Source organism: Cavia porcellus, unplaced genomic scaffold, assembly GCF_034190915.1.
Source record: "Cavia porcellus strain 051 isolate PalLab524CR breed Dunkin Hartley unplaced genomic scaffold, mCavPor4.1 scaffold_24, whole genome shotgun sequence".
In the NCBI taxonomy this organism is placed as follows: Eukaryota; Metazoa; Chordata; class Mammalia; order Rodentia; family Caviidae; genus Cavia; species Cavia porcellus.
Genome location: NW_026947507.1, coordinates 27,859,576 through 28,147,933, shown reverse-complemented (window position 1 = coordinate 28,147,933; position 288,358 = coordinate 27,859,576). Strand labels below are relative to the sequence as shown.

Below are 288,358 nucleotides of genomic sequence, written 5' to 3'. Positions count from 1 at the left end.
AAAGAATACTGATTAGTATTTATACATGTATTTATGTATTTTGTAGTATATATCCAATATATTTTGTAATATATATGCATTTGTATTGTCATCTTGGCATTTCTTCTAGATTGAATCTTTTTCAAACTTGTCAGAAGTACTTAAATACAAACAAATTCAAGGAAATCATTTCTTTCTGTAACTATGCACAATGCAAGCTTGTCTTCAGATTATTTATAATTACTGGTAGACCAGCAAACTGGGAAATGATTGACAATGCTACGCAATGTTCTTTGTACCTATAGGATATAGACGATTCCTTTAAAATTTGCAAAAACCTGATTAATCTTGCATGAGCTCTAAACCTTCAATCCATAACCTGATAGAACTAGGAACAGTAGGAAACCTGCAATTTTCATGAGAAAGGAGCCCAAGCATTAAGGATGTGCATAAAAATATTCAAACAACAACAAAATCACTTTTCTTGTGTGCCATAAAATAGAATGGAAATCATACCCTGTCACTCTCTGAGGTATTTCTGAAGTACTACACGGCAGGTTTTTTAAGTATGATAGTTTATCATAAAAATCACAGATCAAGTTAAGAAGCATTGTATGTATTTGTCTTTTTAAATTGTTTCCTTTATCAACTTGACACATAAAAGCCTATGGTTCTTAAATTGATGTTTACTTGAACTGCTGCTGAGCGATCCTTCTTTCACCCTCTAGGGAATCAGCAACATCTTTTAAACCTTCTTGAGAAACTAATGTGCCTTCTTCAGTTTAAATCATGACCCTTGGCTTTAGCCATGTTCTCAGTAAAGATTTCTTTAAATGCTAAAGTCATGATATTTATACAACGGAAAATAGACATGTGTTAAGGATTTTGTTTCATCTATCAAAATGAGCAAAACAGCTAAATACAGCAATCTATCCTGAGAATTTGTAAGATTATATATAACGTTAGAAATTAAAAATGCTGATCTGGATTTACATATATCATTAATGCAAAACTGGTCTGTATCCACAGGGAATAATCACTTGTTTTCTTCTAGATGGATCGTATTTGCATATCCACATACAAAATGGCTTGCAATATTATCAGGATTTCACAACTTAATAGCATGAAAAATATCTTAGTGAAAATGGCTGACAAATATAGATATAAGGCAGCTAGATAGCAATATTTTCTGTCTATTTCAAATTTGTTCATACATTTTCGGCCCTTGTGAACACACAGAGGAAATATGGGCAGCTTGTGATATCATAAAGGAAGGATTACGTGAAAATTCATGTTTCCTGGCAAAGACTTTAATTTAAATTTGGGATACATTTTTGCAAATCAAATACAAGAGCTAAATGACTTATTTTGCAGATTACTGATATCATTTGTGTTTGCTATAACTAAATAAGCAATTTTTTACTGATGATTTTCCTCAAAACTTATTGTCCTTTTTGAAATTTTGTTAAAGCTGCAAATGAAACTTTTCTCCATCAAATAATTTCTAATGATTTGGTAAGAAGATGATTGTGGAGTTGATGAATTGGTTGTTTTCTGAATATATTTGATAAACTTCTAAAGCAACTAGAGAATTTGAGGCAGATAATGCCAAGAATTTGCTGTTAAAAAAATAAATTCCATTAATAATTTTTCCTTTATTTCTCCTATGTCTGTATGCGTTAACATAGACCATTAGATGAATTGCGTTTACGTAGACTATTGGAGGAAATTCCTTAGCCATTTCCGTCTCCTCTCTTCTTGTACACACACACACACACACACACACACACACACACACACACACACATGTGCACATACACACATACTCACACACACTCTAGTCTGAATGAGGGGTCACTGATTTGTCTATTTTACTAATGACTGTTTGCAGCTCACACTTATTGAAAAAGTAACCCATTATTCTGGCCCTATTTTTCTCTTTCCGTATACTCTTGATGCACTTTCTACCCATCTCCTCTCGTCCTCTGTACTAAAAGGCTGACCTGCTTACTTCTGAAGACCTAGTTTCTTTGCTCTCTAGCTTCCATTTTGATTCCCAATGCAATACTACAGCCAGAGATTAAAGGGAGTATAAAATGAGGTTACGTAGTGATAACTCCAGCTTTTCCTTCTTAAGTAGTTTACAGTGTCTTTGGATAAAAAATTACTGCTACTTTCAAGGCAATCTTCTCACTAAGTCTCTCTTGAGCTCTGGAACCAGCTGCTTCCTTTGATTGCTTCTGGGCCTTGGAGTGGTGACAGTTACCCTGCTATTACTACAGCAGGGTCATTATGCAGTCCTTGTGCTTCCCTTGTATGAATCTGCACCATTACTGAATATGTGTTTGTTTTCTGGATAAAATGCTTGGGATAATATTAATCGTATGATTCATGTTTCCTGGTGAGATCTTGACTTATGTAATTTCCAAATGTGGTTTTCTATTCTAAGTCATGTGATTCATTAAATGGATGGAAATTTCCAAGATTTTAGTCTGTGCTCACAAGAAAGCAGAGGTTCAAACAAATATCCAGACTCAACCCAAGTGTCAACACACATTGTCTACAAAAGATAATACAACCACTGTGAGTTTAGGTGACATGTTATTTCAAAGGCAGAGGTAAAAAATAAAAATAAATATATAAGCCTAGACATGTTCCAATAAAATTTTATTTGCAAAAACAAAAGGGAGTGGATAATTCTACCACTGAGGTACATAGTGTGTTAAATTTTGGCCAAACTATAAACTGCAAACCAGATTTGTAAGAGCTCCACTTTGTGTGTATATCTTATAGATGTCATTAATTGTGAGCCTGTATTTTGTTTTAGTGTACACATTAGCTTTTTTCTTGAGAATGTTATTATTATTTTAACTACTATTTTATCAACTACTTTTTTCACCTTTATAGGAAATTTTTACTAAAAGACATTCACATTTTTCCTCTTTCCAATTTTTTCTCCTTAGCTTTCACAAGTGCAATTCTCTCCTGCTGGTGAAGAGTCTCAGAGGACATTTCCCAGGTTACTTGATAGCTTTTTAAATTTACTTTTTCAGTTTACACTATTATAAACAGCATTCATAATTAATCAGTAGAATAGTTTAGTATCTATTTGCTTTCTAGAAATTTTATATTTTACTCCTACACGTAAGCAAATAAAATAAAGGCATTTTATGGGGATAAGTAGTAAGCCTAATATTATTACTGCATATAATGCTGGTAGTATTATACCCGATAGTCTAATCCAAAAGGTAAGTTGATAAAATGAAGGTAAAAATATAAAAACAAGGAAAGAAGTATTAAAGGTAAAGCAAATACAGATGAGAGAAGCCATAAAGGAAAGAAGAGAAAGGGAGAGAAGAAAGGAGAAAGGAAAGGAGGGGAAAGCAGAAAATCTGGAGACTTTTCTTGTTTAGTTGGGTTTTGCTTTGAGTTTTGCCTCAGGTAAAGTATTTTTTCTTCTTGCTAAGTAGGTATCAGAAGAAAGGTTATAGATCACATGGATGGTTTTGAAGAACTCATTTAGGGACTAATGCAAACATGAGAATGTCTAGTTAGGAAAAGTTTAATATTTTACAGAACAACAAAGCTGTATATGTCACTAAATATTATATTCCATCATTGTTCAGTTTGCTAATTTCCAATTTTATAATTTTGGAAATGTTGGTCAAATTTGTCTCTTAAAAGAATTAGACAAGGAGGTGTTAGGCTTATAAAACATTTTAGAATCATTCAGTTATTATTTTGGTTATTTTCATGGAAATTATTTCTTTATAAATAAAAACTAAAGGAAGTGAAAGAGAGAAAAATGAAATGAATGGAAGAGAAGAAAAATATAGAGAAGACAATGAAAGGAAACGAAAACTGAGGTAAGTGTAACTTTTGGAGAGACGGTCAGTCACCCAAAATTTCCGTTGTGTGACATAATACTTTCTAATGCTTTGATACTCTGTGAACAAAGATAACTTAAAATGGTCTTCCCTCTATTTCATTAATAAAGAAATAATATTTTATTAAAGTAATTGTTTATTCTGTCATAGCAAGTTAATGAGCATTTTTTCTGATGCTTTTTTGCCTTAACATAGGCAAGTATGTTATCCCCTTACGTAAGTTGCAAGTTTAATGTACAATTATTCATATGAGATAGGCATTTCTGTCTTCTTTTGTGGATGAAAACTGAGGCTCAGAAAGTTTAGATCATTGTCAATATTTTCTGACAATAATTCTTTTACTTTACACTACATCGATTCTTAAACAGAAACTTCTTTGTGCCTATTTCTATTCATATAATAGCCAAATATTCCTAATTCCTCCCCCCATTCTTTATATCATAGCTTTAATTCGGTTTTTACTTTATAATTTATATTATAATACAGAAGCACACACAAACATGTAATTACTAAAATGTAATATTGTTTGTTAGATCAATTAAAATAAGGAAACTATTTTTACATTCACTAATTCTGTCTTTCTATCTATACGTAGATCAAAGTTTCTAACATGTATCATTTTACTCCTTCCTAAAGAATGCCTTTTAACATGCATTTCAAAGTAGGTTTACTGTCAGCAAACCCCCTCAAATTTCACCTAAGAAATTCATCCTGTCTTCTCATTACTTTTCAAGTATAATTTCAGAATACAGAATTCTAGCTCTTTTGTTATGTTTTCTGATTGCTAACATTTATTTTAATTCTTTCTAACAGTTTCTCTATTTCGATTACTGTTATCTAACTGCTATTACATGCTACTTATTTGATCCATTACATATTATAGAAAGTTAATCATAACATAATTACACTCTCTCTACTATGTCTATGTCTTATTTTAAATGCTTGCTATTTCCATTCAAATCATTTATTTTTTGCGTATGAATAAGCCTGGCTCATATTTTTTGTCTTTTAATATCTCTTTCTTTTGATACCCTTTCTTGATATAGAAACAAAGGACAGATAGAAAGAATTGCTGCAAATAGGCTTTGGTAATGTATAAAAGGAAGGTGTAAATTTTATATTCTACAATTACATATTAGTCTTTAGACTCTGGATTTGTGAACTTCAGAAGTTGGGACTCCACCACACATGGAATAAGATACCAGTAACAGCTGGAGTTAGACATTTCTGTTCACTGAATTTGGTTAGGTTTTGAAAACTCCCAGAAGTTCAGGCTCTGACAAAATGATTTCTCAAGTACATACTTTGTTAAGAACAGAACACTCTGACATGTTTTGAGTGTTTGCTTTTCTTCTTAGCAGCATACCTACAAGACTTTTCTCCATCATTAACTGTGAGAAACTGGCCATGTTCTTCAAGGTAAAAGTAATAGAAGTGTGGAGATTTCCCTATAACTGGGCTCCCCTGGAGTTTTTAATTCACAGTCTTGTACTTTCTGAGCCTCTAGCAATTCATCAATTGCAGTCTGAGGTTGTTTTTTTTTTTTTTTTTTTTTTAACCTCATCATTGGTTGGAGTGCAGATTGCTGGTCTGGGAGTTTTGATTCTCAGTAACTTCTTTTGTTTCTCCCAATTTGGAATCACTGATGGGCCCTATGAGATTACTTTTGAGATATCTCTAAGAAGAGTTATTGATTATTTCAGTTTGCTCAACTTTGTACTGTTAGGGTGAAGAATCAGCATCTAAGCTCTATGTAGGCCTGGCAAGAAGCCTGCTTATTTTTTTTTTTTTTTTTTTTTTTGTCTTTCAAAACATTATTACTCTTTCCATTAATTCCCTAATGCTTCAACAAAGAGGGTACACATGAAACCACCATGCAAATATCCACACATATTTCTAAAACATGACTAGTTACTCAGATCTCTCCTACATCAAGGGCCTATTTATTACATTTAAAAACCAATAAAATTAAGTTTTGTGAATGTCAGACTTTGGAAGGATAACGACAAAGCAATGCTGAATTTTAGACCTCAGACTGAAGGACAAACAGTACTTTTGATGCAGGAAGCCAAATCATTTAGGAAGGCTATACTTTTCTTTTTTTCAAATTTTATTTAAAGAAAGACTAAGCCATACAGAAATAATACATACTTTCAGCGAAATAATATATACTTTCAGAGAAAAAACTAAACGATGTTTACGTATTGCCATTTTACAAATAATTGTTCACGGTACAAAAGTGGAATATATAAAGTGGGAATTCAAACAGACTGCAAACAGTTCTGTTCAACTGTCCTACAAAAACTTAGTAACATGGTTGTCAATCTTATATACTTAAACATACATGCAGTTATCCATATTTTCATTTATGGTTAGATTAAACAAACTAAAGCAGGTTAAAATCATTCTGAACAAAGAATAATAGTATGGCTGGATTTCACATCATGAGCCGCTGTGATCAGCACTGGGTACTGTAGTGCTTTTTTTTTTTAATTTAAAGAAAGACTAAACAAAACACAAAACAGGTAGAAATGATGCATAATTTCAGAGAAAAAGTAAACAGTAAGAAATCACTAGTTGATGATTACAGATTGTCTTTTTACAAATAGTTATTCAAGATACTAAGGTGGAGCTTATAAAGTGGGGATTCAAACAGTGAAATTGCAAACCAGTTCTGTTCAACTATCCAACAAAAACTTAGAAATATGGTTATCAATCCTATACAGTTAAACATATATGCAGTTATCCATATCTTCAATTATGTTGACATTGAATAAACCAAAGCAGGCTAATATCACTCAAAACAAAGAATAATACTATTGCTGGGTTTCACATTATGACACTCCAGAATCAGCACTGGGTATTTTAGTGTTTCTTTTTCTTCAAAGTATCTGTTAATTTCATCACATGTCATAAGATCTGTTCTCATAAACTATTTACAGATTCTACACATGCATGAACCTTAACGTGTATTTCTATCCTTTCTATACTAGAGGGAGAAACAAAACAAAGCATGGCAAAACAAAACATATTCCTTATAAATACATGAAATGAAATAAACATATAAGACGGTTATACAAAGAGTTCTACCATGGTTCCTGTGTTGTCTCTTGTTATCTCAATAGAATTGGCTATATCATCAGACATAGTATAATTTAATATATCAGCACATAACAGTATTAATAAAAACATAACTTTGAGTATAGTATAGAACTTCAAAAACTGGCAGTTATCAAACTAGAATGTGTATTGCAGAGTCTTGTCATCTTCAGTGTAGTTGCCTATATTCTCAGACTTGATATTATCAATCATATCAGTTTTGAATAAAATCTTCTCTGCCTCTCTTCTGTATGCTGTTGTTTGCCATCAGTTGTTTGCTTATCTTCTTCATTCTGTTTTCTGCTCCATTCATTCAGGCCTCTCTGCCGCTGTTCCTGGAATCCTAGTACTTTTCTCTCTCTCTAGAATGCCCTGCAGTATTCTCTGTAGACTTGGATTGGTGGTTGTGAATTTCCCAAGTTCCTCTCTGTTTTGGAAACATATTGTTTCTTCATTAATTTCTAGAGGCAGTTTAGCAGGGTATATCAATCTGGGCTGGAGGTTATTTTCTTTCAAAGCTTGGAATATTTCACTCCAGGCTCTTTTTGAATTGATGGTTTGTATCGAAAAGTCTGCCATTATTCTGATGGGCCTTCCTCTGTAATTTATCGGTTTCTTATCTTTAACAGCTTTTAATATTCTGTTCTTATATTGAATTTCTGGGATCCTGATTATTATATGCCTTGGTGTAGCCCTGTTTTGGTTGTAGGTGGCTGGAGTTCTGTATGCCTCATACATCTGATTATAATTTCCTTTTCCTATGTTTGTGTTTTCCTTAATTATTTCTGTGAATAACTTTTGTAGTTCCTTTGTTTGTACCCCTGGTTCTTCATTCACATTCTTTATTCTCAAGTTATAGACTCGTTTGTCATCTTCTAGCCTTGTATTGTTACTGCTTGTTTCCTTGTTATTTTTAAAAAGTTTTCCCTTTCATGCTCCCACATTGCAAAATTGTCCTCCAGTTTGGATAATCTATTCTTAGTTTCTTTCAAGCTGATTTGCCATCTTTCCATAGAGTTTTTAATTTCCTGGTGATCTCTTTGAATCTGCTTCATTTATTCTATATTTTTTATATTCTTCATCAAATGGTTCTCTCCTTTGTTTGAGTTCCTCTCTTCTTCCGTCTGTGTCTGCTTTGAGGGGAGCTTAGTGTCTCTTTAATTAATGTTTTTATATCTTGCTTTATTTAGCTAAATATTTCACTTTTGAACTCATCTATGAGGTCCTGAAAATATCTCTTTATGTCCACTGGCATTTGTGTCTGAAATTGGATGTTTGCTGTTCTCGTTCTCTTTTGTATTTATTTGTCCTGGGTCAATGTTCTCAGGGTTGGGACCTGGGGACTTTTTGTTGTTGCTTCCTCTTCCTATCTTTTTGTGTCTTCCAGGAGGCCCCACTTTCTTTCTTTGTTGGTTACAATTCTTCTGAAGCATGCTGTCTAGATGACCATTCCCACTGCAGTGTGCTAGTGAGTTGCAGACAAGGACAGGGTATGCTGGCTCCTCCCCTCTGGATCAGTCAAGTGCTTTGGCCTGCACTGTATTACTTTGAGTCACCTTCCCTCCGCGTTGGCGGCCTCGGTTGGGTTGGGGCGGGGCAGCTGGTGGGCACTTCAGTTACTCCCGGGTCCATGGCGACAGGTCTCTCTGGCCGCCCAAAGGTGCAGCAGGCATTGGCTGGAGTGTGGTGGCGTGAGGATCAGTCAAGTTGATGTGACATGCACTGCATTTCTTTGTACTGCCTCCCCTCTGGGTCACTCAAGCTTCTGTGACCTGCACGGTAAGTCAAACTTCTGAGATTTCACTGGGTTAGTGTGGTTAGTGTGCACCACCACTGTAGAAACTTGATTTTGGATAACTTTTGGGGCTCAGCAAGGTCAGGTGACCCAGGCCTAGCTCACTCCACCAATGCCATTTGGGAAGGGACCAATTGACTGAAGTTGCTGCTGCCCCTTGTACTTGCCAGTCCTGCCCGGTCCCAGAATGTTGTCCACCAGAGCCACCCTATAACCCTACCAACTCAGCTCTCCCTTTGGCTCACCAGCCCCCGAATTCAATGTCAAAGCAGTGGGACCTTGGACAGCTCAGCAAGTTTTGGCAGGACCTCAGCAAGCCACGGCGCAACCTTGGCAAACTGTGGCAGGACGCATTGGGACCTTGGATGGTCAGCCAGTCACCTTAATTTCTTCTTGGGATTAGAGAATTCATCTCCCTCTGTTTGGGACTCCTCACTCTGTATTACATTGAATTCTAAGTTGACTATCTCAGTGAGCCTCTGTAGCCAGTTGTTATCTATCTGCCATCTTGGGAAGCTATACTTTTCTATGTGTTATTAAACTCTGCAAACTCCTTCTGTTCTCCTTGATTTTCTGTTATAAATCTAAACTCAAGACCCATAGCAGCTTTGGTCTTCAATGAAACATGACTAGACTTCACTTACCACAAAAGTTTCTTATTCAGAAATTTAAGACATTTTCAAGTCTTTTCATTTTATGTTGAGTTACACTTATTATTACCTACAATGTGCTCATGTGAGAAATCCCCAATTGACGTGCTCACATGCCTATGCATTTACAGATGTGTATATGAAAAAGATAAGTGTTGTTGTATAAAGTGATCAAACGGGCTTTGTTGGCCAGGGAGCTGAATTTTCCACTGGGATTGCAAATTTCTTTATTTATTTTTAAAATTTTATTTAAAGAAAGAAAAACAGAATTTTTTTTTAAAAAATAGAAAAAAATGAGAAAAAAGTAGAATACAGAATTCCAAAAAAAATAATATCATAAAATTGCTAGTTGATACATTACATATTGTCAGCTTAACAATAGTTGTTAAAGTTACAAAATCCAAGCATAAATAGTGGCTAAACACTCAAAGATTGACAGTGCAAATCCTTCTGCCCAATGTTCCAACAGAAATTCAGTAATATGTTCATATATCTTACACACAATACATATCACTATACTCTTTAGAACACTTCCCTTCCCTTTCACTTTCACAGTATCTTTTATACTTTCTGGATCCCATTATTCTGTCAGATTTTATTTTTTCTTACACTAGAGATACAATCTGATATTTACTCATGTGAATCTTGTATATTTCACTAATAAGAATATTTTCAAATTGCCTCCATTTACCTATAAAGGCCTCAAGATCATCTTTTTTATAGCTGAGTAGTACTTCATTGTATAAAAATATCACATTTTTAAAATCCACTCTGCATTTGATGGGCATTTTGGTTGTTTCCAAGATTTAGCTATCACAAATTGTGCTGATATGTACATGAGTGCACATATATCTCTGTGACATGACTTTTTCAATTTTTCTGGGAAATTACTGAGCAGATTGAATGGAACTTCCAATCATAGTCCTTTAAGGAAACCCTATACTGATCTTCACAGTGGTTGCACCAGTCTGTACTCCTACCGACAGTGGAGAAGTGTTTCTCTTTCTCCACAGCCTTGCCAACATTTATCATTTGTTTTCTTGATGGCAGCCATTCTTTCCAGGGTGAGATGAAATCTCAATGCTGTTTTAATTTGCATTTCTTGAATGACCAGTGATGGTGAACTTTTCTTCATGTATTTATTTGCCATTTGTATATCTTCATCTGAGAACTGTGTGTTTATCTCCAATGCCATTTTTGGAGAGGGTCTTTGAATTTGGGGGGATTGATATTTTTCAGTTCTTTATGTGTTCTTAATGTAAGTCCTTTGTCTGAGGGATTGCTGGCTAAAATTCTTTCCCATTCTGGGAGTTTTCTTTTCACTTTGTTGGTGATTTCTTTTGAAGTGCAGAAACATTATAGTACTATGAGATGGGATCACTAATTTAAATAATTATGCTATTATATTCTCAGTCACTCATCCCCAAATTCTTTGATTCAATCATCTATTCACTCAGTGTACTATCTATATATCTGTGTTAAGGATTTGAGATAGGGTCTTCACAGAGCCAAGGTCTTCACTGCCAGACCACTTTCTATCTTAAATTTTGAGACATGGTTTTATTGAATCACTGAGTTCCCAGGATAGCCTCAAACTTGATATCTATCTGCCTCAGCCTGCCAGAATGCTGAAATGACAAGAATGTGTCACCCTCCTCAGGGTTCAAATCCTTTTTCTTGATATGCCTGTTTTTGGTGTTAAATTGAAGAACAAATGGTAATTGCTCTTTTCTCATTGAAGCTTTTGGTAAAGCAACATTAGAGAAGAAAATCAATACTGAGTGACAAATGCTGCTTTGTAAGTTCTTTAGTAATGCTTAAGGATAGAATTTCCCATGGTTGGTATAAGATGAGCTATATCCCTTCAGTGAAGGTGGTATGCTAGTGTCAAAGGGAAATTTTTGGAGAATTAGGAAGTAAAAATAGCTTCTTATAAATTGGATCAGAGTGTCCAGAGCAGGCAAGAGTTCAAACAAGCAAAAGGATCTAGATGGTAAATGATCTGAGGCAAAGAGGAAGAATCTGCAGTCGTCACTTCAAGAAATAATGAAAAAAAAAAAAAAAAGCAATGCTTGAACTAGGGAAGTGACTTTGGAGAAGAAAATATAAATTCTGGAGAATTACAAAATCTACCTTCAAACTTAGGTCTGACACCCTAGTAATATTCCCATGAAGCCTCTGTGAAACCATCAACATAGTAAAGCAATTTTATAAACTGAACCACTTCATGAAATAACTGTGCACTTTCAGAATGAATTCTGGGAAGCACCACAAGGGAGATGACTGGACTTACATACAAAGATTTTGGAAAGTAAATTGTCATTCAAGCCATAAAAACAGAAGTAAGTATATTATGCATTGTGAACTAAATAGGGTGACCGTTGCTAAAATATAAGATTTAAGTAGGAACCAGAGTCTTGTAATTTAAAAGTCATAATTTCCAGGAATAGTTAAAAATTACTCATTCTAATAAGAACCATAAAAAATCATTTGAATGAAAAAATAGATTTTAAACAACTCAGATGTAGAAAAAAATCACACAATATTGGAGTTATCTGACAATTATTTTAAATTAAGAAATATAATATGCATTAATCAACAATAAATCCTCTTAAAATAGAGTAATATAATTTTCATGCAGAGAAACAGACAAAATAAATAATTTTGAAATTCCCTAGAGCACTACCTGCAATAAAAAGCTTACCAAGTGACCTTATTTAGAATGAAGCTCACAGAGAAAAGAACAGACGAACTCGAAGCCAGATCCACAGAAATGTTTCTATTATAATGGCAGAGGTAATGTTGTCTTGAACTCTTGAAGAGACTTTGAGCACATGTGGATGGTGCACATAATCTAGCATTCGTACTACTTGTTTCCCAGAAGAACAGGAGAACATGGTAAAAAAAAAATGAAGATAAATAAGGTAATGGCGTTAAACGTCAAATTTGATCTCCCACTAACGTACAGCACAGGAGAAATAGGAGACTGAAAAACACAAGAAAGCAACAACACTAAAATTAAAATGGCAAAGCAGATCATATCATATTGATAGTTGCCATTAAGGATAAATGATATGCACATTAAAAAAATACAGAAAATTGGAAGTAGGATAAAATTATAACCCAATTATAAATGGTCCCTGAGAAACACAGTTTGAATAAAACAACAAGTGAGTTACAAATAATGTGTACTGATCTTTGAGCTATATTAATTCTAATCAAAATGACGCTGCAATGATGATACTAACATCAAACAAAGTAAACTTCAGAACAACAACAACAAAAATTACCAGTGAGAAAAGGAAATGTCAATTCAATAAGAAGGTATTACATATAAATCTGTGTACAATAAAGCTTCAAAGTATGTGAAGCAGAACTGAAAGGAGACATACAAATCTGTACCGGAAGACTTTAACACCATTTCTTAGTCATTTATAAAACCACTAAACAAAAACTCTATTAATCTTAGAAAACTGAACAGTATCAATCAATAGAATAGTTGAAGAGCACCCTACTCAACAGAAGAATGCACATTCTTTTCAAGAATGCATGATATAAGAGCAAGCATTTCATACTGTGTGGTAAAATTATTAGTTCTATTTGTGACATGAATTAGATATGAGGGTAAAATTTTATATAGAGGCCCAGAGTATGGAGACACATAAATGTGAGATGATAGATAGATAGATAGATAGATAGACAGTTTGATTATTATTACTCAGAGCTTTTGATATTTGTTTCTCTCTTACTTTTTTGCATTTTACACAATACACTCTCCATTTTTTGGCCATGTTATTAGCATAATTCTTCCTCATCTGCTTCTGGCATTTTATAACTACATTCACAGTTTCACTTGAGAACTATTATTATGTTTATCTGGGACTATCTCCTACAAACATGACTATACTAACCATACAAATCTTTCGTCTCTGGTTTCTCAGTTATTATTCCATTTACAGTATTTTTCAACCAGTGTTATCTTCTGACTAAGTTGAAATTTCATCCCTCCTAATTTAATAGTCAGTTTTCAGAGATATCTTTATGTCTTAAGAGGATATTTGAAATTTTTTTTTGTTTTGTTTCAAGTTTTCATTCTACAGTTTCTGATGTAGCTTATGTGTTTTCACATATTTTATCACAGCATGACAATTATTTTTTAGAATGTTCTGAACCATTTTATACAACAGTGGTATTCTTTATGCATCTTGAGTCATTTGCTAAGGTTTTTTTGAAATTATTAGTATAATGAATCACATACAAACAATATAATTTGCTGTATTTCAAATAGCATGTTAAGATCAGATCGGTGCATCATAACTTAAAATTGTCCAATTAAATATCATAGCATTTGCCTACTATCAGCCGCTTTGAAAATACATGAACTAAGTTCTTCAATTTTGCACCTATCAGTAGATACATTTTTTCCGAGTAAAAATATTACTTTCATGCTAATACAAGATGAACTCACTAAATACTGTATTTAATTAGCCATTAAGCATGGGTTCAGGAAGTTGTCAGAAAACAATTTCAAATAAGAAGTAAAAAGAATACACTTATATAAAGTAAAGAAATGCCTTACAAAAATGTTTAAAATGATTTTTTTTAAGGTATGTGAAATGGAAGTCGGTTCAATAGACCCAATGGCCAGGGTTTACTAGAATCTCTATTAGTTATCTACAACTAATGGAGTTGTAAAATAACTTAGACAAATAAATCCTGGAATCATACACTTTAAATAGCATGATTTTCTGTTAGAAATATCTATAAATAATTTTTTTAATTTCAGATTTTTCTTGCATTTGGCTGCTTTTTCTTCCTTAACTCAAATCACAATCTTATCACTCCACTGAGCTTGAATTAACTAGACTGTTTTGTGCTTGATGGCCAAATATACAATAATTTTAATATATAAATGGTATGAATGGATTTGTTTTTATTTTTGCCATCTTTTGAATATGTGTTAAAAGAAATTTCTTCTCATTTAGTATTGCATCCCCATTATTATCACTCCCATGCATTCAAAGTAACCTAAGCACATTGTAATAATTTTGTTTTATAGATAAAGGCAAACAAAAATATTTTAAATACATGTAATAATAAAACTGATGAAAAGCTTTTCCCTCAGCATTTCATTTCCTTGTGTATAACATTTTTGATGGAGATTATGCAAGATTTAACACCAATTCTATTCTTATTTTTTCTATGATGATAAAAACTGATAAATTTTGATGATGAAATATGGAAGGAAAATTATTTTGTCACCATCATTAAGCAAATTTGAACTCTACTTCGAAATCCACAAAGTTCTGTTTATTCCAAAATTAATTTTGAAGGCTATCCATGTGGATTTTCATTAGATCCATTTCCATTTAATGGAGGGCAGAGTGGAAATTACCTTAACTGTAAATTTTGATTATACATAAGTTAGAGTCATTTACTTGGCTTCTTGTATAAGGAACATATATGTTACAGCTTTTGGCAAAGCATCATGGGAAGGTTCCAGATTTTTCCCCATATTTATGAGTCAAATGCTAATATGGAATGAGAAATAGAAGAAAACTTGTCCAACATTTCTATCATGGGGGATTTTTATGCAAATTTATTGAAATGTGTATGCATAATCTAGACATTGGGTGATTTTAAACAGCGTTTCAGCACAAGTTATCAATGAACCAACAGCATCAATTCAGAACATGCTACAAATGAAACTTCTCAGGTAATAGCCCAGGACTGAGTCAGAAAATGCCCATCTGTGGGTTTTCAGGTACTGTTCCCATCCCAGTTTGTTCTGTGGCACAGTAAATTGAGAGAACCATGGCTTAGAACTTCTTCATCTCTTTTAACTTCATTAGAAAACCTTAATGGTGCAAATTCCTCCATTTGAGTACACCATTTGCTTAATATCCTGGACTATAAGCTTTTCTGGAACATATTCTGCAACTCTATACCATTATGTGCTGCATGCCATTATATAAAGTATGTGCTGGCTTTTTCTGAAGATATTGTATAACTATATTTCATTATGCTTTGCTGCAGAAACTTGGTCCAATTTAAATACAAACTCTTATAGGGCATTTTATGTTTATATATAAATAGTTTAATTTCACAAATTTGTTTCTTGTATTATCTTTGTATTGGTGTAGATTTCTTCCCACATCTTGCACAGTATTAAGACAAGGGTCTGATGCTAAAATGAAGAAACTTAGTAAAAGAAACATGGAAAACTAAGAAAAAATTTTATTTGAGGTAGTAGATATATTTCTGTAGGATGAGAGAGAATGCTAACAGCAAGTTTCCAAAGATGTAGGTACATGAACTAAATCTCCATTCCCTTTTACTAACTGTGCTACGTATACTTCTTTAGGAATTGGTGTCTTAGTGAAATTGGAACAAAATTATTCACCTCAAAATCACAATAGGATTTAAATGAAGCAATGTAAAATGTCTTTAAATTACTAAATTGTTGAAATTGTCATTTTATTATTATTGTTATTATTATGGTTAATGTTAAGGACAAAACTTGTGACCTGTCATAATATGAGTACTAAAATTCATTTACATGGGCTGGGGATTTAGCTCAGTGGCATAAGTACCTGCCTTGCAAGCAGGCAGTCATGAGTTCGATCCCTGGTACCGATGAAAAAGAAAAAAGACAAAAAAAAATTCATTTACATATTTTTGCCTCAAATGAGAATGCACAGAATTTTTCAATATGTATATTGTTGAAATTTCTCTAATACTAAGATCATCTACTAGTTCAGAGGAGTAATTACCATGTATAGCAAAAATAATGACTTGTTTTGATTTCATTGCATTATGTTAAAAACAAAAAGCAGAAAAGAAAAACAGAGAGAGATGAACACTAAAACCAATATTGGCAGAAGATTAATTGAAGAAAATCTTAAATACAAATCAAATAAGCAAGATGGAATGAGAAGTGAAAGAAATGGTAAAAATAACAAAAATTAATGACACTCTGTTTTGTGACATTTATGATGCTTTTTCTCTGATAATTCTTTGATTTTTCTTACCAGTTTTATGAATACTTATAAAAACAATTGAGGTGATTTGTTCATGAGTAAAACTACTAGGACTTGAATATAAGTTTTGCAATTTGTAAAATTCTATTTATAGACTGAAACTAAACGTTTTTTTCTTTTCTCCTGGATATATAGAAGCTAGTCCAAAGCAAATAAATGTGAACTGTTCTGGCTACCACACTTTTTTAGTTGCAATAGGCAATTATTACATCTTACTGTATCTCCTTTCATCTTGGTGCTGCCTTATTATTTCCATAATATTTTCCATAGAGGTTGTCCTAGAATACATTCCCACCAAAAATGTGGAAAGATTCCTTTTTTCTTGAAGTCTCACCACTGTTTGTTATTATTTGATTTCTTGATGATAATCGTTCATTCTAAAGTAAAATTTAATACCCATGAAATATTAATTTTCATTTATCTGGTTTTTCTGCCTTTATTCTTGACTCCTTTCAAGTATCTCCATATTCCCAGTAGATTAATCTTGATAAAAAGACAATCTGGAACTGGGTTGCTAGAGAGGGTGAGTTCTTGCACACCATCTGAGCCCCAGGAGACTTTAATAATCATCTCTCCCAATGTTCAAGGACCTTTCCAGCTTCCAGACACACTAGACTAGGTTTGGGAGGTTTTGCAGTATGACTAGGATATGTCCAGTGACCTTCTTCAATCAAGGGAGTTGAGGACACTTGAAGTGACTTCCACCCCATTGGTCCTTACACGAGGAGTGCTTTGGACCATGATTCATAGTGGTTAGGTGCCCGGTAAACTTCCTGGAATACTGGAGGTGGCACAGGAGGTCTTGTGGGCCTGACTGGACCATGTTCAGCAACCTCCATTCAGTTCCAGTAGCCGAGGGCATAGGAGATGATTTCCAACACATACAGGGGAAGACTTGAATAACACTTGAAACACAGAAATATAGGAAAATGACAAAATGAAAGACCAGAATGCAATCTCAAACTTCCAGCCCATCCCAAGAAAGCCTAGGAACCATGTACATAGAAAAAAATATATGCAATACACCTGAAATACCTAAAATAATAGCAAGTGAGATAAAGAAGCAACTCTAGGAAGCTTTAAAGAATTCAAACTAGAAATAATCTCCCAGGTAAAACAAGAGACGATAAAAGTAATGAAAGAGATACTGAACACATATAAGGAAACACAGGTAAAAAAAAATAGAGGAATAAACCAAAAAGATAGAATCCCTGGACTGAATAATATAAGAAACAAACAGAATACATGAAGCAGATTCAGAGATATACAGGAAATAAAAAGTTCCATTGAAAGTTGTCCAAACTGTCTCAACAAAAGTGAAGATAGAATTTCAGACCTCGAAGACAAGATTGCAGCTATTGAATAGAAAAGGAAAGATTTTTTAAAAATAACAAGGAATTAGGAAATAATAATTCCACAGCTGCAAGATGATGCAAAGAAAAACAACACAAGATTCATAAGGATAAATGAAAAAGAAGGGGACAACACAAATTATATCAAGAGACTATTTACAGAGGTAACAGCTGAAAATTTCTCAAACATGAGAATGGAAACTGACATTATTTAAGTGAAGCATATAGAATCCCAAATAACAATAAGTACAATAATACTACACCCAGACATAATAATCACCATCCCGCAAATCCAACATAAGAATAGAATATTAGAAACTGTTAGGGAAAATGGCTGATTACCTATAAATGAAAAACTATTGGCATCACAGCAGACTTATCAACACAAACAATGAAGTTTGCTCAAGAAGAGCATGGAGTGAAGTATTTCAGATCCAAAAGGAAAATGATTTCCAGCCTAGACTGATATACCCTGCAAAACTATCCTTCAAAATTGATGGAGAAATAAGATATTTCCATGACAATGAAGAGCTGAAGAACTTCATGATCACCAAGCCAATCCTGCAAAGAATACTGAAAGACACTTTAGATATACATATGAAAAAAAACATTAAACAAGGCAGACAATTAAACAGAATGGAAAGATAAAGATGCAATAGCAGAAAGATAACATGTTAACATAAAACCAATATATAACAGTTATAACCATTAACATAAATGGTCTCAATTCACCAATTAAAAGAAACAGACTGGTAGAATGGATCAAGAAACAACATCCAATCATATGCTGTCTATAAGAAACCTATCCAACCCAAAAGGAAATTCACAGACTTAAAGTCAAAGGATAGAAAACAATACTTCATGCAACAGGAAAACACACATACAAAAAGCAGGGTATCTATTTTGTTTGCAGACAATGTGAAATTGAAACCAAGAATTACCCTAAGAGATAAACAAGGTCACTACATACTGGTTAGGGGAAAACTTCAAGAGGGAGAGATAACAATCTTAAATATATATACACCAAATTCCAGAGCACTCAGTTATACAAAGCAAGTATTAAAATAAATGAAAAATCAAATAAGCAACAACACAATTATAACAGGAGGCCTTAACAAACCATTGACACCAAGGGACAGAACAACCAGACAGAAAATCAGCAAAGAAATAACAGAACTGAATCACACCTGTGAACAAATGGACCTGATAGACATATATAGAGTGTTCCATCCAGCAACATCAGAATATATATCCTTCTCAGCGGTATATGGGACATTCTCTAAAATAGAACATATACTAGCCAACAGAATAATATTCAAATAAATGCAAAAGGATTGAAATTATTCCATGAATGTTATCAGATCATAGCACCATGAAACTAGAAATCAATGATAAAAGAAAATGCAAAAAACACCACAAACACATGGAAATTGAATAATACACTCCTGAGCAATAAGTGGGTCACAGAGGAAGTTTAAGAAGAAATTAAACAATATCTACAAACAAACAAAAATACAAAACAACTTACTGGAATTGGTGGGATGCAATGAAAACAGCCCTCAGAGAAAAGTTTATTTCACTAAGTTCCCATATCAGGAAAACAGAATGAATATAAATAAACAACCTGATGCTACACCTCAAACATCTAGAAAAAGAAGAGCAACTCAAGCCCAAAGCCAAAGAAGGGAGAAATTGTAAAATAAGAGCAGAAATTAATGCAATGGAGACTAAGAAAACAATCCAAAGAATCAAGGAATCAAAGAGTTGGTTACTTGAAAGAATAAATAAGATTGATAAGCCCCTACCCAACCTTATTTTTAAAAAAAGGGAAGAAAAAGCTCAAATTCATGCAAGAAGGAATGCAAAAGGTGAAATCACTACATACTCTATAGAAATACAAAAGACCATCAACACCTATTTCAAAAACCTCTACTCTCTTACGTTTGATAACACAGAAGAAATGGACAGATTCCTAGAAACATATGAAGTACTAAAACTAGGTCAAGAAGATGTAAAACTGCTGAATAACCCAATTTCTATCAATGAAATTGACAATGTAATTAAATCCTTACCTACCAAACACAGCCCAGGTCCAGATGGATTCACATGGAATTCTACAAGAAATACAAAGAAGACTTCATGCCAACACTCCTCACACTCTTCAATGAAACTGAAAAGGAAGCAATTCATCCTAAGTCATTCCTGGAAGCAAATATTTCTCTAGTACCAAAAACCTGAGAAAGGCTTAACTAAAAAGAACAACTACAGGTCAATCTCCCTAAAGAAAACAGATGCAAAAATCCTCAATAAAATATTGACAAGCAGGATTCACTAAATCATCAAGAAGGTTATGCACCACAACCAAGTGGGATTCATCCTAGGCATACAGGAATGGTTCAACATATGTAAATCAATAATTATACTCCACTATATCAAGAAAGTCAAAAGTAAGAGTCACGTTTTCTATAGATGCATAAAATGCTTTGATAAGGTCCAACATTAATTCATGATAAGAACCTTACAGAAAATTGGAAAAGATGGTCTTTATGATAAAGGCTATCTATGACAAACCAACAGCTAGCACCATATTAAATAGCCAAAAGCTTAAAATCAGGCACAAGACCCGGATGTCCCTTATCACCTTTCCTATTTAATATAACACTGGAAATACTAGCCAGAGCAATTAGACAAGAGAGAGAAATAAAGGGGATAAATGTAGGAGAAGAGGAATTTAAATTATCATTATTTGCAGATGACATGATGCTCTATGTAGAACACTCCCAAAACTCTATTGAAAATCTCCTAGATATAATAATTCAGTTCAGCAATGTATCTTGATTCCAAATCAATACTGAAAAATAGCATTCCTATACACTAACAACAAAATCATTGGGAGAGAAATGAGAAGCCACACCAATCACACTAGCATCCACAAAAATGAAATACTTAAGAATTAATCTCATGAAAGAAGTAAAAAATCATCCTGCTGGGACCACTGAGTCAGGTAGGCCTGGAATCCTGCCCCAGTTTGGGGGAACTCTGTTGCCTGGGAACCGGCCTGAGGTTTCCTGCCCAGACCAGCAAGTGGGGCCTAGGCATGGAATCCCGCCCCAATCTGGGGGAACTCTCTTCATCACCTGGGGACCAGCCCATGGTTTCCTACCAGGACCAGTGAGTGGGGCATAGGCACGGAATGCAGTCCCAGTCTGGGGGAACTCTCTTCGCTGCGTGAGGACCAGCTCCTGGTTTCCTGCCAGGACCAGTGAGTTGGGTAGGCACAGAATCCCACCCAAAGCTGGGGAGCTCCATTTGTCACCTGGGGACCAGCCCGTGGTTTCCTGGCAGGCCTAGCCAGTTGGGAGGAGGCTGAATCCCATTCCAGTCTGGGGGAACTGTCTTCCTGGCCTGGGAGCCAGGCCACCGTTCCCTGCAGGGCCCAGCCAGTGGGGCTGAAGAGTGGAACCCGGTCCCAGTATGGGGGAACTCTCTCCCTTACTTGGAACACCACTTGAAGCTCGAAAATATAGGAAAATGACAAAACGAAAGACCAAAATGCAACATCAAACATCCAGCCCATCCCAAGAAAGCCTAGGAACCACGTACGTAGAAGAAAACACAAGCCACATACCTGAAATACTTGAAATAATAATAACTGAAATAAAGAAGCAACTCTGGGAAGCCTTAAAGGAATTCAAACTAGAAATAATATCTCAGGTAAAAGAAGAAATGATAAAAGAAATGAAGGAGATGCTGAACATATCTAAAGAAGACACGGTTAAAAAAATTGGACGACCTAAAAAAAAGATAGAATCCCTGGATGAACAATATAAGAAAAAAACAGATTACATAAAGCAGATGCAAAGAGATATACAGGAAATCAAAAACTCCACTGAAAGTTGTAAAAACAACCTCAATGAATATGAAGATAGAATTTCAGACCTCAAAGACAAGATTGCAGCCAGTGAACAAGAAAGGAAAGATCTTTTAAAAATAATAAAAAATCAGGAAATAACAATTCAACACCTGGAAGATGACACAAAACGGAACAACATAAGGTTGATAGGGATAAATGAAAAAGAAGGGGACAACATAAAGGATATCAAGAGGATATTTAGAGAAGTGATAGCTGAAAATTCCCCAAACATGAGATTGGAAACTGATATAAAGATCAATGAAGCATATAGAACTCTAAATAGCAATAACCAAAATAAATCTATACTCACACATATAATAATGACAGTCCCAGAAATTGAGCAAAAGAATAGAATATTAAAAGCTGTCAGAGAGAAAAGACATATCACCTATAAAGGAAAACCTATCAGCATCACAGCAGACTTCTCAGCACAAACAATAAAGTCAAGAAAAGCTTGGAGTGAAGTATCTCAGATACTAAAGGAAAATGATTTCCAACCTACCTAGACTGATGCACTCTGCAAAACTGTCCTTCAAAATCGATGGAGGAATAATATACTTCCATGACAAACAACAGCTGAAAAACTTCATGACCACTAAGCCAATCCTGCAAAGAATACTGAAAGACAGTCTAGATACATTTAGGAAAAAAACCACTAAACAAAGCAGACAATTAAGCACAGCAGAAAGATAAAGAAGCAACAGCAGAAAGATAACATGTCAACAACAAACCAATATATAAGAGTTCTAACCATTAATGTAAATGGTCTCAATACACCAGTTAAAAGAAACAGACCGGCAGAATGGATCAAGAAACATAATCCAACCATATGCTCTTTACAAGAAACCCATCTAACCCAAAAGGATACTCACAGCCTAAAAGTCAAAGGATGGAAAACAATACTTCATGCAACAGGAATCCCCAAAAAAGTAGTGGTAGCTATTCTGTTTGCAGACAATCTAAATTTCAAGCCAATAATGATGAGAAGGGATAAAGAAAGTCACTACGTACTGGTTAGGGCAAAACTTCAAGAGGAAGAGATAACTCTCTTAAATACATGTGCACCAAACTAAAGTGCACCCAGTTATATAAAACAAGTACTAACAGAAATGAAAAACCAAATTAGCAGTAACACAATTCTAACAGGAGATCTTAACACACCATTGACACCAATGGATAGATCAACCAGACAGAAAGTCAGCAAAGAAATAAAAGAACTGAATCACACCTGTGATCAAATGGACTTAATAGACATATACAGAGTGTACCACCCAACAACAACAGAATACACATTCTTCTCAGCAGTAAATGGGTCATTCTCTAAAATAGACCATATATTAATTCACAGAATATATTTAAATAAATACAAAAGGGTCAAAATTATCCCTTGCATGCTATCAGACCATAGCACTATGAAATTAGAAATGAGTGATAAACGATATTGCAAAATTCCCACAAACACATGGAAACTGAATAACACACTCTTGAGTAATCAGTGAGTCACAGAGGAAATTAAAGAAGAAATTAAACAATACCTACAAACAAATGAAAACACAAATACAACTTACTGGAATCTGTGGGATACAATGAAAGCTGTCCTCAGAGGAAAATTTATTGCACTGATTTCCCACATTAAGAAAACAGAACAAATACAAATAAATAACCTGATGTTATACCTCAAACATCTAGAAAAAGAAGAGCAAGTCAAGCCCAAAGCCAAAAGAAGAGAAGAAATTATAAAAATCAGAGCAGAAATCAATGCAATAGAGACCAAAAAAGCAATCCAAAAAAATCAATGAATCAAAGAGCTGGTTCTTTGAAAGAATAAATAAAATCGACAAGCCCCTAGCCAACCTTATTTTTAAAAAAAGGGAAGAAAAAGCTCAAATTCATGCAATAAGGAATGAAAGAGGTGAAATTACTACAGACCCTATAGAAATAAAGATGATCATCAACAACTATTTCAAAAACCTATACTCTCAAAGGTTTGATAACACAGAGGAAATACACAGATTCCTAGAAGCATATGAAGTACCAAAGCTAGGTCATAAAGATGTAAAACTACTGAATAACCCAATTTCCATTAATGAAATTGAAAACATAATTAAATATTTACCTACCAAGAAGAGCCCAGGCCCAGACGTATTCACTGCAGAACTCTACAAGAAATACAAAGACCTAATGCCAACACCCCTGAAACTCTTCAATGAAATTGAAAGGGAAGCAATCCTTCCTAAATCGTTCCTAGAAGCAAATATTACTCTAGTACCAAAACCAGAGAAGGACCCAACTGAAAAAGAGTATTTTGTTTGATAGTATCAAGTTTGAGGGCATAGGCAACCCCTTTGAAGGCAATAAGATATACTATGATGCCCATTATAGTTTGACTATTATCTTCTTTTGAAATCCTATAAGGTCTCCAGTGTAGGTTTTATTGGTTTGGTTCTGTACTGTTTTGATCAATTGTACTATACCTGATGATATAGGCAATTCTTTTTAAAAATATCAAGTGGCACAGTGGTACCCATTTTTGATCACCTGATATTCTGTTTTTGCATCATGTACTATGCCCATTCTTCTGTTCTAACCGACTCTGTTTTGTTTAGTCACGTTAGGTTTTATTCTCTTCAAAAAAAGTAATAAGAACTGTGGGAGTAAAAAAACCCAAAAAGTGTAATTGTTATTAAAAAGAGAGTAAAGGAAGGGGGTCTAAGGGATATAACTGCATGTATGTTTGAGTGTGTAGGATGGAAATCCATATTAATGAGCTTTTGTTGGATCGTTGAACGGCTCTGTCTGCAGTCTCATTGTATGAATGTTCACTTTATATGCTTTAACTTTATAGTTTGGACAACTGTTTCTAGGATGATAATATGTAACCTATTAACTAGTGATATCTTAGACCATATATTAATTCACAGAACATATTTAAATAAATACAAATAAATTTTTTTTTAAAAAATCAGACCCCCGAAATTCAAACACTCAATCAATAAATGGATATCTGAGATGAATAAACAATTCTCAGATGAAGAAATGCAAATGACAAATAAATACATGAAAAAAGGTTCATCATCATTAGAGAAATGCAAAATAAAGAAACACTGAGATTCCATCTCACTCCAGAAAGAATGGCCAGGATTAAGAAATCTACAAACAACAAATGCTGAAGAGGCTGTGAGGAAAAAGGAACTCTCCTGCCCTGTTTGGTGGGAGTGTAGCCTGGTGCTACCATTGTAGAGGTCAGTCTGGACATTTCTCAAAATTCTGGGATTGGAAATCCCATATGATCCAGCTATTCCGCATCTATACATATTCCTGGAAGAAATGAAAACATCATACCACAGCAATATATGTGCATGCATGTTTATAGCAGCACAATTTGTAATAGCTAGATCTTGGAAACAACCTAAGTGTCCAACAACTGAGGAATAGATATAAAAGTTGTGGTATTTTTATACAATGGAGTACTACTCAGCTATAAAGAATGATCACATTAAGATATTTATAAATAAATGGATGCAACTTGAGACCATACTTATAAGCCAAATAAATAAAATTCACATGTATAAATGCCATATAGTCTCCCTAGTATAAGAATTGGTAAGAGTTCGTAAGATTTCATGGTAATCATGATTCCCATTACATTGCTTTGAAGCCTTACAATGTTTCCATTCATTAATTGGGATAGTTTTATCCTAGTTTGTTTGATTTTATTATCTGTGATGGTAGGAACAGTTATTTTGAAGAAAACAAGACATTATAATAACTAGTGCTGATTTAATATCATCTTTTTTTGAAGTCCTACCATACTTTTGTTCCTTTGTTTCCATTGGGTCTATCATGTTGCATCTTACTGGATTTTATTATGGGTGGTAGTATAAACAAAATTTTTATGGACAATGAGAAAATATAGTAGCCATTGTTCATTTTCTGTTATTTGGTTCTGAATGCCCTGTAATACTTTCATTCTCTTTAATGGTTTTATATTTTTTTTTATTTTTGATCCTATTGTGTATGAAGGTGTCCTCAACTATTTCAAGGAAAGAGACATGATCTGCTTTGTTATGTCCTCTTTTAATCTCTTTAAAAAAAACTTGAAAAAAAAAGACAGTATGAGAGGTACCTATATCTTCAGTCATTCTTGATCACTCAGTGTAACCTACAAAATCTTTGGAATGACATAAAGAACCTTCTAGAAGCCCTTTCTCATAACTACTCTTTATTCAAATAAGAGAGAGTAAATGAAAGCTCTGGAATAGCCTGTGATCATTGAGCAACATGCCCATCACGCAGATTATTTCCTCAGTCATCAAGTTCTTTCTCTTCTTTTAAAGTGCCTCAACTTTCAGCTTAGTCATCGTCATCTTGCCTGGAAATCTTCTAGCAAAGCTTTCCCTGCAGCACAGTCCTGTGCCAATTCTGTCCCATCACCTTGAAAATACAGCTTAATCAATAGTTCCTTTTTGTTTTTGTTTTAGCTTTAGTTTATTAATTTGTTCATTCCTGAAGTAAGACACAGGACAAAAGATAATGGATGACATTTTCCTTCCAGGACATAAAGTTCATATTCTCAGAGCCCATTCACAATCAGCATCTGTACCTCTATCACCATGTTTCCAGGGCCAATACTACTACATTCACATTACAGAGCACTGATGCCTGTTGGATAGCTAATCAATCACTATATCCAGTCTTCAAGTATGATCCCTGAAAAACACTATACATTCTTGTGATTACTAATGATTGTTACGAAAATATTTTCACAGTGTCATTAAATTTAGATGTCAATCCTAAAGAACTTTCTCTTCTGTTTCCAGAAAAAAGGACAAGTTCTTTTATGCGTTTGAAAGCTATTATAAGGTCTCTGCTAGTGTGAATTTGGTAACTTGATTCAAGCATCTGAATGCAGTTAAAGGCTAGCATCCCACCTCCAGTCCTAAGTCTCTCTGTTCTGCTTTGATCACATAACCTTTATTACTATCTCAGATCGTCAGTGTTTATTGATGAGACTGCTCAGAACATTCTTCCTGTATATAGCCATGAACAAGTCTCCTCCTCAGATAAGCCTTTCTTAAAACTAGTGTCCAGGTACCCTCATCCCTCAGTTTCTATAATGCACAACACTTTTCCTACACTAATTCTCAGTACCACATATTATGTTATTTGTGCACATGCATAATTTTATAAAACTCTGCCACATGAGTGTTGTCCCATGTCTGTAGCAATTGTATTAGTTACTCTTCTAATTGCTGAGATGATTTACATGACAACTGAAATTAAAAGAGGAAAGGTTCATTTAGCTCAAAGTTTGTAGCGGTTCAAAATCAGCTAACTCCAAACAGGGTAGCACATAGCAGCAAATCAACCATTCATCTCAGTCTTAGCAGGATTAGTGTGGTGCCAGTATGATCAATGGACTGATCCAGTAATCATCCACTCTTAACCCCAGCACTCTTAATTACAAGCAATCAAAAACTCTAGATTCAGCCACCTCTGAAAAACTTTATGATTGTATGAGGCTTTGTTGAGACATCTAGACACAAACCATAACAGCACCTTTTTCTGGTTCTCAATAGAATCATCATTGGCTAGAATATGTGGCAAGTGTTAATTGCCACATCTTGAAAGCACTGTTCAAAACACAGTAAACAAACTGGGGATAACAGGTTAGTGATGCAGTGTCTGCCTGGCAAGTGCAAGGTGCTCACATAGATTCTCTACACAAAAAATAAAAAGAAAAACAAACTAACAACAACAACAGCAACAAAAAACCCCAAAAAAGCCCCAGGAAACCAGAGAAGAAAGATTTGGCAGATATAGAGAATATAAAAAGCTAAAGGGGAAAAATTTGAGAAACATAGAAATATGCAAGTTCCAACCTTGGGATAAGATCGCTTTCAGAGTCACTGATTTTATAATGGGCTTTGATTGGTTCAAATAGTAGCCTGTTTTAAAGATTTAGAAAGAAATTAACAAATGATTCCATAAAAAGATGATGTTGTCTCTTCTTACCTTGACTCCTAAGATAGTGATACTGAATTCGCATTTGTACTCATCTTATTCAGGCAAAATCATCTCAATTCCATTTTTATCAATATTCATATTTTCAAATATTCTTAGAGAATTATTTCTGGTTGTGAAGACCTAAAATGCCTCCCTCATTTTTTTTCAGTCTTATATCCTATTTTGGTCTGTGTTTTTGTGTTAAATTTCCCCCCTTTAAAATAAAATTTAAAAAAAATAATTGAAATTTTTCATATTGCTTTTAATACATCAAATGCAGGATTTTTGTAATTCTTGCTCAGAATCTGACAAAAAGGATATTCATGGAAATTATAGGCCTCCCCACTATGCATACAAGAAATATGGAATTTCCATGCCCTTGAATTGTGAGCCACTAAAAAAATACCAGGTCTAATGAATCACACTGATTCATTAAACAGATTTCAAGTCTAGTAAACTGGTTAGAGATTTAGCTCAGTGGGTTAAGCACTTGCCTAGTAAGTGTGATGTTGAGTATTTGATCACCAGTATAGAAAAATATAATAAATAATGCTGAAAAAGAAATCCATTTACTTATTCTGGCAAAAAATGTGATTTTCTTCATGTAATAGAGCCATTTTAATGGGTATGTCTTACATCGTTTTATTGTAAATTATGCAAAGTATAGGTACTTAGCTTTTCCCAATAATTAATTTATATCTTAGACTGATATACTAGCCATAAATTGAGCCACAAATAATACTTTTTAGATTGAAATATGATGTCTGATTTTAGTTTTCACAAGTCTTAGAGGAAAAAGAATATTTAAATTTATTAAATTCAAAAGGATTTTCCAATTTGGCTTCTGAAAAACACTTTTAATTTTTTACAGTCCAATAGATTTGATTGCTGGGATCACTTGCCATGTTGGCTCTGTGTTTATCAGGTTTTCAAAACCAATGTAGAAAGTGTTACTAATGTCTTTTCTTATCTTTCTGCCAATTACCCATGAAGAACATCAGTCAAGTAATTCCTGTATAAAGGGTTTATCACTATGCCAATGACTTTGTAATTGAAGGCCTGTGGCTTCTGTAAGTTTGGGTGTTTAAACCGTGCTTGGTAAAGTCACAGAAGAGGATGCTGTATTAGAAAATGTAAAGTAGTACATACTTAATCGTCATCAAACTGAAGTTTGTAATGTTAAGAAAGGAATTTTCTTACATCTCTTATTAGTGTAACCTTATTATTGAAATAGGCTGGGTCTCTGTTTTCTCTTAGATTTGCATATAAAGATTCAATTGACTAAAGTGTCAGAGATTCTTGCTAATCTAGATGACATATTAAAGGAAAAAGTTGGCATCTAGAATCAGAAAAAAAAAGACTGATTCAAATGAGTAGTGTTAGAAATCTACGTTTTGGAATCTTCACATCAAAATGAGATGAAAAATAATGGAAGTAATAAGAATTGCATAAAACATGGCACTGATCCTAGATAGATGTAACAACATTATGAGTTGCTGCATTTTTGCAAATGTATTTTTACAAAACTCTTTTTCACTACACCTTTAGTGAGCCAGTCTGTATTTAATATTCCACTTTCAACAACCCTGTATTCTTTTCCCTATTGATACTGATTTGGGTAGGGCGGTCAAATTCCTTACATGATTCTTTAATCAAAAATATTTTGATTGAGTCAAACAAATTCTGTCAGTAGTTTTGTTCTGTATAGACATTGACAGATTAAACATCTAATGTCTCTTATTTTATCTACCTATGTATCTATCTGTTCATCTATTTTCTATCTATCCATTTATCTTGCTTTTGGAAGTGCCAAGGGATAAAGACTCCAAGAACCACAGCAGGAATGACTTCTTGGAAGGAAATAATCCTCCAAACTGAGATATAAAAACTTCTGTTAACAACGAGGAGCAGAGCAGCTTAGCGAGCCCAAGCATCCATAGAGTTTTTGACTGTAAGGGAACTTGCTTTTTTATGCTCAAACAGAAGCTTTACTGGGCACTTGCTTTTTAGCTGTACTGGCAATTCCTGAACTTCATGTAGTCTTCTATTAAGGAGAAAATGTTTTATGTGAAAAATCTCAATGAATTTTACACTGTGGCAAAATTAATTGAATATGGTCAAAGAATACCAATACATTAGTTACTGTAAATGTGCCAGTAGATAAAGAAAATATTTTTGAAACTTCAATATCATTTGACAAGAGATCTGTTTAAGTGAAACCACTGCAAGTGAAGAATGAGGGAAGAAATATGTTGCTTTTCTTGATTAAGAACACCCACAGTCTTTCATAGAATACCCACAGGAAGCTAAGAAACATAATGGGAAAAGTGCAAAACCCATCGAGTCCTTTATTGGCTCAGTTATTCTCTGAATAGCAGCAGATATAAATACTCTCTTTTGCTTTAGGGTTGCTTTCAAAAATGCTTGTCTGTATTATTTTAGACTGCAGAAAAATAGAAAAAAGGAATAAAAAAAAGCCAGGGACCATGTTAAGCTACCATAGGCAGAGATTGAAAAAAATGGTTCAATAATATTCTAAGTATTTGACTAAGATCATAACTGTTAAAAGGGAATGACAGGTGGTATTCACATCCCCAGGATCTGAGTCACTAAATTCTAAGTGGCATTTATTCCACCTAAACTAATCATCACAGCAATCACGTTCCAGCAAACTACTTTTTTTTTTTTTTTTTTTTTCTGATCCTTGGTTTCTGTTAGGAGCAAGTCATTTTAATAACCTGATAAAGAAATAAAAATGATTAATTTATACTTCATGGATGCTAAATAGTGTGGTAAAATGTAAAACTGTTAAAAAAGCACAATTTGTCTATATACCTTGAGTTTACCAGCATTAAGATGTCATTACGTGGTAGTATTTTCCTTTGTGTTTGTGTGTCTGTTTCTACTGAAGTTTCAGCTCCCGAGAGCAGGGTAGTGTGGGCTTGTACTTCTCTGGTGTCTCTAGCACCTAACACATAATAGGCACAGTGTTTGATAATGAGTCAAAAGGATGCTTGGACAAGTCAACAGTGTTAATGTTAGGAACCAGTATATTTTCTGGAATTTCCTAGTACGTGTAGGAGATTCTGTAGCTATACCATGGAAAAAGAATATTTAAAAATTCAGTGATAGCTCAGATCTCTTATCTGAAGACATAACCTGGTTTTTGACATGCTTGCTAAGCCATAACTGCTAGGATTCCACTTTTAACCTAATTGAACTGAGCAAAATTGACAGTGAGACAGGGGAAGAGCGTAACCTGACAGAAAGATGGGGGTATGTCTTTTATTTTCAATGTCTTAATATCTAGAAATTGTTTCTGAAGATTTAAGGGAGAATAATGTAGGGATTTAAATTTTTAGATTTGTAGATAGCTATAGCATAAATTTATAACATGTTAATTACTGTAAATAAATTTGTTAGAGTATATTTGGATTTTAATTATCTCCCAAAATTTTAATGAATGAAACTACTGGGAATTCGTCATAGAAAAAGGGTTTCGCCTTTTTAGGAAAAAGAAAGCTAATTTTCCTGGAAGTTTATTCTTCCCCAATCCACTGTGAATGTTTTTCGTCAGTCTGTGCAATTCCCACATCAATTATGCAGTGCCAGAACAGAGACAGAGAGAGCATTTAATCCTATCTTTCTCTCTGTGCAGCCATCCTTGTAAGTCATTTTTGTCAGCATTCCTATTTTTTGTAAAATTCTTTAGTATTTTTATCCTTCTTAAAAAATTTTAAAAAGAACCAACAACAACTGCATCATTCAAATGCAATTTTTGTTCTTTTTTAAAGCAGTTCATTTGGATAGGTCTTATTCTGCAGGACGACTGGTATGGTCACCTTGACAATGTTGAATTTTGTGAGCTCTAGGCTTATGACAATCAATGACATACTAGCAGGTCCTTATTCCTCTACCACAAGCATCTTATGCTCTGGGAAATAGTTTAACTGCAAAAATTACTCTCCCTTATGATCTTGGTAAGTCGAGAAGATGGCCCTCATTTTACCTAGGATTAGGTCAGAACTGATCCTTTAGGTTCCTATTCTTAGCCTCATGAATGGTCAGGTGGACCTGGCATCTACTGACCAAAACAGAAATAACACCTAGTAACTCAGCTTGACCAGCCTGACTGAAACTTCTTATCACTCAGCTGTGAGCACTGACCTACCCTTAGGTATTGGAACACAGAACTTTTTTTTAGTGGCTCCTTTGGATTAGAAACTGACCTCTGACAAAGACATCACGGTTTTGGTCAAGCCTCTTACTCATCCTATCACTACTCATCTGCAGCTGCTTTTGCTTTGTTTTGTTTTTGTATTTGTTTGTTTTTGTCCTGGGAATCAGACTCAGGACCTCAAGCTTACCAGCTGTTATAAATCATATATGTCGTCGCCCTCCACCAAGGCCGCATGTAATATTGATGACCCTGAACCTAGCGTTTGTGATTAGCGATTGTGATTAGTTAAGTGATGCTCCACCTGCCTAGGGGTAGAGCGAGGATATGCTGTAAGGCAGGAAGGTGTGTCTCCTGCTTTTGCTTTTGCTTCTGATGTTTGCTGTGGCCGTGAATGGTTTCCCCCCAACCATGACACCCTGTCTTGGAGCCAGCTAAGTATGGACAGAAACCCACAAGAACTGTAAGAAATAAACTTTTCCTTCCCTAACTTTGGGCATCATGTATTTTGTCTCAACAATCAGTAAAAAGTAACTAAGAATCAGTTTATCTCTGTGCTGCTGAGTCTATCCACAGCTCATCATAACTTCTTTGTCTAATCTTTGAGACACTGGTAGACCTATGGTAAGAGATACTTTCTATTTCAGTATCCCTTATTCTGCTGTTGTAGCATTTCTGCCTCCTTATTGAAGCTGTTTTTATGAATAAAATTTATCTCTTTTCCTTCTCTTTTATTGCATTTTACAACACAGAAAATATTTATATGGAAAATGGGCAGTGGGGATAAAGTATAAACACTGTGTGAAAACCATACACATCATTAAATAAAGTGCGTATCAGAAAGATACATTAGCTGGACAGTATGTAACACATGTTGAACCAGACATTATTATGCTTTGGTCTAGCAGTATTTGAGGACAGAAGAGACCAGAAATGATATGAGAACTTCTATTTCATCTAGAGGAACTCTTTTCACATTATCAAAGTATACTGTGTACTATTCTTCCCAACATTCCACTACTTCATAAGCTCCCATATGGTCAGGAAAGCTAAAACAAAAGCTAAAAAAAAAAAAAAAAAAAATTTACAGCAAATTTTAAAATAGTTTCAAATAAATTATATTTTGCCTTCAACACCCTTCTAACTTTATCATTTAAATGCATTTAATGTTATCCTTTCATTTGCAATGTAACCAGTTCCTAATTAAAATGCATTCTGTCAATCTAATCTGTGGGTATAACCATTTCTTAAAGTCTAAAAGTAGAAAGTAATCTGCACACTAAAATGATTAATACTTGTGGCATTTCTTGCATCAAATCTGAGCTTAGTTTTTGTTTTCTTGATAAGAAACTTATTTTTGTCATATTGCTAAGAAATCATTTCCCAATAGTTTTTCAGGATTTGTACATTGTCAACCATGAAATAGAGAATTTTATCGACCACGTAGTCAGGGTTTGTAAGGAAAATGGTTTAATACAGGACATGTAATTATAGAATTATTTTATAATAATCACCCAAAGAGTCAAAAACCAAGTGTGAAGGAAATCTGCCTCCAAACTAAAGTCCCCAAAGAATCTAGCTGAGGGCTCAAATCCAGCTGGGCCAATGCAGGGCAAAATGCTGCATTGGCCCAGCTGAAGACCTAAAGCCCATGACAATATCTCATGCAAGTCTATTTCATGAATCTGTGCTGGCATGGCCCAAAGGTCAGCAGTGGAAGCCAGAATGTCTGTGCCAGTGGGCAGAGGGATCTGCAGTGGAGCCAGGAAACAACACTCAAAGTAAGGACCAGAGCGCCCCAAAAGTGAACCACAACAATTCTCATCAAGGTCCTGAGCTCCTTTGAAGATGAGAACAGCCAATTTCATAGCAGGAAAGACACTTGACATTCTCCTCCAGGAGAACCAATGGCAACAGGAAAGCCAGCACCATCTCTTCCTCTACAGTTCCCCTTTCTATGTTGTTGCCAACAGTCCTGGTGGACCCTCCATACCCAGCACCACAATGATTCAGTTCATCTGGGCATTACCAGTTGACCAACAGTTGTCAGTCTACCACACACGTATTGAATAAAGCACACTATTAATTGCAAGCAGTAAAAGTAACAACACTCAATACATAATTTTAATAGGAAACTTTGTCTTAAAGGAATACTTTATAGCAAAACAATGTAGATATGTGGAAATAATTATTGTAAATTACAGCTAAAGTCACTTCATAACAATTTCTCTAATAAGCACTGTGTATAACTATGTGGAGATTAATTCACCATGTTGAAGTATGGATGTCTCCATTGATTATATATTGTATTCATTTCTGCATTTTATATCACAATACATGCCATATTATTTTTAATAGGAAGAAAATGACTATCCATTCATAAGCAGATAACTTTATTAGCATATTCTGCTCTTCAAAAGTCCAAATGTTTGTTTGGAAACATGAGAAAAATGTTAATTTACTTAATATGCCAATTATATTTTTAGATTTTTCTTTAATATTATTAATTTAGTCTGATTAAAAATGTTTGTCTGAAACCTAGTGATATATTCAGCTTGTTTACAAATAACACATTATAATTTTATCCTTTAAGTGTGTTTCTGGTACCATCTTTGATATTAAACTCAGACCAAAAGTGGGCACACCAGAAGATTGTGCAACAGGTAGACTCTATGGAATAAAAATTTTACATGCCATTAAATATTCTCAACATCAAATATAATAGATTGGCTGAAAAATAGAAAGAAGAGTATTCTCTTTCTCACAATGTTCATGATCAAAATACTCAGTTCTTCAGTTAAGGTTGTATCCCAAACCATGAATAACACCAACAATAACTTAGCTTCTCTCTGTCTCTTGGGCTTACTACTTCCAGTTGAACATCAGGCTTTACAAGATGGTGCCACACAACTCCTACAAGCATGCGTGGCTTTCTGATAATGTGCATGTAGAAGGAATGCATTTCTAACATTTACTGTAGTACAGATAGGAATCTCACAGATGCAAAGGTGCAATAAAAGTTTAATTTGTTCCATTACTTATGAATGGAAACAGAAATAAATTCTATAAGACAGAATATTATTATCTGGAACTATCTCAGCTTGTGTGCAAGAAATCAATCCAGTTCTCATGTCTAAAGATGAGGTAGGCATGCTTCTCTCTGAAAGGAAAATAAGACTCAAATAAACATAAAGTGTTAAAACCCACTTATTGTCCTAGGTCACTCTTGTTAATGGTCCTATCTTCTGTTCTAGTAAAATCACCACATAACTATATTTTACCCTCTAACATCTCTCTTCCTGATATCCCACTACTGGAGGCTTTTTCTCATAAAGCTTACAGTGTCTGATGCCCACATGCAATACTTTTTTTGATGCTATTATACATCCAAGCATCTGTGGATCTTGCTACCATATTGATCTGTACTTCACGTGATCTTCTTTCCCTTCTCTTTTCATTTTTCAAAATAAATTAAAATTATTCAACTCCATTTCAACTTTTATCTCTCCTTGGTACTGATATAGGAAAAATTTATTCTTGATTAAATCCAGTTCTACTGTTTTTACAAACCTTATTGCTTGCTCCATGGAGCTGAAGAAAAGAGAAAATAGTTCTGACATATTTTATTTCCTTAAACTTTTGTTGCTTGTCCGTGTTGGCAATGCACAGTAACTACATTCTTCCTGGGGAGTTGGCACATGTACATAACACATTTGAATTATTTTCATGTTCCTTTTTCCTTCTCTTGCACTCCCTATCTTTCATCATTTTGTCCCTTTTTCATTTAAAAGAAATATTTCTCTCTTTTTCCTATTACCTATTACATTTCCAGATAATTATACTTTGGCTTCCTCATATAAAAGAAACCATGTGATATTTAAACTTCTGCATCTGATTTTTTTCACTTAACATTATGGTCTCGAGGTGAATCCATTTTCCTACAAATGACTAAGTTCATATTTCTTTATGGCAGACCAGTATTATGTCTTCATATCTTTATTGTGTTGCAGAGAGCCCCTCTTTGGAAAAGTACTATACAGTATTTTGTAGGGGAAATCCAGATGATTATTTTCCTGCTTAGATTTGTGGAGAATGGCAAAAAGTCAGAGACACTATTTTATTTTTGCTATTTTCCTGAATCTCAACATGCCACATTTTGGGGTAACAATTCTTGAGTCTCTTCGGCATAATATTTACCATGATTAATTGTGACTATACTGGCATTTGACACACATATTTTTGTTGTTTTTTTTTTGTTGTTGTTTTTGTTTTAACAATAACCTCTCTCTTAAACCAGAGTGAGAATCAAGACCAAGATTGTGAATCTACTACAGATGATTGCCACGTAAATATTCTTTGTTTCATTTTGTTTTTACTTTACTGAGTAGGTAGAAAAAAATGAAATCATGAGAGGTGCAAGGTGTTAATAGGGTAGAGAATGTGATGCAAATTACAGTAAGTGGGTATTTCTACAGTATTTAGTCTTGCTCAGGGTGAGGCATCTAATAGAGGAAACAGCTCTGTTAGCATCAGCAAATTAAGATTGCAAAGATACAACATTGTTGTCATTCTTATGCTGAGTGTCAGCTCCACTTCTTAATATGTGATCTCTCTACAGTGTAGAGGTAGACTGGCAAATTGATTCAGAGGAACCTCATTATAAACTGAACACTATTGGAAAATGTGCCTTAAGAGTATTCTTTCTAGTAGCATTTGATCTTTTTGGAAACAATGGATTTAACATAGTCTCCTCTTCTCCCATCTTTTAGTATCATTTGCATTTTGAGCAATGAAGTATTTTTATTATGCCTCTCATACATGAGTTATGAAGTCATGATAAATTATAAAGTGATCAACTCAAAGAGAGAAATTTGATAGACACAGATGCTTGAGACTAAAGAAGATTTATTCCTGGAGCTATATCTCACCTAGTGTTTCCTATCAGTTTTTTCTGCAGAATGACAAGATAAACTTTCACAGAACCACAAAGAGAAAATAGCATTGTGACATAAAAACATAAAAATATATCTTTATTATAATGTCACATTGCTTTGTATTACATTTTATTTTTTAAAACATAAAATTTGGAGAATACTCAGTTTAGAAAAACAGATATTACCAAAGAAATTCACATATTTGGTCATCTAAAAAAATGAAGCAAAGATTTATTAATGAGTAGAAATAAAACCAATGTTCAGAAACTTCTGAAGCAAACTAAACAATATAAGCTATAAGGAATCTAATTTGTTTGAGTGGAGATATGTATAGTGATAAAAAAACAGTTTTTCAGCTAGGCATTAATTTTGTAATTCATATCAATTTGTAAAATCTAGTTTTTGTGTTAGTTTTAATAAATACCAGGCAAACATACTTGAAGTATATTAATTAGAATTTAATAAATGTCTAATGTATGCATAAAGATTTAAGTATTTATTATTACTGGAACATAAATATATATTACACAGCCAGTGTCAAGCAATATCACCTTATTTTATTTTAATCCAGGCATAATCAAAACCCATAAGTCAGGAAAGTTCCATTTATAGCTAAGATGCAACAGCAGTATATTGTATTTACAAAGAAAGGAAGCGTATTTGGAAGGAAAATGAAAACTTTAGAAATATTTAAGAGAAAAATATTGATGGATTTTTTTTTTAAATCAGAAATATATTGTCTGTGGAAGGATAGTTTTGATACTGAAGATAATCGGATTAAATAATGTTCTACAGGAAAAGAGTGGCATGGGAAGAAGTGAGATGAAGATATTTCGGGTGAGGAGGAGATGTCAATGGAACTCAAGGATAGGTCTCTAAGAAAGCTGTCCTGGCTGCAAAAGAGGGTCACAAGCAAAAAGTGCATAACATGAGAATATCCATGGACAGGAAGCTTGAAGAGTCTTCCGGTCACTGATTAGTCACTTCACGTACTCCTGCTCCTTTAACATGTGGCACCTGATTCGTGAGACTCTCCCTCCACATGACACTGAAGAGAGTATATAACTCAAATTAAAAATGGAAAATACACTGTAAGGACTGAAGTGGGGCTAATTGTTGCAAAATCCTATTTAAGTTTTGAATAAATTCACTAATAATTTGAGAAATATTAATAAAATGTACAAAAGCACTTTCAAATAAGCAGAATAGTGTCAATTGCATGTGTTAAAGGGGGAATCACATGAAAACTAGCCCACTGAAATAATACATGTGGCACTGTAAACTACTTTTACTTATGAATGACTAAATAAAACATTTAAGGATTTGTAACTGGGAAGAAGGCTTTGCTCGGCAACATGAAAAATGAACTTTTATAGTCTGAACACAGAAAGTGCTGAAACTGGTTTAAGACAGGCACCTGCCTTGTTTTGACAAGGCATGATCCTTAGGCTGCCTGTGAGGGACACATGGCTGCTGCTGATTGGCTGAGACCCTGCTGACTGTTACAGAACAAAACTAAAGCACACTCAGATTTAGGTTTCAGTTTGTTTATATAATAAAGTTACCTTGAAATTCATTATATAGACACTCAAATACAGAGATAGGCTCAGGCCAATAACCTCCAGCTCATTTAATTTAACACTTCCACCGTTTGATGGCTAATATTAAAGAGAGATTTTACTTTCAAAGCTTCTTGCCAGTGTTTTGTGTTGCTAAGGATTCCAAGGGACATGAACCTCTGGTTAGCCAAATTGTTAATGAATTGTCACATATGTCAAACCATCCCCAGAGCTGAGTCTGTGTTAGGGATAAGAAAATTTTCAACTGTTCTGTGTAATAAAGTGTGATAAGTTGTGTCTTTCAAAACACAAAACCAAAACCACAGATTTATGAAATAAATTTGAAATGGATTGATAAATCACCTAAAAGCTGATAAGAAATTGATAATAAAATTGATCAGTGAATTGCTGATCTGTACTAGTCTCACAGTTTTAACACATGAAGTACACGATTGAAAAGGATGAGTGTGAAAAATGAACATGAAAAGATTTTTATTCATTGTCTGAGATTTTCAGAAAGCCAAGAAGGGAAATATATCCTAAAATGATAAGCTGAATGATGTCACATATTCATTACTAATGATCAGAATAAGGTATCATCAGAATACTGGCAAGCAATACCACTGATGTTGGAGTGAAAAAAAAATAGGGCATTTTTCTTTCTTTAATTTTGATATGGTTTGTGTCCTGGTGGACCCCCAAGCCTCATGCAGTCATGGAAGTGGCTGAATCTAGCATTTGTGATTGGTTCACTGTCTAGCACTGGGATTAGTGGTATGAGTGCTGCATCCACCCAGCTGCACAGCTGGAGTACAGTATAAGGCAGGGAAGCAGGCATGTTGGTTTCTTCTCTTTTACCCTTTTTACTCTTGCTGATTGTGCCTGCCATGAATGATTGTCACTAAGCCATGCCACCCTGCTTTGCAACCAGCTGAATATGGACTGAAACCTAAGAACTGTAAGAAATAAACTTTTCTTTCCTTCATGTTGGGTGTCTGGTATTTTGTCTCAACAAGAAAAAAGTAACCAAAACAGAATTTGATACCAGTGAAGTAAGGTCATTGCTATGACTGTACCTGACCATGTGGTTCACGAACCTTTGGGAATGGTTTGTGGAAGAGTTTGAAGGGTTTGGATATGTCACCTGAATGGATAGAGCTGGAACAGCTTAGGCTATTCTCTAGGGGAGACACTGATCAGAGCTCAGGAGACCAGAAAGTTGACAGAAAGCATACTGGTAAAGACCAGGCTTGGGAGGTTTCTACTGGGAAGAAGGACTGAATTGGTTGTTGGCCTCCAGACCATGTGCGTTATGGCTTGGCAGAGAGTTTGTCTGCCCTTTGCTTGTGTCCAGATACTTTGCCTGAGAATGAGAGTAAGGGCAGTGGACAGATTAATTTGGCAGAAAAAAAATTCAAGTATTAAAATTAAAGTCACTACTCTTCTTAGTTATGTGTAGCAGAATCCTTGAGTATATACTTTTTGTTCCAAGAGTAAGAAATGAAAAAAGGCTACAATCAATATTTGCTACTTCACTGTATGGAAAATCAACTTGCCAGACTTACTTATTCCTGTAACAGATATCATTTATTTTAAAGACCAGCAGTAGGAAAGATAGATGTTATTGGAAATGAATACAGAAAAATGAGGTGGGCGGAAAGGCAAGAGGAAGGGTACAACAGGAGGAGAGGGACTATTGTGATCACACCATGAACACAAGATCCGCAAGGGTCTGAAGAATTATGTTAACAAGATGTTTTAAAGAGAGGAATGAAATGCTGTAGAACTGAGTTTGAATATCTGACATGCCTTCAGGTTACATGCTGGGAGAGGCTTTGAAGGAGATTAAGGAGGTGTTTATGTGTTCCTCAGATCGAGGTGAGCACAAGTTCAGGGACTAGAGGGAAGGAAAGGGCAGTAATCAAAGTTTGCTACCAAGCACCATGTTTTCATGGGTTGATAGGACTCATAAATTGTCTCCTAAACCAACATACATACTTCTATTTTAACTCTGCACTGTCCATTTGTAGCAAGAATCCAAGTCTGTACAGCAGAACTCTTAGTGCTCTGTATTTAATACCTCTAATAGAATTCCTTGTGATCCAACAGTTAGCCCAAATCTTCTCTTACACTTGAGGTTTCCACTTAGTAATTGTTTCTCCAATAACCCTGCCTCCTTTCTAGTCTACATATTCCAATTTGTCTGTGTTTTTTTTAAGTTAGGCTCAATCTCTCATACCCATTTTGAGACATCATTGCACTAGTGGTACCTATACTTATGGTGAGAGTCCACTGGTGAATACAGACATCCTAACTATTTTTATCAATTATTATGAAAAGATATTTTGTCTTTAATTGTACAAACATATCGTGTAATTGTTTAGGAGCCAAGGAATGAATATTTAAGTGGTACGTGGTTGACCTCGTCATAAGTAAGGGAGCATGCATGTTGTAATCAAGGGTTGCAAGGGAATAGATTTAATAGAGGACACATAATTTCTAGGATTACTTTATAATATTCTGCTACAAAGCCAAATGCGGAAAAGTGAAAGAGACCTGTCCACACACTAGAGACCCAAAGAATCCAGCTAAGGGCCTGGATCCCATGGCAGTGTCCCACATGGGTTCAGCTGAAGGCTGGAGCCCATGACAATGTATCATTCAGGTTTGTATCAAGATTTGTACAGGGAAGGCTGAAAGGCCAGTGGTGGAAATAAGAAAGTCTGTGCTGCAGACTGAGGGATCTGTGGCACTGGCTGAGAGATCAACACTGGAGCCCGGAAGTGACGCTCAAGCTAAGGACCTGATCTCTCCCGAACAGAATCTCAGTCATCCTCAGTGACAGCAAGGATCCAAGCTCCTCTGATGATAACAACTGAGTGCATATCATGAAACCCAACAAGACAAACTACTCCAGGAGTGTGAACAGCACATCATCTGGCCCTTGAGTTCTGTTTTTATGCAGTTGGCAATAACCCTCAGGTGAGTCTCTCATACCCAGAACCATGCTGATTAAGTTTATCTGAGTGTTAATCCACCTCAATGCAGGAAATTTGTTTAAATCATAAGGTAAAGAGTATGTTATTCTTTATGGGAAGCTGTCCCATAAAATAAAAAACAGACGAGTAAAACAGAATTAATTTAACCAACTCCATTTTCCAAAAACATAGGGATGAGGTAAAAATTCAACTTGTCCAATCTTTTCTACACAGGAGTTCAAATATAAGAAACCATACATATAAGCAATACTTCCTATATAAATAAACAATTTTCATGGATAGGTTGTAAGTCTATAGATTCATCATGTTCCACATAATTGAAATATTAATATTATTGGTAACAAACTAAATTACATGTAATGATTACTACAGAACGGATATCATGTTAATCATATTTCAGTTCCCTCAGGGGGCCCAAGGAAATTTTCATGGGCGAGGTCCCAAGGGAAAAGAATGCACGTGTGCAAGGCATGAGCAACAACAGCAGGCAGCATGGAGCAGAGCAGAATACCAGAGCACAGGAGTGTTCTGTGTGTTTATTGCATAATTCTCATGCAGGTGGTTACCTCATATTTACATTCTTACATATTCTTACATAGTACCATAACCAGCGAATGTGTGTTTATCTGTCATGGTTACATAACTGCATCTTACTATGAAACTGCCTGCACTAGACAAGCAGGGTCACATGCACAGATGTCATTAGATGCCCTTGAACTTTGAAGCAGTCTAAGTGGCCCTCCATGCCCCACCTCCTCAAAGATTAGGGGTATATGATATAACATTCTGCACATACAATAGGTCTTGTAAAATGGTCTGGGTTAGCATATACTAGCATTGACTCAGTTCCAGTATCTACCAGTGCCAGTACATGCTACACATTTTGGGTGAATCAGTAAGTAGCCAAATCCATATGTGCCTTCTGGTTTCCCGGGACCATTAAAACCTAGGTACATTGGCCTGCCTCATAGTTGGGGTAAATGGAGGCCAAGGTTACTTCTTCCTGCCTTCGTAATGCTTCTTTACTTTCTGACCTTTTCTGACCTTTACCTCTTTACCTGTCCCACTGGCCAGTATTGCTGTTCAGGGCATAACTGCCTCCACAGAGTCAGCAATGTATCCAAATGCTAACTTAGCTGTGTTTAGTCCAGCCATCAGCAGGTCCATCCAAATTTGATGCCAACGGATCTTCAGGGGCACCACAACCTATCCTTAGGGGGATAACTCCTCCTGCCTAGATCCCCTCTTCTGTTTCTCATTTGCCAGTACAGCTTCTCTTGCCTTACCTTAGTGCTTCATTTCCATATCTCCCAGCCTGGCCAAGGCAACCACTGAGTCATGGATTGGGTAATCTATAAAAGGGGCTAGAAAGGCTACCACTAACCCAAACATGCCAGCCTGCCTGCTCACCAGGATGATGTCCTTCATGAATGCCATCAACATTTCCTCATCTGAGCTATATGTTTTTTTCTGTTTTTATTTTGATTATTTTCAAATGTGTGATTCTGTACCACTCCTAAATTGTGTATGTTTTCAATGAATTTAAACTCAAAAGTAAATTATCAAATGATGACATCTAATGAAGGAAAAAGAATGTTATTTCTAAAAATAAAAAACTTGCTTATAAGGTATAAATATTTAACATGTTTGCTTTGCCTAAAACAATTGTGTTTGAGGAAATATAGTCTTGGAATCCCTTTTAGCTGGTTCTTACAGTTCATTCACTTGACATGTTTCTACAACTTTAGCAAGCTTTATTCATTCTTTCATCCACTCAGATAAATACTTGTCCCACTGCTACTAAATAAGACACTGTGTTTTGTACTATAGGGTCTAATGAAAAAGACAGAAATACAAAGCTGTATTCCTATTTGACTTTCAACATATTTCTATTGATCTGTAAATCATGGCAGTCTGGATGGATGGATGGATGGATGGATGGATGGATGAATAGATGGATGGATGGGTGGATGGATGGATGGATGAACAAAGGATCTTGAACACATTTTCTATGGCTTTCAATAGATTTCTCTGCTTTGCTTGTATTGACTGCACTGTTGACCACAAAAGACTTAAGTATTCTCTTTATAGATCTCATTATTTAAACAGAGTGTTTGATGCTACTACCATTTGTAATTCCTCAGAGATACATTGGATAACCATTCTTTTATTTCACACATTTATTTGATGCTTTGAAACTGTGCCAACAGCAGCTCTGTCTTAGGAAATCTTTTCAGCCTCGGAATTTATATGGATCTCAAACTTCAGTTTAAAAAAAAATTTAAGCAAATAATTTGAATTGTGATGTGTATTAGGAAGTTAAGAGAATTACAAAAGCTCAACTAACCTTCCCAGAAAAACATGTATGAGGCCTTGAAAATAAGTTAAAATTAGCTAGAGAAGACCAGGATTAACAGAGTCACATAGGTGAATGTTACAAACTGTTTAACACAGAAAGAATCTTCCAAAGGCAGGCAAATATAAAAGGTCAAAAAACAAGACAGAAATGAAGACTATAAGTATTGTTTTGAGACCAATGACAAAGTGGTACAAGAAAAGCTTAGAAAAGGTAGTACAAGATCAGGACACGGAAAGCATCCTTCTGCTAATGCTTCCAACATGGACATTCTCTGTGACTTCCGTAAAGAACCAGGCCTGTTTTATTTTAATGTGGATTTTTGATTTCTTCAAATAATACATGACAAATAACAAGGACTCTATAAATATCTATAAGCTGAGAAATGAAGATATTTTCAATACTATTTATAGTATGCAGAAATATTAGTGTGAAGTAATTAATTAGTGTGGAATATCTACTTAACTACAGCCTATAAAGACTTATAGTGGCATCTAGTTTCCTCTTTGGTTTGATAATTTATTTTTATTTATAAATTGCCTATGCTGCTAAAAAGCACTTAAAAGGCATTAAAAGATTTTACTTATTGTTTGATGTGTACACATAGTTTCTAATATGCATATGTTTCTAGAGGCTGTTTAGAATATTCTCACATAGGTTTTCTTTATTATAGTTTTAAATTATTTACCCACTTCAATATTCCTCTTCACATTTCATTTTGTGATGAAAAACTATATTCTTAAAACATTCTATCCTCCATATTTTAAGTACTTTTCCTTGCACCCAAGAACCAAACCAACAAATATCTTACCTTTACAATACTAAATCTATTCATGCAAGTTTTTCAGAGTATGACGCACTGTACCTACTCACACTATTATTACAGAAAAAATCATTATAGAAATATTAGAAGCTTATAATACTTGTCTTGAAAAATTATGAATGTTTAACCTGTGATTCCTTGTTGGGGTTCAGAGTGTACAAGATCCCCGACACAGTGTTCGTAAAACTCTGCAAGTATGCACATGCATACATTCTATAGTCAACAGGGAAAGCTACCATGTCTTTTATCAATTTCCCTAATGGATCTGTCAGGTTGTACAGAAAGGGTAAGAAACATTGCTGTGAATGAAGATATGTTTTCCTCCAAGGTTCCATAAAGGCACACAACTTTGCTTTAGAAAACTGTCTATTTTCGCTCATGTGCTCTTGAAGCTAATTTCTCAGTAATACTGAAACAAAGCAAGATTAGTTTGAGCCAGTGAAGAAAATTCCACATTTGGAAGGTATTACTTTGGGAATCTAGTGAAGCTTTCTTCTCTTTGGTTTTTAATTAATATTATGCTCTGAGTTGGTCAGAGTACAATGATCCTTAATCATATGTTTTTAAACAAATGACTTGCATCAGGTTATCCATAATCCCCAAGGGCCTATAAACAGAAGAATATCATTAGTAATTACCTGTCAAATCTGCTTCGAACAATCATAAATAATTAAATATTATCACTTTAAGTTATCTATTCAGTGATTGGATAACCACAGCCAGTGTTCCTCTTGCTATTTTTGATTTCTGGATGACTAGAAACCATCTTTTAAAATTTTTCAACAGAATGATAAACACCTTGTAACTGTCTTTTTCTCGTAAAGATTTTCAGAACATTTTAGAGAAGTACACGAACCACTCATTAACCACGGAGCCAATCTCCGCCATTCGTGTGTAAAAAGAAAATGCTTTGGAGTCAAAAATACAAGAGGAGAACAATAAGATAAGACCTTTTGCTTCTTTCATACTTTGAGGTGCACAAGCTTGACCTCTGTATCCCTGGAGAAACAAAGCAGAGGAAATGAGACAGATTTTCTGTAGCATAGACACACACTAAAATTCTTTCCAAGTCAACATGAAATAGTAGGTTTTTCTAAGCTGGAATTATGTTTCTAAACATAGTTACCCATATAAACAAAGTTACCCATGATATTTACCATGTAACATACTAAATGAATTTTGTCTGGTTTGAAGGGTTTGCTATTTAATAAAATGTTTTCTTGTTCAAATTCTCCAAAGCATTAATTAGAGAAAATATTTATTTGACAAGGTGTTACAATCATTTCTCATAAGGCTTAATATTCAGTAGGAAATTGTAAAATTTCTTGTCAAAATAAAAGTCAATAGATGTGAAGGAAAAATAAATATGCCACAAAATTTTATCGGTAATTCTGTGATTATCTATGCTAAAGTAATGATGCAGCTTCATCTAATCATGGGATTTCATGGCAGGTTTTTTTCAATCAAATGTGAACTTGATTTATTTTCAACTTTAATGATTAAAAGGCCATGAATATAAATGGTATAGGGTGACTGAATATAACATACCTTCAGTTTAATACATTTCAGATATTTTCACATTTTTACTTTTTTGCCTTACAATGAATTGAATCATGCTACAGTAATACTTCAGTTTACAAACATTTCTCTTTCCAAACAATTCAGTTTACAAACAAGTGTTCAGCAAAATTGTATTTCTGTTTGCAAGCACCGCATCAGGTGACAAACATGACCAAGGTCATCTTCTCCACACAATCACAAGCACAATCATCTTTCCCAAAATAGTAAAACAAATTAAGTTCATATACCAAGGTATTACTGTATTCAATTAGCTGACATTTTCCTTTTGTTTTTAATTAATATTTAAGTTTTAGGATGACTAGGTGTGCGTGTGGTACAAGTTTGTAATCCCAGCACTCAGAAGGCTGAGGCAAGATCACTGTACCTTGGAGGCCAATGTGGGCTACAAAATGAAAAATGTAGCATTTTTCCAAAAAGACAAAATAAAAAGTTCCAGAATGTATTTAAATTTACAGAAAAAATTATGATAATAGCATATTATACTTTTATAAATACCCTGTCTAGTTGTTATTAGCATCTTAAATTTATATGACGTGTTTATTAAAATCAGTGAACCAATATTCAAATATCATTTTATTTACTGAAGCCCACACTTTTGTTCAGCTTTCTCTAGTTTTCACCTCATGTCTTACTTATTTTTTCTAGAATTTCATCCTGAGTACCAAACTACATTCATTACACTTACATGTATGTCCTTAGACTACTGTTGGCTGGGACAGTTGCTTATATTTGTCTTGTTTCTAAAACCCTTGACAATTCTAAAGAGTACTGACTGGTAAGATGTTTTGTGATATCCTTTTTACTGGAATGTACAACCTTTGTCTCATGATTTACACTGGAGTTTTGAGGATTGGGAAAAGAATACCACAGAGATGAAGTAACATGCATTCCTCATCTTATCAACGCCCCACACTGGTCACCATGACTAATTGATAGCGACAGGATCAGGGATCACCTGATGGGGTGCATGCCAGGTTTCATTAACTACCGCAGTTTCTCCTTCAACTCTCTCATATTCTGCTTTTTGGAAGGAAGTCATTATGTTTGGTTTAGAGTTGAAAGTTTATCTGTCACTCACTGGAAGCTGAGTATCTATAAAATTGTTCAAATTCTGCAAGGTACACTTATGTCTTCATTTGTATATTTGTTCATTCATTTTATATCAGTATGACTTGTACATACTGAGTTTATATCTTGGATAACAGTCTAGAAATATTTTAAATATTTAGCTTTCTTATTATTCAGACTTTCGCTTAAATCCAGTATCCCTGTGGTGTAACTTTAGTGCTGTGGCTTTCTTTTCCTTTGGTTCACTCCTGTTTGTGCTTGTTTGCATGGTATCTGGCTTTCTTTCCTTCTCCTTTCTCTCTCTTCATCTTTAACTGTCACAGCAAGATATTCAAGGACTACACTGTATATATCTTGTGCTAGCTCTAGAATGGATTATTTCTTCAAGTAGAAGTAATTATTCTTTCTTTATTCACCAGTTTATTTTTTTTAATTTCGGGTTTATACATGAAGATCTAATATTTTTACTATTGTGTGGTATTATGTTTTATAAACCTAACATTCTATTGTATTCCTTTTTAGTGTGTTGTTTATATGATGAAAAATGTATTTGAGAAAAATGCTTGAATTATTTCTGAAATGAGTATTTTCACTACATATAAAAGATTCTTGTAATTATGTTAAAGAAGAATATTCCTGAGTTAAGAGATCTGCCCATCATTTATTGGGAAACATTTCAGTTGTTTTCAGAGAGTTATGCTGTGTGTCCTCCCTCCATTAGGATGGAATTTTGTTTTGCAACGTAACATGAGAAAAGTCAGTTTTATTGTTTTTCTACTTTTTATTTTCCTCAATGTTGGTTGCTAAGCACCTATACAAACACATTTTTATAATTTTTCTTTTCTCTATAAGTTTCTTGATCTAATTAGCCAATTTTCACATTACCTATTTCTTAAAAGACTAATAGTTAAAGTACATAGAGAACTAAAAAAAAAAAAAAAATCAGATACCCCAAATTCTAAGACCCAGCTCAAAAAATAGGTACCTGAAATAAAAAGACACTTCTCAGAAAAAGAAGCACAAAGATCAAATAAATATTGGGGAAAAAATCAATATTGCTGATCATTCAAGAAAAACAACACTGAGATTCCATCTCATTCCAGAAAGAGTGACTATTGTTAATAAATCAACTAAAAACAAATGCTGCTGATGCTTTGGAGTAAAAGGAACATTTCTCTATTGGTGGTAAATTGATACAACCAAAACAGAAATCAGTATGTAGATTCCTAGAAAAACAAAATTAGAAGTTCCTCTTCTAGGTAACTTCCTGAAATAGTTATAACAGTAATAACACAGTAATATATGCACCTCTGACCCTGTTTATACCACTACAATCTTGCAGTAGTTAAATCTTGGAAATGATCCATGAACCCATCAACAGATGAATGGATAAAAAAGAATGTGGTTTTTATATGCAATGGAGTACTACTCTGCCTCAAAGAAGGATAAATTCAGGACACTTTTAGGTAAATGGAATTACCTTCAGAACATAATTTAGGTTAAATGAATGAGATACAATAGTTACAATATTACACTGAGTCTCTATGAAAATCCCAAAGGGAGAGTAAGGAGCAAAATGGAGAATTGATACTGGGAAGTAAGGCAACCTTGTTCAAATGGGAGGGGCAGCAAGTGGGGAAAGGAAGGAAGAGAAACAGGATAGAATAGAGAAAGGAAGGGAAAATAGATACAAAGCTTTTCTCAATAGGGAGGGAAATAATCGTTCACCAAAACAAAGGGCTATGGGAGAAAAAGAAGAATAAAATATAGTAGGTCCAGGTACAAATTTCCTAAGAATGAGACCAATATGTATGGTAAACTTGTACAGATAAAACATAAAATGAATAGTCTTTCTATTGGTTACCTATATTTTAACTTTGTAGCATTCTTGTAACATAATTTTAATACAATAAAGCATGTACCAACTCACCACCAGGAGCACAATCATTATGGACTGCTAACATGTACTATTTTAAAAAATACAAATTGAAAAAGATACATAAATCTTTTTGAAAACTTAGGTATTTTCACTTTTGTTGTATTATTTTCTTTCTTGGATGGGTAAGGGGATACTTAAGAACTGTTTTCTCATCCTATAAAGTAAAAAATTTATCTACATTTTATTGAGTAGCTCTGAGACTCTTCAAAATATTAATGATTAATATATGTACAGTGTATTTGAATTGTGAATAAGAATTGAATTAAATTTTATATATTTCCATATTAACTTTAATTTTCTGAATACTGTGTAGTTCTTTTCCTGTTCATTTGCCTGCAGTTCTGTGTATATTAAATTTTATATGCATATTGATTCATTTTGTGGTTCTGTGCTTGCTACACAGGTATGGTTGTGTATTGTTCCAAAATCATAATCTTAATTATTATAGTTTTATAACAAGTCTTGATAACTGGTAGATTTTTTTTCACTTTCAATTATTTTGCTTTTTGTAGTGCTTCACTCTATTTTTAGTTATTTCATCAGTGCTATTAAATTACATGTTAGCATTCTTATGCGAACTGTAACCAATTATTAACATTAAATGGAAATACTGTTCCTTCACTATTGTATTGCACCACTTTTCTAATGCTGTATAAAAACTTTCCCCAAGTTAGCAGCTTAATATAGCACCCATTTATTAGTTCACAATTGTGCAGGTCAGATTGGCATGACACGACTTAAATTTGCATTCAAAATATTTCAAGGTTGAAATCAGTGTGTTAGCTAGACTGATTTCTTATCTGAAATTGCTGGAGAATAATAATCTTCTGCACCTTCATTTATCCTGTTGTAAGAATAAATTTCCTGGAGATTACAACACGACACTGATGTTCCCATTTTCTTGTTGGCCATCAGTGGTTTTGATACTCTTCCAGAAGTTTCCTGCATTCCTAGAGACATGGGTCCTGCTACCTGGATGTTAGTGATGGCACTGAAAGTCCTGATGTCTCCAGTCATTCTTATGGTCAAAAATTCTTTGGTTTTTGAACTTTATGCCCAATTTTAAAGGAACAAGTGATTAAGTAATTTGAATAGCATCACTTCCTCTAACTTACTTGGTTTGGGTGTACAGGCACATCTGCAGAATTCCTTCACATCTCTAAAATGTATTGGACATGTTTGAGAATAGTGCAGCACACGTACAACATTCACACTGGGACACCGGATCAAGCCAACTGCCCAGGACTTGAGTCAGGAGACATCTGATGACTTCTGTTAAAGTAGAAACAATTATAAAAGCAAACACAATTCACACACACACACACACACACACACACACACACACACACACACACACACTGTTGAACCTGCACAGAAAAGACCATGCTTACTATTCAGATATGTAGAGATCATGATAAGATGAGCTCACCACCTTGCTCACATCCCTGACAAAACAAGCACAATGGATCTCTTCACAGCTACTTAAAGACGAGTCTCCTACTAGTTCTGCATTTGTCATCTATGGAGAAAACTGGCTGTTTCCATGGACTAACAAGTAGTGTACGCACTCTGAATGGAGCTATCCTTTGCAAGTGTGCCTCTGTTATCTTTCTCTGACTGTCTCTTCTTGTCTTTGTCTCTGAGTCTGTCTGCCTGCCTGTATCTGTCTTTCTGTCTGTCTGACTGTCTGTCTCCCTGTTTGTGGCTCTCTGTCTGTCTGTCAGTATTTCTCTCTGATCTCGTATGGTCTAGATGTAAAGCAGTGGAGAGCGGCATAATTCTTGAGTGATAAAAATGTATGAAGAGCATCACTTCATAATTTTTTTCCTGAATTTGATTCTCTCAGGTACTTCAGAATACTGGACACCATCATAGTCAAACAGCAGCTGAAGTTAGCTTGCAGGCATTGCTTTTTCCTGGTTGCCTGTTGTGGCTCCAGTTTGGAACTTCACTTCTTACTGCTGCTACCTTGTCTCGGTTCAGGCAGTCTGACTTGTGGGCAGTACGCTCATTTTCATCTCTCTGTTGTGTGACTGAACTAAATGAACTCCAACTTCAGTAAGATTATGTGGGTGAAGGATTTGACTAGAAGTTCTGGATGTTTGTCAGTGTGATCACCCAAGTACAGGAAAGATACTTTAATACTTCCAGAAATAAATAATTTTTGGAGATCTTACAAGGATGGTAATGAGAATTAAATATGTTAATTAATCTGCATTTGGATAGCTACAAGAATTTTTAACAGGTGACTTTGGATGTGTTAGTGCATCTTATTAGAGTCTGCCTTAGTGTATGAGCATTTCCAGATACTATTTTTTGTTAGGTACTAAATCAATGAATAGTAATAGCCGTTATGATACCATTAGAAACTTCATCCTTGTTTCTGGATCAATACCATAACTCCAAGTCAAGCACATCATGTTCGAAAACTCTCCCACAGTATATAATAAGAAGAATTTCCTACAATTTGGAGGTTTAAGAGAGAGATGCAAACCTCAATCACTCCAAATTATCAGAGCCCACCTTCCAAATCCTTAGAAATATCTTCTGGCACTGATGTGATGAAAATGCATACTTGTGGAACAGTAGTCATAGTACTACATGGTATCACATGTCATTACTCCATATTATTTATAGGGCTGCAGGATAACAATCAATACATCCTCCTGTGTCCTCAGCACCTGGCCTTGAATGTGTAATGAGTTGGGATAATAGGTCATGCTGACAGAGCAAGCCATTATTCAGAGTGTTCTTCTTCAGTGAGAGATGATAGCCTAAAAAGTACTGGTTAAATTATCAATCATTCAATAAATATGCAAACTCACTTGAGAACAGGCACCTGTGAAAGTAGCCTGGCTCTTGCTAATAAAATAGTTTTGAAATGTTTGCTGCAGAAATCAACAAAAGTCAAATTCAAGAGACAATCTTGCTGATATAGCAATTTGTCAATGTTATCATATGGCTATAAATTGGGCTAGACTAAATTACTGGGACTCCAGGCCCTGGAAACTCCAAGTGACCAATGCTACTTCAATCATGACTGCTAAAGTGTGGCAACAGGTATGAAGGTCAACTCCCTCTATGTCCTAAAACTGTTAGTATAAAACTTATAGCCAGTCCCAAATTTGATCAGGATAGGAATTGGTTTGTGTTATTCATGGTCGTACTGATTATAAAACTCCACAAATCAAGGGCCAATGTTTCTTTCCTAAATTGTGACATACAGCCATCAAAGATCCTACTGGATTGTAAGTTTACTTTATTTATTTATTTATTTATTTATTTATTTATTTATTTATTTATTGGTTTTTTAAGACCAGAATTTAGTACAGCGCTGAATGACCTCAAAATTGCGGCAATTCTCATTGCCTCTGCCTCTTCATTGCCAAGATTATAAGTGTGCACCGCCATGTCCGGTTAAACTCCAACCCTATTACATACATGTATCATGTTCAATTTTGTATCTGTCAGTTTATAAAGAACAGAAGGCAGAATCATATGCATATATACAGAGTATGTGTACATGTGTATGTGTAGTGACAGAGGGAAAAGGAGATGGAATAATGCAGCTGATGTTGGCAGAAGAGATACCTTCCTACCTAGATTGTAAAAAATGCTGGAAGATGCAATCACTATGTACCATTTGATTACCCCTGAAACTATATTTAACAAACATAATCGTTATACAAATAACAACATCCTTAGATCTGTTGATAAATTGTCTTTCTGAAAAGTTTGACACTTACAGACTTACATGAAAGATGATCACTGTGCATTTTAATTTTCACCTTTAAAATTATTACCTAATGAGAGAGTTAAAACTGCTACTGCATTCTTGCTAAAAATTTTATATCCTTGATGAATTAAACATCGAGAGTCTCAATATTCATCAGAGATTTATTCTTTTCAGACGATACCTTTTTTATCCACTTTACTCATTTTTGTACATTCAGTTTTTCTCTTAATAATATTTAAATATTTTTACGTATTAATGTTAATGGTGTGTTTTAGTGAACATAAATGTTTTCAGTTGTTTTCTAGTTTCTTATTATACTTGGTTCCTGAGGCTTATTTATTGCTATATATAAAATTTATTATTTTTATTTGATTTTCCATATTTAATATTAGAATCAGCAGCTACAATTCAAGGTTAAATGCTCATCTTTGTTTTTTATCAATAATGCTAAATTTTCTTTTTATGCACTTATTTTTCTTTTACATCTATTTAATGGCACTGAAAAGCAATAAGAAGTTGTATTTAAGCAAAGAATTGCTTTTGAAAGTTGGTCGGATCAACCAGTAAGGAGTCATTCTTTGCGTTCAGATATTTAAAGTTTCTGAAGTAAGTCTGAGCTCTTGAATTATACCAAGAAAAAACAGTGTGGTGTTTATGATATGGGCAGCTTGAAAAGGCAACTTAAAGTTGATAATTCTAAGCAGGGGAACTCAGTAAATACCAAGGTGGATTTATTACATGTGTATCTTTTAACAACTGTCTGCATTATTCTTTGACTTATGTCTTTCATTACTAAAATATATTTCTCAGCTTATCTCTTGCTTTTAGATGGTAGGCAGTTGAACAAAAAATAAGTGGCACACTCAGTTATTTGTCAATAAATGTAGAGACAAGATGCATAACTATTTGGAAATCTGACAAAACTTACTTTAAAATTAAAGTACAAAAGAGAATGGTACAGAAATCCTCCAGATGCCTTTCAATTGAGCTTTATTTCAACATTCTTAGAGAATATGGCATTAAGCATGCACTTGATAATTTCTAAAATTTTATGAAAAAATGACAGTTGTCATTTATACAGAACTTCTATGGAGTAATAAAATGTCATACTTACCTTTCCTCTCTCTTACGGCCTCTTTATTTGCCAATTCTTCACAAGGTTATGAAAGATTATGGTTGCCTTACTCAAAATAATAAATTCAGTTTATCTGGCAAAAGCAGATGCTAAAGCTAGATTCAGTAATTATCACATAAAATGGAGCTATTCATATGTATGACTTTATCAGGTAACACCAGGTACTGAATATTTATCCCTGAAGCCACAATGACTCCATATTATAAATTTATGACTTCTTAATATCTACTATACAGGATTCTACTAGCGTTCACAAATGTGTAAAGCCTGCTTGTCTCGCCCATCTGGGGTTAGGGTGGATATTTAAACACATGTGCGTGTCCTTAAGTATTTATGTATCCTTCTTTATTACTTTCAGAATGTAAACCACAGCACTCATAGGATAGTGATCTAAGCTTCAAAAATCTTCATTAAGTTGAAGATATTCCTGCTCAAGCATAATTTTTGCCTGGAGGTTAACAAACATGCAAATTAAAAATATTAAATGAAAGCACATAGCACCTCTCCACAAAACACAAATGCAAAGTGGTGACCTTGAGAAATAGCATTTAAATATTTCATGTATTTTTTTCCACAGGACCCAATGTAGGTAAAATTAGTCAAATCTTACATAAAATCTGCTAGGATTTCTTTATATTTGAAAAGGGAAACAGCTTTTCTTCTTTCAAAGGAGGTTTTTTAAAGACCTCACACATGCATTTACAGCCAGTTTTACCTTTTAATGCCTGATTTCGGAACGTCTGTATAAAAAATGGCTATTCATAGAGTAAAACACCAGAGCTTAGAAATATTTAGGACAAGACATTTTCACAGAATCAAGGCATGGCTTGTGCCTTAAGGGAGATGTCTATTCTTCACTCTTTCTTCTGTCCAAAAATTTCTGTCATCCAACTTTATTCCTTACTTTTAGCTGATGACATCATTTCTTATTTCTCTGAGAAAGCTTTGGAAAGCACGCTCTGCCCCCCTCGGCTCTGTGGGTCACTGCACACCCCTGCCCTGAGCCCACTCCTCTGCCTTCTAACAGGCTGCTATGGAACTCGGATGCCTTCTCCTCTGCATTCCTGTGCAACTCTGTGCTTTCTCTATTGTAAAACATTTTCTATTATCTTCTCTTTCCTTTTACAGAGAATCTCAAATTATTCATTGCTACTATTCTCCCATTTGCATATTACATTTTCACCTTCTCTTTAAGCTACCTTTGTCAGATTTTGATAAAAATGTTGACTCCATATTTTCATGCTTGTTGATTACTTGTAAGTCTCAGTCCTTTTCCCACATCTTGGAGAAACCCCGCATTCTACCTGCTTTGTTCCTTGTGGGAATATTGGGAGTTTCCTGTTTGGGAAACCAGAGGCTCCCTCATACTGGTGCCATATTCTGTCACAATAAAACCCCAAATCCCCTTTTTTCCCTGCCATTGCGGGCTATTTTGGATTAGTTGCAAAGGCTGATTCTCGGAAATCTTATATTACTCAGAAGTCATATACTAGGGGAAATAAGGAATCCATTTCATGCGTGCTTTGCTGTGTGTGATGTCATCAAGGCAGGACACTCACTGTCTTCCTGAAACCCTGCTGACTGCTCATTTTCATGCACTCTTGTCAGTGCCTCCTCTATGTCCTTGCCTCTGAAGGGTGAGTGGCCCAGGCTGGTCCCTGGGCAGCTTAGCTTTCCTGTTGATCCGAATTTCTTTATGGCCCCGTTCCACCTTGTAAGAAATACTTATGCTGGTGATTCTCTAATTTATAGATTTGTATTAACCTTGTCAATATAGAAGGAGCACTTCAAAAACATAAAATGCAAGTTTTTGAAAATAAAAATGGTGCAAATAGGAATACTTACTTGAAATAGAAAAATCATAATGCAAAATAAAATTTTAATATCTGACAAATGCAAAAACCTAGTAAATTAAAAAAATATTTTGATAAGAAATTACCTGACATATTTTATAGCATTTTCCCCTTACAAATTTTTGCTTCATTCTTATTGATAACTTTCTTTTTGAGAAGTTATCTTTAATGATAATCTTATTATCTTTTTAGAGAGAACAAAATAACCATTGACTCTTTTTCAAAATAATTGGCCAACATTTTCAAATTATTTTAAATTGGAAATATGAAAATGAAATTTTCAATTAATTAATATCAGAAATGTTAGCAGGATATTAGTTCTATTAGAGTAATTTCTGCAATAATCTCTGGAATTTGGAATAAATTTCATAAACATTCATTTATATATTTCATGCATCTCAATTTTCATGTAGAATGACATTCATTAGCAACTTGTCAATGATATCTAAGGGAGTATCAATTTTATATTACTTTTATTGACAATACTAATTTACTAAGGTGCATAAAATATGAGACTTCAAAGAGTTCTACTTGTTATGTTTAATAATGCTTTAAATTTCTGTCAACAAAATACAAAAAATTGATATAAAATGTATTTCATTTTTGTCCTATCAAAGATTTTATCAATTAAACTTGAATCTGCATCTTCATGTTGCGTAGCTCTAGACTTCATACCTCACAGCTGCCCGCCCAGTGCTGCCACCAGTATCTTCCCAATAGCTGACTCCCTGGTCTTCTTCGTCCTGCCTTTCCACAGCCCATCACTGAGCGGCAAAGACAGTGACTCTAGTAAAGCTGAAGGCGGGTCACATTTCCCTCCCTCAGCACCACACTGTGGCTGACCACCTCACTCCGCGTATTAGTCAAAGTCTGTTCTCATAAAGACCCAAAGCTGACGGCATGACCCTGCATCCTCGTGCCCAGTCTATCACCGCCTCAGCTCTGAGAGCCTCTGCGCCTCTCTGTGAGCACGGAAGGCCTCTGGGTCTCTTCAAGTAAGTTCTGCAGGCTCGATGCGCCCCTGTTCTCTCACGGTTTTCATGTTCATTCTAGTAGCACCTTCTCACTGAAACCTCTGCCCTGACTTTGCTAACGTGACCTCTATTCCTTGTATCTTTCTATTTTATCTTACTCTTCAAAGTATTGACACTTACTATACATATATTTCACTTATTTAATGCATTGTTTATTTAGAATTAACTTATAAATTAACTCAATAGCATATAAGCTAGTTATTTTTCTGTTTTCTTCACAAGAAATTAAATTCCAAGAGAATGATGATCATTTAAAAAGGTTTTTACTATAGAATAACAAACCTCAAAAGATACACTTAGATTTCTATCATTTTTCTAAATCATGCAATGATGCTTTTATAACATCTATAATATGACCTGACAATAATCTTCTAACCAAAAAGCAATGTACAGAATTGTCTGAGAAATGATACATAGATGCACTCATTTTATATTAAAGCTAAATAAATGCATCATTGCTAAAACGTGCATTTTCAAAATAGGTTCACGTAGATTAACAATATCAAATTGAAACTATGGTATTTACAGCATAAATACTGCCTTTACATCTCGGTCAATTTTAGTCAATAATCTATAAACTATTTAATTCCTGTTTTACCATTTTAACTATTAAGTCATTAAGTCTCAATTTCAAATGTACTTTCAGAAGTGATTTCTGACACAATATGGTGATCTTTCTTTTCCATTGAGATTTATAGTACTTACACAATAATACTAAACAAATTCATTTTAATGAATTTCTGCTGTGTGTTATATTTTTGACTTGACAAAGATATAAAAACATGGCCAATTAGCAATAGAACTACATCATTAAGACAGGAAACTCTGCAAATTGGGACTATGTTTTAGGAAGTAAATTATTTGCCTGAAATAAAATAATATTTGATATTTTAGTTTTGGGATAAACAGCTCTCAGGGCTTGTCAGCTAGCTCTAACAAGTCCTTGCCTCTTGCAGTTACAGTCTACCTCATGGGAGACAAACCAAAGGAAACCACTGCCTCACCACATGAAGCTTCATTAATGCCATGAATGCTACTGGCATTTTTGTGTAATTTGATGTTTCAATACAAGTTGAAGCGTTTAAACTTTTTTAGATTTCAGGTAACATTTTTGATTTCATCTTACTTATCAGTACAAAGACACATTAGTATAATATATTTCATACAATTTAAGTTCAGTTAGTGTTTATTGAATGTAAATTAAAAGAATAAACCCCTTAGCAAATGAATGAATTGCCATCAAAATGTCATTTCTCACTCATAATCATAATAACTTACACCACTGTCAATATTTACGGCTGTGATAATGTAGAGGAGGCAGCCCCGACAGGGCTTCAATCATTGTTTTGTAAGCATGTGACATTTTTCTTCCAGCTTTTTAAAAGATAACTGAGGTACACTTGCAGTGCTGAAGTATGTAGCTGGTATAACGTACAGTTCATTCTGTGTTCTTACACTATTTCTCATTCTTAGTCTCAGTTCTGCAAAAACTTTCTCTTTAATGCTTGTCACCATTCCTTATGTTGATCCCTCTTGTATTTTCCTTAGGGAATATGCATAGAATCAAAAGCTCCAAGTTCTTTCATGTCCACAACATTTCACCTGTGGTCTTTACACTTAAAAGTCATTTTCCTAGGTATAAAATCCTTAGACTGCATTTTCTTTCACTAAGTTTCTTAACTGTGTCATTCTTTTTGCTGACATAAACATTTTTGTTGAAAAGTTTTATGATAATCCAGTTTTAATTTTCCATATAAGTCACCATGTTTCTTCCTGAGTGTCAAGGACAGTGTTTTTTCTTTGAGATTCAGCAATAGTTTGAATATATTTTGCTTTTGGTCATTTGAGATCAATATTTTTACAATATAGGTGTTATTTTTAAGGAATAATTTTGAAACAATTTAAAATTTTGATTAGGAACATTTTTGTTGTAATTATAGTATTTAGCATTTGCAACTGTTCCCTTTCTTTGTTTTATATTTCAAGGATTTATATTATGTTAAACTTAAATATTTGACATTTTTCTCTTGAAATTATTTATTTTGATTAAGTTTTAAAATATCTATTTCTCTTAAGTTGACAATCATTTGTCTTGCATACTTTTTAAAAATTTATTTAAAAAAGTTAAAAGTCTGAAAAGAAAAACAAAAAGCAAAAGGCACAAACAACAAGAGCAAATTCAAAATGATAACAATACAGGTCCTCTAAACAAAATGAAAAAAATTAACAATGGTTGTTATGTTTATATAAATAAAAAGAAGAAAATTAAAGAAAATAGAAAAACAGAGGGGAATGGTAGATACTAAATTAAAAATATATATTAATTTAATTTAATTAATGAAAGTCCCAAATTTAAAAAAATAGTATAGTAGAATACCTAGTTGTTACATTTCTCATTGTCATCTTAAAAAATAGTTGTCAAAGTCACAAAATCCAAGCATAGTGGCTAGACACTCAAAGGTTGACAGTGAAAATCCTTCTGTTCAGTGTTCCAACAGAAACTCAGTAATATGTTCATCTATCTTACACACTGTACATACCATTATACTCTTTAGAGCACTTTCTTCCCTTTCACTTTCATGGTGTCTATTATACTTTTTGAATCCCGTTATTCTGTCAGATTGTATTGTTTCTTACACTAGAGGGACAATGTGATATTTACTCATGTGATTATTATTTATTTCACTAATGAGTATATTTTCAAGTTGTCTCCATTTACCTATAAAGGCCTCAAGATCATCCTTTTTATGGCTGAGTAGTATACCATTATATAAAATACCATATTTTTTTCATCCACTCTGCAGTTGATGGACATTTTGGTTGTTTCCAACATTTACCTATAACAAATTGTGCTGCTATAAACATAGATGCACATATATCTCTGCGACATGTTCTTTTCTATTTTTCTGAGAAAATACTGAGAAGGGGAATAGCTGGATTGAATGGAACTTCCAATCCTCGTCCTTTGGGGAATCTCCATACTGATCTCCACAGTGGTTGCATCAGTGTGCACTCCCACCAACAGTGGAGAAGTGTTCCTCTTTCTCCACAGCCTCGCCAACATTTGTTATCAGTTGTTTTCTTGATGGCAGCCATTCTTTCCAGGGTGAGATGAAATCTCAATCCTGTTTTAATTTGCATTTCTCGAATGACCTGTGATGGTGAACATTTCTTCAGGTATTTATTTGCAATTTTCATATCTTTATCTGAACACCATATGTTCATCTCCGATGCCCATTTATGAAGGGGGTCTTTGAATTTGGGGAGCTTGATGTTTTTCAGTTATTTATATGTTCTGGATATAAGCCGTTTGTCTGAGGAACTGTTGGCTAAAATTCTTTTCCAATCTGTGGGTTTTCTTTTCACTTTGTTGGTGATTTCTTTTGAAGTACAATATCTTTTTAATAGTATGAGGTCTCACTTGTTCATTTTTTTTAATTATTTCCCATGCAGTTTGTGTTTTATTCATGAATTCTCTGCCTATCCCTATGTCTTCAAGGTTTTTACCTACTTTGTCTTACAGTAGAGTTAGTGTTTCTCTTATAATATTTAGATCCTTGATCCCTTTTGACTTTAGTTTAGTGTATGGTGATAGGCATGGGTCTATTTCCAGTCTTTGCCATGTGGAATGCCATTTTTTCCAACACCATTTATTAAAGAGGCTATCTTTTTTTCCAGTGAACATGTTTAGCCCCTTTGTCAAATATAAGGTGGCTGGGTGTCTTTGTAGCCGTGTTTGCATCTGTTCCATTGACCTTCAAGTCTATTTCTTTGCCAGTATCATGCTGATTTTATTACTGTGGCTTTGTAGTATAGTTTCAAGTCAGGAATTGAGATGCCTCCTGTCTTGCCTTTGTTGCCCGGAATTGCCTTTGCTATTTTAGTTTTCTTCTGTTTCCAGAAGAATTTTAGGAATAATTTTTCTAGATCTGTGAGATATGTTGATGGCACTTTGATTGGCATTGCATTGAATCTGTATAACAGTTTTGGGAGTATGGCCATTTTCACAAAGTTGGTTCTTCCTAACCTAGAGAAAAGAATATCCTTCTATTTTCTAATATCCTATTTAATTTCTTTTTTTTTTTTTTGTCTTTTTGCTTTTTATTGGTACCAGGGATCGAACTCACGACTGCCTGCCTGCAAGGCAGGCGCTTATGTGCTGAGCTAAATCCCCAGCCCCCTCAATCTCCTTTTTATGAGTAGTATAATTTTCAGCATATACATCTTTTATATTCTTGGTTAGGTTGTTTTCAAGTATCTGATTTTTTAGATGCTATTTTGAAAGGTGATATTTCCATAATTTCTCTCTCAGTGAGTTTATTGTGTGTGTACAGGAATGCTATTGATTTTTGAGTGTTGACTTTTTATCCAGCAACACTGTTGAATTTATTACCTCTAGTAGTCTTTTAATGGACTCCTGGGTTCTTCTATGTTGAGTATCATGTCACCTGCAAATAATAATAACAATTTAACTTCTTTTTTTCCTATTTTTATTCCTTTTATTTCTCCCTCTCTTCTGATTGCTTTGGCTAATATTTCTAGCACTATATTGAATAGGAGTGGTGATAGTGGACATCCTTGTCTTATACCTGATTTTAGAGTGAAGGCTTTCAGTTTTTGTCCATTTAGTATAATGTTGGCTATCATAACGGCCTTTATGAGATTGAGGTACATACTGTCTATTCCAAATTTCTGTAGTTTTTTTTTATCATAAATGAGTGTTGGACTTTATCAAAAGCTTTTCCTCATCTATTGGGATGATCATGAGATTTTTATTTTTGGCTCAGTTGATGTGATGTATTACATTTATTGATTTGTGTATGTTGAAACATTCCTGCATTCCTGGAATAAATCCCACTTGGTCATGATGTATTATCTTCTTGATATGCTGCATTCTATTTGCCAGTACTTTATTGAGAACTTTGCATCAATGTTCATTAGTGAGATTCATCTGTAGTTCTTTTTGGTTGGGTCTTTCTCTGGTTTTGGTATCAGGGTAATACTTGCCTCCAAGAATGACTTAGGGAGGACCGCGTTTCTTTCAGTTTCACTGAAGATTTTCAGGAGTGTTGGCATTAAATCTTCTCAAAATGTCTTGTAGAATTCAGCCATGAATCCATCAGGACCTGGGCTTTTCTTTGTTGGTAAGTTTTTAATTACGTTTTCAATTTCAATAGCTGGTATTGGGTTATTCAGAATTGTTTTATCTTCTTGATTGAGCTTTGGTAGTTCATATGTTTCTAGAAATCTGCACATTTCCTCTGTGTTTTGACCCTATGTGAGTAGAGATTTTCAAAGTAGGTTTTCTTGATCTTTTGAATTTCCATGAGATCTGTAGTAATTTCTCTCTTTTCAGTCATTATTGCATGGATTTGAGTTTTTTCTTTCTTTTTCTTGATAAGGTTGGCTAGAGATTTATTAATTTTGTTTATCCTCTCAAAAAAAAACAGCTGTTTGACTCATTAGTTCTTTGGGCTTATATTTGTTTCAATTGCATTAATTTCTGCTCTAATGTTTACAATTTCCTTTGTTGTATGACCTTTGGGTTTTATTTGCTCTTCCTTTTCTAGGAGCTTGAGATGTAGCATTAGGCTATTTATTTGTGCTTGTTCTGTTTTCTTGATGTGAGTATTTATTGCTATATACTTCCTCTTAGGACTGCTTTCATTGGATCTCATAGGTAACAGTATGTTGTGTCTGCATTTTCATTGTATTGTGGGTATTGTTTTATTTCTTCTTTAGTTTAATATGTACCTCACTGGTTGTTCAGAAAGTTATTATTTAATTTCCATGTATTTATACAGGTTTTGCCATTTTTTTGCCATTTTGATTTTCAGAGATTTAGAGAAAATTTAATGCCAAGATTTTAGTGCACTATGATCAAATATTATGCATGGGATGATTTCACTCCTTTGTTTTTACTTAAGAATGTTTTATGAATTAATATATGGTCTATTTTGGAGACTGTCCCATGTGCAACTGAGAAGAATGCATATTCTGATGTGGTTGTGTGGAACACTCTGTAAACATCTATTAAGTCCATTCATTCACAGGTGTGATTCAGTTCTGTTATTTCTTTGGTGAGTTTTTGTCTAGTTGATCGATCCTTTTGTGACAGTCAAGTTTTAAAGTCTCCTATTACAACTGTGTTCATATGTACTTGATTTCTCATGTCTGTTAGTGTTTGTCTTACATAGTTGGGTGCTCCTGTATTTGGTGCATATGTATTTATAACTGTTAGTTCTTCCTTTTGTAGTTTTCCACTAGTGAGTATGTAGTGAGTTTCTTGTCTTTTAATCATTTTAGATTTGAAGTTCACTTTGTCTGAAAACAGAATAGCTTTCCCTGCTTTTTTCTGGGCTCCTGTTGTATGGAATACAGTTTTCATCCTGTGACTTTTAGTTTATGATCTTCTTTTTGATTCTGATGTGTTTCTTGTATACAGCATACAGTGAGGTCCTGTTTCTTGATCCATTCTGTCAACTTGCTTCTTTTAACAGAAGAATTGAACTTATTTACATTTATGGGTGTCACTGATATATACTGGCTTGACTTGGCCTTATTATGTTCTTGTTGTTTTCCCACTTTCTTTCCTTGTTTAGTTTCTTGTCCAGCCTGGTGGTTTCTTTATGTTTTTCTAAAAATATGGAATGCTTCATTAGTTTGCGTGTCATCGCTGTGCAGGGGCCATGATAATCTTCTCTGTATCATTCCAATTTTAGTATTATGTGCTGCTGCAGTGAGCACTTGGGTACTTTTAATTCAGTCTTCACTTGTCTTATAATTTTTAATATAATGTTATTTTTAAATTTTTTCTGAATTTTTAAACTCTTGAGTTTTTTATTCTATGCCAGTTTGTCTTACAGAAGCAAGCTATGCTTCCTGGGTATGCACTGTGGCATACTTTCATAGATGTTTTACTTCCATTGTTTTTACTTAGAGATTAACATTGATGGCTTGAATTTTGAGATGTTCAGATTGAGTTTTATTCCACTTCTTAGATACAGCATCTTTGTAGCTCCTCTGATTCCATTCCCACTAGTTTCTTCCTACTGTAAAAACATATAGAAAATATTCCTGGTTGGTCAGTTTCAAGGAATCGTAAGAGCTAAACGACTCAAGCCTTTTCAGAGTTGCACTTGGGAACCATTATAAAGTAAACCAGTGATGATAACCTATCCACAGTTACACTTAAATTGCTTATTTTATAAGACATTTCATGTAATATTTTCAGATTGCAAGTGACTAGAAGGAACTGAAAGTGCAGGAAATAAAAACAGAGATAAATAATTGACTACACTTGTATGCATGACAAGGAGCTATTTATTTAATAGAATTTTTGGAAAATAATTTATTATTTTCCTTCCAAAACTTTGAAATGTCACTTCAATACCACTATATTTTCTAGTATGAAGTCTGGTTGTTACTACTATCAAAGATGTTATGTATAACGGTTTTTTTATGTTGTTTTTTTAAAGATTCTTCCTTCGGCCTTTGATGTTTTGATTATGACGTATTTATTTGTGGATGTCTGAGTTTATTCTACTTAGAGCATATTGCACTATTTTGAGGTCATCTGTAGCTTATTTTTCATCAAACTTGGGAATTGTTCTCAGCAATTATTCTTATAGTTTTTTCTCTCTTCCTCTATATTTTTTGGTCTGGGGTTTTCAATAATGTAATTTGTTACACAGAGCTCTGAAATTTTGTTCATTTTTCTTCCTTTTTGTTCTCCTTCTCTTTCTCAATTAATCTGTATCCAATTTTGTTATCTATTATGTATGCTTGAGTCTTCTGTGGAATTCCTGAATTTATTTCTTCATATTAGGCCTATGCTTTCAAACCCCAAATTATTTCACCAGCAAAAAGTGAAAATAACTATAAAGGTTTTTAAATTTTCTTTTGGATAGCATGTTTAACACTGGGCCAGCTTTCAGTCACATGAAATAAAATAAGATTTTTGAGCCAAATTATACAAGAGGCCAAAATATGTCAAAACAATTTTACTCCATCGTGAAATAGGTCCAATGTGCTCCTTCAGTGGTAAAGAGATGCTATTTTAAGTTCTACCACTAACTTGGAAAGTGAGAGATTGAAGTTGGAAAATTGAAATTACCACAAATTTCATTTATTTTTAACCCAAGAATTATCAAGTTATTTTTCTTGTGCAAGCACTGTCCAGATTTCTGTAAGCCTTTGATTAATCTTCAGTGTTTCCCAACATTGATACTGATAGTTCTCATCAGTTTGGTTTTCTTATTTATTTGCTTTTAGGAGATAACAGTTTCAAGAAACCTTGTTCAACCATTTTCTTGATGATTATAATGCTCTCTGGTTTCTGATTTTTGAACCATAAGTTTGGAAATGGTTATACCTTTTCAGCTAACTGTTTATTTAAAATTTAATAGACTTTTTAAATAATCATACTAACTTTTAATGTACCTCATTTAAAGTAAGTTGATATCAAGCATCTTCTCTTTATTAATTTTTAAAAATATATTGATTTTTAATCTTTCTTAAAACTTTGATATATGATATCCTTCAATATTCTGCAAGAACTCTAACCTTGTGATTGTACACCAAAATATAAATCCCAGAAAAGTATTACAGCATCCTTCTTTTTTTATTTTTTCAAATGTAATCTAACAATAAACTAAATATGATTATCAGCATATTTACCAACTATCATTGAATAGGAGAATCAATTCTTTCACATTACCTCTGAAGTATAATGTGTAGCTTCTCTATGGGCACTTAGATAAGTAAAACTGAACAGGAAATTTAAGAAAAATAGATTAAGAGCCAGATGTGAAAAATGAAGAGTAATATGTTTATCATATAGTGAGATTACTGGTTTAATCATTTAGCTGGCAGAGACTGTAAGATGGATGATTTTCTATCAAACACAAAAATGAACAAAAAGGCTATTTTTCAAGGATGGTTGCTGTAAAAAATTTCACCTGTGAAACAGAGAGGTAATTCCACAAGATTATGATATTGTAATGCTTAGAAGCAACCATTGAATGCTATTTTAATAGAAAATAATAGCAACTATATTGCATTAAAATCACGTTAAAAACTTTGTTATTTTCAGAAGCAGAAAGAATAAGTAATTTTTAATAGATGCTATTGAATATATGGTTTAAATGAATATATAGCAAATCATTTAAAGGCCTCAAGTCTTATCTTTTATTATTAAGGAATCATCTAGATACTTGGGAAATTTAATTGTGTCAGATCAAGCAGTGTGTATTTTTATATTTATGAAAAGAATAACTTAGATACGCTTTTTTTGTAAAATCACCTTTTATTGTTTAGGGAAACAGCAGGATATTATGATTTTATATTATTCAGATCAAACTCTCAGTAAATTGATTGTATGGTGAAGTATTACCAATGTGGTTAACACAAAACCTTTGAGATTATTCACTTCAATCAGCATATATCAAAAAATGGAAACTATGAAATTATTCACAAAATCAGAATAAAATACTGAGCTCCCCCCCACAAATATGCCTTCTTTAATATCCTCATTAGAATAACAATAGAAGTAGAGGACATTTAATAGGAATTTAATATTTGCTGCAGAATGTATGTTTTTATATTTTCCTATATAATCTGCTTGACAAAGGGTGTCTGTGCCTAACTAATGCTTACATCCAAGGTACTATTATTTTTAAAATTGAAAATGAACAACTGAATGTCCTTTTAAATACCACTCTGGAGAAAGTTTGTAGAACTCAAATGCAAGTGAAAATGAAAGGGAAAGAAAGTGCTCAAAAGGAAAGAACAACTGGGATGGGGAAAGGAGAAAAGAAAGAAGGAGGAAACTATATATATACCATATATAATATGTACATAATATATGTGTATGTGTGTATATGTAAAGATATACAAGCTAGATAACTATACTACTAATCTCTGTTCATCAAAAAGAACAGTTGTGTTTTCATTGTCTGATTGATCATTTTTATGCCTAAATCTTGTGGTCTGAACAACTATTTTCAAAATAACAATATGCAACGTATTGACTAGTGTTAATTTCCTATTTCTTTTTAAAAATTCTGTATCGTTTCATTTCTTCTTTGTTTTCAAAATAAAAGGAAGAAATTCTGCATAAAAGTACATTTTTCCTACCTGTTCTAAAGGGAGGAATCAGCAGCTTTCTCACTCCACTGCGTCTCCAGATGGCAATGACCATGATGCACATTATCACCCTTCATGCCATCCCCAAGCTTGGGTTGTTTATAGAAAGGAATAAACAAGAAAAAACATACTTTGAGTTCTTATGAAGTCAAAATATTCAAACTATTTGTAAACAGAAAACAAATTTGTTCTGTATGTGATACACAATTTCACATGATCTCATTCATTTAAAAATAAATATATGAATAACCAGATTGGGGAACACTCAGTTTACTTAAAAAATTGCTCATATTACATATTATTGATGCATATTACTAACAATTGTGCCAGATTTTTAGCTTGAGAAATTTTTTTTTTGTGTCTCTGAGAGTATAAACATACCCATTTGGTTTCAAAATACAAAATTCTAATTTAGGATTTAAAAAAAATAAAGGAAAATAATGAATGAATGATTTAAAGGATGATGACCTAGAGACTAATGGAACAGAATATAGTGAACATTTGAAAGAAAATTGTATTATTTGAATGTACAAAAGAATGCACACACCATTACTTGTATCCTTTAAATCATGTCTCTTGAGTATATTTTTACACTTCCAAATATTAAATTGTATTCAAAATTTTATATCAAAAGTGAATACTATTTATTATATTGAAAAACCAGTTTTGACTACCTTACACAAAAACAAACAAATGCTTTTAAAATATATCTTAAATTGGTGCGCATCTTTTAATGCAAATTTTTAATTTTCATTTTCAAGTATCATTTTCTTTAACTATTCATTCAAATCATATACTTACTCTGTGTTCATGGAACCTACACTTTCACAGTACTGCAAGTCAAAAGGAAGCAGTTACGCTTCCTTCTAAAAAGAATTTCCAATATATGGGAAGCTTACATTCCTAGAAAATTTTCTTTTTTTTAAATTTTTAGTCTGAAAATATTAATGAAGCTTTTTCCTCAGCAATAACCCACACACCTTCTTTTTGCACTTTGAAGATCTTGATGTTGAGGACTTTGGGGGATAAATAAGTAATCCTTTTTTTTTTTTCCCCTAATTTAGAACCACTTAAAAATGTGACATTGAAAATATGGAGACTAAATTCTGGCTTGTAAATACTAAAGCAGACTGACAACACAGCCTTTTCTTAGATGCACACACGAACTTACTCATAATGACCTCTGCATCAGATGGCTGCTGTCGGGGACTCTGGCCTTCCCAGGAGACCCCGAGGCAAGTGTCATGGAATGGAGACAAGAGAACACCTTAACTCTCTGCATTTAAAATGCGAAGTGAAGGAGCCAAGCATGATCTTCAACTTCCTCTCCCGATTCACCAGGCCATCATATCACTCCTGTGGACTTGGAGAAAATGTTGTAGAAGAAAATAGAATTCTTTTGGTACTGGAGAACAAACTCACTACCTTGTGCTTGCTAGGCAAGCGCTTCAAGCGCTGAGTTAAATTTCCTGCCCAAAGGTAGAATAATTTGTTGTTGTTCTGCCTAGGAGTGAAAATAAAATTTCTTTCCTTATACGAAGAAAACAATCAGAGCAAAGGGTGAAAGCCATTATACAGCTACTCTTTCAGCATCCTGAAAATGTTTTTAGAACCCATCCCTTCCCAGTCATTAGCTTCTATTATGCAGATACAACATTATACTCTTGTACACATCTGAAAAAATATTACCCAATTTTTATACTCAATTATGAAAAAATGTGAAATTTTGCTTCAATCCAAATGAAAGAGATTACAAAGCGAAACATGTAACAAATGGTGATTTTTACCCTATGTGGACAGAAAGCATTTTATGAAGGACATACATGTCCTTCAACTGCTGTTTTGCTTCTAACATTCGAGTTAGAAAGCTTCACATTTTTCCCTTCTATTGTGAGAACGATAGTTAATACCAAAGAAGTAAATATGACATCAATTTTTAAACAAGCACTATGGATAATAGTTCCTTTTGTGCAAAGTAAAACAAATCTTTTTGTCGCTGCATTGCATAAAAGATCTTTGTATTAGAAGAAAGTCTATTATTAACTCTTCAAATGCAGACAAAAAACAAACCTTGCTTTTGTTGAAGAATTATAAAAGTTTGGCCTTAAAAAGATTTTAAGGACCAATTGGTACAAATCCCTCATTTTGTTAATAAGTTCCAGAAGTCCAGATTGATTTTCACAAGGTCAAATCTAATTTCATGTGAGGTTACACAATTCCCTTTTCCTCACACATTTGTTTATTGTCATTTACTATACATTATTCACGTTGTTCTCTCTTTGCTGGCAGTACTGTGCTTTATTTGTTATCACAATTTATTTTTTAACACCGGCTGCTAATAACATAGCCCAAGTTTCAGATTCCAGGACATGCATTTGTGCTGTGACATAAAGTACAAACTTCCCTGCTAGTACTTCAGCCCACAAATCATTAGGTAAACACCAGGTGTATGTCATAGTCAGTGACCAAGCATGTCTTTCATTCAAAATTTGTCAGTGATTCATCACTTTGCATGCGGCTAGCAGAGTGCATAGCTGCTTTCTTGTCTCTTAGTGGCAAATCTATATGACATTTTATTTTTTTAAAAAAATGTATACTCAAAAGAAATACCTGCCCAACAAGTACAAAAGTATTATGAGGAACAAAAGTGGAAATGCTGGAAATAAAATTAGTTATGATAGAACATTTTAAAATTGCAAAAGCAAAGAAATGGTAGGAAGAACTCCAGACCTCCACGAAGGAAATTATGGTACAGATCATATTGAAAACTACCCTAAATATGAGAAACAAACCTGCTCAGGTCTCTTTAACACCTTTAACCATCTTTAAGCAAAAGCTACTTTGGGTCAAAATGGAGGCTCTCCTTCCTGTAGTCGGCAAAATAGTGGCCCCATAAAATGCCAATGTCTTATTCCTTAAAATCTGTAAACATGTTAGATGATGTAGCAAAAGAGACTTTGCAAAATCAATTAAATTAACAAATTTGAAATGGAAGATGTGTTGTGGCTCTACATTGAGGCCCAATATAATCACAGGCTTTGTATAAGGGAAAGATACGAAGATAATTAAGAGGATATAAGAAGAATTAAGATATGATATATACATGTACCATTTCACACAGAAAATGTAATCATTGCATCCTGCAGAAATATACTAATAAAAATTTTTAAAAGTTAAATAAGAATATAATGATGGATATAATTTTATCATATAGATCCTTAAAAGTGGAAACCCTTGTCCAGAAAAGAGAGACAAAGACATGAGATGGGAAAAATAATGAGAGTTATACAACATTTCTGACTATGATGATAAAGGAATATTGTTATAAACTGAGAATACTGGCAATATCAGGCATATAAATAAAGCAAGGAAACAGATCTCCCTGTGTAGAGTTTGAAAGGCACCTAGTCCTCCACAGGGCTATGATTCTATGATTCTAATACTGTGACATTTGTGTCAGACTTTTAACTTGTAGAGCTATAATATTGTTTAAACCACCAAATTGGTTGCAATTTTTTTACAACAAAAATATACATATGTATACTTTGAATTTCACATATTATGGAAGGAACTTTTACAACATAGGGAAAATAACTTCAGAATTGAAATAAAATATAAGTGAAGCTAAAGAATAAACAGTTTTTAAGGAATGTTGATATTGCTACCATATTAGACAGATAAACTTAGTAAAAGCAAGTTTATTGGTATAAATGAAGAGAGTGGGTGTAAAAGGTTAGCAGTGTCCTGCAGGAAGTAACTGAAGGAGCTCTCAGGTATATTTCATGTCATTAAAAACCTAAAAGGTGAATTATTAGCTGCTGATATACTCTTAGAGAGGACCAGGTTATGAAAAGCCATGTGCTGAAATAAATCACTGCAGAGAAATGGAAGATTTGAAATACAGCAATCATGAAAACTAAACCAAAGAAGAAAATGACAGTCCCCTTTCCACATTTAGGACTGGCTCTGAACAGTTTTGAAATGTGTTTAGGGAGGTACATTGCAAATGTGTCTTTTCCTGTAATAAATTTTTATTTAAACATTCATCATATTACTTGATTCTCCTTGTCTACAAACAAATGCATGCATGTGTGCTGAATGAAAGACTACATCCAAATATGTCCACACATACATACATTCACACAGACTCATAATATCTGCCTCACTCCTGCAAATGGTTGAAAAACATGTCCATCATTTACATAAAAATTCTATTTTGCAGAATATTTGTCATATTTCCAGCTTTTCACTAATAAAAATGTTTATGATTATTCAATGCTGGCAGTATCGGTGACTAATTACACTTGACAGGCATAATCTAGACAGGCATAATCTTAGCAAGTCTTTGATAGACAGATTTTTGCTCTATATTATAATACCAGTTTTGTGAATAATAAAGTGATACTTTCCTTTCCAGTTGCCTCATTTGTCTATTTCTGTGAACCTGTGTTATTTATTACCCATTTAAACCTTAGTATGTAATACATTTTTCAGGTACACTGAGAAGCACAAGAGAAATGAAATTTGCTCAGAAAAGTAAAACATGGAAAATAAAGCCTTGGTGGGGATTTAATTAGGTCATTTAGAACTGAAGCAAAAAGGGATAGATTTGACCTTGAGAAGTTAGCTGAATTTATGGTGTCTAGCTTCAGAGGAATGACTATTTTGGAAGGACAGAGATGTTGTTAATAGCAGATCCTTAGAAAATATAGTAAAGTCAGCTGGAAAATTAGTAAGAGGTCACATGGTTTAGCACATTGGTGATTGAACCAGATTATATTCAATGAGAAAACACAGCTTGACTAGACAGTGCAACTGAGGTAGAAACACAAAAAAGACCTTACAAATGATACTATCAGCACACTATAAGAGAGAGAATGGAAAGAGTATCTAAAACACAAGGCAGGATTTTACAATGAATTTGAAACATTCCCTGTGTTTCTGAACTAGATCTCCAAAATACTTAAGTTCAAGATGAGTTAGAGAGCACTGGAGCGTGCAGTTGGAGCCCTGAATTGACACTTACATGTTTAGGAAGGCCATGACATAAAGGCTGCCTGAAGTCCTATGAAAGGTACCCCCAGATGAAAAGGAGGATAATGAAGGTTATCATACTTTGAATTCATTCACGAGGTTTTACTTTCTGAATTGTCCCTTGTCATTACAATTTGTTTCATTTCATGAATATTACTAAAGATGATTTCCCATATTGAGGTAATATTTTCTTTGAAATGATAAGACATGGTTGATTATATAACTAAGATGCACTTATATTTATACACACGCAACATGTATACTTAGTTGTCTTGGACAGGCTACTGTACACTATGTGGCCTATTTCTCTTGGTCATGTCTTAAAATTTCTGACAAAGCTGCTACCTTAGTACTTTGGATGATTTCCAGACAACTCCTTGAGTGACTGTTACACGGCTCTGAGTTAAATGCTAAGCTGTGAATGCAGTAAGTGGTAAATTGAGTTGATATTACCGGATGGGGTTTTGCAATTGAGGTTGTTCAGTTTCCATCTTCTCTATGAAATCATATAATTGAATTGATCCTTACAGAACTTATCTGGAGAGCTTCAAGTGTCTTTCCTTCCACCATAGGATTGAAATAAACAGCTATTATGGGCAACCTGTTTCTTAGGGCAACTCTAATGAGTTAATGTCTTCATTCTATCAACATGTGCAATACACATATTGCCATTATATTTTGAGTAGTTATTTTTCTATATTTCAGCGTGTGAACTTTTTCTAATTAGGGAATGCAGCATACAATATTTTAGCACACAGTGAACAATTACCTTCTGTTGCCCACAGCCTACCAAGATTTCATAAATTTCATGAGCCAAACTTGGAGCATGAGTTTGAATTTTGTTTAGATTTACTTAAAACTGCAGTGAAGCATATTGAAATGAATTTAACTTTGAATGTATTCAGTCCTAAGAGGGATGCAAATACATGCTTCAAAGAAAAAAAAAAGTTCATTTCTGCTGTCAGAACTCTTGCCATGCCAAATGGAACTTACTGAAAAACAGGATGGCAGCCCACAGACCTAAGGAAGCTTTATTCAAACACAATGGACTGGTAATCAGACAAAGAAGATAACTTAATGGTAAACTTAAATACAGTGAGTACCAAAATTGCCTGTATATTTATTCTTCATTAAAATGTATATGTTCCAAGACTTCAATGAATACAGCACGTACTTTATTTATATTGCATCTGTTCCAAGTTATCTTAGGAAAGTGTATAGAATTGTGTTAGCTAACTTCTTAGGACTCAATTCTTTTGAAAGCAATGCCAATGGTTTTGCGTAGTATTGGCATTCTTCTTCATGCTTGAATATGCCCCAAGTCACCAAGTACAATTCTATATATTGCAATATACAGTCAAATACAAGGAATTTGTTTGTAATCAAAGGATATGGTGCACTTATGTACACATATATACACACAGGTGTGTCCTGCCTGGTTTTGGTTCTATACTGCGGTTTGTAATCATGCTTTCCATATAGTGTTATTTCCTCAGCACCCTCATGCAGTATGGGGCTGGAATATCTGTATAAAAATAATAGTTGAATGAAAAATGACTACATTGCTCTTCATCAGTTTTTAAAATTTACTGAATCAATTTTAAAACAAAAGAAATGTTATAACTTCTATGAGATAAGGTGTGTATATGTGTACCCTTTGAATCCAGTATTTACAGTTGTACTCTGTGAAAACCATCTGTGTGGCACTCACACAATCGACCGTAGTCCATATAGTTTCAATTTTCAAAAAAATCAATAGACATTTGTTTTCTTAATCTTACAGATGATCTTCATTTGCTTCAAATGGTTTTCAGTAACTGTGTTTATGAATTTTACCTGGATTATGTATCTATTCAAAGCAATATGTTTACATGATATAAGGTTTATATTCCTTGTGTGGAGCCGATCCACATATATAACACATCTTAATTCCTTTTCCTTCCCGTTGGCTCCCTTCCTTCTTATTCCCTCCCTCTCTTGATCTCCTTCATATTTGAAAAAGGCCTATAGCCCCACTTCTTATCTATTTCTGTTACCTATTTTTATTTTGCACTTAATTTGCACTTTGGGTTTACATATAAGAAAAAAACCATGTAATATTACAGATTCTGTGTCTGATTTATTTTACTTAAACTTATGGTCTCAAGATGCACGTATTTTCCACAAGTGACTCATTTATCTGTCTTTATGGCAGAGAAGTAAGTATTCCATCGTGTGTTAACACCTCACTTCATTTATCCATTTATTGTGGATAGACATATAGTACACTGCCAAGTTTTATCTATTATAAATTGTGCTGCTATAGACATGCACATGCACGTGTCAGCATAACATAGTGTCTTTAACTCTTTGAGGAGAATATCTAAAAGCGGAATAGCTGAGTAACATAGAATTGTTAGGTTTTTTTTTTTTTTTCCCCTGAGGAATTTCCGTACTGATTTTCTGTTGGTTACAATAGTTTACATTCCCATCAACAATGTAGAAGAGGTCCTTTTCCTTTGATGCCTCATCAGGATTTCCTATTATTTTAGTTCTCAATGATGGCCTTTCTTTCTGGATTATGATGGAACCTCAGTACTGCTTTAATTTGCAGTTCTCTATCGGCCAGTGATGTTAAGTATTTCTTTCAGTAGTTATTGACTATTCGTACTTCTGTGGAGAGTCTGTTTCTTTCTTTTGTGCATTTTTAAACTGAGTCCTCTATTTTGGGTTATCTACCTTTAAAAAAAATTCTTTTAGATATTCTAGATATGAATCCTCTGTCTGAGGAATACCTGGTAAATGTTTTCCCATTTTATAAGTTTTATTTTCACTCTGTTGCTCGTTTCTTTTTCTGTACAAAAGCTTTTTAAATATGATATGACCCTATTTATTGACTTTCTGTACTATTTTCCATGTAAATAGGATTCTGTTTAGGAAACTTTTGCCTATATCTATGACTTTAATAGCTTTACTAGTTTTACCAGGAAAACAAAGGCAAAGTAGGAGGAATCATAATGCCAGGCTTGAAGTCATATTACAAAGCTATTGACATAAAAAACGTTATGGTGCTGGTAAAAAAAAAAAAAAAGATGAGGAGCAGAATAGAGCATTCAAAAACAATTTCATACTTGTTAAATAATTTGATCATTGACAAAGAGACCAAAACGTACACTGGAGGAAAGATAAATGATAGCACAGCAAATGCACCAGAAAATATCCCTATTGCAATATGGTACATGTAACATTTAAAACTGAATAAAAAAAACACTGATAAAAAGAAATATTTAAGCTATTTAAGCACATTAAAATTAAGAACATCTGTTCACTGAATGATGAAAAGTTGAACTTTAGAAGCTCAACTTTCGACTATATTTTAAAGGAAAATATGTGCATGTCTTAATTAAATGCATTTTAATAATGAAGGCAAATCATTAGAAAACAGACATTTCATAAGAGTATATTAAAATTACTACTATACATTTAACAGTGAAAATGAAACAAAAAATGTGTGAGTATAGGTACAGGACAGATAAACCAAGGCAGAAAGATATCGGAGAAATTAATAGAATAGCAAAGATACACACAGACAGATGTGCATTAAAATTCATACTAGGAAATTAAAAGAAGAATAGAGAAGCATGAATTCTCCAACCCAGTTAGGAAAGATGCTATAACAATGAATGAACAAAGGTGTATAGAATTGTGTGAACAATTAATGAACAAAGAAAATATGTAGCAAGCAGTGAAGCACAACAATGTAAATGTCTTTGAAAGAAATGGTAACATATAAAATCAACAAAAGCAATCAACAAAGTAGGTCACAAGTAAACAATGAGGGAAAAGATAGATAATTTTAAATAGGCTAGGTTCTGAAATATTCAATGAGAGAAAAGAGAAAAATTGAATACTCCTTAATTTTGGCCAAAATCAGCAATGATAATTACAGCAAAAAGAAAGCAATGGTGCTTGTTGAAAAATTTGTCGAAGCAAGAAAAGCCCAGTAAGATAAAATCTATACAAAAGATTAATATCAGTTTTAAATATCAAGAAAAATTAAATGTGCCTTTTAAGTATAAAAGTTTTAAATAAGAGTAAATTGATACATCATAACAGTTTTTACAGAGAAACAGTAACACTTATTTACTGTCAGTAAAAGAAAAATAGGTAATTTAATAAATGCAGACATATTGTTGTTTAGGAAAAATTGAATACATTAAGATACCTGTTCCTAGAAAATTGATTTATAAAAGAAATACAATTTTACATGAATTCCAAAAAAGGTTTTTGCAGGTTTTATGTGTTGACCTTAATTTTCATGTCAAAAAAAATTCATAACATTAGTGATTTTGAAGAAAGGAAATAAATGAATACCAAACTTATCGGACATGAAGATGAATAAAGAAGACGTTAGTTAGAACTGTAGTCAATTGATAATGAAAACAAAGTAGCCTATGGAGTTATCACATAAGTTGGAAAGATGCTTTGTTCAAAGGAACAGCTATTTAATTGATTCTTCGCAGTATTTAGTCTCATTTTTGTTATAGTCTATTCCTATCAGTATAATGTCATTCTTCATACTAGTCTAGGTTAGAATTATTTTCATTTTTTTCTAGATTGCGTCAATGAATCATTAGGTTATTTACTGGGCTATTTTCTGAGATGGGCACTTACAGATATAAATTTCCATCTCAGGATCTCTTTCATTGTACATCATAAGTTCTGGTATTCTGTACTACAATTATCCTTTATTAATAGGATCTAATTTCTTGATTTCTTCTGTTATCTATGGATCATTAAGTCATTTCTGTACTTAAAGAGTTTCTGCGGTTTCTTTTGCCATTGATTTTTACTTTCATTGCACTAGGATCTGATAATATGCTTGAGATAATTTTAATGTATTTGTATTTATTTAAGCATGCTTTACAGGATAGTATGTGTCAATTGTGACAAAGTTCCATTTGCTACTGAGAAGAATGTGTATTCTGTTGTCACTGGGTAGAATGCTATGTTGTACATATCCATTCATTAAGTCCTTTTGTTAAAAGGTGTGATCAAACTTCAATATTTCTTATCTTCTCTTTGGTTCTTCTGTTTACTGGTGATGGTGGGGTTGGATTGCCCCTCACTATTTCTTTGCTAATGTTTACCTGACTTCATATACTCATCAATGTTTGTCTTGTGAAGCTGTGTGCATTAGTGTTTGGTGCATCTATATTTATAACTGTTAGGTTTTCCTATTGAATTGTTCTTTTATCTAATGCATAGTAACTTTGTTTCCTCTCATCTGTTTGGTTGATGCTAAAACTAGTGTGTTTGTCTAAGAACAGGAAAGCAAGTACCCCTTGTATCAGCTATATTTGCATGGATTTTTCCCATTCTTTGATTGTTTTGGTCCATTGATGTGTCAGGGAGAAGGTCTTTTCTTTTCATGAGTGCTTGGATTCTACCTGCTTCATTTAAGTGTATACTAGATTCTTTCTCCATATTTGGAATGTTTTGGATATTATTTCTTTAAACTGGTGATTTATGTCATTTGGGCTGTTTTTTTAATTTTTCACTAATTGAAATTAATCTTAGTTCAGTCTTCTTTATGTAATCTTATTGCTGTTGCATCCATTTTTCAAGATTCCTTGTTGTTTTTAAGGTATCTGTGAGTACATGGTCCCCCCACATCACCTGTGTCTTCTATTTCTGACACATTTCCTCATACTTATTATTTCTGTTGCCCATACTTCAAAAAGAATTATTAATATTATGGATTACTATTTGGTACATACACTAATTCTTTGCTAAATTTTTTGTTCATGTTTATTTAGCTCAGCTTTTTATTGGTGTTTTCTCTAAAATCACTCATCATTTTCTTAAAGCCTATTGTATGTTTAGTTATATCATCTGAACTCACTGATCAACTTATTAATCTTTTTTCTTCTTTGACCACCCGGTGCAATTTAGGTATTTGTCTTTTTTCCCTATTGATTTCTCATAGATCAGCTTTGAGACAGACAGAAATATATGGAAACATTTTGTTGGCTAGTTTTCTCTTGTTCATTTTTTTAATATGTGCTGAGAATTGAGGGTTGATGATGGTGAAAAGACTTTGTTGTAAAAATGGATATCAGTTTTTCAGTGTTATAACTTGGGTGTGACTAATCACAGGCCTTTGCCTCCATTTCAAGATACAACCAACACTGTTAATTTGGGAAGGGGATGACATAGTGCAAATGCTGCAGCATTCAATTCTCTTGAAGTAAACCACAGTATTTTTGGCAACACAAACAGAAATTGAGCATTGGCAAAAAATAAAAGCCAAGTAATAGCAACAACTATGCTACCCTAGCAATAGCAAGGAAATCAGCAACAATATTAGAGTGAAATAAATAGTGAATATTGACATACATTAAGTACCGGTAATATTTACAACTAAGCCACACTGAATAAGAGAAGATGGCTTCTTTCACAAACAGTGCTGAACAACTAGTTATCCACACAGAGAAGAATAGAACTAGAGCCACAATTCCCACCTTATGTTAAAGTCAAATCAAAGACCTCAACACAAAAATAGTAATCGTAAAATTCCTGGAAGATACCATAGGGCAATCTCCTAAGTTTATATGCATGGGTAAAAACTTCCTAAATGCAACACAAATAGCACAAGAAAGAGTATAAAAACAACAAATAGGATTATATCAAATTACAAATCTTCTGCAGAACAGAAGAAACTATCAGCAGAGTGAAAAGAAAACCAAAGAAGCAAAGATTTTGGCCAGTTACTCTTTTGATGGGGTACTAATACCTAGTATATATAAAGAAGTAATAAAAGAAATCCTCTGACAATGGAAAAACAATAGTTCAATGGAGAACTGAGAGTCATTTTTCTTTCGTTTTTTCTAATCAGATTTATTGATACATTTTAGATACACCTAACGATCACATTCATCCTAGAGAATTTGTACTTGAACGTGGAATGACTTCTTTCTTTTTTTCCCACTCCACATCGTGCCTTCAAATCCTCCTTTCCTCCCCATTTACAAAAGGTTTGCTTCCATGTTTTCCTTCTTTTCTTAAATTTATTTTACTTTTCTGTGTTTCTCCTTCTCCCTCCTCCCTCCCTTATTCCCATCCACATCTGAACATTTTTTGTTCCTTTTTCACAATATCTATTATATACTTTAGACCTTTTTTTTTTTTTTTTTTTTTAATTTCTGCTACCTGCAGTCAAACTCAGGACCTTGTGCTTGCCAGGCAGGCTCTCATACTGCTGAGCTATATCCATGGCCCTGTGATTCTTATTTTTAAAAAAGAAATACAAATGCTCAGTAAATACATGAAAAAGATAGTCACCACTTTTAGCCATTAGGGAAATGAAAATCCAAACAACTCTGAGATTCTGTCTAATCTATTCAGCATGGCCAACCTCAAGAATACTAAAAACAAACAGAAAGATACGTTGCTGAGGAGGTGGACATAAAGGAATCTTTCTACATTCTTAATGAAAGTGTGAACTAATTTATCCACAATAGAAATCAATGTGGAGAGTCTTTGAAAAACTAAACTAAAATTCCATTTGACCTAGGAATGCCTGTTCTGGAAATATTCCCAATAGTTAAAGACATGATACTACAGTAATACCTAAATAGCAGTGTGCATATCAATGTGACTTGTGATAGTTAAGCTTAGAAAGTAGCATAGGTGCCAATTAGCAGACCAATGGATTAATCAAATGTGATGTATATACACACAAATTAAATGTTTGTACACATACATATATATATGTAATGCAAATAAATAAAATGAAATCATATCATTTGGAAGAAAATGGGCTCTCAAAATCATAATGCTATATGAAGTAAGTTAGATCCAGAAAGTTAAACCTTGTATGGTTTCTCTTCTAGGAAAAATACAACACATAAATTAGGGACTAAAATAAGGGGAGTTGATAGAAAACAGGTACTTTTTGGAGACAGATTAAGGAAGATATATATTTCTATCTATATATCTATATATCTGTATCTATCTATCTATCTATCTATCTATCTATCTATATATATCCATTGCCCAAATGAACGTAACTATTATCAATCATAAACATATACTAAAAAAGTCAAAGCTTAAAGCTTTGTGAATTTGATTATCTAGCTCAGTGATTTAATTTTTCCATGTTTTAAAATAAAAACACTAGTAATTCAGTGTTTCCCTCCAGATAAAACTTTGTTGGATAACCCAAGTTTTGATTTTTACCACTTAATGTATATCTCAATTTTAATTGTAAAAGACCTATTTGGGGTTCTATCATGAGTATTTTATAAGGTAGTTTGATTTTTCAAGATATACAGAGATTTTTTGTTATTCTTTTTCATTTCTTGGCTGCTCATTTGAGCAGCTTCTCAGAACATGGCTAATTGAAGCACAACGAGCCTTTATTTGTGCCTTTTCTGAAACTCTCAGCTACAACACTGTCAATGTTTCCCACTTTTCATAAGTCACCGTTCATCATATGCACAGTCATTTTCCCATCTCTCACTGTTCTCATTTAGAAACTGTTATTACCTTAAAAGGTATCCACACAAATGTTAATACTTGAAATCTAATTTTCATCTTTGCATGTTCCACACCAGCAAAATCTATTGGAACCATACTCCTTCATACTTTCCTTGCTATCCCTTGAACAAGCTAAGGTTATGTCACAGCAAGATTCTGACCTTGCTCACGAGTTGGTTTTCCTGTCTCAGTTTTGTATGCTTCTAATCTCACGTGTTAAGGTCTTGGCACAAATGACACAAATATTAATTCCAGAAAGATATCTCTACCAGTTCTGTCACTCTTAGCCACTAACTTCTGCTTTTGTTTTTCATAACACTTCATTGCTACTGTAATTACGCGTAGTTTTTAGATGGTCTATTTTCCCTAGTAAAATATAAACTTCCGGGACAAGACTTGGTCTGCCTTTTCTCAACTATATCCCCTGGGAATAGGAAATTTCCTAGTGCCCTCTAAACATTTAAATATACTTTAGAATAATAAACATGTGTCTCTCAATTTGATATTAATAATTGTGTGGCAGGCCATTTAATTCTATGGAATCAAATATAAATTTTTAAAAATGAATTATTCTAATAGATTTTTCCTGGAAATGGCTCTTTTTAACTAACTTTACTTGAAAAGTAGTCTTTTAACATTAGTTTGCAAATTTCAAGCTGAGTTAAACCTGTAAGGCTATTGCTGCTTCATTTGATGGGACTTTCGACCAATTTTGAGCACCACTGATTCACAGTGTAGTTTAACTAAATCTGAGGAAGCAGAATATAGTTGCTTTATGCATGACCAATGTATTCCTTGGCAGGAATTCATCTGCAGTGGGCAAAGCCACATACTGTTTCCAGAGCACAACCATTTCTTTCTATTACTGCAGCCACATTATTCCAGAATTTGGCATTGATGGATAAATATATCAAAAGATTGAGAATTGTGTGCAGTGATGCTATTGTACGTCAGCCTTTTTAATACCCAGCTGTATTTTTCCAATAGGAACTTGTAATTTTAGTACCAGTCAGGGATAAATAAAGAATAAAAAGGTCCATTTCCTGTGTAAACCACTATGTGATTTTTTAATAAGGATGCTATTCCACCTATTACGGACATATTCGATAAATTCCTAGTTTGAATTATGTCTACAGATACGAATCATAATTTCTAATTAATTGATTGTAGGATTTAAGTGAATTTTTATTTTGTAATCTTTTCCTTGTATAAAACTTGTGTGCAAACCTTATCGAAAATGCCATACAAAAAAATTCTGACAATGAAAATTATGAAGAAAAGCCTGGGTTAACTAGCTAATCCTATAGACCATCTCCAAATTGGTAAGACAGCACTGGCCATAATCCCTGGCCAAATCATATTGTACTCCTCTCTTTCATGACTATCCCTACTCCTAACATCTTAAGTAGATGAAATCAGGAAAAAGAAATGACATGCCACCTTGAACAGAAAGCACCACATTGAACATCTCATTCATATATATATATATATATATATATATATATATATATATATTTCTAGAGTAACTTCATCCATATATCTGCTTTAGTGATGAAGAGTTTCAGGGTTGCCAATGTAATTTACAAAGGTATATAAACTTCTCTCATTGATTCTAAGTGTGTAATCTGTTTTCTTTTCTTTTGCACATCAACAGAAATTAACATTTCCTCCTTTTTTGTCTACTTCCTGTCTTCCATCGTTTATGGCTCTTTTGTCATTATGGAAGAGTAATACAACATTCATGATACAGAATTTATTCATTCACGTCGTTTTAAAACTAATATTAGATGAGCTCCAAGAAATGTCATGAACTATTCTGGTATCTTGAGTTGTAGTTTGAACAGCTGAACAGTTATTTTTATGTAAATGTAAGTAAGGTATTTCATTTTGTGATAAAGGTTAAGTAAGAAATAAATAGTGATATAATCAAGACAATTTTGTGGGTGTGTTTTAAAGAGTTACTATTTTGTGTAAAGTAGTTAGTCTAAAGCAAATACCTTAATTTATCATACTTTATAGTACAAGCTCTGGTATTAAATGTGTAAATTCAGATGTTTCTATGATAATTATTTTTCCAGAAACATTCACCAAATTTTAATTTCTATTTTGTATTAAAAACCATTACAAATGCTAGATATGTACCTATAAATGTTAAAATTGAAAAAAAATATTTTCATATAGCTAACATTTCAGGAGTGGAAAGTATATTCATATAATATAAATAAGAAACATACATTATTTTAAACTGTAATAGGTGTTGAGGAGAAGAGTATAGCTGGCCAAGGGAAGCAAGTAGAAAAGGAAAGTGCTGTGATTTAGCGAAGGAAGTGAGATACTCAGTCACACAGATGTTTTCTGAAAACAAGTCCGGCAGATAGAATGACAATTATAAAGGCTCTAAGGTAAAAAATATGTTTGCTTGCTCCAGGTTCAGGACGGAAAACAAAATTACCTAGTAGGTAGTAAATGGAATTTTAGTAAAGACGAAGCTAGGAGGATCATGAAGTCATGGTCATGTAGATGGTGGTAGCACATTAGAAGATGCATCATGATGTTGCTTGTATTTTACCATTTACATTTTGATTATTGTATGGAAAATACATTGATGTAAAGGTGGACAGAGGCAGAGTGGCTAATCAAAAATATTTTCCAATTACCCCCGAAAGAGTCTATAATGATTTAGATCAAAACAGTAATGAGAAAGAGAAGAGATATCAGGATGTATGCTTTAAGGCAAAGTGAGTGGAATTGTACAGTACAAAGTTTTGATGAGTTTTATTTCTGTAAGTTCATTTTTTATTTATAGAAAGAAAGCTAATACCAATGTAACTTAAAAATATTTAAATTTATGGTGAATTTATTTGTACTTATTGAATGTTTGTATTTTCTAGATTTTTTTTTTTTTTTTTTTTTTTTTTTTTTTTTTTTTTTGTACCGGGGATCGAACTCATGACCTAGTTCTTGCCAGGCAGGCGCTTATGCCGCTGAGCTAAATCCCCAGTCCTGAATGTTTATATTTTAATATGTCATGAATATCTAAGACTGGTAGCTTAGACACGGTGGGCCATAATTTTATTTATATGAATACTGAAGAGCTGAATTGTTTAAAAATAAGCGATGGCAAAATTAACTTGTATAAACAACTTGTTCTTTCCTGAAAGACATTCAATTTAGAAAAGTAAAACCACTTTTATTTAGAAGATGCAAAATAATTTAACATAAGATGGTTTTCATTTCAAACTGTGGATCCTGTTAGTATGGCTTAACGTTTTGTTCATGATTTTTAAATTTACAATATTCATTTGAACCAGGAATCTATGAATTTAAGTACACTTCATTTATATCAACTCTTGGCCAAATCCAAAATTCTTAAAAATCATCCAAATTGAGTCAGTAAGAAATTTAGCATTAAAAAGTTGCAACCAAAAAAATGATATAACCAAAACCACCTCTGTCTTGAAATAAAAGCAGTACTGATGCACCTATACTGTTTCTTTGGCTGTCTTCATGAGACATCCTGCTGTCTTGCTCTATTCTGATAAGTATTAATGTTTTATTAATGTTTGAATATTGACTGTTGGTAGGGTATTAATAATACTTCAGAGACTTCCAAAAATAAACTCCTGTTATGATTTGTGTCTAGATGTCCCCCCAAAGCCTCATGATGGTCATACATGGTTTTTTCCAGAGGTGGCTGAAACTAGAGTGTGTGACACGAAGGTTAATGGTGTGTGATTACCAGATCAGTCTATTGATTGGTTTAGCATTGTCCTCCCCTAATAGCCTAGTTAGAGTATAAAAGGGGCAGAAAAGTGCTGCTGAAGACTCTTGCTTGTTTTGCTATCTTCCACCTGCCATGAGTTGTTTCTCTCTGAGTGTCTGTCTGCCATGCCATTCTGCCTTGGAGCCAGCAGATTATAAAAAGAAACCTCTATAATTTGTCAGCTAAATAGACATGTTCTTCTTTAACTTTGGGTGGCAGGTATTTTGTCTCAACAACAAGAGCAAAGTAACTAAGAAAGCTACCATCTCCTACTCAGAAAATAATTTGCCATGTTATAAAATCTGCATGTTCTCTCATCACAATGCGCATGTGGCCCCTGGAGCCCATGTTACTGTGACACCGTCCCAGTCATAAAAAAAAAAAAAAAAAAAAACTTTTCTGTGACTGATCAGAGCTTGTATCCACAAAGAGTTCATTTACTTACTGTCTCAGGCAAATTCATACTGCATTAGAACTCTTAAAATATTTTCTTGGCTGCAATGGCCAAGAAATATTTTAAATCATACTTTAAATTGAAAATATAGTTAAGACATTAAGAAGAATGTAGCACAAAGAAAAAGAGTAGAAAGAGGCATATTATAAAGAATATTGCAGAAGTAATCTAATAAAACATACTTTTCTACGCAGCTTTGTATGTATTGCTGAACAAATTCAGCTCTTGCTGTCAAGTTCTACCCTCTTATATATTCTCATCACTGTCTTAACAACTACTATGAATCATATTAAATATCTTGATTGGTTTTCCTCTTTGGGGAACATGTTCAAAAGAAGGTTAGTAGACAGTTTAATGACCCAAGTATGTCTATAACGTAAATCCTCAGACTTTGTGAATATGTTCTTTCATAGAAAGATGAAAATATCATCCTGGATTACCTCAGACTGCTACATGTAATCACATGAGCCCTTAAAAGAATAAAGCCATTTTTCAATAAGAAGGATGACATAGAAGAGTCCGAAAAGATTCCAACTGAGAGAACAATAGCACCCTGACCGTAGATGGAGAAAGGACTTCAAAGTACTTGCCAGTGTCAAGAATCTGGGAAAGGCTTTCAACTGGTCTTCAAAAAAGCACATCACATCTAGCATGAACTGAATTCTACCATGACCAGATTTCACAGGAAATCAAACCTCCTCTAGAGCATCCATAAAGAGGCACAGCCACACTTACACCTGGATTTAGCCCAGTGAGACACAGAACTGTAAGATGGTAAATTTAATTTGTTTTAAGACACTATTTCATGGTTATGTACATAGCAGCAGCAGAAAATTAATATAGGGAGCAATTATTTTCCCTGTTGTTCATTTTACCCATGCTACTAGTGTAGATACTGCGAAGAAAAATCTTGAGGTGAGAGTCAACTTGACATAATTTAGAAAGAATTATATTTAAGACAAATGGCTAGGTCTATTAGGTAAAAAGCATTTTTATGAAGTTCAAATCAATCTATAGGTATAAAATTAAGACAATCTGAGAGGCAATATGTTCCATGTTCCTATGTTTAAAAAGATTCCTGTTTGCTTTCTCTCCTGAAAATTAAGATATATTTACTCAAAATACCTGATATGAGTTCAATAAAAGTTTCATTTCTTTCAATAAGAATCAAAAATCATCAAAGATATCTCACATGAAAAAATTTCAATAATGTAGCACCTTTCCCTATGGATGCAGTTTGTTTCTAACTTATTTATAAAAAAATTAATTGAATGGTATTTTAAAATGCTGATGAAACTTCACTCACAATAGCTTGCCCAAGAATTGGCACATTCTTGGGAAATTTGATCATTTGCATTTCAAATTCAGGCTTGGGTCAACATATTCTCACACATATACACATAATTTTTTATCTTTCATACTGAAATATGGATAATATTTTAAATCTAAATTCTTAGGCAGTTAGGTTCATCTTACAAGTCTTTATTTTTTAATTTTATTTAAGGAGAAAAGAAAAAAAAGCAGGGAAAGGGTACAAGTTATACAGATTTACAGAAAAAAATGAACAGTAGGAAATCACTAGTTAATGGATTACATATTGTCATCTTAGAAATAATTGTTCAAGTCACAAAATTAAAGCTTGTAAAGTGGACATTCCATCAATGATACTGCAAACAGTTCTGTTCATTGATCCAATTAAACTCTGTGATATCATTTTCTATCTTATACACTTAAATATACATGCAGTTATATAGTTTGGAGCACTTTCTTTTCCTCTCTTTTGTACCATGACTATTACACATTTTGGGTTTCATTGCTCCCAAGGTTCTTATTAGTTTTTTGGAAGAGAGTAAAACCAAATGTCACATAACAGAACAGAATCGGTCAAGTCAAAAGGGTGGACATAATAGATAATGTAAGAACATAATACAAGGTGATCAACAATGGTTACCATAATGCCTCCCGCTATCTCTAATAGAATTGCCTATAGCGTTAGTTATAATACAATTGAACAAAGCAGTAAAGAATAAAACCGACAAAACCAAAACATTGGAGACATTGTAGGTCTTCAAAAGTAGATAAAAGTCAACAAGAATGGGCGTCATAATGAATCTCATTATCTTCACAGCTGATGCCTAAACTTTCGAACCTGATACTATCCAGCAAAACAGAATAGGGGAACATCATTTAAAAACCAGATGGTGAGAGTAATACAGGGCTTTAAATCAAGGTAGTGAAAAGTCAAAGTGGGTTACTATAATATATCCTGCTATTTTTTTTCCTTTAATTAAAAGGATAAAGATAAAAAAGTAAATAATGGAGTGGAGATTGAGATAAAAGAGGGCATAACAACGAAACAGCGCAGATCAAAACATAACCATTTAAGCAGAATAGTGTTTCACCACCAGATAATCCTAACCTAAAAGTAGTTACCATATTGTCTCTTTCTTTGAAATCCTTGAGTACAACTTCGTATACTGTAGTATTAAGTATATCAAAACAATGTAAAACCATTCAAGAGAATGACAGCATTACAGAGTATTTAGAATCGACTAACAGAAAATGAACAATGGTTTCTGTATAGTCTCCTTGTCTTTAAAAGGTTTTTGCTTATACTATCGTACATAATAAAATCCAATAAGATACAGCCTATTTAGACCATTGGAGACAGAAGGACAAAAGCTAGATGAGACTTCAAAACAAGATGATACTAAATCAGTATTACCTATTAAGATGTCATTTTCTCCAAAATAGCTGTTCCTGTCATCCAATCTTCTCTGCCTCATTTCTGTTGAGCTATTTTTCTGTCAGTAACTGTCAGTTTGTCTTCTTCATTTTGTTCTCTGCTCCATTCGTTGTGGCCTCTCTGCCATTATTTCTGGATTCTTTGTATTTTTCTTTTTTTTAGAATATCCTGCAATACTCTCTGTAGAGTTGAATTGGTGGTTGCAAATTCCCCCAGTTCCTCTTTATCCTGGAAGCACCTTGTTTTTCCATCAATTTCCAGGGACAGTTGTGCAGGATATCTCAATCTTGGCTGGAGATTATTATCTTTCAAAGCTTGAATTATTTCCCCCCACGCTCTTCGTGATTTGATGGTTTGTGAAGAGAAATCTGCTGTAATTCTGATGGGTGTTCCCTTGTAAGTAGTCTGTTTCTTGTCTCTGACAGCTTTTAATATTCTGCTCTTGTATTGAATTTCTGGAATTTTTATTATTATATGCCTGGGTGTTGCTCTGTTTGGGTTGTAGGTAGCTGGGGTCCTGTATGCCTCATATATCTGAGTATCTTTGCCTTTTGCTAAATTAGGAAAATTCTCCTGGATTATTTCTGTGAGTAGCTTTTGTAGTTCACTTGTTTGTGTCCCTACTTCTTCTTTTATGTTCTTAATCCTTAAGTTATGGATCCTCTTATCATCTTCTTGTCTTTGTATTATTGCTGTTTGTTTCTTTATTATTTTTAAGAAGTTTTTCATTTCATTCTCCCATATTACAAGTCTGCCCTCCAGTTCAGATAGTCTGTCCTTAGTTTCTTTCAAGCTGTTATGCCAGTCTTCGATAGACTTCTTAGTATCTTGGTAGTCCCTTTGAACCTGCTTCACGTATTCTATGCTTTCTCTGTTTTCTCCATCAAACAAGTCTCCCCTTTTTTTCTGTTCTTCCATTCCACCATCTGTTTTTTCTTGGGTGGTACTTAGCATTTCTCTAACTATTCTGCATACTTCTAGCTTCAGGTCGTTGATAAATTCATTCCTGAATTGGTCTATGAGGCTCTCTATATGGCGCCTTATGTGTATTGGTGCGGTGTCTGCTATTGCCTGTTTCTCAGAATTGGGGGCCGAGGAGCCTTTCTTGTTGCTGCCTCTTCCCATGCTGCCTCTTCTTCTCTGTTCCTTATATATGCAAGCTTATATGAGGCCCAGCTTCTCTCCCAGTCAGCCACAGCCTGATCGAATTGCGCCAGTTAGGTGTTCCCGCTCACCGCTGTGCACCAGGGAGTTACGGACCAGGCAGCCTACGCGTCTCCCCTCCTGGCCACCGTCAGGCTCTGGGATCTGGGTTGGGACAGCCTACCAGGTCCGCCGGCAGCATCACACAGGCCAGGCACTTTTCACCAATCCCGCCCGAGATGCTGAAGAGCCAATATTTTTCTACCCATCCATTTAACTGTTTGTTTAAGGAGGTCTATTTGCTGCTGTAGTTTGGCATTTATTTGCCACTGAGTTAACCAAAGTTCATGAGAATTTTTATGTCATAATTCTACAACATGTTTTTCTTGCAAAGAGGTTTGTAAAGCTATTCCTGAGACTGCTGCTAGGGAGGCTACAGTTATCAGACTTAACAGTACAGCAACCACTAATCCAATAAATCTTTTTGTACATTTTAACAGATGTTTAAAAAATTCAGTAGTAACAGAAATTACTGGGTCTTGAGACCATGGTCGAGTTAAATTTATAGGCAACCAAATATGAGTTTTTTGTTGTAACAGCATAACTGTATAAGGCTTAGTGAAATTCAATGTGCTATTTAAACAGGTAAACAATTGACAATTTAAACAAGTACAAGAAAAATGTGTAAAATTAAAAGTTCCCACTAAAAAGACATAAGGCAGAGGTGCACAAACAGTAATATTATACATTTTAAACCTAGTAAAATTATAAGTAGTAAATACAGATCGACTAGTCCCTGAATAGGAAACATTGTACAAGGTTACAGGTTGCATAACGGCTGGAATCTTCCAAATATGATTTTGGAGGTGATGAGGGTATTCTTCGGCTGCAACAGCAGGGTTAGCGATTCCATCATCTTCCCACCACAAAAGAGGCGTCTTTTGAGGCAAGATAGGAGCTCCGTCAGTTATTTTCTTTGGATCTGGAAGACTATACACAACAGAGAGATTACATCTTGTTTTATTCCATTTAGCACATCCATTAACGAATTTTCCAAATGGTCCCCAAATAATATATCCATCAATATTTTTAGCAAATTTTCCCATACACTGTTGCCAAATTATGGGATAATAAGAAATATTCTTATAAGTGAAATCAGGGCATACAGGAAATGTATCTGTATCAGGCGCTGTTAAATTTCTCCAGGTAACATTAAAGGTTTGAGCAGCCAAGGCTTGAAGCCTTGTCCTTTTGTTGCCTGCTTTTATTCCATGTTGAATCCAATACTGCCATCCCAGAGGGATGCAAGGTGGTTCTCCAATGTAAATAGGCCTTTGATTACCATAATAAGTAAAATTGAATAATGTCCCATCATCTTGATTGTGGGGGGTTAAATCAGCCCACGGTGCTGACAAAATTTCTCTAGGTGTAGTATAAAGTAAAATATCACTAGTTCCCCATTTTACAGGTTCTAATAAAGGGGGATTTGGAATATATGCCCAGTAAGAATGTGGGGGTACCTCAGTCCCCGATGCAACGGTGAGCAATGCACATAAAGCTAAAAACAAGTTTTCAGGGTTTAAAGGCTTTCCTGCTTGAAGGACAAGCCGTTGCCCTTCTATGGTCAATTTTTTTATTTGTCCCCATGTAGGGAGGGGATTTAAATTTGGTCGCTGTGAGCGGCGGGAATTTCTTAGCTGTAATCTGGCCATGGCTGCAACATGAACAAGCTCAGCATCCTCAGCCTCTAGCTGGTTTCGCGCTCGCTTCTGAAGGCACGGTTCCGGTTTCTGGGGGAGTTGTCTCCGGGACTGGCGAACAGGGTCTGGAGGCGCGGATCCTGATCCATTGTCCAGGGACCCACTGTTGAATTCCATGTTCTGTGGAGATATAACCAAAACCTTTCCCCTTATAGAGCAGTGTGCCCTTCTCCCATTCAGCCTCTGGGGCTGTTTTAGTCCAAATAGGTTCATTAATTACATAGGGCTGTTGTTGCTGTTTGAAATGTCTTTCAGCTCTTGTTAATATTTCACCTTGTGGTAAATTGAGAAAATTTAAAATAAACAATGCTTGATGCAGTAATGTTTTTGGACTGTTTTGCAATTTAAACAGTATTGGTATTTGAATATCCTCCTGACTCCTCCTTTTTAATTTTTTAATTTGTAACTTAAGAGTGCCATGTGTTCTTTTAACAATAGCTTGACTCTGGGGGTTATATTTAATCTCTGTAATATGAATAATATTATGGAGATCACAAAATTGTTTAAATGTTCTGTTAGTATAAGCAGGTCCATTATCTGTTTTGATTTTAGAAGGAATTTTTATAACTGTAAAAGTCTCTAATAAATGTACAATAACATTTTTAGTGGATTTTCCCTGTTGAGCAGTAGCCCATAGAAATGAAGAATAGGTATCAATAACTGCATGTACATAAGAAAGCCGACCAAAAGAAGGTACATGTGTAATATCCATTTGTCATAACTCATTAGGTTGAGTTCCTCGAGGGTTGACACCTGTGGGAATAATTTTTAAATGTAATGGTCTACAAATAGGGCAGGCTTTTACAATCTGTTTAGCTTTTGTAAAAGGTATCTTATATTTAAGATGCAAATGTCCTGCATTTGCATGATTAAATTGATGTTTTTTAACAGGTGTAGTGAACATAACTAAGGAATCTACTGTATTGTTACCTGATACTAATGGTCCAGGTAATGGTACTAATGGTAACTGAGAATAAGAACGTAAATGAGTAATAAAATAAGAATGATTTTTTTTTGAACATGTATTTGTAAATTTTGAAATAAAGACAATAAGGCAGGCTTATTAGAATATAACACAGCTGAATAGATATTTGTCACTACTCCAACAGAATAGGCTGAATCAGCTATAATATTAATAGGTTGGTCAGGAAAATTGAAAAACACTTGTAATATAGCAAAAAGTTCATTTTGTTGTACAGAGTTAAAATTTGTTTGACGTACCCAATAAGATTTTTGAGTCCAATATGTAGCTTTATTTTTAGATCCATCTGTAAATATAGTCAAAGCTTGTGGAATTGGCTGTACAGCTAATAAGGTATTAACCACAAATTGTTGACGTCTAAAAAAATCCCATAATTTACTTTTAGGAAAATGATACGAAAAAGTTCTCATGAAATCTGTTAAAGCAATTTGTAAGGTTTTAGTAATTGACAACAAATATTTCCATTGTTTTTTAGTTAAAGGGATAACTATATTGTTTATATCTTTTTTTATCAAAGTTATAGAATGAGCTCTACCATTTATAATTAAAGCTGTAACCATATCGATATACAGTGTGACATTTTTAGATTGCTTAGTTTTAGTGAATACCCATTCTACTGGCATAGCATTTTGACCTAAAACTGTAGAGGGATATTGAAAAGCATTAATAATATATAAAGTTAGAGGCAATTTAGGATCAATCCTAATTAAAAATGCATCCTTAATTCGTTGTTCTACAAACTGTAATTTTTGCTCTGTTTTTGCTGTTAAAGAACGAGGGCTGGATGGATCTGAAGAGCCCTGTAGAGTAGCAAACAAATGCTGTAATGTATGGGTAGGAATACCTAGTGTGAGACGAAGCCAATTAATATCCCCTAATAATTTTTGAAAATCATTTAAAGTGGATAACTTATCTCTCCTAATAGACATTTTTTGTGGAATCACCTTTTGTCTAGTAAGAATATATCCCAAATAATGACTAACTTCTTCCTTTTGAATTTTATCCTGTGCTATTACAAGTCCAAACGGAGAAAAATATTGAGGTAAAGTTTTTAAAATATCTTTTAAAACATTTCTATCACTATATGAAAATAAAATATCATCCATGAAATGAGCCGTATAAACCTGAGGCCATCGTGCACGCACTGGTTTTAATGCTGCATCAACATAAATTTGACATATAGTTGGGGAATTTTTTATTCCTTGGGGTAAAGTTCTCCATTGATATCTTTGATAAGGTCTTTGATAATTTGTTTGAGGAATTGAAAAAGCAAACCGTTTTTTATCTTCTGGATGTAGTGGTATGTTAAAAAAACAATCCTGTAAATCTATAACATATACAAACCAACCAGCGGGGAGCGCTGAGGGTAAAGGAATGTCGGGCTGAAGTGCCCCCATTTGAAATAAGGATGAATTTACAACACGTAAGTCTGTTAAAAGTCTCCACTTGCCTGATTTTTTTTTATCACAAATATTGGAGAATTCCAAGGAGATGTGGATGGTTCTATGTGATGTAGAGAAAGTTGTTGATCAATCAATTCCTGCGCTGCCTGTAACTTTTGAGTAGTCAAAGGCCACTGATCTATCCAAATTGGGTCATCATTTTTCCAATTAAGCTTTAAAGGATTCATTTCCCTAAGCTGTAGAAACATGTAAAATATTAAAAATGTATATGAGCTCCCCATTGTTCTAATATATCTCTTCCTAAAATAGAAACTGGCACCTCTAAGATATAAGGTTTAATAACAGCAACTTGACCCTCTTCATTTTTTATATGTATATGTATTGTGGCTTGTCCAATTGTATTTACTGGAGTTTTACTTACTGCTTTTATATTACATGGAATAATAGTATAAGTAATATGAGAAGGCCAATCAGTAGGTTTAACAATAGTAATATCCGAGCCTGTATCTATAAGAGCCTGGATTTTCTTATGTTCAATAAAAATATTAATAAGAGGTTGTTGTTGAGATAATTTAGCTGTCCACATTACATTAATAGGGTTAGTGCTGCCGAACCCTCCTGTTCGCTGAACAACAGAGGATCCTATTGGGATATAAGGCAGTAAAATGAGTTGAGCTATACGTTCTCCCTTTAATAATTTATAATCTGTAAGTGAGGACATCAGAATTTGAATTTTTCCAGTATAATCTGCATCAATAATTTCTAAATGAACAGTAATGCCTTTCTGATTTAAACTAGATCGACCCGTGAGCAAGCCAAAAGTTCCTGCAGGCAAGGGACCAAAAATTTCTGTAGGAATTCTCACGGGAGATTGTCCTCCTCTTAATTCTATATCTTTTAAGGCTGGTATATCCACTGCGGCGCTGTGTTGGGTGGCTGGCTGTAGGGAGAATACGGTAGATTTACCCCATTGATTTGTCCGGGGCCCGGGGTAGGGCCCGCTCTCCCGTTTCCCTTCTGTTCAGCTGAATTAACTTGTTTACTCCTGTATTTACGAGCCCAATGATTTCCCTTCCTGCACTTTGGACATAAGCCAGGAGCTCTAGATCTCTTTCTTTGATCATTGCCTACAAGTTTTGGACAGGCCCTCTTTACATGTCCTGTCTGACCACAATTAAAACATTTTAAAGACTGTTCCTTTTTAGATTGCCAATTAGTCCACGTGGTTGCCATGGTTTCAGCAAACAGTTGCATTTTCCTAGATTCTGAATTTAAATCTTTACATTGTTTTATAAAACTGTCAATCGTTCCAGTATCTTTTATTGGAATTAAAACCCTTTTGCATTCATCATTAGCATGTTCAAAAGCTAAAAGTTTTAAGAGATGTTGTTGTAAGTCTTGTCCCACTACTGTTTTTTCTATAACATTTTGAAGTCTTGCAATGAACTCAACATACGGTTCATTGGTTCCTTGCAGAACTTTAGCCCAAGATCCATATTCTGATCCTTTAGGCCGTATTTTATCCCAAGCTTCTAAAGCAATATTTTTTAATTGAGCATGAATCTCTCTTGGAGCTCCTGCCTGATGCTCAACAGTATCAAAGAAACCTGTACCAGAGAGCATGGGATAAGAAATGAGTCTAATATTAGGATCTCGATCGTCAGCATTTTGCCTTGCCTTTTCCGCACAACCTTCCATAAACCACATGTGCCACTGTAAATATTTTGGCTCTTTTAAAAGAATTTTGGCCAAGGCTTTCCAATCATAAGGAGCAAGATTACCATACTGATCTGCTACCGACATTATTAATTCTCTAGTGTAATGAGCCTGAGGGCCATAAAGGATTACAGCTTTTTTTAATTTTGCTAAATCATCCATATTAAATGCTTCCCATCTAGGGGGAACTGCCGCTCCATCTACTGGCTGCGGCCTGATTACAGGGAAAGCAAAGGCAGACTTTTCCTCGTCAGAATCCCCTAATTTTGGTAGATCAGCCAAAGCTAGTTTGGCTTTACTCCAATTAGGGTTAGATGGAGGAGGTGCAGAGGGAGCTATAGGTGGGTTCTGCTTAACGGAGAGTTGTTTTACCTCTTGTGTTAAATGCTGTATAGCCTGTAAAATTGGGCGATTGTCATAATTTGATATTGCTGCGGCAGCTAAAGCTGAGTCAGCTGCAGCGGATTTTACTTTCGGTTTGGACGCCTTTTCACTACTTAAAGCGATAGCGTCATTTTGAACTACATTCTGCTCCTCCTCTGTGAGGGGCAATTCCTGAATAACTGGCTTAATTTCTAGTTGAAGATTTTCTACAATATGTTCATCTTCCATAGCTTTTAATAAAGAGTACACAACCGACCAAATAGCCCAAAAACGTAAAGGAATCTTCTCCTTCTGTTGCATAGCCCTTTCTATACTAACCCTTGCCTTCCTCCATACTTTTACATCCAAAGTTCCTTCATCTGGAAACCAAGGATTATATTCTTTAATTGTATCAATACACATATCCAAGTCAGCTGACCTGAGCGATATGCCATATATAGATAATAAATGTTTAAGAATTTTTAAGAAAGGAGAGGAAGCAGATTGTCCCATATCCCCATAATAAAATTATACTTACCTTCCTAAGCAACCTTCAGAGTCCCTGTTCGGGCGCCACTTGTCGTGAGTGTCTAGAGCACTCTGAACTCCGGGAAAGGTAAACACGCAAACACGCCTGATCGGGACACGGGGGGTACAGTGCTCGGAACGGAAGACAGGAGAGACACGGCACCTTTACTGTCTGCACCGCGTTACACTGCACTGCACGCACAATCTTTATTTTAAGATTCATATATAGTAAACCGGATCAGTTCACAGGGCCCAGATAATTAAGTAGTGAAAAGGCATTCTTTGTGACAAGCTACAATGTGATAGACTACAATGTTTATTCTAAACTATCTAAGTGAAGCAAACTGGAGTCGCCACCGCGCCCTGCTCCCGCAGGACTGCTCGGGCCCAGAAAGTCCTCTGCTGGAGTCGAACTGTGGTAGAAAGTCAGTTTCTCTCACTCACCTCACCACAAGTCAGTGCACGCCTCCCTGCCGTTCCCAGATTGCCATTCTCAGAGCTTCTGCACGTCTCTCCTTGCCGAGCCACTGTAGAGGTAGCCAGCTGCCGTGCGGCGGGAAACCCAAATCGCGGCTTACAATGGCGTGGGGTCCAGCCTCCACACCGAGGCTTTTCTGTTCCTGTTTTAGCACCAGGACTGCATTCCAAGTTGGTTTCTCTCAGCCCAGTTCGTTCCTGAGTCAGCAGAGCATATCCCCACCTGCTTATGTCTCCTTAGTCCGCACCATTCCTGGCTTCTGAGCCGAGTCTTTCAGAGAGCCTCCGGTAGTTGCTGTTATCTGTCCGCCATGTTCTCCCGGAAGGGTTAGTCTTACAAGTCTTTTTGAAACTGGCAATCTAAGATACTGCTACTGTGTCCTTTGACCATCACCTAAGCCAACATCCTCATCATCACCAATGTTCTTTTTTTTGTTCCTAGCCTGAATATTTAGAATCTTTTAGTAAGTGTCCAGTTAAATAGATATACAAATGGAAATGAAACACTAGTCATCTCTTTCTGTAGGCTTTTGATCAATGATTTTTTTAAGATACAAAAGATTTTTGCTCTTCACCTCAGTGAGCTGGAAGGGGAGAAAATAGCTTCTGCTTGTAAACCTTAAAATCATTCTTGCATGATCAAGGTAGCACATGTATGTGTTCCCAGCACTTGGGAGGCTGAGACAAGAGGATTGCCAGTAGTTCAAGGTCAGCCTGGGCTACATAGTCAGTCCCAGGTCAGCCTGAACTATGCAGTGAGACGCTGTGTCAAAAAAACAAAAACAAAAACCTCTGGTCCTCTTTTCATTTATCAGATTTATACTTAATTAGAGGTGAGGAAGTGGGATACACAGAACAGTCTTACTATTGCTTTACAAATCTGACACTGATTTCTCAAGTTTCCTGAGAAAATGACAGGATTAAATAGCTGAGGAGACTGAAAATTCAGGAGAGAAAGAGAGAAAGAGAGAGAGAAAGAGAGAGAGAGAGAGAGAGAGAGAGAGAGAGAGAGAGAGATGAATCCAGGCTTGGTGGCACATGTCTGTAAGCTCAGCACTTGGAAGGCTGAGGTAGGGGGTTCTTAGGTGAGTTCTAAACCAGCCTGGATCACAAAGTGAGGTTAAGACTGGTCTGCATTGTGTAGTGAGACACTATATGTTTATAGATTATTAACATTAAAGATAATATAGGTTAAAAACAGTTAATAAACAAAATACCATGGAAAACTCCTGGTTGCTATGGCTAGCTCTTTTTAATACTTAAAGTGCATTGATTCTACTGCTTTGTTCAATTGATCATTTTTGGTTGGAAAGTCCGTAAGGCATGGAAACCAATTCACTTAAATGAATGTGTGGCACTTTGTCATTGGTGATTTTTTAATTCTTAAGATTGATGCTCTGAGCATTAGAAAAACTTATTAGTGGCTTCTATAAATGCAGCTTTGTTTTTCACAATAATAAATTACTCTTAATTTAGAGTTGTGACAAACTTAATCTGCTGCAAAAGCCAAGTCATAGATTTGACTTAAATGATTATTTACCATATTCTTTTATTGCTGTGGTTGACATTTGTTTTAAGAATATTTGAGTCAATTTCTCAGTCATTGATTATTGTGACATTATTTTAAGCCTTGATTAATTTATGTGTTTAATAATGTGATGTAGTTTATTCTATCATAAATTTTCAGTGTCAACCTCAACCAAGCAGCCTCTTATAGTTTTTATTAGTTTAAATAAATACATTTACTTAACAATTATATAAATTCTAAAACTTGTCTCTAGTTAAATTATTCCACAGGGTTTTCTTACATGCTTTATTTAAATATTAAGTAAAATATGGGAAATTTTCATTGTGAATATGAAACCACAGTTGGTGTTCATTACCAGTTGTTGGCTTTATGTAAACCATTTAAATTTAAAAAGTTGAAAGTACAGTTATTACTCCAAAATAGGGAATGCGAATTTTTATCAACTTTGGGCTTCTCAGACTGATATTCTTGAGAAGTATTGAAGCTTTCACGATGTGGGTGGGATAAGTAGGACTGAACTCACGATTTTGCGCTTGTGAGGCAGGTGTCTGTGGCTCTGAGATAAATCTCCAGCCCTAGAGACTGTTTTTGTTTTTTGTTTTTTTTTTCTTTTTTTCTTTTCACCTCAGAGTGACCTTCATTGTGGGCAAACTTCAACACCTCGTAGAGGTTTTCTTGTTTGTTTGTTTTTACTTTTTAAAATATTCTTTAGCTCATTTTTATGGGTCAAGTAGATTAATGAATTTTTTCAATAAAAGGCACCGAACAATAGAAGAAAATTTCTTATTTGTGAGCATGGATTAAAAGGTGACAAACTGAGGTGGAAGTCACTGTCCAGCTGTTGCTTATTTCCTGATGACTACATTCCTCTCAGAAGGAATATTCTCTAGAGTGACATCGTGGCAATGGCTCTATTCCTTTGGAAGAGACAGCTTTTCACTGCTAATATAGTCTCCTTGGAAATGTAAAACTTCACCTTGAATTAGTGGAAAGTGCTTTTTAGTTGACTTGTTCACGTCAATTTTGCATTGTTTTGTAAATCAGAATAATTCAATATTGACAAATTCATATGGTTTAACATGGTGAGGACAGAGATGTGATATGAATCTTCCATTTTGAAATTACATGTGCTAACTTCTCAAGTTTTTATTTATTTTTCATTTTGGTTTTACTTTGTTTTTGTCTGTTAAATAACTGTGAGCCACGAGGGAAGTCATAGTCACAACCACTGTTTTCTTTGGGAGATCAAAAGTTAATCAACATTAAATAAATTGTTTAATATTTCCCAATTATAAAATTTAGTTTTAAATTTTAAAAATTTATTTTAGTACATGTTTACAGAACATGATAATTATGGGGGCCCTTGGTACATAGGAATATTATCAAATTTATAGACTCAATGTTAATAAGTCTGAAATGTTTGCATTCATTTTTTTTACTATGGCTTATCATCGTCTCCATTTGAAAATGCACTTTTTGCAAGTCAATTTACCTGCATGGGAACTCCATTTTATTTTAGAGCTACACTATTATATACTTCTAAAATTACAATGAAAATTGAACTTTACAAGGACTGTCCCATTAGAAGTAAATGACACTTTCTATGTAGATTATATCAGTTGTTCATGTGAAAGATTAGAAGCCTAGGATCATCCTTGATTCTTCCTTTTCCTTTCTCTTGTCAGCAAATCTGCCTCCAGATCACTTTGCAAATTTATCCTTATTTTTTCACATGCTGTCTATCATCCAGGTCCAGCCTAGCAACATTTTCAGTTGGATTTCTGTGTCAAATTCTAACCCAGTTTTCTGTGGCAACTCTTGACTATTAAAGGATAGTACAGGATATATAAAACATCTTATTTTCACCAAGTAGTCAGTTTTGAACCTAATTAGTTCTTCTCTATTTAATTTCTATAGTCGTTTTATTGTGTAATAGAGACCTCATGTAAGTAAAAGATGAATGAAATTGCAATAGCATCTTGTATTTGTCAATGCTTACAAGAGCTTGCAGGCCCGGGGCAAAGCTTTTTTGAATATGCTCTGAATCAGAATTAATACAGGGTGCAGAAATTTACAAGATTGGCCTACAATGGTTATCCACAAAGTCAACTGTAGAAGAGTGTGAAAGATCTATCGGGTACTAGAAATCTGAAGGATTCATTCAAAGATCTGGAGTTCATGGCAATGCACTGCATCAGTCAGCAGCAGGAGGCTGAAGGATCTGCCAGGCAAGATGAAAGAGTCTGCATCAGGACATTAAAGGGTCAGTGGTAGACGCTAAATGGTCTGCCTCAACAGCCAGAATACAGAGTTAAAGGCAAAAGTGAAGGCGTGAGCTCCTCTGAAAGAAGAGGAGCCATCCTTGGTGACAGTGAGGATCAGGCTCCTCCAAATCGATCAGTTGAAGCTCCTCCAAAGAAAAACATTTGCAATCACCTAAAATCCTCCCTTCCTCTTCTTTTACACCATTGCAACAACAGTGCTTCTTAAAATGGGTTTTCCACCCTGGGAATCATACTGATGTAATCCCGCTGGGCATTCCCCAGTCAAACTGACAGTCTGTTAACCACTACACATCTCAAACAGACCAAACAGACTGAAAAACATAATTTACTAAGACAGGAATGACCATGATAAACCAGGAACAATGCCAAGTTCCTTATTTTTGTAAGCAAGAAGTTAGACTAAAGTAGTTAAAAATCTACATCAAAATTTAGAAATCTTCATGTCAAGCTTTCAAAAATTATTTTTGTTTATTTTCTCTATTACTCCCATATTAACAGAGAAATTATTATAGTATGGTCACTACAAATTGAATTCTCACAATTCTCCGCCTGATTTTGTTTTCTGAAGATTTTGATGGCTTCCCAAATGTAATATTATCTCTGGCACCAAAAATAAAGAATAGAGGCTCCTTATATAGAACAAAGTTAGAATAAAAATATATGGTCTTTATCAGAATCAATAAATCAGGAAGTAGGTGGAGATTAATAAAAGAAACAAATTGTATTGTATATACATATCCCACTTCTCAAGATGAATATAAACTTCATGGGTTGAAAATATGTACTAAAAATAAAAAACATTAAAAATGATGATGAAGAACATAAATAGAAATATGTCAAATGAAGGCATACAAATGGAAAATAAGTATATAAAAACTGCAAAATCACTAACAACATGAAAATACCAATTTAAACCACATAATGGACTTTCACTGCTTATCTGGTAAAAAGCCAATTTTGAAAACGCAAAAGATAAACATCAACGATGATGTGGAATAAATGGAACTTTACTGTTACTTTACTTTTTTTAGAAACGTAAATTAATATAGTCTCTATGCTATATGATATATATATATATATATATATATATATATATATATATATAATCACTATTAACTTACTTAATAATACAGAATGAACTCAGGGTTTCATTAATGCATCGGTAGATTAAGAAGAATGACATTTACAAAAATTAAACTACATTCTCTTTCAAACGCTAAGGAAATGTTTTCATATGAAACAACATGACCTTGAGTACCATTGTGCTGAGAGCAATAAATAAAGCAGAGAAACACAAACACTGCCTAATGTCGCTTACATTTGCAAGGTAAATAAATTGAATTCATTGAAAGAACGGATAAAATAGTGATTGCCAAGGTTGATGGTTTGGACAAGGGTGATAAAGGACAAGGGTACACTAGACTGAAATTTGAAAGTAGAGAAGGACGGAAGAAGGAAGGAAGGGAGGAAGGAAGAACCGTGTTACATCGTAAAGGTAAACATTTAACAATTAGCACTTTAAAGATAGGAAAACATTGACTTGAAACATTTGAGAATTTCTGTGTTATAAATATTTACTCTAAAGCAAATCTTAAGCTACCAATAAGAAGTATCAGCAAACCGAGTTGGGAATAGAAGTGTACCCCTGGCTCTTGAGCTGATACTATCCAGCTCAACATATCCCTGGATGGACACCAGAAATAATGATTAAAAATAACACTTGAATGTACTGTCAATGATTTAACAACCAAATTGTTTTAAATGCAAAACATATATTTTTAGTGAATTTTATGTGAAAATATTTGTCTTATAATCACTTCAAAGAGAAACTCATGACCACGTAGTACATCACTTCACTAAAGCAAATGCACACATAACACACATACACTAGACCAAGTCTGGCATCAGGAGTCGCTGATAGACTGCACCAAAAGGGCATAACATGGACCAATCTGACAGACATGCCTCAGGTTAGCACTGAGCAGTTAAATAGTTAAATAAATATCCTCGGCCCCCAGAAAAAGAGTCACATTTGAGGAACTTGTCATTTCCCTGTCAAATTTAGTTATGATTTCATTTACTAAGAATAATCAGGATAAACTACAGTATTAGTATCTTTCTCAATATGGAATGGGAAAATCAAATTGACTAAAGTATCTCCCATTACTGCCAAGATTATCATATAAACTGAAATTTAATGACTATGTATGGATCATGAGGTATAATAATCACAGTGCTAAGTGTTATTACTCACTTCAAAATTTAAGTGGGTCAGTTCTCAGCTTGTGATAGGAGTCAGACATCATCTCCAGTTGAGAAAATAAAGGTTCCATTATGGAAGTTATGGAACAACTACTAGCGGAGAAATGAAGTTTATTAAGGAGAAATCCATAACCTTACCCGCTCATTCCCTTCTTGGTTTCTTTTTACACATATGCACACACGCACGCGTGCACACACACACACACACACACACACACACATTCCATAAAAGTAGATGCAAATGTAAATGTAATAGACCGCTAAAGCATATGTATATTATTTTAATTTTGGCAGGGATGCACAGCATTTCTGAATACATTAGTTGCAGTCCTACATAATTAGTCCAGTTTTAGAACACAAATAAAAAATATTCAGTTCTCTATGATATCTTCCAAGATACTTTTTAGAGTCATTTCCTATGTAAAATTTAACAATCTGGAACTACTCTTTATTCACATGATTTATAGTGTTGCTTTTCATTCTTAAAAATTATTATGATTAACTTTCAGAACATGTGCCAGAAAACTGCCTTTTCAACCTCGCATTTGTTAAATAACTAAAAATATTCATGAATAACTATGCACAATAAAAACTTCCTATCTGAAAACGAAGGTGATAAAGTAGGACACAGATCAACCAGTGTGATTAAACTGAGTAGTCACAGCTCGGACATATATAGCTCCCAAAGCTGAAATCCGTGCTCTTTCAAACTTTACAGAAATAATTTAGCCAACAAACTCCAAAAAGTATGTGTCTTAGTTTCTTGATTTTTCTCCTTTGTTTTATCTTTTGATTGCTTAGTTCCTTCCATAAGTAAGACCATACTCCTTATTTACATTTTGGGTCTGATTTATTTCACTTAACATTATGGTCTGGATGGGAACAGAAGAAAAGAATAGAAGGGGAAAAAGGATTGAAGATGATCAAAACAGAGTAAAAGAAAAAATGCACATATATTCAATTCCCCAAAGCATTCGAAATTATTAGGATCACAAACATATGCCAATAAGATTAATTTTAAAATGTTTCCAAACAATGTCAAGTCATTCAACTTTAGTTTTCTGTTGCATAGCACAAGTAATATAACCTGACTAATAGAACACAGGCAAAATTCTTTTACCAAGAGTGGGAAATATTTTACCATGATTAAAATTCTATAGAACATAAAGATATGAATGATAATTTTTATGGCATAAAAAATTAAGACAATTGCATGAAAAAGAGAGATGCCGCATAAACATGTATTTTCAATCAATATCGCTGGTAAATAACAAATAGTCCCAATATGCACATACTAAAAATAGGAAAGAGAAAGAGCAATAAAATTCTCAGAGAAAAGAAAAAACAACAGAGAATACATTCAATTTAGAGAAAAAAGTATATTCTTAAGCCTAAAATGATTATTAACTCTGCATACCATAAAACAAATATAAATTCCAACACACTAAAATACTATCTCTTACCTATCCGAATTCACTTTTCTCTTTAGATTCACATGGGATTCTGATCAATAGCCCTAAGCAAGTGTTCAGTCACTAGGCATCACCTGCTTTAAGGTCATTCAGCCTTTAACACCTTGTATCCTAACTCTGAATCCAGACAATGGAAGGAGACAAACTGTACTACTAGTCCTTACAAAATGTTAAGTATCTAAGAGTAATATAGTTCCTTTCTTTTATACCACTAAATTTTGGGTAATTTGTTGAGAATCCAAAGTAAGTAGATACTGTATTTTAAAAATATATCAAAAGAAGATGGTGAAACTATAAACAATAAATTTATGCAGATTATTAACTTTCCAGATTAAGATAAAACAGTATTTCCACATATTAGCCATGTTCTTATGGAGCATAAATTACGAGATACTGTAAAGAATACATCATTAGAACATGATGGCATAAATACTGCATCTTAAAACAAAATCCAAACTTTTGATAGTTCTCAAACTTTTATGATTTCTCAAGTTTGGGACAGTACAAAAGCTTATCCATCCAGTAGAAAGAGCATCTAAAATTTGAAGTTCGATCTTTTTGTGGGTCAGTGACGAGCTATAATACTTTTGTGTGCTCCTGGGTAGCAGCAACACTATCAGGTCGTGATGTTTTCCAGATTCAATGTATTTAATGAATTTTGACTTAATATTTCCAAATTTTGCTTTGGTTATTGAAATGCAACTGCAGTGTAAACTGCGGCATAAAGTCTGTGCTACAACATAAAGCTGGAAGAAATTGTAAGGATTACTGTCTTAGTAATTTGTCTTGCTGATACAAAATACCCAACACTCAAAGTTAAGGAAGGAAAAATTTATCTTGGCTCACAGTTTGTGGAGGTTTCAGTCCATGGTCAGGGGGATCCAAGGCAGGGTAGCATGGCAGAGAGGAGGCAACACAGAGGATAAGGAGTCCACGGCAAAGAGGACAGGGAAAAGGCAGCACAACAGTGAAGAAACCAAGCAGCTTCTTTCTATCCATTTACATTTCATCCAGGTTACCCATCTTTTGGATGGTGCTATCTGTAGCCAGAGTGGGGCAGCCTTACTCCAAGTACCATGTCCTAAATCCCAGCATGATGTCCTTAATCACAGCATCACAAACCTGATTCAGAAACCTCGATCCTGCCTCTCAGGTGTTCGTTGCTTTCCAGTAATCCGCCCTGGGCAATCACAACATGTGGACTTGCGGGATACACAGCCATCTTTAAAGCACGCCATCGTGCTCTGAGGTTACCTACTTTACTTAGAAAACAGTAAAATAAGCAATAGATGTAAACCTAAAGACTTTTTTTTCTAAAAAAATAATCTTTTCCTTTTTCATAGAAATAATTTTAAATGAAAGTTTAAATTCATTGATATTCATAAGTAAAAATAAAGAATAAGATATATGGTTTCCATTTTTCTTATTTTTTATTTTCAGTTTTATGTAGTTTTAAAAGTTGTACTTATTTTGCAAAGACTATCCTTACTTTTATTTATTTTTGTTTGTTTTTTTTTGTTTTTATAGTATTTCTGTATTTGTATTACTACATTTGCAGTATGTAATGTTATAGTCACATTATATACATGTATGCAACAGATTTTGATTATTTTACTTTCTTTCTTCCCTTTACTTTCCTCCTTCCATATCTATATTCTCTTTCCCATTATTATTATTGTTATCAGCCCTTGTTTCCAACCTGTATTGATTGTATTCATTATGCTTATTTGGTACATGTACATGACACACCTTAAATCTTTTATATCCCTTCTCTTCTCCCTTCTACTCCAACCTCCAGGCCATTTGCATTATTCTATTTATTGGGTATTAAAATATTTTGAAAACAAATGGTCATATAAATAACAAAACTCCATAATAAACATCACATATACTTTCATCTTTTTTCTTATGAATACATGAAGAAAATTGTTAGAATTTCAAGATACTGGTGATTCAATCATTGTAATAACTTGACTTGGAGAGCAGGTACAAAATATTTAATAGAAGCAAATTTACAAATTACTTTAAAAACCATTTCATCACCATTCGTGTCATTTTTTAGTATGGCATGGGCAGCCAATAAGTAAGCAGAAGGGTATAACTCTAAGCAAGCTATCCAATTTTCTGTAGTGGTAAACATTATTTTCAGTAATGCATAGAATTTCTCAACAGAGTTATAGAATTGCTTACAATTCCATATGAACATGGAATTTATACTGTTTACTTAAAAATAAAATGATAAATTATAACATATAAGAGAAGTTTTACTTTTAGCATCAATCATGAAAGACCACAAATAAGCCAAGACTTATATTTTTATGACCTCACACACATGAGCTGCAAACATCTGTCTGTTTACTATACTGATGAATGAATTGGGTCTCTTATCACTCAGATTAGTCTGGGATTTTTCACATGATACTTGTCAATAGCTTTCTAATCCATCAAATCGACAACCTTAATATGCATACACCGCTGTTCATGTCTTAACTGTAATGGGCCATTGGCTAAATTGAGGCATTTAGCCAAGTTAGATCCATGATTACCCCTTTTTGAGAAGGAAGAATTTAGTTGTTTTTGCAATACAATGCAATACAGGAGTAATTCTTTTTACAGAAATAGGTAACTAAAAATAAAAACACTGGGTAATCTTCTCTACTTTCCTGTTGCTTATAGTAAGTTGAACACCCAGACACCACTTGGCCTATAGACCAAGATTATGATAATTTTATTAATAAAATTTTATTAATACATAAAATTATTTATGATAATTTTATTAATACATAAAATTATTTATGATAATTTTATTAATTAAGTTTCTAGGAATTTGATACAACTACACTTCAAGGCATCAGAACTATATATGTGCTCTTTTGAAGACTATTATCTCAATAAGGACTGTATAAGTCTTCACTGAAATGAAGTACACGAAGCACATCTAGTTTAAAGGATCTGTCAGGCATCTATTTAAATCTAGTAGAAGTTTGAAAATTATCTTTAAGTCAGATACATGGATTTTTTTTTTTTACCTTTAGCACTCTGTTCATTTTTATTTAGAAGATTTTTATCAACTAAACAATCTGGAGCTAATGAGTGGATTCATTATCAAACTTGCTGATTCTCTGCTCCCTTCACAACTGGTGTACAAACTGAATAGTTCATCCCTTAGCTTACCATTTTTAGTGCCTTATCATAGATAGCTAAAGCAGATTCTTTAACATATATTGTGCTTTGAAGTCATCTTTCTGAGGAGGACAAGGTAATTTAGCCATTATCTATTCTGTAGATGGCAATGATGACATAGGTCATCGTCCACTATGGTACACCTACTGCCGTGATATTTATTTTTATCAGTCTACATGACCTTCTCTTCCTCTAATCAATGCCACTTGTTTTATGCTTTGTTATGACAGAAAATGAATTCTAAATACCAATTTCTGCATCTGTCAGGGAGGCAGGGCCATTATGGGCTTTAAAGTAAATGTTGTTATTAAAGGAATCGACCTTACATCATAATAATAATAGAAGCTGAGGAAGTGAAGGTCAGTGGCAGGAGTTATGGAGGACCACACAACTGCAGCTATCTGAAACAGTCACAAAGTTGGACAGAGTGTAATAATGCAATGCATCAACCTGTAAAGTCACGAATGTGAGACCACAGTGGAGAACTTCATGGAAATGTCTGTGCCTCTTCCCGGGATTGGCTTGAGGAGTCTACAACTCCATATTGGAGCATGAGCATGAGACTTTTTGGCAAGCAGAACTGACACACGAGGCACGGAAGAGCAAGGAATATCTGTGCTCATAAGGCTGTCCTTGCCTGCAGATAAGCATGTGTGACTGTGCAGAGTTGCGAGGACAATTACTGTTGTTTCACTTACTTGTCTAAATCATGCCTTTGGTTCTTGTTTGACCACTTTTAACCAATTCTAAACAAGTGGCCAGATTCCGAGGTGGGAAGAGGGGGAATCAAGTTGAAATCACAGTCCATTTTTTAATGTTTACGTCTCTTATCTATTTGGAATACATGAATGCTATGAGATGTGGAATATATATTCAATATTTGATATAACCATTTAAAACTATTTTCTCACTATGAATATATGATGTCTGTATTACATACTATATTTTTACTGTTTTCAAATGAATTCCTTTTCTTCAATTAACCCATACTTCTACTTACCAATCAATACTAAAGTGATATAATTATAGAAATTTATAGTATGCTTTATTATCTGATAGATCTGTTTCCTTCTTTCAATATAAGTGCTCTTTTAATACAAATTTGAAATCCATGTTTCTAGATCCCTGGACAGGCTCACTGCTGTCCCACTCTGAATAATGATGTCTGAGATTGGTGAAAATGATAAAAGAGAATTTGATTTATCTTAAACAGAGTGTTTATGAACAAAATAAGATAGAGAAACATAAGGGAAAATGTTTAAAGGTATCAAGTGATAGTTCCTGTCAATTATAAGAATCAATGATCAAATATAAGGTAATGCTATATGACTACATCCCCCACTAAAATAGTAACTTTATTAAAGTTAAAACCTTGAGTTTGAGAAATTGCTATCATAAACTAAAATGTACTTAATGCTTCTGTTACACTATTGAATACAATTACTAGACTACTTCAATTCATTGATGGTCTTTTACAGAATATATTAAAACACTAAGGTCGGTAAATTACAAGCCATATTAAAATCAAATATACTAAACTATCATATATATATATATATATATATATATATATATATATATATAAAACAAGTATTTCTTCCCTTTGAAATTATTACACCAATATCTTTAGTGAAAGAGTACATGTGTATACTTAAGAGATTATTCTGTCAGAGTTTCACTTCTGTAGAAATTCTCAGTATGTGATTCTAGGAATGGAAAAAAAAAACAAGTACAAAAGAATACAGAAAATAAGTGCCTTCAAACTCAACAGAAATTTCAATATTTTCAATTCTGATGTAATTTCTATTCTTGTTTCTTTTGTGAAACTTGTAGACATAATTACATATATTAAAGCATACATATATATAGTAAAATCACAACAAAAATTATATATGTGTGTGTATGTGTGTTTACTAGAATTTTTGTTGTGGTTTTACATCCTAATATTATAGAACCATTATAAAATGAATCTTCACCCCCTTATAATCAGAGTTGACTTTAGAGGTTGGGAAATGACTTCTGCATTCCAAAATCAGGTTTTGTAGAACTCTTGTGAACTTCATTAAACTCTATGTTAACAAAACCTCCATTTATCATCTAATAGTTGAAACTATGTTCCCTGCCCTTGTTAACAAAATTGTTTGAAATATTGCAATCTTTTTGAAGGACCTCCATAATTTTACAGTGTTTTTGTATTGCAAAACAGGTATTTTATAAGTTTTTAAATATTTTTCATTTTTACCTCCTCATCTACATTTATTTACTGGCTATTCTTGAGTATTTGCTTGGATTGAAAAGATGATAGTATTCTAAATAAAAAACAACCGTGTGCTCATTTTCAAGTCTAATATTTCACACTTATCCGAGATATATACATTTCATGAAGCACTGAAGTATTTTTTGTAAGTTCCCAATTCATTATTCATGACTATACCAATCACTCTGAAAAACTGTACTGACTTAGTGTTCTAACTTCTCTCTCTTGCCACAATCTCCTTTTGCCAGTCTTCCATGTGATGGTTGTTTTTGATAGAAATATGATAACTTAGTTCATGAAGGTGAGTAAGTTTCAGACATCCTAAAGAATCTGGATATAACTGGTATTTAGAAAGGGAGTATTTAAGTATGAGGTCAGCATTAGTTCCCTTAAAATAAAGATACCAAACTGAGCACTGATTGCATATAATGAATATTTTTATGTGGAAGACTGTGACTCACTCAATCAAATTCAACCAAGTGAAATCCAGAAAGATGCTTGCCATGCACGTTGGCAACACAGAGCCACTGTGAAAGTAGAATCCATTTTTAAGGTAATTATATTCATTGACAGCCTCTACAGGATGTAGAGTCATGCTAGCCAAAGCATAATGCATTATTAAACATCTGCAGCAAAATCTGTATGAAATACTAGTTGAACTTGATTCATATAGTCCTTAAAAGGCTGGGATTTGGTATATTTGATTTGATTTGACCTCATTAAAGTTGACTGTCACTTACTGTGTGGACCATTTTTGGAATCCCTGATTAAGAGAGTCAACCAAAACACACAGCGGCAATTACATTAACATTTACCACGTTTTGATTATAATAGATTGTAGCGCACAAAAATGTCCTCAGTATATTTATAGACACATTTATACATATGACTCAAGGTCCAACTCTTTATGTGTGTCCTTCACAAGTTAAACCTTTAAATAAAAGTAAAAAGAGATGCAATTATTTATTGGACTTCTGGAATACAGGCCAAACACTTAAAACTTCTGCATTTTGCTGATATGTACTTTAGAAAAGAATAATCTTAGAGAAATAGAAAATTTTATTCCAGTATTAAGGTAAAAAGGTGTTAAGTCTAAAGTCAACACATCACACATACACAATTAGTTTTCCAAAAAGATAAAGGTCACAGTAATTAAATCACAATTCTTAAAATGGGCATACATATATTTTGTGGTTGATTATGTCTTAATTATAATCAAGTAAATATGAAAGCAACCTATAAACTTTTCTGACTTTGTCAAAAAGTTATTTTATTAAATTGGTTAGCTGTGGTAAAGTTTCCACACATTAAAATCAGAATTTACCTTTAAAGTAAATCAAACACGATTTTTTAAAAGGTTGTTGTTTTCTCAATGCCATTTAAACTTCCACAGCTAGATTTTGAGCACTTGGTATTTTTAGAGATCAACATTCATATGAATTCTAAAGCCTTGGGAGAGAGCATAACCATTACCATTCTAAAGCTATTCTTAACCGGTCTCTTTCTGTATTATTTTTGCTATGCACAATTATGACATGTAAAGGATACTAGTGAAAATTAGTATATGATCTCCTTACACACTTACCCTTTCTGTGTTTAAATTATCCTAAATCGATTAAGGCTCATCTTATTTCATTTTTACCCATAATATATTGTCCTAATAAAGAGTCTTGTAAAAATGTGTACATATTTCAAGAAATAGGCAAACTTCCATAAATGTTTTAACAATACATTTTTTGAGATATCACAATGTGCATTCAAGCTACTTTTGACCTGTACAATTACAAGATGTATTCAAAATGGTGATCATTAGCTTTCAGACATTTATTAGTATGGCAAACTGCTACTTGGGTAACCTTGGATATTGAAATTGATGTCCGTAGATTTTCAATTTCTTCTCCAGAGCCAGCAGTGTGGTGGATTTTCTGTGACATTTGAAATATACGTTCCTCCATTTGAGAATAGCACTATCCATTAAAAAAAAAACTCACTGTTTTTCTTTTCCTGAAGTATTCATACATCTTTTAGTGGACTTTATAGCTATTAGCTTAATAACAGAATGATATGAATATATGGATAGTGAAACCATACACTCAGAAGTATTGACAGGCTCAGTAGAACTGGAATTGAAGCAGATTTGTAGGATAAAATGCAAACTATCCTTAGACATGTTAAGTTTGTGTATTTAGTTGAATGGAGACATGCAGTTTATGTTTAAAAAGAAATCAGTGAGACATTCCCTGGCTTTCATTCATCTCTCCACTCAAATGGTTTCTTCTCAGTGAAGTATTTTTATCATTCTCTATATCTATATATCTCTTTCTTCATTAGCACACTTAAAACTATCTGAAATAACATGTGATTCTTTTTGATTACTTCTTGCTAAAATACAGGCTTGAAGAAAAGGAGATAGAGATCTAGTCTCAGGAATTATAACAGTATTCGGGTAACACTAGTCAAATAATCCACGCACAAGCATGGAGAACAAAGAACTGTCTCCATTTATATGCACTAAGAGACAGTATTCCCCTTATATTCCCAGAAAGATAATCAAATGCAAAAACTTTGCTTCTTCCAGATGAAGGGGAATTATCCTGGTTTCTCACCTTGGTATTTTTCAACATAAATAGATCTTTCTATATGTTAGTAAAATCTCAGGTATGTTTCACTTTTACAACCCAGAAGTGTCTCCAAAGCCTGTTATTATGTTGCTTGTAATTTAAATACCCTGGAAAAGAACACTGCAGGCTTCCTTGGGGCCATATTGTAACTATTCGAAATTCTCTGTGTTCACTTTTTTCTGAAAAATAAGAGAAACATAAAAGCACCCTTTTGGATAAGAGCAATAATTTAGGCAAGTGTGTATTGTTCTGATTTTAATTATTTATGAAGAATAAAATGCTCCAAAAAGAAGTAAAATCAATTATTTCTTACCTCTGTATCCCGAATATTCACCTCTCTCAGAGGAGAGGGCTTCTTTACAGGACCACTGAAATTCAAGCTTGCTAAGGGTCCTGCATTGTCACACTGGACAAGGGTTGGTATTTAACTTTTTTTTTTTTTTTTCAATTTTAGCTCATTTTTTCTTACTTACTTGTGCCCTCTGTCCTCTGCCAAAAATGAAGCATTTCATATGTGTAACTTTCTGGTAAAATGTTTATCCCTAAACCAACTGGCATGGTGGCATTCATCTGTAATCCCAGAACTCAGGAGGCTGAGGCAGGAGGATCACTGGGAGTTCGAGGCCATTAAAAAAGAAAAGTTAGTTCCTTTCCAAATGGGATACAAATTTTATTTAGTCAGAAATAAGTTTTATTTAGTCAGAAATAAGAAAAAAGTTTCAAAGGACAAAGTTAATTTGTATTATTATCTGAGGAAAGATTCCTGCAGTTTTGTTTATGTATGAAAGATAACAGAGGCCATGTTTGTTACCCAGTGTGGAGCTGGTGGACAGAAGCAAAATCTTGCCAAACACTTTTGTTGTCAACTGGATTGTTTGAAAACAGAGTATATACATTTATATGCATTCTTATCATATTATTTAGATCTTTGATTTTATGGAATTCTCTGTGTATAGTTGGAATAAAAATTTTGAAATGTCAGTCCATTTATTTGTATCAGCGTATTTTCCAGTAGGCAGACATAAATTGACTTAACTTTTTCTTTCTAATGAATTTGTCATATAACTAAACTATTAGGTTGTATTTATGTTTGACAGTTATCTTTTTATCAGGCAAAGAATAAATGTACTAATACTTGAATTTAGTCAAACACCATAAGTTTTAATGTCTTAATATCCAATGCTAAAATACAGATAAAAAATATAAATTCTTTCAGGATAGAAATTGACTTAAGATTACACAGAATTCACTTATATTTCATAAGAGAAAAATTCAGTTATTCTAAAAGAGAGAAAATAGTCTCTAAGTTGAGATATGCCTAGTTTTTTTTTTCATATTATCAACAGCAAGCATCTTTCCTATCTAGAATTCACTTGATGAATGATAAATGCATAATAGAGGATTTGACATCTAAAAAAGAAAAAAAAATTGAATTCTCAAAGTCTTCTTTCTTAGATTCTTGGAGTTGAACTAATGTTCACAACTATGACTACCTCCTGTATTGATGATAGCTTCCTATTAACTTCTAAAACAGGACAAAATATTAAATATGTCCCAAGACGTCAAAAGAAACACATGATATGAAAAATTTACAATGATAAGACATACACAGTTTTAAAACTTCACTTAAAATTCTAACAGTATTAGAAAAAAGTTCTTCTATTTTCCCTAGTGTTAGTGCAATGATAAGACAGTGATATGATACATACAAAAAGCAAACCTTATACCAAAGATGACGTCAGGCACCTTCAATATATGGATAGCACTATTCAAGGATGTCAGAATATGAATACATCATGTCACGGTTTGTTTGGTTGATGTGGTAATCATATACTGCTCCATGTAGAGTCAAATTCACTTCTTTTTTCATTGTTTGGCTAAAAGCTTCAATATTATAATTAATTTAATATCCATATATGAGATACATGGGGAAGCATATAGTCTCCTTAGACAGTCTACTGAGAAGCATACTTGATTGGCTTTAAAATGATTAGGAAAACTGCAAAACACATAAAAGTCATCACAATATGCAACAAATTGAACTTTGAGTACTAAGATGTCACTTGGGGCCAATATTTAGATCACCAGTTGTTGCTGAAACAGAACAAAATTGAAAACCAATGCCTGATAACAGAAACATGACTAAAGAATACATTTTAATTTTATTGACTGTTGTGTCTGCAATAACTCAATGGTACAGGGAAGAAAAGGAAAATCTATGCTACTTAAAAGTACCCAGAGTTATATAATTTTATTTACTAAAATGTGAAACAGAAAAGAAAATAACTAGCAACAGATTCATGGTAGCAGGAGCTGAAGAGGTTGCCTTTGGAGAGAATATCAGTGAATGAAAGATGTTTTGTGTTTCATCATAAAGCAATTATTTTGTTCCAGCCGCTGTTCTAGGTGATGGAATAGCAGTGAATAAGACAGATAGATCTTGTGTTCCTGAAACTCACATTTGCAGGCAGGGATAATGGATATTAAATCAGCAAACACATAATCAGACAGAGTCAAAGTATGACTGATCCAGAGAGAAATGATGAGAATTTTGATATGAGATTGGATATTAAGAATACTTTTAAAGTAAAATTGATAAGATTTGTAACAATTTAGATGTGTTATCTTAAATATCAATGCAGCCATAAACATCATATTTAATTTTTTATAGAGAAATACACAAATATGGATTTTTTGGAGACATGATACTTCACAGGCTAGCCTTGCACTGACTATACAACCCAGGTTGTCATCAAACTTGTGATGCTCCTACCTCAGCCTCCCAAATGTGTGCCACATGCCAGTCTTCATAGATATAAATATAGGAACCAATTTTAGAACTTAATTTTGGTCTATTTATAAAATCATTATCTAATATATATCATCCTTCCCAGTTTTATGGATAAATAAAATGTGTCACAACTTGAGATGTGTCTCTTTGCAGTGTTCAGATGATTGCTTTGTTGTCCAAACACATTCAATATACTATTCAAATAAAGAAGCCTGACCTTTCGATTCACAATGAAGGCAGATTGGAGAATATTATTTACTACATGAAGTACCATGTGGAAAACATGAGGTTCTTCATTTTAAATATTCACAGCGTGGTCAAATTCACAAAATTAGAGAGCATTAATCCTTTGCAGATTTTCAAGCAATGCAAAAGTACTTCCATTTGCAGAAATCCATTCTGGGAGAACATAATTGGAGCAGTACCAGGGTACCAATTCTTACCTTTCTTTTCTCTGACCCTTTCCATGTCATTATCTTCTGCTTATGTTTTTGTCTTTCACTCAGTCTTCTCTGTATCTTTTCTGCCTCATTGTGTGTATGTGGATCTATATATGTGTGTCCATGTCTTTCTGGTTCCTTTCATTTCCAGTTTTCTTTTCTTTGTTATCTTCTCTCTTTATTCTTTAAATCATGCTGATTATTTGAGGTATCCTATACTCTGATTTATTTCCTACTTCCAACCTGCCCCTAACTCCAATTTCTCACATATTCTGTCGCTGTCTATATCCTCCTTGTGGTGTGTCTCCAAATGCCCTCCTCCTACAGAACTATCTTTATATAATCCTCCTACAGAACTATCTTTCAGTAATGTCCCATGTCCATGTTCTGGAGTGTAAATCTATGTACTTACATGGTCATAGATTTCTGCTCAATGTGATAGACACTCTAGAAAGATCTCTTGCACTGATCACAATCTTGTGTGGCAGAGGATGAAGGATTTGATCTCTATTCAAGAGGGACTTACAATGTTTTTAGCCCCTTCATGGCACACACAGTATTACTTTGTGCTCACCCTTTTCTCCAGCTCAGTCTGATACGGTAACCAGCATCCCACATTGCTCTACACACATTGAGGCAGCCTCAAGCCTCTTAATACATTGCTCCACTTGTGCTGTCCACACTGGGACTTCTCTCTGACGACCAGGACAATGCAAGGCCTTCTCAGAATCCTTAGTACAGCTTATTACATTGCATAAGGGCAATTTTAGATTTCCATCCAACAGACAAATAGTGACCCTGGCCAGTTTCTGTTTGTTGATTAACTGTGCAGTTCTTCGTGGGCAGTAAATGTGGCAGGGACTCACGTTCTGATCCAACTTTCTCCAGGACCTACCTGCAAGGGCAGGTAATAGAACCCCAAAAAGGAGGACTATAAATGTGCATTGGCAAAACGTTTGACTAATGAAGATGGAAGATGGAAAGAAACAGGTGACTAGATTCTCTTTGACCTTTAGCAACTGTACTGAATAAAGTCTTACGTTTTTATATGAACTCTTGAAAGATCATATGCTTCATGACCAGAAACCAGCAGTGTTTTCTGATGAAGCTCTGGATTTTGTTTCCTTTGGCTTCTTCTCTTTCTTTACTCTGTCATCTTTTGTTCAATCTTACTTTTTGGGTTTACAATCTTCCTACAATATTTGCTTCAGTCTTTGTTTCCCAAGTAAATTATACTAAGAAAATCATCCTGGGTTCCAGTTTAATATCACTGGTTGTCATAAGACAAAGCTATGCCAACTAGACTCCATCTATATTGATTTTTACTGTTTCCAAACGTGTACTGTGGAATGAATAGCTGTGAGCTAAACTAGGCATTTAGACAAATATGACCAAAAGATTCTTAATAAACTGCCAAAATTAAACAAGTAAGTGGGGGAGAAAGCTAGAATTGAGACAGAGATCGACAAAAACAGAGAGAGAGAATCATTTGATTTTGTCTTCCTAAGACAGTTTCTCAGCTCTACTCTTTATTGAGTTGGGTACTGCAAGTTTCCTAGTAAATCTCTCAAATAGCTTGGTTGTTTAGTTAGCTGTCAGGCACTTGCAAAAATTGTCCTGATCTCAAGTTGTAATCAGATTCATATTATTCCATTCATTATGTATTGTTCATTTCAGTTAGCTTTTCAAAGACTATTTTATGTTGTATTTCATCCCATGATTGTTAGAACAGTGTACTTTAGCATTCCCTCTGCCATGTGAATGTTTTCCCTACTTTGATTTCCTGGATGTCATTTTTAAAAAATCTCTTCTTATCTCAGATAAATTTGCGTAAAAAGAAAAAGGAAATGTAATATATCGTGGGGAGTGTGGGTATCAACAGTGATTAATTTCAGCTGTATTATAAGGGTATCCAAAAACTTGGAAGCCAACTCCCCGTTAAAAGCCTTTGTGCAGTTCTGTATATATTGTTTACGGAGTCATCAACATTTTTTGTATAGTAAAAATTGTTTACACAGTACTGTGATTTCAGATTATTGTATTTTATAGTACAGTACTATAGTTTTCTTTCATTATACATTACAGTATTGTGTGTAAGAATTATGCAAATAAAAACAAAGTCATCAAAAATTCAAAAGGAAAGGAGAGGAAAACACAACCGAGGAGTGAACTAGATGGAGCTTAAATCTTGGAAATTCTTTTTCACTTCTTAGTTAGAAGGAGGCTATTTTTTTTAGAATCTCTAAGTCTTAATTTTCTCCAGTATAATCTGACAATTAAACAAGTTAAGTTATTTAATAAAATGTATAATAATGACTGAAATATAATATGCATGTAGAACAACTTATAGGCAATATATTTGCAGATATACATAGCGGATACAATGTGATAAATTGTGTGTTTTCTTGTTAGGTTATATAGTTTTCAGTTTTGCCTCTTTTAGTATGAACTTTTCATGTTGCTGCACGAATAATAAATTGTGGAGATGATGAATAAATTAGCTTTTTTGAAATGTTATGCACTGCATCATTGATGCTTTACATATATAGAATTATTACATTAATTAAAATGATTTTCCTCATTTTAATGTTTTTTCCAAAATTTTTGAAAACTTCAAATATTAAGTCAAATATATTTAGAATAAACTTGATAACCTCACTCATTGCTTAAACTTTATTTGATCTATTCTCTTATACTACCTTTATGGGCATAGCTTTAGGAAACTTCCTTTAATATTACATGCTAAGCAACAATAATGAAAAAGTGAGTTACATACCTGAAGTAGATTTTTTAAATTCCTCGGATGCAAGCCCTGGGTATCTTTCTAGTTTTACAACTGTGATTCAATCAGATGATTTTGTTAAGTACTTCGTGGCTTTTCTTTTACATAACTGTATCTTACCTGACTCCATGACATAGTCTGTTATACATATATATGCTTTCTTTTCTACTGAGTTGTATTTTGTACCTGTGGACCAATACAGAGTTACATTAGGGATGTTTTTGTAGAGATATTTATTAGTTTCTTACTGAGAATAAGCAAAGCTCAAAAGTAATGGTCTAGACTAGGACACTGAGAACCTGTAGACAGAGAGGCTGTCTCAGTTACTGCCTGATGGAGAGAAATGTACTAAAGAAACTGAAAGTAGTCTACAGAACCAGGGGAAGTCTGAATTTGCATTAGTCTAGAAGACAGAGGAGAAAATTAGAGTTGAAGATTATCATGGACAGAAGTCACCCTCTCTACTTAGTTCAGTAAAGCCCTAAGGAAGCGGGTCCTGGGGCTACTAGAGATGGAGCACAGGATCTAAGTCTTATTAGTCATCATGCCGGACCCTAGCACTGCCTTTTCTGTAAGTAGAGAATAATTGGTAATAAGTATGATTAAGCTGGAAACCTTCCTTAGTTAATGATTTGGTTGAATACATATTTCCTTAACAAAATAGAACATAAATGAACCAAAAAAAATGCTAAGGCCATTATAAGGACTTTATGATTGTTAAAAATATTGAATATGTTTTTAAAAATTGCATCTTTGAAAACACAGAATGAAATTGCATCCAGTAAGATATTTGCTCTATTCATCATATACCTAAGCATTTGAACTTTTGGTTGGATTTAGTATTTTTACAAATTTTAGAAAAAGTCTGCATATTTACTTAGAGGTGAAAACTGTAATTTTTCTCCTTCCCCCAAGAAAAACACAGTACAGCTATGTAATATCATATACCATAAATTTTAGTCTTTCCTCGTTGCAGTTACTAGGGCAGTATGCTTTTTTGGATTTCTAAAAGAAACCTGCAGCACTTGACTGCTGTGCAATATTTTGAGAGATTTGCTCCTTAAATTGAGCATAAATCTACTAAGTTGAGAATCAGAGAAAGTGAGGTGGGTGTACTTGATTCTCAGTGCGTTGCACAAAACCCTGTGAAGTTCAGATTAAGCACAGGAGGAATGAACCTCCCTGGCACTTTTGGAATGGCAGATTTAATTCTCCGGCACTGAAAGAAGAGAAAGTTTTCCCCTCGTGATTAAGTGTTTCTTCTCATTGATCCATGAGGAAACAGCTACATTAACTTATGAGTTTTGCACACAGCAGGCACTAAATTGTAGAGGCAATCAACATTTCAAGTGTTTCCTTTTGTAAATTAGATAGATTAGACTTTTATTACTGAAAGTCTTGAAAGACAATAGGGAGATTCTTACGTGCTGCACATCAAACTGTCATCTGTTTGAACTGACAAATGCTTCTTCCAAAAATAAAGCACAGCAGTTTGGGAGTAAGTTGATGTCTGTTCTCATGACTTTGTTGATCTTTGAAACAGCATCAATTAATTATACATGAATAAATAAGTACCCTAGTTAATTTTTTTTTTTTTGTCTTTTTCCTTATTATCGGTACCAGGGATCAAACTCATGACTGCCTGCTTAGAAGGCAGGCGCTTATGCCGCTGAGCTAAATCCCCAGCCCCAGTACCCTAGTTTCTTAATGAGGTTTGCTTTTGCACAATGGAATTATTCTTTTCTCAGTAGTGATGAAACATACTTTCTGGTTTAGATATGATCCTCCTACCAAAGTTTCATGTGTCTAGACTGAGATTTTCAGAACACGAATGGATCGTGAAGGCACTGTACTCAGGAGAGAATTAATTCACTGATGAGTTTTCTGTCAGCATGTGGCACCTAGTTAGAGAAGATGAGCTACTGGGGCTTGCCCTTGAAGGATGCGCCATTCAGTTGGGCTCTTCCCTGCTTCCCTAGCTGCTGTGAACTAAACAACTTTACCACCTCACTCCACTGTAATGCTTCCACATGGGAGCTAGCTAGCTATTATTTGAAATCTGAGAAACTGTAAGTAACAAACACCCTTCCTCTGTTTGTTAAGGAAAGCTGCAGCTATTGAGCAGAGCCAGCAAAAGAGAGAGGCCATGTGAGTTACAACTGGGAATGAAATGGAATTTAATATTTGCCCTTCTGGACTCTGTTTTTGCTTTGGTCTTATCCTCCTCCCCACTTCTTCCTTTTGGGATAGGTATGTTTATACTGTGCAATAGTAAATTTTTTTTGTATACAAGTTAACAGCTAAAAATTTGTCCCTGGTACCAGAAAAGACTTTGGACTTGGACTTTTGAGCAATTATGGAACTGTTAAAAATTTTTCAACATTTGGAGATGGCCTAAACATATTTTTATCATGAGATGAGCATAAGTCCTTTGGAGGCCCAGAACATAATGGTATGAGTTAGTCACAAAATCTTCTCTAAAAGCCTCCGATGTTAAGATGTGGGACTCTTTGAAGTGGTTGGATTATGTGGTGCTGTACACATCAGTCAATAAAGCCAATGATGAGTCCATAGCTAGATATCCTTGTAGGAGGTGAGAATCAATTAGAGGACTGGAGCAGACCTTTAAAGATGTATCTCTTGTTCCCACTGTCTCCTGCTTCTGTTCCTGGTCTCTGTGAGGTGAAAAGCTTTCCTCTGCTATGCCTCTCTGTCCTGATGTTTTCGCTCACCCATGGATTAAAACCTCTGAGGCTAGAAGCCAAAATAAATTCTTCCACCTTCAAATTGTGGAAGTCAAGCATTTTGCCCCAGGAATGGAGAGATGACTAAGGGAGGCTCTCAGACATTAAGTGAGCCGTGATGCCTACTCATCAGGTGACTTCTGCTTACCTGATGCATGGTACCGTGATATTTTCCACACTGCACAATGTATTCTAAGCATGAAGCCAGGTGCCTTTGTCCATAAACTTGGCCTTGAAAGTAGATTTGATGAGTTAACCAATATGATTTTAAATGATATAAATGTTTGGAAGGAATGTGCCTGTGTGTGTTTAATATCAGAAAACTCATAATGTCTACCACGGAACATTCAAGGAAGGGTTTTCAGCCTTCTAGTCTAAAAAGAGAATTCAGTCGTAGTTATCAGTAGGAACCTGCCACTCACACTCAGCTGTGGCTCCTGTCTCACACTTTCCTATTTATTTGCTTGCCATGATTGTTTTGATATTCAGCTGACAAACTGTAGCAAATAACTGACACGAGCAAATGTCAAGGTGTATCAGGAGCAAAATAATATGACAATCGAATGCATTACCATTTTAATGGTCTGTCTTACGCTGCTGAATGTTGTGATTTTGTTCTTTTCCTACCTTCCACATTTGATTAACTAGGTCTAGTTTTGCATATGTGCTGTTTCAAGTGAAGTGCAGACCTCCCTCTATACCAAAACTGTTTCTGTGACTAGAAAACACTGTACTTCACTTTCCTTTCATTCCCTAGCTCTAGAGTTAAAGACAGTCAGTAAATATGTAAGCTAAAATCTGCTTTGAACAAATTTTGCAAGTCATTTTTCATAAAGTGTATTAATTAGAGAAATAAACATACCCAAAGCTACTTATTCATAGGAATTGTTAGGAAATGGTATACAGACTAATATTTTATTTATTGTTATCAGAGTAGAGTGGGATTATTAAAATGAAATTTAGCAATAAGCAAAGCATAATTTATCAGGCAATGTGACATAAAATTTATGTTTAAAAGTTGATCCTAAATATCTATTTGTTCATTCAGAAACATTGGAAACTACACTGAATTTTAGCAAATTCTCAACACTTTATGAGTGATTGTTTTCCGCTACCTGAAATTTATAGCTTTTAGTTTTTCCCTTTGTTTTTGTCTTTGCCACTGACAGTCCTGATGCTTTATAATTATTTCCTCCCCTGAAACTTCTAGAAGAAACTAAAATGAAATGTAGATTTGAGTGAATTAGGGAACAAGACTCTAGAATCAAACCTTACACAAGTGTGTGTGTGTGTGTGTGTGTGTGTGTGTGCATATGCATGTGAATATGAACAAGGACCTTGAGACAGTTGTTGTTATTTGTCAGATGCTGCATGGCTGAATTTAGGCAATTGAGTTGTCTTTGAAAGGTAGGTTTGCCTGGAGTCACGGGTCTTAAGAAGTGAAATATTATTGTTAAAATACTAGCTTTTTATTCTTCAAAAAATTTCCTAAAATAAGAGACAAGCCCCAGTAAAGAAATATAATTGTTATCATAAAATTTTACATATCAGGCTTGCAAATCAAAATATTGCCAGCAGCAATAGAAAATATTACTTCTTTATTTATTTTAAATTCATGAAATGACAGAAAAATTAAATAATATCCTAAGTCAAATAACATATAGACATAGTTTAAATGCACCTTTTATCTAATTTTCTTTCTTTTGAAATTTAAGTAATTTCATAATGGTTGATTTTTTAAATAACCTTCATGGCCTAATCACTTTCTAAAGTTCCCAACTCTCCAACCTACAGTATACTGTTTGAATAAAATTGGAATTGCACTGGACAAGTAAACTAATTTCAAACACTGAAAAGTTTTGAAAAAGACTCAGTTTATGTAACAATACACCTGGTAAACCTGTTCTCTGAAATATGATGGAGAGTAAACTATAGCTTATTTGAAACAATTGGTTATGAATGTTTAAAAAGTATGAGGAAAATGTTTAACTAAAAAGAGAATTTAAAGTATGTGTATGTTACTATAAGAATATTACTTAAACCTATTTTTAAAAATTTGAAATAATCTTGAACTTACAAAATGGTTACAAGTACAGGCTGAATCTTTTGTGTGCAGACCAGGATCTTCAGTGGGGAAGTCACTCTCATCCCACTCAGGATCTCACAAGCTAAGCCAGTCCGTTGACTGTCCCCACCCACTCCATTCATGTGGACTCTTTTCTCACCTTACCTGTGCTCCAGCTACCCATTCCACACTGTCCCCTTCCTACCATCACATCTGCTCTAAGTATGTGCCCTTACATCTTGTGGCCTTCTACTCTGCCCTATCAGTGTCCCTCACACCAACTTTGGCTCCTGTATGCCCTGCAAAATGGTGCCATCTGGGGACATCCTGCCCATTCCACATGACTTCTGTTACCCTGTATTGGGATGTCTGTCTGAGATGACACTGCCTTTGCTGCTTGAGCTCTGGCAACAGGATTTAGGTTGCTATCACTGATCTCTTTTTGAAGTAAAAGTTGATCTTCAGAAAATACTATGGTATTTATAACTGCATTTCCTGAGAGAAGAGAAAACAATAGGAAACTCAGTGACTGAATGCCATCTTTGTCCATCCATCATCTCCAACATAGATCACAATACAAAAGAAATAAAAAAATAAAGAACAGCTAAGTGCATTCCCTAATATTTTACAGTTATGAGTTAGTGTGAAACTTAATTAGCTACACTCTTTAGGATCCGCCTAAAAAACAAGTTGTTTTAGACAGAAATACCCATTTTTGTATATCAAATTTACTCTGTGAGTATTCCCCCATTGTATCAAATAATGACATTTATCTAGCTTTCAAAGACTTAAAGCTTTTTTGTTACCTTATTCTTTTGATAATATACATGAAGTATATGAGAAAAACTTTGCTAAAAATATTTCAGTTCTGATTTTTTTCTTACTACTCTCACTGGTAGTCATTCTATTGTTATTTCTTGCCAGTTCACTATAGTAGTGTTCCCTTTGCCATGTTTCAAATGTACCTGTAAGATTTTTATTGGAAATTTAATCCTCAACAAAATAGGTAGGAGAGTTAGCAACTTTAAAAGGTGATTAGGTCATGAGACTTCTTACCCTGTATATAGATTAGTACCCTTAATTACAGGGGATCCTCGTCTCAGAAGGGGCATCTTTACTAAGGATGCTTTCTAGGCCCTCTCCCATACACATGTGCATACACGTATTTTCTTGTCCTTCTGATCCCCAGCACTGTATATGATGTGCATCGAGAAGACCCCAACAAACACAGGCCCCTTTTTCTTGGCCTTCCTACCAACCAGAACAATCAAATACAAATCTCTGTCTTTTTTTAAAAAAAGAGAATAGAACAAAACAAATCAGAACAGAACAATGCAAGCAAAATAGCACTTCACAACGAGAGGACATGATTTCAACAGTAGTTACCATAATGTCTCTTTTCTTCGAAATAGTTGAGTATACCTTCACACACAATAGTATCAAACATAACAAAATAGTATAAAACCATTCAAAAGAATGAAAGAATTACAAGATTTCAAAATCAGATAACAGGAAATGAACAATGGCTACTATAACATCTCATTTTTCTCAAAAAAGTTGCTCATGCTATCACACATAATAAAATCAAATAAAACTTATCAGGATAGAACCAATCAAAACAGAAGAACAAAAGCATCATAGGACTTCAACATAAGATGATAGTAAATCAGCAATGGCTACCATAATGTCTTATTGTCTTCAAAATAGCTGCTCATACATCACACATAATACAATCAAACAAAGCAGAATAAAACCAATCAAACAAATGAATGAAAGCTTTATAAGACTTCAAAGCAATATAATAGGAAACCATGATTACCATAAAATATACCATTATATTCAAAATAGCTGCCCCTACCATCTGACAGCATAAAATCTAACAAAACAAGACAGAACAAATCCAAACTTAACAAATTGGGTGAGCAGTGCAAGAATTCAATACAAGACAATAAGAAATTAACAGTAGTGTCCACCTTTCCCTCCCAGGTGTTTCCTTTCCTTTGCTCTTACATTAGCTGTTTTGCTTTTGGGTCCCATTAACTCCTTCTGTTTCTTAATGCTATTGTCATGTGTATAAGTTTGAACTGTTTTGGCCATGAACGTGATCTCCAGTTATGTCCATTTATGTACAGGAACCTTGAGATTCTACTTTATAGTGGGGTATCTTTCCACTGCATGAAAATACCGTATCTTTCTTATCTGTTCTGTGGTTGATGGGCAAGTTACTCTTACTTTTTTTTTTTTTTGATCTGTCACATGGAGCAATTATTTTCTCTCCTTTGATTTTCAGTCTACAAATTTCCTTTCAAGTTAAATGTGCTTCTTGTATACAGTATATTGATGGATCTTGTTTCTTGATCCTCTCTCCCTGTGTTTCTTTTTATTGATTAACTGAGGCCATCTACATTAATGATTACAACCAGCATACATTGGCTCATCTCTGCCATACTATCCTCCTGTTGTTGGTCCTCCACTTTTCCCCTTCATTTAATTTCCTGTCTTGTTTGGCAATATCTTCTGCTACTGTTCCTGGAACTATGGTCATCTTTATCTCTCTCTAGAATATCCTTTAACATTCTCTGTAGGGTTGGTTTGGTTGTCATGAATTCCTTCAGTTTTTCTTTATCATGGAAGTGTCTTATTTTTCCATCAGTTTTGAAAGATAGTTTTGCTGGGTAGATCAATCTGTGTTGGACATCATTTTCTTTCAGGGTTTGAAACACTTCACTCCAAACTCTTCTTGACGTGATGGTTTGTGTTGATAAGTCTGCTGTAATTCTGATTGGTTTTTCTTTATAGGTGATCCATCTCTTTTCTCTAACAGCTTTCAATATTCTATTCTTGTGCTGAATTTCTTGGATCTTGATTATCATATGTCTGGGTGTAGATTTACTTTGGTTATGGCTAGTTGGGGTCCTATATGCCTCACTTATCTGCATGCCAGATCCATTTCCCATGTTTGGAAAGTTTTCTCCTGTTACTTCTAAGAATATCCTTTTAATTTCATTTGTGTTGTCCCCGGCTTCTTCACTGATACCTATCACTCTTAAATTATGCTTCTTTGCATCATCTTGCAGCCGGTAAGTTATTTCCTGATTCCATATTATTTTTAAGAGATCTTTCCTTTCACGATCACTAGCTGTAATTCTATATTCAAGGTGTGAAAGTTTGTCTTTAGTCTCTTTCAAGAGTTTTTGCCAGCTTTTGATTGAACTTTTAATTTCCTGCCTCTCTCTTTGAATCTGTCTCATGCATTGTAATTCCTTTCTATATTCATTCAAGGTTTCCATCATTTTCTTATGCACCTCTATATTGTCTCTGGTTTCTTTAGACATGCTGAAAAATTCTTTCAGTATGTTTGTGATTTCTTTTATCTCAGACATTATTTCTGATTTGACTGCATTTACAGTCTCATGAAGTTGTTTCCTTACTTCAGTCGCTAACTTCTCAGAGATTTGAATTATGTGACTTTTGTTTTCTTCCATGACTGTATCTCCCAGACTTATTCTGGGAAGTCTGAGTTTCCCTTTTGATCCTTCATCTTGACATTCTCCTGGGTTCCTCTCAACAAGCTGGTTGTGGAGCCCCAGGCATTTCCCACATTGGCTGCCCCTAGTCAGTGTAGGGGATAGGACAGCACCTGGGTTCCTCTAATTCCAAATTTACAGGGAGGTAACAAGGCATGGAGTGGGCTTCTCCAGACCTGTGCAGCTACACTGGGGCATTACCAATGATCAGGGCTGCATGGTGGTGGGGCTGCTTCTTTCAGCCTGTGTGTCTACACTGAGACTCCTACAATGGTGGCAGACACCCAGAGGTTTGTTTGTCTGATTCTGCTAGTGGGTGATGGCTTCCCGAGGGAAACAAGCACCTCCAATGCTGGCTTACAGATTCACAGGGCTTACTTGGCTGTGTGTTCCTCTTCCTGCTGGCCACCTACAGAAAGGAGCCTTATATCAGAATGAGCTCATTCATATATAAATATATTCCACTTATCAAAACAGCCCCAATGTTTCCTAGCACAAAATTCTAGCTCCATGAAGCACTTGTGTGGTTACCTGCTTGTAGTCAAGGAATGGGCAGAGAACAATTAGAAACAGGACACAAAATTTATGATATTATTTTATGATGATCACCCAGAGTTTGATGAAAGAAAGTGCAGGAAATCTAGCTACAACGTTAAAAACCTGGAGTATTCAGCCAAGGGACTGTATCCCACAGCAATGTCCTGCATGAGTCCAGATGAAAATCTAGAGCCCATTACAATGCCTCCCACAACTCTACTTGGAGGTCTAGAGCCCATGAGAAGAACTCATGCCAGTCTGTTTTACAGATTCATGCTGGGAAGGCCAAAAGGTCAGTGGTGGAAGCAATAAAGTCTATGCCAGTCAGGTGAAGGAGCTGTGCTGGCAGGTTGAGGGTTCTACACTGGAGCAGAAAAGTCATACTCAAAATAAGAATCAGGGCTGCCCTGAAAAGTACCACAGCAATCTTCAGCAAGACGTTGGTCCCAAGCTCCTCTGAGTACATGCCAGAAATCTAGCATGACAAGTTTTTCCTGGAGATTAAACAGCACACATCTTCCCCTCCAGAGCTAGGAAGTGATGCTCAGTGTAAGGAACATAACTTCTCCAGGAGAACCAACAGCTCAAACAGCAACATGTAGGAGAACCCACAATGCCTTGCCTCTCCTTCTCCAAGTCTCTATTTACGCTGGCAACTTTCCTCAGGTGGAACATCTACACTCAGCACCGTGCTGATTTAATTCAGCTGGTGTTAAGTTGATCGTCAGATTTTAATCCTTAACACTGCTTAATCTCTTTCCCTGCCACTCTTCCTCCTCCCAGTACTTACTCAAGCTACAAGGACACAGTCTTTCCTGGAAAGTAGCCAGCATTATTCATTCTGCTTCAAAGAATCTTCATTCTCAGCATGGTTTCTTCTTTATGGTATTCAGATTTGGCATCTATAATATCTGTTTCAAATTACCTGTTCTTACAACTGTAAAAACAGAATTCATGTTTATATTTTTCCTACTTCTTAGTTTGGCTTATTTGTTTTTTTTTTTTTTTCTGTTTATGTAAATAACCGTTATTGCATTGTTTTCAGTTCCATTCCAGGAATATGTAGTACTTTTCCTTTTCAGTAACACCAGTGCTTGTGGGAGTATTTGATCAGTGTTTGTTGGGTGATGGTAAATCAAATTAGTTGCCCTCTTTAAGTCAAAAAGCCTTCCGCTTGAATTAATTCCACAACTTTTATTGAGGGCATCTGCACATGCGAAGGAAAGTAATGGATTACTTGAAAAATCCTGGGATTTATTATAGGGCTTCTCTGGCCAAAACGTATTCAAATCTAATAGGGTAATATGACAAATATTTAAATTTCAGTAACAAACTGTATGTAGGTCAAGAAAAATGTATAAGGTGATGCAGTAGATGATTAATTGTTTTAGTTGCTACATTGACTATTCAGGACATAATTGCTGTAATAGTGTAGAGACTGGACAAAGTACTTCAACTTAAAGTGCTAAAGGAAGATTTTTTATGAGAAATTATAAGTGAAAGAAAAAGTGAGAAATAGATATTTATACAAAACAAACCCCAGGCATTTTTGCTCCAATTACTTTATTGAAGGAGCTATATTAAAATTAACAAACCTCCAAGTGAAAATTGGTCACAATCTCAAATCAAAATCAAATTACATTTTTTCATTTCTCCTTTTTGCCTTCTAGTCTGTGTATTTTTATCTAGTCAAGGTTTGTATATCTGTAGTGTCATGTGAAGAAACTTACATTTATTCTCTGCTAACAGATACCATGCATATTTTATTTTTTATTGAAGTAGATCCACTTTTTACTGCTTCTTTATCTTTTCTAAAGTGAAAGACCACAATCCAAATTTTTTTTATCTTTTCATTTCCAGTTCAAATGTAATGTAAAATTCCCTTAAGGCCTAAAGATGTAGGTGTGTAATATATTAATAGCATATTTTTTTTAAAGTCATGTCATAGTCACTCCCTTCACTGCTGGGACAAAATTCACAACACCCACAGTTTAACACAGGAAAGGTTTATTTTGATTCATAGTTTGTAGAGGGTTCACTCCATAGGCAGCTGGCTCCAAGGCATAGCAGCAAGATGAAAGGGACTGGGAAGAAAATTTGGAACTGTCTGTTTAAAAAATGTGGATCTTTCCTTTTTAATTTTTTTTTTAATTTTAAAGAGATTAAGACCAAAAGGGACATAACAAAGCAGATCAGAACAAAACAATGTAAGCAACACAATAATTCACCACAAGATAACCTGTAATTAACAGTAACTATCATAATGTCTCTTTCTTTGAAATCATTGAGCACAACTTCATTTACAATAGTGTCAAACATAACAAAGTAGTATAAAACCATTCAAGAGAATGAAAGTATTACAGGACATTCAGAACCAAATAACAGAAAATGAACAATGGCTACTATATTATCCCATTTTCCATAGAAAATTTGTTTGTACTATCACATATAGTAAAATCCAATAAGATACAACATGATAGAACCAATTGAAACAGAAGAACAACAACATGATAGGACTTAAGAGTAAGATGATATTAAATCAGCACTGGGTATCATAATGTCTTGTTTTCTTCAAAATAGCTGTTCATACTATCACAGATACTAAAATCAAACAAAACCAGGATAAAACCATTCTAACTAATGAATGCAAACATTACAAGGCTTCAATCAAAACAATGCAATGGGGAATATTATTTCCATAAACTCTTATGTACTCTTACCATTTCTTGTACTAGGGAGATTATTCAGTATTTATACATGTGAATTTGATTTATTTCGCTTGTGAGTATGGTCTCAAGATGCATCCATTTATTTATAAATATCTCAATGTTATCATTCTTTATAGCTGAGTAGTACTCCATTGTATAAAAATACCACTATTTTATTATCCATTCCTCAGTTGATGGACAGTTAGGTTGTTTCCAGATCTGGCTATTACAAATTGTGCTGCTGTAAACATGGGTGCACATATGTCACTGTGGTATGATTTTTTTCAGTACTTCTGGGAAAATGCCTAGAATTAGAATAGCTGGGTCAAATGGGACTTCCAATCCCAGCTTTTTGAGAAATCTCCAGATTGATCTCCACAGTGATTGCACAATTCTACACTCTTTCCAGCATTCGTTGTTGGTAGTTTTCTTGATCCTTGCCATTCTTTCTGGAGTGAGATAGAATCTCAGTGTTGTTTTAATTTGCATTTCTCTAGTGACCAATGATGGTGAACATTTTTTCGTGTTTTTATTCACCATTTCAAGTCCTTTGTCAGAGAGACAGTTCATTAAGATCTTGTCCCAGTCTGTGGGTTTTCTCTTCACTATGTGGGATATTTCTTTTGACATGCAGAACCTTTTTAATAAGATGTGATCCCAGTTATTGGTTCTGGGAAGTATTTACTATACAGTTTGATTCCTGTTCATGAATTCTCTACCTACCCTATGTCTTCAAGATTTTTACCTAATTTGTTTTCCTACAAATTTAATGTTTCTGTTTTAATATTCAGATGTTTGATCCATTTATATTTTAGTTTAGTACAGAATGATAGGCATGGGTCTAGTTTTAGTTTTTGGCATATAGAGAACCAGTTTTTCCAACACCATTTATTAAAGAGACTGTCGTTCTTCCAGTGAACATGTTTGGCTCCTTTATCAAATATAAGGCAGTTGAGTGTTTTGGTAGTTATGGTTTTATCTTCTAATGTATTCCATTGATCTTCAGATCTGTTTTTGTTACAGTACCATGTTGATTTTATTAAAGTAGCTTTGTAGTATAACTTCACATCAGATGTTGTGATGCCTCCTGCCTTGCCTTTGCTGCTTAGAATTGACTTTGCTATTCTGGGTCTCCAGATGAATTTTAGGAGTGATTTCTCTAGATCTATGAGGTATATTGGTGGTATTTTCATTTTAATTGCATTGAATCTGTACAACAGTTTTGAGAGAATGGCCATTTTCACAATATTTATTCTTTATCCATGAGCAAGGGATGTCTTTCAATTTTCTTAGATCCTCTTGAATTTCTTTTTTCAGAGTGTTATAATTTTCCTTGGATAGACATTTACTTCTTTCATGAGATTAATTCCTAAGTATTTCATTTTTTTTTTTTTGGATGCTAGTGTGAAAGGTGTGACTTCTCTTATTTCTCTCTCAGTGATTTTGTTGTTGTTAGTGTGTAGAAACGCTATGGATTTTTGAGTGTTGATTTTGTATCCAGCTACATTGCTGAATTTATTATATCAAATAGTCTTTCACTGGAGTTTTCGGGGTCTTCTATGTAGAGTATCATGTCATCTGCAAATAATGAAAGTTTAACTTCCTCTTTTCCTATCTTTACCCCTTTTATTTCTCTCTCTTGTCTAATTGCTTTGATAGTATTTCCAGTATTACGTTCAATAAGAGCAGTGATAAGGGACATTCTTGTCTTATGACTGATTTTAAGGTAAAGGCACTCAGTTTTTTGCCATTTAGTATGATACTGGCTGTTGTTTGTCATAGATGATCTTTACTATATTGAGGCAAAGACCATCTATTCCAATTCTCTGCAGGGTTCTTATCATGAATGAATGTTGGATCTTATCAAAAGCTTTTTCTGCATCTATAGAAATGATAATGTGATTCTTACTTTTGGCTTTATTAATAGGGTGGATTGCATGTATTGATTTACATATGCTGAACCATTCCTGCATGCCTGGCATGAATCCCACTTGGTCATGGTGTATACTCTTCTTGATGATTTGCTGCATTCTATTTGCCAATATTTTATTGAGGATTTTTGCATCTGTGTTCATTAGGGAGATTGGTCTATAGTTCTCTTTTTTAGTTGGGTCTTTCTCATGGTACTAGAATAATATTTGCTTCCAGGAATGAGTTAGAAAGGATTGCTTCCCTTTCAATTTCATTGAAGAGTTTGAGGAGTGTTGGCATTAACTTGTTTTTGTATTTCTTGTAGAATTCTGCAGTGAATCTGTCTGGGCCTGGGCTCTTCTTTATGGGTAAGGACTAATTATATTTTCAATTTCATTGATATAAATTTGGTTATTCAGCAGTTTTACATTTTCTTGACCCAGGTTTGGTACTTTATATGTTTCTAGAAATCTGTCCATCTCTTCTGCATTATCAAATCTATGAGGTCTTTTCTGATCCTCTGTTCTGGAATTTATGGTAAGGAAAGGAAGAATGATCTACTAACTTCTCTTTTCTCTCCTGTCTCTGAATTTAGGGTGCAACCATAACTCTTCTTCTCTTCTACCAACTTGAGTAAATTTTGTCCATTTGTCTTTCATACGTATAGTACGTATTAGAAGCATCATGAATGGCCCTATGAAAATATTCTTCACTTGTTTGGGAAGTAAGTTAATGCCATTTGTCTTTACACATTCTGAAGATGAAGTTAGGATTTAAAGGAAAGAAACAAGATTCTGCAAATATCTTCCTTCATGAAATATATCTGTTTATACTTTGGGACCTATTTTCATATTCCAGATGTGACTAAGAATCCAAGATTTCATGAATTCTTTAGTGATTGTGTTATAAATTATAGTTATACTGTTCAGTTTTTGGAGTTTTATCCTTTTCATATCTTTGTCTTCTAGTTGTTACTTTAATGTTAGTATGCTGAGTTTATGTTTACTTACTTGTTACTTCTGTTTACTGACTATCATCTTATTTCTCTAAAAGATTACTTCCTCCTATTGCATTATCCAATTCTTTCGCCAGATTTCACCGTGAATCATTATTTGTCTTTTTGTATTATATTCCTACCAGTCCTTATGGTTAGGCAAGGAAATTAGGGTGCTTTAAGTTCAGAGCCACCATGTCTTTTGGAAAGCACACTTGAACCAAAATAAACCTTTCCTGCTTTAAATGGTTATTTTGGGGTTGTTTTTCAAAGGATAAAATGCAGCAGTCCTATTGTTATCTTTTGAGGAGGATAGTTTTCCATTCTCAGTGATCTTCTCCAAACTTGCAATCAGTCTAAAGATGACCAAAATAAGTCCTAGGTACTTCATAGTATTAACAAAAATCTTGCACTGTTTAAAAATCCAGTTACATCTCATAAAATACAACTGACTCTCAGTTTTAGTATAAGTATAGCTATTTTAAACTTCTTTGACCTGAATTACTGTGGACTAAAATGATTATTGTCATTTTTGATTATGTAAACATGATTAATGTTGAGGGATTATTAACATTAATTAAAAGAAAGTCAATTGTAAGGTTGTGTGTTCTCAAAATTACATATGCTTCATTTACTTTCATCTTAATAAATACACATTACTATATTCTCAAAGTTTTATGTATGATAGCAAGTGCTGCAGTTTAGTTTCCTATTCTAGACCTGTAGTTGCATGATGAATAATGAATTAAAAAGAAGTAAGAACTATATCATAACTACAAGATCATTTCCACGGTTTGCTATAGGGACATATATTTATTGATTTAGATTCATTTACCTAGGACTAGGATAGCTTTTGGTTTAGTTCCTTTAGAATAAATAGTATTCGTATTCATCTAAATAGATAATTCTTCTTACAATCCATAAGAAAATAATCAAATTTACAAAATGTCGGTGACCCCCAGGCTTCAGGCATTTGTATTGTGCATTTGTGATTGGCTCATTGTCTAGTGCTTAGATTGATGGTGTCAGTGCTACACCCACCCAGGGATGAAGCCAGAACACAATGCAATGGCAGGAAGAAGGTATGTCATGCTCTCTTGCCAGTTTCTGCCTAGCTGTTTACAGCTGCCATGAACTGCAGCCCTGCCATGCTACCCTGCCTTGGAGCCAGCGAATATAGACTGAAATCTCCAAAAACTGTAGGAAATAAACCTTTCCTTTCCCAACTTTGGGCATCAGGTATTTTGTCTCAGTGACAAGTAAAAAGTAACTAAGTCACAAAATACACTGGAATGTTGCCCACATTGTTCCCTCATTTGATATATAATGGAATCAACTTGGAAGAATTTATTGACTTAACTAAGTTGGCAGGGAAAGTGGGTGGTAAAATGCATATATTGCTGGAACATCACCCTCACTTCATAAATAAGATAAACTGAGACTCAAGGACCGTACAAAGCTAGCTTGAATTCTATCCAGATGGCGATTCCTCCAATTCAATTTAAAAGGAAAAGAACACTGAAAAATGCAACTATTTATTCAGTTATTATAATTACATGAGTCCACATATTTTACATTAAGTCATGAAAGAAGCTAAGATGAAAAGAAACTGCTGAATATAAATATCTGTATAATTTTCATAAAGAAAATTTACTTTCAGAAGATACTAAATATTTATAAACATTAAGGTAAATATAATTTTCATTGTGACAGTTTGCTATAACACATTTTTACTCCCTGGGAATTTAAAACAGTAAAAGAATTTGCATTTTTCTGCAAAGATATTTTTGAAATCTCTAAAAAACCATATGTAATATGATGCAGAAGTTGCCATGGAAATAAAATATTAAAAACAGCAAAACAATAACAAGTATCTAGTATGTATTCATAAGTCTTGCATAATTATAAGCACATTTTATTACAATGTGGTTAGTAACTTGTCCATCATTTTTTAAAATATTAATTTATTCTTTTGTCTTGTGTTATTTTTTGTCATTGACATAGTAAAATTGAGTCTTTGGCTAATTTTTTTGCCTTCTGGTTATATACAATATTTCTTTACAACTGACATAAAACTTGTCTATAAGAAACATTTATGTTCTAGGGCAAGAAAAAAGAAAAAAAATATTTATTTTTTAAAGTTTTTTGTATATTACTCTCTTATCTTAATTGGAGAATGGTTACAATTGTTTTCTAACAACAGATTTTCTCAAATCAAGAAGTACTCTGGAAATCATTGCTCAATGTTTTGGTATTGCAATAAGTAATTATCACTATGTATGAGCAGTAATGCAACAAAACAAGTCCATCTTCTGAACTCATGAGGCCTTCTAGACTAACCCCAAAATGTGCGTTCTTATACATTATAACATGTAGTGCAAGATACACATGTGCATATATTAAACATGTCCATAAACATATCTAAATTATATTAAAGTTATGTCTAAGCACAACTGAATGTTTTGCTTAGCAGAAGTCTATGGCATTAAATAATTGTGACTTATATGAAAGTTCATGTCTTAATACATTATTTGATCTATGTAATAGGAAATTCTCCAGTATTGATGGTCCAGGTCCCCACCATATACAATCAATTCCCAGAATATGTTTAGTTTTAGGATTATCATAAAGCAAAATTATACCAAGCCTTTCTCAGAAGTGCTTTCACAAGTACATACCTGGGAATATCCTCTTTTCAATAAGCAGACCTACAGAAAAAAAATTAAGGTGAAAATGCTTTAGAAAATGTGTCATATTCTCCAAATGAGTTCATAGACAATGAATCTAAAATTTCACATGCAGTAACATAGCAAAACTGTAACTTTAATCCTTGAAAGCCGGGGGCTGGGGATTTAGTTCAGCGTCATAAGCACCTACCTTGCAAGCAGGCAGTCGTGAGTTCGATCCCCGGTACCAATAAACAGATTTTAAAAAATGTAAAAAATCCTTGAAAGCCTTTACATTCAAATGTGATGATTTAAAATTGATTTATCACAGAGTACTCTAAGAATCTACCATTAATCACAATCTTTCAATTTATTTATGTTTTTAAATATGTCCACACCCACACCTACCCACACACACCCACACACATCCATACCTACATACATCAGTGCAACATACAAATACATCATGTATTCTTCCTATCAAAATAATATCAAAGAATTTTAATCAAGGCTTCTAGACTCTGAGTGTGATACTAAAGATGAGAGAGAGTACTTATTCACCAAAATAATAAGAAAAAATAATTCTCAAAATTAGAACTTGCTACAAGAAAACTCACAAAGGCAGCAATATAGTCTGAAATCCAAGGAATGAATGACCAGTGTGCCCAGCGCAGCTCAGTGTGAACACAGGCTCACTTGTGAGTTGGGCAAGGGAATGTGGCTACTTCCCAGGAGAAGGAGGAACTCAGAAACAAAGTACAATAAATTGCCAATGTTAAATGATATCTAGGATCTAATCAAGAAACCCCTGGTTCTGCAATTGAAAGGAGTTTGAACCAAGGGATTCTGCTCACAATTCACTGAGCAGTAAAGAAAACAGAATGGTGCTTCAACAATTCTAAGAAAAATTTGAGTTTTTAAATACATAGGCACACTACTGAGGCAAACTCTCATTAAAATTAACCAGGCAGTAATAATAATTTGGACATCACAAAATCTACTTCCTTAGCAACATTCTATTTATTTACTTATTTATTTATTTTAGTATTGGAAATTAAACTTAGGACCTCATGCTTGATAGGCAAGCACTATGCCACTGAGCCAGATCTCCAACTCAGCAACTTTTTAAAGACAGCTGGAGGATGTATTTCATTAAGTGGAGATAAAGTCTAAGAGTGTGGAAGTCAAGTATTTAACTAAAAAAGTTCTGATAAAGGAGAGAATAAAACAAATTCCCATATCATCCTATAACAAATCACTATTTATAACAGCAGAAGATGAAATCTTCAGAAGATACATGGTACCAGGACAAATGCCAAACAGATTTTTATACTTTGGGAGAGATTTATGATCTAAGCATTTGTGAGCAAATTAATGACAAGTACATTCAAACTAGGTAGATAATTTAAAGACTGTTATTAACTACAAACACATATGTTGTGGAATGGAAATTTAATTATGAAATTCATATAGCTGAGATTAAAACAATATTTACCTAGTTATGAGACTCTATACATAGAATATTGATTTAACTCAATATTAACCCTACACATTTTTTTTAAATTGTGGAGATGTACAGGGGTACATGTGTGTGCCTACAAGATACACATGCTATTTGCTATCTCTCCCTCTAAAAGCCCAAAGAGAACAGCCAAAATTTGTACATTAAGAAACATCAGTATGTGAAAGAGTTTTTGACTCGGTTAGAAGACAGAATATAAAGTAAAGTGGCCTTTATTTTAGGAACATGGAGAAAGAAAACCCCCACCACCACCACTGACAACTGAGGTCTGACTTTTCTTTCTGGCGGGCACATGGTGTGGGGGGCATACATATAGCTTAGGTTTTGGGTGGTGCCTAAGGGGCATTACTGATTCGCAAGTAGCCTACTGGAGTTCATTTTGCTCCACAGGTAAATTGCTTAGGGGCGGGGAAGGAGACCTCAAGATAGATCCCTTGGTTCCACCACCAGCCTCCCACCACTGCAGTGTCCTATTTAGGGCAAAATTCTTTCAGTATAAAAATGTATTTAGGAAAATGGAAGTAAGCACAATGACAAACAGGTAGCAGAATTGAAAATAATTTTCTCTGGAATGTAGAAATTAAAATTTGTTGTGAAGAGAGGTGTCAAAGGAAAGCACAGCCAGGCCCTAAAGTAATGAAGACACTTTTTATTCACTAACTCACAAATACTACAGAGCAAAGTGTCCAGCAGAAACTGCATTCAGCTGTGATTTGTACAGACACGCCCAGGTATGCTAAATCGAGATGGAAGAATGGAAAGTGAAACCTACAAAGAGCAGAAGAAGTGCATTATGCACACCAAATCCTTCTTCAGTTGTTTACAATTAAAGGGGTCAGGCACTTACCTTCCCACAGAGCCTCAAAGATCAGCGCTCTATCTTCAGGTATTGACAGGAACAAATAATCAATGCGTTTGGTAACCATTTTGCAGTCAGCAACTTTCAGGGGGACTATTCTTATCCCAGAGACGTGGTTGGAAACTAGGTTAATGAGTATTCTTTATGAGTGAAGATGAAAGAGTGGGCTAAGCAGCAGGCTGCAGGATTCTAGCTAGTGAGCTTGATGAGGGAATCCTTGTCAAAGGGAGGAATAAGATGATATTTTTTATTAGTGTTCCAATATCATTTAGATTTATGACTGTAAGCATGTAGTTTAAATAAAAAGTAAATGTAAAACAGTAAGAATATTAGATTGCTTTATTTAGATATAGAATGTCCTGCCAAAGCTTCATGCACACAGAAATGGGTCTTTGGGGGAGATGTTTGGATCATGGAGGTGTCACACTAATTGATCAATAAATCCATTACTGAATTTATGGTTCAGTGTGCTGGTAGGAGACGGGTCTTGGTCCTAAAAGTAGGTCACTTGCACATGATCTTCCCACGTGCTTCCCTTCATGCCTTTCACTTCCTAGCAGCCATGATGCAAGCATTTTATTTTTTTTCCTGCCATGCCCCTTGGCCATGCTCTTTGTGCCTTGGAGCCAAATGAATACTGTAACCCTAAATCAAAATAAACCTCTCTTACTTTAAGAGTTGTGGATGTCAAATATTGTGTCTCAGTGATAAAAATTGACTAGGACAGATTTTGGTACTAAAAAGGTGGGATTGTTGTCATGATTATGTCTGATCATGTGGTTCAGAAGCATTTGGAACTATCTGGTAGGAAGAGTTTGGAAAATTTTGAAGAAACTCTAGCATGCTGCAAGACAGGCTTAATGGGGGATTCTGATTGGAGCCGAAAAGGCCAGAATGCTACCAGAAATTGACACAATACAGGTCAGGCTCAAGATTTCCAGTTGGGGACAAGGACCTCTGTGGCAGTTGGATTCCAGCATATGTTTAATGATCTAGGTTCAAGGCCATGTAAACACTGCTCTCGGAAATAAATTTCCTCCATTTTGCCCCCATCCTCAAATTTTGTGGGAGACTAGGATTAAGGTAGTAGGAGATTAATTAATTTGATGGAAGAATAATTATTAATATGATACTAGAATAATTATCCTGAAAAAACTTTTAAAGCAACTCAACAATCAACTGTGGCATGAGACTTTCTGATTACTTTCCTCCTGGTTTATAGTGAGGATCCAAAGCAATTTAAAAAGTATTCCGTTTTTCCTAAATGGAAGGTCCTGCAAAGATGGGACCACAGAGAATGAGGATGCATTAAAGCTGAAAATTCTTGCATTAAAGACATGCCAGGGCCAAAATGTTGTGATTTAGATTTAGATTGTCCTAAAAGTTTCATGTGTTCAGAGTTGCAGTTTTTGGAAGGTGGGTACTATATTTCTGAGTAGATTAATTCACTCATGAAGTTTATTGCTAGATGTACTGTTAGAAAGTAGAAAAGGGAGGCCACTAGGGAAATGATCTAGTAGGTAATTCTCTCTCCCCAGTTCCTCTTGTCATGCTCCCTGCTTCCTGGTTGCCATGATGTGAGCAGCTTTCTGGTCACCTTGACCCTCTGCCATGCAGCTTCTGCCTCAGAGCTGCCCACCATGAACAGAAAGTGTGAGCCAAAATAAACTTCGCCTTCTCTAAAATTTGCTGGTGGTGGGTATTGTACCTGAACAACAAGAAAGTGACTCAGACATGAAGCTTGCTGATGTGCTCAGAACTTGAAATCATGGTCATGGTTCAGATGAAGAGACTATTTCTTCTTCCCAATTCCCACTATTCCAGTTACCTTGCCTCTTTGGCAATGCCTGTCAAGTGAGGAAAAATTGCTAATCTAACTGATCAGAATCTGAGATAATGATTGTAGCTCTGTTACTACTGGGCAAAAGCACAGATTTTAGACTTTGTTGCTCCAATTTTATTCTCTTTCACACTTCAGTGTCATAAGTACTTTCACAAGACTGCACTGGCTCTTTCCTCCAATGTGTAAGTCTGTTGGGAGCTGTTGAAATTGGAGACTGATCACATGTGTGTAGCTAAAGCAAGGCCAGTCTAGAAAAAACAGAGACCAAAACAAGCTATGTAAACAAGTTGTTCCAGCACCAAGAAAGCAAGGGGTCCAGGCCTGCCAAGTAATGGGTTGCTAGGCAGGGGGCTGAAATAGACATCAGCTTTCTCAGTATGTAAATAAAGGTGCTACAGTGGTGAGCAGTTCCTTTCCTCCTATCAGGAGGATAAGGGCTCCACCTGACCCCAGTTTTGTCTTTTCTATTTTTCTTATGTTCTTGCCAGTCCTTAACCTCAAGAACGTCAGGAGTCACATTGGGTCATGGCATAAATCAAGCTTCCTGTTCCTTTCCACATCAGTAGATCAGTTTAAAGACTCTAAAAACATCCAGAGGGTATAAATCTGAAGCTACTTTTCAGCTGTTTGACTTACATTTCAGTGTTGTTTTTCTTTCTTTCAGAATTGCTCTATAATTGATAAATGTTAAGTGTTCCTATTATTGTTATTTTTTATAACTCAGCAGTTGCTATTACTCTCTTCATAAAAAAATCCTAGAGACAAAGAAGTAACTAATATTTTAGGAAAGCAATCCCTCTTCTTCAGCATTGATCCATGGCACTCCTTGTAATATGTCAGTCTCAGTAACTGACCTACTTTTGTATTTTAGTTGCATAAATATAAAACAATTCCTTTTTTCTCAGATAGAGTTACAATAGTGCTTGTCTCTCTCTCTCTCATTGTCTCTATTTCTATATGTCATTCTTTTCCAATTCTTTCCACATTTTATAATAGCATTTCACTCCAATTAATTTGAAAGTATTGTAGTAAATAGTAAAATTTCTTTCTTAAAAAATAGTAGAACCCTTGCTGTCAAAAAATGGCGACTTTTCTTCTTTGAAAGTTAGGTTAGAATAATTAGGTTGTAATATTAAAATTACTATATATAAAATGAGGACTGGTATAAAATTAATCCCTGCTGAGATTTTCATTTATAAGTATCAAATGTCATTTTCTGGAAGTTTTGTTTAGTTAAACACCTGAACCTATAGCAAGTTTTCAGGCTACATTTTCTTTACTAATGTCTATGTTTTACTGGCAGAGAGCAAATAAACACGAACAGTTTTTTGGTCACTTTACCTTCCCATTCTGGCCATTAACTATTTATGCTGTATTTTGAAATGCATAGCTGGATGGCATCGCATGTATACCTTTGTAAGACATGATTATTTTTACCACAGAAGCAACAAAAACCACTTTAAAGTTCAATGGGAAGTCTCAAAAATTGTAGAGACTGAGTCGATCAGATATTTTGAGTGAAACTAGGGGAAAAATAGATAAGATGAAGTCAAAGAAAAATACTGCATGAAGAAACATGTGGAATTAATTATATCAAATCTTTACACATTAAACCAAAAATAACAGAGCTTAATATAGATGAGAAAGAAAAATAATTTAAATATTTTAAATAATTTAAATTTAATTAATAATTAAAATAATGTATAGGTTTATATACATTTCAGATATGTGAAATGAGGATTTGGAAAATGTTTCCCATAAATTGAAGAATGTGTATTAACATGGTACCTAAATTCTGGTGTTACAGCTTATATCTAGATGTACCCCCAAAGCCTCAGGTGTTCGCAGATGGAGCTTTTGACAGTGGCTAGATCATGAGCGTACATGTTGGATTAGCCCATTGGATGGCGTAGCATAGTTCTGGGTATGAATGCTAGATTTTGTGAAGAGGGATAATCCACCCTGGGTGTGGGTGGCATCAACCAAGACACCTGTAGTTTGCACGTAATAAAAAGGGAAAACAAAGGAAGGTAATGCTTCCTGCCTCCTATGCCATGGACTGTTCCCCCTGCACCATTTGCCTTGCCACAGAGCCCATGACCATGCACCGAAACCTCTACAAACTGTGAACTGAAGTAAACCTTTCCTCTTTAATTTGTGAGTGTCAAGTATTTTGTTCCAGCAATGAGAAAGTAACCAAGATGTTTAGCATATATGCATACATAGATTCATCAGATTAGATTTTTTTCATATTAATAACAAAACAAGACAAAAATTCTTAACATGAATAAGTAAAAATATGGCAAATTACTGATAGTCTTTTTTCTTCAGATCTAGTGTGATGATAGGAAAAAAACAAAAACTTAATACCTGTGACAGGCTATAAAGTGATTTTTTATATGAAGAACTACTTTGAAGAATAGCAATACATTATTTTATAAATTATAAATATTTTAGGAAAAATGTGCAAAAGATATGACAAAGATGAGCAAGAGAAACAAAATCGGGAAGAAATTATACTTTTATAGGTGACTCAGCTAATCTGAATTCTTGGCTCAAGCAGTCAGAAAAGGAAAATTAGGAACAGCAAAGAACTCCAGGGCCACACGATAAAAGTATGGTTCACAGGCAAATTTCTTTATCTTAGGAGGGTGCAGTACAATAGGAGCAGGCGTGTCATTGAACTCAGATGTAAGGATGAAATTAATGTATGAAGCATCTAGATTTGACACACAAAAACTTCCTCATGATTGCTTTTGGAAATAAAAATGTGAAAATTTCAGAATAGTAAATTTGTTTACCCAAAAATGACAAAATTGTTTACATAGAAATTCACAAATAATACAGAAATATCTCTTTTAAGTAATGATGATATTTTGAAATGTTGTTGGATAATAATAAAATGTTATTTTTTCTATATAGGCAAAAATTATAACTTTGGAATAAATGCGTATTTAATAATCAATTTAACAGATGGTATGCAAGACCTCTACATGGAACAGTACAGCATACTGTTGAAAAACATAAAGAAAATCTAAATAAATGAGAGAAAAGTGATGATTATGGACTAGAAGACTAAATATCAAATTGCTAATTTTAACTAGCTATAGATTTAATTCAATTCTGATCAAAATCCAAGCAGATTTTTAAAAATTTTTTCATCAACAGATAGACTACTGATATAATTGATACGGTAATGCAAAGAACCTGGAATAAGCATAATCTTGGGAGATTTCATGACTGATTTCATGACTTTCTATAAATACTCATCAATTAAGACAATGCACTATTGATGGAAAGGTGCACAACAGATCAATTGAACAGAACAGAGTTAAGAAACACACCCACAAATAAACATTCACTGAATTCTAAAAAAGCTTCAAGGCAATCCACGGAAAGTAGAAGTCTTTTTAACAAATGTTCTTTTCAAGCTGGAGATGGAGCTCAGAATTAGAGGCTTTGCCTATTATGATCAAGGCCTTCATTCAATTCAATTCCTAGCAATAAAGTCTGGAGGAACTAGAGAAAAATTATTTCCTGAATAATTGAAAAGACATACAAAAATTGCCTCCTCCTATTTCATACAGTATACGACATATACTTAATACATAAATAAAAAAAGCTAAAATGATAACTTTCTTGAAAAAAATGGTAAGAGACCATAATTATATGTTATAGAGAAGAATTTGTTACAATAAACAACTGGCTATAAAACACAAAGCATGGGTGACTTTATCAAAAATAATAACTTGGGTTCTAAATAAATAGAATAATTATATATATATATATATATATATATATATATATATAATTTTAAAAATGAAAAACCAGCTATATCATGGAAAAAATTATAATTTCTATATCTGGCAAAGTTTTTTCTCGTATATGTTCAAACTTATACAAACCAGAAAGAACACATAAAAACAAAGGATCTAATTAAGATTTAAAACTAATTTAGATAACTTTCAAAAGCATATACATGATGGGTAATAAATACAAAGGAAAAATTCTCAGCATCATCAGGCAGCAGGACAATGCATATTAAAACTTCAGTGGTGTTTCCTCCTGACAAGGATGACAAGCTCCAACAAATGTTGGGGAGTCTGTCATGCAAAACGAACTTTCATACATTGCTGCAAGCTGTGACGTGTGAAACATTTTGACATTTTATCAGAATGTTAAATATATATGATCCAAAGTATCTTAATATTCAATCAGGAAAGATACAGTCATTAAAGACATAAAAATGTTTTCAGCAGGGTAGTAACAAACTTGACACAAGCCAAATATACAAAAATGACATTTTTTTAGTGTGTGTCTAGCTTTTTCTTCATCTCCCATCATTCCCTCTGTGGACCCCACTGGTCATACAGGTCATCAGAAGAGATACACATTGCCTTTGATGGATGTGATCATTATGTATATCAAAAGTGCACCAAAATTTAATTAATAAACAAAGGTCCATAAAATGATTCAGAGCACAAGTTCTAAACAAAATTACTAAGATTGATTCTCAGGTCTGCTTTTAAGCTTTAATGGCATAGACTAGATTTACCCCATCTGAATCTGTTTTTCTTGTCTGTAAAATAGCCTATCTGAAGAGTTCTACAAGCATTAATTAAAATAATGATTATCAATCATTTAAAACAGTGCCTGATAAGCAACAAACTTTGATACTTCCAAGTAGAAACTGTGGTGGATTGACAACTTATAACACTAGGCTGAACTGAATGAGCATGATGGTCGTCATGGATGGCCCATCTGAGAATTGTTAATGACAACCTAAAAAGGAGAACTGGAGAGAAAGAGGTGGTGTTGTTGGTTCTTCTCATTCTGTGGGTTCTGTGGGTTCTCCTGGAGGAGCTTTTTGTACTTCTTTCCTGATATGAACTTGGCTGTTCTCATAATTTGGGGATTCAAGACCTCATTGTCACTGAAGATGGCTGTGGTACTTTGGGGAAGAGCTCTGGTCCTTACTTTGAGTATCACTTCCTGGTTCCAGCATAGATCCCTCAGCCTGCTGGCACAGATCTTTCATCCTCCTGGCACAGACTCTCTAGCTTTGACCACTGACCTTTGGATCATCCCAGAACAGATCTGTGAAACACACTTGCATGAGACATTGTCATGGGCTCTAGATCTTCAGCTGGATTCTTTGAGCCTTTAGTCAGATATCTGGCCTTGGTGTTCCTCCCTGTTAACAGTAGCTTAGAGAGCTCTGAAACCTTGTTGCATGATAAATGACCTAAAGTTATATAGTATATTATTTTGTAAAGGTTCTTCTAAAATGTTTTGATAGAGATTCTAGAAGTAAGAAAGTTCATAGTAAAAAAAAAAAAATGTTGGAATGCACTAAATACCCTAAATCTCTATTTGAGCCAAGTGGTGTATCAGCAGACCCTGAGAAAAATTTGAATTACAGTAGGTATATGAAGAGTAAGGTAAATGTTATTTGACTATAAGAATATGGCAAAATGAGGGTAGATTTAGTTTCCTGAGACAGACATAAGTTTGCTTCTTTTACTATAGGCTATAAGAGAGGCAGAAAAGCAAATGTTTTATTAATATCTGTTTATTCCATTCTCAAGACAATATTACCAAACTGATTTCAGTCGTGAGCTTAAAAGAGTTGTTCTTTCTATTGTCAAAGTGTTGGGGAACCCCATCACACATATACACACACTGTAACTTTTTAAAGAGTGACAAAATGTATGTTTTTCACAACAAAAATTCAAATGTTATAGGGCATGCATAGCTTTTTAAATAACCTTTCTTTAAACAAAACTACTGCCATTACTCATCACCTCACTTATAGAAATTATGCAAACATTGTATGCTCTGTTTATAGCTATGAAGCTAAATGTAGCTTTCCTCCAACTGCATGACACACAGCAGATACCTTTCCTTGTTGTTCTTGCTGTCTCCATACTCATCAGGAATCTGTGTTTGTTAAAAATTAAAGTTAATACAATTTATTGACATAGGTGAAAGCCCTAATTTTTTTTTCAAATCATTTTAGGTAAACCATTGCCAGGTATATCATTTAAAAGTATAAGGCTTGGAGAATTAGTTCAATGGCACAGGGCCTTCCTGGCAAACATGAGGTCCTGAGTTTGATTCCCAGTACCTCACCCAATTCCTCCAAAACTCTAAGTAACTATATAATGAAATCAATGATATCATAGAAAATCATGATTCCTGATTTGTTCTGTCAGTGACTATTATCTGCCTAACTTTCAAGTAGACACTTCAATTTTTATTAATGGAGGCTTTCAAGTATAATTTCAGATATTTTAATATACATTTTTCAGAGTAATTAATATAATTAGATTAATGTAAATCATATGCTAGTGTTAAATATTAATAAGAAAATTAATATAAATTTAGAACAAAAACCTAGGCAAACAGTGGTCTGATTTATTTGCCAAACTTCTCTTAACTTTGAGGACGTGAAAATCATTAAGTCCAGTGGAGGCATGGAACTCTCTTCCTCGCCTAGGGGCCAGGCTCTTGCTCCCTGTTGGTCCAGTAAGACCAGCGGAAGCAGGGAACCCCGCCCTAGGCCGGCAAACTGTTTTGTTCACCTGGGGCCCAGGATCCGGCTTCCTGTCAAAATCAGTGAGTAAGGAAGAGGCAGGGAATTCCGTTCCAGCCTGGCTGACCTCTCTACCACACTTGGAACAAAACTTGAAGATCAAAAGTATAGGAAAATGACAAAATGAAAGACCAAAATGCAGTCTCAAACATCCAGCCCATCCCAAGAAAGCCTAGGAGCCATGTGCATAGAAGAAAATGCATACCACATACCTGAAATACCTGAAATAATAGTAACTGAAATAAAGAAGCAACTCTGGGAAACCTTAAAGGAAATCAAACTAGAAATAATCTCTCAGGTAAAAGAAGAAATGTTAAAAGAAATGAAGGAGATGCTGAACATATTTAGGAAGGCACAGTTAAAAAAAATTGAGGAGATAAACAAAAAGATAGAATCCCTTGATGAACAATATAAGAAACAAACAGAATATATAAAGCAGATGCAAAGAGATATACAGGAAATTAAAAACTCCATCAAAAGTTGTAAAAACTGCCTCAATGAATGTGAAGATAGAATTTCAGACCTTGAAGACAAGATTGCAGCCAGAGAACAGGAAAGGAAAGATCTTTTAAAAATAACAAGAAATCAGGAAATAACAATTCAACACCTGCAAGATGGCACAAAGAGAAACAACATAAGGTTAATAGGGATAAATGAAAAAGAAGGGAACAACATAAAGGATATCAAGAGGATATTTAGAGAAATAATAGCTGAAAATTTCCCAAACATGAGATTGGAAACTTATATCAAGATCAATGAAGCATGTAGAACTCCAAATAACCATAACCAAAATAAAACTACACCCAGACATATAGTAATGGCCATCCCAGAAATTGAACAAAAGAATAGAATATTAAAAACCTTAAGAGAGAAAAGACAGATAACCTATAAAGAAAAACCTATCAGAATTACAGCAGACTTCTCAGCACAAACAAAAATGTCAAGAAGAGCATGGAGTGAAGTATTTCAGATCCTAAAGGAAAATGATTTCCAAACTAGGCTGATATATCCTGCAAAACTGTCCTTCAAAATGGATGAAGAAATAAGATACTTCCATGACAAAGAACACTGAAAAACTACATGATCACCAAGCCAACCCTACAAAGAATACTGAAAGACAGCCTACATGCATCTAGGAAAAAACCACTAAACAAAGCAGACAATTAAACAGAACCAAAAGATAAAGATGCAACAGCAGAAAGATAACATGTCAACAATAAACCAATATATAACAGTTATAACCATTAATGTAAACAGTCTCAATGCACCAATTAAAAGAAACAGACTGGCACAATGGATCAAGAAACAAAATCCAACCATATGTTGTCTACAAGAAATCCATCTAACCCAAAAGGATACCCACAGACTGAAAGTCAAAGGATGGAAAACAATACTTCATGCAACAGGAACCCCCCCCAAAAAAAAAGCGGGGGTGGCTATTCTGTTGGCAGACAATGTGAACTTCAAGCCAATAATGATCAGAAGGGATAAAGAAGGTCACTACATACCAGTCAGGGGAAAACTCCAAGAGGAAGAGATAACTATCTTAAATATATATGCACCAAATTCCATAGCACCCAGTTATATAAAACAAGTACTAACAGAAATGAAAAATCAAATCAGCAGTAAGACAATTCTAACAGGAGATCTTAACATACCATTGACACCAATGGACAGATCAACCAGACAGAAAATCAGCAAAGAAATAAAAGAATTGAATCACACCTGTGAACAAATGGACTTAATAGACATATACAGAGTATTCCACCCAACAACAACAGAATGCACATTCTTCTCAGCAGTGCATGGGTCATTCTCTAAAATAGACCATATATTAATTCACAAAACATATCTAAATAAATGCAAAAGAGTTGAAATCATCCCTTGCATGCTATTATACCATAGTGCTATGAAATTAGAAATTAATGATAAAAGATACTAAAGATTCCCACAAACACATGGAAACTGAATAACACACTCTTGAGTAATCAGTGGGTAACAGAGGATATCAAATAAGAAATTAAACACTACCTACAAACAAATGAAAACACAAATACAACTTACCGGAATCTGTGGGATGCAATGAAAGCTGTCCTCAGAGGAAAATTTATTGCACTGAGTTCACACATCAGGAAAACAGAATGAATACAAATAAATAACCTTATGTTACACCTCAAACATCTAGAAAAAGAAGAGCAAGTCAAGCCCAAAGCCAAAAGAAGAGAAGAAATTATAAAAATCAGAGCAGAAATCAATGCAATAGAGACTAAAAAAAAGTCCAAAAAAATCCATGAATCAAAGAGTTGATTCTTTGAAAGAATAAATAAAATTGATAAGCCCCTAGCCAACCTTATTTTAAAAAGGGAAGGAAAAGCTCAAATTCATGCAATAAGGAATGAAAGAGGAGAAATCACTACGGACCCTATAGAAATACAGAAAATCATCCACACCTATTTCAAAAACCTCTACTCTCAAAGGTTTGATAACACAGAGGAAAGGGACAGATTCCTAGAAGCATACGAAGTACCAAAGCTAGGTCATGAAGATGTAAAACTACTGAATAACCCAATTTCTATTAATGAAATAAAAAATGTAATTAAATCCTTACCTACAAAGAAGAGCCCAGGCCCAGAGAGATTCACTGCATAATTCTACAAGAATTACAAAGAAGACCTAATGCCGACACTCCTCAAACTCTTTAATGAAATTGAAAGGGAAGCAATCCTTCCTAAGTCACTCCTGGAAGCAAATATTACTCTAGTACCAAAACCTGAGAATGACCCGACTGAAAAAGAGAACTACATACCAATCTCCCTAATGACAACAGATGCAAAAATCCTCAATAAAATATTGGCAAATAGGATGCAGCAAATCATCAAGAAGATCATGCACCATGACCAAGTGGGATTCATCCCAGGCATGCAGGGATGGTTCAATATACGTAAATCAATAAATGTAATACACCATATCAATAGAGCCAAAAGTAAGAACCACATGATCATTTCTATAGATGCAGAAAAAGCTTTTGATAACATTCATTCATGATAAGAACTTTACAGAAAATTGGAATAAATGGTCTTTAACTCAATATAATAAAGGCCATCTATGACAAAGCAAAAGCCAATATCATACTAAATGGCCAGAAATTGAAGGCTTTTACTTTAAAATCAGGCACAAGACCAGGATGTCTCTTATCACCGCCCCTATTTAATATAGTACTGGAAATACTAGCCAGAGCAATTAAACAAAAGAGAGAAATAAAAGGTGTAAAGATAGGAAAAGAAAAAGTTCAATTATCATTATTTGCAGATGACATGATACTCTATATAGAAGATCCGCAAAACTCCATTGAAAGACTGCTAAATATAATAAATAAATTCAGTAATGTAGCTGGATATAGAATCAATACTGAAAAATCAATAGCCTTCCTATACACTAACAACAAAGTCACAGAAAGAGAAATAAGAGAAGCCACACCCTTCACACTAGCAACCAAAAAATGAAATAGCTAGGAATTATTCTCATGAAAGAAGTGAAAGACCTATACAGGGAAAATTATAATACATTGAAAAACGAAATTGAAGACGATCTCAGAAAATGGAAAAACATCCCTTGCTCATGGATAGGAAGAATAAACATTGTGAAAATGGCCATTCCTCCAAAGCTTTTATTCAGATTAAATGCAATCCCGATAAAAATACCATCAACATACCTCATAGAACTTGAGAAATCACTCCTAAAATTCATCTGGAGTGAGAAGAGAGCTAGAATAGCAAGGACAGTTCTAAGCAGCAAAGCCAAGGCAGGAGGCATCAGAATCCCTGACTTGAAATTATACTACAAAGCAACTGTAATAAAATCAACATGGTACTGGAACCAAAACAGAGCTGAAGATCAGTGGAATCAATTAGAAGATACAACCACAACTACCAACAAACTCAACCCCCTTATCTTCGATAAAGGATCCAAACATGCTCATTGGCAGAACAACAGTCTCTTTAATAAATGGTGATGGAAAAACTGGCTCTCCATATGTCGAAAACTAAAACTAGACCCATGCCTATCACCATGTACTAAAATAAAATCTAAATGGATCAAAGATCTAAATATTAAAACAGAAACACTAAGTCTATTGGAAGACAAATTGGGTAAAAGCCTTAATGATATAGGAGTAGGTAGAGAATTCATGAACTGGAATCAAACCGCAAAGGAAATACTTCTCAGAATCAATAACTGGGATCACCTCTTATTAAAAAGTTTCTGCACATCAAAAGAAATCTCCAGTGTGGTGAGAAGAAAACCCACAAGCTGGGAAAAAAATCTTAGTGAACTGCTCCTCAGACAAAGGACTTCTGTCTAAAACATATAAAGAATTTTAAAAAAAAATCAGACCCCCCAAATTCTAAGACCCAATCCAAAAATGGGCATCTGAGATGAATAAACAAGTCTCAGATGAAGAAATACAGATTGCAAATAAATATATGAAAAAATGTTCATCATCGTTGGTCATTAGAGAAATGCAAATCAAAAGCACACTGAGATTTCATCTGACTCCTGAAAGAATGGCCAAGATCAAGAAAACCACCAACAACAAATAATGGAGAGGCTGTGGAGAAAAAGAACTCTCCTGCACTGTTGGTGGGAGTGTAGATTAGTGCAACCACTGTGGAGGTCAGTCTGGAGATTTCTCAGAAAACTAGGACTGGAAGCCCCATATGACTCAGCTATACCACTTCTAGGCATATTTCCACTGAAAGCATCATATCTCAGTGATATATGTGCACCCATGTTTATAGCAGCACAATTTGTAATAGCTAGATCTTGGAAACAACCTAAGTGTCCACCGACTGAAAAATGGATAAAAAAGTTGTGGTATTTTTATACAATGGAGTACTACTCAGCTATAAAGAATGACCACATTGAGACATTTATAAATAAATGGACACAGCTTGAGACCATACTCATAAGTGAAATAAATCAAATCCACATGTATAAATGCCAAATAGTTTCCCTAGTGTAAGAAATGATAAGAACACATAGAAGTATGTGGTAATCATGATTCCCAATCATATTGGTTTGAAGCCATATGATTCCCAATCATATTGGTTTCACTCATTAACCACAATGGTTTTAACCTGGGCTGTTCGATTTTAGTATCTATGATAGCACGAATAGCTATTTTGAAGAAAGCAACACAACGTAAAAAGCTAGTGCTGATTTGGTATCGTCTTGTTTTGAAGTCCCGTCAATCTGTAGTACATCTGTTTTCACTGGTTTTAACATGTTGTATCTTACTATATTTCACTATATACTATAGGATAAACAAAATTCTTTATAGCCAAAGAGATAATATAGAAACCATTGTTCGTTTTCCATTAACAGGTTCTAAATACCCTGTAATTCTTGCATTCTCTTGAAAGGCTTCACACTGTCTAGATATGCTTGATATTATAGCATGTGCAATTACACTCAAATAATCTAAGGAAAGAGGCACTATGGCGACTACTATTATGTTAGATTATCCGGTGTTGAAACACAATGATGCTTGAATTGCTCGGTTCTGCCCTGTGTTGTTCTATTACAATGTCCTCTCTTATCTCAATCTACCCCCTTTTTAAAAATTAATCTATTTTCTCTCATTTGTTTAATTAAGGGAAAACTAAATTAGAAATAATGGGGCATATTATAGTAACATTTTTGTTGTCCTATTAACCTGACTTGAACCCCAGTATTGCTCTCCCCATCTTGTTCTGTCTGATTATTATATATTCTATTTTGTTTGATAGTATCAAGTTTGAGGGTATAGGCAATCACTTTGAAGGCAATAAGATATACTATTATGCCCAATATGGATTGACTATTATCCTTTTGTTGAAGTCCTGTAAGGGTCCTCAGTGTAGTTTTTATTGGTTTTGTTCTGTACTGCTTTGATCAATTCTATTTATATCTGATGATATAGACAACTCAATTTAAAAATAGCAAGAGGCACATGGTAACTACTTTTGATTAGCTGGTATTCTATTTTTGCATCATGTGTTATGCCCACCCTTCTGTTCTAATTGACTCTGTTTTGCCCAGTCACATTTGGTTTTATTCTCTTCAAAAAAGTAATAAGAACCGTGAGAGTAATAAACCCTAAAAGTCTAATTGTTACTGTAAAAAAGAGAGGAAAGTAAGGTGGACTAAGGGATATAACCACAGGTATGTTCGAGTGTGTAGGATGGAAAACCATATAACTGAGCTTTTGTTGGATTGAACTGAACTGTCTCCAATTGCACCCTATGAATGTCCACTTTATATGATTTAATTTAGTGATATGGACAACTGTTTCTGGGAAGACAATATGTAACCTATTAACTGGTGATTTCGTACTGTATATATTTTTTGAAATACTGTATTATTTGTACCCTTTTACTGCATTGTTTTTATGTCCTTTTTTCTTCTCTCTTTAAATAAAAAAATATCATTGCATAAAAGAGACAAAGCATGCATCTTTATCTTGCATTGAGAGTCATTTCTCAGCAAAACAATTTATAATGCTGCTATTATATTTAGTTTTGTTTTTTTTTTTTTAAACAAGGCAGATAATATGTCCTATTTATCTTTGAGCTGTCTCAGAATGCACTGTGCTTTCTTCAGGGTGTTAGTAGACTTATCAAAGGACAACTAAGAAAGAGGACTTTCACAGCTGAGAGCAGCCCTATGATACATTGAGTATCCCCAATAGAGCACACTGCTAGCAACTTAGCTTCTATCAGAACATGAGTTTTCACATTCACATCCAGACTGATCCAGTACAACATCGTGGAAGCCAGTATTCTCAGCTGTGGTACAAGACCACATTGGAATAAAACATCCAGTGTTTGGAGACTCTCTTGGATAATTTGGCAGCAGTATACTGGATAGTTCACATTCATCAAGAAGCTACCATTTCGCTCTTTAAAGCAAGGGCAAAATAAGTAAGTGAATGAATTTCTAAATTTATGTTTATGCATAAATGAACTATTAAATGCATAAAACTTAAGAAGAGCCGGTAGTATAAAACAAAGAATTAAGAGTTTGTTCATATACAATGATTTTTAATATCATCCAGAGATGAAAAGAGATATTGTTGCTTTTGTTGTTCTCATCATTCTGTATCATCAGTCTTTAAAAAATGAATATTTCTGAATTTGACATGAGACTGATTTAGTTGTATAGACTGTATTGTCCCATTTTTAAAGGTACAAATAACCACCATCATAAGTCAAAAGTCTCAGAGTTCTGAGAGTTTTTAAAGTTAAAAGTAGTTTATCTTGTATTTGGACTCTAAAGAGCATAACATTCATTACCTGAATTAACTATGGAAAGCGGATTTTTATGCACACACATGCTAGGTATCTTTTATGCACACACGTGCTAGGTATCTTTCAGGAGGATCCCATACCAATCTTACAAATTCAGTTTTCCCATAAAACTCTCCCTGCTCTCCCAAACCTTCTAATTTATTATGACTCAAAATAACAGAATATCTTAAACTAAAAGATTTTCTCTTTTTGTTTAAAGTAGAATTAAGTTCATCATACCAATAAACAATTTACTGTTTCAAAATTCATCATTCATCTAAGATAAATAATATTGCTTAATAACTAGGGTAAATTAACTGATGGTCAATTTATAACACCCAGTTGAATTGAATTGTCATGGTTCTGGGTGTGGAAGGCCCTCCTGAGGACTGTCATTAACAGCATAAGGAGAGAACCCAGGGGAGGATGGTGTGCTTTTGATCTTCCTAGAGAAGCTGATTGCCCTGGTCTCCCCTTACTCCCTATATAAAGTCAGATGTTCTCATCACTGGAGAAACTCTGGTCCTTGCTATTCTTTTCTGAGGAGCTGTGGTCCTTACCTTGAGCATAACTTCCTGGTTCCAGTGCAGGTCTCTCAGCCTGCTGGCACAGATCCTTCAGACACTGTTGCAGACTTTGTAGCATCCATTACTGGCTTTTGGGCCTTCCCAGAGCAGATCCTTTACCAGACTTGCATGAGACATTTGCACACACTTCAGGCCTTCAGCTGTACTCATGCAGGATGTTGCCATGGGATCCAGACCTCAGCTGGATTCTTTGGGTCTCTAGTGTGTGGACAGATCTGCATTCTTCTGTATTTGGTGAATATTACAAAATAATCCTATAAATTATGTGTCCTGTGTTTAATTTATTCCCCTATACATCCTAACTACAATAGCAACTATGAAAATTTAAAAGGTCATTCCCGAATTTCCACAGTTAAAAACAAATTTGTATTCCAAATTTAACTGATAAATCATGTACATTAAACACTTTAACTTCTATATTCTGGTTTATAATGTTAGAAAAAAAGCATCATTCACTTACTGCCATTGTGAGGCTTTGTTATTACAAAGTAAAAATAAAAGTATTTGCTGTAGGGTGTCATTTATGCACATTCAAGTTATAAAGGGAGAAATGTGGGACTATTACAAAGCTAAAAGAAAAAATATATCAGTTCTAATGGATTTTTGATTGCCATTTTCAATATTCCTGCTTTACATTTTCCTTAATAGAAGTGCTATTTTCTCAATAGGACTCAGACATAACTGTGAGCAATAACAGGAATGTTATATCCAATAATTACTTGACACAAGTTCCCTCACTAGCAGAATTGAATTTTGGTTTCTAATGTGACTAACGTATGCTAGTATGATTTAAATTCATAGAACTAAAAAAATGGTTGATTTTATGTCACCAGAAAAACTATTGGTTTTAATTTCACAGAATGAATTATTTCCATGTTCTAAAAGTCCTATACCTACAGTGCTTATAAGCTGAATAGATTTTGCTTAACAGGTAACTATTGGGGCTGGGGATTTAGCTCAGTGGCATAAGCTCCTGCCTTGCAAGCAGGCAGTCATGAGTTTGATCCTCTGTGAGTATATGATCATCCCCTGTGAATACGATCCCCGGTGAGTTCCATCCCGGTACCGATAAAAAAAGAAAAAGACCAAAAAAAAAAAAAAAGGTAACTATTTAAGGATAAAATCTGAAGCTATATTTTAAAACACATTTGCTGTATATATAAAATATAATCACTCACATTTTGCAAATTTATTATTCCAAGTGAGGAATCGCAGACTTTTTTATTTTATTTTATTTTTCATCTTTTTTGAGACAGGTTTCGTTGTACAGTTTAGGTTGACCTTGAACTCACTTTGTAGCCCAGGCTGACCTCAAATTCACAGTGATCCTCCTGCCTCAGCCTCCCCTCATTGCTAGGATTATGTTACCACCACATCTGGAAGGAATTGAAAATTAAATTCTGCTTAGAAAACAGTTTGTCCCTCAAATCACAGTATCAAAGAATACAAGGTTTTTGTAGTTCTGTATTACGTGTACCCTTACACCGCTTTGGTTTGTTTTGTGTTTTTCTCTTTTTCCTCTTAAATTAAAAAAAAAAAAAAAAAAAAAAAAAAGAAAACAGTTTGTCTCATTTTACTCTATTTACAGCTGATGTTTTGCAACTTAAAATATCAGTCTTAAAAAAATCAATGCTTATTAGAGATTTGTTAAAAAGTTGTGCAGTTTATCCTTTAAAATTTTTTATCTGAATCACAGTAAGAGTACGTAAAAAAAAAAAAAAAAGTATTGTAGTATTGTTTTACAGAGGCATTCAGATAAATCTGAGAATCTCCTTTGGCAATGCTTCCAGATTTAATAATCCCACTCTCATTTTATTTATTTATTTATTTATTTTACTTAGAAAAGCCTCTATGCGCCACCTAAATAACATGCCCTTGGGTTACATCTTCTGTGGTGACTGAGAACAGCTGCCCACTGGCCTTTCTAGTAATAACTTTTGAGTACTTGAATTTCATTGCTAAATTTCTACTTAGTCAATAAAAGTACCTCCTTGTAAATGTTCCCTATTGGGGCCTCTTCAACTACCCAATGCTATTAAAATAACAGCGTTTCCTACATATACAACAGAAATACACTTAGCTTCAGAACTTATATGAAAGGCTGTATTTTTACCACTGCTTTAAAAGCTTATTAAAAATGCCCAGAAATTTGTCCTTTACAGTAATAACTTACCAGTTTTTAGGTAGTACTTTTTCTGGAAATGCAGATTGAACCCAGGTTGTCACATATGCTAGACGTGTTTACTATCACGGAGCTACGTCCTTACCTCTCTGAACTTTTTGTTTACTTTTGGAGATTACTTTGTTCCCTCTGCAACAACTATTTCTATAAGCAATATGTGTTAACATCAGGTACTCTTTACTTTTGCAATTCCTTCCTTTCCCACTCCCAGCCTTGCGTTTTGGGTGAAATGGACTCCATTATTAACTCAGCTGCTCAAATGAGCCATCATATTTCTCTCTCTCTGCGAGCCTACCCTAACTAACTCAGCCTTCACTAATGGATAGAAATGCAGCAAGTAACGCACAGCATATTTCTGTGCCTTGGACATTCGTTAAAAATTTCTTAAAAACTATCTCTGGTAATGAAACAAGAGAAGATGTTGTACCTTAAGGTAAGCAGATATAATAGAACCTGTGCTAGCACAGCTGTCCTGGAAATGAAGCTGCTGACAGAGTGCAGAGCCTGGAGGGAAGAATCAGGAATCTCTGAATAGACGGCACTAGAGTGAGGCTGGGTGTTGTACTGCTTTTTACACTAGTACATATACAAATATAGCTCTCTTTGCATGAGTTATGCATACATTTATATTCTGTTTGTTCAGGTCAGTTGCAGTTTTCTATGACTTGAAAAAAGATTATTAATTTATGAAATATTCTACTCTACTATTCTAGTTTCTAAAAATACCTAGTAACAAGGTCCACCTAATAAATGCTTGAAGAAATAAATATTTTAAATATGTCTTTTCAATGTTAATTGTCTGAACGATATTAGCACTCTTTATTATTGGAGAACACTTACTGTAATCCCCCTCCAAACATAACCAATTTCAAATCATTGGATGTGCAAAAGAACTTTACATGATTAGATGCAAATAAGGAAGCGATTAAGTCATTATTCATTAGTACTAATGAGCATGTTATTCAGGCCTATTTCTCAAGTAAGAGAATATGAATCTCTGAGAAAGATAGATAGGTAGATACAAAGATAAAATCATAATCACCAATCTTACAGCTATGTGGATAGGTGATACCATCAGATCCCAAATGCTGTAGATGAATAACAAAGCTTCTGTCAAAAGCACTTAATAATTTTCATCATTTATAAGAAAAAAATCATCAAAAGTTTGTCCTTTTCTAAGTTAAAATGTTCACCATAACATTTCATCTTTTACATTTTTGAGGTGGGGATAAAGCTCAGTGGCACAGTGCCTGCCTGGCAAGCACAAGGTCCTGAGTTCGATTTCAGTACAAAAAATAAAGGCTTCCTTGTATCCCTGTTCTTTCACATATGTTCTGCCATGTCTAAAACTGTACCTTTTTAATTCTTGCATAACAGGTCTCTTCCTCAAATACATTCTTTTTATCTAGGCACTATTTATCCCAACTGCATCTTCTCTTTTCTCTATAAGGCTTGGAGATATTTCCATATGTTCACATCTTGCAAATTTCCGCACACTCACAAACTCACACCACAAACATATGTGCTATTTATTTCCCTCTCTTAAAAATCATTCCAGGGGCTGGGAATTTAGCTCAGTGGCATAAGCGCCTGCTTGCAAGTAGGCAGTCATGAGTTCGATCCCTGGTACCGATAAAAAAAAGGAAAAAGACCCAAAAAAAAAAAAAAAAAAAAAAATCATTCCAAAAACATGGGAATGTTCAATCTGCTGCTAGTCTTTCTGATCAGCATTCACGCGATCATGCATCTTACATAGCACTAATATGTATGATACATTTATTTCTTTCTTTAGCAAGTATTTCTTATTTTCTTTGTGGCAGGGAGTGTTTTGACAGACAAAATTACAAATAAAAACTTCAAATAGTTTATAGTCTAGTGGCTTTGTTAGCATTTCATTAATTCATGTCAATGGAAACATTTGAGGAGGTTTTGATGTGTTATTTAAAGCTAGGTTGTGTGATCCTTGAACTGCAGTGATAATATTATTAATTCATTTGCTTCCTTGTGGCAAAATCCAGAGGGCTGTATTAGAATTGGAAATGAAGTATCTAAAGGTAAATTGTAGCTAGACTTAGCTGCTAAAATGCAATGTTGCCTAAGAAACATCTTGCTGCTGTGTGTGGGAGGTGATATTTTCAGCTTGAACTTTAGGCAGTGAGTTTCCCCAAGGGAATGGTTTCTTAAAAGAAGTATCTATCAAGTTGCTGTATTTTTCCCCCCAAAGTTGTTTTTATCTTGAGAATAAATACATCAAACAATACATGTTTCCCAATCTGGAATGAGGGCATGTAAGTGGTGTAGTCGACTTAGTGTACCATAACATTCACCTGGTGTATCTGCAAATAGTAGAGATTCACCCAACATCTCTTTTGATTCTTATGACCAAAGTGATTTGGGTAGTATTATGCTGGATAACTGAAGTAAGACTAACATATTAAACCTATTGATCTTCACTGATTTATTTAATTTTTAAATGTTAAATCCATTCTTAAACAGAGAAATAATAACTCTTAAGATTCTCTCACACCTTGTTTCTGTAGCTCCATTTCAGAAAAAGGTGAAATCATATTATGTCCCATATGCATTAAGTTATAATTGATTTTCATATACGAGAAACCCAGAACACTCAGTGCTGCATTATAAACATCAATCCTTTGTATAATTATAATATCTCAAATTTAAAATATTTTCCCCTTGTCCACGGTGCATTTTAAAAAATGCCCATGAGCACCTTTGCATACTAGACCAATAGGTCATTTGTAATTATGCTCCTTTTTAAATTATAACATTGTGTCATTGGATATTTTTAACTGTAATACTTAAATTTCTACACACTAATATTCCCAGTTTCCACAGAGTAGAGTTTTTAGGTTACTGTTCACACTTCCCACTGTGTCTCACTCTATTCACTCGGTGTGCATTTTATCAAGTATTTTTCCTGAATTCAATAGAACAAAAATTCTTTTATTTAAATATGTGCCTTGTTATGATTTATATCAGAGGTATGTTTCCAAATCTTCTTATGTTGTAGGTGACTGATCATGGGCTTGCTATACTCATCAATGGATTTGCTTACAGGAAGCATATATCTGTCTCTCCAGCTCCTCCCTCTCTCTGTTTCCGGACCACCAGGATGTAAGCAACATACCTCCATGCAGACCATTTCACTGTGCTGAAGAAAATCACCAGATAGTAGCTACAGTCATTTTAATAAATTGTTCTTTTGTGTTTGGGGGAAAAATGAACCAGTGTTTCTCTATTTGACAAATACTTTTTGAGTGTGAAATACTACAAACTAGTGAAGTACTGTAAAAATGATTCACCTAGTAATCAAATTGTATAATACAATCCACATAAATGCTTCTTTGATTATCTCAGGATATACTGATTTTGTTATTTATACTATGTACAATTACTATTTCTAATCTATATATGTATCCAGGTTTCTGATATATTTTTCAGAAATATATATATATATTTCCCAAAGACTTTTGCAGTCGATATTCTGTAACTGTTTCAGACCTTAAAATCCATGGCATAATTTTCAGATAGTTTTCTACTAAGATTTGATTCTTATACCATCAAGAAAAAATCCAACTATCTTGCTAGTAAAGATGATGAAGTCCTCCTGAAGTGTCTGGAATAGTACAAATGAGGGCTTTCTGTTGGTGTGCATGGCAGCAAGCAAAAAAATAATTCTCAGACAGATTCTATGGCTTGCCAGGTTTCGGAGAAGAGTGGGATATAGTGCTCTTAGAAATAAAGAACCAGGGGCTGGGGATTTAGCTCAGCAGCATAAGCGCCTGCCTTGCAAGCAGGCAGTTGTGAGTTCGATCCCCTGTACTGATGAAAAAGACAAAAAATAAAATAAAGAACCAACAACTCTAACTTCCTATTTTATATACTTACATATATTATAATCTCTGGACAGCACTGAAGTGGCTGTGTTAAAAAAACACATGACCTTATGGTGACATTAATGTTACAGAATTTTCATCTTAGATTTTATTTAGACAGAAAGATTGAGTCATGTATCTTTTGTACTCAAGTTTTTCTCATTTGACTTTTGAATGTTCTGTTTTTTGGATAAGTTGAACTCATTTGTTTTATTAAGTGAGGGTCTATTTGTGAAAGCCTATCAAAATTTTAATTATACAAATGTATAAAATTTTTTATTATTTTTAACTTTAAAAAGTTTTATCATCATATAATCCTGCTATATAACTATGAGTTACAATGTAATATTTTGATTCATGTATCCATCAATAGTAATAGTGGAAAAGGCAGAACTAACGTATTCATCACTTTAAAGTTTTATTATTTCTTTATATTGAGTGCATTGAAAATCTTATCATCTGTTTTGAGATATGTAATTCACTATTGTTGCTTCTAATCACCCTGATGACCCACAAAATTTTAGAACACATTCCTTCTGTGAAACTATAACTAAATATTCTCTTATTATAGTGTTGTTCTATTGTTTTATTCCCACAGTTTAGGTTACCGTCTCCTTATGCTAAGTGTATATACTAGTGAAGACAGCACAAAAATACAGATGAAAGTGTTTTGTTTTCTTAAAATGGATTTTTCCATTGTAGTCCTTTTAAATACTATACACTTTCATTTATTATATGGCTAGAAATTCATATTTATTCTTACAAGTTAATCTATATCTTTACAAATTTGTTCAAAGAAGGAACAAGTTGACTTTTTAAAATAATTTCCAAGTGTAATGTGATAAATTAAAATTTGGGACAAATGTATACAATTCTTAGATAAAACTCACATAAGTATTTGAGTGGCTGCTTCTCCGAACAACTAAATTCAAATTACTTAAAAATCATTTTGCTTGTTATTGCTTAATAACCAAATTACCTGAAATGTGTTTTGATAAGACACCGTGTTGTCAAAATTATGTTGAATGTTTTAATTTTACTCAGATTGTATTTCATGATAAAATATAATATTCTTAGCAGTATATACCAAATCACAACCTTAAGCTAAACTTTTTGTGTATTGAATTGAAGTGCTGAATCAAGATGTATTACCGTGCCGTAGTGAGATTCAGGAGATTAATTTCTGGTTCACTGCCTGTGTCACAGTATTGCTTTGCACACAGCGCTGGTTATTCTGAACTATCCAGTTAACCTTTATTCATTGTGCTACTTCCCATGCTACACACATTAGTGGATTCCTTTACTTGTATATCCTAAATGTATCAGGAATCTCTTCACTTCTTCTCATGCCATCCTAAGAAGAGTTACAACCCTGTTCACATAAAGTAGCTTCAGTGGTGCCATCCTTGTTTTTATCATAAGTTCTCTATTCTCTATTCTTCTGTTCTCCACAGAAAGATCTAATGTCACTTATTCAAAGTCTTCAATAGTTTTCTCTCACAAATAAAAGTGCCTTCGCTGTGATTAAAATGCCCTAAGTCATCTGTTCTTGCTGTCTTGGCAAATCTTATCTTGTACCTCTCTCCTGCTTACCAACGACATATCTGTCACTTTTCATGCTATTGTTAGACGCCCTGCATGTTCCCGCCTTGAGCCACTGCTCCAAATGTCTCCTCTTCCTGGAATTTTTGGTGTCCTTATCTTGGCAGACTCTTTGAATTTCAAGTTAAATATGGGCTTCCTAACACAAGCAGGCACATCTGCCTTGACCTCTGAACCTACCGGAGTCACTAAGTCGCTTCTAATGTATCACCCAATTTATTTTCCATGCATATAAATGATTACGAGATGATAATTTTCTCATTATTTATTTAATATATTTATTTTTTTTCTATCATTCAAATGTAACATCCTATGCAGGCAAGAAACTGGTTTACTTTCTGCTTCACTTTATTTTAAATGTCTGAAACCATGAATAAATTAATAAAGAAAGTCAGTAAATATACATAAAAATACATAGAAACAATTGAAAATCATTATATTATGCACAAATATTGCTATTTTTACAGTGTCTTTTATATAGTGAAGATCTAATAAAATGTGAGAAGTGCCCAACTGGGAACAGTTAAAAATATTTCAGGTTTAAATAGTATGTAGTATAATAAAGACTCTTGTTATTATTACTATGCTTTTCAGAATAATAATTATATCTTTGATTTGAAAAAAAAATGTGTTAAAAATCTGCAGTTCACTTCTGCAGGAAACATTTTTGAAAAGTACAGAATCTGTAAAAACAATTAGAAACAACTGCTATTCCCTTGTGGTGAATTGTAAAGGTTCTTTAAAGTTGTCCCTCAGGGAAAACAAATTGTATTTTCAAGCATAAAAGAAGTCTCAAAGCATCAGTTTCTCCATCTACAACTGCACGAAGGTAGATTTCATTTGATTTGAAAAGCCTCAGTGCTATTCTTCTGCCTAATAACAGTGTTTAGCTTACAAAGGCATCTGCTCAAGTAGTGGAATTCTCAAAACACTCACCAGAAGTGCTGTGTCCCTTAGCATTTTCTGCATGACTTGATCAAGTTTTAGTAGCTGACAAGTCAATTTATATTCCACCTAGACGTGGATGTGTTGACAGTATTGATATCAGGTTCAGAAAAAGGACATTGTCCAAACAAGTGCTCCACTAAAGTATTTGTAGAATGTCCTTCTTCTGTAACACAGTCCCAGAGTTAGAGTATAATGTGCACATAATGGCAAAATAAAAATCTTGGCAAATTACAGGTTGCAAGTAAAGTTCATAGTATGAAATGAAATGAAATGAAATGAAATGAAATGAAATATGCCACGATAGACATTTCCAAGTCAGAACAGAATTTGTTTAGAACAAACAATAATGAAAATAAAAGATAACTTTTATATTAGTGAAAACATCTCAATAATGTGTAGACTATTAGCTATAATGATCAGTAATATTGTCAGTCTATTATCTTACTGAATTAGTTATGTTTTATGAATTTCAAAGCACATTTGGATGGTTGCAGGTAGAGTAATCCCTATATATTTTGGGATAATCCCACTGCTAGAGAGCAAAAGTAGTGTATGATTAGAAGGAATCAATCTTGCTAATTGGTATTTGTAAATGGATTTGATTCAAAATTATGTACCATTTGTACATATCACCAGTTTTGAATGATCATAACTATTTCCCCCCTTTGCCTATATTATACTATTCATCATATGTTCGCTTCCAGGCTGCCTCTTTAGTCTGTATATCCTATTCCACTGTGGGATAAAGGAAAGGGCGCATGTCGTATAATTTCCGTGAAGGTCAATTGTGAGCCTCGCCCAAGGGCTTCCTTACACATGCACATGCAAACACACATACACTCCACTATACATATGTCAGTGCACTTACTTATCATACTTACTTATCATACGGTGATGAGACACCAGGGAATAATCTTCTACAATAATCATGATTTTCCCAAAATGGGAACGTAAATTAAAAATTTCATTTGACACTGCTCCGGTGTGAAGTTTGAGATCTCCTCTGAGTGAGGCAATGCAGAAGGGACTATTCTCTTCAGTATAACACTCATACCTCGGTGAGTTATATTATGCACAGCCTAGATTGCTTGACGCTTAACTGATTAGAATGTCACAGTGCCGGGACTTTCCCCTCAAGAGAGGTACTCCTCCTTTTTCCATCTCTCATTTTTACCTATCAAAGGGGCCTTTTATTACTAACAATTTCTCCCAATCCTAGTATTATCTAAGACTTATTTCATTGAGCATTAAAACTCCACTTTACCTCTCTGAATTATGCCTAGCTACCCGAGATTGTGAAGTAAATGAATGTGTGAGTGTACCTCTGTGTACAAATATGAAGGTCTAAAGTACAGATACTATAGCAAGTTTTGATTCCATGATGTAACCTTATTTTTGTCTATAACAAAATGAGTTGATCACAATCAGTATTATACTGATCAGATTCATAACTTTCATTTGTATCTTATAGAAGCATCTGGTATCAGTTGTTTTATAGTCTTGAGATTTAATATGAGCATGCATAGTTTCAATCCAATAGATACAGATTTAGAGACTAGAAGAAGAAAGTCTTTTTTGAGTACAACAGTCACATATATAAGTATGCTGTAGGGACCAAAAATATACAGATTCCGTATGTGCAAACATGAACTATCTAACTTAAGAATATTTACGAAGAGTGATTGAAAAAATGCAACAAATACTTAAATTTTTAAAAAAAACTTGTTACAGTAAAAGCTATACTGTCAAGAACAATGCAAGGTCTATTTAAAGCAAAAGGAGTATTTTAAGTAGAAATATTAATGCAATTGGATCTTATAATATAATAACTTTTTACAATTAAAATGTTCACCTTCCTTGTTTTTTACCATACCTCATTGGCCACTTATGGCAATTTCTGTAAAATTTCTTTTAGCATTTTCTAAGAATTATGATACATTCTTATCCATCTTACTTACCAGATCTGGCACTGAATCTGACTTCTGGCCTTTTCTCTAAATTAACATAACAATTCAGTCCCTTTCTCCTCATTGAGACACAATAACTGCTATCTGCAATTCAAACAAGGAGAAGCTTATTATGATTCATGTTTACAGAAAGATAGCTGCTCAGGGGCAGAACAAGCAAGGGGAGGAGCTAGAAAGGGAGCCTGCCTTTTTCAGTCAGACTGGACTTCCTAATAACACATTCAGCTACTGAACAAAATCCACTAGTGGGGACAGCGCCCCTGTGACCCAACCTCCTTTCAAAAGCCTCACCCCTGAATGCGTGGGAGTCTTGAGAGATATTTGATTTAAAATATTAAAAAGATAAATGCTTTTATTTGATTCAAGACATTGAGGCAATCACAACAGTGCAACTAAAGAAATTTATGAAAGAGGACTTCCAGACTGGCTTCAAAATTTGTCAAGAATGATTGGATAACTGCGTGAAGTAAGTGGAAGTGTTTGCTGGGGTACTGATGGTAAGGTGTCTTTTCTGAAATAACTCTTTAAAAAAATACAAACATTTACTAAACTATGCACTACCTCATAAGTTCTTTCATCCCACTATCCAATGACATTGATTGTGCTGGTGTCATTTACTTTTCTTATTTCTTTCCAAACTGTTGTCCACCATCCAAAAGTGGCCTCTCACGTACCCTCTCCACAGCAGCAGAGTTATGCACATTGCTCCGATTATTCACTTTATACAAAGATATTCCATTGCATGTGCGATTTTGTGATCTGTGTAGCATGGACAAACATGAAGGACGATAAGGAAACGCTGAATTATTGCTTGATATATTGTTCTCATATCCCTTCTTTATGTCTTTTATCCAGAATCCTGTGTTTCCAGCACACAATGCCACGTTATTTGCTATACATGGTTCCTAGAGAAGAATCAGTAAATACCTTTCCAGTGTATCTACTCTCTGCAGGAGCAATAATTCAGTGAGACGGTGACATGTCTTTATGAAATTCATTTTGTACACAGGGCATAAATAAACATTTTTGCTTACCTGATGTTGCAAAAAAGGACTGTGCAAGTACTAATAGGAAAGGGTGAATTTGCAGTTCTTAAGAGTTCTTCACTTTCATAGATTCAGTTTCGAAAAGCACCCAATTTCAAGTTTTAGAAATATTAGATCAGACCAAATACTTAAACCCACCTGACCAAATTCGTACCAGGAATCTCAACAGCTACTCAGAGAAGATGCAGAGCAATGGATCCTGTTACGCTATCTACATTTACATCTCCAGGGCATTCCTGGAGGAATGGTATTAACTTGGGCAAATAAGTCACTTCAACTCTTAGTTTCTGTTCTGCCCTTGTAGTTACACTGAAATTCTTTTCATTGTGAAGAATTAACTTCATTTATTTGTGAAATATTTAAAACAGTGCCTAAATGTATTTTCCAAGAAATATTTGAGCAGATTAAAATATGGACCATAGTTCCCAGTGAGTTCCTGCATGGTCTATTTTTCTGGAAGTATCTGGCAGATACTTCTGTTGCTCAATTAACATCTGCTAAATACTCTCCTTAGTTAGGGTTTTCTGAATCCACAAGAAAGTGAATGCAAAACTCTCCAATTTCCCAAAATTTATGACATCATAAGTCAAAGATAAAAATGAGAAACCTTAGTAGACCATTGTTATAGTTGCGTTTTTTTTTTTCCAGCAAATTTGAGATGTTCATTTTAAAGTTGTTTTTATTTGCATTTCTATTATTTCAGACTTTTTATTTTTACTCATACACGCTTGAGTACATAATATTTACATTCATCATGTGGGGTTGGCACACATATGTAACACATCTTAATTCTTTTACTTCTCCTTTCTTTCACTTTCTGCCCCTCCATCTATTCATCCCCTTCTCATTCACCAAAGATCTATTTCCTTGCTCCCAATTATTTGTCTTTTATTTTGCACTTTATGTTATCTATATGTTGGGTTTCCATAAAAGGGAAATTACATAATATTTAAGTCTGTGTGAATTTATTTCACTTAATACTACTGTCCCAGGATATATCCATTTCTCTACTATTGTTAAACTATGAAAGATTTTTAGCTGGGTGCAGTGGTGCATGCCGTAATCCCAGCGCTTGGAGGCTCAGGCAAGAGCACTGCTGAGAGTAAGAGGCCAGTGAGCGCTACAAAGTGAATTGGTGATCAGTCTGAGTTGCCATAGCAAGGGCTGTCTCAAAAAAAAGTTATTGATAATAAAATTATAAGTATATTCAGTGTTAAATTAATCGCACTCCAATATTGATTAAATATTGCTTCAGAAATAAAGTTTGGAAAAAATTTAATCCTCCTTTCTCATGATATTCTTAAAATTCTTCCACTATTCACAATCCAGAGTAAACCAAAAAAAGATGCCTGTTTTTATCACCAAAAGCAGTGACATTTACAGTAATCATATTCATCTTTACCATAGAAACGAAAAAAGTCTGTGGGAGGGGTGCATTTGTTTTCTATTAAATGATCACATCTTGAATGCTTATCTCTTGATTTACTCAACCTCATTACTTGTTCAGTCACAAATATTTTCATATATTATTCCACTATTGTCTAGGGATCATAAGATGAAGATTTTTGGGGTCAGGAAATATCATTTTTGTACATAAAGTACAAACCACGTTTTGAGATATATATATATATATATATATATATATATATATATATATATATATTTATATATGCAGCAAAAAGACAAATCCCAGCCTCTGTGTTATATTTTGGGAAATAATTATTTAATAAAGTGTTAAAAATGATTATCAGACCTATCATTATTTGAAATAATTATAAAGTCAAACATTTTCTCATCTATAAATTCAACATTACTTTCTAAAGCTTTTTTAAACTTTAGAAAATCTTAGTAATTGTTATATTAGCTATTTTTACCAGATTCATTATTTTGATATCTAAAATTATCACTGTTTCTCACACAATTTTTATGAATCTTTAATCTTCATAATCCTATATGGCAAAAAGATTTTTTAATTCCTATTTTTACCCTTGAGAAACTAAATGTCAGAGAAGAATGACATTCATGCAGAGTCACAGAACTTATAAATGGCAAAGCTAGAATTTCTTCCAGTCTTTCTATGTCACCTCTGAGATCCTTGTTCCCACACTCAGGAGGTGCAACTAGATAAGCTTTTTTAGTTTACATGAAAATAGAAAGAGATATAAAAGTGGTTTTAGTCACTTACTCATTTTTCCTAAAATAATTTACTGTTAGCTGTTAACTTTCCTCAAGGAAATAAAGTGATTTTTCAAATATTATGTTATAAATTTTAATAGAAGAATGGAGACTGACACTAAGATCTTTTGCGGACAGGAAAGCTGCAGTACTTCCTCAGGGACAATTTAACTGCTTTTGTAAGATCAAATGTGGCAACTCTGACTTTCAGTGTTTCTTTGTAAGCTAAGTCTTTTCTCGACCTCATTCAGAGCTTCAAACTATGAGTAAATGATTTTGAATTATGGATAAAATATGCTCTTGCCAATATTAATATGGGAAATAAACTTTAAGGATGAGAAAGCAATGAAAAGTTACAGATGACTGTCATGTGTGTCATTTACTTGCAATGTAGCAATTTTAGGGGCAGATTTTATAGGATTGACAGATTTTATTCAAAACTACATTAGAAATTAAGGGTCTGAATCTATGGAATGAAAAGGCTGCTGTCTACTAACATGATCATTGAAAAGATAACGGTGAATTTTATATCTCAATGTAAATAAAATTGCTCCTTATACTGAGATAGTAAATGTACTTACAAAGAAAAAATAAACGTAAGCTTGCCAGAAAGTAAGAGCAGAATGTCTACAAATGCTTATAAGAGACTGTATGTGGCTACAATTCATGTGCCCAGCAACATTGAAGTTAATGACTAAAGTAGGATGAGACTTCCATAGAAAAAAATTGTCATTCATACAAATATTGTAAATCCTGAAGATTCTGCATTGACAGAATGTTCTAATCAATGAAAGGATAAGAGGTATCATGGAAGTAACACCATAGATTAAAAAAAAAAAAGTTTCATTTTTCAAAGGCACCACTCCATTCCTGCTCATCCAGTGACTTGGCAGTGCCACCAAGGAGTTTAAAGTAAAGATGCAAATTGCAGGCATGTCCTTGCTTTGTGGGGAGTACGGAGAAAAGGGCTTCAATGTTTTACCTTTTTCTCTTCCTTCCAGATTTTCTTCCTAAGTTTCTAAAGATGAAATCGCACCAATAGATGCCTAAAGAGCACCATGTGACTCAAACATATTTACCAGGAGCATCACTTGGTTAAAATTTCATACCACATGAAAATTCCCAGTTCACCCTCAAAGTTCTATCTACAAACTAGAACATCTGCAAGTTATCCCTTTCCCCACCCTTTCAGTTGTCTTTGCTTTGTTTCTACTTCAATGTTCTTTTTTTCTTTTCTTTATTAACGTGTAAAATAATTACTATTCTTCCATGACTTTTGAAATCAGTATTGTCAAAAACTTGAGAAGCTATGATACCTTAATATTTTTCAAAAGGATATAATCTAACTTTGTTTAAACTGAATGAGTATGACTACATTAAATTCAGTCCATCAGCAGTACTTTTAGTACAGTAGTTAACAGTAGTTTTGCAAGGCAGCAGAATAAGACAGCTTTTGCTGTGCACAGTTCAATTACCATGGTTCAATTAAACAAAAGAAATTTCCCAATATCATGGGTCAAATTTCAATTTTCACACTCTAATTCTTGTGATTACATAAAGTACAAATTTCTTTGCTGCTTTTTATGTGCCAGTTACTATATAAATAACAGAAGTATATTCGATCAACGACTATTTACAACATCATTTTCAGTGTTTTTCCTTCTATGACTTCAACTCCATTAGATGCCATATAAAAGTGAGGAAATGCAATGTTTGTCATTTGTTTAGGTTATTTTGTTTGACACAATGTCCTCAAAAATTTCCCCACATTGTACAAATAATGTCACTTCACCTTTTTAAAACTCGCAAGTATTCTACTGTGTATTTGCACATATTTCCTCTACTTTGATTGACACATAGGTTAAAGAGGGAATTGGGCATCAAAGATGAAATTTGAGGAAAGAAATTAAAAGTGATAATGCTAGAAGCAAAATTCACACAAAAAATGGACTTATAAGAGAAATAGCTGCTTGTGGTAATACCCTGCTACCATTTGGGAAACTAAAGATAAACAAGCACAGGAAATTAATGCTGATGTGAACAAGGAAAATGATGTTGACCATAATAAATAAGTAAATAAGTATGTTCCAGAAAAAATGATAGCAGCAAAAACTATTTTGCTTAAAGGTAGCAAAAAGGGTAAAATACTGAGTGTTGATCTACATTTTAAAGGATTACAATAATTTAGCAAGGCTTAGAAAAGATGTCCACTGCACAGTTTTTGTTACTCAAAAAGAAAAGATTTCAGTGCTGGCTTTGGCAACACATACCCTAAAATTGGAAAAATACAGAGAAGTTCAACATGATCCTTATGCAAGGATGACATACAAAAGCATGAAGTGTTTCATGTTATAAAACAATAAATACTGCCTGAGAGAAATTTCTCTGGACATTTGCTTTTGACTTCTTGTCTCCTTTTCCAAGACCACTAATCCCTTCTCAAAAGCATTTTGCAATCAGGAAAACTCTTGGCTAACAAACATCGATTCCTTCATAATTTTGTCCCTTTGTTCATCTCCTGGCTTTCAAGTCAGATATCCAAGGCTCTCAAAGCACTCCCAAGGGCCAGCTGGGTTGCCATCACTTCAGTCTAGGTGAGAAGAATGGTGTGACAAGACAAGACCTGGGCAGAAGCAAATCTCCACCTGTGCTGCAATCACCAGTGGAAACGATTCTTCATGCCCATAATAAAGGTTTGTCAACCATCCAAGAGGAAAATTAATTACGAAATACTTCTGTGGCATGAAGGAGACAAACATGGGTTCTAAATGTAAGTGCCATATGAACAAGTCACATCTTAAAAAGACTAAAATCCTCTCTCCCCTAAGACCAAGGAAATTCTGACCTACTTGAAGCCAGCAAAACTTGAAGGTCATGGGAAATTTCCTAAATGGTAACAATCACCATAGATTTCCTGAATTTTGGGGTAATATTCTCTTACAAATTTAATGGTAAAAGACTAGCTGTAGGAAATAGACTAACATTAATCAAAATCCTTTTTTTTCACCATTTTAAGTGTGAAAAAAAGAGAAAGAAGTATAATTGGATTCTGTGTCTATCTTATTTTCCAAGACTGGAATCTTATAATCACCAGGTTCAGAAAGCAATATGTCAACTATTTCAAAAGACAGATATATGACTATATTTTTCTTAAGTGTTTCAAAATTGTTACCCTTCTAAAAAGCACTAGGTAACCTTTGAATAAAAAGAAAACTTAAAAAAATTGACTCAGAAAGTTGGCTGTTCCTTCAGTTGGTCAGTTTTCCTGTTGCTGACAAGAAATATGTGACATAAATAACTTAAAGGAGGGAATGGCTTGTTTTGCTCACACTTTCAGAAGTATCTGTCCATTGTAGCCTGGTTCATTTGCTGTGGACCTGAGCTGAGGCAGAGCCTCATGGCAGAATTGAGTGTTGGACCAAAGCAGCTTACTCTGTGGCACTAAGGAAGGAGAGCTCAGGAAACCTTGCCAGCAAGAAGTCTATCCTCTGAAGGCACGTCCTCAGTTCCCCACCGCCACCTCCAAGTGGGTCCCACCTTTTGACTGTATGTTCATCTATGAATACGAGTGGATTCACCCACTTATGAGTGTAGCATCACCTACCAGGCACCGTTCACTGAATTCAAATTGTCAGTCAAGACTGATTAGCACAAAGGAGCAAATATGGCAGATAGATAATAGCAGGCTACAGAGGCTCCCTGAGATAGTCAATTTAGAATTAAACATAATACAGTGTGGGGAGTTCCAAACAGAGGGAGATGAATTCTCTCATCCCAAGAAGAAACTAAGGTGAAAAGAACCAATCAAACATACAGTCCCAGTACTACTATTGGAACAGCTAAAGGCTCAGAGCACCTGCTGCAGCACCCAAACTCACACAGAGGCGACTTACTGAGCCATCTAAAATCCCACTGCTTTGACTCATTGGTAATGCAGTCACACTGAGATCAAGGGTCAGCGAGCCAAATGAAGAGCTGAGTTAGTGGGGAACCTGCATCGACCTGTGGTGACAGGAATAAAATCATCCACAGAAAAAGGGGCTCCAACCAGATGACATTCTGGGATGGGGCAGTACTGGAAAGAACAAGGGGCAGCAGTGACTTCATTCAGTCATTCCCTTCCCAAACAGGATTAGTGGAGTGAGCTTGGCCTGGTTCATGTGAACTGGCTGAGACCCAATAGGTTATCCAAAATCAATTCCCTATGCCACCAGTGCACATTAATGCAGTGAAGTCCTCAGCAGGTTAAGTAACCTGGATGGGAGGGGCCAGCATACACTGCCCCTGTTTGCAACTCACTAGCACACTGCAGTTGGAACGGTCACCTAGCTAGCATGCTTCAGAAGAATTGTAACCAACAAAGAAAGAAACTGGGGCCTCATGGAAGAAACAAAAAAGATGGGAAGAGGAAGTAACAAGAAAAAGTTCCCAGGTCTCAACCCTGAAAATATTGACCCAGGACAGGTAAACACAAAGGAGAATGAGAACAGCAAACATGCAATATCAGACACAGCACCAGTGGGCATAAAGATATTTGGGACCTCATAGGTGACTTCAAAAGGGAAATATTTAGCCAAATAAAACAAGATATAAAAACATTAATAAAAGAGATGTCAAGAAGACACAGATGGAAGAATGGAGAAACTCAAACAAGGAGAGAGCCATTTGACGAAGAATATAAAGAAAATATAGAATACATGAAGCAGTTTCAAAGAGATTAACTGGAAATTAAAAACTCTATGGAAGATGGCAAAACTGCTTGAAAAAAACTAAGGATAGATTATCCAAACTGGAGGACAGGTTTGCAATGTGGGATTATGAAAGGAAAAACTTTTTAAAAATAACAAGGAAACAAGCAGTAACAATACAAAGGCTAGAAGATGACAAGATGATCTATAACTTGAGATAAAGAATGTAAATGAAAAAGCAGGGATATAAACAAAGGAACTACAAAGGCTATTCACAGAAATCATTAAGGAAAACTTCTCAAACATAGGAAAAGGAAATTATATTAAAATGTATAAAGCATACAGAATTCCAGCCACCTACAACAAAAACAGAGCTACACCCAGGCATATAATAATCACGATCCCAGAAATTCAATAGAAGAAAAGAATATTAAAAGCTGTTAGAGACAAGAAACAGATAACCTACAAAGGAAGGCCCATCAGAATAACAGCAGACTTCTTGACACAAACCATCAAGTCAAGAAGAGCCAGGAGCAAAATATTCCAAGCCCTGAAGGAAAATAACCTCTAGCACAGATTGATATATCCTGCTAAAATGTCTCTATAAATTAATGGAGAAATAAGATGCTTCCAAGACAAAGAGGAACTTGGAAAATTTGCTACCACCAATCCAACTTTACAGAGAATACTGTAGGGCATTCTAGAAGAGAAAAGTACTAGGATTTCAGGAACAGTGGCAGAGAGGCCTCAATGAATGGAGCAGAAAACAGAATGAAGAAGACAAGCAGACAACTGATGACAAAAAAAGAGCATAACAGAAATGAGGCAGAGATGGTTGGTTATAATTTCTAATATAGATGGCCTTGATACACTAAATTAAAAAAAAGAACCACATGTAGAGTAGATTAGGAGGTAGGGTCCACTGAGATGCTATTTTTAGGAAATATAATTAACATGAAAAAGAGTACATGGACTGAAAATTAAATATAAGAAAACATTGCTCTATGTGACAGAGAACCAGAGAGTAATAGGGGCAAGTAGACCAGTATTTGTGGACAGGTTGGAAAGACAGGCTTTAAGAGGTAAAGGAATACAATTAGAGATCAAGTCCAGGAGAGAGAAGGTTCAGAACCACTTAATTAAATAGCAGGTTGCCCCCTGCCCAATTTAAAACCAAGGGTCTTGGTCAGACCCAAAAATGCACAATGTACCCTGGGGAAGTGAAAGGGAAGGGAGAGTCTTTAAAAAATGGCAGAAGATATTATTAACAGTGTATCAGGATTTAAAACCCATATTACTCGCATCACCCTACTTAGGTAGATTTTATTCTATCCCAGTTTGTCTACTTGCATTAGATTTGAGGACACAGACATCTATCCCCAAAACATTAGGGTATAGCACAGTAATCATAATTAATTTCCTATTAACTTAATCTGGAGCCCTGTATGACTTATACTGTTTTATCATGACTGATCTTAGGTTAAATCTGGTTTGTTCAATTGCTGTTTGGTATCGACAGATTTTATTCAAAACTGATATGATTGATAGTATCAAGTCTGAGCATATAGGCAGCTACACTGAAGATGACAAGACTCACTATGATACATACTCTGGTTTGATTACTGCCTGTTTTTTAAGTTTTATACTATAAACAAAGTTGTGTTTTTATTAATACTGATATGTACTGATATATTCAATTATATTCTGTCTGATGATATAGCCAATTCTATTGAAGATAACAAGAGACAACATGGGAACTATGGTAGAACTCCTTGTACAATGACCTTAGATGTCTTTTTCATTTCATGTGTTTATAGGAAGATGTTTTGTTTTGTCTTGCTTTGTTTAGTTTCCCCATCTAATATAGAAAGGATAGAAATACATGTTAAGACTCATGCGTGTGTAGAACCTATAAACAGTTTATGAGAACTAATATTATGACACATGATGAAATGAGCAAATTTTCTCTTTAAAGAAAAAGAGACACTAAAGTACCCAGTGCTGATCCTGAAGTGTCATAAAGTGAAACCCAGCAATAGTATTATTCTTTGTTCAGAGTGGTATTAGCCTGCTTGGGTTTATTCAATGGCAACATAGTTGAAGAGATGGATAACTGCATGTATGTTTAAGTGTATAGGATTGATAACCATGTTTCTAAGTTTTTGTTGGATAGTTGAACAGTACTGGTTGCAGTCTCTCTGTTTGAATCCCCACTTTTATATGCTCCACTTTAGTATCATGAATAACTATTTGTAAGAGGACACTCTGTAATCATCAACTAGTGATTTCTTACTGTTTATTTTTTCTTTGAAAGTATGTATTATTTCTACCCATTTTCTAATTTGTTTAGTCTTTTTTAAATAAAATTGAAAAAAAAAGACACTATAGTACCCAGTGCTGATCACAGAGTGTCATGATGTGAAATCCAACAATGCTATTATCTTTCATTCAAAATGATTTTAGCCTGCTTTAGTTTGTTTAATCTCAACATAAATGAAGGTATGGATACCTGCATATATTTTTAAGAGTATACGATTGATAATGTATTACTAAGTTTTTGATGGATAGTTGAACAGAACTGTTTGCAGTCTCGCTGTTTGAATTCCCACTTTATATGTTCCATTTTTGTATCTTGAAGAACTATTTGTAACAGGACAGTATGTAAACATCAACTAGTGATTTCTTACTGTTTATTTTTTCTTTGAAATTATGTATTATTTCTACTCATTTTCTGTTTCGTTTAGTCTTTCTTTAAATAAAATTTTAAAAAAAAGATTGGTTCAAGTCATTCCAAAATGTCTGAAGATTTATTCAAATGTGTCTCACTATCATAGTGGATGGTGTCATTCAGTAAGATATTTTTGAAAACTATTTGTAAAGATAGGTATCTCAACAGGACAGTGCGAACAAGTGGAAAAACTTTGGAAGTAAATTAAATCGGTTATCATTAAAAAGTAAATCTCAAAAAATGTTTGCATTGGGAAATCTAATTATGACTTATTCAGAGTCTGAACAATTAATTTCCAAATACAAATACATAGTCACAGTAAAGACATAAACAGTGATATCTTTTTTGATCCCTGGGCCATTGTTTATCGGCTGTGAACAAGAAGAAACCACTTATTTCTGATAGAGACACACATGTTTGCATTTGTTCATTTTAAGCATATTTGTGTTTTACTTTTGTCTGTTTACCTTTTCTGAGACACAATTTAGCTCTGCATTTCAGGATGGCCTTGAATTTACTTGGTTGCCCAGGCTGGCCTTGAACTCATGGCAATCCTCCTCCTCAATCTTCCAAGTGCTGGAATTATAGGTGTTCTTAACCACACACAGTATTGTAATCCTAAATACTGTATGCAGTCATCCAATTATTGCAATCCTCTTTTTTCTAGTTTTCCTCACAATCTAAAAGTTATATTTGTAATCCTAGTGAGATGTTATTGGAATCCCAGCAAGTTAATTCCAATCTACCATCACCAATGCAACACAAGGCAAGAGTCAAGACACCAAGACATGGTCCAAATTAAGGGCAGCCAAGGGGTCCTAAATCCAATCCCTGTGAGGACATATGAACAATGGCCTTGATTCTAGGCCTCTCCACAATTTATTATCTTTGAAGAATCAGGGTAGTTCAGGGATGAGTGACAGTGAGGATGGTGGGGATTATGTGAGCAACTTGAGCTGGCTGGCCAGGTGAGAGAAAGGTATCTCTGTAAACTGCAGAGATAAAAATATGCAGAAGGGCCAATTCACATAATCTAATTAAGGTAGCAATTGAATTGATTTGGGAGGCTGTTGCTTCAGTTTCTGATATGCAGACTCTTGTACCCTGGGGAGTCATAGCCTCTTTACTTGAGGCTCATACCCAGTTGACATTCCCAGAGCTGACTGGCTCTAACGTCCCACTGTGCTCATATCCTCTACTCATATATTGTATGGAGAACATTATGTGAGGAAACAGGACTGTCTGTTGGCTTTAAAGATTACACACCAGCAACTCAGTTAGCCTTATTTGTAATGCCTAGAACCAACTGAAGAGAGAAGGAAATGCTATAGCCAGCTCTCTGCATATGAATATAAGGAAATAAGTCTACAAATAATCAAAGTCACAGTAATCATTTTGCACGCAAAGGGAGTCACTGGGGTTGTCTTACACACACAGCCCCATCATTTTAATCATATTTGGATTTATAGATGTACAAAGGTATATTTAAAGAATTTCATGTTTTATATTTAAAGATCTCATGTTTTTCATTAAAAGATTTCACGTAACAAATTGTCACATGAGCTGTGACAAACACCAGAAATTTCTGCTTCACGTCAATGGTGAAGTACAAAGAGAAATATTTTCTTCGTGTTTTACAAAAAATAAATTTTCAACATGGATCATCATATAATTCTTTTATCAAATGTGTTGGGAGTAAAATATTTAAGCTCCTATACATTATTCTTTTTTGATACTCTGAATCCATAAAAATAATGATGGATTAGTGATAATTCATAGTATTAGTTATTTAAATTAATAATAATATATGAGTAGTAGCATTGTATATAAGAATAGAATTGTAGATGTAAGTTTTAAACATGCAGAATTCTAGTATTTCAAACTATGCGCTATATATAATGTGTGTCATACATGTATGCATATCATATTATAAATATATAGAGAATAAAAGGGGCTGATTAACATACTCACATTCCTTTCTCTGTGAAAGTGTTATTCACTGGCACTAAATCCACATGCTGCGATGTTACTGATTTAACCTAAAACGAGCTGACCTTGAATAGTCAAATCCAGAGGAAATTCCTGGGTCATCATTTCACTCCTACAATGTCTACTGCAGCAGAGACATTTATGTCACTTAAAAAGTCTCATCTTGAGGCAACATCTTAGAAAACTGTTTGTTTCTAATAAAATAAAAACATCTCAAAGCCTTTAAAGTATTTCTATACTACTGAGACCAAAGCCAGGGAAATTACACTTAAGAGTGAATGGAGCTAGTAAGAAGACCAACACTGATTTCAGGTTCTCTTTAAGCCAGCAATACTTACTTCTAATTCTTACAAAATACCTTTAATCCCCTGTGAAGAACTGTAGAGAGTGGCTCCTGTGGATAGAAAACTACAGGAATGAAATCCCAAGTGAGCAAGGAATTGAATTATTAATATAGATGATATTAAGTGAGATGATGGAGAATTAAAACACTTCACTTTTAATCATTTTGAATCATTACAGAATCTAACACTGAGTCTCAGTTTTTTTCAGCTAGACAACTTGTTTTGCCCATAATTTTGAAAAATGTATACGGCCTTCTAGTGTCTCTCATTAATATATCTATAAAGCATACCATAGATGCCCCTGAAAAGAAGCTCATTTAACTGACCCCTCTGTGAGATTTATGGCGTCAGAATCATGTATCCAATTCTATCTGATTAAGGAAGTTTTATAGAAGCAGAACTAGAAGAAAATGGAACTATCTGAGCTGTGTCTATAAATATGGTGTGATGCCACAAGCCATTCAGAAGTGTTTATTAAATGAAAATCATTTTTTCACCCTGACTGTTGCATTTCATCAGAGGCCCCAGAGCTCTTTGTCAGCACCCTTTCACACACATAATTGTCACTGCGTAAGTACTCAAACCAGCAAAGGCACCTTAGTCCCAGTGATTCTTTATCCTCAAAATTTTGTAGGAAACTATGAATCAATATATATGTAGGTAGGGGAGTGGGTTTTACTAGTGATGATCACCTTGGTCATTAAAGCTTAAAGAGGGGAAAAAAGAAGGTTTGCAAGTCCATAACCCACGCAATGACAAGCCCAACCTGGGCGGATGATTTATTATGACCCAATTTATTTCTTGTCCTCAAAAGTCAGTCACAATAAAGAGCACTTTATTCTAAAACTACTCTTGTTGTGATGCTCTTTTGTTCTTTTCAGAAACAGCTTGAAGAATGGTGGAGTGCATTTTATCTCCTGAAAATTCTTTTTTGAGACATTCAGCTAATGAAAATATTTTAGCGTTGTCCCTTGTTTCCTTAAAAAAGAATTGTCTATCTCTTTGTTTTGTTTTGTTTTGTTTTGTTTTGTTTTGTAGTTCTGTATTGCGTGTACCCTTACGCCGCTTTGGTTTGTTTTGTGTTTTTCTCTTTTTCCTCTTAAATAAAAAACAAAAACAAAAACAACAACAACAACAAAAAAAAGAAAATATTTTAGCATAGCTTAAACCTTTTGAAAAACTGAGAGAGTTAAATGTATCGTGGAGTTTTAACGTTTCTCAATATTTTTGTAATATCTATGACATCTTTTTACATGGCAGATTTAGTGACTATTTTCCATTATAATTTAAATTTTTTGCAAGTGTTTCCATTGGAAGTTAAACATTTAAAACTCACAATTAATATGACTGTTTCTGTATTTGTATTACTATGTCCATGCCAAAATTTGTATTTGCTGTTTGACTTTTTATTTACATGTTCTTATTTTGAGTGTCATAAAACCTTCTCCATGTATACTTATCTCAATATAGAGCCATGAGTCACAAGACTTTGGTCCACATATTCTAGTGTTGCTGTGATGTAAATAGCAGTTCCAGTCCAGGAAGAAAACAAGGAGCACGTCTATTACACTTGCATAGCTCTGAAGTATATTCTCTAGAATATTCAACAATAAAAAATATGTTTGTAAGAAAAATCATTGGAAGCCTGGTTTGTTGACCAGGTCTATAATCGCAGCACTCTGAAAGGCAGAAAAAGGAGGACTGCAAATCTGAGCCCACCCAGAGCTCTTTAGGGACTTAGCAAGAACCCATATCAGAATGACAACACTCATAAAGGGCTGGAGATGTACCTCAGTGCAAAGGTAAAGAATGGGCAAAATTCCTAGCATATCTGACTTGGAAGTTCTTAAAAGTTGTATTTGTTTTTTAGGTCTTCTGTAACAAAGTAACAAAAGTGGGTGATTTAAAAGCAATAGAGATTTGTCTCATAGTTGTGGATATATGTTAAATACAGAGATGTCAGAAACATCACGATGCTGGACTTCTATAATGATCATAACTTAAACCTCTGAAATGCCAGCACTCAGGGAGATTAAGGATCTACTTGGTTGTATAGTGAATTTAAGACTATCCTGAACTGTGTACCAAGACTCTGTCTCAAAAAAAGAAAGAGAGAAAAAAAAAAAAAAAAAAAAAAAAAGATCATGATGCCTTTGAAAACTATAACGAGCAATCCATTCATGCCCCCCTCCTGGCTTCTAGTGGTTTGCATCAATCTCTGAAGTTCTTTGGACCGCAGGTGCCATACATTAATCCCCGTACTGCCCTCTCCCTTCATCCCTACTTGTCTGTATGTCTTTTCTCCTTTAACATGTGCACCATTCAGTTTAGGAGTCTTCCCCTGTATGACCCTATCTTGCAAATTATATCTATTTCCAAATAAAGTTTCACTTTAAGGTTTATTCAGTGTTCTACATTTATTCTGAGAGTTAGCATTTTCAAAATATCATTTCAGGAAGCACAATTTAGCTTTTCAATCAGAGTTTCCATTCAACTGCCTTCATCAAGGGCAACAAATTAATTGACTTTTAGAGAAAAGTTTCATAAAGCCACAAAAATACTTTGTGTTTATTATTTTATTTGTCCCTGCTGAGCCAAAATTTAGTTTGAACACCATAAAAGCACACGCCTGATTAATTTGGGGGTTTTGCTCATTTTTCCACATTGCTGGGAACAGGGATTGAAACAAATTTTCTTTGAATGATATGCAAGTTACAGTAAATCAGAAAATAGTTAATTCTTGAGGAGCATTCTAAGGAAGTCACAGATGAAATCCTGATGGCTGGGAAGGAAGGAAGAAAGCTGTGGCACATCATCTTCATAATTTTCTTCAGATAATGAAGACAAGGATTATATTTAGGCAGAAGACAGTTCCCTCCAAACAGGCTTTGTTAGCCAAGCATGTCATGTCTTTGTAATGCCACATCTATTGAAGATTTGTAGCACATGACATTGGTTTCCACGTTAAAAATTTGAAGTTGCTATGTTATTTAGAAACAAGCTTAACTCTTTAAAAAAATCTCTATATGAGGGATTATGGTTCCCTATAAGAATGGAATAAATACTACCAAGGCTTTTTGTTAAAAAGTGTTCATGTTACAAAATATACATTAGTTCACATTAGTATTCCAATTCCCCAATTGGATTCCCATCTTGTACACTTTCTTCTATGAGATATTTTGACAAGAATAATTATTGGAATGTGCATTATGGAACAAAATATGAATCATTATAAAAATATCATCTTTGAATCACATGATATAAAATACAATTGTTTGCAGTGGTAATCATGAGAAGTATCCGAGCTCCTTTCAAAGTTAAATTCTCTGATGACAATGTTTTGGTGCTGAAAATTACCTTGGTAAATGGGAATGACTCAGAAAGTGTGTTTCATTTATGAAAACTTTTAAAATCAATTATTGAATTAAATTATTCTGATGTTAACCACCCTAAAATTATCTTTTCTGTAAATTTTATAGCATTTATAAAATTATAATAATTATTTTAAGGCAAATGTACCATATGGCACAAAAACAAAGGTTAAAAATATATAATGAAGCAACTATTGGTTAAATACAAAAAGTCTTGATTAGTGCAATAGTTCTCATGCACATTTATTACATCATATAACTAGAGATGAACTATCAGAAAAAATTATGTTACCTCACACGGACTTTGAACTACGAACTCTATAGATTCAGGTTGACTAGTTTTAATATCTCCGAGAGTGGTGACAGCACAATATAATTTGGTTCATCACTACCTTACTATACAACTCAGGCAGGAGTTGTGACATTAGTTTTTTTGTCTTACTACATTAAGCACAATTTGTGTCATTTTTGCTGTATTCTTTTTTTTTTTTTTTTTTTTTTTTTTTTTTTTTTTTTTTTTTGGTCTTTTTCCTTTTTGTCGGTACCAGGGATTGAACTCATGACACTTATGCCGCTGAGCTAAATCTCCAGCCCCTTTGCTGTATTCTTAAGAGAAAAAAAATATATTATCTGGTCTAGTTAGGGCAGGATTAAAGACCGTAAGTTTGTAATTCCATTTAAGTTAAAAAGTATATATGTAATAAAATAGGTTATTCAAACCATATACCATTCAAGTAAGCTTTAACATGTAAGTTGCAATAAAACTCAGATGCTATTTGAGGAAGAAAGAAAGAAAGAAAGAAAGAAAGAAAGAAAGAAAGAAAGACCAAAAAAGAAATAATAGAAGGAGAAAAAAGAAAAAGAAACCATAAGAGAGTTGGAGGAAGGGAGCATGGAAAGAAATACAGGTAAGAAAGTAACACAGAACAGGGTAACATCTACTAGAAGGAACAGCAAGCAATTTGTTACGCAGTTTGCAAATTCTGATAAACACTTTTGACAAGCATTTGCTTGTGAATTCTCATTAATTTTTAAGAGTGAATGATACTCCTTTTTTTCCTGGATCTTCTATTTTTATTAGCTTCTTTTTTCTCTTTGTCTATGACATTCATCATCAAACCAAGTGTTGAAGTGCCCTCATTGTGCTTTCCTTACAGCCATGTGACCCAGAAGTCCTAAAAGTGGGTCTTTCTTGACCTCCTTGTTCCCACATCCAGAGCATGTACAGAATGCTTGATGTGACATCAATGATACATGAATGAACCCATGAAGAAAATGTGTATTATTATATGGAATAACATTTTATTTACAGTAGTGGCATAGCATGATGAGTTCTCAGTTTTAAGTGTTCTTAATTGTTTATTTCCATCCACTGAATTATCTTCTCCACTAACTGGATTTTATTCTGTACCACTCTGAAATTTTAAAACACCTTAAATTTTTGTGTAAATCTCTAATATGATAAATATTACTTTGAGAGTCTAAAATAATCAAATTATTATCACCTTTAAAACATTACAGATTCCATTTAAAACATTTTCCTATGACTCCAAAAAATAACAATTTGAGAAGCTCTAAAGTCATCCTGAATGGAAGATATTTTTTCACTTATTCAACAGTTACTTAAGTGCCAAATCTGTGTCCATAAGTATGCTCAAGGCTAGAAAGAATGATATAAACAAGACATCATTCTCACATCTATTGGGAGATACAAGAATATACATAAAGAGCTACAGTAATTTTTCTTTATATGTGTGCTTTTTTTTTTTTTTTTCTTGAGACTGGGATTCACTATGCAGTTTAGGCTGGCTTGGCTTGAACTTGCTTTGTAGCACAAGCTGGTCTGGAACTCATCGTGATTCTCCTGCCTCATCCAAGTGCTCAGATTACAGGCAGGGACCACCATGCCTGGCCACAATGTGTGCTTTTTATTTATTAATATTTTATGTGAGTTTTCTTTTCAAAGACTTACTACAGCAGCTATCATAATATGATAAAAACTATATCTAAAGTGTCCAGAGCAGTGCAAAAGTAAAAGGGAGAGGCAGATTATTACATAAGCTTGTCTGGAGTGTGGAATTCAATCAAACTCAGTGAAAACTTTCTTCCTGTAACTGTGCAAAGTAATACAACCAAGATCATGAATTCCTGTGCCTCATTTCTGATTATACCCTAGTACACTAGGCTTTGCCAGGGCAATTCTGGTTCATTCAAGACAGCGTAAAAACAATGTTAGGGTTTCCTTATTCAGGAGAAATAACCATTGTCAAGGTGTAATTAATGCACCATGCTGTAAGTGTAAAAAATGCACAGAATGGATTAATATCTGAAAATAAAAACTTTTTAGCACAAAATACCTTGTTATTTTAACCCAGAAACTCATTCTTTTTAGAGTCATTGCACTTATTGAGTCATTGTTCCACTTCTAAATATATAATGTCAACTTGCATTTCTAACTTCCTTCCTCTTACTTTTTGCACTAACTTGATAATTTTATAGTACTGTTGAGGAGCCCTTTTGTCTTCCTTCAGCATCTGTGTTGTTCTAACTCCTTTATTCCCATTCACACCTCATCCTACAGATGATTACAGGGAAGCTGTAGCACCATGTTGGCAGATTAGTATTGGCCTTTGTTACTTTTATTTTTTCTTAAAATACTGTCTCCTCTTCTAGCTCACTGTTTTGTAACAACAGAAATAGTTTCCTGGATTAAATTGGATATCAGAGGCAGAAGGTACTGTCTGAGTAATGAACATTTCTCCAGAGAAATTAGAAAGCAGGTGTAGCTGCCTTGTGCTCCAACATTAAATCAACGAAGAAAACCACATTGCTGAGATGAGTACCAGCTGTGCGTCGCCAGTCCTGTGATCCCCTTAACCTGCCACCTTTCATTACTCTACAGAAGATGAGAAATTACTTTGAATGGCAAGATGAGTGTGGTGATATTGTGTTTGTGGATGCACATATTCCAGAAATTGAATCTGACATTTTCTTTGCAGAATGTTGAACAGCCGGTTCATTGTTCACCTCTGATTCATCCAAAGTTCAAGTGAACCATGACTTATGAGCTATTTTATTTCCAGGACACCACTACATAAATATATAAAGCACACTGAGTTGATAAGGGCAATGACTGTGTTATTCAGTGTTCTATCCATACTGGCTGGAAAGGAAGTCTGGGGCATGGGCTGTGTGAAACTCTTCTTCCAGAGATCTAAAATCTGTATTTAAATAAATGTATCTCCACATGTTGGGTATAGTTACTCATGTCTATAATCTCAGCATTTCTTAAACTGAGGTAAGAGGATCATTGTGAGTTTGAGCCAATATGTGCTACTTAGTGGGTTATTGTGTTCAAGGCCAGCCCAAACTACATAGCAAGACACTGTCTTCAATCAGTCAATCAATCAGTCAATCAGTCAATCAATATGTCTTCACTAAATAAATTGTCAGAGTCTGAGGAAGCCATCCACAAACACTGGAAGACTATTAATTGGTCTGTATTTCAATCAGCAATTTACTGCATCTGTAAAAATTTTTAGTCTAATTTGTAAAGCCTTCTGAATGCAGAGCAAAATCTACTTGTTCTGAGTTTTCAAGGATTTATCAGTGTTCCAGTGTTTGGTTTAAAAAATGCACTGGAGGTTGGAGATTTAGCTCAGTAGCATAAGCACCTGCCTGGCAGGTTCTAACTCATGAGTTCAACCCCCAGTACAATAAATAAATAAAAAACTGCACTGTGAAGGTTCTAGGTCCAATCCTCAGTACCACAACAAAAGAAGTTCAGGCACAATTATGCATCCCTTTATTATGTGATGCAATTTACCAAAAGAACTTGCAGGTCATTGTATTTTCTAACAATTTTAGTTTTTAAAAACTAGAATTCAAAGGCAAGTTTTTTAAAAAGTTAGCTTGTGTATCCACCTCTGTCTTACTCAAGACTTTTTAAAGCTTTTCTCTGTTATATTGGGTACTGACCTAGATCCCCAATCTCCCAAATGAGTATACGGTGGAGGTTTAAATAAAATGAGACAAATGGTATGATTTTAGGGCTCCAGGAGAGTCAAAACCCTTTAGCTGAGCTCAGAACACTGAGGGCTAGGACAACGACTTCTCTGGACTGCCCACTTTTATTAGGTCCAAAACAAAGGTTGGGGAAACTGAGGAAGTGCAGGCAATGAGCAAGACCTTGGAAGTCATTTCAAAGACTCCTCCAAGTAGTAAATTCTGCTAATTTAGAAGAACCATCTTATCTACCAGATGACAGTTATGGTAGGAGTGTGACTGCAGGAGTGAAGTTCCTTCAGCTGCAATCTTTATTTACTTAATTAGTGTTGGGAGCCAAGGTGTCTTCAGCTGTGGCTTATCTTGCCTTTTGAGGTATCTCTGGCCTCACAGGCCACTACAGGCCTCAGCCAGGACCAGTGATTCATAGACATTCACTTGCTATGAATCAGCTCCCATCACTGGGCAAGTGGTCGAGGCCTAGGACAGGCTCACATATAAACATAGAAAGCCAAATAGTTAATTTTAAATCCTGCTTAGAGATGCTGGGTAGTGGTCTCCAACACTGTTATGGAAGGAGATTTATAAAATCAGTGTCATACGTGATACAGTATGGAATTTTGTGTAAAAAGAAGAGATTCTGTTTGTTTGAATTTGAGGGTATATCAGCTTACTTTTTTTTTAGGATAAAGATATTCAAGTCTCTTCCTCCTGTCATGATATGACATTATAGTTCAACATCTTAAAAATCATATATATATATATATATATATATATATATATGGTAGATTTCTTTTTATTTGCTGTTTCACTACCCAGTAGACCTCAGCATTTCAAGTTAAGCAGGAATTGTAATAATTGTATTTAGTCATTCAGAAAATTATTATTTTTTTAACATCATTTGCTTTTTGATATGTAGATAATTTACCATACAAGAGTTTTGGGAAATATTGGCACTTCTCATTTATATATTTATTCACCAAATTTCATCAATGTTTTCCATGGGAAAATCTCAACTAGATGTTATAGACCAAAAAAAAAAATCACCATAGGGCTCCCTTTGACAGTACATTGGAGGGAACAGACCAATAGACCAATGACAATGTCAATAAAATAAACCAAGGCTTACACCAAGTTCTCCTAACAGACATAAGAAAGAGCTACTGATCTTTCTCTTTGGGAAAGTATTCCCATAGGATGTCTACAAAAGCAAGAGATTTTATTAAAACACAAAATCAGGAAAGCTACTGTATTTTTTTAATTTCCAACACTGTGGGATATATACATATTAAAATGTATTATTGAGTCTTAATGTTTGTCTAGCTATAATAAACCAACTACTCTGGGTGTATTTTGACATTTTCTGACAATAAAGAGTAGTATAAAAACAAAACCATACACGGATCAGGCTGGGGATGTAGCTCAGTCATACAGTGCTTATTTGTATTTGCTCTACTCTGGGTTCAGTCTCCAGTATTGTACATCAAAAAAAAAAAAAAAAAAAATCAAGAAAAACACAGGTCATATGCTGATCCATGACTCTCTTAATGCTTATGAATTTAACTCGTGCATTTAATGTTTGTCAGTGTTCTAGTTTCAAGTGATACTGAGTCTTGAAGGCATTGAGCAGATTCTAGATTTTTCCACATCGGTACAGTGACTGCAACTCATTTTCATTATATGAACTTTTGATCCAAAAGACATAATTTTAAAAGTGTACAGAAGTAGGGTTGTGTCCAAGTTTTGATATAAAGAGAAGGTAAGATTTCCTAAAGTTTCTACTGTAAAATTTTCACATCATTATTGTTGGTATTGTTTAATCAGTGTCCTTTTGGAATTTTTCATCTTTAATGACTATACTGAAGACTAAATAACATAATAATTATGAAATACTGCTCTTCTACTTTTTATCACAACAGTAAATTGAAAGTCCTAGTAACTAGAGACAGCTGAATGATACAATAGCAAACTGAAGCAGTGGGGAACACAGAGCTCTTCAGAAGGAAATGAATTACAGGCAGCGTTCTGGACTCTGGCCTTTAAAGTTGGATGATTGCTAAAATTTGCCTGGAAGCTTTTGCTTTTTGATTGAAATATTTTATAAAAACTTAGTCCAACAGATCATCTCTCACTCTGAGCCTCTCCCGGTTGCACTTGGCAATTGTATACTTGTTAATGTGAAGGCGAAAGGGCGGAAAGGTATTAAACACGCTGCATTCTGCCCGCCTCTGACCTTGTTGTTGACACTCACGCTGTAGCTCATCTCCTCGTTCTCATCTCAGTCTCTCCTCCCATTCATCTTGCACCTTTGTGCTCCAAGTGATCACTCATGACTCATGTTGTCACTTCTGTATTGACTCTTGCTTCTTTATGTTTTGACTCTTGTTTTTGTACTGACTCTTTTGTTTGTTTGTTTGTTTGCTTGTTTGTTTTTGTACCAGAAATTGAACTCACCACCTTGGGCTTGCCCGGCAGGCACTTACGTTGCTGAGCTAAATCCCCAGCTAATTTCTAAGCCATTTAGAATGGCATATCAGTATCCTTTTTTTTTTTTTTTTTTGCCTCCTACATGCATCTGTTACTTAGGCAGTTTGAAGCATCACAATTACACTTTTCCAATACTACTTTCTAAATCCCAGTTCTCAGGAGACTGAAGCAGAGGACTGTTGTAAGTTGTTGGCCTGCTTGGGCTACGAAGTGAGTTCAAGGCCACCCTGAACTGCATAGTGAAACTCTGTCTCAAAAAGATAAGAAAATAAAAAAATACTACATTCTCTTTCATATGTTCGTAACTTTGCAACACTTTTCCCTAGCTGGAATGACCATCATCCATGTGATACTTCTGGTCATTTTTTCTTCAATATTAAACTGCATTCAGAATCCTCTCTTTTAGGAAATCTTTTCTATTTCACACCAGCATAGGTAACATGCCATCCCCTCTGTGCTTTTTAAGAAATTCATTTTATCCTTGTTTCTTCATTTACAGCAATGCTGTGACTATTCATTTCATTTACATGCTTCCTGTCTTTTAGAACTGTACAGCCCTCAAATGGGAAGCCATGTGCCATCCACCTTCTCATTTCTAATGACAAGAATGATTTTTAGTATCCACATCTTTTAAATGACTATTTGTGGCAAGGATAAATCAGTAGTAAATGTTTGGAGGATAAATCAGCCTCTGGTATTATGATGACTCTGGATTCTGTTACTCCTCTTTCCTCCGCATTGACAACTGCCAGGTGCAAGTGTCTACTCATCTCCTGGCTTTCAGCCACCAGTTACTGTAGTAACCTGGTCTGGAGGGAGACTCAAGTTCTTTCGCTGAAGTTTAGAATGGAATCAAGTAAAAGGGTAAGAAATTCAATCAAACTGCTACACAGTTTCGCAGGAAAGAATTTAACAACTATGGCAAATTTTCCAGGGTTCTTTAAAATGGTTTCCTTCTGACCTAAACATTGCTAAAAAAGAAACATTGTTACTTAAAATGTCACCAATAAATTTAACAGAGTAATATTAGGTATTTTACACAAGAAACCCTAGGCAATGTAGACAAAAATGCATCTCAAAAGAGTTACATTTTCCTGAAGTTCACTTTTCCTAAAAATATAAACATTCTTTGAGACTAACCAAAATGTTTGCATAAAGACTCTTGAAGCTGAGTTGCAGAACTTCCATTAAAAGTTGAAAAACAGGAAGCAAAATAACTTTTATCCTCAAAAGATGTTCATGGGGCTTTTTCCACAAAGTAGAATTCAAAATTATTTTTTACTTAGATCCCAGATGGATTTTTAGAATATTAATATTATATGGGTTGTCTTACTTTTTGGTGTCATTACACAATTTCTTTATATCAGAAGTCAGTTAATTTTTATCTCCTAACCATCCTGTGGCAGGGCCATTATTAAGTGGATGCAGGGAAGTGATATAGTTCAGTTCAAGTTAACCTTGCTTCACGACAGTGACATAAGTTAATTTAATTCCTGTCACCAGACTTCACAAGGAGTGTATTACACATTACCTCTCGTTATTACAGCCACAAGTCATTATCTCCAAATCTTTCCTTGTAAGACCTATATGTGACCCTCTTACATGTGCTCCATACAGATAGGCACAGATAACATAATCAAACATCCATGGAGAAATATATGTTAGAAATGAATTGATACAATGTTCATTACAATACATAAAATGTTTCAATATTAAGTTGGAGTCAATTCTTCTCCTCCTTCTTTGCTTCTTTCAATTTCTCTTCCTTCTTCAAGTGTTTACTGAATGTCTACTATATATTAGGCACTATTCTCAGTATAGAGATATGCCAGTGTAAAAATACACAAAATCCATGGTCTATTAAACTTTAAAGTTCCGTATGAGACATTATCTTTAGTAATACAAATTGTTTAATAGAATGCCTGCTAGGTCCATGATAATTAACGGTGAGCCGCAACTAAATCTCTTAATTATAAACTCTCTCACTGGCAGGGATATACACGTTTCAAAATGAATACAAATTATAAGTGTAGTTCAGTTTAATAAAACTAATTAATAATTATAGATTTTTGTGGCAAATTTATACAACTTTGAAAAAAAATTAGGACAACTCTTTTATGGGCTCCGATGATCCTAAGTTAAACTGAGTGACCCAGAACAACTGTAATAAATCAATATACATATATGATCCCATTTTCATGCATTGGCATAAAAATTACAGCATGAAGGAAATGATAATCTTTGATGGTCTTCTGCCACATCCTGTGTTTCTTTTTTGTGTTTGAAAAAATGACTACCTACAACCCATGTCAAATCTCTTAGAAACTAAATCTCTTAGAAAATCATTTTCTTCATTCTCTCTACTCTAAGTAAAAGATTTATTGATGAAAAATAAAAGCTTTACAACAAGATTTCCTTGAATTATAGTAATAATTTTTATAGTGAATCATTTATAAGAAGCTCATTCTTTACTGTTTTAGGAACCAGAATCTTCAATCCATCTGTCATTTGTATGATCAAATAATATAGACAATATATGTGCATAATCTGCACAAATTTTTAACTGATTGAACTCATACAATGGTGTTGTAAAACTTTTTATCTATTATTTCCAGTTTCTAGCATGTTTCTATGTTTATATCCTCATATTTACTCATGCCTACTAATGTACAGTTATAATAAATACATGAATGAGAACATTTTTTTTTGAAAGGACAAATGTCAGAAAGCTTATGCCATAAGGTACATAGTTTATGTCATAAGCCTTCTTCAGGGCACCAATAGGTACCTATAATAAGTACAATGAGGCTGTTAGCATTATTACAAGAATAGCAGAAATCTCTACTATAGGCACAAATAATAAGACCAGATTTTCATTCATAGCCCATAATTTTATTTTTCCAGAACACAATAGGGAGTGTTCATTTTTTTATTCAAATTCTATGTTTAAGATATCCAACATCTCTGCCAAAACAAATGAAATAGTTTTTCTTTTATTGTATTTGTATTTCTGTTTTAAAAACATGTATGTGGTATCTGTATGTGTGTGCCCAGGCATGCCTGTCTGTGTCCCTAATATAAAGGCATAGTATTTTCCATAGTTCACACATACACATAGACATTTGTTTTGACATGATTGAGCTTTTTAGGACCAGGTCTTGTACTCTGTGATCTTCCTGGATCTGTACATCATGTATGTGTTGGTTACTTTCCCATTGCAGGAATAAAACACCCAACATTCACAACTAAAATAAGGAGAGCATTTTTTGCTCACAATTTCAGAGGGTTCATTTAATCCATGATAGGCTGCCTCAAAGGGTGAAATGCTTGATGCAAGGACATGTTGAAGGAAACACACTCAACTCATAGTGCCCAGGAAGGAGAGAATAAAGGGGAGCCAGAGACAAGAATGCAGGCTTCCAGGCCGTGGCCCTAATGATCCAGCCTAACAGTGCATTCACTGGACTAACTCACGGACAAGTGTGGCAACTCTGTGATCCAATTCACCTTCATAGACGTTGTGGGATCTTTTGAGATCTAATCCATAACAGCATCCTTGAGCCTCTTTACACAGAATGATTTCCTTTAATTTTTATCTTAACCCACTTATGTAACTATAGTTTATTCTCAGTTCCTGTAGTCTCTGCTTTTAAGCCATTTTAAGATAGCCAAAGTCTGTGAATTTTTCTTCTTGATGTAATTTTCTTGAATAGTAAATGACATTTTTTAAATTGATTGAGACAAATGCTTGAGTTGACCAAAAAATATTGTACTGATTATCATCACCTTATTCCTTCCATTGACTTTGTCCATTTGCCCCAGCATGAGCGACTAGTGCAAGGTTTTATCTTTCTCTGAATACTACTAGACTTTCCCCCACAGAGTAAATTTTTATTAAAATCTCCTACTGAAAGATTTCCTCTACTCTCCTAAAATTTTCTTCAGCATTATTCCAAAGTCCAACCTTAGCGACAGGTATACAAAATTTACAACCTGTGAGTTCTATTTCTGATTTTTTAAAAATTATTTATGCTTTGTTTGCTACTCCATACTTCTCAGAAACCAAATGCTTTATAAACAAGTTTCTTAAAAACCCATAAGAGAACCAGGAATTCCTGGTGTTCTTTTTTAAAGACAGCAAGCAGCATCATTTAAACCCTGAGCAAACTAGATCTTGTGTCTTAACCCTATGTTTGGATATCTGCTGTCTTTCTACGTTGGCCTATTTTTTGAGAAACGATCTGTATAATGGTGATTGGCACACATAAACACCTACCTGGTCCAGTATTCATAGTTCTTTTATTTCCAGTGTTCTCTAGATCTTTATTCTCTATAAATGGCATTAAACAAATGCCCATCGAGCTCCAAAATCTGCACTCAGATTATGCTAGAAATTTAGAGCTCTAACTGGAAACTCAGTACTCAGAATGTTGCTATTCTCCTTGAATTGGATTGGGAGAAATTCAAGATTCTTCTTCTTTTTTTTTTTTTTTTTTTTTTTGTCTTTTTCCTTTTTATGGGTACCAGGGATCGAACTCACGACTGCCTGCTTTCAAGGCAGGCGCTTATGCCACTGAGCTAAATCCTCAGCCCCCGAAATTCAAGATTCTAGATGACAGACTCTTCACCACTGACTCATGGATTTGTGTCACACCATTTTCTCCACCATGTCTCACCTCTGCTGCCAGAATCAGAGGTCACAAGCACAGTGGTGGGTGATTTCTATGTGCTCACATTGCTATTACAACTCTAGTCATTCACCTCTTTCATAGACTCCAAGACACAGGGCAAAGTCTCCCATCAGGGATGACCACCTCTATCTTTATCACATCATTATGGGGATGCCAAACTCTTCAAGTTCAATCTAAGTTTATGACAAATAAGAGACTGTCATCGTACATCTAACAAGACTGCTTTATTCTCTTCTTCTTGGCTCCTCCATACCTTTCGTCTAACTTGCTTTAATGGTGGTGCTGGAAGGCAAGCACACACAGTCACCGTGGAAGACAACCATATTCTATTTGTCTACTGATTATGGTTTAAGAACACCAAACAACTGAATTGAAAGAAGTTGTATTCTGCATTTATACTATTCAATTCTCAATCATAAATTTTACAATAAAATTAATATTCATACAAGTTTTCCTTAAAAAATCTAAGACTTGCATTGGTGACATCAATGCAAGTATCAATCTCAGAGAGTCATTCAGAGCCAGTGTTATCTTCTGGCGTGACGGAAGACACAGACTGGTCTGTAATTACAGAACTGGTATTAAATATATCTGTTAGAAAACTAAGAATCAAAAAAAATCTCTCAATGTATTTTCACTATAATATAGAGCCACTGTTTGATTGTTGTTTTCTTTGTAACAGGGTCTTGATACCTAGTTCAGCTTGGCCTTGAGCTCACTGTGATCCTGCTTTAGTCTTTGAAGTGCTGAGGTTGCAGGCATGGGCTCAGCTGAAGTATAAAGCAAGGTGGTTGAGATAGAAGCATAGCCTAGATATGGTCAGATTAGGTTGGAAAGTAGTAAATCATTTAGAAAGATGATTAAAGTACTTAAGGAAGTGTATACAAAAAGAGAACTTGAATACTCAGGAGTCCTGGAATTGGCACAGATGCTTACACAAAGATGAAAAAGTTTCTGAATACAAAAGTCAACATGAGAAAAAACTTATGACTCAAGGTGAAAGACTTCAGTATGTCACGTTAGCTAATTGTTTTTTATTAAATGATTTTCTGAAGAATTTTAAATTACAGGTAGAAAGTTTTTGGTAGAAAAATCTGATTTGTAAGTATTTTTGAATGAATATTTTCAAGTTAAAAAACTGTAGTTAGAAAAGAACTGAAATTAAAATAATTGTCAATTTGGCTAGCAAACATGCACAAATCAAGTTAGTGATTTAAATATAAGAAATTTAAAGTTTCTTTTTTATTTTTTTTAATTTAAAGTTTCTTAATTTAACAATAACATGAATCAAAATTCAAAATTCAGAGTCATAAGTGAAGAGAATATATTGACGAAAAATTGTGTTTAATATTCCTCATTTTACAGATTTAACGGTAGCTTTAATTAAAGTAAACTGTAATCTTTTAATTTTTATAATTACCAGAGTTTAATATTTTAAAATTTCATCTTCATGAACCATAAATAAAATTAGCAGACATAAAATATTAATCAATATATCAAAATCTAATGGAGAAAAGAGTATTAATGTAAGATTCAGATGCCTATTTATTTTGCAGATATTCATAAGTTAAAAGTATATATATATGGATTAACATATTTTCAAATATTTTTCATGCATTGTAAAAATTGTATGACTTATTTAATTTTTCATTTTTGATTCATTTTTCAATATTCTTAAATGGTCTGAATTTTGTATAGACATACTATACATTTTATTTTTAAAATCTAGATCTGCCATTGACAGAAGAGTTTGACAAATTTTTTTTTTCACTGTAGTTGAGAATATCAAAGATTTCACTATGTGGTTTATTTATTGGACCAATCTAGCAATCAGAAAAATATGACAAGCATATAAACATAGAGTAAAAATTATTAGTTTCAGGGAACACATACAAAACTCAGATATAAAGTTCTTTAATTATGTTCCATGGTTTGAAATTGCTGTTTACATATTTTGTTGCCAGATTGCATGCTTATTTCTCAGATGCCTTTTAGCGTTAAATATTAAGTTATTTTTGAAAATAAAATACTAATATTGCATATGTTTTCTTCTGTGATATGTATTACATAAAACAGTTTGGGCTTTAAGTTAAAAACTGATTAACTCTGACATTGGTTATCGAGGTTTTCCTGTAAAGGTTCCACGAAAGCGTGCAAGCAACTAGGTCTACAAGAAAAAAACAAACAAACAAACAAAAAAAAAAACAAAAAAACAAAAAAATAGATATTATAATGAATATTTTGGTTTCAATGATTAACAAGCAAATATACTATATAAGACCAAAAGTATATATTAACAAACTATAGAAATCAACTAAAATAAAAATAATATTATTACTATTTAAGAGATCATCTCTAGGAAATTTTGCCAAGTATTTTGTGTTTTATGTGCTGTTCTAAAAGCCTTTTATGCTTACATTTAACCCTCAAATATGTACCACATATCACAACCTCCATTTTATAGATAAGGAGCCTAAAGTTCAATGTGGTCACAAAAATTGAACAAACCCCATAGATAGCAAATGTCAGACTGCAGAGTTTGTTTAAGCCTAAACTACATTATCTTAGCCATCACTATAAGCATCATAAAACTTGCTAGATTAAAAAAAAATCATAGAGAAGACAATATCATTATTGGAACAAGCATGTATATAGTTTATTCCTTAGGAGAAATATACAAAACAGAAGGTGAAAAAAATACTTTTCAGGTATAAGTACTTTTCTAAGAACATGAACGAAAACATTAAATTCAGTGTGTCCATTGGAAAGAATACATTTGATGGAAAAGAAATTCCTTCTGGAAACTGAAAAAGGTAACGTGCCTGAAATGTAGTGAGAAAGATGGAAAATGACATAAAGAGGTGCTGAGGAAGTAAAGCGCTCATCTGTGACCTTGCAGGGTACAGGAAGAGCTTTGGATTTAATATTAAGTGGAATTAGAAGACATGGATCATTCTAAATACAGAACTTTGATTTGATTTCCAAAGTGACCTCTGTTTCTTTGAAAAAAAAAAAAAACAGATTGAAAGACCCACACACGAAAGTTCAGAAGTCAGAAAGGAGGCTCTCACTGTGGTCTGCGATGATGATGCTGGCGGCAATAAAGACGTGACCACAGAGACCGAGTGATATCAGAGCTGTGCGGCTGGAGAGTGAGGTGTTAGTGAGGTGGAGGAGCGGACATGACAACTCCTGGGTTTCTTTTGTTAAAATAAAAAGTGGCAGTCATTCACTTTTAAGCCTCTAATTTATTAGGAAATTATACTATAATGTAGAACCATGATTAGTTTTATTTAAAAATCTGCTATTTCCAAGCATTTATGTTTTCAGCCAGTTCTCTTCACTGATTAAAGATTATTTTATCTGTATTGTGTACAGCATTCCCATGTAAGCATTCAGTCATCATTCTCTGCCATTGATGTATTTCTGTGTTCCTGTGCTGGTGTTATATTGCTTTAATATTTCTCATAATTTTTGCGTTACCTGTGCATTTCTTCTCTTCTGCTGAGTTCCAAGAGTATCTTCGCTATTTTGCCATACTGCTTTCAAAATCAGTTCATTGAAAAAAATCACTTTAGAATTGGTTCAGTACAGAAATTTTGCAACTAGTTAATCTAACGCAATAAAAGTCCTGTTCAGATTTAGTGATTGTGTAGATTTTGGGGGAAATGTGTCTTTTTAAACCCTTACATCTTTTACACAAAAGACTGTCTTTCATTGGCTTCTCTCATTGGCCTCTCTCTTCATTTAAGTTTTTGGGTTTTTTCTAAATGGAATTCTGCAGTCGACACGCAGGTATTCCATTCATCTTTCTTGTTATTTTCTAAGTCATTTCTTTAAGTAACCCTCTTGTTTTATCTTACTTTGCTGCATTGTTGCTTCCACTCAGGACCTGCTGAATTTCTCTTGAGACACTGCTCACAGAATGTCAGCCTGTGTTTTTGCCCTCACTGGAGGTGCTAGAAGTGTCTCAGAATTTAGTCTGGCTGCCTGTCCTCCATTCTCTGAATTTTTGTAACCTTTGACCAATTAAGCAGGAGTGGAAGAGTAGAACTAGCACTTTGGTTGCTTTGGGCAGGACAACTCTGAAGTGTGATCTACAAGTGTCCTTCCTGAGTACAAAGAAAGCTCTTATTTTCCAAGTTGGTTTGACGCTTCATACTTGTTTGGCTTTCTGCCTTTCCTGATTCTGACTCCCTCACTCGGTTATGAACTTCCTTGAGAAATATTTTCCAATCAATCACTTGCATGTGAAACTTCATGAAACATCTCTTTGGAGAAGTCATTTTAAGAACGTTGAAAGCCAGAAGTGGTCCTAGAGAGCAAGCTGTGAGATTGTTTTTGGATCAATTGTCAGCGAGATGGCCACAGGGAGCTCCTGTTGCTGGTAAATGGACTTTGAATATAACTGGGCACCCTGTGGCATTGTATTTGCTAACTTTCTGGCTTGTAATTATTGGTAAAGTTTTAGGGTGGAATACAGAAGGGAAAGGCTGTATACTTATATGATAGAGGTAGAAATTGGTAGTCATTACATGGATTGTGAAGTTTTTGCATATTTTATTATCAACTTGCTGTTGTTTCCTACAAAATATTTCACAAATAATTATATTACGATTTGTTATTCTGCTCAAAATTATGGTGAGGCTATAGGCAATGATATAAGTGGCTTTTTGCTTCTGTTTGATGCGGAGAGGGTGAGAGCTTGATGTAGAGTCACTATTGCCTTTAGTTATAATGAAATCAACAGCTTTCATAGGTGTTTTTCTTTCTGATTAGAGAAGTTTACTTTAAATTTTCTTTGCAAAGAAACTTTATCTTTAAATATGTTTTCATTTTACCAAGTAATTTTCTTTCACTGCCTTTATTACATGTGTATTATTCTGCTTTTCATTGCTGCATAAAATACCTGGCATACACCTTACAAAAGTAAAGATCTATTTTATCTCATGGTTTCAGAGATGTAATGCATGGGTAACTGGCTCCACAGCAGAAAGGTATAGCATGAAAACTGCTCAACTCATGGCATCTTGGAAGCAAAGAGAGCCCAAGAAAAAGCCCAAGAAAAATGTGTCCTTCAGTGTCATGCCTGTGTTAAATAGTGACCTATTTCATCAAACTGGACCCCATCTCATAAGAGCCCATTCGCTAGGAATCATCAGTGGGTGGGCAGTTACTGAGATTAGCACCTCCATGATCTGATCATATTGTTAAAGTCCTACTTCTTGTATGAGTCTTTTGGGAGAGTTTCTTTTTTCTTTTTTTTTTTTTTTCAAATGATAACAATAGGATTTTTCTTAATAAGTCTCTTGATCAAAGGAACTACTAAAGAAATTTATCTCTTCTTCTATATTAAGTAATTTGTATTTAATATCTTATTGACCCAGATTTACTAATAATTTGATTTAATATTTTATATCTGTGTACATTAAGTACTTAAGTGCAAATGTTAGTATAAACACACACACACACCGACACAAACATATACTCACAGAGTTGGCATTCCACACTTTCAAAGTTTGCATTGTTAGATTTATCCAGTCAGGGACCAAAATCACTCAATAAAATTGAGTCTGTATGGCACATGCACACACGGTTTTTCCTTAAACTTATTTCCAAACAATGTAGTATAAAAACTGCTTGCACAATGATTGAATTTTATTAGATATTGTAAGTAATAGAGAGTTGATTTAAAGTATATGTGAGGCTGCATACGGTTTATGTCCAAATACCCTGATATTTTATTTCACTTATTTTTTATTGGTGTCAGGATTCAAACTCGTGACTTCGCACTGAGCTATGCCCCTTGCCCCACAATGATACTTGAGATAAGAGTCTGGAGCATCCTATGATTTTATATTCACAAGGCATCCTGAAACCAACACCATGCCAATACGGAGTGCTCAGTTTACATCTAGATGTTCTCACGAAGCCTCATGTGGTCATTGGTGGGACGTTGAAATGTGCCTGGATTATCGGGCAGTATTACACCTGACTAGTTTTGGGAGATGGACCCTTGTTAGAAGAGACGGTTCACTGTAAAAGTGAGCTGAAAGGCTACTTACCCCTTCCCATCTCCCCTCTTGATTTTCTCCTTCTTGGCAGCCACAAGCATTCCTCGGCCTTGCCGCTGTACCCTGCCATCCTGCCTTGGAACCTGCCTATCTTGGAAGGACGAAGACTACTAAAACAGGAGCCAAAATAAGCCTCTCCTTTTCGAAGCTCTCTGTCTCTGTCTCCCTCTCTGTCTCTCTGTCTCTGTCTCTCTCTCTGTCTTTGTTTCTCTCCCTCCCTCCCATGTATTTAATTTGTTTCAGATGAGAGAAACTGACTCAGAAACTGAGGAAAATCTCTGCTAATGTTTTTTCATATGTGTTACATATGTAATGCTTATTGTAATATTGTATTTCTCCAAAATCCATACGATAAAACCCTATTCCCTAATAATTTAGAATGTGACTTACTTTGAAAAACTGGTTTGGAATAGGTAATTAAGGAAAAATGATGTCAAAAAGGTGAGCTCTACCCAAATTTGACTGGTGCATGTAAAGGAAGAGAGAAAACTGAAGACAGGGAAAACATGATCATCTATAGGCCAAAGCCAGAAGCTTCAAAAGAAACAAATTTTAATGATATACTGATCTTGGGTTTCTAACCTCCAGAGCTGTGACAAGGTAAGCTTTGATGTGTAAGTCATGAACCTCCTTATGGCAGCCTAACCAAACTAATGGGATGCTCCCACTGAGATTCTCTCTCTCTGTCTCTCTCTCTGTCTCTCTCTCTCTCTCTCTGTCTGTCTCTGTCTCTCTCTCTCTCTGTCTCTCTCTCTCTCTCTCTCTCTCTCTCTCTCTCTCTCTCTCTCTCTCTCTCTGTCTTTCTCTCTCTCTCCCTGCCTCCCATATATTTAATGTGCCTGGGGGCATACAGTTACATATTTGTATGAACAAGTGTCATAGTTTATATTTCTAGATGCCCTGTCAAATCCTCTTCACTCATAGATGGGACTTTTGGGGAACAGAGCCTGGTTGAAGGAACTATGATGCTGTGAGCGGGTACTGGAATCATGTATCTCCCTCCCTCCTCCCTTCATCTCTCCTGATTCCTGCCTTCAGTGTCATGAGCAATCCTCCTCTTCCATGCCCATGTCAGGACCCCCATTTTAGAACCAACCAACTATGGACTGAAACCTCTACAAATTATGAGACAAAATATACCTTTCCTCTTACAGTTGTAAGAGAATAGCAATGAGAAAGTAACTAAAATAAGAAAGAAAAAGGAGGATTTAGGGAGGATTTGTTACAGCATCTGATCAATCTAATTCTTGGCTCAAAATCTTGGACCAAGTTTCTTAATTTTCTGAAAACTACAAAATTTTGAGTACCCAAAACACAAGATTCACACTTTTCTTGAAATCCTATTTCTAGCACATTGCCCAAAGCACAGATGTTTACTGAATGAATGAATATTTGAATATATTTGTAAAGTTCTTCTTAAAATATGACAGCACAACCAAGAGTCAACCTTCTTTTCCTGAATTTTACTGACAGAAGTTAAAAATTCAAGCAAACTTAAGTGATATCACAAGACAAAAACAGTAAATGAGAATAAATATTCAACAACATTAAAAATAAAGTATTTAAAGCCAGGTTGAGCTATAGGATTCGTAGCAACTATCAGACAACTATCTCTGTTTAACAGAAATATTTTAACTACCATTTAATCATTACTTTATATATAACAGGAACTAATAGTGCCACACACCTTAATAATTGATGCAGAAAGATCATTGACATACAGGCACTATTTTAGCATAGATACATGAATATAGTGGAATATAAATGAAATACCGAAATACCTAAATTTCCCATAAAAAGAAAGAAAGTGTCTATATTAATTTTCCATTACTACAACAAAATGCCTGAGACTGTGCACTTTTTTAAAAAGTAAAAGGTTTATTCACCTCGTAGTTTATGAAGTATGTAGCTCAAATATAATCATCCTGGCTCTGATGAGGTCATGCTAGCTTTATTATATCATGATACTAGAGATGGTTTCATAGCAGGAGCATGTTTAAGAGAGAGAGAGAGTACCTGGCAGGACAGGAAGCCAGAGAGTACAGGGTGGTCAGATTTATTTTTTATAACAGCTCACTTCTGCAGGAGCCAGTTTGGATCCTGTAACAAGTACATGAAACCTTTCTAAGGATAGTACCATTGTGACCTAATTGACCGGCACCAATATCACTTGCCTGTAAAGGTTTTATTATCTTTCAGGGCTGCTACATTAATGACCAGGCTTCTAACTTCCAGCACGTGAACTTGTGCATTCATTATTAAGCCATAGCCAGAAAATTTATCAAACTGCCAGCATCTCCAGGTTATACTTGTATAAATCCCCCAAAAATAAATTAAAAATAATTACAACCTACTATGCTTCACACTGTAAGCATAACCCAGAAATAATGAAAGTTTAATCCCAGATCACGACAGTGAGCAAGAATGACAATAAAGCAGGTTGTATAAACATTTGCTTTCTAAATGTATACAAAGGCTATGCTTCTACTGTGATTTATTTACTGTGAAATACTATGTCTGTTAAAAACAATGTACATGCCTTAGTTAGGAAATAATTTATGACTAACAAATGCTACAAATGTCTGAGATTTTAGCAAATCGTAATCCTGCTCTGGACAGTCTTGCCTCAAGGTTGATAGCTGCTGAAAGATCAGAATGGTGGTTGCAGATGGCTGAGGTGGCTGTGATAGTTTCTCAAAAAATGACAACAAATAAGACTTGCCTTGTCAACTGATTCCTCATTCCACAAATGATTTCTCTGCAGTATGCGGTACTATGTGAGTCTACTCTACCCTCAGAAGAATTCTGTAGAACTGAAGTCAAGGCTTGTGTTGGAGCACAGCTGTGCAGAACTTGCCTAACATGCACTGGGCCTTGAGTTTTATTCCTTGCACTGAAAACAAAAACAGTGTCAGCTCTCTAAAACTCTGCCACTTTTTAATCAATTAAGTTGATTTAATATTCTAAATCTTTTGTCATTTGAAGATATGCCACAGTATCTAAGGGAATAGCTTGTATGTCAAGAAATCATTTTCTGAACATTGCTTATTCATAGGAAGCAGTTTCTTATCTACTAAAATTTCATCAAATGATTGCAGCAATTTAATCACATCTTCAGGAAGCACTTTTAATTCTGGGTCTGTTGATATTCTCACCACATTTAGTGACCTTCTCCACTGAAGTCTTGAATCTCTGAAAATCATGTATGAATTTTGACCTTTCCAAGACTAATGGGATTCATGATACACTACTCTTTTGTGATGCTGGGCAGCAGGGAGATGCAACTTTCATTTAGTACTGTGATCAGGACAGTAAATAACCTGTACTCTTTAATGTAGCACACTGCTCAGTTATGAGGGTAACTAGATCAGGTGCAATAGATGCTTTTTTATTTTATAAGACAGTTTCTTGCTATATACTGAAGGACGATCTTGATTTTACTTACATAACCCAGTCTGGCCTTGAACTCAGGGCAATCCTCCTGCATCAGCCTCCCAAATGCTGGGATTGTAACCATACACCACCATGCTCAGCAAGAATTGCACATTTATCAAAACCCACAAACAGTAACCCTGATTTAAACTTTGGACTTTAATTAATAATACTGCAGCACTGGTTCAGCAGTTGTAACAAAGGTACCAACTACTACAGAATGTTAATAAGGGGAATTCTAGGGAGAGGGGAAAGGGTACCCTAGAACTTTGTGCTTAGCTTTTCTGTAAACCTAAAACAGCTTTTAAACAGAATATTAATATATGCTGGTATCTCATCATATATAAAGACATAACATGTTTTACCTAAAAAAATTTTTGTTTGAGGGTGGTAGCCAACTTCTAAACTTTTGTTGATTTTGAAAGTCTGCCTTCTAAGAATTATGAATATTTTTAATTTAATAATGAAGAAATAATGTATTGATGTTTTAAAACACCTAGTATTTAAATTTTTGAATATGTCATAAAACGTATATATGTTTGTCATTTCTGTATCCTATGAATTTATAACTTTTTTTTTTCTTTTTGGTACAAGGTATTGAACTCACGTTCTCACACTTGCAAGGCAATTTTATGACTGTTTTAATAGGAAGTACAATGCAAATTTCATTTTAGAAATTTTTTGGTGTATTTGTCCCAGACCCATTAGAGGAAACATTATCTATGACTGTTACAGTCTCATGAAATATATTACTGAAATTTAAAAGTAAAAATTATTCCTCCAACCATGGGTTGCAGAATGAATGTTATGTTAAGGAATAAAAATAGTATGAATTTCATGATAATTATCCATCAGAGCTCTTCAGATACCAAATATATGATAAATGAGGAATTGTATTTTGAAAACAAAAATTTCTTGGTAGTTGATTTCAGTGATGAGCTTAAAATACTCACTAAATCGCGTTTTTGTATCACAATGTACTGTCTTCCAGCCTTTGTTCCATTTATACAGCACAGGTGGAGTAGATTTAGTATCGTTTTTAAGGAACCTGGAACTTTTCAAAGTGGTCAGTGAGTATTAGCTTCAAGTTAGAGTCACTAGCTGCGTTAGCCCCTAGCAAGAGAGATACCATCTCCTTTGGAATTTTTAAGCCAGGCACTGATTTCTCCTCTAACTGTGAAACTCTTAGATGGTGGGTATTTTGCATTGTTTTTATTTTGAATATGGTCACTTTATTTTCCAGTGTTTTTATTAGTACAGATTTGCAGTACATAACGATGACATTCACACACAGCATGACCCATTGTGTGGAGCTGGTGCGGGTACCTCACACATCTCATTCACTTTCCATCCCCTTTACTTCCCCTGTCTTCCCTTCTTCCATCTCTTGATCTCCTTCCCATTTGGAAACCACCCATTTCCTTGTTTCCTGTTATGTCTCTTTTATTTTGTTCTTTATTTGTATTTTGGATTTCTCATATAGGTGAATTTAAGCTTGTATGTCTGATTCATTTCAGTTAATGTACAGAAAATCTGCTGCTTTACAGAACCAACTTCCTTAGTGATGTCTCCTCGATCTTCTGGATACCGTGCTGAAGTGTCTATGTTGTTATTGCAGTTTTCTCCCTGAGATTTTATGACCAACGCCTGCCAATCAAAAACATTTTTTCTGGAGCTTTCTTACTCTCTCAGTCTTCAAAGAATTGAAGGGAATTAAAATCTTGCTCTGGATAAAGCTTTGGTTGAGGGGATTACTGTGACTGGTTTGATATGACGAGAGCTGTTTTACTCTCTGATCATTTATGTTCTCACTTAGGCACCACTTTTAATTTGCTCCAAGATGTTTTCCTTTACTCTCACATCTTGAATTATAATTTTGAAAAGGGGCCTATACTTTCCCTCTCTTAGTCTTTGATGTGTCTTTCTTGCTAACCTTAATTATTTCTACCTTTTGATTTAAGATAAAAGGCATGATGCTATTTTTCACTTAAAGACTTAAAAACCATTGTAATATTCACCTAATCTCCATACTGTTGTGTGTTGGGGGAAATAAGGCCCAGCGGGAGGAAATGAAATGGGGCAACTGCCAGTGAGTGGAGCAGTGAGAACAGGCACAGCATTTATTAAGTGTGTGTCCACAGGACAATTCCCGGCACTCAAAACAGTTACAATAGTAACATGAAAGATCACTTATTGTAAATCACCCTAACAGATATAATACTTATAAAAACATTTTAATTATTTTCAGGGTTACCAGAAATGAACACACGCTATTAGAAAAATTATATCATCCTGGTACCCTCCCCCACCAAAATAGAAAAATTATACCAATAGATATTTTTGCCATATATAGCATTGCCAAAACCCTTTGACTTATAGAAAATGTAATAACTACAGTGCACAAAAATGTGACATGCAATAGAATCTCTCCGTCTATCAACATTATTACTCAAGCACAGGCTGGTACAGTTTAGACATCTCCTCTCGTAAGTAAAACCAGAGACTTGTAAGCACTTTGAATGAGTCAGCTTCCTTTCCCTGAGACTAAATGTCTGCTGCCTACAACATAAGTGGGGAGAGATTTAATTTAGTACTTTAAGAAGTTCCAGTGAATGGCTGTTTGGCTCCAAGGGAAGAATAGCACACTACACTATTCAGTTTAATTGTTAATTCTAGAGACTTTGAGTGGAATTTTTGGGTCTTTCATGTACAGTATTATGTGATCAGCAAGCAACGATAATTTGACTTCTGTCTTTCCTGCAAACATTTTTCTCCATTTTCCTTACCTGATTTTTCTTGTTAATGCTTCAAGACATGATAGCACATATCCCTACCTTGTTCCCAATTTTAAAGGGAAAGATTTCAGCTTCTCCTTCTTTAATACAATATTGGCTGCTGGTTTATCAAAAATGGATTTGATAAGGTTGAGGTAGTGATCACCTATATCTAATTCCTTCAGAGTATTTATTATTTGTGGATATTGGATATTATCAAAGGCTTTTTTTTGTTTGTTTGTTTGTTTGTTTGTTTGTTTTTTGGTTTGTTTGTTTGTTTGTTTCTTTGTTTCATCTACTGAGATGATCATGTGATTTCTGCCCTTGCTTCCACTTCTGTGGGGCACTACATTTAATGATTTGTGTATGTCCAACCATCCTTCTATCTCAGGGATGAATCCTACTTTGTTACAGAGCACTATTCCTTTGATGATTTTCTGACTTGTGTTTGCCAGTATCTTATTGAGAGTTTTTGCATCTATGTTCATTAAAGAGATTGACATCTAGTTTTCATTTTTGGTTCAGTCTTTCCTGGCTTCACAATGAATGTAATGCTGCTTCCCAGGAATAGCTTTGAGAGTACTCCGTCCTTTAAGGAATGTGGGGAGTACTGACCTCATATCATCTCTAAAGCTCTGTGGAATTTGGTATTGAATCCATCAGGACATGGATCATTTTTAGTTGTATTTTTTTTTTTTTGTCTTTTTTGGTTTTTATCGGTACCAGGGATCGAACTCATGAACACCTGCTTGCAAGGCAGGCACATATTTCACTGAGCTAAATTCCCAGCCCCTATTTTTAGTTTTTTAATTAATTATTCAATTTTTGTCTATTGATACTGGATGAATAGCATTTTTATATCTTCTTGGTTCAGTTTTGGTAGTTCATGTGTATCTAGGAATTCATCCATTTCTTCTGAATTGTCCATTTCATTGGAATACAGTTTCTCACGGTAGTTAGCAATGACCAGGATTTTGGCCAAATCAGTTGTGATTTTGTCTTTTTCATTTCTAATTGCATTGATTTGGGTCTTTTCCTTCCTTGTTTAGTAAGAATGCATAGAGTATGGTTGACTGAGTTTATCTTTTCAAAGAAAGTCTGGTACAATTAATTATTTGTATTTTGCTTTTAGTTTCAACTTCATTAAGTTTTCTTCTAATCTTTGTAATTTCCATCCTTGTACTAGATTTGAATTTAGATTCTTCTTGTTTTTCTAGCATCTTGTGGAGAAACATTAGGCTATTTATTTGAGATCATTTTGTCTTTGTGATGTAGTTATTGAACATTACAAATTTCTCTCCTAGGACTTCTTTAATTGTGTCCTACAGGAACCATAATGGAATTATCATCTGATTCTGTGAAATGTCTAATTTCTTCCTTGATTTCTTCTGTCACTTCGTGATTATTTGAGATGCTATTCTTTAATTTTCACATATTTAAATATGCTTTATTTTGCCATTGATTTCTAGTTTCATTGCACTATAATCTGATAACAAGCATAGGGTATTCTGATTATTTGGCATTAAATGAGCAAACTTCATGGGCAAGCATGTGATCTATTTTGGATCACATGCTCAGCCTCTGCTGAGAAGAATGTTTACTCTGTTATTGTTGGATAGATTATTTCTTTAAAGATTATAATCTGATCCTATTTCCTAAAACTTCACTAAAGTTCACGTCATTCTGATCATCACTCACTTATATATAATCAAATAAAGTGATGCTGATAGGTTGGGTTTGATTTCCTATTTTCAAAACAACTTACAACATTGTCTACGGGACTATTTCTGTGCTAGGTCTAGTTTTCCTCTCAGTGTCTACCAGCACAGTGAGTTGTATATAAATAATAACTTCATAACATCTGTCTTTGTTCTCAGCTTTGTTTCAGCCTTTATTTGTGAAGTAGTTCACCAAACTGTTTATCTTAGTTGAACAGAATTGAGGATACATTATCATATGGAATAATCTGTTCTGTGGAAAAATTATAATTGCTTTTGTAATTGCTCTAAAATTAAAAATGATTCTGAATTAAATTATATTTTAATAGCCATAGTTGAATCCTAAATTTAATGAAATTTCACTTATTTCAAAATTTAAGAAATTTGTACTTTTTCTTGTTGAAGATTGGCTTAATCTATATGAAAGACTGTCTTGCTACATCAGCTAAATCAGTTAAAATCATTCTGTAAAGCCCATACCTGCTAAACACTGAATTAAAATTCAAAAGGCACAAACAGAAATAAAAGCAGCACTTACCTATTCTATTTAAATGTTATAGAATAAAAAGTTGCTAAATAAATGAAAGGATCAAACTGAACACTGGATATACTGACAGAGCACAGCATTTTGGATTGTACTCAATCTTCATGCTGTTAATTGTAATTGACTATAAATTATATTTTAATCCCTTATAGTATTGTAATAGCAATAGGTTAATTTTTACAGAAATGTGTAGATCATGTTATTTTTAATAAATATTTTAAAGGATATTTATATTTGCCCTGATATAAGTGATTTTTCAACAGCTAATTATAAGGAACCCAGAAAGCACAAAAAGTCCCTGACTTTTGTTGATTTGTGATCTTTTGATTTTATGCTATGAAAGCAGCACATATTCAATAGAATCTTTACTACAAGTTTTAAACTATGATCATTTTTCAGGTCAGCAACATGTACTACAGTAGTCTGTTATAGTCCTGAGCAGCTGCAACAAGTCTCAGCTCCGAGTGATCATATGATCATGAGGGCCAACAGTTCAGACTCTGGAGCGCACTGTGCTACTAAGCTATGATGCATGCTATGTTAGGTGTATGTTATGGCTTGTATCTAGATGTCCCCCCAAAGCCTCACATGGTAATAGCTATGGCTTTTTGGAGGTGGCCTAATCTAGAATGTGTGATCCTGGGATTAAACATGTGATGCTAGGATTAAGGATGCCTTACCCTGGGTGTCAGTGCTGCTAGCCCTAACCCTAAGGCAGGTAGCGTGGATGGGACGGACATAAGGGACCGAAAGCGGACTGCGGCCATTGCTTGATGCTAATGCCATTGCTGCTGTTTGTCTTTTGCTGCCTTTTGGCTACTCTGCAGTGCCCTCTGCCATGCCACCCTGCCTTGGAGCCGGTCAGTTATGAACTGAAGCCTCTACACACTGTGCACCTAAATAAACCCTTCCTCATTGAACTTTAGGTTTATGTATTTCATCTCAGGGAGAGAAAGACAATGTAGTATTTCTTACAATATTTTCTACTTAAAATGGGTTTATTGGGATTAACTTCATCATAAACTAAAGGCAATTTATAAACTAAGGTTGCATCAAGTTTCCTGAAGCATTCCACATATATATCTTATGGCAAAATAAGGAAGATGATATTTTAATATACTATCCAGTTCTAAGTAACAGCCTGGTTCTAGTTATGATGACAGTAATTGTTTGCACTGGAAATGGAGGATACATTCCTATAAAACCTCTTATAAGTGTTTGTTTTCTTCCTTAGAAAAATTCTTACAAAGAGACTGGAAAAATGTGAGTATTTCTGAAATTTTGAAATGTACTATACCACCTACCTTCCCATCAAGTATAACAAATGTTGTGGATATTTGTATTCTTATTATTGAAATACAGTATTATAGAAGAATAATTTAAGTGTATACCTAAGAGTCCCAGCCCATAATACTGCCACTAAAATATAACCTCTATAACAAAAAACATTACAAAATGTTACAAAAAACATTATGTTTATAAATATTAAATACTATAATTCTAAAGGAGAAAACTATTTTAAAATATTACAATCCATAAAGGAAAATTTATAATTTTAACATAAAGAATTGTTAATTAACATCAATTTCAGGAAATTGCATTTTGAACATTATAACATGTTTACAGGCTCTTATCCTAGGCAAATATTTGTGCAATTACACAATAGGTATTGTAAATTTAAACAGAGTAATACTCTTAAAATAAGGGGTATTATTAAATAGTTTGATTACAGTGTATCATCTGTACAACAGGAAAGATGTTAAAATACCTTAATGACTTGAAAATTTATAATTTTACAATTGAGCTTACAATTGATTCTCAATTAAGTGTGAATGCATCATATATAACAATGATATCTTTATGTAAAATATCTACATATAAGCAATTTCATATTTCCTCAAGAATAATTGGAAATATAAAATGGAAGGAGCATAAGGTTGGTTGTGTCTGATACTCTGCCACAGAAATGGCATAACAAAACAGAGACCTACTATTTTTATTCCAGTTCTAGTGACATCATCGCTGTATTGCCCTCAACGTGTCCAAAGTTACATACAAGTTCTTCAATCATTTCTACACATTGAACAATATTACTCTATTTTTAAGTAATGAGAAATATTTTTCCACAACATTTTACATCAAATTAGAGACAAAAGCTGGGGTCAAATATAACTTCATCTGATAATAAATCCTTCGCTCTCTTGGTGTGTTCCTTCTCTCTTAATTTTGCCTGCAAATGTTGAAACACCCTAGCTCTTCTTGCAGAATCCACACATGACCACCAAACGTCCTTTATTTTAAACTGTCCTATGAGAGTAGAGTCATATTGAACTCATTAATTTCTCTCTAGAGCTGGCTATAGTAGCCTCTGCAGTATAGTTAGTAATTCTTAATAAGCAAACAAATGAATTTATTCATTCTCTGTAAGCTTTATAAGAATTAGCTCATTTTCAGCAACATTATAATTTTAATTAGAAACTTAACAAAGAGAATTCATATTCCTATTATGTAATGTGATGAATAAAAAATAACATTTCTGAGGCAATGCGGTAGTGATACTTGCAAAACATTTTACAAGTTTTACACTGCTGATACAAAAGGGGATAAAAGGATTACTACTTTTCTCGATTGCTAAAATATTTGTATTTTTTTCTCCTTCTCATTTCCTTACGTTTTTCTGTAGATCCACTCATGTAAGTAGTGCAGACAGTGCACACATTTATATTCAAGGCAATGCAAACTGTATTTGGACTACCCAGATTGGGGTTTTGATTGTTTAGATTGTTGCCAGTAGCATGCAGGACTGGGTGATGTTTGGTAAAATTCTTGTCATTGGTGTCTTATTTCTGCATCCTGTGAGCCTTCTAGCAAGACTTTTGTCTAACATGACTTTCATGGGCATTTTCAGCCAGAAAGACACTTTATTTCCTTTTGTGAGCTGAACAAAAGCTTGGACTCTAAAATACTGGAATTGCTTCATTTATCTGTCAAGGACTATTCAAGTCTTTCCAAGGCCAGAAACCAAAAGAAGGTTTGAAAAGAAAGATGCTGCCAGAAATAGATCAGCTTGACAACATGCACATTAAGTATCTTGGTTCCTGAAAGAAGGTCCAAGGACTGCGAACTTCACTTAGTCCTTTAGAAGAAAAGCTAGAAAATTCAAAATGCAGTTGTAGTCTATGAATAAGTCTACTTTGAGATTGCAATCATGTGCCTTTTTGTTTTTGCTTCTTCCATACTCTAGCTCATAAATTTTAAGCCATGAAGACCAGTTTAGCAAGGGGTTTTGCAAAAACCTGGTTATTACTTGTCAAGTCAAACTTTTTTTTTTTTTTTTCATATAACCACACACAGGAGGCTGTGAAACTAATAAACCAGGCCCTCCCGGAAGCAGAGCAGGATTACTGAGAGGTCCCGCCCATTAAATCACTCTTCATCTGACTTCCATGTTTCACAAAATCCTCCATTAAACAAATATTGTTCATACAAGACGAGGTACACAATACACAGTAACTGTCCTCAAATCTTATCTTTCCCCTCTCAAATAAGTCTATTATGTCATGAATGCATTTTTTTCAAGAAAATTGTTTTTGTATATCTAATAAAAATGCTTTAACTAGATATCACTTCAATATTATTTTTGAAAGATGGAAAAGTCAAAAGCAAAGTCATGTGGTGTAGGGACTTTTATATTTCATAAAGTATTAAATAAAAATAGCAAATAGATTTTTCAAATTTTTTTGCCAGTTTTATGCCAGATTACAATATGCAAATTTATGTTCCAAAATAATATCTACAATTTTCCAAAATATACCTATATTTTAAAATATATTATAAAAACCTGTAATAATGGTTTTTATCATTTATTACTAATACTAACAATGTAGGTATTCTATCTTTATTTTCTGAAACAGATTTATTTTATTTCTCTTTTTTTAAAATTATATGATTTCCCTTATTAATTTAGTTCTCATTTCTATTGATTTTCTATGTACATAGTTATTTTCTGTTGCATTATGATTTTTTTGTTAACACCTCCTTTTATATTCTGGGAATTTTTACATATATTTTATTTGTGCCATTTTTCCTTAAATCCTTGACCTGAATGCACCTTTTTACCAGTGTTTGTCTTATTCCCTGTATATATTTTGAGCATGTTTACTGAATCCTAGATTTTTGCTGTTTATGTGATTTTTTTGGTTTATATTTTCTTTTTGTATTTCTTTTCTGTAACCCATACATTACTGTATGTTTAATCCTGATTTTATATTTCCATTCTTTAAATTTTAGGAGATCATGAAAAGTTCTTGTGTTGTATATGTATTTTAATAACATATTTGTGCATATTTCATGGATACAATTTAATTAATATATATAAGTATATAATGATTAAATCATTAGATATTTCTATGTGTTTGTAACTTTTGGATTTTCCCTGTTGTTCTGAAATATATAATAAATTATCATAACTGTATTTGCACCATTGTGTTACAGAACAATAGAATAATTCCTCCTTTATGCATATATTTTGGAACCCATTGCCCAATGTCTTTCTATCCTTCCCTAACCTCTAGTGATCACTATTCTACTCTTTGCTTCTTGATGTCAAATTGCCAGTCGCCACAAATGAATGACTGTATTTATAGCATAATTCCCCTGAAGCTACTTAAATATACTCGGAGTAATTGTAATCTTTATAAGGTTATTCTTTGATGGTCATAGTTGATCAACTTTCATGTGTATTGGAAAGAACACAAATCTTGTGATAGTTGGATATTGTTCTATATGCACTCATCAGGTTGAATTAATCTTGGTATTCAGTTCCTCTAAGAACATATAAAAATGATTCTGTTTACCTTATAAGTTATTTGTGGTAGATGTGCTAATTTTACAAAACTATTTGAAGTTTTTTAATTGTGACACCTTTTTAGAATTTTAAGGTTACTGAATACATACAAGCTTAGAAATGTTATATTGCCTGCATGCATACTTCTAATATGTACCTCATTATATTCATTAATGCTTCTTGCCTGGAAGGCAAACGCTCCTGATATTCATGTATCTGCATCATTTTTCTTTTGGTTTACTGCTTAAAGAGTATTTATTTTTATGATTTTTTCCTACTTTAGCATTTTTTCATATTGTTAAATTTTCATTTGCAATCATTTTCTTCCTACAAAAAGAACTATTTTCAATACCTAATGCAGTCATATTTGCAAAATATTCTATTAGTGTTTTATGTGAAAATTTCATTTCAGCTTCATCTTTGGAGGTCTTTATGAGTCATTTTAAAATTTCAAGATAGCAGTTTTATTTTGCAGTTTAACACAATGCTAATTGCATATGATTTTAGCTCTTATAAGTGAATCTCATTGCTGTTTTCAAGATAATGTTTGTTTATCAAGTCGCTATTGGTAATTTCTATTTAAATATTTTCTTAGCACATGTAGTTTTTTGCATGTTGCCTGTGATATAAATACGTGTGGTTTTCCTTTTATGTATCCAGTTTAGATTTCACTTAAATGCTTGATCCAAAAATACCATATCTGTCATTATTTTTGCAAAAATATTACCCATATCTATTTGACTATTCTTCTTGTCACATTCTTTATTCTCTTTATGAAATTTAGATTCTAGATGCAATTCAACTAGTCATATTTGATACATGTTTAACACTTTTAATTTTCATAGTTTCTTTCATGCTTCAGTTCAAGTTTTTCTATTGCACTGCATTCTACTTCACTGCTCCATCCTAACTTCTTGTTGTAGTTAAATGCACATAACGTAAAATTCATTACCTGCATTAAGTGTGCATTTCAGAGGTATCAAATTCATTCATAAGATTATAAAGCCTTCGTGATCATCCATCTACAGAACTCTGTGAAGATCTCACTAATACAGTCATGATATGTGCATGTCTAGGCACATAGATCCATGGCGCAATTTTTCAATGTCATAGCTATGTTCAAAGTTCTGACTTAGCATTGTACATGTGAGATGCGGCTATGAGGCTTTTAAACTGATATATAACTCTTATAGCCTGAGTCGCATATTATTAAAAACTTGTATACATAGTACAAAAGTAGGCACATCAAATTTACACAAGTCGAATGAACTATTATAATCAGGGTGGTATTTTTATGTACTTTATGTGTGCATTAGCTTAGACATTTTCCCATCACTTGAAGGCATAGAAGTTTATTTTGCCTGATGATTTCAGTTCATAATTGACTGCCTTCAAAGAGAAATGACATAGTAGAAGGGCCTGAGAAGAGGACAGCAGCTCACGTCAAGCTAGTCACAAAACAGAGAAAGAAGCGGGATGAGAATACATTCTTCCAGGCCATGACCACCTCAATCAGGTTGTACCCCCAACCACATATTCAGTTATTGAAAACACCAATGAATGAATCCACTGAAGAGAACACAACTCCAGAACTCATCTTCTATCACATTAAATGCTTCAAAAAGGTTTTTATATCTTATTCCTACTTGGGAGTGACTGTTGTAATTATTTAAGAGTTTTCATTCTTTCTAGAAATTATAGAAGATGTTAGTATGGTGAAGGAATTGCCATCACAGGGAAGGAACTGCCTTTCCTCTTTAGTAACTGTGATCTATGATCAATTCCAAACGTCTCTCATATACATCATGTTTGACACCTTTGAACTGTTTGTGGTTGTGGCTCATAACAGGCAAGAAATGCTTAGTAAAGCACAGTTCCCCAGATGAATGTGAAAAGAATCTCCCAGTTAATTATATACATACATGAAAACTACCAACAAAGGTTCATATCAATTATCTTTGCATAATGGGAATCACAGAGGCTTTGCCATTTATGTTCTGACCTCTGTCATGTATGCAATGATGATTATATACCAGATATGAAAGTACAAAAATCAAAAGAATTTATGCTACCTTTATATTTTCACTATGGTTATTAAATGAGTGTGACCACTCTGAAAGATAAAACAACAAATGAGAGTAAAAAATGAAGTAAGGTCATGCCCAGGCAGCTGACCCTTAACTCATTGTCTTCTTGCCCAAGTCATCACTAAACAATTTCGCCTTTCATAACTGTGTTATGCTTTGTCAACACAAGTAACTTACATCAATCCCGGTAATTACAATAACTGTCTTTCAAATCCTTGTCACTTCTACAGCATAAGTTGTAGACTTCAATTATAAATAAAGTACATTTCAAACTAGAAATTTTTTCATGTTAGAATATTCACACACATTATATGAAATTATATTTTTGAAAGGCAAAATTCCATGTAAAATGAATTATCCAGTTAAAATTTATATTTTATATTTCATGTAAATATGTTAATGTATGTATGTTTATTACAAATTCTGTTCTTTGGATATATATTTGTAAGTATGTGTGTTTTATAATGTACATATGTGCATATATGCATGTTTTGTATACAGTAGTCAGATATATATGAAACAAACATACAAGTATATGTCCGAGCAGCAACATATTCTACAAGAGGCTGGAGCCTCTGGTTTTATTTTTATTTTAAAAATGAATCTAAAAAAACAAGTTTCTTGTGAGGTTTTTAAATATACTGTATCAAAAAAAGAAAAATCTATTAAATTTCCTTCTTCTTATGATTAGTAAAATGACAAAAAAACAACCTAAAAGATATTGTTTCATCTTAATTATTCAGTAATATAGATTAAAAATTGTTAATTAATGTGAGCTGTGTAAATACTTCATCTTTTACTATTAAATGGTAGTTGATATTAAGGCACAACAAATTAATCTATACACAAAAGTGTGTATTTGTTAAGAAATGAAATGATTTATTCTGTGAGTATTGCATTTTTGCTTTGACATGCAAGATGGTTCAAAATGGAAGTAGCAAGTTAGCATTAGATGTGAATATATCTATTCTTGGATACTTTAATGGATTAAAATCCAAATTTGAATTTAAATTTTAAAATAAAATTTTACATTTTTGATTAAAAATGGAAACACTTTTAAATGGCATTTCCTTTTGTATAAATACATCAGTTGTCTTTATGTTCTCTTCTTTGACAGCCACGAAAATAAGTAAAATGCAAAAATTGGGAGTTATGTGGCATTGATTGTGTCACAGATGCCTATGCTCAGTTCTCGGGTGTTTTTACATATTACATAAGAAAACCATGGACGTTTAAAAGTCAATGTACAAAAGTTTTTTTGAGACAGTGTCTCCTTATGCAGTTCAGGCTGGCCTTGAACTCACTATGTAATGGAAGCTCAAGTCAAACTCACTAGGCTTCCTTCCTCTCAGCCTCTCAAGTGCTGCAATTATAGGCAACAGATAAGAAATGTGATGCCCACCATGTTCACAGATTTTGACAGTATGGGCCAAAAAAGTATAGAATGCCTGTTATATACTGGTACATCCTAAGGTTACCTTTTTATCCGTTCTTGGCAGGGGTGGAGGTTAGCACCTTTACACTAAGCCACATCCTCAGACCATTTTACTTTTTATTTTGAGATGGGGTCTTTCTAAATTGCTAATTCCCCAGCATGGGCTCAGTTTGTGTGTTAGCTTTCTCACTGCTGAGACAAAATATCCAAGACTAAGAAGTTAAGGGAGGAAAGGTTTATTAGTCTCACAATTTGTAGAGATTTCAGTGCATAAGTGGCTGGCTCAAAGCAGGATGGAACAGCAGCAGGTTAGCAGTTCATGCTGGGGAAAAACCACAAAAGCAAGGAGAGACCTTAACAGTGTCTCTCTGCCCTTTTTATTTTGTCCAGACTATCTGGATTAGGGTGGTAACAAACTAATTCCTGGACTGATACACATCCTCAATCCCAGCATCACACACTCTAGATTCAGCCACCTCTGATAAAACCTTATCACTGCATGAGGCTTTGAAAGACATCTAGACACAAACCTTAACACTTGCAATCCTCCAGCTTTCTCTTGGTTTCTGAGAATACAGGAATTATAGGCCTAAACACCATGTTTTACTACAAGGTTGGCTTTAAATGGGGTCCAAGAATATGAATTGATTTTTTACTAAATAACCATCTGAAAGATTATAGATGATAGAATAAAGAATATAGAGGGATAATTCTTTAAAGAAGAGCTGGCAGACCCTTTCTCAAAATAAAATAAACAAATTTAATTAAAATCAGTTCTGAGTGAGGGCTAAGACATCCCTTTTTCCAAAAGGATGATGGTTGTTAATCTCCAGCCAAGTGTGCCAGTCATGAATGTACTGCCAACTTGAATTTCCTTTTCCTAGTTTAGTGATGCTTGAGCTAACCCTGAAGAATTGTTTTCTCTGCCTGGTGACAGGCATGTCAGTAGGAGGTGTGGGAGGCAAACTGCTTTAGGAAGAAGATTCTTTGGCTGGTTTCAAAGTTGTTTAGGTTTGTTTACATGCTTGTCTTCCTTCCTGTGACACAGCTCAGCAGGAAGCTTTCTTGTTAGTGAATGGCTTCCTCAACTGCAGATCCTCTCCTCTGGCTGATTTCCCTGGCAGTTTTATGTGAGAGTCACAGCAATACAAATCCTTTATCCAGTTTTACCAATATCCCAGCAGGGTACTCACCATTCAGTCTCCAAGAACAAGTCTCAGTAAGACACTTCCAAGTTCCTCTTGCTGACATACAAGTAGGAAGCTTCCTGTGACTTTCTCTAGGACTCCAAGTAACAACTTCCCAGCAAAGGACCTGCACTCAGCCCTGGGCAGGACATGTCAGCAGTCTCCACCCTCTAGTGGGCCTGAGCATGCATTCTCCATCAAGTCCTAAACAGAAGCCTTTGTGTGATCTCTTCTATACCTGTTCCATCCAGTCCTGGAGTTGGAACATAGTTCCTACACTGCTAAATTGCTCCTGGAATTTTTAGGATTCTATTTACCTTTTTAAAAAGTAATCCATAGTAAACAATTAATATTTGAATACAAGTTCTTGTTCACATTATTAGTGTGGCTTCTGTTTCCTCATTTACAAATCAAAATAAACCTCTACCTTTTTTTTTTTTTTTTTTTTTTTTTTGTCTATTTTGTTTTTACCAGTTCCGGGGATCGAACTCACGACTGCCTGCTTGCAAGGCAGGCGCTTATGCCGCTGAGCTAAATCCCCAGCCCCCAACTTTACCAAATTTTATAATTATTCTGCTCTGTATTTTCTCTAGAATCCATCATCTACTGGCACAATTATTACATTTCTTATTCTGTGGTCATGAAAGTTGGCAGTATAGAAGTTTGTCTCTGTCTCTGTCTCTGTCTCTCTCTCTCTCTCTCCACTTTTTATGTTCTCAATGCCTGGCCAAAATGTTATTACATTTTGCTTACAGTTTTTCTATTTATGTCATCATAGGTTTTTTTGTTCATAATTCTTTTAAAATACTGATGAGCATCTTTAAATCTCAAAAGTTAAACCAAATTTGCTTTTCTGAAATAAACCTCGATCATTATGCACTATCCTTTATGTATTCCTTGTATTTATGTGTCAAACTTGAAAGACGAAATTTCTATTGACATTACTCATATTAATATAGTATTCTTGTCATGGATATGATTGATGATCTTAAAAACAGTGTAATATTAACCATATAAAATGAAGTTTTATATTCTCTTCCTTTAAATTGTAATATTCACTATAACATATCAATTCAGTATAAATGAAAACAGTAATATAGGACTAGACAAGTGAAATGAAAATAATATAAAAGCATAGAAAATGTTAGAATGCTAAACGTAGGTCCTCACTTATCATTAATTACACTGCTGATATATTACACATCTATTTGGAAGGCAGAAATTGGCAGAGTTGGGAGGACTCTAGATTAAATTAAAGTCACATGGCTCCTTTCTATTTTCTCTCTTGCCTTTACTTTCTTCTTCCTTTCCATTAATATATACAAACAAACAAAGCAAGACTTATATACTTCAATCTGTTCAAATTGGAATTCAAATTGAAATGTGAGTACATAAAGTAGACAAACTCAAGCAAAGAACAAAATTAGAAAAGTCACATTTTTTATTTCAAAATTTATTATAAAGTCTTACAAATCAAGAGCCTCTGGTTCTGCCACAAAGACATAGCTAACCCAAAATATTTAATATCTGAAGATAAATGCTTAACATACATGGTCATTTCTAGGATAAACTAGTTTCACAAGAATATCAATACAGTTTAATGGGAGAAAATAGACGTCCATTAATCGTGGATGATTAATAAAATCGTGGACGATTAACAAAATAAAAAATAAAACTTATAAAAATAAGATACTGGTCACAAAATGAACTTGGATCCTGCCTCCCATCATATTAAAAAGTGAAATCAAACTATTGGGGATACAGCTCAGTGGTGAACACTTTCTTGGCAGTCCAAGGCCCTGGTTTCAAATCTCAAGACATATAATAAGTAAATAAATAAATAAACAAAAGAGAGAGAAAAGAGAAGAAAAAACTTAAAGCAAATTGAGGACAGAAATATGAGAATTAAAACTCTTAACATTCTTAGAAGAAACCATAAATTATAAACTTCTATGACTGTATTTGCAGCACAGATATTCCTCGCTTAACAAATTACCTGTTTAACAACAGTGTAGTTATATGGCCTGCCTCTTGGACATTGATCCATCTTTTTAAGGACAGTTTTGCATAACTTGTTTATAAAGCTGCAACTTTTTGGTACAGTATATTTGTTCATACAATAATTTGCATTGATTCTACTGTATAATACTGCAGTTTTATTTCTGTTATATACAACAGTACTGCATGTTATAGTTAGGCAAGTGAAATCAAAGTCAGCAAATCTGAGTTTGATTTGACCATTTTTTTTGCTCTGAATATTGTAATGTACATACTACATACAATTCCTCATTTAGCAACCCATCTATTTAATGACTAATCACAGAAACTGAACTAAGTCATTAAATGAGGAATGCCTGTAGTCACTTAAAAACAAACAAAGGACTTGCAAAAGAAAACATAATAAACACAATTAAACAATCAAATTTTAAAACTTTGATGCTCCAAGAAAAGTCAAGAAAATAGAAACGCAATCTTAGAGTCAAAAGTATTACAAATCATGTGACTGATATGTTATTAGTCCTTTAAATGATTATTTAGTACAATATTTTTAAACTCAAAATTCAATAGCAAAAATGTAAATATCCAATTTAAAAATAATCATAGGCATGAGTAACCATTTACTCAAAAAGAATCTACAATTTGCCAACAGAAACATGAATAAAAACTCATCATTAATCATCAGGGAAATGAAAGTTAAAACCACAGTGAGATACCAATTCACACCCAGTGAGACAGTTATAAAAATAAAAAAACACAGCAACTAGGGTCAAAAGATTGTAGAGAAATGGGAATGCTCATATGTTGCTAGTAGAAATATAAATAGTGCAATCAGTTTGGAAAATTCCTCAAAAAGTTAGACACCAGATTTATCATATAACTATCAATTTACCCTTATGTATATGTTAAAAATTGAAAGCATATTTTCTCACAAAATTTTGTAAAGTAATAACTACAATTATATTATTTGCATAATATCAGCAAAGTGAGAAGGACCCAAATATAACATGTATATCCATTTGATAGAATATTAAAGCCATACAAAAGAATGATATGGAATGCGTTATGCTAAGTGAAACAAGCCCAACACAGTGGTCACAGATAATAAAAACATCCATGTATATGTTATTTCTATAATATACGAGTCCACAGAAGTTAAAGGTAGGTACATATTGTTAGGCACTGAGTGAAAAGGAAGGAGAGGAACCACTAACATACATTTTCTTCTTACCATTTTTCTTTTATTTCTTCCTTTCCTTCATTCAATATTTATTTAGAATTTAAATGCACCATGTACTCTGTGCAAAATATTCAGAATAAAATGATGAGAAATATTTTGCCTCCAGTTTTGAGAAGCTTATAACATAAGAAGGAATGACATCTATAACCTTGACCTCGATTATTTATAAGACTTCAAGCACTTTCTTCAATCAAGTGAATACTGAATAGCACAATAATTCCACTTTTTATATGAAGATTTTGTTATGAAATAAGTAACATACATATATTTTCTAAAAACTTAACCAGAGTTCTTTATTGTGTGGAAATCTATTCAAAATTATTGGCTATCTAGTATAATTTAATCACTGATCTTTATACTTGGTAAATAGTGGCAACCTATTATGCAAAGTATAAGAGATAAAATGTTACACAAAAATATTCTTTACAGAAAGTATAATGTGAATACAAACATCTGGCAAGAGAGAAAAAGCAAAAGCATACAATATATATTGATGAACTATTACCTTGAAGCTGAATAGTACTCTTTATTGAGTCACAGTCTCTCCATTTATCCATCTGGCTTCAAATTTGCAATCCTTCTGCCTTACCCGCCCTAGTGCTGGTGTTACTTGATATGCCACCACACCCAACTAAATTCTAACTTATAGCTGAATACCATTCTTCTGTTATCTAATGCTTGTATTATTATGGGGAAAGAATAAAATTAATAAAAACATTCACTCTCATATAAGAATGTATTTCTGCAAATCGGTGTAAACAGTAATGCAACTCAGAGTAGCAAAGACAATATCTGAATTCATTATTCAGCTCTCTTTTAATAAAATAAGAGTAAAGCATACATAGGAATAACATTCTGAGAAATAATATAGTAATCATTATTTTCTGGCATTTTGTCACATGTATTCTTTCAAGAACCAATTATGAAATGAAACAGTCATCACATTTTCTAGGGAATATAAACTAGTAAAAGAAAAAGTTATTTATCACGAAGCACTATTTTCCAATTTATGAGTATAAAGCAAGGTTTTTTTTTTCCTATATAAAGCAATTGCTTGCAGTTCTAAGCAATCTTTTTCCTGAAAGAGATTTAATTAAGAATAGAGAGGTTTTATAAAGACAATTAGACTCACACTATTATTTTCATAAGTAACTAAAAATTAATGTAAAGGGCATTTCCTGCACAGTTTGGATAATAAGAAAGTAAATAAAGTTCTAAAGTGTTCTGCAAAGAATCAATTTATTCCATTAAACACAATTCTAAAACTTATGAAGAACTAAAGTAATGCAAATCATTACAAAATGCATTATTTTATGGAATTAGACACAGTAAAAAAAAAAACCCTAGAAAAAATTATTTCATAGTAAATGTAAGAAATCTATTATTGCCACGTAAATGTAAATATTATACATTATGCAAAACAACTTGAACTTAGTATTGTCAACTTTGTTTTCATGTATTATTGGCACTAAAAAGGAAAGTTTAAGAAACCATAAAAAGCAATTTTTCCTATAGTGCCCGCATATTGGATTCCATTAACATACAGGATTTTTTTATTCCATGACTTTTTCTAGTATCTAATTTTCACTAAAGAGTGCTCTCTTGCTGAGCTCAAGTACATCTAGCAATTAATTGGCCATATTCAATACCAAACTTGAAAAACAAATCTACATATAGGTATACATTCTAGGTGAAAACAAGATGTTACTCAGAGAGAACTGCAGTTTCAATAGAGAAAAGTAGATAATGTAGTTCCATACACTGATGTTTCTAAAAACTCATCCATAAAATAGAAATAGTCAATAGAAAATTAACATTAACAGATTAGAACAAGTGTTACAATTTAAATCTGGAATGTCCCCCAAAAGCTTTATTTGTTTGGAAAGTGATTAAACAATGGAAGTTCTATACTGATCAATGTATTTTTTCTTTACTGCTCAGTTCATAGCTGGCTTGCTGTTAGGAGATGGGGTTTGGGTAGAAGCGAGTCACTAGGTGTGTGACCTGGAAAAGTGCATCTCTTTCCTTTCTCAGTTCCTTTCTTCTCTCTCTGCTTCCTTGCCTTGAATAGCCCTTCTTTGTCAGAACTTTCTACTATACCATTTGTGCCTTGGAGCCAGCTAACAAGGGACTATAACTGTGATTCAAAATAAGCCTCTTGGGCTGGGGATTTAGCTTAGTGGCTAAAGTGCCTGCTTGGCAAGCAAAGCTTGTGAGTTTGATCCCCGGGACCAAAAACAAAACAAAACAAAACAAACAAACAAACAAACAAACAAAAAATTAGAACAAAGAAAACCTCTTTTCCTTTAAATTGAGTATGATATATTTTCCCCCAGTGATGAGAAACATAACTAAGACACATTTTGACATCAAGAGTAGGACCATTACTGACATTTTGATTTAGAAGTATTTGGAATAGGTGTGGGAAGAGTTGCATAAAATTTGGAGATTACACCTAAGAAGTCCTAGAACATTGTGAGCTGAGCTTAGATGGAGGTTCTGACCAAAGCCCAGAAGACCAGAATGCTGGTAAACATTTAGACAGAAATGGCTTGGATCAGAAAGTTTCAGTTGAGAACAAGTATTTGATTGGCAGTTGGACACCTGTAGAAAATCTGTGCACTACATTCTACCAGAAAATTTGTCTTCCATTTGACCATGTCCTAAAATGTTTCAAGAGATTAAAATTAGAGCATTAATCTGGTGCCAGAAATTGCAAAGGAGACCACAGTTCAGGTTGTAGCATGAGTACTGCTTTTAGCAAGACTTACAGTGAAAAACTGGAACAAAACATCCAAATGAAAAGTTTTGAGTTTGGTCAGTACTTTGGTACCTGCAAAACTGACACAAAAGAAACCATGGCTCTTGTAATAAATTAGCATTAAGAAAAAAGTCAAAATGTTTGCCTCAGGACAATAGGAGAAATGGCTTGAAGGCGTCTCAGGAATGAGCAAGGCTACAGAATTTTCAGGCTCAAAGGTATAAAACTGAAATACTGTGCTTGGAGAAGACCCCTTCACCTAGGAAATTGCATCTTTAGGATTTGTTTACCTATTCACTATCATCTATGCATACAGAGCCTCTAAAACCCTGAAACAAGAGGCCATAGATACTCCTTTAGTTTGTATTGTAGTCCGGATTTTCAAGGGAAACAATTTAACACAGGACACAAAATTTACAGGATTATTTTATAATAATCAGCCAAAGACTCAAATACAAAAGAGTACAGGAAATCTGTCCACACACTAGAGACATAAAGAGCCTGTATCACATGACAGTCTCCTACGTGAGGCCAGCTAAAGACCAAGAGCCTATGTTAATGTTCTCTACAAGTCCAACTGGAAGCCTAGAGCCCAAGCAAATGTCTCATGAAAGTTTTTAATCAAGGATTTGCACTTGGAAGACCCAAAAGTAAATGGTGGAAGCTAAAGTCTGGGCCAGCAGGATGAAGGATCTATGTCAGCAGGCTGATATATCTGTACTGAAGTCAGAAATTGACACTTAGGGTAAAGACTAGACCTCCTGTCAAAGACCTGCAGCATTCCTCAGCAACAAGAAAGACCCAAGTTCCTCCAATAATGAAAACAACTTGTATCAGGAAAACCAGTGTGACATGTTTGTCCAGGGAAATCAGCAGATACCATCTTTCACTCTGGAACCAGAAAAGAATGCTCAAAGTAAGGGCCAGGGCTCCTCCAAAATGAATCATAACCATTCTCAGCAACAAAGAGGTCCTGTGCTCCTCCAACAATGAAAACAAACCAGTTCATCACAGGAAAGCCAGCATGACTATCTCCTCCAAGAGAAACAATACCATCACCTCTTCCTCTCCAGTTCTCCTTTTTATGTTACTGGCAACAATTTTCAGGTGGGTCTTCCATGACCAGCACTATGGTGATTCAGTCCAGATGGTTGTTGCAAGTTGACAATTGGCTGCCAATACACAAGTTAGTAACATACCATAGCATCATCCACATAGTACTGGTTTAAAAGATGTGCAGAATGCAAGAGTCATGATCCCATGGAGGCACCTACCTAGATTTCAGAAGAAGGCCTGTGGAAGAAAGCAGTGTGTCCCACACAATTTTCATGTATTTGAAAGGTGATTGGACTCTAAAGGTGCTATGCTCATCAGTGGACTAGTCCACTGATGATTTCATCACTGACTTCCTTTAGGGAATTGGACCTATTTAGAAGTGGCTCACCAGGTGCATCACCTAGAAAGGAATATGCAAATTTCTAGTTTCTCCCTCTTTCTCTGTTTCCTGGGGACCACACGCTGAGTAGCTTTCCTCCACCAGACCCTTTAACCATGCTGTTTCTGCCTTGGAGCCAGGTGACCAAGCACCTTAGCCATTAGCCAAAATAAATCTCTTCTCCTTTAAAATGTAGCATTCTGTGTGGTATTTTGCCTTAGCAATGAAGAAAATAACTGACTATAAAAATAAAATGCAAGTTGCTAATACATATAAAAATATAAATGAACAATTATTTGATTGAGGTTTTAGCATCATTCTCAATTGGAAAAGATACAAAAACAAACATCCTCATCTGCCAGTGAAAATGTAAATTAATACAACACTTTGGAAGGAATCTGATAATGTATATCCAAAGATCTACCATTTGTTTCACCTTTTATCAGAACAAAATACTTCAAGAACTTAAGTGAAAAAGAATGAGAAGGGTTGGCCAAAAATTTTCCCTTTCTGATTGACTCAAATTCAGTTTGGTCTCAAATGAGTGATTATGTTTTAAAAGTAACTTTAACAATGATGAAATTATAATTCCAACAGAGTCTGTTATGATTTATAACTGCAAAGAGGTGGGGCTTGGGATAGAAAATTGGATTTGGGACACATACAGTTGGCTTAGTGTTGGAAGGGGAATGCTAGTCAAAGAGGCCAGTCCTTCTGGCAAAGATTTGTAGACTTTAACTTCCTTCCCTGCTCCTTCTTTGACTCTGTGCTTCCCGTTTGCCATGATATAAGCCACTTTCCTCCACCCAGGCTATGCTGATGTCCTGTTTCTTTTTTTGGAGCAGATTCTTCCATGGTCTGAAACATGAACCCAAAAAGCCTGCCTTCTTTAAGTTGAAGACGTTAAGTATATGTCTCTGCAATAAGAAAAATGACTAACATTGAGATGAAGAAGAAATTTAATAAAGGGGTTCAGTTTAAAAGTAAACTGGCACTGGGCTGGGGATTTAGCTCAGCGGCATAAGCACCTGCCTTGCAAGCAGGCAGTCGTGAGTTCGATTCCCGGTACCGACAAAAAGGAAAAAGACAAAAAAATAAAAATAAAAATAAAAGTAAACTGGCACTAATGCTTAACGAATTGCTTCAAATAATGATCCAGTGTGAGGGTGGGGAGTATGTGTTACAAGCTCAGTGGAAAGGTCAATAACTTGAAGAACTTCAGGTCACAGAGACAAAAGAGTGAGTTTCAGGAAGAGAAGCAATCAGCTAGACAAATACTGCTGAGATGCCAAATTAGACAAGGACAGAAAGATGTCCTGCCCTTTGGATTTACGATACTAAGATCATCAGGGATTGGTAATACGTTGTTTTTTTCAGCTATGTCCAGCAAGATATCTTCCTGGCAACTCTACCACTTCATTGTTTTCCTCTCACACTAAATATACTTCTGTTTCTCCCTAATAAACGTATTTCTAACTAAAGCCTTCTCACATTAATTTAGACACCTGGTGTGAGACATACTTGTAATGGCTTAAAAAGGGAAAGGAAAGTTTCCTCATTTATAAAACATATCCCTTTAATGATGAAATTCCCTAAGTACTATAAATAGTCAGCGCCTAACTTCTATTTTTTTTTTTTTTTTTCAGTGCTAGGACCTAACCTAGGACGTTCACATAGAACTAAATCTCTATATTTTTAAAGGATTGATGTTGAGATGGAGAATCACTAACTTGCTAAATTGCCCATGATGAGTTTACATTTGTGAAACTCCTGTTTAGTCTCCCAAATCCAGGTTTTAGCCATCCACTTGACCTGCCCTATAAACACTGACTTCTTCATCCAAAATAATTGGAATACCTTTCTGTTTCTGAGGTCAAAGGGACAGAATCATCTTTTATTCATTTATTCCCCAGTATGTCAGAAATTGTTGAGGGCAGTGCTTCCAAAAGTATAGAGAATCCTATTACACATTCTTTCTCACTGCTGTTTCTTCCCAATCACTGCCTTTTGCATTTGAATTATTGTAACAAGTAAATGACTTTCCCTATTTCCACATGCTTCCCTCCATTTCATCCTTAAGTGGAGAGTAAGAATGATCTTTGAATAAAAACATTTTTTTACTTCATGGCTTTGATCTTGCATATGATAGTTATTCTAACACAGAGAAATATGCAAAGTCCTTGTAACAACTTTCAATCTCCCTCTAACTGCACCTCTTTCAACTCTTTCCTCCTCTCATCTACCCACACTGGCAGCCTCATTGATAAGAAGCATTCCAGGTATGAGTCTGGAAAATTTTATAGGTAATGTGCCTCTGTTCTTTCTTTATAGCTTTACTTTTTATCTTTGCTTCTCATTAAGACATTCAAGTATTCCTGTACTGAGGCACTTACCTGCTATGGCACGCTCAAGTCTATATTTTCTGTACTCCCTTTTCTTTCCATTTTTTCTCAATTTATTATTTAATGTTCTGTACCTTAGTGAATGCTATGTACACATCTCATAGAATAGCACTGCCCGCAGCAGGGGCTCAGAGTAAATGAACTAAAACCTGCCACCATTGGTCCCTGAGGAGAACGTTATTTCTTTCTGCCTATTTTCTGCAGATCAGAGACTATTTTCTTCTGTGTTATTGTAAAGTTGAATTATTCTTTTGGTTCATGTTTGTCTTGGACATTTCAGTGAGAAAGTCAAGCCATATTGCTTTTAGATTATAATATATACTATTCTTTCAATGGAATCCTGAAATAGCATCTCAGGATGGTTCTGAAAATATATGTGGTGCATCATTATTTCCATGGAGTTTTGAGAGTAAAAAGGAATGAAGAACATTTTTCTGTAAGACTCTTCAGCACAGCTCCTTTGTCCTTTTGCCTACATGCCCTCATTTCGAGAGAACTGTTTTCCTATGTCAATATTTTTTTTTTATTTCTCAAGGAGTCAAATAAATATCCCATATTTCCTAACTCTTCAGTTTTATGTCTCCAAACAACAAAAATATCGAAAAGGCAAAAACAAAAATCTAACTGGTGACTGAGATTTTTGCTACAAATAGTATTTCAAAATTGTGTTAAACTAAATTGGATGGCTTATTTTATAGACATTTGTAGTTTCTAGTTATTTAAAAAAAATTACAATCTTAAATGATGTTAACTAATAAGCAAAGGCAATTGCAATGCTCATTCAATCAATAACAAAGAACTAGAGCTCAGGAAATAGGTGAGCTCTCATTTGACCTTAACACCTAGTACTTCATTATTCAGTCGGACGCTAGTCACGAGAGTGCTTTCATGAGAACAAAATGAAAGAAACAAGCAGGGGCTGCATGGAGAGTGTGAAAGCTTGAGTTGCACATTCCCCTCCTTTCATATGGGAAACTAGAGAGAACAAAATCCAGAGAACTGATTCAGTGATCAGATCATATGAGGAAACCAAAGAAAAGTGTAAGAAAATCATTCAGTCACATTTCCAGAACTTTCAATGAAAAGTCATTACCAAATTTTGAATTTAAAAATAGCAAGAGTAGAAAATTCTCCAAAGACTTATTAAGACATTACCTATAGTATAGGAGAGCAAGAAAGATCGTGAAATTACCAATACCATACCCACTTTCCTAAACTTTAGAATGGCATAGATTTTGCTAAAAATGTCTCCCTTCAAATGTAATTGTCAGGATATACTACTTATGTTCCTTTGGTTTAGGAGTCAGAGACATACAATTAACCAGGAAACTTTATATAAACTGTATTCACAATTTTTAAAATTCTGTTTAAAAACAGCATACATGTACATTGGATGTCCTTTTCTGTACTTAATTCTTTGTTGCATTCCCCTCTTGGTTTGTGCCCCCAAAGCAGTACTGACAAAGGATTTCAATGTGTTTAGTTAATTAGAAATAAATTCCAACAAGCACCACTCAGGGAATGGGAAAATGAGGGGGAAAAAAGAGAGAAAACCAATAAAGAACAAATTATCAAGGAAAATATTCACCATGGGCATACACGCTGGGGATTGTAACAGACCATAGAGACAATATTCTTCTGAATTACTCCCATGGAGGGCAACGGACTTAGAGAATTAAAGGCCAAGTCTTCATCCATCAAGGTTTGGCAATCACTTCCAGGGACATTAACTCTTAAGACAATTCCCACTTGCCTGCCTCAAGTTAGTTTGCTCCGAAGAGAGGAAAATTACAGCTGAAGGTATTTCCAGAAAGCGTCCCTGTAAAGGCAGATGTTGAGGACTGTTTTGGCTATTTTTCTCTCATCACTGAGACAAAATACCAAACACTCAAAATGAAGGAATGAAAGGTTTATTTAGCTCACTGTTTTTGGAGATTTCAGTCTATAATCAGCTGGCTCCAAGCAAGACAACATGGCACTTGGGCAGTGCTTCAAGGTGACAGCCAGCAAAAAAGGCCAGAGCAAAAGGGAGGGCAGAGCAAGCCTCTATTCCTTATACTGTAAACAGGCTTTGCCCCTCAGGTGGGTGTAGCACCCACAGCATCTGCCTGTCCTCATCTTGCACAGGCTAAGGATGATTACAAAGGAAGGACCCTGTCTCCCTGCTGAATTGGTAGTTCAGCTTCTAAACTCCTCAGATCGACACAATGTATCCACCCTAACAAGGACATATGGGCAGGTTACAAACAACCTCAGCTGCTTTTTACTTATAAGACAGATACAATTTGTTTTTATGAGTTCTGTTCCATACTCACTGGGAAAACTGGCTTAGATCTTCACTCCTCTGCTGATTTCCTACTTCTTTTGTCAGCTTTAAAAAAAAAAAAAAATCTACACTAACAAACTCATTCAAAATTTCTGTGGATTATTATTCTTGACTTTAGCTTTATCAGAGGATCTGTTAAAGTTGCTGGCTCTGCAAGCGTGAAGTTACCAACTTAAAGAGCAATCCAGTTAGGACAGTTATCCAAATGGATTTGGTAGATTTTTCTTACATCATCAAGTTACTTCTAAATGTCAGTTGACGCCATACTCCGTCTTAGGGTAAGATGACTGCAAAAAGCAAACCAAGCCTGCCACTCTATCCTCTAAGGAAACTATGTGTGAGCTGTAATTGATTTATGTAAGCATTGCCATATGTTCTCCCATATTGCACTTTCTAATCCCCTTCCATTGCACTGTGGACTTACCATTTAAATTGATAGTTGGCTATGAATCACACTGAGTGTAAAATGGTTTGTAGGATAATGCTAAGGATGACTACTTTCACCCATATTATGAGTTTCATAACTTCGAAATAGGCTGTCAATTTAAGTGAAATAAATGTAATTAAATGATCATATGGGTTTTCATGATAGGAGCATAATATAAATAAGGTTGGTGAAAAAGTACATTGAATATTAACATTGGGAACAAAATTATTACAGTGAAAGTCACACTGCTGTTGATGCCACTCAGGATACCCTCCCTTACTTTAAATGCACTTATTCCATTTTTTACACCACTTTTTCAAGCAGTTCCGGAAGTGTTCTTTGTCACTGGCTTTAGTGCTACTGCCATAGCTGCTTGGTGAATTAATTCAAAGTGTTTGCCTTTCATGATTATGTTGACTTCATGGGAAGAGAGAGAAGATGCACAATGTCAGAACCAGTGGAGAAAAAGTGGACCAGATACACTATAATGTATTGTTTGACAATTACTGTGAATGGTTGAACAATGTTTAAAGAATATGGCTAAAGTTATTACAGGAGAGATGCATTGCTACTAAGCTCTTCAAAATTCTCAAAGCAGTTATGCTTGAAACACACTTATCTCAATTTCTGACAATACTTTTACTCTAATAAGTTTTTCTGTAATTTGAACATTCAACATATTTTCTATCACCACTTATATAATCAGAGATTATTTTTAAAGTTGAAAGAATTTGAAAAATTAAAAGGTTCTGATATTCTATATCTAAGTAAGAGCAAAAAGAAAAAGATCGATACTTAAGGAAAAGAATTCTAGTCCAATTTGATATATATTTTACAAAATTTTAAATGCATACATGAATATTAACACACATCTGAAGGAGGAAAGATTACGAGGTTGAAATAAACAATTTAAAATATGAAAATAACTTTTGTGTTAGTAGTTTAAATTGCATAAATGGAGATATAACTTATATATGTTATATCTAACTTGGATATATAATTCTGTGAGTTATTATACATGCATACATTTGTGTAACTAGCACTCTAATCAAGATACAGAACATTTTTCTCACTACGGAAAGATCCCCTCTGATTATTATAGTTGATGTAGCTGTTTTCATCAGCCTCTTCCTAATTTTAGTCACTATAACTGGGTCTAATTTCCACCACTGAAAATTATTTTGGTATATCTTAAATATCATGTGAGAAAATCACAACAATGTGCTTTGCTTATCTTTCTCAAATGTTTTTGAATTTAAATTCTATGAATAAGTGTATTCATTTTATTACTACATAGTGTTTTAATTTATGAAAATAAATAAATGGCATTATTTAAGCCATTTATACTTTTAAAATATTACAAGTACATGCTCCATTAATACTTACTTCTATGGCTATTTCTAAATACACGTTTTTATTTCCTGTTGCTAAATACCTAGTGTTATAATTGCTGCATCATAGGAGCAATCTTAGGAGAAATTACCCAACTGTTTTTAATGATGGTTTTATAGATCTATCACACAAGTTCTACCACACAAGATAAGACTTTTATCTAGTCCACAGTGTCACTATCACTAGGATTGCCAATCATATTAATTGTAGTCATTATAATGGATAAAAGTGGGAAACCACTTTCATTTCTTGCATTTCACGGTCAGTGGGTAGCTACGCATTTCGTTTGTATGCCCACGTTTCACTTGTATTGTTTCATATGTGGACTTTCATTGAAATTTTGCCCCATTTCCTTACTTTTATAATAAAAATGATATAAAATTTGTATAAAATTTGATGGATTTATTTATACATTCCAAGTTTTTCTTGATAATGAAGAATTTTTAAATAAGCATTTTGTTATTTATTAATAATAACATTACTGTTTTCCAGTCTTTAGGCTTTTTATTACTTTTTCTTGCCTTCTTGTGATGAACAAGACATTCAGTTAAACATTGAATCCTAAAATTCTAAAAGTGATGAGAACAAACATTCAAAAATATTTTTGTTCTATCTTAATGTAAATTTTAGTAACTTTTTATAACTATTGATTTAAAAATGTTTCTTTCCTTTGCTAAATTGCTAAAGTGATTTACTATAATTAAATATTGAAATTTCTTGAGTTTTATATTTATTATCATAGTTTTAATATATTAACTGCTTTTGTGATACTACAGATATGCTCCATTTTGTAGCTTTCATGTTTTGTAAAATAATGCTGCTATAATTTTAATCATTTGTTCTCTATGTATCAAGTGTGATCAAAATTTATGGTGATTCAGTGACTGCTTAAAATTTTTGGAAATGATTATAACAGTAAAGGACATTGCCATTAATGAACTCTCTCCTTGCTTTGAACATATTTATCCTACTCTTCTTGCCAATTTATTTGTTTGTATCAGTGTAAGTTTGCAGTACATAATGAGTCATTCCTTGTGGCGAGGTGGTACAAGTACATAACACATCTTAATTAGAGTTTTTCATCTCCTTCCTATCCCCAGATTATCTCTCTGTCCATTTCTTGCTCTCCTTCTCATTGACGAAAAATCTATATCACAATTTCCTGTTATCTAGCTTTTGTTTTGCTCCTTTTTATTATTTTGGATTCTTTATATGAGAAACCATATGATGTTTAAACGTGTGCTTGATTTATTTCACTAAATATTATGTTCTCAAACTGCATCCATTTTTCAACAAATGACTCAAGTGTATCATCTTGTTCATGGCAGAGTAGAACTCCATTGGGTATAAATACCACATTTTCTTTTTCCATGCATCCACTGATGGATATACAGGCTGCTTCTAATACTTAGGTATTATGAGTTGTGCTGTTGTAAACATTGGTATTGTCTTACTTTTCTCATTACTAAGAGAAAACATCCAACATCCCAAATTAAAGGAGGAAAAGTTTATTTGACTCATGGTTTGTAGAGGTTTCAGTACATAACCAGCTGGCTCCAAGGCAGGGTATCATGGCAGAAAACATAAGAGAGGAGAAACAATCCATGGTAAAGTGGGACAGGCAGGAAGCAGTCAGCAGCAAAATAGCAAGCAGCAAGCAAAAACTAAGGGCAGGCCTCTTTGTATCTTTATTCTGTATCCAGCCACACACCCTTAGGGCAGGGAGCACTCACAGCCAGAGTGGATCTTTCTAGTATCCACACTAAGAACTATGCCAAACCTATCAGTGGTCTAATTTGTACATGAGACCTTGGAGAAACTGCTAGACACAAGTCATAACAGGTATGTGTATATCACTGTAATATAATGTCTTTAACTCTTTGGGAAAGATACCTAGAAGGCAAACAGCTGGTTCGAATGGAATTTCCACTTGCAGTTTTCTGATGAGTCACTACACTGATTTCCCTAATAGCTATATTTGATTACATTACAACCAATGACGTGGGAGAGATCTTTTTCCCCATGAAGCCTAATTTTTATTTGATTTCTTGATGATTGTCGTTCTTTGTTTTTATTTGATTTCTTGATGATTGTCATTCTTTCTGGAATAAGATTAACTCTTAGGGTTGTTTTATTTTGTGTTTCTCTAAAGGCCAGAGATGTAGAACACTTCTTCATATATTTTTTTAGCCATTTGTTCTTTTATGTCTACTGCTTTCACTTGCCCATTTTTTGGTTGGGCCTTTTATTAGTAGGTGTCTAATTTTTTTAGTTCCTAATATAGTCTAGTTACTAGCCCTTTGTCTCAGGAATAGCTGTTAGTTTTGTTTTTTTTTTTTTTTTTTTTTTTTTTTTTTGGCTTCGCTTTTTTTTTTTTGACTTCACTTTTTTTTTTTTTTCTTATTCTGTGGATTATCTTCAGTCTGCTAGTTGTTTCTTTGTTTTGCAGAAACTTTTTAATTCCTTATGATCCCATTTGTTGATTCCTGGCACTGTTTTTCATGCAATCAGAGTTCTGTTCAGAAAGTCTTTACCTATGCCTATGACTTCGATTATTTCCAGTAAAATGTGTTTCTGATGTATTCATCTTGGGTGATGGATACATGTACCTATTAGATCTTGGTCTTTTTGCTCCCTCTACCTACACTACCCTCCTCTCTCACTTCATGCATCTTTATCAGATATAATCCAAAAGGCACTGAATGACGCTGCTCAGTGCCATCCAACAAAATGGAAAGCTCCTAAAATATTACGGTGTGTCCACATCTACCTGATTTTCCTGGTGTAGCATCATGCAAATTCTTGCTCTGTTTCAAAGTCAAAATAACAATGACAAGTCAATGTTTTGAACCAGTTCTGCCTCAGACTCCCAGAATGCTATGGTTACAGGCCTGTGTTATCACACATGTATCAACTAAGCTATTTTTGTGCCACAGTGTACCTTTTTCTCTATTTCATGAATAGGGAATAAATCTATCCGTGTACCTTTGCCCAGATTCTTGCCGAAGGAGATGGTAGCAGTGGTCACTGAATAGAGGCAGAGAGACAAGTGCTTTATTGTTCTAGAGAATTTCATTTACAAAGCAAAACCTAGAATATAGAGCTATAAATAATTCAATATGGATCATTAATCCAGAGCATGGGCTATAAGCATATAGCCCTCTATGGCTTCACTCTTTTCATGCCTATGAAGTTTCTATGCTCCCAAAAAAAAGTTCTTAGTCTATATTTATCATTTAAATGGAAAATATCTCCCCACAACCTCATATGCTCAGAGGTACAGAATTCAAAAAATGATTGGATGATGGGGCTGCTATACCTATTGGTGGATTAATTCACTGATGAATTCATGCTGAAAGTGCTATTTTAAAGTGGGGCCTGGGCAGAAAAGGAGATTTATGGGGACATGACCTGGAAGAGATCACCTTACCTGACTCTTTCCTGTTTCCTGATCACACTAATGTAAGTAGCTTTTTTCCTTCCATTCCTCCCTTTCTTTGTTACTTTTCTTTCATTGCTGAGTCACAAAATACCTGACACTCATAGATGAAAAAGTTCACTTAGCTCACAGATTGTAGAGGTTTCTGTCCATAACGTACTGATGCCAAGGAAGGGAGGCCTATGACAGAGGGTAAAGTTCATGGTGGGGGAGATCAGCAACAGCAACAAGCAAATGAGACAAGACTCTTTCTGACCCTTACATTGTATGCGAGCTACCTGCCTTAGGGTGATTACAGCACTCACACCATTAATTCTATCCATCACTTGTGCCAAACTAACCAGTGGAGTGATTTACTAATCATGTACCCTTAATCTCAGCATCACACACTCTTAAGATTCAGTCACCTCTGAAAAAGCCCTATGACAACATGAGGCTTTAGGGAACATCCAGAAACAAACCATAGCACTACCATCATTCCCTCCCTGCTTTGGAGTCAGCAGACTATGAACAAAAATGTAAACTAAAATAATACACTCCTCCTTTAAATTGTGTGTGTTGCATATTGTGTCCCAACAAAAAGGAGGTGACTAAGACACGGCATATTGCAGCCTTAATTGGTGACAAACTCTGATTCCTGTCTTTTCTGTTTTTAGTGTCAGGGACATATACTTCAAATCTCATCTCACTGACACTTTGGAAATATAATCAAAGAAATTAAATTTAGCAAATGGAAGATTCTCTTAATTCCATCATTTCTTAACAGGTTGAAATTTGTACTGATCATTTTTTACACCTAAAATTACTAGATTTATGTATTTTTCCAGTTTTTTTTTTTTTTATGTAGAGAGAATTCTTTGGGTACAAGTTATTTTGTCAAAACCTCAAAGTGAAATTTAGTGAGATTTTTGCAAGAACTACTCAAATATCCAATGAATATCATAAATATATGTGTTAAAGCTCTTATAAGAGTGTTGATTTAGAATATTTTGATAGATTAATATCTGAAATAATATCAAAATCCAGCGAGCAGATTTGAAAAAATTATGTATGCTTTGTACCTCTGAGTGTCCACATTTTTGCCATTTCTATGTGTTATACAATTCTTTGTATAATTCTGACATATTTTCTTTCTGGCCACTTGACTATCTCATTGAAAATTTTAAGGAACTTCTGATTATTTACATCACTGTTTTCATGTTAGAAGTTCTGGGGCAGGGGATTTAGCTCAGCGGCATAAGCGCCTGCCTTGCAAGCAGACAGTCGTGAGTTCAATCCCCGGTACTGATAAAAAGGAAAAAGACAAAAAAAAAAAAAAAAAAAAAAAAAAAGAAGTTCTTATTTTACAATCTTGAGTGGTGATAGCCTAAGACTCAAGAAAGTTATTTAAAAATCATTTGACCATGTTACATTTATTTTTAATGTATCAGACTTTGATGTGTAAAGTTCATTTCTCATTTGCTGAAATGCTTTCATCATTGGTAAAAGACTATCTTGCTTTTTTTGCTTATATGCTTGTTTATGAAAGATACATAAAGATGTTGGCATTGGTTTGATACCAATGTGATTAGGCAAAAAACATGCACCTTCCAAGATGATTCGTTTTTGGTCTTTCTTTTTGATAAACTTAAGAAGACACACTGTCTTCTGGGTAGTTTTGAGTAAATTCAAAGAAAATTATTTGCATGATCATAATTTCCAGAAACCTCCACAAATAATTCTGTAATAGTGGGGAAAAGCCATAAGAGTTGTGACTCATCTATTTTAAAATTTGATTTAAGTCCATATTGAGGTCTGAATGTATCCACATGATTATTAAATGTCCATAGATGAGATTATTTTTGAGCTTCTTGTCCCAGAACGATTTTTTCAAGTGCTTCTTTCTTGGGCCAAAAATTGTATAATTCTTCGAGAGCTCTATGGATCAGATTAGCATTCAGAATTGGAAAATTTGTAGAAATTCTAGCCATTTCAAAAAAGCAGTAGTTATTAGAACATACAGTGTTGATCTCAATCAACTGTTTTTTAGCCTATAACGTTACACAGTGCTTCCTTGTTATGTTCCCAGGAAGTGATGCTAGTATTCAAACAATACAAACATTTAATGTCCTTTGCCAAATGTAGAATCAACAATGAGTCACTGAGACATGGCTTAGTAAAAGCCCAAAGTTCATAAGTAAATTAACACAAAATATTTTTAGTTTAAAAACATATTCTGTGTGTTCATATTCAGAAAGAACATATCTTAACTTTATAAGAAAACCTTACAAAAGTGATTCTAAAATAATAACTAAAATAATTATTACATGTGTTAAATATAAATAACAACTTGGTAGTACTTATTTTGATAATGTCATGAGACAACACATGAGAGTATTTACTTTTAAAAATTTGTAAAATAAAAAAAAACACATTTAAGGAGAAAGACAACAGATATATTCTAATTAGTAATTTGTGATTATTAAAGAATAATTCTCATATAAGATTATTTCAAGTGTTAAATAGTTTTTAAAAAACTAAAAAATGTGAATACCTAATGCTCGAAGTTAGCACCAATTAAATTTAGAATGAATAACAAATTGTCAGAATAATCATATATCCTATGCTATACTAGTAATATTAGATGAAGGTTTTTTGCAAAATCCATAATAAAGTCAAAATTCTCAATGAATGATTATGTGCAATGAAGGTAAACTATAAATAGAGTGTTGTAGAAAAAGAAACAGTGCCTCTATTTGCTTCTAATATTCAGAAAAAAATGATAGTTCTGAAAATTTGGATTGGAATTTGAAAGCACAGACAAATCATTTTCAAAATTCTCTTCAAGTTGGAATAAAACCCAACTTAACATGTGTCACGTGCTTGCAGGAACCTCCCACTAACAATGCAGTCCTTATACAGAGAAAATTTGTACTAAGAGTAAAAGAAAAAAGAAACAATAGAAAACAGATTGAAGAGACAAACCATGGAATTGTAAACAATGAAGTGAAATTTCAAATGTGTTTCGATGCAAGTGCAAATAAGATGATTCTAATCACTAGGTGCCCTCTTTTGAATAGTTTGTACAGACACATCTCATAATTGGTTTCTGGACACTTTTAAGCCTCCAATTTTTGATGAAGCCAAGTGCACATCGAGACTCAGCTGAGTGTTGTTGCTTCGAGGGGAGCTTTTCGAGGTGCATTTCCACTCACACTGTTTAAACTTACCACCTGTGCCCTCCCATTTATTGTTAACACGTAAAACAGTATACAAAGTCTTCTGATATTTTCAATTGATCATGATGAATGGTCATTTAATGTGATTTTAAATTGAATATATTATTATTTTTAAGAGTTTTTGATCTACTATTATTACACTTAAGAGATACAGACCTAAAATTTACTTCTCTAGGAATCCCCTTGTCTCGTCTTGTTATAAAGAGAATGTTGACCTTAAAAAAGGAGTTGGAAAGCATTTGCTCCTCTTTAATTTTTGGAAGTATTAAAGATTTCAATGACTTTCTTTGTAAATGTTTCATGGAATTCACTTATAAAGCTATCATGATATAGGCTTTTGTTTGATGGGAGATGCTTTTATTATTGATTTAGTATTATGATTTTATTATTGATTTAACCTCACTCATCATTAGTTTGTTGGGATTTTCTATTTCTCTATGACCTAGTATTCAAAATTTATAAGCTTCTAGGAATGTACCCATTTCTGCTGGCTCATGAAGGTATGATTATTTTGGATCATGGATGCGTAACTAATCCTCTGACTGGTTTAACATAATTAGAGGTACAGATGATGGAGTTACTAAAGAAGGAAGAATGCCTCTGGGTAAGGGTGGCATCAACCAATAGGTTTGCAGCCTGGATGGAATAAAAAAAAGAGTAAACAAAACTGAAGCTGCTGTTTCCTGAGTGCCCTGGCATGGGCTGCTTTTCCTCCGCCCTGCCATCTTCCTTTAGAACCAGCTCACTATGGACTGGAATCTTTACAAACTAAGAGAAATTAACTTTCCTTCTTTAATTAGTGAGTGTCTGCAATGAGAAAGTAATTAATACCTACAGTTGCCATTAGATCAAGCCACTGCTCCAGTGGGTGTGTGTCTAAAGAAAGAAAAACCAATATATGAAACTACTATTTAAACTCTCATCTTAATTGTAGCATTACTACCAGTAGCTGTGATGTGGATATCACCTAATTGCCCGTCAACAGGTAATAAATAATAAAATGTGAAATGGTGCTATCCTGAAATATTAGTTTATCTTGAAAACAGAAAATAACACTTTCATTTGTGACAATATGGAAGAATCTGGAGAGCATCAGGTTTAGGAATGTAATCCAGACACATATAGAAAAATATTTCACCATCTTTTCTAAAATTCCAAAATTATAGGGTTAATTGTAGAATATTGGTTTGTAGGGAATAAAAGAGATGGAGTCACTAAAATCTTAATGTTTCAGCTTGCAGTAGGAAGTGGTTTGGAGATCTATTAGATAGCAATCTGAATATATTTACTGCTGAACTCTACTTCAGAATGTTTAAATCAGCTAGTGTGTTTAAATCGTATAGACTTGTAATCCTAGTTAGTTGGGTAACTGAAGCTTGAGGATTAAGACTTCAAGGCTGGGGCTGGGGATTTAGCTCAGTGGCATAAGTGCCTGCCTTGCAAGCAGGCAGTCCTGAGTTCAATCCCTGGTACCGATAAAAAACGAAAAAGACAAAAAGAAAAAAAAAAAAAAAAAAGACTTCAAGGCCAACCAGGACTATCCAATGACTGTATCAAAAAATTAAAAATTAGGTAAAATTACACTTTTACCAAAATTAAAAATTTAAAACTCTTTTTTAAAAAAAACAGGTATTTGTTACAATGTTTGTATTTTCTAAAGCCAGTTACAATGAAACCCATTCAGAAATATCTCCTTCTTAAATCTTAAAAATTTTCTATATTAATGCTAAATCCAATTTGACAATTATTAAAAAGCCTGCTTGATACAAAAAAATTTTAAGATATATCATACATCCCCCAAAGCATTATTTTCAAAATGTCATTTCGTCATAGAAAACATTTGAATGAATGGCTATAGATACATCTTTAAGTTGTGCAAGTGCCTTCTCCAGAGATTTAAAAACACATAAAATTGTCAAAAGGGACACAGGATGCCTTCTAATTGAAAAAGTAGGTAGAACATGAATATGGATTAATAGAAAATAGTTTGGGGATAAATAAAACAATTTTAGTAAAGATATCTTAAATTGTTCTTTAAGAAATTACTAATGAAAATATTACAAAGTCATGATATCTAGAGTATCAGAGGGATGCGGCAATTTAGATGTGTATGAATTTTTGACTGGAAAGAAAATAAAATTTTATTAGAAAGTGCTGAATATTTCCACCACTCTTTAGCCAGGAAGAACAGGTTATAATGAAAGTGATCGCTATCTTTTTTGGGAGAATCAGTCATATGGTTAAATTCTTTAACAGTGAGTGTATAAACTCTGCTCCCCTAAAATGAGTCTAAAATTTTTCATTAGCATTAAATCTCTGTAATTGCCCAATGATAAAATGGAACATCTGTAGTCAGGAAAATATGGAAAGGAGAGCCTCATGTTAAAAAGATCAAAATTGTGGTTCCTCAGCCATGAAAATGGCTTAGTAGTGACCCATCACTTCCTATGCATGTTAGACAAGCTTTATATCAAGGCAGTAAGTCCACATGCTTTATTCACAAAGTAAAACTACATACAACCTAATAAAAGCAGTGGAAGTGTAACTGTCTGAAATTTCAGAGACAGCAATGATCCATGATGCAGTGATTTCTTCAAGCAACGATGTGTACTTCATCTTCATCACGTGCTTTCATGGGTCCAGGCTGTGACATATATCTAGTTATCGATTATTTTTTAGAAATCTGTGAAATGTTTATGTCTAAGTCCTGTCCCCCCTGGATAGGTCTCCATCGTTTCAATATTTACTTGCTTACGTAGTTTTTTATACCACACTGTGTGGACATAGCTTTGTGCTCTGAAAGACAAAAGGAGAAAGAAATGCAGAGATTCTAATCATATATTTCATGTTTTAAGCAACCTAATTAATAAAGTAGCTTTTTGTATTTCCCAGATCTTTGTATTTTTCTCTCATGTTTTCATATGACAGATAATTACCTCTATTATCTTACCCATTACTTCCATTGCTTCCATTATTTTAAAATCAGATATAAACGCTATGGAAAACCTCTATCTGTTGTATATCATTCAAAATCCTAGAGTGCTATGCAATTTTAGCACTGCTTTGAAATGTTTTTAGTGACACTGGCTACATCCCATATTTACTGAAAATAATACATAGAAATTACTTTGAAATACTTACCACTTTCCTATTTTTAATCTTGAATCATGAGAAATTTCTAACAAAATTGTGAAGTAGGAAATCTTGATCTCAACTGATCAATACCGGATCATAGAGTATAATCACTGACTACACTTTGGCACATTCCATAACCTAGTATTTTTAATTTGAGAAAGTCTAATTTATTTTCCTTCCCCTTACGTTTTAAGAACACTAACATGAATAACTTTAATAGCTTATGATAAAGCACTTGAAGCATTATGAAGCAATCATAATCCCTCTCCTGAGGAACCATATTCATTAATTCATCTTTCAGAAATAGGTTGAATATAATGTGGTGAACCTAATGCCATTCCTTGTACTTAACTTGCTTGGCCACAAATTTTAGTGTTTAAATGTGGTTTTCCAAAAAATATTTTTATTTAATGACTCTGATATAGGTATGAGTTTGGACATGATATCAGGAGGACAAAAAAGTAACTATAAGTCTAACAGTCTGAGTTATCTTTATTATTGACTCTCTTAACTTTTAAATATAACACAGTATTGACAAACATTTTGAAATGCATCAATGCTTTTTGCTCCATGAATGATTTAATAGGAATATCCTACTATTTCTTCAGTTTTAATATGACAAAAATTACTTTGATAAATAAAATCACACTTTCAGATTGCAAAAAATTATCCAAGGAGAATGGAATTGTAAATGAATTACTTCAATATTTTAATTTAGTAACATTGTCTGTGCCCATGTGTTACCAATAAATATTCCCAATGTAATAGACCTTAGTCTGAAAACTAGGTATCCTAAACATGTCTTGTAGCCAATAAGGACAAGTAAATATAGATTTGAATATATTTGTCTTTGTATAAATCATCAGTTCTTTTTGCATTTTATTCTTTCTTCCATTGCTTTATTCTTAATCTATTTTATAAGATTTGAACTTACAACTGCAAATTTTCACAATGTAGTTGACAGCTACAGCTACTTAAGACAAAAATTATCTTTTGGGCAATGAAATCCAAACCAAGTTAAAAATTTCAAGCTAAATGCTAATAATAATAGCGCTATTAATGAAAAGAAATAAATTTAGAAGTGATCAAGGTTTAGGTAATATATTGCTTTTTAGACTATAGAAATTACACACCCAGGATTTGCTCTAGTTCTATGATATATATGATATAAAAAACAACTGTGTGATGTCTGTATATTTATAAATAAATAGAACTATGTGACTGTATAAATAACTTAGTAATTATTTATCCATTATTATTGTAACAATTTTCCTTCCTAAATTCTGTTGACATATCTTAGAAGTAATTTTATTTCTGGTAAATATTTTATTAATTTTAACTGTACTTTACTTTTGCACCGTCGCTTCTTCAGTTATAATTTCAAAAATGAGGCATGCCTATGTATCAGTGTATAGCTATTGTATTTGTTATGATACCTTTAGGTTTCTACCCTAAACATGAAAAACGGTGTCTGGATTCTGAAATAGGAGAGTAGATATTTATCTTGCCCATTCTTATCGAGTCACTTTTTTCCGTTATATACAGAATCCTCTAATCCTTTATTTTTTCTAATGTATAATAATGATGATCAATCTTTTATTGTGTACCAACATCTAGGTACAATGATGATATTGTTTCTTATCTTACTTCAAAACATTATTTAGGTTTTTAATTTTGTTTTGGTTTGTTTGTTTTTTTTGTGCACATGGAGTTTCCTGATCCTTTTTCATCTACTTCATTAATTATAATCAAAGTCAAACAGCTACTCACTCCAGAGCAATGGGAATTATATACGTCTTCCTTTTCTTCTCTGGCAAATGGTAGTTTTATAAAGTTACTAATGTATATTTGTTTCTCTTTCAAAAGGACTAGTAAGGTTTGAAGGGAGTATTGGATGACTCCTTTTTAATTGATGTTGGCATCCACGGTCATTTTTATGTGTTAAATTTATTTACTATTTGAAATAAATTCTCATTTTTATGATCACAAGACTTTAAAAACAAAATTATTTTTGCCAGTGATACTGTTTTCCATGTTGTTTTAAGATTACCTTTTTCTGCTTTGTTTTGATCATCAATACTGCCAGATAAACATTCAAAGAAAGAAGATGTAAGGTGATTAAAATATTCACAGATATTGGAGCAAAAGATTAGGACTAAATAGGTAAGTTAGGAAATTACAGGGGAAAAATAATTTCAAGCTTGAAAATGCCTAATTAAGGGAAAGAAAATAGAGAAAATCACACAGAGAAAGAAAGTTTGAATGAGTCCTCAGATTATATAAACAGTTGGATTTGGAGAGCTTGAATCATTTACCAGAAGCAAGAAAATCATTCGAAGACGTATGAAAAGTTTCTAGTGTGAAGTCTGGCAGAAAGGCAAATGTAGCTGGGGCTGAGAAAAGCCTACTCAATTTGGATTATGAAAATACATTGGTAATCAATTTAGCCATCTCCAAAGGATTTATCATAGTCATAAGGTAAAATAGTAAATGCAAATGGTCTAGATAATCCATTCAAGAACCTGATAAGGAGAGAGAAAAGTAAGATTATGATGTGAATTGTAATGTTAATGTCGCATTTGGTTATTTTCTTTTCTTTTTTGAGATAAAGTGAGAACTGCCGACAAAAAAGTACAATCAGTGAGGAGATGCTATATAATAAACAGGCCATACAGTTAACTGAAAGAGATATGAAAGAAAGGATAAAGGAATATAACCAAAACAACTACCAATAGAGTTGTCAAGATGAAAATGATGTCAGGAAAGGAATAAAGGTGATATATTTAGTATAGTACCAGTAATGGAATTACTGAAATTTTATCAAAGTTAATTTTGCTTTCCCAATTTTCAACCCTTAAATTTAAGTGATGCTACATAAAATAATGGAATTTACAATTATCTAGTCATATCTTTGTATTAGATATGAGAAAATTAAGATTCAGATATTGAGTTGACTTCTTCAAGCCACTGAAAAAGCCAAATCTCAAATTAAATTGAAGGAACATTAGAAGAACTTTTAAATCTTGCACATAGCTTGGTAGTCATAGTACTCCCTAGATAAAATATAGAAGTTACATCTCAAATGCAGAGGGTTTCACAATCAAGAGAGTAGCTACAAATGCTTGTCACTTGTGATTCAATTTGTTTAATCCACAACCCATTGAGAGCACACTTCTCCTTTCCAATGATCTGAAAATTCTCTGATTAAGTTCAGTGATATCCAAAGACTGAATCTTTCCCTTCATTAGACAATCTTTGAAAGATAAGAATAAGCTTACTACTGCAGACTGAGGATTCACCCTTGGGCTGTACCATTGACCTCTTATACAACAGAGAGGGTGCCCATCTTGTCATGCTTGCCAATTTTACCTCAAACGTGTTAAAATAATGACCATGGGGAATTTCAGCCCAAGTACCCATCTTTCAACAGTTCGTTATAGAACGCAGTATATCCACTGCAGCTTCTTAGCTGAGTTTTATGGTGGCTGAGGAAAACTAATGATGGCAAACTTGCAGCAAGTTGAAAGCCATCCAACATCAAAGGAATGGTTGTTTGTTATTTTAAGTGGCTGTATTCAATAGTTAGACGCACTCTAGATTTTTGAAATGTGGTCAGTTTAAATTGCCCTGAAAATGCTATTCATGTAGAATCTTTTCATTGGTTGTTAAACAGTATGTACAATTTATAAATGAATCATAGAATAATGTGCTATCACATGTCAAATTATCTTTCATGCGTTATTTTCCAACTATCTTTTTTAGTTCATTTGTTTTTAATCTTAACAGCTCTCTAAGCCCCTTTTTCAGATATTTGAAGTGATTTCCATAATGGCTAGGGATGTAGACTTCTTCAAACTCAGGGGTAAACCTAGTTGTGGCAAAGACCAAAAAATAAATATCAAATGTTCTCTTTAAAATTAATCACTTTAAGGTTAAGAGTAGGAGAACTAACCCTAAATTAAATTGCTTGGGAAAAACTCAGAAACGGTTACCGTTTCCTCCTTGTGGTCAATATGACTATGCTATCTTGCAAAATTTTTAACTGACACACTAAATATAATCATGTAGTTATAATATTGGCTTCTTCACCAATTCATTTGTTTGTTAGAATCTCCAAAATGTTTTTGAGCAGAAATGTCCAGATTTCAGAGTATTTATGGATTTTCAAATATTCACATAAGCTTTACCAGGTGACCAAATATCTCTAACTTAACAGTCTAAACTCAGAAATGCTCAAGTCCTCCACTCAAAAAGTTTCAGATTTGGAGTATTTTAGGTCACTTTGGATCATTTTGAATTTCAGACTTTGTGCTGAGGTGATGAATCTACATATGATAGGCATATGCCATGTTTTTAAACCATTTATATGTAATTTTGAGTACTTTTTTTTTTTTTTTTGTACCAGGGATTGAACTCAGGACCGCATACTTGCAAAGCAGGCGCTTATGCTGCTGAGCTAAATCCCCGGCCCTGGGTACTCTTATATACCATTTAAACCATTAAATGCTTAATTTTATTGGAAGTTACTTTGATAATAGTAAGAATAAAAATTTCAAATTATCTAAAAATTAGAATTTACTGTTCAAATAAAGGGTAGTTAAGGTATTGTAACTATACTTTTGGTACTTTATAAGTATATCTTAACAGTAACTTTATTTGGATACTTTACTGGGGAGAGTCACAGGGAAAGAAAATGGAAGCAGAATAACAGAGGACAGATTGTAAATTTGAGCATCAGTTACTATACTATCAACAGAACTCTGAGTGGAAAAATGCTTGATAATGCATTGATCAATGTTTCCAGCTGTAGGCATCCCTCTGTGCATACAGGTAAACATAGAGCTCTTGTCCCCAGAGCCAGACAGAAGAGCAGGACATCATCGTGGCTGCTGCTTATATCTGTCACTATTTAGCTTTTGCATTGCCCAGGCTACTCCAAAGGTTGGTGAGGGACTCGCAAGATTGTTCACAGCTCCGACTGGGCTGGCCTGCTTTATTTTTCTGATAGCAACAACTGCTTTGTGGACCTGAGATGAAAGAGGAAAACTATTGCTGTTTTCTTAGGAACCAGGCAAGCCTGCCCCTTCCCGCAGGGCTTATCACTACCTCACTCCTTGTCTCAACACCCCCTCAATGGACTCCAAACGCACTTCATAATAATCACCACCAAATAAAGACATGTTATATATTCACCAAATTTCTTTGGGCAACAACGATTACATAAAACAAAGTGCATCTATGGCAGCCCAAATAGTACACAGGTTTGAAAAAGAACCAGTCTCTAAGTGGAAAATTGGCAAGCGGAAAGAACATTTCTGCCCTGGCTGCCTCTGCAAGGTCAGCACTAAGTGTTACAGTAAAAAGAGTAGGGGAAGAAAGAAAACAAAATAAAAATATGTTTTTGTTTTTGGCTTTGTGACAGATTGAGTAACTAAGCTAAGGATGATGTCAAATGTAAAACCTCCAGCAAATACTCGAGCCACTACTGACCACAAGTGACTGCTGGATCCTCACATGAATAATGGACCAACAGGCACTCCCTGGAGAGGAGTCATGACCAAAATAACATCAGTATATTCATTATGAATCCCATATACTGTGTGAAAAGAGAGGAAACCTTTTAGGAATGACTAAGAATTCCCTAGGCTCTCATTACTATAGTCAACATAAAGGAGAAAAAAAAAAACTTTTGAGGTTTTTTTTTTTTTTTTTTTTTTTTTTTTGAGTGAAGAATGAGGATTTAAAAAAACCACAGTTTAGCTTAATCAAGTTTCTCAGTTTTTAAGAGAACGTTTTCAATTCATCAAACCTAAGACTACATTGTGAAAAGCACTGTGCTTTTAACTTTAATTTAAGATGCCATGTTTACTTTCATTTATGAATATCCCCAACATGTTATTGCAGGTCTGTCAAAGCCATTTGAGACTTAGCAAGCATTTGATAGAGGATTATAGCAGCAAAGAACTGTTGAAAACCTTAGGTTTGTTAAGGTCCACTCCATTTATTTGATAGATGAAGACAGATCCAATAGGAATTAGTCGATTTTCACAAAGACATTCTAATGGGTAAATGAGCCTAAATTTAAAGAGCTACTAATTCCAAAGCACTGAGACTCCCATATGACTTCTATTTGTGTCTCTTAATTAACTTTGGGTACTAATGTACTGAGGACACTGCTTCCAAATTAACCCCTCTTAATTTAGATTTTCGTATAGAAACTTTTAGTGCATTTCTGTCCTTTGTCTTTCAAGATTCTTGTTCTATGAGTGACACCTACAGAAAATAGCTAGACACCAGGAAATAAGCCCAGTCTGGGAATCAGCACCATGTGCGGGCCACTGCTGGACTGGGAACAGTCAGACCCCAACCCCTTCTAACACTTGGGCTGGCAAACAAGAGCTCCCAATTCTAACTCCCCATCCCTGTCCTGGCCATAAGCAACTAAACAGAGGCTGTGATGATATTTATCAAGGAGAAATGCAATTGGATGCCTGTGGTGTTTTGATGTTTCACTAACATTGCAGGTTTAGGGCCAGTAGTCTGATTAGAGGTTCAGAGGACAGTGGTACACAGTGTGACATCTAGGGGTGATCTTCTGAGAGCTGCAGTCACTGTTGATTCCCTATCTTGTTTTGGAAGTCCTATATCATTTCCATTGTTTTGTTGGGTTGAGTTTTATTCTCTTTTGTTTTGTTTGATTATGTTAAATATGATGGCAGGAGCAGCTATTTCAAAGATATCAAGGTATATTATGGTCGCTATTTTAGATATATTATGGTAGCAAGCAAGTTTTACTATTGAGTAGTTTTGAAGTCATTTATTGCATTCATTCTTTTGTTTTTATTGTTTCTCTTCTGTTCTGTTTGATTTTTACTATGTTTGAAGTTATCTGCAGTTATTTTGAAGATATCAAAAGGCATTATAGTAACTATTGTTGATTTTGTAATGTTTTGAAGTCCTCTGTCTCTTACACTGATTTGTTTTGATTGGTTTTATTTTGTTTTATCTTTAAAATAAAATAAAATAAATAAATAATTCAAAGAGCTAACTGCACATCAGGTCTGTATCCACCTGATTGGGAAACTCAAGTTTTGTCCCCACAGTGAAAAGCTGATTATTTCCTTCCACCATCCTCAACCTTCTTCTGCTTATTAGAAGTCATTCACTCAAATAAATGAATTTTATTGAGTTAAAATGTTTGTAGGCAGCAGAATGAATGTGATATTGGGTAAGAGTTTTCTGAAGAAGTGCCTAAGTTTGAAGGTATGGAAGGCTACTCATTGACTTATAAACTTACTTTTGAATCAGTTATTCAAACACCACCTCTATAAATGGTTACCAGATTACAAACCACTGTGTTATGATTATCAGGGAAGACTGGTGAGGAAAGAAATTGTAAACATGGGCATTAATTTTCAAAACTGATCAAAGGAAAATTTTACTCTTTATGTGGGAGAGCTGGAGGTGTCTCCTAAACTATTCAGAAACACAGTGAGAGTTGATTCATGTGGATTTGAGTGAGAAATGGTGATCTGACTGGAGTAGTTCTGGGTGTGTCTGGATACTGGGTTTACTGAAGAGGGAGGACTCACCCTTTGTGTGGGCAGCATCAACCAGTACATTTGTAATGTCGATGGGGTAAAAAAGGGAAAAATAAGGAAGTCTTACTTGTGCTGCTTTGGAGGAGATCCACTCTTTGCCAGCACTTTTGGATGTCTCTCTCCAGGCTTCCATCTTCAGCCTTGCAGAACAGAATCTTTACCTTCCAGGCTCAGATGATTCAGCCTCCCATCAGAGACCCCTCAGCTTCATGATACCCCAACAGGACCCGGGAGTAAGCTCCAGGTCTTCCATCTCTAATTGGGTCATTGAACTCTCAGTTAAACAGATGGCTTTTCTGTGTTATACCACACTTAACTCTGTAGGTAGCCTTTGCAAAAATTTACCTTGTAGAACACACACACACACACACACACACACACACACACACACTCACAGATAGAAAACATATGCATGTGTGTGCATATATATGTGTGTGTGTGTGTGTATATATATATATATATATATATATATATATGCTTATTCACTTCATTTTCTGTATACAGAAACACCCTAGTTTTTAATCTAGAGAAGTTAAATGAGATGTATTTCTTTAACTCTTATAAAACAACACACTTTAGAATACATCCACAGTTAGATCTGGCATAAGGCTAAGCGACAAGCCCTGAAATATTCATGTTTTTCTATTTCCCTTCTCATTCCTTTTGTTCATTGCTCTCACATGGTTCAAAACTTCAGCGATCAATGGTAACTTTCCCAAGTAGTTCACCATCCTGCGGATATTTTCAGGTTTTTATCCCTAATCAACTTTATGTTTGCTATGTTTTTTCCAATTACAAAAGTACAAGGAATTTTAGAAAGAACTAATTCAATCTTACTGAAGATGGAAGACCCATCCTAAGTGTGAATGGCACCACCCAAGAGACTCATAATTTAGATAGAATAAAAGGGATAAAATGAAGGAAGAAATGAAAAAAACAAAGCACAGTGACCCACCTAATGCAGATGATGGCAGGACTGAGGCTAGAAATTAATTACACTGTGCCTAACCTGTTCTTCTGAGCAAAACAAACCGCACCAAAGAGTCTCTGGAGCTGTCAGTTATTCCATATAGTAGAAAAACAACAACTTAGAATAAGAAACGATTCTGAGATATCCACTAGCAGTCAATGGTGTTCGGGCATTTTCTCTGCAGCAATGACTGATGATTTTATACTGATTTAAGGGAAGAATGTATGGTATGCAGATGGTATTATGTTATTTTTGACGTTTGTAAAGTTTTTATTTGCCCCATACAGTATAGGCTACATTTCCTCAAGTTCAAAAAAGGATGCTGAAAGTGTAATAACTCAGCTATAATGAAAATTTTCTATTCTGCAAGGTGTTAATCCAAGATAGAAAAGGTATAGCTGGATGCAGAAGACAGGTGAAAAATAGAAATAATTTTGTGTGGACTATGAGGACATATCTGGTAAACACTGCAATCAAGAACAGAAGTACAGAGATAAACATGTCATATGAAAACTTCAATATGTTACTATTAATACTGGTGACATTTTACTCAGGCTGCAATATATTTGGGCTATCAATAAGTAGTAGTTTTAGAAATTTTATGCAGTAGGAAAGCATTTCTTAAAGTAATCCTTTTCACTGTGCATTCCTCTGTGATCTGTGTATAAATGTAATAATAAAAATATATGCACAGATATATTTATAAAATCATTCAAAGCATATGACACAGGATCTAAAATGTATCTCAGTAAAAAAAAAAAAAAGACATCTCATTATCTGCCTCCCCTAAAGACACCCACTTGCTGTAAACACTCTCAGCCATTATTTTTGTAAGTGTGGTGCCAAATCCAGTGAACAAAGCGGATGACACACTATAATGTTTTTATGAAGCTGTCTTTCCATTGGATGACATTCAGCAACGATGTTCACCATATTTTTCGTCACACCTCATAAAGATATTCATAAAAGGAAAATTCCAGAGCTGATTCAGAAAGTGTCAAAATGAAAGCACACGTTCAAAATGAGGAGGAGCATTTTGTGGGGGATTATGGCAATGTGTCTTTTACTGGATTTTTTTAAACATTTAAATACATCACATAGTGATCAGTACTTGCACATGCACACATGCACGTAAGAAACATATAAGCAATATAGACAAGAAGACTAAAACTAACATTTAAGGTTACCCAATTGCCGCTACCCACCGAAAACCTACAACATAAGGAAAAAATGATTTGTTTTGTATTCCCCCAATATTAATGAAACTGACCTAAGAACTCAAACTGACCTAAGACCTAAGAATCTAAGAGTCTAAGAACCCAAGACCCCTGTCAACAAGTTCACTCTCAGTTATAACCACCTAAGAAAAACTTACACAGGAATTGACCTAAAGAATTCTCTACTTTTTGCGCTTTTCTAAAGAAAGAAAAAATACAGCGATGAAACTGGTATAAGCTTGGGTTTGAAGCATAGAATTTTTGCATTAACATTTTGCTATCCTTAGCGACTCAATCATCCTGATATGATTGCACTTTACTTCGGGCTTAGAAAAGCATTTTGTGGAAGGATCTGTTGAGAACCTGACTCAATCTCATTTGGTGCCTCATTTAGGCATGAGAAAACATTTAGTGAGATGTTTTGTTCAAAAAAGAATGAGGGACTGTCCTGAGTTGGTGCACACTCCTTGGACAGAGAATATTAGAATACTTTCCTGAGACCACACGTGAGCTACCTACAAGAGAATGCTATCATGAAAATGCCTTAAATCCTAACCAGAAAAAATGCATGAGCAGATATAAGTAGAGAAGCTAGAGATATCTGTATGATATTTAGGAACTAAAAGAATCAGAAGTAACCATCTGGAAAATACAATAATTGGTATGAGGTTCTAAGGGTAGAGAATCCCTACAATTATGAAAGGCATATTCTTTAGAAAACATGAAGGAAAAGCTCAGCTTTAATCTGCCAAGCCCTAAAAGCAACTCATTAAAATGCTAATCAGAAGACCTTTTCTACTAGACTTAACTGTAAGTCAGGGATATTAAATACTACCTGGTGAATGATTCTATTTTAGATGATTCTTGATATACTTTATGCTTTGAACTTACAAATGCTATCCGTTTGATCTAATAAACAGAGGGATTCTTTTGAAATCCTAATAAACATCAGATTGAATTTTCCTGTGGCATAACCATTCTCACCAGCTCTCTGCAGCTCCCTACCTCTTCAATTCCTGCCATGAAGATATCTGCCAGAGGACGGGAGTCTATACCAAGGTAGCTTGTTCAGGGTATACTAAGACATATATAGATTTCAGGCAATGTCTTAGGCATTCGTTTAAATATAAAGAGTTCATGCATTCCCATAAAATTGTATATCTTTCTAAAAAGCTTCCAAAACCATATTGTTCTAAATTAGCCCATAAGCTGTCTTATTGATGCCTTCACCTTGCTCTGCACCTTGAACTATTCCCAATAGCCCCCTGTACTCAAAATTTTGTGAACTAGTGAACTAGGACTATTCTTAATGCTTTCTTAAGTCCTCAAAACTCAAAGGAACCCTCACAGAGCCCTCAGCAACTCAGTAACTATGAAATGGACTAAGTACCAGCCGAAGCGTGATGCAGCTCAACACCCAGCTAACAAATGAAATATTAGCTTTCCCTAATTTGGACTGATTGACTGATGAAATTCTGGGGATTGAATGCAGCGTCTTAACACTGAGCTACAAACCATCATTTTTTTTTTATTTTTATTTTGAGAGTAAGATTTACTAAATTGCCAAGACTAAAGTTGAACAGGTAATCCTCATGCCCACCTACTGGGCTAAATTCCTAAACTTAACAAAAATTTGATTGTAAATAAACAGTTATACTGAGACCAGGACACAGTCTAACAAAGGTGCCTGTGCTCTTAACCATTATATGGTACCACCCCCATACAGGGTGAGAAACGTAAGACTGCGCCGAACCTTTTGTGTCTACCTCACATTTATGATTCTTAAGATAAAGAAATGATACTCTGATCAAGAATATACAAATAAAACTAAAAATTTGGGGGATCATTTCCACATGACATCATTAAAAACCACTTCCACATAACATCATTTGAAAGACCAAAATAGAGACTGTGGATAATTGACAAATACAGGTCAACTCATAACACACAGCTGAACTGGATGAGCGTGGTGCTGGGTGTGGATGGCACATCTGAGGACTGCTGCCAACACCACGAAAAGGAGAACTGCAGAGGAAAAGGTGGTGTTGTCATTCCTTCTGGTGCTGTGGGCTCTCCAGGAGGAGCTTGTTGAATGTTTTTTTTTTTTTTTTTTTTTTTTTTTTCCCTGATATTCGGCTTTGGCTGCTCTCATCCTCAAAGGAGCTCAGGACCTTGTCTCTAAGAATGGTTCACTTTGGGGGAGTTCGGGTGCTTACTTTGAGCATTGCTTCCTAGCTCCAGTGCAGAACCTCAGGCTGCTGGCACAGATCCTTTATCCTACTGGCACAGATTTTCTAGCATCGACCACTGACCTTTGGGCCTTCCCAGTGCAGATTTGTGAAACAGACTTGTGTGAGTTATTGTCATGGGCTGCAGGTCTTCGGTTGGACTGATGAAAGGGACATTGTCATGGGCTCTAGGTATTCATCTAGACGCATGCAGGGTATTGTCATGGGATCTGAGCCCTCAGCTGGATTCTTTGGGGTCTTTAGTGTGTGAAGAGATTTCCTGTACCTTTTGTGTTTGCCTGTTTGGATGACTATTATAAAATAAGTCTATAAATTATGTGTTCTGTAATAAATCGTTTTCTTGCAAACTCTGACTACAACATAAACTGTATTTTGAAGTCTATACATCATTAAGGGACACATCATTAAAATATATGTCTTACAATTTTCAGAGTTGCCATACTTGGTTTGACTCTAAATTCACGAGCTGTTCTTCTGGATTAACAGTTTCTACCTTCCACTGACAGTGAAGGCCCCGTGCACTCCAGCTCCTCTTTCACTTTCAGTTCTGAACTTGGTTCTCCCAGAAAACCTGCTCCAGATCCTAGAACCTTAGCATGTGTCTTGCTCATTTCATTCACCCACACAATTTTAGAGCAGGAATCATCCTTTTTAATGGCAAAAGTGTAAGTTATAACATTCATTTTTGCATGGTAGTATACACATAACTGTATTTTTAAATTAAAAAAATCAAAATCATTAAAAAGTCATTGAAATTAGAGTGTTAGCTCTTATTGTACATAGTCATTGAGGAGCAATAATTTTCTATAAAATGCACTTTTAAGTCACTCCATGAAAAAAAATTCCTATAAAAACTGTTTCAGAGATGTATTGCATCAGAATAATTTCCAATGGTATGAAAATTTAAGTATGTGTAGCCAATTCTATGAAAATACTAAAATAAAAGTTTTTATCTAGCTGTGGCTATTTTCAACTATAATCTCAGTACACAAGATACTGACACACGATTATAGCACAGTCGAGGCTGGCTTGAACTTCATAGCAAGTCCCTGTCTCCAAAATATAAATACACATACATAAATGTAAAACATTTTTCTTGGAAATTCTGGCACATAAATGTTCTTAGACTGATCCACTACACCATTACTTTTGTAAGAGTTTTATCTAACATGATCCCTGAAATGCAATAAAATTCTCTACTGATTTATTATTTTGTGGATAATTATTTTGTATTACCTACATTTATTTTCCATTGTTTCTCTTTACCAGTTTCATTTGCCTCTGCTCTTGACTGAAGATTTACATCTTCAGTCAAGTGATTTGATTTTTAATTTTATTTGTACATTTAAAACATACGTAACGATCACATTCGTCACAGGGAGCTGGTACCTGTACATGGTATAACTTGACTCTTCTTTTCCCCACTTCCCTGCCGTTCAATCCCTGCTCCTCTCCTGATTTATAAAAGCTTTGTTTCCATTTATTTTCTTCTATTTTCTTTTTTACTTTTCCCTTCCTTCCTTTCTTCCTCTTCCCTCCCTTGTACCCTTCTTATTTGGACATTTTCTTCCTATTCCTTCATATCTACTATACTGTTTGGTCCTTATTTACACTTTGTTTCTCACATCAAAGAAACAATGTGGTGTTTAAAAATGTGTGTGCATTTTTTATACCTAAGAATACGAGCTTATTGTGCAACCATTTAGCTAGAATTGTCTTAAATTTATTTCTTTATGTCACAGTAGTGCTTCATTGCACAAAAAAACACATCTGGACTGGACATGTGGCACACGCCTGTAAACCTGGTACTAAGGCACCTAAACCTAGTACTAAGGAGGATTGCCATGAGTTCAAGGCCAGCCTGGCTACATAGTGAGTTTAAGGTCAACCTGAACTACACAGCACATCTTGTCTCAAAAACAAAACAAAGATTTAGCTATTACAAATTGTTGTTCTGAAAATGTGAATGTTTGTATATTGCTGTGTTATGATGCTTTTAATTCTTTTAGGAAGATACTAAGAAGGGGAACAGCTAGGTCAAATGGAGCCTCTACTTTTAGATTTCTGAGGAATTTCCACAACAGTTACACTAATCTGCACTCGAGTGGAAAAACGCTCCTTTTACACACAACCTGGCCAGTATTTGTTATTGCTTGATTTCTTGGTAGCAGTCATGCTTTCTGGAATGAGAGGGAATCTCAGTGTTGTTTTAATCTGCATCTCTTAAATGACTAGCAGTGCTCAGTATTTTGCATGTATTTACTTGCTGTTTGCACTTCTTTGTCTAAGAAGTGTTTCTTCATTTCACATGACCATTTTTGGTTATAAGTTTCAGGATCTGAATTTTTAGTTCTTTATATATTCTAGATATTAGTACTCTGACGAACAGCTGGCAAAAGTATTTTCCTACTCCGTGGCTTGTCTCTTAACTTTGTTGACCATTTCCTTTTCTGTACAGAAGTTTTTAATACAATGGGATTCCAGTTGTTGATTCTTTGTAACATTAACTGTGCCATCTGAGTTTTGTTTATAAAAATCTTAGCAAACACTTATGTCTTCAAAAGCTCTACCTATTCTATCTCCCAGCAGGTTTAGCGTTTCTCTTGTAATATTTACATCTTTTATGCATTTCAATTTTAGCGTAGCATGGTGAGAGAGATGAATCAGTTTAATCTTTAGCATATGGAAAGTCAGTTTTTCAGCACCATTTATTAAAGAGGCTCTCAGTCTTTCAATGAAAAAAATCAAGTGGTTGAGTGTTTGGAGTTGTTTCTGCATCTTCTAATTGGTTCTATTGACCCTTGGGTCTGCTTTTCTTTTATGTTTTTTGTTTGTTTTTGTTTTTGCCAGTACCATAATAGCTTTATAGTACAATTTCAAGTCAGGGACTGTGAGGCTCCTTTCCTTTCCTTTGCTGGCCAGAACTGTTTTTGCTATTCTAGGTCTCTTCTTGTTCCAAATGAATTTTAGGATTGTTTTCTCTAATTCTGTGAAATATGCTCTTGATATTTTGAATTGGGATTGCATTCAACTCATATAGTATGAATATTTAATTTAAAAATGGGTTTATTATGGTATGCCCAGCGCTTGCTTTCATTTATAAAAACAGTAAGAACTATACATTAGAAATTTTTAATTTAGTTTTTACCTAATTCCATGTAATTTTGTGATAATTGAATCTACTTATCTTCACTTAAACACTGGGGAAACTAGTCATTATTTTACTCAATCAACAAACAATATACAATAAAAGCTAATCTGGGAATCATAGTGCAATTTTATAAAGAAAGCAGGGAGTTTAGCCAAATTAAAATGCATGAAGTGTAGAAAATTACTGCTTGAACATTTATCTGTGGAGTAATATAATTGTTCTCATACATACCTGTGTTGAATGATTTATAGTTTTCTACTTTTCTTTGATTTTCATAATTATATTTTCAATTTAAGGATAATTTGCTTATACTTATACTGGATGGTTTTATTAAAAATGTAAAATTGCATTGTTAAATTAGTAATTTAACTGCATCACTTCCCTGTTTTAAATGCATTGTCTTGATGACTGTAAATGTTTTGTTCATAATTACTGCCCTCATAACTTATGCAGGCTGAAGGTATAGTAAATAAGTGGAAAATCACAGCACCTAATACTGCCTTTCCTATAGCATCAACAAATTAAATCTCCAATAAGCCATATCAACATATGAACAAAAACTTTAATACTCTACTTAGAAGCCAAAAATTTAGCAACACTATATAACTTGCTCACAATATAGCATTTCAATTATTAACAAATATGCACTCAGTGCTTAGTTCCCTAATTCAAGTAATTCTTCTTAGAGATCCAATTTCTTCATTCTAATTAGTGTTCAGAGAATTATAAAAATCAGTACAAAGAAAAAATTCTGACTTATGAAGTCTTTCGTACAGGGACTAACTGTTGAAGAGAAAAATCACATTCTTCTGTCTGGTTAGAGTTTTTCCTTGTCTCTAATTTCACTAGAGTTGGAATTTTGGAGTTGAAACATTTGTCTAAGCAGAATATACTTTAGAAATATTGGGGGTCACTGTGAGAAGGCTAAACAGTCTCATATCAGAGGGGACCTATGTGGGCGGCTGCCTCTGAGGTATTGTTATTGTCAATGTAGCTGTGCAGCATTCTCCTTCCTGGGGTCAGAAAAGCAGGCAGGAGGTACCTTGGTATTCCTCCTGAGGCAGCGACTAAAGAATCTGTGTTTTTCCAGGCATTTTTGTCCTGAGCACCCAGGCCCTGGGCTGCATAACAATCCCAGAGAACTCCTGGCAAACATGAGAAGTGTTGTTCTGTATACACTGTTTTCTCCAGAGAGTTCAGTTTATCATTGGGAAACCAAATCCTTGGTCCTTTGTGCCTCTAGTGAAACAGACGTATATAGGCAACTGTGCAGATGTACAAGTAGAAACTACTGTAAAGTTAACTATAAAGAGATTTGCACCTCTGAACAAGAAGGCAATACCGCATAAGCATCTGCACTGAGATAGAATCTGGATGCCATTTTATGGTCACAACTCTTACTACTGGGTGTCAGGGCACAGAGGTGACTATGATATTTATTGGTATTTTTCTTAAGTGTTACTTTGGACTTGTAAAACAGTTTTTTGGTGCTTTTCAGAATGTCTGTGTTCTCTCAGGGGCTTTAATTGTGCAGGAAACTTCAGGAATAAATTCAGTAAATTCTGTTCCTTCATCAGAAAGCAGCTCAAAGAACTTAAGAATGATCCATTTAATCCACAATATAGATTAAATAGTGCTATTAATTCTAGGACACATTTTCTGTTATTCAGGCTTTGAATCAGTTTCTATTTGCATAATGCAAGACAAGTGATTATGTGGACAATTTCAAGCTTTCAAATTTTGTTTGATCTTCTCAGTTAAAGGAAATCAATTGTTCTATTTTCTAAAAGAGGTAATCACCTTAATTACCTGTGTGCCATTCATAGAAATTATCAGAAAGACAACTCTTAATGACAAACTCTTCAGTATAACATCATAAACTCACAAATGCCACAAGGTCTGTGTGCACCTGCAGCAGCATGATAAATCGGCACCGGAGGTACTGCTCGATCTATCAGGCTTTCCAGTGCTGTGATAAATGAATCTATTAACATATAATGCACCCATTTACTCTAGAATTATCGTGAGGACTGAATTATAGGCTAAACCTATCCTCATTAACCCTCTGAAGAGCAACTTGTAAAATAATATTACTCACCATAATATTAATTACTAAAAATCAATTATAAAGATGTGTCTCTATTCAGATTTTGCAAAGGGGACACATTAGCTAACTAGTGATGGCATTTAATTATAAATGCTAAACATGTAAACTCTCCCCTTCAAATCTGAGACTGAACTGTATCTTTTTATTTTCTTCCATTTTTCCTCCTTTCTTTTACTAAAATTATTGCTACTAACGATCTATACTAGATGGGCTAATTCTTGATTCAGACAGTTGGTTGCAATGTAATTGCATTAGGCTTTTTGCTTTTATTAGACAACAGTAGCAAATGGAGGAGGTGAAATTATCTGGGTACGAAACTTCATTTCTCTAGCATCCAAACTTGAGCTAATTATTTAATTTCTCTTCCTTTGGTTATCCCTTTTGGTTACCCTCTATAATGTGGGTAATGGTATTGGCCCTCAAATATAATATTGTTGCCAGTCTTAAAAAAGAAGTACATCTAAAAATGCTGGGTTAAAGTCTGGTATGTGGTAAGCAATAAAGAAAACTTTTTATTTTATTTTTATAAATCGTTCACATTTTAATAAATGTATTTAGTGTTTTCACAATTCTTAATAGATCTGTGTTCACTTTTGTCAATATACTTGCAGAGTCTAATATTTGTTGTTGCTATTTTACCTGCCGTAAAGGGCTTGTGAAATGTTTTTGCAAATAATTTGGAGAAACATGGAGTCTGAAGCAGGGGAAGCCCAAGTGACTACTGCAAATCATGTTTAAGGCTGTAAATAGAACACTGAAGTTTTATCTTTCAACCCAGTGCTCAGACTAATAGGACAGACTGCTCCTTCCTACATGGCAGGGTTCTAGTTTCCTGTAAAGTAACACAGTATTCTTGCCTACAACTATTCACATGAGACTTCTTAGCAAAGTTACAATAAAAGTTTCGGCTACGAGGCCTCATATCAAGGGCCCAGAGTTCTGTGCTTCCTCAGAAACAGAGCTCCCCAAAACAATTTTGTTTCCAGTGTCTCTTGAAAAATTGCATGCTTCATTTATGTATGTATGTATGTATGTATGTATGTATGTATGTATGTATGTATTTATTTTGTTTTTGTTACTTGCAAAAAGTGCTCAGATAGCATGATCGAGGCTTCTCCCTTGGAGGATGTAGATGAAGAAGCTTCTCTGAGAACGTTTTGCTAGTAGACATGAGAGTCAGTTTACACAAATGATGAGAAGCAGTAAAGTCCAAGTCCTGAACACTGAAGCCAGAAGAAAATATCTACACTTCTTGTATTCCTCAAATAGTTTAACTGCAAAGAACTCATATTTTCCAAACAATTCAGATAACATTTACTGGAGTCTTTCTTATTTACTTATGACAATGTCAGATTTCCCAAATTTCTCTTGACACACAAATTATTACCTCGGATATTTATACACATTGGCCAATATGAACAAAATACTTCCTAGCTTGATTTGACCAAACTGAATTTCTCTTCTTCCTCCATATTTTTGAACTTTGCTTCACTCTGCCAAAGCCAGCATCAACAGGGAATATGGGCAGACTGTTCCTTAGCAGATAGATCCTGCCCTCCAGAGAATATTTCCTACTCAATAAGGTTTCAAATACCAAAATAACTCTAACCTCTCAGCACACTCACTGGATACCTAGTGTCTTACACTTTTATTTGGTCCTGTCTAGAAAAGAAAAGACTTTTCCCTTGACCTTTGGGAATTTTTCAGATCTTGCAATCACTATACACAGCGTTAAAGCAGGAAAAGAGATTTACAGAGACATGCTTAGTGATATTGGCATATAATCCCTGAAAAGTGCACACCTGAGTCCCTTCTAACTAAATGACAAATAAGCATTCAGATTTCAAGTCACTTATTCAAGAAATGAGGTTAGAGATCTCTCACGGAGAGATCTTCAATTCCAAACTTTGTTAAGGCAGGACGGAGAATTATGGATCAGATGAGGGACTTATGATAACCTAAGCTGAGGGAGAGATAACCTAACCTGCCTCAGGACCTTAATCACATAGTAAGCAAATGTCAACAAAGAAAAGCTGGAATTATCTCCTGATTTCTAGAGGCAGAACAAAGAGAAAGTTAACACCCAGAAAATAATACATTAGCCTATTAAAGAAATTGCTCCGACATGTCTCAGCAGTTGGGAACTCCAGAGAATTTACAAAAATGCTCTCAAGAGAATTTCCAAATATCTATCTGGCTTAGAAAATAAGCAGTGTGCTCAAGACAATATCAGACTCTTTTTCAAATGCAATACATACAACCAATGAACCAGGTTCATAGTGGCTGTAAAAAAGGTTTGTCGGACACTGTAGTTAGGAGGTTACTTTGGCTAGTATATCTATCTAGTTAACTCCCATTTTGAAGTCGTCTTTGTCTAGGCTTTTTTGCAACTCTGTAAAGATAAAAAATAATGTACAGAAAACTAATGGCAATGCAAATAACATTTGTTCATAGAAGTACAAATTGGTGGAACTTTGACACTGATACTGGACACCCACTGGTTTAACCAGTATTCCTTGAGTTATAAATTTATTTCAATATTTAATCATGAGTATAGTTGATTGTTCTGTGATCACAGAGACTTGAATATGAAAATCATTGGAATTTAAGTCACACTGATAAACTTTAAATCCTATTACTTTACTTTGGAATTATATTTAAGTTAAATTTCAAGATGACCTCTGTTAGACCGAGGATAACTTCATTTCTGACTCATTTTGTTCTCCTAACAGAATGCAATGACTATCTTTGTGCAAATTGTTTTCTACTTAAAAAGAAAGATGACATTCATTACTCTCTCTGACTGCTCCTACTCTTCATCTGCATGTGAAATGATTAGAACACATCTCTATATGCACAATCAAAATGCATATTATTCTCTCCTCAGTGTTGTGCTGCATGAAATTTCAAAGTATTCATCAAATGTCAATTGCTAAGAACGCAAAATTCATTCTTATACATTGATAAATGGATGCATTTTGAGACCATAATCGTACGTGGAATATATTGGACAGGCACGTAAATATCACATGGTTTCTTTGGTGTTACAAAGCAAAAGTATAAATAAATAAGCACCAAAATGTGTAATAGATGTTAGAAGTTAGAAGATTGAAAGGAAACAGGAAGAGGAACTAGTGAGAGAAGGGAGGGGAAAGGAAGGTAGCAAAGGAAACATAAAATAAGTAAAGGAGGAAAAAGTGGAAACAAAGGTTTTGTAATTAAGGAATGGAAGAGGAATTGAAGAGAAAGGAAAGGAATGATTAAAAAAAAAAACCAACTGAGAATCAAGATGTACCATGTCCAGATGCAAATGCCCTATAATGAATGTGATAATTATGTATATATAAGTTCTATCAGTAAACTGAATTTTTAAAAAGAATTAACTCAGGCCATGTCCAACATGTTACATTTTATTACAAATTCATGGACCAAAAAGAAAGCAAAAAAGGCACAGATGTGACTGGAGACAATAAGAAGTTTCTGTGTATGTATACGTAGTGAATGCAAATAAACTTTGTCAAGCATTGCAACTTTGTGGGTTTACCTTGGAACATCGTTAAAGAACATGGTCTTCATCTTTCTTCCTTTCTCCCTTTCTTTCTTTCATCACTGGACAGTGAACCCCAAGACCTTCACACTGAGCTATACTCTCAGTACCTTTTTTAAAATTTTAATATACGGTCGTGTTAAATTGCTGAATTTCCCAGGTTGTGCTAGAAACTGTGATCTTTCTGCTTCAACCTCACAAAGTGCTGGTATTACAAGCATGCACCAATATGTCCACCTATTACTTCATTTTATAAAATAATGCAGGCTCATTCTTTACATCCTCAAGTGATCTTTAACTGTCTCTTAATGGTTCAGTGCCTAAATTTAATATATATAATATTCTACTTCTAAAGAATAAGTATTTTATTAAAAGTTGCTTTCCATAGTCATTTTTTAAATACTTAGTATCATGTTCAGGCACGTAATGTTTGGTATAAAAGTAAAGATATCTAATAATCTAAATGAGGAACATAATAGAGAATGTTATTTAAAATATAAACAAATAATCTAATAGAGTGCATATAACAAAATCTACAATGAGATCACTTACCTATTTCTGCAGTGTAAAAACTGCAGTCCAATAAAGATAGATGGCATAATAAACTCACATAATTTTTTTTGTAAATTTAAATAATATCAGTTCAAATATAAATAATAGAGTCAAAGAATAATAATCCATTTTAAATATAAAATAGCTATTTGTTCTATTTCACTAAAAGAACAAAGATCAAAAAGTAATGAGAGAAATTTTTGATATTTTACAGGTGCAAAAAATCAACAAAATAATAGTACCTAATAGAAAAACTTAAAACATACCAACTTCATGTTTAGTGATAACTTGATTCATTTACTTAATCAACAAAGAGTTACTGAATCCTCTGAAGGCACTAGGGATCCAGCAGGAAAGAAAATAGATTTAAAATCTCAGCCCTATTTTGGTTTGCAGTATGTTTGAGAAAGTCAATAGAGATATTTATAAATGTTTCACATATTTAAACAAACATTGCCTTGAGACACAAGTCAGCAATATGTTAGGAGAGTTGCTTATTAAAGTGGGGTCAGAGAGGGACTCCTCACTGAGGAAGAGAAACGTTTTACAAATATAAAGATTGTAAGCCAAGTGGTTGTGTCAAAGAGCGCATCCCAAATAGCAGAGCTGTTAGCTACAAAAGTTTTTATACAAGAGTCTACCTAAGTTATTTATAGTATAGTGAGTTTAGAATGAAAGTGAAAAAATAGTGGATGGAGGGATTGGAAAGCAAGAACTGGGTTATGTAAATAAATTTCTGTCATTTAACTAATCCAGCCTTTCTCTGGCCATAAAATGAAGTAAGAGGCTTTTTTTTTTTTTTTTTTTTTTTTTTTTTTTTTTTGAGGTCCTAGGGTCTGAATCCAAGAAATTTGAACTGAGTTACATCCCTAGCCCTTTTAGTTAATTAATTAAATTTATTTTGAGCCAGAATTTCACTAACTCACTAAATCACCCACCTCGGACTCAAACTTAGGGTCTTGCAGCTCTAAACTCCCAGAGTGTGAGAATGACAGTCACAGACCACCAGAATCACCTGCTGCTTTTTAATATAAGTACTTGGGCTACTAATTGCATTTTTCAAACTTTCTCATCATGAAGCATTTCAAGTCTATGAAAATGGGACCATATTAGTAGAGTTAATTTCTGTCTATTCATGTCCTAGCTATGGTAACTAATCAAATCATTGTACTAAATTGGTGAGCTTCCCTATTGCTGGGGAAAAAAATCTCAGACAATGTAATTTGTTTCATGTTTTCAGAGCTTTCAGTCCATGGTAGGCTGGTTCTAAGGCAGAAGCATCATAGCAGAAAGGCATGATAAAGCAAAATGCCTCACTTCATTATGGTCATAAAGCAGAAAACTGGAGATGAGCACAAGCAGTAGATATATCCTCATCCCCAGTGACCCACCTACAACAGCCTGGCTCCTAACAGCATATTCATTTATGATTCATTTATGATTCATTGGTAAGTTAATGCATTGATTTGTACAGCAGGGAAGTCTCTTTATCCAGTCAAGTTGACTGTTAAAATTAATTAACACAATTATACTTTTCCCTATCCAATTTCTATTGGTTATTTGCAAACAAATTCCAGATGTGGTGTAATCATGTCTATGAACACTTCAACATGGATCTCCCAAACATAAGGGTTTATTTTAGCATAACGATAAGATCATTATTATAGCTTTATAAACTTTAAAAATAACCCCTCAGTTTCAAATACTTTGTAGGATACCTTGTTTTACTTTTTTTTTATTTTTTAGCATTATTAGATAATGGTCTAAATAAGTTCTACATATTATATTCATTGTTATGTCATGGAATTGTTAAACCCCTTCCCCAAATCTCTGATAGGTGAGAGAGCTAGACCAGAAAAAGTAGTCAGATTCTTAAATTTTCTATTTCAGGATAGAGAAGTAAAGAAGTGAACAACTAGCGTCCTTTGGTAATAGCATTTAACAAAGTGAATTTCTTACATGGTTGTTTCCCAGGGAAATCTTTGAACCTTGTGAAAAGCTTAAAGAAAGAACTAATTTAAGCAAAGCCATTGTAAAGTAGTTGTGATTTTTAATGTTTAAAATGTTAAACTGTTTAATGTTAAAAAGAAATAACTCAAATATCAGAATAGTGCCCTATTCAATCATGGACGGTGATTGAATTTGACAACGAGTTATGTTAAGTGTATTAAGAATTCTACTGATTTACTGTATTTCAAGACAGGTAATATAAAAGACTCAAGTTGAAAAGAAAACATAAAATAACAAGTAAAGCCATATAATTAGGGAAATATAAGGTAATAAAAATAAATGCATGATATATCTGTGTCACAACTACTAGGTAAAGGCTTTCTTTAGATTTTAGTGCTATAGGAAGATTGGAAAATAAAATAGTGTAAAATTTAATGGAGATATTAGGTGTTCCTACAAGAAGATAAACCAAGTCAGTAACATAAAACAGCAGAGAAAATAGGGAGCTGATTGTACCAGATACCTTTCCTGTAGCCTCCTCTGATCACCTCTGATATTAGCTGGGGCTGTGTGGACAGTCCCTTGTGAGCACGGGCTCTTCCTGTGTTGATGGGACCAGGACTCATTCACTAAGTACGGAAGTGAAAGAGAGCTCTCAAAGGTGCCACCGGAGTACCATACCTGCTTCCTAGAGCACCAAATCAATCATGAACATTTAAGCTATTCTTCCTTTTCCTCTACCCCCAACTTTTGTCATGCTTACTCTCTGGATCATAAAACACCTGAGCTATCTGCACCAAAGTCTTTGTGCCTGACTTTACTTCCAGAGGAGCATAAACTGAAATGCTGATTCAGGGCAGCATTACAACAAAATTGCTTATAAAAATATATAAGCATTACTTTTATTTAAGGTTATCCCTCTGCAGTTCCAGTGTGAGAAAGAACCTAGAAAATTAGAGGCACTTTGATTTAAAAATTCTTTACTATTTATTTACTCATGACTGAAGGTTATTGAGATTATTTGTCCATTAAATAAAACATCCTTTTTACTCATGAATGCTTTCCTGAACTGAAAAATAAAAAAAAAGGAAAGAAAAACAATAAGCCAAATCAGTCTTCACTTCTTTTCAGCAATGGCAGCTCAGTGTTAATATTCTGAAACAAATATTGTGATTTGTGTCAGAATTTTCAGATCAGTGCTCACCAATTTCTTTATGAAATACACTGATTAATATCACATATATTTTAGTGTAAATGTTAAGCTATCACAAATGTAGTCCCTCTCAAAAACATTTTTATTTAATATTTGGAATCAGATAATTTTCAACTGCTGCTTTTAACATGGCTAAGGGAAAGTAATGTATCAATCTTTTATTGTGATTGTATGACTTGTGATTTTTATGAATTCTAGATTTCATCTTGGATTAAAAAATTTTAAGGAGAAAAAAAAAGACACTGAAAAGAAAAAAAAAAACAAGAGACATACAAACAACAACTACAAGGACAATAAAAACCAAAACAATAACAATATATCAAAACAATATTTCAAAACAAGATGATAGGAATTTAACAATGGTGGTAATACTGTATATTGTTATCCTCAAGAATTGTTTAGATTACTAGATATGGACTTGTAAGTTGATCTAATCATATGAATATTAACTGTTCTTTTCCAAGAAAAGTAGAATAAATAGCATAATCATCTTAGCTATTTTATGTATATATAACAGATTTATGTTTTCCCTTCATTTTCTACTTTCTCTTACCCTAATTATTTTTCCTCTTATAGCAGTTTATTACCTTTTAACAATGTCTATTGTAGATTTTGTATCTTATTTACTCTTTAAGTTCCTTATACTAGGTAAACAATATGGTATTTGTACATGTGAGTCTGATTTATTTCACATATGAGTATGGTCTCAAGTCTTAGCCATTTACCTATAAAAGCCTTAATGAAATCCTTCCTTATACATGAGTAGTACTCCATTGTATAAAAATATCATGTATTTTTTATCCATTCCTCAGTAGATGGACCCTTAGATTGTTTCTAAAATTTGTCTGTTACAAATTGTGCTGCTATAAACATGGGTGCACAGAGATCACTGTGGTGTGATGTTTTCAATTCTTCTGAGAATAGTTGGGTCAAATGGAACCCCTAATCGTAACTTTTTGAGGGAACTCTATACTGATTTCCACAGTGGTTGCACCAGCCTATGCTCCCACTAACAGTGGAAAAGAGTTCCTTTTTCTTCACAGCCCTTCTAGAGTTTGTTCTGGAAAAAGTTTTGAACTTGGCTCTAATTGCAGCTATGCTGGGTAGATGGGACTAACGGGAAGAGATCACAATCCAGGTTACTTAATTTGCTACATTATGTTAAGTGTGTCTTCAGCCAACTGATATCCAGCAATATTCTTGTGTGTGTGCGTGTGTGTGTGTGTGTGTGTGTGTGTGTTTCATTTTTATCGGTACCAGGGATTGAACTCACGACTGCCTGCTTGCAAGGCAGGCGCTTATGCCGCTGAACTAAACCCCCAGCCTCTCCAGCAATACTCTTACAATTACTTACATAGAGTGTTGAGAGCTTGGGTATCAAACAGTAGCTTTTAATTCAAACTACCATCAAGTTCCTGAGAAAAACTCAGCTAAAGCAAATGATTTCAGATGGAATTCATTTTAGGAACAGATCAAGATTCCTGTTCTTTTTGTCCTCACTCTTCTTTGCATTTATGTAAATTATATATGACATCTACAAAATCAAGTTACCAGAAAGCCAAAGTCAGTCTACATTAATGTATCGTCCTCCAAAAATGCATTCACAAAAGTACTCAGCTCTGAGTCTATTGTTTCAAATTTAGAACAAACTACTCTACGGATGTATTCTCCTGCCTTTTAGGATACTGCTCTTCATCATTGTATTTTACAGGTAATCAAATTTTTTTTTGATAACAAAGACATATGCTAAATTTATTTTAGTAATGGAAGTATTTTATATTTTGAATTGACTATATTTCAGATATACTTCAACTATACCTAGAGTTGAGATTTAAGTTAGTCTAAATGGGAAAAATCAGCATTGCTTTTATTTTTTTTCTATGATAATAGGTATTATAAATAGGAAGCACATGAGGAATACATTTTATGTAATTCTACCAGCTATGCAGGTGACACCTTGTTAGGAAGATGATTCAGAGGCAATTTAGGTAATTAAATATCCATTCTATTTCTTCATCTGGATTCCTTCCACTACCAAAACAGAGGTGAGGTATAAATGTTTACCTACTGATTTATTAAATTTAGCATTGAATGTGAGAGTCAAAAGTATCATTTTTATGGTTTTCAGACACTTTGATTTTAAGATTCTACTCTTAGCTGTGTCCTCTTTGAATTTTGATCTATATAGATCATTATTTTTGTTTCAAGTGCATCTCCAGATGTTGCAGCTCATCGATAGACAGAAAACCCACGTACACAGCTTTAGTCTCCTCTGAGCCCACCAGAGAGCCAGGGGCAAGGTGTGAATCTTTGGTTCCAAGGCTGAGGGTGAAGGAGTTTGCTTACATCGCGACAAAGCTAGAGGAAACAGATTACCTTCTTTATTATTTAAAGAGAAAAAAATAAAACAAGAAAAAGATCAGAAATAATACGTAATATCAAAAAATAAACAGCAAGAAATCACTAGTTGATAAATTACATATTGTCCTCTAAGAAATAGTTGTTCAAGTTACAAAAGTAAAGCATACAAAGTGGACATTCAAACAGTGAGACTACAAACATTTCTGTTCAATGAACCAACAAAAACTTAGTAATATGCTTATCAATCCTACACATATGTGCAGTTATATCCTTTAGAGCACTTTCTTTTCCTCTCTTTTTTTACAATGGCAGTTACACAATTTGGATTTTATGCCTCGGACAGTTCTTATTTCTTTCTATACTAGAGACAAAACATGATAATTATAAATATGATTCAGATTTATTTCACTTAGGATAGTTTTCAAGTTGTCTCCATTTGCCTATAAAGACCTCAAAATTATCCCTTTTTATAGCTGAGTAATATTTAATTGCATAAAAATATGACATGTTTTTCATACATTTCTTGGTTGATGGGCATCTTGGCTGTTTCAAACATTTAACTATTAAAATTTTGCTGCAATGAACATAGGTGCAATTATATCACTGTGATATGACCTTTTTAGGTTTTCTGGGAAAGTAGAGGAATATTTGGATGAATAGAACTTCCAATCCTAGTCGTCTGAGAATTCTCCATACTGATTTCCATAGGGGCTGCACCAGTCTACACTCCCATCAACAGTGGAGCAGTGTTCCTTTCCACCCACAGCCTCACCAACATTTTTTATCAGTTGATTTCTTGATGGCAGCTATTCTTTCCTGAGTGAGATGAAATCTCAGTACTGTTTTAATTTGCATTTCTCAAATGACCAGTGATGGTGAACATTTCTTCATGTATTTATTTGCCATTTGTATATCTTCACCTGAGAACTGTGTTTTCATCTCAGATGTCCATTTTTCGAGGGGGATTTTGAATTTGGGGGGCTTGAGGTTTTTTAATTCTTTATATGATCTGGATATAAGTCCTTTGTCTGAGAGGTTGCTAGCTAAAATTCTTTCCAATTCTGTGGGTTTTCTTTTCACTCTGTTGGTGATTTCTCTTAAAGTGCAGAAAATTTTCAATAATGTGAAATCCCAGTTGTTGATTCTTTGAAGGGTTTTCTAAACACTTCAAATTCCCACTGCAACTTGCATTTTGTTAAATGAATTTTCTGTCTACCGCTGTGTCTCCAAGTCTTCCAACTACCTTATCTTCCAGTAGATTTAGTGTTTCTGTTTTAATATTTAGGTCTTTGACCCACTTAGACTTTAATTTTGTGCTTGGTGATATACATGGATCTAGTTTCAGTCTTCAGCATGTGGAGAGCCAATTTTTCCAACACCATTTATTAAAGAGGCTATCCTTCTTCCAATGAATATGTTTAGCCCCTTTGTCAAATATCAGGTGGCTGAGTTTCTTTGTAGTTGTACTTGCATCTTCTAATCTGTTCCATTGATCCTCAGGTCTATTTCTTTGCCAGTACCATGCTGATTTTATCACTGTGGCTTTGTAGTATACTTTCAAGAAAGGAATTGAGATGCCTCCTGCCTCGCCCTTGTTTCCCAGATTTGCCTTTGCTATTCTAGGTTTCTTCTGTTTCCAAATGAATTTTAGGAGTATTTTCTCTAGATCTGAGGGGTATGTTAATGGTGTTTTCATTGGGATTGTGTTAAATTTGTATAACAGTTTTGGGAGTATGGCCATTTTCACAAGGTTGGTTCTTCCTAGCCAAGAGCAAGGAATATCCTTCCATTATCTAATATCCTCTTCAATCACCATTTTTAGCTTAGTACAATTATCAGCATATAGGTTTTTTACATTTTTATTTAGGTTGATTCCTAAACATTTCATTTTTTTAGATGCTATTGTGAAGGGCAATATTTCCATACTTTCTTTCTTGGTGAGCCTTTTGTTTGTACAGGAATGCTATTGATTTTTGAGCATTGACTTTGTATCCAGCTACACTGCTGAGTTTGTTTATTAACTCCAGTAGTTTTTTAATAGAGCTTTTTAGGTCTTCTATATAGAGTATCATGTCCTTTGCAAATAATGATAATTTAACTTCTTCCTTTCCTGTCTTCATTCTTTTTATTTCTCTCCCTTGTCTGATTGCCCTGGCTAGCATTTCCAGAACTATATTGAATAGGACTGGTGATAGTGGACATCCTTGTCTTGTTCCTCATTTTAAAATGAAAACTTTCAGTTTTTGTTCATTTAGTGTAATGTTGGCTGTTGATTTGTCATAGAGGGCCTCTATAGGTTTAAGATAGACACCACATATTCTGAGTTTATGAAGCGTTTTTACCATGAACATGTGTTGGACTTTAACAAAAAAATTTTCTGCATCTATTCAGATGGTCATGCAGTTTTTGTTTTTGGCTCTGTTGATGTGGTGTATTACATTTATTGATTTGCATACATTAAACCATCCTTGCATTCCTGGAATGAATCCCACTTGTTCATGCTGCATAATCTTGTTGATTTGCTGCATTCTATTTGCCAGTATTTTACTGAAAACACTTTGCATCAATGTTCATTAGTGACATTGGTCTATAGTTCTTGTTTTTGGTGGGTCATTCTCTCATATCAGAGTAATACTTACCTCCAGGAATGATTTAGGGAGGATTGCTTCCTTTCAATTTCATTGAAGAGTTTAACGAGTATTGGCATCAAATCTTCTCTAAATTTCTTGTAGAACTGAGCCATGAGTCCATCAGGACCTGGTCTTTTTTCTTGATAAATTATACATTATGTTTTCAATTTCAATAGCCGATATTGAGTTATTCAAAATTTCTATATTGTCTTGGTTCAGCTTGGGTAGTTCATATGTTTTTAGAAATCGTCCCATTTCCTCTTTGTTTTCCACTCTATGTGAGTAGAGATTTTCATAGTAGGTATTCATGATCTTTTGAATTTCCATGGGATCTATAGTAATTCCCACTTTTTAGTCCTTAGTGTGTGAATTCGGGATTTTTTTCTTTCTTTTTTTTTTTTTTTTACACAGTTGATGACAGGTTTGTCAATTTTGTTTATTCTCTCCAAAAACCAGCTTTTTGATTCATTAATTCTTTGCATCTTTTTTTCAGTTTCAATTGCATTGATTTCTGCTCTAATCTTTACATTTTCTTCTGTTCTATGAGCTTAGGGCTTAACTTCCTTTTCTTCTTCTAGAAGTTTGAGATGAAGCTTTAGGCTGGTTATTTGTGCTCATTCTGTTTTCTTGATATGAAAATTTGTTGCTATATATTTCCCTTTTAAGACCACCTTCATTGCATCCCACAAATTATAGTATGTTGCTTCTGTATTTTCACTGAATTGCAGGTATTGCTTTATTTCTTCTTAAATTTCATCTGTAGCCCACTGATTGTTCATAAAGTTATTAATTAATTTCCACGTATTTATGCAGGTTTTGCAATTTCTTTTGCTATTAATTTTCAATTTCATTGCACTATGGTCAGATATTATGCACGGGACAATTTCAATACCTTTGCAGTTACTTAAGAATGTTTTATGGGATAATATATGTTCTATTTTGGAGAATATCCCACGTGCAGCTGAGAAGAATCTGTATTCTGATGTAGTTGGTTGGAACACTCTGTAAACACCTACTAAGTCCAATTAGCACAGGTATGATTCACTTCTAGTATTTCTTTGCTGACTTTGTGTCTAGTTGATCTATCTCTTTGTGACAATGGGCTGTTAAGATCACCAGTTATAATTGTGTTCTTGTGTATTTGGTTTTTCATGTCCATTAGTATCTGTCTTATAACGTTGGATTCTACTGTATTTGGCGCACATATATTTAAAATTGTTAGCTCTTCCTCTTGAATTTTTCCACTAAAGAATATGTACTGACCTTTTTATCTCTTTTAACCATTTTAGGTTTGAAGCTCACATTGCCCGCAAATAGAATAGTTGCACATGCTTTTTTCTGGGCTCCTGCTTCATGGAATACTGTTTTCTATCCTTTGACTTTTAATATATGAGTTTCCTTTTGGCTAGATATGTTTTTTGTATACAGCATACTGGAAGATCATGTTTCTTGATCCATTCTGTCAACCTATTTCTTTTTTTCTTTTCTTTTTTAATCGGTACCGGGGATAGAACTCACAACCACCTGCTTGCAAGGCAAGTGCTTATGCCACTGGGCTAAGTCCCCAGCAGCCCCAAACCTATTTTTTTTTTTCACTAGGTGAATTGAGGGCATTTATATTTATGGATATCACTGATATGTACTTGCCTGATTTTGCTATGTTATGTTCCAGTTGTTTGCTTTCTGCTTTTACCCATTGTTTAACTGCTTGTCCTACCTGATGTTTTCTTTCTTTTGTTGTTCTGTGGTCATTTTCATCTCTATCTAGTATGTCTTTCAATACTCTTTCTAGGCATGGTTTGTTGGACATGAATTTCTTTAGTTGCTCTTTGTCTTGGAAGTATCTTGTTTCTCCATTAAATTTGAAAGAAAGCTTTTCTGGCTACATTAATCTGGGTTGAAAGTGTTTTTTTTTTTTTTTTTTTTTTTTTTTTTTGTTTTGTTTTGTTTTGTTTTGTTTTTTTCAGGGCTTGAAATACCTCACTCCAAGTTTGTCTTGACTTGAGGGTTTTTGCTGAAAAGTCTGCTGTCATTCTAATGGGCTTTCCTTGATAGGTGAATTGTGTTTTTCTCTAACAGCTTTTAATATGCTGTTTTTATTCTATATGTCTGAGATATTAAGTATTCTATGTCTGGCTGTAGATTTGTTGGTTGTGACTGTTTAACATTCTAAATGCCTCACTTATCTGCATATCAGATTTTCTTCCCCACGTTTGGGAAATTTTCTGTTATTACTTCTGTGGATATTTTAGTTATGTCATTTGCATTGATTCCTGCATCTTCATCAATGCCTATTAATGTTATATTGTTTCTCTTGGCATCATGTTGAAGCTGCTAGATTGTGATTTCATGCTGCCTTGTTATTTTTAAAAGTTGTATCCTTTCATGATTGATAATTGTGATACTGTCCTCAACGTCTGAAATTCTATCCTCAGGTCCATTTAAATGATTTTGCCAGCTTTGCATAGATTTTTTTGTTTGTTTGTTTATTGGATGTCTCTTTGAGTTTGTTTCATGAATTCTGCTTGTTTTCTATATTGTTCATTCAAGGTTTCAATCAGTTTCCCATGTTCCTGTTCTTTTTTCTCTATTTCTTCTTTAGCTGTGCTCAGCAACTCCTTTATTAATGTTATTCCTGTCTCTACATGGGAGAGCATTTCTATTTTGGTCTCCTCTGCAATCTCATGGAGTTGTTTTTTTTATTTCACTTGCTATCTTTTCAGAGATTTCTGGTGTTACTTTCAAATTCATCTATTTCAGTGTCTCCTCTACTTGCTCCTAGTGGACTAGATGTTTGAGATTGCATTTTGCCTTTTCATTTTGCTGTTTTCCCCTTTCGAGTTAATATTTGGTCCTTCAATCTGAATAGTATCAACTGTTGGTAGTGTGTATTTTTGGGTCCTGTTGTAAGGCTGATATTTGTCCAATTGCTTGGTCTCACAATGAATAAGTGGCCAGTCACTGCCTTCCCACTGCAGGGCCTGTTGGCTGAGTCCTATATTCTTCTTGGGCTGACAAGCCTATAAGTATTGATGTAAGTCAACTTTTAGTTCCTGCTGTTACTTTATTTTCAGGTTACTCCAGATCACCAAATCTCCCTGTCTATAGTTTTTATGTCAGCTGAGGCCCTCCTTTGTCCCTATTGTGTGCCTGCACGTCTCATACGCCCTTTTGATTTTCTCCAAGTTGGGGGCCCTTATTGGTACACTCCTCACCCTGCCTGATGTTTTCTGTGTGCAGGAAAGATTCACCCACACTCTTACTAGACTCACCGAGGTCTTACAGTTAGTTGGAGAGAGCTTTACTACTGGCCCTATTTACCCACTGTAAACCTCTATTTTAGCAGCATACTTACCACACTGACTGGAGCCTGCTGAGATCTTCTATTTGGGTGAGGCAGTTACTGAATCTCCCTTCAAGCTAGCACAGTTAATCCGCTGTAGTCCGAGGTTCTGGGAAAAAGGGTGGGAGCTGAAGATCAATAGCAATATTAGGTCCAGGAGATAGGGAGTGTCCTCAAGGGGCTACCAGGCATTCAGCAGTCTTACAGGAAGTGTGGTGTAGCAGTGTAGATGGTCCTGGGCTTAGGGATGGGCAAGTGGGGTCATTCTGGGGATCTGTGAGGTATGCAGGAAGTACAGCGTGACGGCATATGTGGTCCTTGGTCAGGGGGCTGGTGGTATCAGTCCCAGTATCCACGGGGCACATGGAAAACACAGTGCAACAGTGTGCATGGTCCTGGGCCGAGAGGTGGGCCAGTGGTGTCAGTCCAGTCATCTGTGGGGGTCTATCTTGTTTTGAAATCCTATATCGCTTTCATGGTTTTGTTCTGAGTGGGTTCATTCCTTTTCATCCTGTTTGGTCTTATTCTACTTAGTGAAGCTGTGACTTCAACTGGTTGTTGAAGTTTCAGGATAAATGCAGGAGAAGCACAGGATCATAGTGATTGGAGCCTTCTGGGGTATTGTGTTTGGGTGAGAGGTCACTGAGTCTCGCTTGAACTCAGCATGGTTAATTCACTGCAGTTTAAGTTTCTCTAAGGAGTAATTGGAGCCAAAGAATAAGTACTTGGTCTAGAAGATAGAGAGCATCTCCTAGGGCAGTGGCCATTGGCACAGTGTTCCTCCAGGCTAGTGGAAGTCATGCAGGAAGCATGCAGAGGCATGGGCCCACATCCAAGGACAGCATATGTTCCTCAGGGCCAGTGGGAGTCATGCAAGAATCACGTGGCAGTGCAGATCAAGCTCTGAGAGAGAGTGGCATTCCCAGTGCATGGGTGGCACAGGCCAAGGTCCCTGGGCAGTGTGCCATTCCTCTGTGCAAATGGGAGTCCCAGATTATCTTGTTTAAAGTCTTATTTATTTATTATTGATTTAGTATTGGGGATTCAGTAAGGGCCTTCACAGCAAACTGCATTCCCAGCACTTTTTGTTTTTTATTATTATGAGGTCTCTCTGAGCCACTAAGTTATTGAAACTATACTGAAACTTGCATTCCTCTGTTGGAGACCACTATGAAGTTGCTCTCACCAGCATTTATACTTAATTAATTGGCTTTCTATGCTTATCTGTGAGTCTGTCCTAGGCCTAGGCCCCTTGCCTGGTGATGGGACCTCATTCATAGTAAGTGACCTTCTATGAATCACTGATCCTGGCTGAGATCTATAGTGGCCTATAATACCTGAGATACCTCAAAGGGCAAGATAAGTCTCAGGTGAGGAGGTTTGGCTCTAACTCCAATTAAATATGTACAGACTAAAGCTGCAGGTATCTTACTCCTGCTGTCTCACTCCTACCATAATTGTCATAATGGAGATAAAACAGGTCTAAAATGACATAATTTACTACTTCGAGAAGTCTTTGAAGTAACTCCCAAGGTCCTGCTCATTTCCTACATTTTCCTCAGTATCCCTCTCTTTATTTGAAAATATAATAAATGTGGGCAGGCCAGAGAAGCTCTTTGTCTTAGCTCCCAGAGTCTTGAACTCTGCAAGAGGGTTTTGATCCTCCTGGAGCCCTAAAATCACACGTGTCTCATTTATTTAAGCCTTCAAAATACTCTCCTTTGATTGATTGGGACTCTTTGACAAATTCCTAATGTTCCTCCTCCCTCAGCTCCCCAAAATGCTGAGATTTCTGGCATGCATCACTGAACCCAGTCTTAAAATTCTAATTTTTAAAAATTAATTGTAATCTGTCAGTTGCACTCTGATCATATTACATACATTGCTCAAATTAATGTCACTGAATGCTGCACTGTTACTCTGTGGATAAAGACCTAAATCTTCACTGTAGATTGCTAGCCAGAGAAAAATGTTTTTTTCTTCTGTTCCAGTGGACTACAGTCACAAAAAGTCTTTTCATTTTCTTACTTCTTTCCAGAGCCCTTTTAGTAGTCTTTTCCCCCTTCCACCTATTCCTTTTTCTTAGTTAGACCATCATCTTTTGGTTTCCACCTCCAGCCTTCTGTCCAGAGAACAAACCAATCCTGAGTTCAGCTTAAATCCAATGCCTTGTGACCACTTTTGCACAACTCTGTAATACTTCAAGGCATTTAACTTAGATTGTATTTACTGATATGTTCAAAAATATAATCATTTTATTAATATGCCTCTCCCTGCATCCATGAAAACTCTGTGAATTAGGAACAAAATTCATTGCTAACCATTTATATTTCCTTATATTCAGTGCATACAGTGTGCTCAATAAATATTTATTAAATATATCTATCAATGAATTTGTCTCTTAGAATTTGTAATGCATTAGCTACAGTTACTCATATTCTATTATTATTTAAATTCCCATCATTTCTTTTGCACTTAGCTAATACCAAGTTCAACAGTGCAATTCCAGAAACTTCAACTCTTAAGAGAAAGAGTTAAACCTCCTGTCATCTCTTCGGGGTACCAGACTGGCTGACGTGCACCTCACCATTGCAGGACATACTCAATATCATCTAGGTGCACAAAAGGCAAGGACTTCCTCCATGTCATTATGTGTAAATCAAAATTAAAAATAAAATTGTGAACACTTAAGCAATGTGATGTTAGAAGGACTGACCTGCACACAATAGAATTTTTGACACTTCTAAAACATAATTCCTATAATTGATGAGAAAATTTACTCCTATATAAATAGTCTAATTGTTTGAAAGTTGTATCATATATGGTGAAAAGTACAGTGAAACCTTTATTTGCAATTTACTACAGAGAGGATACTCATAACAGTTGACCTTACCACAATGCCCACAGTTAATATTGGTAATTCTGACTTAATTCTGCATCTTTACCTTTGTTTACATTTCTTTCCACTTAGAAAGGTGCTATGTGTGGTCTGTATTGCATGCCCAAGTTTCTATAAATTTTAACTTTCTAAGTCATATATAGTTATTGTAGTAAATGTTAGAGTATAAGTATGTTTTCACATAAAATTGTTTCTTATTTTTCAGTGGTCTTGGTTTGTGTGGTTTACTGTGATTTCTTTCAATTGTCATTGTTCTAAAAAAAACAAAAACAAAAATGAAAAACTTCATTGTCTAGTCTTTAGTTCATTTTGCCAAGTGAAACAAATGATTTGAGTTTCAATTTGCAATATAAAAGTGAAATCTTTACATAAACAGAATCAATTTCACAAAAATAAATTTTTGAAACTACAAAAACTGCTTTTAAAATGAATACAAATACTGTTTCTAATATTCAAAGAAATTTGGATAAAAACACAATAAAAAGCTGTAAACATAAATCAATAAGTATAAAGCTCATCAAGATATTAATGTTATAGAACATAGAAAGGTGACTATAAATTAAGCAATGTAGAAGAAAAATCAATGTAGTAAACAGGAATATTTAAAAATGATATGTTTTGATTGAAGAGATCTCAAATAATAAGTTGCATTTTGCGTAATACAGTTCAGATAAACAAAAGAAACACTTGATTTGTGTGATACTGAAGTGACATTCCTGTACTTTCTAAAGGGTAACAGACAATAATGACAGATTACATTTAAAGGCAAAATATTTGATCCTCTTTGGATTTTGCTTTCAAATTTGAGTAATGAATTCATACAATCAAGTGTCTCCTGTGATTTAAAAAAAGGAAAGAAAAAAATTCAATAAGGAAGAGACACAAATGAAAGGAACACAAAATTCTCACAAGAAAATGGTGAGGATTTAGCTCAGTGGCATAAGCACCTGCGTTGCACGTGCTAGGACATGCATTTGATCCCTGGTATAAAAAAAAATAGAAAATGGTGAACTGTTTCATAGTCATTTTTCACAGGGAAAGATATTTGATCCCACATCAAATATGAAAAAAAAATGTGAAGTACTAACATTAATAAAATATGGTAAGAATGTATTTAATAAAGAACAAGAATAAATAGATAAGAAAAAATCATGATGAAACAAAATAAAATTTTTCACAAGTTATAGCTCAAGAAATTGCTACACAAGGAAAATATATCATTTTCCAAGATTGCACTATATTTTTGTCAATTTAACTTTGAAAATTAGAATTATATTTCTGATCTATCAGAGAAAATGACAAATTCAGTTTTTGCTTGTGGAAAATAGAGATCTGAACTGCCTAAGTATTTAAGTTATTAAACACTAATAACTGTAGAATTACGGTATTGAAAGGATCAGGCTTATTACTTCTCACAATCTGAATACCTTGCAACAACTATATTTTGAAATATTCTATACTCCTCATTTTTCAAATCAATTAATTACTAATTAGATATTTATTTATTTATTTATTTATTTAGCATATTCTAATATATTCTAACTATGCATTCAGCATCATACTAGATTCTTATTCCAATAATATAGTCACTAATTTAGGCAGTTTGTGATACGTTGAGTGTACAAAATGATTTTCACATTGGTGAGTTCACTATTTAATTTGGAAAAATTTGATGATCATGGTAGTGATCCTTTTGGACATTCCCTGATTCTTTCAGATTTTATTCAGAGATAGCCTCTCTTTCCACAGATGTTTTTAAGTGATTATTTCAGTAGTACTTCTTATTCTTAAAGGCCTGTTACAAATATATATCATCATGAAATTTTCCCAAACTAGGTACTTTATTACTAGCTGAAATGTTGCAGTCTAAGAATTGGTCACTTTTTGTGTTGTTATGGCTAAATACCCACTGTTCACCCCTTAAAAATGGGAACATTTATTTGGCTCACCTTGTCAGAGGTTTCAATCCATGGTGTGCTCCAAAGCAGAAAAATCGAAATGGAAGTGTGAAGTGGAGCAAAATGACTCCCATCACTACTGCCAAAAGCAGAGTTTGAGGAAGAAGAGACATATAGAAAGGGCCAGAAATAGTCCTCAAGTTTATGACCCTATGGCTCACCCAGGAGGGTGCTTTACCAATCTGCTAGGCTTCTCCTAATTCAGTCAAGATCACCTTTCCCAATCACACTCCAGTTACATGTCTCTGTTTCTATTATATTTTTGAAGTGCATGACTAGACTATTTGTTTCTTTAGGTAAGTAACTGTGCATTCGAGGAACCTGAATTGAATGACTTTATTCTTAATTCATACAGGAAATGAAGAAAATCAAATATGCGTTATTTTCCTGTTTTGCTTCAGACTTTTACTTCACTGCAGTTCAACATTACTTCCAAATTACTTTTGGATTTTAATATAATGAACTATCCTCAAGGCTATTTCCCCTTTCATTGATAACTTATTGTGTGCAATCAATACTGATTTGTTATTTAAATAGTAATGTAATTTCACTTTTCAAACTTTTTGCATTCTGTTTTTGACCTTGGCTGTTGAATTTTTGATTTTTTTTTCACTTTCAAGTCTAAAATTTTAATTTTGTACTGCTTTACTACTTCTGTTATTTTTTTTTCTTGATTTCTGCTTTTTTTAGTATGTGTTTACTGTATATAATGATTACATCCAAAATGGCAAGTTGGTACATCACACATCCTAATTTTTTAACCCCGTTTCCCCATCCCTTGATCCGCAATCTCAACATTTTGTGTGTATAAGACTCCAGATCATATGTAAATGAATTTTAACAGATGTCCTCTAACCATTTGTCCAAGACAAATGGGGTTGGTGGAGGACTACGTTATTTACAGCTGGGACAGTGTCTAGGTTCCTCATTTAGATGTAGGTAATATGTGAGGTGGGTAATTCCCATTAGTTGTCAGCAGTCATGGGTATTGGGTACCTGGCCAAGATCGCCAATCTCCCAAACAAGTGCACAGTGAAAGCTTAAAGAAAGGAGACAAATGGTATGATTTTAGGGCTCCAGGATGAAGAAAACCCTCTTGCAGAGCTTGAGACTTGAGTTTTAGGGTTGTGCTGAGACAGTGAATGTCTCTGGGAAGCTCATATTTATTTAGTTTTCAAACAAGGTGGGCGTTAAATTGGAAACCACAGGAAACTGAGCAGGACCTTCAGAGTGGTCCAAGGACTTTTTCAAATTACAGACTATGTTAATTTAGGAGAACAATCTTATGTTTATTTAGTAGAAATATAGGAGAAAGTCTTCAGGTTGACTTTCACTATAGGAATGAAATGCTTGCAACCACAATCTCTATCTTGTTAATTGGGGTTGGAGCCACATGTCCTCAGCTGTGGCCTTGTCTTGCCCTATTAAGTGTCTCTTTGTTCTCAGGTCAGTCATTCCCTGGCCATGCCACAGCCCTGCACATGTGTTCAATTTCGAGTTTCAACGACTCCCAACAGATGGGAATTTTGATTTCTCACTGTGCCTCCATAGAACCTTCTTGCTCAGCAGAGATAGAAATGTCCCATTGCTGCTCCTCACAAGAACTCCACCAACTCTCCAGAATGGGTGTTCTTGATATGCCTGGAAGTGGGGGAATAGCACACCTCCTGCTTTCCATTAAGCTTCTTTAGCCACCATTCCAGTGGGATGGAACAGCATGCCTGCTGTCAGGTGTGATGGGAACTCCAGGCTCCAATATGTTCTCTACTTTCATTCTTCTTAGTGCTCAGGAGTGGATTCCTTGCTACCTAGAGCAGATGAAAGACCTGGCTTCCTCGTTGAACTTTCAGGTGGAAAGGTTGAAGCATCAATCATAGCTAAACCAGGATGAAGGCCTCACTTTATCTGCTGGAGTGAATGTGAAGAACCTTAAGTTTTTTCTTTGATATTTAAATAGAGTGTACTCTTTATGGTCTAAAATTTCTGTCTTGCTATTCTGCCCATTTTCTGGACACCTGGCTAAAGGAAAATAGGCTTTTGTGAGGGGTGAGGGACTTGTGCTATGTGAATGCATTGGTATTTTGAATTCCTAGATTCTTTAGCTGCAAGTCTTGTATTTATGAGGTAAAAAGAAAACATAGGGAACTCATTGCCATGTCATTGCTTGGATCCCAAAATTGCTGCAAGTCTATGATCTGCCTTGTGTAACTTTTTCCAGGAGCAGGGAGACATGCGGAAAATACATATAATGTTTTCTACCGAGAAACAGAACTCCTTTTACCTCTTAATAAATTTTAAAAACACTATTATGAAACATGTTGTCCTTTTCCAGTCACCATAAAATCTTACCACCCATACTTGTGTTATAAGTTTTGATTTTGCATAATCGAAATTATTATTTTAAGCAAAAATCTAAAACTCTACTATTTGGTATTTAGTGGAAAAGTCTAGCTAATCTGGTTTCTCCAAATGTACACATTTCATTTTTATTATATATAAATTTTAATTTTTCATCTTTTATGCAAAAAATCACTTTTTTTCATTATTCAGGCATCTTACCAGGCCACCAGTACTTTTGAAGATTGCTCTGAGAAACTAATGAATCATATTCAGACTTTCTCTGGTTCCCATAGTACATTTCATTTATCCAAAAACACCTGAATTAACTTAGACTGTCTTTTAATATATTTACTTTAGCCTTGCAGTACACTCATCACTGCAACTAAGCTCCTCCTTTCTATCTGCCAAAACTCTCAAAGTAATATCTGTCATGTACCATTTTCCTTATTCCTCTTTTATACATTAATTTATAATGACTTATTTTTACTTACTTAAAAAATAAAGCCAGACCTTTAGCCCAATCTGAAAAGGTTGTATGCTGATTCTAATTTAACATCCAGACATATTCAATTATTTATGAGTTTTTTTCCTTATAAAAATGGCTAGCTTTTTGCCTTGATAATGTTTCATGACTTATTATCAAATTTTTCTCCACCAGAGAATTTTCCACTAGGGTCTTTTAAAATGTGCCGATGTGAAATATTAATGAAGTAGTTCAAACTCCAGAAAAATATATAGCGAACATATCCTCAGCTATAATAAGTTATCATTTCAAAAGACAGTCATATTTCCTCCTTTCACATGTATATTTCAATAATCTATAAATAAAAATACTTACCTGTTTTATTCATATCATAAAAGAGTGTTTTTTAGAAACACAATAGTTAGGTTTACTTGACAATTAACAGTATTTATCTTGTAAGTCCACTTTTTTATAATTTTTATTTTAAAGAGAATAAAACCATGCAAAATAAAGCAGAATAAAGCCAATCAAAACAAAACAGTATAAGTGATACAGGATTTCAAAACAAGATAATAAACAATCAACAATGGCTACCATAATGCCTTGTGTTGTCTTCAAAATAGCTGCCTATACCATCAGTCATAATAAGATCAAACAAAACAAAACAGAACCAATAAAAATAAAACAATGGATGCAATACAGGAATTCAAAATAAGATAAAAGTAAACCCAGAATGGTTACCATAATACACATTGTTGTCTTTGAAATAGCTGCTCATGCCATCAGATATAATAAAATCAAACAAGATAAAACAGAATAAAACTAAGCAAAACAGAACAATGAAATCACTACAGGACTTTAAAACAAGATAATACGGAATTAACAATGGCTACCCCCTCCAGGAGGAGATCCTCCATAGATGCTGTATTGAACATTGTTATCCTCTAAACAAATGACCAGACTGCTGGCTTTAGGCCTGAAAAGTAAACGAAGCACTAAACACTATAAGCACTAAGTTGTATTTTACTTCAACTGCCATCATCTCAGCCTGTGTTGCTCTGTATCAGCCAGTCACTCACTGGAACTGGCTCTTCTTCTGGTCTCCCAATCTGTTTACCAGAAGGGGCTGGTGTCTGGTTCTCCTCCCTATGGCCTGCAACTGGCACTGACTCAAGGGGAGGGGCTGGAGTCTGGTGACTCCACTTTCTCGCAGAATTTAAAGGAACCTTATTTTTTACCACTATGTGGAATTTAATTGTAAGGATTTACCAAATTTTATTATTAATTTTATGTTAAATATATTTAAATATATTTAACTTCCAACATTTGATGCATGATCCTTTGATTATTTTTCCACTCATCACACAAAAAGGCAGAGTGTACATCTCCAATCCCATAATTTCAGGTCTCTCTGGGAATTTCTCTGTTCTAAGAGCACAGAACATCTTATTCTTAAACTAGAAACTTGAAATTAGTCTCTCTCTCTCTCTCTCTCTCTCTCTCTCTCTCTCTCTAATATATATATGTGTGTGTGTGTGTGTGTGTGTGTGTGTGTGTGTGTGTGTGTGTCTTTTTCTCTGGTTCTGTTTCTCTCCATGTCTCTTTTTCTGTTTCCTTCCTTCTCTGTCTCTTTGTCTCCCTTAAACACACACACACACACACACACACACACACACACACACACATGTGCATGTACAAGTTAGCCTTACCCCTTTTTTTTGCCTTTCTTACACATGAGACTATTTGTGGATTATCTTCACCATCAGCTAAATCTCTTAATTTTCTCAGTCACATTTCAGTCATTGGCACTTAAGTTTAGAAAAAAAAAAAATAAACCCAGGTGACCAACTTAATTTTCTGAGTGTCCTTCTCATAAGCATTGTTCACAGAAGCCTTATTCTTTATTTTATTTTATTTTATTTTATTTTATTTTATTTTATTTTATTTTATTTTATTTTATTTGGTACCGGGTATTGAACTTATGACCTTACACTTACCAGGCAGGTGCTTTTGCAGCTGAGCTAAACCCCCGGTCCAGTGTTACTTTTTAGTACGTTGGGCCGACAATTCCTTCATTTCTTTACATTGAATTCATATTTTCAATAAGGGCATTAATCAAGATTGTGAAGTTTTAAAAAATGATTCTGGACCTAGCTGTTACCCAAAGCCAAAATCTCTTATTTTGTAATTTTAAATTTATATATTAATCTTATATTATCCTAATCTTACATAACTTTATATCTTAATATATTGTTATTGAAAGGCTGTAAAACATTTTAAGCACATTAACATTTAGTTTTTAGGTACTACAAATGCAAGAATTAGATTGAGTATTTTTCATTGTGAAGTTAATATTATTCCCCAAACACACATCATGAAACAAAGGAAAATACACTGATGTATCACTTTTTAAAAATCATAAATGCTGATATAGCACTCTGAGGTATGTTATTTCCATATATATAAATGCTAATTTGTTGCAACAGACAGAAATTCTTAGAGGGAGCTTCACATAATAAATGAAAAATGAAATACTAAATTGATGAAACTGCATTGTTTAAATGTCAACATCTGTTTCTGAATTCACTATCTATATGCTGCTTTATTTACCCTTATAGAACAGTGTTTGCTGATATAATTTTCAATTTGTGGAAAGTTTCAAACAATTAAACTGCATTTGATGCATTAAATTCAAAATTCCCAGAATACTGTCCTGTTAGTTTAGATATTTCTATGCAGAGATAAGTACTAAAATTTTTCATTTAACAGAAGGTCTTATTTTACTTTAGAAGCTAAGTTTCTAAATGTCTTTTTACTTAATTGAAATTTTCATTCATGTAATTATTAAAGTAATAATACATGGGAAAAGATTTTCTTCATGTCTCTCGGATGTACTTGCTTGTATCAATGGTACTAATGATTGACTTATACTCAGTAATTATTAGCTCCTTGAAAGCTCAGACATACCAGCATTATATATTTGACAGTCTTCTAGTAGACATAACGTATTTCAAATCCATGTAGTAAGTTTTATAATTCCACTCACTCAGTAAAGGCCTTATCCATAAGTCTTGATCTCTGAGAAGTAAAAACCTATGTAGTACAATAGCTATGAAAAAGCTTTGAGATGGTGGCTATCAATACATGACAGCACTTTTATAAGATATCAATTATTGAAGAATCTAAGGAAATTAATATTGAACTAATAGCTTCACTGAAACACAAAGGGGATAATCTTATACTCAGAGATCTCAAAAAAATTTACAATGTGAAATCAAGTGTTTTGAAAACAAGAAATACAACACTGGGAAAGAAACATTACTTCATATGGGGAACATGGAACAATAACTATGAAATACTACACTTTTAGTATTTTATATTTCCACACTAGGATTCCAGTGCTCTGTGATTTTTTTTTTTTTTTTTTTTACGATGTTATGGAAAAATAGTATTTCCAACTGTCATGGGGAGGCTAGTCCTGATATAGCAAGGAACTAGCATCTCACTTCATGATGTTTATTTGTACTTTTGATGAAGAAATTCATTTATGACACATGAGTAACCATGCAGAGGTCTAGGTATCATTTATTGCAAAATAGATGGAAAGTTACACGATCAGGTAAAAAGGTAGGTAGTGTCATGAAGACATCTGAACCCAGTGCCAGTTTGGGTGCCTTTTATGTGCACAAAATTTGGTCCCGGGAGTTCAGGGACGTATGATGTTTATCAGCATCTTACTTAGAAATTACTTCAGAATTGTCCTTTTCGTATGGTGTTTCCTCAGGGGCTTTAATCAGCTAAGAAAATTACACAAGAAGTTTACAAAGGATAAGTTCTTAATTTAGAATTGTTTTCAGTCCAAAAGAGAAGGATCGTTAAAGAATGTTTCCTTCCTGGTATCATTGGTCTCTAGGCTACAGTGGCCAGTAATGCAGTGTGTCCTGTTTCAGAACAAGACAGCCAGATGGCCAAGTACTAGAAGGAATGTGCATGTTTTACCATTTTGATTTTCTCTTGTACCAGAAATCAAACTCAGGACTTCATGCTTGCAGGCAGGTACTTTGCCACTGAGCTATACGCTCAATCCATCATGTGCTACCTTAAAATGTCATTGTGCTCTGTGAGGTCAGCTGGAGTATGAGACCTAACAAACTACTAAATGTATCTTTAAGTGTATTATGCATTGAGTCTTTGTTTTTTTAATTGGAAATGAATGCTGTCTTGTACCCTAGGCTCACCTACTACTGTCTAACTACCTGCGTAACAATTTAACATTCTATCTTTGTCCTCTTTTTCTCATTATTTCCTCCATCCAGGGAGAGATGAGGACTGACTCATCAGATTGAAGATTCATTTCAGAGTGCAATTGGTAAGTATGATGGCTTCCATCTACTCTTCCCACTTCCCCCATTTTTGGGAATCTGTCTTCAGAGATTACAACTGTTTAGTACAGTTATAAACAAAAGAGCTAACTAAATTGCTCCCTTTCTTTCACTCAACTTCAGGCACTATATCACACTAACAATTACCTGTGCTTCCATAATCCTCAAACAGGGAAAATGTGGGAGTCAGCTCTGCATTCAACCATAAACCAAATACCACCCTAATGATTGTCCAGGATTAACTTTAGGGGGTCATGCTGATTGCTGACATCAGAGAGAGAGAGAGAGAGAGAGAGAGAGAGAGAGAGAGAGAGAGACAGAGACAGACAGACAGAGACAGAGAGACATGAGACAGAGAGAGACAGAGACAGAGGGAGACAGAGAGAGAAAGAGAAAAAGAGAGACAGAGAGAGAGACAGATCTTGGATCCGTGGTGTCTGACCCTATAAATACCAGAAGCCTGAAGTACTGAGTCTGCCTTTCATTCCCACTCACAGATGAATTCACAGAGTCCCTTTTCCTCTCACCCTCAAGTCTCTTTTCCCCTTCATACTCTTTTGTTCTTCTCCCTCCTCCCTGTTTCTGCTACTATCCCTGGATCTTCCACAAATGTAACTATTTACTACATATTATGAAGTATAAGCTTGGCAATTCTTTCTTTGTTGTACACAAGAACTGTTGGAGACAACAAGGAAATAGCTCTGAGCAGCACTTAATATCAACTAACTGGCTTTCTATATTTATCTATGGATCTGTCCTAGGCCTAGGCCCCTTGCCTGGCAAGGGGAGCTGACTCATAGTAAGTGAGCCTCTATGAATCACTAATGGTGGCTGAGGCCTGTAGTGCAATTAGATGCTTCAAAGGGCAAAATGAGGCCACAGCTGAGGACACCTGGTCCAACCCCATTTAAGTAGAGAGAGACAGTAGCTGCAGGCATCTCTATCCTGCAGTTTCACTCATGTCATAATTGTCATCATGTAGATAAGACAGTTCTAAACTGGCATAATTTACTACTTGGAGAAGTCTTTGAAATAACTCCCAAGGTCCTAATCATTTCCTGTGCTTTCTTCAGTATTCCCTCTCTGTTTGAGCCATAATAAATATGGGCTGCCCAGAGAAAATCTTTGTCTTAGTCCCCAGAATCAAGACTCTGCAGAGGATTTTGATCCACTTGCAGCCCTATAATCATACCACTTGTCTCATTTGCTTATGCCTTCATCATACACTCATTTGGGAGACTGGGGATCCATGCCAGACCCCAATAAAAAACCTAAACTATTTTTGGTCCACTTGAGTATAACACTTTGGTTTTCTCATGACCAAGCTAGAAGATCTACAGATAAAGATCTTTTATCTCAAATGGAACTAAATTTGGCAGATGTAAGACCAGCACTACATTATTCTTTGAGCATGAGGTTTTGGATGTTTTGAAGTGGAGAACATCAAACACTTCATCCTGACTGATATAAATAGTAGATCAAACTCTATTCATTCTAGAATGATGATACAACAGCAGAAAAATTACCCCTGTTCCTCAACATTTAGAAATCTTCTAACTGAAAGTCAGCTAAAGAGGATTATTAAATGGAACATTTTGATTTTAATTCCTTGGAACATTAACCTAAAAGAGCTGGAGAATAAAAATGTGCATGTCAATACACTTTCTTCCATTCATTCTTTCTTCCTTTCATGTTAGTGAGCACTGAACCTGAGACCTTCCCTTTGAGATGTAGCTCTAGCCCTTTATTTTAATGCAGAGACAGTTGCTTTAAGACACTAACTTGCCCAGGATGAGATTGATCCTGTGATTCTCTCCCCTTAGATTCCCAGAGTGCCAATATTAAAGGTGTGTTCCACCATACTCAATTTTAATTTTAGTTTCTTTAGATTTTTGAATTTCAAAGTGATCCAGATGTTGGATTTTAATCTTCTCCCTTTGAAAGCCATAGTGAGCAGAAGTAGATAATCAAATGTAGGGTCCCAAATGCTAGCATTCATTATTATAGTAGTTTTGTGCCATGCAAACTTTTATTGCTTCTCTGACATCCATTCTTCTGTTTACGATCTTCAGCAAACACAGCTTTTTTTCCCCTACTACAGAATTTGGAGGTGTTGGATTCTACTTCTGGAGGTGATTTTCAAGTTATTTTGTTCTGAACAAAGAATTGGTCAAGACTATCTCAAATGGCAGCGAAGTTTTATCTAAAGTGGGAGAAGAAGCAGACTCTAAAAGCCCCAGTGTAGGCCACGTAAAAGTAGGAAAACAAGTATACCCTACAGTGTGAGTGTGGGCCGTGATGTGAAACAGAACACAATGGCAAAAAGACAATAGTGACTGTCCTTTTTGTATCATCCACTTTTTAGGTTGATGTTAGGTCTAAGCCATTATATCAAAACTCTGCTCAAATTTGAATGAAAAGCCTATGTGCAAAGCTTTGGGAACTGTTCTGATCATGTATCCTAGGACTTTATAATTAACAGGTCACACCTACTTCCCCAGTCAGTTTTACTACGCCCTAATCTCCTGTCTCAGTGGTAGTTTACATTCACCCTGTAGAATGTACTTATTTTCCTGTTTTTAACTGCAGAGCTTTTTTAAAATTTTTTCCACCTTTAAAAAATTTTGGTACCATTTGTGTTTGTCTTGACCAAGTCTTTACTTGAACAGAAAAAAAAAAAAAAAAAAAAATAGAATACACCTCCAGTACCCTCAAAGCTAGTAAATACAAGACATATGAAACTGATGAGGAAATTGATGCAATTATTGAAATATCACATGATATAGAAAATAGAATTCTCCATATTTGAGTCATTAGAACTGCCTATCTGTCACCACAAGTTTTGACATTTGATCTTTTGTGTATGGAAAGAAAAATTATTTTTGTGCATCTATTTTATGTCAAATATAATAATAACCATTTTAGCACTTTAATTTCATTGGTAGTGTTAAAAAGTTTTAGAGATAAACATTTGCCCACCATTACAGTTTTCCCACCATTATAGTTCATGATATAGGATAGATATAGTTCCCAACCTGTGAGATGTCAGATGTGCCAAGTACATGTTCCCAGAATTGGAAGAATGAATTTCAAAGTACAATGAGGTTAAGAGTAGGGAAGTTTTGTTGTGGAGTAGGAATGTGAATAGGAATTGAGATACAACCCAAATGGGTTGTTATTGGGGTCATCTCTCTAACAATGATTTATAGGGTAAAATCCCAAGGTAGGTACAACATAGGTTAAACAATAATCAATCAATAAGATTACAAGTATACCCCCTTAGCTAATATTGATTCAATTAAGAATTGGGCATTTAAAAAAAGAATTGGGCATTTATCAAGGGCATATGAGTGACATTATTATATTTCTACCTAACTTAGCTGTCTATAATAAGAAAATGGTCCTCCCATAATGAGGCAATCATCTATTTCAATGGAACATCCCAAAAGAGTAGTGCCGATTATAATATAATTTCCAGGGTCCATTCATCCCTTAGAGAAGGATGTGAATCTGGCCATTGGGACTTTAATCTTGAGGTCTTGTCTTCTTTAAATGCACCTCCAGCCAGTTTCCATGCATTCTCGTCTTCTGAGCTGACTCCCTCAAGAGTCTAGCTCTGACTGCCTATTAGTTTCTGTCTAATACAGCTGCCATGATATATCGCACCAAATTCAGGTATTGCCAATATGATAATGAAAAGGAGTTAGGCCCTTAAGAAGTCATTAAGCCAAGGGACTGCTTCCTCATGTACTAAAGTTTTTTAACTGGCTTCACACACCATCAACCTAGCTTGCTTTTTTACCTTCTGCCATGTAAGAACACAACAGAAGTCCTTCACTAGACCAAATACTACTTCTTTAATATTGTAATCCCAGACGTAAATTTGTGTTTTTAATAAATGTCCTTGTCTAAGTCATTATGTTAAAGCAACACAAACCAGATAAGATATGGACTTACAGATAAGCAAATTAAAGGGAAAAGA

At 34.3% G+C, this 288,358-nt stretch overlaps 2 non-coding genes across 2 annotated transcripts; one reads left to right on the top strand and one right to left on the bottom strand.

Moving 5' to 3' along the window:
- Positions 1 to 63,554: 63,554 nt before the first annotated feature.
- Positions 63,555 to 63,662, bottom strand: LOC111757297 (U6 spliceosomal RNA). The gene has a single exon (XR_002791674.2). It is a non-coding gene; the product is annotated as a U6 spliceosomal RNA (small nuclear RNA).
- Positions 63,663 to 169,517: 105,855 nt separating this feature from the next.
- On the top strand, positions 169,518 to 169,624 carry LOC111757299 (U6 spliceosomal RNA). The gene has a single exon (XR_002791676.2). It is a non-coding gene; the product is annotated as a U6 spliceosomal RNA (small nuclear RNA).
- Positions 169,625 to 288,358: the final 118,734 nt, after the last annotated feature.